Here is a 288358-nt window from a genome sequence, read left to right on the forward strand (position 1 = left end):
AAGTTTTAGCTGCTCTTTTACCACCTCTTGTTTGTACTTTAGATTGCCTTCTATTTTCCCTAGTTTTACTAGACTTGAATTTTCTTTGGCTCCATTCAGTAATTTTTATTGATATATTTGTGATTGCTGTCTACTTCTGACTATTGTCTTTCCTTCCTTTTCCAGAAATTGGCTTTTAAAAAATTGTCCATTTTTACATTAAAAATATTGTGAAACACTTACCATGTAATGAGGTCTTCTGATACCCTGATTTTTATTTATATTAAGTTTATCCTTTTGTATTTTCCCATATTTTCTTATATTTTAGAGTTTTTTTTCCTAAGAAACTTATCAGGCAGATATAGACAATCTGTATAAGCGTATCTAAGTAAATACATACACACATGGCAATGCCTTCTTAGCCAAAAATGTGTGCACATGTAACAGATCTGAGTCTGCACTCTGTCTGCCCTTGATGTAATCAGTTGTGAGCATTCACTTTCCAACCACCACAGGCTTCCAGCCTGGTGATCATTCCAATCCTTCCCACCACACTGAGGTCTGTATATGTGCCACCTATTCTGTACTGAAAAATTATCCTTGGTAATTCAAAAAATTCCTAAAAGTTTTACCACTGTCTTGATGAGACTTCCATGTATACAGGTGTGAAATGCAAGAACCAACATGAACCATCTGCTACTGACTCCCTTTACAAACTCCTTTTGTCACAGGCATCCTTCTAGTGGTAACGGCAGTCAGAAGTATAGCTTAAGTCAGTGTTTAGGAATAACTTGAGGGGGAACAGGGAAGGCTTCCTACCTGGTTTCTGAGCTCTTTCTTAGTTTCTAGGACCATTTGTTGGCCTCAGAATCAACAGGCAACTTTGTAGAATTCCTTTTCTACAGAAATTCAACTTAGCAGATATGTCTTTTCTGTTATTCACCTGGGAAGACTTGTTTTTATTATTTATTCCAAGTCACATTTCATAGAAGATGATGTGCTTCTAAGTTGAGACATACACATGTATGTATGTATCTAAAAATGCAACTGGTTACAGCACCCTGGGTATCTTCACAAACTAATGTATTAGCTTTTGTTGGATGTGAGAAGTGTTGTGCAGCCTCTAACTAGAGACTTGAGACAATTGTTTGGAGGCTAGACAGATGGAGGAAAAAAGTTGGGCTTTAGCAGTGTTCAGGGTCAATATCCTGAGATGCTTAGATTTTATTTCATCTTTCTGCACTATTTTAAGTTTTATTTGTTTATTTGCTTAACCTGTTTAGGTATGGACTGAGTAAATAAAGCAGAGAAATTGGGTTAAGGGTGGAATAGGTTTTGTAGTTGAACCTGAAATTCCTGCAAATTGTTTTTGTAGTCAACTGAACAAATTGCTGACTAATGACAAAAGAGTACTTGTGTATAATGGATGAGTGTATTTGTTCTTTAACAGTCCTTGTATTCCGTATATCAACTGGTTTTTTTTCCCCTGCTACTGACAGTTTTAGGGGAAGGGTGAACAAACTGGTTAAGGGTAATCTGATTTTATGTTTTTTGACATGAAAAGGGGAAAGCTCTCAGAGAGCACACGTGAACCTTGTACAGGATTATTTATAGAAGACTCATCTGTTCCTCAGGGAAACAAAAAAACCTTTTCAACCCTGTCTGAAGTACAGGAATAATCTGCCTGAGGGCAAACTCTGTGTAACAATTCAGGGCTTATCCCTGGACAGGGAGCATTTTAGGTCTTGGCTGAACTCTCTTTGCACTTTGTGTTGTCATTTTTACTTCTGTAAAGCAACTCCCAACTACATCTCTATGTCTGACTTTGATTGGATTTTATGTGGCTTCATGGAGCTATATGTGAAAAGGCTCCCAAACAAGAGATTACATCTGAAATCATCCGGTAGATCAGTCATGGGCTGTTAAGTATGTTGGCAATGCTGTTGCAGAGCACACTGGCAAGCTTAGGAAGATGTTTTCCTATGGCTTAAGAAGGTTATGTCTCAGCTTCCAACTCTGTTCCTCTGCGGCAGTTGCTGTCTACATAGCACAGCTGGTGAGGGCAATGTGGACTTGTGACTTTGTAGCTCTGGTCCAAATGTTTGCATTTTAACAACAGGGAAAGCAGGTGGGTTTGCACTAAAATGCCGAACTGAATGGAGGTATCTGAGAGATAAGCAAGTGACACCTTCTGCTGAGCTGGTGGGTTGAGAGATGAGACAGAAGGAAAAGTGGGTCACCTGCAACAGAGGGGCAGCCGAGGACAGTGTGGGTGGCAACATCCTAAATTGGTATGGATGACCACCAGCACTAGCTGCCTTGACCACAGCATTTTATGATTTCAGATGCCTCTTGTCTGGAAGCTACTGCATTTAAATCTCCAGTCAGAATTGGCAAAACAGAAGATGTTCGTGCCCTTACCTTTTTCAGTGCGAAGTCAGTAGCTGATTTAAGTGAAGTTTTGCATTTGTGTACCTGGGGTTGCAGGTACAAGTTTGTTCCTGACACTTCTACTGCAGAGCTGTGAGACTTCATAGAGGGGCACAAGTGAAAATTTATCATAGAGGTGCAAGGACTTCTGCCACCTCTTCACCCTTTATGTGCCTGCTGTCTGCATACACTCACCCAAGTTGAGCCATGTGCTCACGGTGCGTTGCAGTCTGGTACAACAGCTTCTTCTAGCTCCTCCGAAGTCAAAGGGACTATTAGTCAGTTAGTGTGCATAATTAGTTTTGTCCCCTCATTGCAGCCCCAGGCTGTGACTCTATCTTTCAGATCCCCATCTAGATGTGTTGGGGAGCCTTAGTCTAATGTTAAGAAAGGCCCGCTCCTGTCTCATTAGCACTGGACTTTGCAATGGTGCTCAGATAGTGAAGGGCAGTGAGGCTTGTCTTTACAGGAACATTCACCAAAGCTTATCTGTCATACATGTAACTGACAAAAGGCTTCCAAAAGCAGCTGCAGTGATCACTAATCTGATCTGCTTTTATTACTAAAACAACAGAAGTGAAGTGGCTAAAACACTCTCAGAAGTAGATATGCCTTCACCCAGTCCCAACCCTAGAAGGCAAGATCAGACAACCACTTATCACACAGCAGCCTCACATTTCCTCTGTAACTGCTGCCTAAAACCTCAGAATATAAATCTCCAAGTCCTAGCTTCATCATGTGTTGTGAGATGGTTGTCCCTCACAGGAGTGCATAGAGTATGCTTCTGTTTAAGAACTCAGGAGGACTTATAGTAAGCTCTCAGTATGCATATTTGTAACATTGTTCAGCAGCAACACTACAAAAATAATCTTTGTGCATATTTACTCTATGCCTCTTTCTTTGTAAAGAACACTCTTCAGTCTTGTTCTCCTCTCATGTTTTTGTATCTGTGTGGTTTTCTGGCAGGAGATTGTACTGCTTAGATATGATTAGGAGACTGGAACATCTCTCATAGAGGGAAGGCTGAGAGACCCGGGGCTGTTTGGCTTATCAATGCTTATAAGTACCTAAAAGGTGGGTGTCAAGAGGATGGGGCCAGTCTTTTTCTGCAGTGCCCAGTGACCGGACAAAGGGTAATGAACGCAAGCTGGAACACAGGAAGTTTCACTTGAACATGAGGAAAAACTTCTTTCCTCTGAGGAAGAGGGAGACCTGGCACAGGCTGCCTAGGGAGGTGGTGGAGTCTCCTGCTCTGGAGGCTTTTAAAACCCACTTGGACATGTTCCTGTGTGACCTGATCAAGGAGAACCTGCTTTAGCAGGGAAGTTGGACTAGATGATCTCTGGAGGTCCCTTCCAACCTCTACCGTTCTGTCATTTTGTGCGTGGATTTATATTTGGCTTTCATAATTCCCCTTGTCTTGCTAACTGCAAAATGGCACCCAGAAATCAATCTTATCTAGCAGCAGCAGTGTGAAAATACCATAAAATGTAAACAAGCAAGTAAATGTGTGAACTTCAGAAAGACTGCTATTTGCAGGGTTGTGGGGAGTTAAACAGAACATAAGAAAAGCAGCAAAAATGTTTATTTATTGTTAACACTACAAGTTGTTTACTTTTTTGCCAGGATATTCTGTCTGGGAAAGATTTTCCTAAAACTAACAGTGAAATGCATGAATTGCAACGCTTAGATTTTAGCAGTGACTAAACATTGAATTTAATTTCAGTATTTTTTTTCTTAAATCAGGTTTTGCAAAAGAAATCCAATTGTAACAGGTATGTTAAGTAAGGTGCTGAGCTACATATAGCTTAGCAAGGCTTCTCAGTACTTAGTAAAGATTAAGTACTGCTTTTTGCTGTTAGTGGTAGAGCATAAGTGACCTGCTTATGGATATCTGCATGAGTTTATGGTCTTTCTTATGGCCACGTAAAGCCATCAGTGACTCTACTAAAATATAATGAAAAGGAGAGTGCTTTTAATGTGTTATAGTATCAATGCTTTTAATGTGATATAGTATCGTTGTATGTTGTTTCTGATACTTGGCAGACTATCCTTGGCAAATGCTCCTGTGGTGTCTCAGTCATGCTAATGCATGGATGGATTACTGTGTTAGTATAAACCTAATTTCATTTGCAGTTTCCACTCAGTGAGTGGAAATAGAAATTAAGTGACTGCGGCTCAAGAATTTTCATTCTGCTGCATCTGCAATCAGGATGATTGTTTGTAATGGAGCCATGGAACAGACATCTGGGACGGGGTTATAGTAAATTTCTTCACCAGAATTCAACAGAACCCGTCATCAATGTTTAAAGGTTACAAATACAGAATAACCTATATATAATATTAATGTCTCTGCACCGTTTCTGTGCAAATAGTATTTTAATATCTCAACATGGTGACTTCATGTCATTTCAAATTATCTCTTGTCATAGAAAATTTGTTATTTAGAGGTTTGAGTTAAAAGGAATAAGACAATCAGTAGCAGCAGCAATATAAACTCCCAATCTTATCCCTAATGAATCTATTAAAAAAGTGATGACTTCACTGAGGTTAGAATTGGGGCCTCATGTTGGAATACTTTTGTTTTTTAACAGAGTTGGTCTAGATATTCACCATTAAAAACAGAGAAAGATGTGAAATGGGAAGGTTCACCTCCCCAACTAGACATGTTTCCTTTTTGCCTCCCAAATTTTATTCTAAAATATTAAGGGCCAACAGAAGGGACAAATAAAATCACAAACCAACAATTATTCACTCTAATTCACTTTATTCTCATAAGCTGAATGTTATTATTATAAAATATATTAGAGCGACACTGAACAAATAACAAAATCATGGGGTACTGAACCAGAAGTAGAAACCTATTCTTCCCCAGGTACAGCCACAGTGTTCTGATAAGGCTTTGAAATAGAAATTATTCAGTGAGGTATTAGTGTCATGATATAAAACATAACAAGCTGCTCCTTCTCTTTGCTTAGGTATGTCTGAGTGGAATGAGAGCTCGTTTAACAACTTGTGAAAATATATATATAAAAATATGGACCTGCACAGATGCTTAGAGATGCTGTAACAAGGTAGACCTCAGTGATGATGACATTGCAAAAGCACTTTTGAGTTTGCTATCCCAAAATAGTTAAGTCAAACTGGAAGAAAATGTCTCTGATTTTTGTTTTTAATTGGAACTTGTTTCTGCTTCATAAATTCAACAAGAAGACTTTACTAATATTTTAAAATAATAATACTCAAATAGTACTTAAAATAGACACTCTTTTTTTGTGTGTGTGTATGACTACAGAATACTGCATTTTCCTTGCAGTTAGTATGGTTTTGAAAGAATTTGGCTTCATGTGACCTGTTTGGTAGAAATAACCGTATTTTGACAAGTCAGTGTTTTTTTGTAATTTTCTTGGGGGATGATTATGTTTACTTTCAAAGAAAACTCCTTGAATATCTTAGAGGTTTTTTTCCAGAATTAATAAGACTAGTAATAAACTACATATAATCAGCTCTCTTCTAATAACTTGTTCTTCAGAAATAGTTTTGAATTAATGAGTAACAGCTTATTTATGTACCTTTAGTGTATATATATAGAAAATATATATTTTTACAGAATGCATGTGTGTCATATGTAAAAAAATAAAATTCTCTGTCATCAATTCAAATTCTCTTTCAATTTAAATTCAAATTCTCTTTCATCAATCAGGTGTGTAGTAAGTCTAGAATGACTGAGGTCTTGAAGTTCAATGGTCTTTAGCTTTGTCAATTCATGCTTAGGAACAATTTTGATATCATTATTAAAATTCTTTTTTTTATATCTGTAGCTTAAAGTCCCTATACTTCTGGCTATTTTAATTCCTAAATAGCACATTGTTCAGGTTGCTTGCTCAGAAGACCTATCTCCTTCTCAGTTATTGTTCTTTTGATGAAAGAAAACTGCACTAACCTTGAAAACAGTGTTTCCACCACACAACAAGACCTACTCTACTGAAAACTAGGAATTCTCTGCAAGAAAATGTTGATATTTAATAAGCGCTCCTGCGAATTGGTAGTCTGGTCACACATACTCCAAGTGTATCACAGCAATCAAATTATTTTAGTCTACACTTAGCATATTCACACATGGTATATTCCATGGTAATTATCTTTTTAGTGTACACACAATGATATTACTTGAAGAAATAAACATTGCAGCAATGGCAACTTCTATTTTACAGAGAAGCCACAGGAAGTAATTGTTTGAAGCAGATGTTATTGGTAACCAGGGAAATCCTGTACTTTTCTTGTAGCACTTTACCACCTAAAGAGTGGCTTGGATGACAAACAAATGGATTATTTGTTATTAGTTCATTATTTGAATGATAAACATTCAAATGTATACATTAATTGTTTGGATGATAAACAAATTGGATAAAACAATTGCTTTTGCATGACTGTTCTCTTGTAGCTAGTATGAAGGGATATCTTAACCATTTTATCTACAAAATTTGACAGTCCTTGGGCTGTCTACAGACATGAATTACACAGCAGGGATTAGTCTGATTGACAGCTGATCTGACAGCACACTGTGGCTGGCAGTAATCATCTTGCTCAAAGAATGCCACTTGACTATAACAGATCCACTTACTTCACATTTCCAGTTTTATTAAACAGTGTTAATATTTCTTCTTTAAGACCTACGTAGGAAAAGGGAATACTTCTGTTTATTTACAATGTTGTCCAATTTGTTGTTTTAACACCTGCGAGAGACCCAAGCTATTTCAGCATAAATTTTTTAAGGCATCCTCAACTCAGACATATGCTCCACTACAAAGACTACGTAGTGAGTATTGGCCAACTAGTGGACTTGATTTCTTCATATGTATCTTCTTCCGTACCTTTTACAATCAAGACGTCATGAATAGAATTGTGCAAATAACTGCACCACAAAGCTATGAAGTGTGGCAGATATAATGCAGAAACAGCATAGTCCAGTACTCAGAGGTGTCAACTTACAGATTCTGTCACAGAATCACAGAATCTCAAGGGCTTGAAGGGACCTCGAAAGATCATCTAGTCCAACCCTCCTGCCAGAGCAGGACCACCTAGAGTAGGTCACACAGGAACTCATCCAGATGGGGTTTGAATGTCTCCAGAGAAGGAGTCTCCACAACCCACCTGAGCAGCCTGTTCCAGTGCTCCATCACCCTCACAGTGAAGAAGTTTTTCCTTGTGTTTCTTTGGAACTTCTTATGTTCCAGCTTGTACCCATTGCTCCTTGTCCTATCATTGGACATCACTGAGCACAGCCTGGCTCCATCCTCCTGACACCTACCCATTACATATTTGTTAACATTAATGAGAACACCCCTCAGTCTCCTCCAAGCTGAAGAGCCCCAGCTCCCTCAGCCTTTCATCATAAGGGAGATGCTCCACTCCATCATCTTGGTGGCCCTGTGCTGAACTCTCTCCAGCAGCTCCCTGTTCTTCATGAACTGAGGGGCCCAGAACTGGACACAGTAGTCCAGATGCAGTCTCACAAGGGCAGAGTAGAGGAGGAGGAGAACCTCTCTCAACCTACTGCCCACAGCCCTTCTAATACACCCCAGGATGCCACTGGCCTTCTTGGCCATGAGGACATATTGCTGGCTCATGGTCATCCTGCTTTCCACCAGGACTCCCAGTTCCCTTTCCCCTATACTACTCTCTAAGAGTTCATTCCCCAGCCTGTATTGGTACATGGGGTTATTCTTTCCCAGATGCAAGACTCTACACTGCTCTTGTTGAATTTCATTAGATTTTCCTCCGCCCAGCCCTCCAACCTGTTCTCAGTTCTGTTGCAGACTAATGGTGGGACAAGGGAAAGGTACTCTGATACCTCATTTCTTAGCAGGTATTATGCATCTGACTCGTGTAAATGACTTGGAGATTCTCAAATGAAATTCTACATACTTTAAATGGAAGCTGTTTCAGCAATCCATTTTTATTCTATAAGTACCTAAGATGACACAGTTGTACTTCTGAAAGGTGCAGCTGCTGTTTGCCATCTGAGTGGGATGTAAAATAGAAAATGCAGCACAAGCATTAAACATACTATTAGAATTTTTCAAGAATATTAGTTAGTGCTTTCCTATCTTTCTGGTTGATACTCATACAGACAAAATCCTAAAGAAAGACACAAAACTTTTTTTTCAAACAGTGAAAAATCAGTAAAGAAAATAATGTCCAAATGGAGGGCAGGGGTGAAGAAAATATGTATTGGATTTATGGCTTCCTGCATATCTAAAAAATATATAGAGAACTTTTTATATGTATAAAATAACCCACCAGCTGTATCTGCGGCAGTGCTACAGATACAACTGGCAAGAGCAAAATATGTCCTTTCCATTCCATGTGGTACCTTCTGTTCCACTTGCAGTTACACAGCTTTCTTTCACCTTCTGCTTGCATCCATCTTTTACTGCTCCCACAGAACAAATCCCTTGCGTTTTTCATACTGGCAGCGAGATGTGCTGTCCTTGCAGCAACAGCGCTGTCAAAAACGCAACCAAAATAGTAACTGTACAAAAGATGGCTGCACAAAGCTGTACAATAGCTGTGCAAAGGTGATCTAAAATGTACCTCTTCAGTGGCAGTTGCCCCCTGCAAATGGCAAAATTTTATGAGCAGTTCTACAAGTGTTCACTGTTGAGCTTTCACTTCACTAACACATATCATGAGGAATAAAAAGTTGGCAGGACCATTGGTTTCATTTCATCTAAAAAGTCTGATTTAAAATGCTTTCCTTCAAATAAATGTGTTTCATAAACTTCAGCTGCTTGATTTCTCTTTACATGTTGTCTATGTCAACGGCAAAAACTACATTAAGATTTATAAGGCTGGTGCCGTGCTATATATTGCTCTGTGGCATAGTAGTTGTCAACTCCAAGGTCACAGCTTTATTAAAGATGAAGATTTACAATAACGTTAGCAAGAGCATGAATGCCTTCACATGCACCTTCCTGTAGTTTACTTCCCTGAGGTCAGCTGCACAATTTCTCCCTGTGCTGAAAGCTAATAATCGATAAATACCGCAGTCTCCTGAACAAAGTTCAAATGACCTACTGTGTCCCTTTAGCAATAAATCTTTGCTTTTGTTTAACACCGGCCTATGAAGGACGTAACCCTCTTTACCTGTAGTAATTAATTTAAACTTCACAGCAGCCTTATTTGGTGATTAAAAGCTGCTCTCCTTTTACAGATTGGGAAATTGAGGCATAGGGGCATGCGTTGCTCAAGTCATATGGGAAGACTGAATAGGCCTGGGAGCCCGTCTGCCAGCGTCTCACATGCTGAGGCCGAAGGCCATGCTGCTTCTCTCACAAGGTGGTTGCATAGCATCTGAACTGAGGCTTCTGTCATTCTTCCTTTTAATGTACTGTCATGACATGGATGAGGCACACCTGAAGCAGGCTATACAGTTGTGGTACAGTCACAACTGACACAAAAACACATGTAAGAAGTGTTCTGCAGGCTATTTACCGCTTAAAAGGTAGTCGTGTCTTTTTCTGGCTGTACTCGCACTGTTGAAGAGGTTTCTGCCACCAATTGCTGCTCATTATCTGTTGTGCCTATTCAGATGCACCAGCCTGGCTCCCTACATCATTTCAGGGAAGAAGAGAATCAGTTAATCACTTGAAATAGTAGGTTTTGTTGCCAGCCTATGAACACCTCAGCTAACTCTTAGCAGCCTCCAACAGAACAGTGAGGAGTACAAGTGAGCACTAACCTCCTCAGCTCGCATAGCCACAGTTACAAGAGAACCTCTTACCTCAACACCTCAAATCCCAGGCCTGTCCTGTCCCGGGAGGTCCCTGTCCAGGGAGTTCTCTCTTTTTCACAGAATTTTCTCCCTACCTGAAGCACGGCAGTAAATATCTCAGCCCAGGCAACTTAACTCTTACATTGGGCCCATTGGTTTAGATAGATTTTCCTTCAGTGCTTCAGATCTCCGGCTACCTGGAAGCATTCAAATTTTGCCATCACATGGTATGAAAAGAACCTAATTAGGGCAGTCATTGGCCTTCTTGTGCTGTCTCTGCCTCTACTTAGGAAGATACTAACATTTCTAGCTAACAGCAATTGTAATAGATCCTGCATAAGAAAATAGAGTCAGCATCCTTCACAGACTCACAGAACAGATTGTCCCTCATCCTCACCCAAAGAGAGACCTGAGCTTCAGCTTTGCTTCCACAGGTCCCTCTCCTCCAAACCACAAGCCCCAGATGGTGGGGTGGACATTGCCTCTTGCTGCTGTAAGAAATAAACATTTTTTTTTCTGAGAGACTGAGGTCAGACTCGGCAGCAAGGCATTTTTATTAAGTGTTCTTGTAAGAGCAGGTGTCCTATCTAGTAGGCACATCTGTGTTTGGCTTTTTATTCCTATTCCCATCCACAGGGTCCCTCCCTTGTTTCTCCACTGGTTAGCTACTGCAAGGTGTACATCTTAACCAAGATACCTCAGATTCCTATGAGCTATTTTAATTGAATTTTAATTGCGCATCCTGATCATGGACACAATGATTGATTTCCACTATTATTAATGTCAAGGCCCCCTTTTATCCTGGTCCCTGTAATATCTGCTTTGTGCCACAAAACCAGATATATTTTATGCAAACAACCTATTTCTTACAAAAATAGTTACATCTTTCAGGCATAGCTACAAACACAACTGTATTTCACAGATGCAGCCATATACTAGCAGATAGATCCTGCCCCACAGTTGCATTCTATAGCATATACTGGAAGCTATATCCTGTCCCACAGCTGCATAAACACAGCTTCATCCTACAAACAAAACTATATTTCACATTGCCAATCACTGGCAGATCCAAGAAGCAGCTCTGATGGATGCCTGAAGCCTAAAAATTTTGAAATGCTGGAGGCTGTGGGTACAGGTGAACCACAGGTCTGAGATCTGCCCACCTAGTGATCTTCTCTGAACACCTATGGTACAGACATCTGCAGTCCCAAGGAGAGAGAGAATGACAGAATCATAGAACCATGGGGGTTGGAAGGGATCTCTAGAAATCATCTAGTCCAACACCCTGATAATGCAGGCTCAACTCGATCAGGTCACACAGGAACACATCCAGGTGGGTTCTGAAAACGTCCAGAGAAGACTCCACAACTTTGGGCAGCCTGTGCCAAGGCTCTCTCACCCTTTCTTTGTGTTTAAGTAGAACTTTCCGTGTTCCAGCTTATGTCCGTTACCCCTTGTCATGTCACTGGAGACAACAGAAAATCCTGTCGCCTCATCTTCCCAACAACCACCCTTTAAGTACTTTTAAGTATTAATGAAGTCACCCCTTAGTCTTCTCTTTTCTATGCTAAACAGCCCCTTTTTTCCACAGCCTTTCCTTGAAAATGAGGAAGGAAAATGAAGGACCTATTTCTTCTCAGTCCTCATCCCCATTTTTTATAGAGAATGAGAGAGCAGGCCTAGCCTGAACCTTATCTTTATTACGAACTAACACAATCTCCAACGATTAATACATTCTGGAAAAACATAACCTCTGCAAATCTAGGGCCTGGGCCGAGGGCCGGCTCCAGGGTACCCGGAGGCGAGGGCGACCCTGGCGCCAGCCCTTGTCGGGACCTCTCCGAGGGTCTCTTCCCGGCAGCCGCCTCCGGAACGGAAGGTGCGCGGCGCCGGCGACTCCGGGCGCCAGGAGGGCGGTAGGCGGAGCAGGGGAAGCCTCCCAGTCCAAGCAGGGCAGGGCGGAGCGGCGGCCGGCCCGTCGTGTCATAGCAGCTTCACTGTGGGCCGGGAGGCGATCGCCATGGAAACCCAGGCCCCGGTCCCGCCCCTGTCTCCGTGTCCCCCCCGCCCTGAGAGAGCGGCGGCGAAGCCGGTGTGCGTGCCGCTGGGACCCCGGTCCGAGCTGCGTCTGGAGGTGGCCCCCGTCGCGGTGCGTCCCTCCCCAGGCACCGCCAGGTAGAGCGCGGGGCGGGGGCGGTACACAGGCCGGAGAGGGAGGGGCGGGGCGTGCGGCGCGCAAGCCGGGCCCGCTCCGCTCCCGCACCGCCTGCGCCGCAACCCGGCCTCGCACCTGGTGCCAGGTGCCCACCCGCCATCTTTTCCCGGCCCCTCGGCGCCCTCTGCCCCGCGCCGTGTTCCGCCGCTGCCCGGCGGAGCCCCGCGGGAGCGGTGCTCGGCTCGACTCAGCTCACCAGGGCGGGGCTTGCGTCTCGTCCCCGATCCTCACGGAGAGGCCCTGCCGTGTTGCCATGGCCGAGGGAGCCGCGGCGGCGGCGTGCTTCAGCGAGGAGGATTTTTACTGCCCCGTCTGCCAGGAGGTGTTCAAAACGCCTGTGAGGACTGCGAACTGCCAGCACGTGTGGGTATCCTTCCCTGCCGCCCCCTCCACCGGCCCATATCTCGCGTCTCCGCCACTCTCTGCCTTTACCCCTCAGTCCCCCGCGGCCTGGGGCCCTGGGGCGGGCGGGACCCGCGGGGCTGGCTGCGGCCCGGCGTCCCGGGGGCTGGCCCGGCGCCCAGAGCTGGCCTTAAGCCTCCCGTGAGACATGCCGCCTCAGCCTTCCTTCGCCTCTTTATTTTATAGCCGACCAGAACCGGTCAGTTAAGAGAGGAATCTTCTCTTTTAGCGATCTGCCGGTAGATGGTGGCCAGGTTTTGCTGCCGGTGAAAAGGTCTCCCACATTTAACCTAACTGGCATTCTTAAGTTTATAGTTTACCGTCCTCTCTTTCCAGCTCATCTATTCAGCGTTTTTCAGAGGAACGTTGAATTGCAAAGCACTACTTTGTGGGAAAGCAAAATAGATTGGTGGTTGGTACAGGGGGAAATAAAGTGGGTGAACTGTAAAAGCTGGTGGACCAGGATCTTTGGGAACGCATGCCAAGTGAAGCTTTGCAGTATCTTTGGCTCTGCTTAAGGACAATAAACAGGACGTACTCTGATAAGATTTCCCAACATCACGTGCCAGCTGCATCATTTAATGTCTCATTAATGATCAATCCTGTGTACAGCTTGGGAATACTAGGCAGCAAATAATAAGATCTTTACCTAAAGTGCATTGCCAAGTTCCCCTAATTTCTGTACCCTTCATTGTAAGCCCCATTGCATAATTTTACTTTTATTTATAAAAATATAGAATCAATAGGCTATTATACTAGGTACATATCCTTTTTCCTTTCACTGAAAATCACCCAGCTCTCTTCAAGGGCAAAGTATTTAACTGTCTTCATTTTGCCAACTTGTGTTTGTGATAACTTTTTCATTTAGATTTTGCAGGAAGTGCTTCTTGACAGCTATCAGAGAAAGTGGAACACATTGTCCTCTCTGCCGGGGGAGCGTGACTAAAAAGGAACGAACATATCCCAAAAGGGCTCTAGATGTTGAAAACAGTATGAAGAAAGCTTCTGGGGGATGTAGATGCTGTGAGAAGCAGGTAGAGTAAAACTTTACAAAAAGTTGGATACATTTTTCTTATTTTTGACCAGACACACTTTTAATGCGTATAATTCTTGTCTTAGAGCCTAAAGCAGTTTGATCTTGGTTTTGTATGGTTTATGTATATCTACTAGGTGTGCAGTGCCTGCTAGGTATGCCTAACAGGTGTCAAGTGAAAGAGGATCTCTGTCTAAAAGGACTTAAGTGGAGTGACAGTTTTTGTCCTAAACAATGTGAAAACTAGATATAGCTATAAAATGAAGGTAGAAGTTGCAGATATATGGAAAACATCTGAAACTTTCACTATGAAGACAAAAGTGCTTAAAACTACTGTAAAATTGAATTTTAAAACCGAAGAATACGGGTTGTTTACTCTCAGTGTACATACAATCACATGTAATTTCCTCCTGCCCCATCAGTCTGTTTACATTCCTTTCATTCCTTTTGTAAAGGGGACATTATTTTTAAGAGCATTGGGCGAAATCCTGAACCTCACTGAAATCAAGAGTAAACTGGTACAAAAGGGAGCAGGATTTCTGCCACACGTTTTGTTTACATCGAATTGCATAAAATCCAGGTTGTCTTCATGTTTGTTGCATTTCACTTGGGACTTAGTTCTGCCAATGTGAAGATTAGCACAGTGGAAAGCTGAGCTGCTTGCTTTGTTCCACATGATTCATTAGGATGAAAAGCTAGGAGAAAGAAACAATAGCAAGTTGGTAAACTGAAAGGAGGAACCAAATGGATCCCCAGAAGAGCTTAATGGAATTTAGGCTCTGACATGAGAGAGTGATCTTGTTCAGACTCTTAAGTGTGTGAGCACTTTCTGACAATGCTGTTGGACCTGCAATTCTAATTTAGAACATGCTCAGCACAGCTGTCCTCTGACAAATCTAGAGCAACTCAGCATCTTACCCTGCATGTATGATGGAGAGACTCCATTCACTTTTTTTTTTTCCCTCCCCTCAAAGAGAAGAGTTATATATTCCCAGAACACACCTAATGCAAAAATATTTTGCTCTGCACAAGGTAACAGCAGACCAGAGAAGACTGAAGGAGCAGTGGTGCTTATCCCATCCTCGTGACCCCTCTCTGTCATAGCTCATCAGTTATTGAATCTGGATGTATATAGTTCCTTTGACTTTGTTTCAGTTAAATGGTGTACTCATGTCTTTTACCCCTGAGAGACCTCTCAGATGCCTGGCTGTTGGGAGTTCAGGGAGTGGGAATGTTCTCCAGTCTCACAGAGTGACAATGGCTCTATGGAAAAAGGAATTGAAGGTCTCCTGTCGGGGAAGAAAGTGCTCATGCTGAGAGGAGAGTTCTGGTTTCTGATGCATACAATGTCTATATAATTTCTTCATGTATTACTTTCTGTTCTGGCAGAGTTCTCTCTTCCTTCTGTCCCTAGATTGTTTAGTATAATTTCAACAGCTTGGCATTTCATTTACAGGTTAGATTTTCATGGATGAGACAGCATTATAAAACATGTAAGAAGTATCAGGATGAATATGGTGTTTCTTCTATTATTCCAAACTTACAGATTTCCCAAGATGCGACAGGGAACAGGTAATCAGGGTGCATCTTCTTCTTTCTTCCCCCACCCCAGGAAAGTGTTATGTTTTTCTTTTCCAGGGCATGCCTTCTTTTTGCAGTAATTATTGTCCATGTTTTAGTGCTTCAAAAAATTACAGTTTTTCCAGGTCTTTTTCTTTACTCTTAGCGTACAGATGAAAACGTTACTGGTTGGAATGATTTGGAATGTCTTCTAGGGACTCTTCTAAAAGCTCATAGTACCCGTGGCTTGCTTTCCTTGCCTTGACGGCATTTGAGCAGTTTACTTTGTAACATATTTCATAATATTTAGCCTCAGGGAAGTTCCCTTCTCTTTTTGTTCTCTCTCCCCATTCCTCAGTCTGTTCTAGTGAGTACTCTGTTTCAAAACACTACTGTGCTAGCTTTTGCTTACTGACTGACTTTATTTTGAACTGATCTCTTTTGAAGCGTATAAGGAACTCCAGTATGTTGCACATCATATGACACCATTTGTTTTCAGGCAGTAAAGCTAAGGAACTTTCTTTTTCATACCTTCTCGCTGATGTATTTGTTCTGCTTGGAGATTTTTGCTTATTTTTGGAAGACTTTTTTTTTTTTTTTACATATTAGTTTCCTAGGGCTTTATTATATATAGCCTGTCTTTTATTTACTTTTCTTTGACACCTGTTTTCTATTTTTAGCAGTCTGAACTTCTCTGTGGTTTTCAACCCATCAGTATATTGAAAGCGGAAGTTTAAGCTGTTACAAGAACTAGCTGCAACGATGTTTCACCAAAGTGTCCCAATATTGTTATATCACTATTTATTGACTATGCCACAGTAGAATACCTGTGCTTATAATATTACAGAAGTATAAAAGTATACCATGACCAGATTTGTGACTGTAAATATTCATGCTTTTAAGATCATCAGCATGTCTAAGCAATGTCTTCAGGCTTAGCTAGAGGTGCATATATGGCCAAACTTACCTTCTTCCTGTCTGTTACTCTTACTGTAGAAAATGGCTTTTTTTCTGCTCAGCATAAGAAAATTTATCTTGATGTAGTTGAAAACTGTAAATAATTTGTGTAAACACATAGTGGATAAATATCTATTTACATAGTCATAAATAGAAAAAACATAGTAAGTGCTGCCTATCTTAAGTTCACCTAGTTCGTAACACTCTTTGAGCTACTTGTCTATAATCTCTGTTATCATTCCTGTTGGCTGTTTGTTGCATTATATACCACTTTCCTATAAAGTTGTGTAGCATTCCATTGAGAGTCACCATGGTAATTAAATACAGAGACATATCTTGATCCAAAGGAAAAGATGTTAGAGTTAAAATATGTGCTATTGTATGTTTTGCCCTGAAATTAATGGGACTTCGCCACTCTCCCTGCCATTACTTTTAAACTTAAAAAAACCTTGATAATAGAGTAAAACAATCTTAATTTTTCATTGTATTTTTTCTTGCCTTTAAAGTAACAGGAGTGATGCAATATCTGATAATGGCGAGATGGCTAATAATCAAATACTTCAAGGAGAAACCAGGTAGGCTGCTGATTTTTCTATAGTTATTATTAAAATAGATCCAGTCAGTCATAGTGTAAGCTTCTGCTACCTTTAAAAAAAACTCCACGCAAACACCTACAACAAGTTGTATTAAAAAAATGTTGTAGTTTCTTCTACCTTTGCATCTGTACATTAGAATTTGTTGTTTTCAATACTTTCCTGAAGGATTTACACTAAAAGATGTTACTAGTAAGTAAGAACAGCTTGCAACTGCAATTGGAACAGAAGATTTTGCTGAAGTTCCAGTCTCAAGAACACATTTACGCGTGCAAATAATAAGTGTGGTTTAAAATTTAAATTTGGAGGTAGCCCTGGAACTCCATTAGATATGCTACTATGTCAGTGAGGGGTTTTTTGTTGTTATTGTTGTACTAAAATAAAATAAAATAATGACAAGTTAACAGATAAATTAAACTTTCTATGACACTTCCCATTTAAGATTGTTGTGTTTCTGTTTACAGTGGACACCCAACTTTCAAATGCCCCCTGTGCCAGGAAGCCAACTTTACCAGACAGCGCTTGCTGGATCACTGTAATAATAGACATCTTTATCAGATAGTTCCTGTAGTAAGTAGAGTTGCTTATGTATGCTTTTTTCATTATAATTACGTGAACAATGTTAAATGTAAAGTAGCTACTCTATCTGTGTAAAGATCACAGAGGTCTGAGAAAGACAGTATACTTAATGCAATGCATTTAACTTGTGAAGCGATTTTCATGTGAAAATGTTTTTTGTCCAGCTTCTTCTTGGTTCTAAGGCATTTCTGACTTAGCTATTTAATTTATTTTGATGCAAAACAAACTCAAATTTTGAGCCTGGCACATGCTTTTTTTCATGTAGTAGTAACTGTAAGTATTGTTTCATGTGTAACATGCAGTTACTTGAAAAATAGTCTAAGGTAATGAGACGGACTGAAGGAGGAAACTATATGGTTTTCTATTCTTTCTTGTGTAGAGTTCATTTTTTTTCCTTTTTTTATCATCTCAATTGTATGACGATCCTCTCAAACAATAAGTAGGATGCAGCAATCACCATCTTTTCTAAATTCTAAGCAACAGAAATTGACAAAAAGTGCCAGACAAATGTGATAATCCCCTCCTGCTAAGAGAAACAGTTCAGAAATTTGGCAAATTTAAATTTGCTTTTTGAATGTTAAACAATTGAGAGAAGAACACTTAGAGCTCTGATTTCTTGTGAACACTTCTACTGTGTTTTGGTAGTGGATGAGTAATAGACTAGCTGTTCCTGTAGAACATGTTTTTAATGCGTTCTGTGTTACCAATAACTTTTCTCTTTTTTTTAATTCTCTCTCTTTCCCCTTCCCCTTCAAATTCAGATCTGTCCAATTTGTGTATCTCTTCCTTGGGCAGACACTAACCAGGTTACTAGAAATCTTGTTAGCCATCTAAATCTAAGACATCGGTATGACTACGGAGAATTTGTGGTAAGCTTTTTCTTCTTTGATGTGTAGGGGAATAAATGGTAACTTTTTTCTATAAATAAAAAATGCCAAATAAAAGATTTGTACCAAACTTGTTTGTGCCCTGGACATGCTGTGTTCCTGCTCTGTACAGAACCCAGAATTAGGCCTATCTGTCCTTAAACTGTCCCTTCTCAGGACTCAAATTTCAGTCTGATTAGCTCGTATTGCTGCTAGGGCATCTCTTCCTGTATGTTGCAAGAGAGACTGCAATGTGAAAAAGAGATGTATCATTAAATCAGTGTTTCAGTTGCCTTCTTTTGGGCCCACTCTGAGTAAATGACCTTGGAGTAGATGCAGAACCAGACACAAAAATTTAGTCGGTGGATGGATCATAAGTCAAGTGAACCGGTTGAGTTTTGCACATGGGATCAGAACAGGAGGGTTTGTGTTGTAGTTTGTGCAGAGTTTGCCAGGCTCTGAGGTTCCACACGAAGCTTGAGCTTTGTGTGGAACGAGCACGATGTTTGAGGCGTAGGCAGCCTTGCTGGCTAAAGATGGAAAACGTGATGCATATTGTTCTTTGTCTTGAATAATCTGTGATGAAGGCATGAAGAGCTTAGGAGTTTGATACAGGGGATTGAGCTCTTCATCATGAGTGCATCTTGCACATTTGAGAATGTAAAACTGGTGACTGGAATTCTGATATAGGGAAGCTGCCAGAATTGCACTAAAAAGATGTATTACTCTAGCATATTAATGACTTAGAAGATAGATCTTGAAAACTAACAGGGTAACCCAATTTTTTTGCAATATATTTTTGCTTTTTCATTTTAAGCAGGATATTCTCAACAGTCTATGATTACTCTTGTCTGAAGATCATGTTTTGGTTTTTATTAATGGAGGATGTTACGGCTGGTTGGAAGCTCTGTTGTAAGAATTGTGTGACATGATCAGCTTTCCAAAGCTGGCTATTCTGTAGTATAATTGAGCCAGGGGAAGAAGATGGACCCTCCTGCTTAATGAGCCTTGTCCCACTCATCTGATTCTTCTGTCTTGTCCATCTCTTGGCAGTTGGTTAAATAAAAGATACTGTACAACATAAACAATCTAGTACACATAAAGATGGTGAGTCTTCATCTAGGTGCCTGTTCCAATGTGAAAATGTGGAAAATGAATGATTAAAATAAGGACTATGGTACCTCTTCAGTATTTGTCTATTTTGATGATGTTTTCATTTTGTTTAGAATCTTCAGCTTGATGAAGAAGTCCAATACCAAAATGCAGTTCAAGAATCCTGTCATGTGGACTTTTAAAGTGTAGCCCCCCTGCATCTTACCGATTACCTGAGAGAAAAATTACATTACTTCTGCTGGTGATCTGAAGTATATGTTAATCAAAACGGTATTCAGTAACCACTTTTCAGGTTTAACTTTTTTCCATGCTCATAAGAACTTTTCATAAATGATTTTGCTGAAACTCAAACTTACATCTTTACAGAGACCTGCCTCTGTGGAATTGGGGACCTTTTTGGAACTGTTGCCTTGATTTTTTTTTTTTTTTTTTCCCTAATGTTTACTACTCTGTCAATTACACAATTTCTTTTATTAATGGTAGAAATTTTAATTCACGAAAACCAACTTTGAAAGTGTCTTTGGAAAGACATGCAAAAATGTTCTGTTGCACTGTTGAGTTTCTTGATGTTCAGCTGTCATCTGCTAAGATATCTGAGAATTTTTTTTTTTCTCCTCCTGCCCAAGGACCAAGTTTTATTTGTCAACCACTTAAGAAATAAAAATATCTTGTTTTCTATAGATAAGAATACTGAACAGTTTGGTGGATTTTTTCACCATGGATTGATAAAGAATGATGCCCTTGCCTAGGAATAATTACATCTATTTTTTTCCCTTTTTGCTGTATAACTGAAAAACAACTGCTCACTAAAGTGATGGGTGAGGAGTTTTCCCTGTACTCCCAGCTACTAAGGAAGATGACATACTTTCTGAGCAGTTCAAGATGACATACCTAAGGTATATTTTTTCAGTACATGACTCTGACCAGCTAATTTTTTGTTTTGTTGGAGGTTTTTAAGAACTTCTGATGTTGCATTTGGAGTTCACATTTTGGTCTGTTCTGTCTATTGTGGAAGACTCTGTGACTAGAGAACTAATTGCCTTCAGACCTACCAAGACTCAGAAATGGGCTTGTTTAGTTTGATAAAAGTGTTTAAAAACTTGGACATCTCTTACATTTGAAGGCTTGAAAAAACAGTTGAGAAGAAAAACTTGCTCTAAAATAGTTACCATCTTTTGAGATTTCCTTATACAGAAAGGAATTTCAAGGTAGCCTGATGCTTCTAAGCTTTTAAAGATAAAAACGCATACCGTGGTGATTTTATTAATGCATACATTTCCTAAGGAATTAAATGGTTCTATGTAAATCTAACTTTTTTAGATTCAATAAAATATTTATATGACCCTGGCAATAAATCCCTGCAGCCAATACAGATTCAGAACACCTCGTGGACACTGGAATTAGTTATTACTTGAACATATCTTGAGAATTGCAAGTGAAATTGCATCTGTTTAAAAACTCTGGGAAACATTTTTTTCTATAGCAATAATTAATTGTCACAATGTGTAGTTGCTGAGCATTTTACTCATGTTTCAACATTGAGAGACTTGAATACACATTTTAAAGCCACAAATGTGTATAAATGCAATATAAAAAGTCCCAAAACTTGCAAAAAGTTTGTGCTCTTTATTTGCATGTTAAAAATCTGTATTGGCAGGTGCTGCCTTGCTTAAGATTTTGTACTTTTAATATGAAGAGATTACATCCAATACATTCACTAGGTAAGCGTTTAATGACAATGAAACAATCTATAAATATGCTGCTGCCGATCACAATCTTTCTCACTGAAACTCAGACATGCACAAAAAGCTGTGTATTTGTGGTGGGTGATGCTTGTATTCAAAACATGCAATCTTTACTAGAAGATTGCTGTTTATCAGTGTTTTCATGTTCACGTTGCATTGTGTATGGTTTCAATATGGTATATTATGTTTGAATTGTACCTCCCATCTTTTCTCCTATTAAAGGATTTTATTTTATGTTTGTCTTTTTGTTGCATAATAAAGATGATCAGTCCCCTTGATGCTGCTACTTCCTTTTCAGATGCTTGCTAAACTTAAGTATATGGTCAGTTGTATGCCTTCACACTCTGAATGGTTAGAATGATGTGTATGCTGCTGGAACTGATGAGTTGTGGCTCATGATCCATTCATGAGCTGACAGATTAGTTTATATCCCATCTTAAGATTTTTCCATGAAGTAGAAAAGGTGATAGACTGGCCAAAACTTAATTTGTGCTTCTTTTCTGTCGCCCATGTATGTTGCTGTCCCATATAATGTTAATAGAGAAATAACATCTTAAAAGGAGAGAGAAAGCTGTGTAACGCTCAGGGCCAATAGCAAACCTCGTTATTTAAAGGTAGCTTTATTGAGAAGAGTTATTGGTTTTCTGAGGAAAGAGTTGTCATTAAATGTGGACTGGTTGCAAGATGGACCAGCAAGATGGCATCTAGATGATTTATCCTTCTGTCCTATATTTTTGAGCTTTGGTTATTTCCCGTGCTTTTACCTCCGAAGGATGTACAGAGGATGATACAGTTATGAAATTGACTTGTCGTATCTTGAGTGATAGAAATACAGCAAAATTATGTAGATGTACTTTTTATTAGCCTGTTGTATTTTCCCCTTACAATCTAGTTTTCTGAGCTTTAAATAATCACTATATGTCCTAAATGTGGTTATAAGCCTATTGTTCATTAATTAGAGAGAATGCACTCCATGTGTTTAATTCTTACTGGTTATAATTTAATTCTTGTGTTGGCTATAAGATACATAAGCTCTGTAGGACCCCCTCTTTGTCCTGCTCCAGTCCTATGTCGGCTTCATTCCAAGGGAGAGGAGGACTCTTTCTTTTCATCGGTCTGTCTTTCTATCTTTTGTCTTCTTACTGGTAGTTGGGGCTAGAAGGTTTTCTGAATTTGGACAACATTCCTGGGTCCCTCTTCTAGATGTGGCTTTTGAGGCCGGAGAGATTTGAACATGAGTGTCTGTGAGGACTGTGCTGTGAAGGAGTATGGCTGGTGTATTTTTTATATCCTTTGTTTTATGCTGAAATGGCCACAATTCATGAATCCTCTTTAGAGGTGTGCACTTTGCCACGTGTTGTAAACAGTGTGCCATTTGTGAAATGACTGCAGAACCTGGCAGCCAAGGTTGTTTTGTTGCAGGCAAACAGAACTGCAAGAAAATATGACATAAGCATCTTCAGAAATTTGAGAAACCAGCACTGGAAGGATGCAAACACTGCATAGTCTATTCTCTGTAGAGTGTATATTTAAACATGCCCTAGGTATCAGGTTTGTTTTGTGTCCTGTTGTGGCTATGTTTGAAAACATTTAGGAGACAAAATTCAGGGCCTCTGGTATGAGAAGGCATTTCAATAATGTTAAAATTGCCACTTCCCAGTGAATTACCAGACTTACTAGGGCCATAGTGTGGGCTTTTTTTTTTTCTTTCCCCTCATGAGTAAAGTAGGTCTGTATTGTTCCTTATTCTCAAACTGCAAGTGTGCTTTGGGAAGGACCATTTTTCACCTCTTAAGTTCCCAGCCCTACCCAGCCTTGTTCTGTCTGAGCACTTTTAAGTTTTGGGTTTTTAATTTTTTTTTCTCTTTTCCCCACATACCTATTTTTGTGAACATGATCACGAAAGAGCTAGGAATGTAAACTTTGTTTATTACCCTACCACCCCCAAAGCGGTGAGGAAACTGAAAACAAACCCCCAAAACCAAACCAGAAAAAAATAAAAAGGAAAAAGTTAACACTGCCAAATGCATTTTGTGGAAAGCATCTAATTCCATTTGGAATCTTTGCTTTAAATGCTCTGTATACTTTTCATCCTGACTTGTATCAGAAATTGTGTGACCAGCAAGGTCAAGGAGGTGATTGTCTCCCTGTACTTGGTGCTGGTGAGGCTGCACTTCAAATATTGTGTCCAGTTCTGGGCCTCTCACTACAAGAAAGTCGTTGAGGGGCTGAAGTGTGTCCAGAGACAGACAACAAAGCCGTTGAAGGGTCTGGAGAACAAGCCTGATGAGGAGTGGCTGAGTGAGCTGGAGGTGTTTAGCCTGGAGGAGGCTGAGGGAAAAAAGATCACACTCTACAACTGCCTGAAGGGGAGTTGTAGTGAGCTGGGGGTCAATCTCTTCTCTATAGTAATGAGTGATAGGACACAAAGAAATGGGCTCAAGTTGCAGCAGGGGAGGTTTAAATTAGAGACGAGGGAGATGTTTTTCCCCAAAAGGGTTGTCAGACACTGGAATAGGCTGCCCAGGGACATGGTGGAGTCACCATCCCTAGAGATATTCAGAAGATGTGTAGCTGGGGTGCCAAGGAATATGGTTTAGTTTAGTGATGGGCTTGGCAGTGTGAGGTTAGTGATTGGATTTGATCATCTTAAAGGTCTTTTCCAACCATAATGATTCTGTGATTTAAGTTGCTTAAGCTTGTGAGGACATTTAAGTCACTGGGAAGTAGTCTTAACTTTATTACCTGATATTCTTTTTCTACTCATGTGTTTCTTTGTCTTGTTTTATCTCTATATATATATTTCCCTGAAGCAATTCTCATAAGTTGAGGCCGTCTGTTTCCCCTTTCTGTCTTCTAATCAGCAATTAAATGGCTAAGATTATATTGCTTAGCCACTAAGTACTGTCTCGTATTCTGTATGTTTTGTAAGCTTTTCTGGCTGTGCCCTCCATATCTTGGGACTGATATGGGCCTCAGGGGTAAACAGAGGAACTGAAAAACTTGGCATTGATAATTTCTAGAGTTCTTCTGCCATGTTTACTTCTGTGGATGGAGGAATTTCTGTTTCTCAGTTTGTGTTTGCAGTTTGAAAGAGTTGGAATGTCTTGCCAGCCATATTTTTTTGTTTGTTTTGAATGCTAGAACCATCTACTCTTTTGTTTTCTTTGGGGGAGTGGTTTTGGTTTGTTTTTTTTGGTTGATTGGGGAGACCAGGATGATGTTTAAAATCAAAACCATCTCAAGCAGACCTGCTCTTTAACAGTAATAAGCATTTGTCTTTTAGAAAGCCTTGCATTAGGTTCTGTGTTTTTGCAAGGATGAACAGAAGATGGTGTTTTGGTTTGTTTTTGTTTTTTTCACCAGGTGTGGCAGTAGTGTCACAGAAGGTGTGATTTATGTTCCACCTCAGTTATGAGACTGTTAGGTAGTTTCGTCTATGGATACTACTTCTTTTGTAATTCAGACCACAAGAGGGCACTGAATATTTTTGGTCTATCTCTAAAGCATAGTATTTGAGGATGGTAATTCAGTAAATAGTTGTACTCTGAGACACTTTTAGATAGATTTCTATCCAGATGTTTCATAAAATGTAATAAATCTATGTTTTAGGGGTTAAGGGACTGACTGGAGTAATACAAATCTACAGAAATGATACTTTTAATTTACTTCAAAACCTCGAACTTACAGATTTACTTGTGTGCTTTATCATCTGTGGCAAGTAAGCTGTGTTCCCCCAGGACTTCACTCCGGGAAGAACTGAGGGCTCCCCAGTTCACCAGGGAACGTAAAATGTAACACATTGAAGCAAACTCCGTGTGCCCGCAAGACTTTTCCTTCCTCAAACCCGTTCGTTGGAGGTCGCCTTTAAAAACAGAAGCGTTGTAGTGCATAGAGGTGTCACAGGGGGGCATCTCAGGACTGCTGCATTCTGTGATAGTGAGCGATGGGGTTATTACTGATTTTTTACCTTTTGCTTTCTGAAAGCCCACGCGTGTCAACGACCTCACTAAATCCCATCTGCTGCGGTGATGAGGTCCATCAGGTGCCACGGAGAGATGTGCACCATTAGCCCTTCCTCTTATTTAAGTCTTTTAAGTTGTTCTCTGGCAGCACCCACGAGAGCTTGGGATTGCTGCAGGGTCTCGAATGAAGAGATACATTTTCCCAGCGAAGAGTCTTTCTCCATCATCTGAGTGAGAACTAAACGTCTCTGGAGTGTGCTTCTGTGGTGGCAAGATACTTAGTGGCCAACTGCAGCCACTTCAGTAGCCACATATCAGTCATTGTTTCACACGGTAATCTGATTGATATTTACCATTAAATGTGTTGGTATAAGAACATGTCAGACATGATTCAGATTTCTGTGAAAGAGGGAGAGGTGTAATCCTTTATGATTATTTCATTTATGAAAGATTATTTTCTCACACAAAATATAATGGTTAAAGTGCATGTCTGAAGTGATAGCGGGCAGTAGGGGATGCAGTGTTACACACCCAAGCTTCTGCTGTTTGCTTTTTAACTCTGCTTTTAAATTAATCTGTAGCTAAGCAGTGGGAGGAAACTGCAGGTCTACTTCATTTTCTTGATGAACTCTTAATCAAATCAAACATGTTTGCTCCTCTGCAAGAAGACAGAACATTCAAATTGATATCTGGTCTAATTTTCACTTTTCTACATTATATTCTAAATGATTCCTGGTAGGTTTGTAAATGTTGGAATTTCCTAACTTGAAACACCTAGGTGTTCAACTTGAAACATTTTGGATTTGATTGAAAGTCTTTTATCTTTCAGGTTTATCTGACAGCCCTTATCTTATCTGAGCCCTTTTGCCTCATTGGCTAAAGAGATATATTGCAGTGTTATCTCCATCTCGGAGATTATGTAGAAAAGAAATGAAACTGATTTGTGCAAGATAATCCAGGAAGCTTGAGGCAAGGCAAGGAACAATATGCTGAGAATATTAAACCGTTTGAATATCTTACTGCTCTTTAACGTCTGGTCTGTAAGCGCTGCTAAGGGAGCTACGTAATGCTCTACAAGACAGCACTTCTGAGGATTATTAAATGAATTCATATCACTTGCAGTTGAAATGAGAAACTCATAATCAATCAATTTCCACACAGTTGTCAAAAAAGAACCATGAGTCATGGTTATTTACTGACTGCAACATTATCTAAGCATCTGCACTAAAATACATAAGACCAACAAATCTATCCGAATAGGAAACTACCTGTAAAAAGTGCTAGCAAAGGTCTGTATAGAGTTCTTTTTAATTGTTTTTATGGTTCTCTGTAGTTAGATGATGTTGCATTTCAAATTCTGTTCCTTTGACTTTTAAAAAGAGCATATTGCTCTGCAGCCCCCGCCCCCCCCATCCCCCAGTCTGTTGTCCTCATTATTGTTTCTTCCTGGATTATTATCTACAGACTTATCTTTATGAAGAGGACTAAAGCAGGTGATGTTTCCTATCTGCACTGGACAGTGCCTGATGAGTGTCCCTCCTTCTGCAGCAAGACAGGGCTTAAGCACTGCAGTACTATTCTCAGTGCTGCCATAGTGCTCACCAGCAACTCTGCTGCTGGGCAGACCCAAAGAGATGGTGACTGACCAGGGAAACACCAGGGAGTTGTCTGCTCTGTGGGGCGAAGTAAACTTCGCAAGAGATCCAAGTGGTTGCTGCAGCAAGCTCTGCAATAAGTTCTGACATATCCCCTTTTTGTTACTTCCACAGCAGCATGGGAGTATGTGGATCGGTGGGGAAAAATATGTAATTGACTATCAAAAGCTCAGGTTTTGCAGGTACCTCTTGTAGTTCCTCGGGGCTCATTAGACAGCTTAGCACTCAAAAATTGTGAAACATGTTCAAGGCAAAGAATTGCAAGAAAGGAAAAAAGCAATCAATCAGATGCAGACCTGCTTCTCCTTCTTTGTGCTTAATGTCTGTACTTTCCCTCAAATACAGAGCTTGTAGTCAAGAAACTGATGGACTTTACCTGCAGATCAAAATGGTAATGGAAATAACATCCTTGAATTGCACAGGTCTCTGACTGTGTCAAGGAAGGATGTGTGTTATTTTGACTGTTATATGCCAAGTAATTGTAGAATAAAGACAAGATCCAAGACTGCTGTTCTTTTTGTACGTCTGAAAATGCACACCATCTATTCAAATAAGTTGCACTGTCTTTTATTAATTCATTTAAAGTAATACTCAGTTATTTCTTACTGTGGGCCTCAATCTTAGAAGTATGATATAGCTATAGTGCTTTTCATCTTCAAACAGAAATGCAAGGAGTCATGTAGTAAAACTCTTAAGGAAAATAAGGAGTAGGTATATTGCCTGAACATAGTAAGTCAGTGATAAAGCAGGATGTTTGACATTGTTGAGAGTATGGTCACAAAAGTAGATAAGCTTTGTAGGAAAGCTCTTCTGTGATTAGATGGAAAAAAAAAAAAAAACAACCTTCCTTAAAACTATTTATTACTTTCTCCTCAACATGCCAGCAGTGTGACAAGAAGGCCAATGGCATTCTGGGATGCATCAAGAATTGTGTGGCCAGCAGGTCAAGGGAGCTTCTCCTCCCCCTCTACTCTGCCCTGCTGAGGCCTCATCTGGAGTCCTGTGTTCAGTTCTGGGCTCCCCAGCTCAAGAGGGACAGGGAACTTCTGGAGAGAGTCCAGCTCAGGGCCAGCAAGATGATCAGGGGATTGGAGCATCTTTCTTATGAGGAAAGGCTGTGGGAACTGGGGCTGTTCAGCTTGGAGGAGACTGAGAGGGGATCTTATTAATATTTACAAGTATATAAATAGTGGGTGTCAGGAGGTTGGGGCATCTCTCTTTTCCATTGTATCAAGCAACAGGACAAGGGGTAATGGGATGAAGCTGGAACACAAAAAGTTCCATTTAAGCATAAGAAGAAATTATTTTACTGTGAGAGTGATGGAGCAGTGGCACAGGCTGCCCAGGGAGGTTGTGAAGTCTCCTTCTCTGGAGGTCTTCAAAACTCACTTGGACACGTTCCTGTGTGACCTGATCTAGGCGCACCTGCTTCTGCAGGGGGGGTTAGACTAGATGATCTCTAAAGGTCCCTTCCAACCCCTACACTTTTGTGATTCTATATATTAAAAAAAATTTAGCTACTTCGTGGATGACACTGAAATTTATGCCAAGAACTTTTGCCTTTAAACTCCTGACCTTCTGCTGTTCCTGTATTGTTAACTTTTCTATTGCATTTTGGTTTATGATGCCAGATGACTGGAGGAGATGTCAACACTCTGAATTTAATTAATAATAAGCATTATCAGTTGGAGGAAAAACGTGTATAGGGACTGTTTTTTGCAATGCCAGGTTAGCATTTAACTGTGATGCCTTCTTTGTTTGGTGTCACTGTATGCCAATTCCAACATCTTTTTGTGTGTATTTTCAGTAACTCACTTTTTAGTCTTTCCTGAGAGCAGTGACAGTCATAACACAAAGATTCATCTAATGATTTGGGTTGGTTTTTTGTGACAGGAAGATCATCTTCTTGTCTCCTATTTTGAAGATGTTAGTGTGAGATCTCAGTGCTGGTTGATGCACTGAAGTGGGGATATGGGAACAGAGAGCAGATTGTCGTGGTTATTTGTACCTAAAAGGGATCAAAGAAGTAGAAAACCAGGCTTTTAGGCTTTGCTTCAATACCAAGCAGTAGGAACAAAAAATGTGCTATTTTGAGTTCATCATATTCCACCATCTCAAGAAAATGCTTGTATAGTACTGTAATCAAGGAATAATGAGTGCAGCTATGCTAGTATTTTAGTTTTGATCAGGAGTTTTTTTAACCAAGTATTATCATCATCATTCCTACTTAAACATGCTTTAGTTCACACAGGGGTTTTGGAGTGTCCAAATTGAATTCCTTTGTTTTGAAACGAAACCAGAATATGTCCTCCAGATCCCCACCTAATGCCCTCCAGCTGCCAACACGGGTATCCAGTCCTTGGGATGGAATCAGAGCCAGCCTGAAAGTAAAACCCACTGAGACATGTGCAGCAAAGATGCCAGCTTCTTGGCACCAAGTATTTCAGTGTACGGATATGTTCTGGTTGATTCATAGAATCATAGACTGGTAAGGGTTGGAAGGGACCTTTAGAGATCATCTGGTCCAACCCTCCTGCTAAAGCAGGTTCACCTAGATCAGGTCACACAGGAACGCATCCAGGTGGGTTTTGAAGACCTCCAAGGAAGGAGACTCCACAACCTCCCTGGGCAGCCTGTGCCAGTGCTCCCTCACCTTCACAGTAAAATAATTTCTTCTTATGCTTAAATGGAACTTTTTGTGTTCCAGCTTCATCCCATTACCCCTTGTCCTGTTGCTTGATACAACAGAAAAAAGGGATGTCACAACCTCCTTACATCCATCATTTAGATAGTTGTAAATACTAATGAGATCCTCCTCAATCTCCTCTTCTCTAGACTAAACAGCCCCAGTTCCTGCAGCCTTTCCTCAGAAAGAAGATGCTTCAGACCCCGATTATCTTGGTGGCCCTGCACTGGACTCTCTCCAGAAGTTCCTTGTCCCTCTTGAGCTGAGGAGCCCAGAACTGGACACACAAGACTCCAGATGAAGCACTTGTTGCTGTGGTCAGAGCCAGTCTAACCTGGAGAGCCTCCGACAGGAGGCCTACCATGACGTCGCAGCAGCTGAAGATGGCAGCATGCAGATTTCAAGGACTGTTGAACTCACAGAACAAATTCTGACAAAAGAGTTTTTCAATCTCCCAGACATCACTGATTTGAGAACAATTGACAGCATCATTACTGGTGGGTTGAGGATTACAATACTTACTTTTGTTGAAAAAACTAGCATTATAAGAACAACAATATCCACAACTGCTACTTAATAGATCAGCAATGAAAGAAGCATAGATCTGAGCGGCTAGAAATTGCTCAGGTATCCTTGTTACTTATGATCACCTGTTCTTTCTTATCAGCTCTGATACTTGAAGAAGTATGAGAAACACTATCAATTTTGATAATCATCATTTGAGAGACTGTATTTACAGTACAAAATCTAAATAGCATTTTTAGTTTTTATGATGGTTTGGGAAAGTAAAAATTTAGTCAAATGTGATCATACAATTACCCCAGTGTTTTCAGTTCAAGTGTTAGAAGAGAATGGCCGCTTCAGCTCTCTCTGGCAGGTAGTCAGTACAAGAGATGGCTGAATTTGGAAGAAAAGGAAACTCTGAAGGGTCACGGATGGTCATGATGGTACTGACAGTTAAAAATACATTTGTATGGAATTTTAAAATAATGTAGAAGAATACTATTATTTCAGTTAGTGAAAAATGGAGTGTTTCACACTTATCAACTACAGAAATGGCATTTATAAAAGGAAGATAATGAAATTATGTTGCTGACAGGTTTCTTTTTTAATGTGCACACATTTCTCCTTTTCCATCAAAAAACATGTATTTATTGATATATGAATGGCTTAGGCACCAAGAGCTTTCAGTTGTTGAAAAGGTTTTCGTGCCAGCTGTATTCAATGAATCACGGGATGATTGAGGTGGGAAGGCATATCTGGAGATTGCCTAGTCCAATTGCATTGCTTGCAGCAGCGTCACTTGCAGCAAGTTGCTCAGGGCTGCATCTGGTTGGGTTTTGTCTGCCTCCAAGGATGGAGAATCCACAACTTCTCTTGGCAACATGTTCCATTGTTTTAAGCCCCTTAGAATAATAAATTCTCCCACTTTTCTTACATTTAAATGGAATTTCCTGTATTTCAGTGTGCCTGATTCATCTGTATTTCCATTTTCTTGTGTCCATTTCACCCTGTATCTCAATTTCTTTACAATACTTTTTCTTACAGCAGTGCTTACAAATAGTTACAGCATATGTTAGTTACTGTAATATAGTAATGATGGATTTTGCTTACTGGACAAGATAAAGGTAGGTAAGTTAATCATTGATGAAAGGACAAAGGTTTTGATTTACGATATTTATGGTCTTAAATACCAACTTGATCTGAAATTCTGTCCATGAAACTGCTGGCTGGAGAACAACATGGGCTGGCTTTCTATGCCTGTGTTCATAACTTGTCTTCTTCAGATGGGCTGGAGTCTGGTAAGAAATAAAAAATGCATATTCTTTACATGGTTCAGTAAGCAATGCAGCTTGAGGTTATTTTGAAAGGAAAAGACTTAAGTATGTTGCTTTTGCAAAATAAGAATTTTATTGTCATCTGTGGAGAAGAGAGAAAGATTCCTGTTTCCTTGGGGTCTTATTGCTGTTGTTTTTAATAGGTCTGGTTATACATGACAAGAGCTTATCTGATATTCCCTGTTTAAGCTGTAACACAATATATTTGATATTGAAATTGATGCCTTTTTAGCCACTTGATATGCTTGTAAGTGATTGTTCTCTGTTCCTCAAATCTCGCAGAACTCTATAATGCCAAAAAAGTGACAGCTGAGAGTTTTTATTTCTTGTCTTTTGTAGTGAAAAGTAACATTTTGCTCATCTTGTGATAATTTATTGTAGAGGCCAGGAATTTTGGTGATACACAATATAATTAATTTGAAGAAGAGAAACCGGTAGGTTGTTAAAAGCTCTTTTCAGCTGTTCAGAGCTTCAGGGTAATAGACAGACTAAGGTATTACTTATGTGGAATAATGTAGTCTATTTTACCTTATGCAACTTAATTATCTGATTCTGTGAATTCATCTCCAACAACCCACTGTGGCAGTTGTAGCCTCTTACTCTCCACTAGCACATGCTCATGCATCTCCATAAGTCAGGAACTTAACTTCATGTCCCCAACTTTCTCATAGTCCTTCTGTATCCCCTGCTACCCCAACCCCACACTTCCCTTATATTTTCTCTTCCCATCACAACTACCTGTTTTTCTGTTTCCAACCTTTTGGAAGCTCAAGTCTCAGCCTTGTTTAGATTCCTCTACAGGTAGCATGTAGTAGGGTGATGCAGGCTGCACCTTGTAGATGATAGCATATTGAACTGACTCATAATAATTGGCTCCTGTGTGAGAGAGGGGCTTCTGATCACTAGGGTTAATTATTTAATTTCCATGTGCCTTAGGGCCAGGAAGAGCTTCTGTTTTGTTTCTGGATGCCAGTAGTAAAAGTTACATAGTCTGGAGAAAACACTGATAAATTAGGGTGAGACATGAAAGTGGTTGTCTATACTCCACCTGAAGTCATAGTAAGGCAGGAAAATTTTCATCTGTGATCTATCACATCCTTGAATAGCTGTCCTAGCTGGGTGAGGTGGATCATCTGGAGATTCCAGGGCATCAGAGTGGTGCCATACCTATTTTAGGGACAGATTAATTCTGTATGCAATTGCCCATTTGTTTATCCACTGATTACTGAGTGAATCTAATTACTGGGGTTTTATGTGACTGAGTGACATATTTCTCACCAGTTAAATGTACTCACAAGCCATGGTTTGACCAACCTTTACTATAATTCAGTTCACATAAATCTTGTTCACTAGAGTTTGGGACCAATACAACAAATGTTCAGGACTTTTGTGTGTGTGTAGATTTAAAAGTAACATTGGTTAGACTAAACAGCTAATTTTACCTCTCTGGTACACCACATGTAATATAACCTTCCTCTGTATTTGACTGTGAACTATGGATCTCTTTTTTATCTGCAAAAGCTTTGGAGACTAGAAATGTATCATATAGGTGTCAGTTGTCAGGCTGGTATTGAGATGGAAGCCGCTGCTACTCAAACAAGTAACGCGTGTACACAGAGAAACTCCTTTTGAAACTGAGTATTTTGCTGTTGGGATTCACAGGACTAAAGATCTAGTTTTGTTGAGAAGGAAGTGGAAAGGAGTGATGGAAGGTATTCCTTCAGCATAAAAAGTTAAGCAACAGTTTTCAGACACTGAGGACCAGGCTTGATTTCAGTTGATTGCTGAATTTGGTATTTTTCAGTCATGGACTCACAAGTGCTGCTGGACTTAGCTACATTGATTTCAGTTTATGAGGTTTTGCTGCTGATAGAGGAGCTTTTCCATGAGCTAGCCATTTTTTATCTTTAGCACAGATATGCTTTCTAATTAGTCAATAGGAATATACTGTAGTTTAAAATTATTGAAACAGTATAAGCATTTTTACTCTCTGTTAATGGTTATAAGAGAATTCAACATATACTGGTATGATCCTTCTCCTCCATCAACAATATTTAACAGAAAAAGCAATAATAATTTAATTTTTTAATATTGCATGCTTTACTTGTATTTTTTTTACCATGTCATCTAGAAAACTGTGTGAGGTTTAAAAAGGGAGTTTAAAAGTAAACAAAGTCTTCAAAATATGTGTTACACATTTTGCCCATGTACTTTCAGCTTGTTTTGCAAGCTGTGCTTTCATCCCAACTCTTGAAGACATGGACTAATTACTTTCTTGTGCATATCTAGTGAAAACAAAATTTAATGAGACTGTATGTGCAAAAAAACTGAGTTTTTAAGAGTTGGGTATCTTAAAATCTACACAATTTGGAAACAACCTAAAGTACTGAAACAGGACAGGAAATCATGTCAGGAAACAGGAAGCAAATTCTACTTCATGCTTTTTGTAACTGACACTTCAAGGTCAAGATCCTGCCATTAAACTGGGCAAGGACGTGTGTGTGTGGTGGTTTTCATTAAGAAAATTAAGAAGCAGAAGAAGGAGTTGATTAAAGCCTTTGCCTGCTTATATAAATTTAGATATTAAGCATTTGGTTATACCACCTCACACCAATTAAGCATTTTCTCCCTTAAACCTATAAATTATAGTCTCCACTAGGTTGGGCAAAAAATGGTTTTCCCTTCTTAGTTAATCAGTATAAATGATGAAAATCTGACAAAAACTGTGAACCAACAGTTTGAGTTAATTTTATTTCAGGTGAATTAAAATTATAAATTGAATTTTCAGTATTTACAGTATTTTTTTTCCTGCCAGTTGCTGAAGTTTTCACAATATTTTCAGATTGAAAACTGATCTTTTATTAAAAAGCTAAAATAGAACATTCTGGGAATTTAAAAGCTTTCTTTCTGAATCTTTTCCACAAGAAGATTTTTTTTTCTTTTACATTTTGTTAAAGTTTTTATATGAATGCCTTCAGTTTTATGGTCCTTAGTTATGTTTGCCATCAAAATTGTTTCCATCATTATGTGCTAAAGGCCAGGTCTAGAAGAACACGTGTGTTTGAGTCTCTCTTGAATATTCTGGCTGTACTATTTTCTTATCCATCATAAAGACGATAGAAATTATCACAAGTAATACCCAACTTCATGGATTTGGTTTTTGCTGTTGTTCAACATGCTGATCTTGTTCGTTGCTTCTAATGTAAGTTGCAGGTCCTTATCACACGTGCAAAACTGCATGTATGAAAGGTAACAAATTATTTATACGGAAAAAGGAAAACAGTCAGGAAGGAACTATAATAAAAATCACACCCTGTTTTGCACAATTGCTGTTATAATTTGCTGTATCTGTAGCATATAGTGTCAGAGTTTAGAATTTAAGGATTTTTTTACCTTCAATTTGTGAACTTTTGAAAAGTATGAATACAAGACTTTGATTTTACTTGCTGTGTGAGAAATAGTTGTGTAGCATTATGGCAAGTATGTCCAAGCCAGTTCAAAGTGAAATGTCTAGTCCAATAAATTTAGTCTAGGCGAGACTGCAGGGGGATCTCATTAATATTTACAAATATCTAAATGGTGGATGTCAGGAGGTTGGGATATCCTTTTTTTTTCTGTTGTATCTAGTGACAGAGCAAGGAGTAATGGAAAGAAGCTGAAACACAAAAAAATTCCACTTAAACACAAGGAAAAACTATTTTACTGTGAGGGTGAGTGAGGGGAGCCCTGGCACAGGCTGCCCAGGGACGGTGTGGAGTCTCCTTCTCTGGAGGTCTTCAAAACCTGCCTGGCCACATTCCTATGTGACCTGATCTGGACCTGCTTTGACAGGAGGGTTGGGCTAGATGGTCTGTAAAGGTCCCTTCCAACCCCTACCTTTCTATGTTTCTATGAAAATAATATAGATTCTCTTCTACAGGCATATTATGGCAAAGATAAGTGTGCTATATATATCTCATTATGTTTCTTTATGGTCTGTGGATTTTACGTGTTGCCCAAAGAGTCCTTGAGTTGGAATTGTTGGGGTGAATGCAGTCCAGCTAAGGCATTGAACTGGGATGGAGGGACCTGTACTCTACCTAGTCCTTCAAAGACTTTCTGTGTCATGCTATGCCACTCATTCAGTTCAGCTTTACAATGGAATTTAAGCATAACTTCCATATGTTCTGTGTAGCTCCTGACTAGTGGCAATACTTGATTTCATAGAAATTATAGGGTCTTTTTTTTTAACTTGTGAAGGACCAATCAGCACTGCCTGAGTTATAAGAGAATTATAGTGGCAGAAGTGATACTAGGTGACTGATATGTTGGGGAGCCTGAAGCGGGGAGGACACAAACCTGATGTATAAGCAAATAAACATTTCCAGTCAAATGAGGAGGCAGTGGGCCCGGTCAATCCAATACAAAGACATGCACTCAGTGCTGTTGGTTGAGCTTAAATGGCATCTGTAATACTGTTGAGAGAGTAACGTGAGCTGCATTTTATTATGTGCCTTTCTAATAATATCTTTTTTTCTTCCTCCTTCCCAGCCTGTTCCTGAGACAACTGGTGAGTTCTGTTTAGAGATCTATTTGTATGCATGGGAGGCAATCAACAAAACCAGCTGCTCATAAACATTGCTAGGACAGACGCAGATTTATAATTACTGTTACTGTTATTGCATTAATTTTCACACTTCATAAAGATAACAGCAAGGGCTAATGTCCTACCTCACTTGTCTTTTTATTTTTCAGAAATAGATGTAGATGGAGGAATGGATCAAGACATCTTTGACATCAATGAAGGTTTTTAAAAATTCAGTTTCTCTTTTAATTTTTTGGGGGAATTTTCTTTGTGACAGTCACAGATTAACTGAAAGTTAATCTCCTCTTTAGCTTTAGGATTGGACCTTTTTGAGGGAGACATCAAACTTTATGGGGTGAGTTCAACTATAAAATATAAAACCAGAAATGTGTCACTGACTTATGTAATGTAAAGTATCTCTGGCATGGAAATGATTGATGCATCCTTCTACTAACAATAAATGCTGTTTATGTAACAGTAAACTGAAAATGTTTGGGAATGGATTTCAACAAAATGTCATACATGATGAAGGAGTCAGGTGCATTTGTAGAAACATAATCCAGAATAAGGTCAATTTAGCCATTAGATCAATATTATTAGCTTGTTGTTTATTTTACTGTATTTTTTATATTTGAATTTTTCAGAGATTCAGCAGCACTGATCATTGTATGGACAGGTTTATCTAAAAGATTCTTAATTTATCTATACAATATTTCTTATGAGCCAGTTAAATTTACAGACCAGAACTGCAAAATCTTCATCATGTAAGCAGATTCACTAAAACTAAAAGAAAAAATAGATCCAAAATACCACTTTTTTAAAGCATCTGTCCAGTATCCCTATCTGATCAATGAAATAAGAAAAAGAAAGACACAGTTACATCTCAAAAATACCTAGTAGAAACCCCCAAAGTGTCTTGTACCCCTGAAAATCAATGGTATTTTTACTCTTCCTTTTGGTGAACCGCTTTACCCTGAGCACATCAGTGGAAGCAAGAACAGCACTGGCTAAGGGCACTGGAACAAACCTTTGCATTATGAAAAATCACAAAAGTATTAATCTCTGTACAGTTTTTAGGATTTTAGATCTTAATTCTTCCCACGGGAGCTGAAGCTGTCCTCAACCATGCATCAAAATCTGAGGCAATTTCTATGGAGGAAATGTTGCAGACACTGGTAGAAGGGAGTGAAGGGATTTCAAACTCAAGCCTTAGTCCTCCAACTGATCTTCCAAAGTTCTTGAGCTCTTTGATTTCTTATACGTCTTACATGGACTTGTAGGAGACACGCTTTGCACTAACACTATTGTAGTCCATGATCCTAATTCACTTTTTGCTGAGGACTGCATGCTTATCTTCTTTCTCATATGCAGGAACGAAATTCCATCATTGGTGACGAGTATCGGTGGCCTCATGTTATCCCCTATGTCCTTGATGATAGCCTGGGTACAGTATTTGGCCTTGACAATGTCTGTATGTTCTGTTGATTGAAATAGTAAATATAGGTTAATAAAGATACCGTGGCATCCTTCCCTCCTGTAAGTCTAAAGCAGACCATTTTCCACAGCAGGACTGTTCCTGGTTAGGCACAAGCAGGGCATATCATCTTAGTGCTGACTCCTGTCTCCTTTCTTGGGTGGTTCTTGTCCTGCCATTGCTATGGCCCAGCAGATCAATTTAGTTTAAAAAGCGTATTTCTGAGTTGTGGAACTCTACTAAGCAGAAATTAAAACAGGGCACTGTTTGATGCATAAATACCAGAGAAAAAATACACAGAAACAAAACAAGAGTAAGATACAATGTTACAGCAGCCTCATTTAGTCTTAATCCAGGTAAAAGCCTACTTGTTTTGATCAAAGATTGCTGGAGCAAGACCCACCCTTAGGACTTGCTCCATACAAACCTATTGGCTCAGTATTGACAAGAACACTGTTTGCGTTGCAGAAATGAATGCTAAGGGACTCATCCTCAAGGCATTTGAACGGTATCGACTGAAAACCTGTATCGACTTCAAACCTTGGGAAGGGGAGAAGAACTACATATCTGTGTTCAAAGGAAGTGGGTAAGAGGAGTAATGTAAAATAACTTTCATTTTGTTTGGCTTCAGGCTATTTTCATGGACAGCATTCACTCTAAAACTCACATATCTGATTATAATTTTGTGGGTTTGTTATGTCCACTTTTCCAGTCTTTTCTTTTTAAACTGAAATTTGTAGTAGTTTACAAAACAGGTATTACTTTGGTAGTAATGAACAATTTCTTGCTGATACTTATTTCAAATATGAGGAGGTCAAGTTCTTCAAGAGGTAGTTTTCTAGGCATGGTAAAAGATACCAGAAACAAACCAAATCATTTCTTGAGTGATCTTTATATATAGAGAGTATCACTTTAGTTTTTGGAAAAACAGAAACCCCAGCAGACATATGATAGTTCCAACTGTGGGATAAGAAGTTTGCTTGACTATAACAAATGGAACTGTATTTGAGCACTGTCATGCCAGCATTCAGCTATAACAGTGTTATTTTTAAATGCTGCATAACACTGAGACATTTTACAGAGGTTTCACTTTAATTGGGTCTTTGATGAATAGTTATGCTATTCCACCTTAGATTTTACAAAATAAGACTCCAGTAAAGTAGTCAAAATTGCCCCAGTTGCTTCATTTTCTAAGACAGTCTCTGTCAAAACAGTGCAACAAGAACAAACATATTCTTCACTCTATGTTGAATCATTTCTCTTTTCTAAAAGGAGAGTAGGGAGAGCTTGAATAACATTTTTTTTTTCCCAGAAAATCATTTACTGATAAAAGAATTGCATTCATTTAAAAAATTATGGTTATAAAAATAATTTGCTTTCCCTTTGGCTTGTTCTGAGATATTTGTAGCAGATAATTGTTTCAAAATTTCTTTGGTTTCTGGCTCTTTATATTTTCTGCTTTTCATGCTGTAAGCGTGAAATTGAAACTCAACCCGAAAAGATGTATAATTGAGGACTTGGGGAGCAGTGCCTTTTCCTGTGCTAATGACTCTGGGTTTTTAAGCCAAATGGAAAACTCATGTAGCTAATTTTTTTAGTCCTTTGTCACATGAAGTATGCATTCAGTTTGCTAATAATTGTACTTGAAAAAGAAACATAATATTTAGCCTATGGCAAGTAAGAGGCCTCTGCACAATGTTTCATTTTTATGTCTATTAAAAATAAATGAGTCATGGTGATGAAGACAATAAGTCACTCTATTTGGATAACATATCTTGCTCTCACTGTCTGGTGTGTTACTTGACCTGAAATGTTACTGTGATCTGAACTGACACATCCATAAAACAATTAATGCTCAGCAGCAATTTTTAAAAGTTTGGAGCTAAACAGTACAGTTTCCTGAAAATGGCTGTCTGGTTTTGGTGAGCTAGTTTTGGATTGTAGAAGGAAATTATCAGGTCTAGCCCTGTGTTATCTGCCTTTCATTTCATTCCATTCTTCTCTTCTGATAGAACAAGGTGAAATGTGAGTAAAACTACCTGTTTCCCTTCTGATGTTCCTATTTATTATTGTTTTTTAAACCAGCTAGGGCTCTTCTGACTGCAGACTAAAGAGCAGAGGTTGCAGTGGTTACAGAGGTTACAATGGTTACAGTGCAGTTTCTGGAAACAGTAACCAAACTAATACTTTTAGTGCACCAAGAGAAAGTTGATAAGTCATATTTGCCTTCCCAATATTGGCTTGCATCTATCAAACAGACAGAGGAAGATTGAGGAACTTTGTGTCAGAAGGCTTTGTTGTAGGCCATGAGTTCTTTATCTGGACTATCCTCTTGAATTCAAATGAAGTCAGCCACAAAAGAAGCCAGCTGCCATTTTGTTGTCGACTGCCCTGTGTAAGAATATGTTTGTAGTCTCTGATGCAGACACAGTGTCATCAACCTGTATGCAAAGAGTCCTGTCCCTATCCACATTCTTTGTCTACCACTCACCAGGCCTTGCCTACTGTTTGTATTATGTTAACAGGTATTTATAACACTGAGTAGAGGTATAGGTAAGGTTTTCTAGCACATAGCCTTTTACCTTGCTAGACATCTGTAGCAGAGGTTAGAATGGATCTATTTAAAGACCTTTTCTTGAATCCAGCCCATGTGCTGAGCAAAATACATGAGGAATGGTTGTCAGTTACAGAAATGTAGGAGCATCAGATGTGGCGAGCACCTCCAAAGCTCAGAAAACAGTCTAGGAACTTGCAATAGATGTACCATTTCTCCCTACTCTTCTCATGAAGATCAGGACTCATTCGGCAGCAAAACTAACATGATGTGGTAAAGTCAAACAATTAGCAGACCAGGAAGGATCAACAGCATCTCTAGTATTTCCATGTGGACAACCAGGTTTTCATGGAGTTCTCTTGGGAAGTCACTTCAGCTCTTTACCACTGTGGCACATAGCAAAGAGATCAAGGTAGATCTCTGGCAAATTAACTTTGTGCTGGTAAGTCAAACTGTCTGTGTGCTGGCACTGGTGGTCTGTGATCCTATAGGAAGTTATTTACTAGCAGGACATTAGTGCAAAGACGAGTCTGAAGTAAGTGGCATCATCACTACTCATAACATGTATCTACAGCCCATCTTCCAGAAAGAAGGCTGATGGGATTAGTTAGAGCACCTACTAGCCTCCAACAGAGCAACTGGCAAAGCAGAAAGCATTGAATCAGAGGAGATACAGCACTCACACACTTGGAGAAGCTGAGACTTTCCCCTCATTCTCTCCTTTCCTGAAGATACTGCTAACATGGGATTCTAGGTGCCCATTGCTCTGGAGTGCCCTGTCCCACTTGCCTGGTTTCATTTTCAGTGCTTAACAACACATACTTTGCTTGCTCTGTGGCTATGGAATGATAGTGTTGTAGGCATGTGGCAGTCCAAAGGCAAGGGGAATCTGCATCTTCTGGTGCTCGGATGCTCATTTTTCCAAGTGTATTGGATGTGCCTGTAGCCTGCAGTGCGCACTAGGCTGCAGTTGTGAAGCCAGAGGCAGCTGCTTTGGTATGAGGTGGATCCAGAATTGTGATATACTTCTTAGACTTTCGCACAATGCAAGAAAAAGTTTCATAATCAATATGAGACCTTGTGCAAGGGAAGGCTGTGAAGTTATGGGTGGCACGTGTGCTTTGTCCCTGATCTCATGCTGTGGTTTTAATGAGTAATCAATAACCAAGGCCTGTGCTGCTTTGTGGAAAGAGAAATACTAGGGAATATGTACACAGAATCACACAGAATGGCAGGGGTTGGAAGGGACCTTTAGAGATCTAGTCTAACCCTCCTGCTGAAGCAGGGTCACCTAGATCAGGTCGCACAGGAACGGATCCAGGTGAGTTTTGAAAACCTCCAGAGAAGGAGACTCTACAACCTCCCTGGACAGCCTGTTCCTGCGTTACCTCACTCTTACAGTGAAACAGTTTTTCCTTATGTGTAAATGGAACTTTTCCAGCTTCATCCCATTCCCCCTTGTCCTGTTGCTAGATACAATAGAAAAAAGGGATGCCTCAACCTCCTGACACCCACCATTTATATACTTGTAAATATTAATGAGATTCCCCCTGCAATCTCCTCTTATCCAGACTAAACAGCCCTATGTTGCACTAATATGTTATAGGGTTCAAAAGTACATAGTGTGCTTGTGTTTTTAAATTTCTGGGATGATAGGACTGCAAATCTGGTGGCATATTTTGTGCTCAATTAATTTTATGGCCTTCGTTGGGTAAGTGTTGATTTATTCGTTGCATAAAATAACAGTTTGAATGTAGCTCTGTCTGCTTGCTAGTTTGTGGACATGGGGTGCCATTTTATTGTTTTGTGCAGATAGCTCACTGAATTTTTTTAATCCTTTAATAAAAATTTCCAGCACAGCTATGGTTTTGCTCCTTCATGTGAGCATGTCAGCAGCCAGTGCTGTGGTGCAGCAGCTCACAAGCAGCTACAAAGCAAAGAGCTTATGAAAAGCACTGTCAAATCCAGCAACCTTTCAGAAGGTAAACACAGCTGCACAAGGAAGGTACCTTACCTGACAGACACAGCCCCTCACAAAGCAAACAGCCAAAACAATAAAGAGAGAAGCAGTTGCAATGGCAGAGGCGAGAACGTGCATGAATCTGGTTCCCCTTGTGACAGGGACAGGCTCAAAGTGCACTCGCAGTCACATACCATCATTCAGCTACAAAAAATGTTAATTTGCAGTAACTTAATTGCTCTAAACCACGTGTCTGCAGTCTTTGATATTTACCAGAGTACCAATGAAATCCTTATCAGTTTTCTCTGTCACATATAGGTCGAAGTTTTTCTGATAAAGAAAACCCATTAGAAACAGTAGAGCTAGGGCAAAGGAACTGCTTGTTCATAGAAACAGAGCTCATTGTGAGAAGAAAGGATCCAGTAAGGAATGGATCAATGAAAAAGTGCTCTCTGCAGCAAAATGTAGCTTCAGTGCTCAAGTTAAAAAATATACCTCTTGAGCACACTGATTCCAGAGTTCATGTGGCATGGGGATGGTGTGTATCTCACAGTGCCCTCTCATTTTATTTCAATGCTAGTTGCTGGTCATCAGTTGGAAACCGTCAAATGGGATTGCAGCAGCTCTCCATCGGAGCCAACTGTGACAGGATCGGGACAATCCAGCACGAGTTCCTGCATGCCCTGGGGTTCTGGCATGAGCAGTCACGGTCTGACAGGGATGACTACGTGTCCATCATCTGGGACAGGATTCAGGCTGGTTGGTCACTCCCCTGCTTTTCCTTTCAAGCTTTGGTGTTAGGGGGGTTAGCTGTGGAACGTCCCTTCCTGACATCTTTTGAGTATTCTCTAACTTGGACTTATTCAAAGACAGTATATCAATAAATTCAATATCCAGGCAACAACTATTTGGGACATAAAGCTTTGTTGGTTGTTCTTGTGGTTATTCCTTGTGCTAAAGCAGTTCCCATCACTAGTTTCTAACTTGAGATCTGAGTCTTGTTATGCTACATGTACAGCAGAGCAGCAGAGAGAATAATTGATTTAAATGAATACTCTAAAAACTTTAACTCTGGGAGCTTGTAACAAAGGAAAAGTAATTGGAAAAAAAAATCCCACCCTGAAAAACCCTGAGCTTCAAAAGCCAGTAGAAAATCTCCAGTGAAAACACTAGTTGTCCTGTTTCTCCTTGGACACTGTACCTGCCACAGTCAGCAGAGCTGAGACAGCAGAGAGTGCAGAGAGGGTGTGCAGGCAGGAAAGACCCCTTCTAGGGTCTGCATCATACTGTGGCTGCTTTAGTGAGGCAGCTTCTGAATGTAAGTGCTGGTGTGTTTGGCACAAGCCTGAACACTGGCATAGGGTTCCTCAGGACTGCTCGATCTCTGGCTCTGCAGCTTGCTGTTGTCCTCTGTGACTTTCAAGCAGTTAAAAAACAAAGTTATAGACACAGACTCGATGCTTTCCTAACTCAGCTACATGTAGAAGACAGGAAAACCAGATAATGATTAAATCTAATGCATTCTTATTTAGACGTAATCAATATCCAGGTGCATATACGCGAGTATGTATTACAGAAAATGACTTAGACTCTGTCATTCAGTGTTCATTATATTTTGCTGACTCCTTAATGACAAGTTGCCCTATTGTTAGCCATATCATTCTATGATTCTATGATCTGAAACTGCTGCAGCTTTTTTACACTGACTAGAATATAGTTACTATATTTTGACTAATTAAAAACCAATTAAAATTTTACCTTTCTTTGGGTAGTTAGTAATAGTTTTTGCTTGAACTCCAGAAAATATCCATAAATTCTAGAAGCTAATCTGATGACAAGTCTAATGTTTATTGCAAGCTCAAATGACCAGAAACATCAGAGAATACAGATTATAAAAAGAGAGGCATTACTGTTGCAAATTACATTAATCCCAGTATTGAAACAGTATCTCTACTTCTGGGTTTCACAAGCCCACCAAAGTTTATAGGTAGTTTCACAGGGAAAAAAGATTTTTGATAGCAAAAAGCTTTCCTTCATCCAACAGAAGTCATCCTGTTATGTTTCAGTGGCTGAAAGAAGAAAGTAAATGACTCTAGAGTAGAAATAACAGTTTTACAGAGTACGTACAAGTAAACAACTAGAAAAAAATACTTGGGAATCTGAAGGGCTCTCTGTCACTTTAAGTCTTTAAATCAAAAGTTAGTCCTCTTAGTCAACTATCTTTCATTTTATTTTTCCCATTTAGGTAGAGAGCATAATTTTGAAAAGTATGATGATAAAACATCGGACTCCTTGAATGTTCCCTATGACTATACTTCTGTGTTGCACTATAGCCAAACTGCATTCAGGAACGGAACTGAACCCACCATCGTCACTAAGATACCAGACTTCATGGATGTTATAGGGCAGCGAATGGATTTCAGTGATTATGATCTGCAGAAACTGAACCGTCTCTACAACTGCTGTAAGTTTCTGTGTTTAAGTTTTTTGCTTCTGGCATTTGAAAGAAATGAGGGATGATAGAGACACGCTGGACTCATCCACGCGCAAGTGAGAGAGATGCTAACATATTGGGAGAAGTGAATTGTGTTAAACCACCAGAAATAATTGTACAGCTAGAAATAACATAGCCTTCCTACAGTAACGCTGCTGCTTAGCAGAGTTTTCTGTGCAATTTTATCTGACCTTTAGTTAAAAACCAGCTTTACTCGTCAGCTGATTTTTGTTCATCCCTTGGGCAGCTGTGAGCTTCTGCACAAAGCTTTTTGCTTTCACCCCACCCCACATTATTCCACAGCTGTTGCTCAGACACTGTACAGAAATGAGTATCTTTACTGTGGCTATCGTACCTGCCATGCTCTTGTGCAATCTGTCACAATAGTGTGTGTGTAAATAGGGTACAGATACTCTTAGGCAGAAAATGTGAGCTTTTTGACTTTTTTTTTTTTTAACTTCAGACTCAGTCTCTTTCAAAAGTGATCAGAAGAGTTACTTTCCTCACCTGGGATTTATTTTAGAAAGTTGAATTGAAAGTAAGAGGCAGAGAAATATAAGTAATTCTATTACAAAACTGGAATATAAGTCTGTAATTGAGACATTCACAGGTCTTAGCCTTTGCCTACCCAGCTGCTAGACTGATCCTTTCAGGTCGGGGGAACACTGAGAACACCAAGCATGGTTTGGATGGGAGATATCCTCTCAGAGGAATCCAAAGGTTACTTTGGTTGCTGAAGAGGATTTCAGTTTCAGATGGTTTTCCGTTCAATGCCTGCATGGTTAAGAAATTGCATTAACAATTAAGCTTGCTTCTTAAACTGAAAAAATCTAACCCACAGCATAAGAAATCCTGAGTGACACTTTAGTGCTGTCCTGATCTCTTCTTCAGGTCTGTCTTTCAGGCCATACGGTAACAGTAGATTTCCGTCTGCTTCCTCCTTCTAGCGTGCGGCCTAACAGAATGCACCATGAGGTTTCCCTCAGCCACCGGAAGTGGGGATACAGCACTCAACCCCTATGTACTTTCTTCCAAGTCCAGACTTTTACTGCATACCAAGAAAGTATGTGGCTTTTGGTGCAGATAGAGTTCAAAACTTGCCTCAAGCAGTGCCTCCTTTCATTAATCTAAGAAATACATCATAAACTGTTTTGTCCTGCTGCTATTTTTTCTTCTTGTCATTCGGGTCACCACTCCATGCCAGCCAGCACTTCCTAATTAAAGTAGTTAGGTTATTTCTTTCCTGTTTGGGCAAACTGATTTAATATTTTATTTTGTATTTTGATTTCATAAGATCATAGAACCTTAGAATGGTAGCAGGGTTGGAAAGGACCTCTAGAGACCATGTAGTCGAACCTCTCTGCTAATGCAGGTCCACTCAGATCAGGTCACACAGGAACGTGTCCAGGTGGGTTTGGGAAAACTCCAGAGAAGGAGACTCCACACCATCCCTGGGTAGCCTGAGCCAGGGCTCCCTCACACACAGAGGAAAGAAGTTTTTCATTATGTTTAAGTGGAACTTTTTTGTGTCCATTACCCCTTCTCCTGTCACAGGAGACTACAGAAAAAAGTGTTGTCCCATCCTCTTGACATACAGCCTTTAGGTATTTGTAAGTGTTGGTGAAATTCCCCTTCAGTCCTCTCTTTTCTAGGCTGAACAGCCCTAGGTCCTGCAGCCTTTCCTCATAAGAAAGATATTCAAAAGACATTATTTCAGATTTCTTTCTTTGAGAAAGTTTTCAAAGAGTTCTTTCATCTAACAGTCCCTCATTTTTTCTTACCTTCTTGCTGACACCCTAGATGTTTGGGTTTTTTTCTTTTTCCAGCAGTCCATATAACATTTGCTGTGAAAATCTTGTTTTTCAGAACATCATACTAAAGCTGTATCTTAAAAGGTATCAGTCACACAGTGGTTCTGATAGAGTTGCAACCTCTAGAGGGTTGTTAGCTTTCTATAAGGACACTAAAAATATCTCAAAAGTAAAAGTGATTTGGCAGCAGTTCATACTCATGTGCTTCTCTGAGCTACAGCTAAGTGAAGCATTTGGTGAGGCATTGAGGTTGATTTTTGTGGTACTCAAAGTCCCTTTTGTGGTCCAATGAAACCTTTAAACTTACCACAATATTTTATACATAGTTTTGGATGACATTTTGTTAACTTAGATGTTTTTAAAACATGGCCAGCGTTAGACAGAGCTCAGAGATGGTACAATAAGAAACAAAACTAAGAACAGCGATAAACCTGGACCGCATCTTTCCTCACCCATACAGTGATTACTTTAGACAGAGGAAGCATTTAATACAGTATTTTCCCTTTCCTATTCAGCTGCATGGTCTTCCTTCACTCGATTTTTCACTCATTATATGCAAGACACCTTAAAAAATTGTGTAAGATGAGATATCCACTGGTCCCAAATGTATCTTTGTCAAATGTTTGTTTCCATTCAGCACTTTGAAAATCAAGATTTGCTTATTGCAGCAAACTTGTGCTCTACTATATTTCAAAATAAGCACTCCAGCTGGTACTTAGTGAACTTTTATCAAAATCCAGGGCCATATGTGGGCTGGCCCAAAGAAAGCAGATAAATGAATGGGAAGTCTTCGGATTTTTTGACTGTTTGAAGGTTGGTGGGTTGGGGCTGGTGTTAGTGTTTCTTTTGTAAATAAAAGATGTGGTACAATAATTAGCTGAGACACTCTTGCTAAGTGCCTAAGTGGACCTGGCAACTTATTAATGTCAGTGCTTATCACCAAATGCTTTGAGTTCCTGAACATGATACCTGTGAATGTTTATAGTATTTGAAGTCACTGATTATTTAGCATTTGCATTTAGTCTTTTCTGCTCTTGGCTTTGGACTTCAGAACTAAAATGTATGTTGTTTAATGGAGGTTCACTACTTTTTTTTTTTTTAAATATTCTAGCTTCCTCCCTAAGTTTCATGGACACCTGCAGTTTTGAACTTGAGAATATATGTGGCATGATTCAAAGTTCAGATGATAACAGTGATTGGCAGCGCTTGTCTAAGGTTCCTGCTGGGCCAAACACTGATCACACTGTTATGGGAGAATGTGAAGGTATGTGAAAATACTCTTCTTATCTCCCTGGGAGATATGTTTCTCACACGCAGAGGCATGTGAATTGTCTTCGGTCTTGGCCTTGCACTCTGTTTATTTGATGGCAAATTGCTGTTTATTTTTTAACTAAGCAACATAAATCTACATGCTTAGGGACATCACATGATACATTTGATTTCCTGATTATTTGAGAAGATTGAATGTCCTATCTCTTTTGATCTTTTGATCTCATCTTGACATGAGAACTAGATAAAATATTCTAACCTGTGGTACAGGCATGCCAGGAAGACTGCTGCTTTTATGAATAACTGCTCATTAAGTCTTTGGAAAGAACTGGGATTTAGAAATTATGTGTGTCATCAGGGCTCAGGTGAGCAATTAATTGAGAATATAGCCAGTTGTTTCTGAACTTGTCAGGGAAAACTTAATGAGTTCAGAAGCTTAAACCAGTCCTTTAAAAACAGTCACCTGTGAGATACTGGCACTACATAAAGAGTAAAAGCCTATGCTTTTGAGGACAAAATGCTAGAGACAGGCAAATGAGGAAAAAGGTTGCAAGGAGAACAGTTCTGACTCTGGAGAATGTGAACAAGTAACAGTCCTCACTCTGAGGATTTACATGGGATCTACCTTGCCCTGACTGACCACATCTTGTAGCAGTATTACACTACAGTGTAAAGAATTCTAGCATGCCAGGAGAGTTTTGTTTTCTCTCTCCTTTACCATCCATTTCTCATTGACTTTTGACAGATTCTGGCTACTTCATGCATTTCAACACCAGTGCTGGAGAAGAGGGAAACACAGCTGTCCTGGAGAGCCGAATTCTGTACCCCAAAAGAGGCTTTCAGTGCTTACAATTCTATTTCTATAACAGTGGACATGAAAGCGACCGGCTGTATGTCTGGGTCAGGGAATATACTTCAGACCAACCAAATGGTACTTTGAGACTCATTGAAGAGATAAAAGGTATGGAATAAACTGCATTTTGGTTTAATCTATACTCAATATCCTTTTCAAAGTACTGGGGGAAAATATTGTAGCAAAATGGCTCATCTCCTAGTGTTATTGCATGGCTCCTTCTCTAACTATGTAATTGATTCTCTGCTGTTGAAATTAGACTTGATGGATCCTCTGGATTCTCAGTCAGCCATTTTCCTATAATACAATCAGTTACCACAGATTACAAACTCTTGCACTTTCAAGATAGTTTTCTCACCAAAATAGATACAATTCTATGAGCAGTCGTTTTAACTGTTCTAGAATTGCTGGTATCAATAGCAACAGATGAAGTTGGTCATTAGAGTAAATTACAATGGGTAAGAAAGTAATAATACAAAAATTGAAAGTGTAAGTGCCCTGGAATCCTAACATCCTGGCTTAAAAAAAGATAAATAAATTTTAACTTACTTTTTAAACAAGTTTTGAAACGAATGGACTGAAATATATCGGCAACGGATCATGATGTGAGTTATAGTTTGAAGAAAATTAAGCTGGGGTTTTAGGAGCCTATGGCCTACAGGATGAGCAGTGGAGGTTGGTTAATGGACGAGAGCTGTTTAAGCTAAAGTCACCTTCTGATTAAATTACTTTCTCAAATATTGAACTATTTCTTGATCTACAACTAGTTCAATCTTCTGGTTACATAAGGATCTGAGCAAGTTCTTTTACTAAACAGGTATCAGATCCATTCTTCTGCCTCTTTTTGTCCCTTTAGTCTCAGCTGCTCTTTTTCTTTTTTTTCCACTTTTTTCTTCACCTTGATGCTTTCATCACTGCTTTGTACCATTAGGAATCCTGAATATAACTGCCAGGGCTGCTGAGGCAGATGTAGATTACAGATCAATTTGGGCTCTTCAGAGTCTTTTGAACCCTACTTTGAAAACAACTTCTCCCCACTTCAGCCTTCTTCACAAATACTCTTTCATTGTATATTAGGTTCCATTTCCCATTCCTGCTTTCTCAAGCTCCTTTTAAGTGTCTGATTTCATATGTGTGTCCAAATGGGATTGCCCATTTCTGGTAAAACTTTCAGGAATGGTTTAGGATCCTTAGTTCCCCCAAGCTGTTTCACTTCTCTTGCCCTCATCAATGCAGTCAACAAACTGGAAGAAACAGTGGTGCTACAGTACTTTCCAGCCAAGTTCTGACATCCTAGCTGTGCTGCTCAGAGGTTTGCACTGAATGACCATGCTTGAGAGGCTGAGGGACAAGCCCTGAACCCTTTCCGCTGGTCTGTGGCTGTCTTCAGCTGGGAGCAGGGGAGGCTGCAGGGTAGGACATTTTACAGCACAGTAGCTGATCTGCTCATTGAACATGAGCCAGAAATCCCAGTCTTGCTTAGAATCTGTGCAGCTGAAAAAAACTTTAGTGTATGCAGAAGGCAATTTAATGGAAAACAGTGGCATGTTTTTGTTCTTGTTTTTATGTTTATTTTTTTTCCCTCCTGATTACAATGGTAACAAAAAATGGTGAGAAGACTCGTGTCTGAGATCCATTGTGCTGTGTTTAGAATTGTTAGGAAAGTGAAGCATGAATTCTGTACCTGGGACTGGCACTGTTTATTCCATAAATGCAACTGAAAGTCTGGTCTTTTGTGCAGGTGAACATAAACAGACAACAAAAGAAAATGTTTTGCTGCACATGCTATTAACTAAGGATGTCTTACCTTCACCTGCCTTACAAAGTCCCCAGGCAGAAGTGTTTCTTTGAATATGCTGCTCTTGGAGTTCAGTGGAATTTGCTGGTGTGGGCACTATTAGATGCAGCACTAGACTCACCATGAAGTCTTATCGCATGAAGTAGATTTTGCAAATGACTGGCTTTAACTTGAACTTAGTACCATTAATAATTTGGCAGGTGAATAGTGCTTCTGCTTAGGCAAACCTCTGACAAACTATTTAAATACACAAAAACAACTGAATGAACCAAGCTTGTGGTTCTAGGCTCCCAGAATAATCTGTAGCTTTTTTTGTTGTTCTTGAGACATGTTATTCAGTTATGTGAATATGTCTTGTTCTGATTTTTTTTTTCTTTTTAATAATACAGGTGACAGCCATCTTTGTGCATTTAATTATCACAACATTTGGACTAATTTAATGCAATGGTTTTTTTAAACTATAAAAGAAAGAAGCAGTCTTAAAAACTATTAACTCTGTTTTCACTCAAACTGAAGAGCTGTTATGCTCATTAAATATGTTGAAAAATTAATTTGAGAAACTATGATTTTGCAATGAAAAAGTGACATCTGTAGGATAAGTATTCTATCGTGTCAGTGTCAGTGCAGTTGAGACATTCTTATGCAGTGTTGGTATAGGGTCTCTAGATCTGTGCAGTGTTTGACTGTGCTGTTTACTCAGAAATCCCTACCTTTGTTTTTCAGGTTCACCTGAAAGTTACTGGCAGCTCCATCATGTTTCTTTGGGTGTCACAAGTAAATTCCGGGTTGTATTTCAAGGCGTGAGAGGAAGTGGCTTATCAAACGGAGGCCTCTCTATTGATGACATCAACTTGTCAGAAACTCAGTGTCCTCACCACGTCTGGCATATCAGAAATTTCACACATCTCCTCAACACAAGTCCAGCAGGGACAGAAGGACAAATATATAGCCCACCTTTTTACTCTAGCACAGGATATGCTTTCCAGGTCAGCTTGTATGTAAATGGTACCGCTGATAACCCATTCAATTTAGCGATGTACTTATACTTGATTTCTGGAGCAAATGATGATCAGTTGCAATGGCCCTGTGCATGGCAACAAGGTACCATGATTCTGCTTGACCAGCATCCTGATATTCGTCAACGAATGTCAAATCAAAGAAGTGTAACAACAGACCCTCTGGAATTATCAGGTTAGTTGAAATCGGACATTGCTATCTGGTATGTTTAAAATACAGCCAAAAGATAAGGAGTCAGATTTTATAATTGTATAAATCAGTGCAAATTTGTTAGCTTCTGGAATGTCTCATTTGTTTGCAGCAACAATATAAGTGATCCACAGACAATAGCAAATTGAACACACAAGTAGATTAAGCTGAGACCCTGGATTTCAAAGTTGATTTTCATAAGGAACAGGTGGACAATCCACTCCTAAAATTTATTAATTGTGTTCTGTGAAGGTGCATTTATACTTGCTTTAATGAGAATGGAAGTTTTCCAGAAGGCTCTTGGAAAGCAAAACACTGAATTAACAATGCACACAGTTCATACCAGATAAAAATGCATCTATTAAGCCAATCTCCACCCTCCCTGTAAAAGGTACAGTGGTGTCAGCACAAATCTCCATATGGACAAAGTACTGATTCATATTGCACAGTCTGGAGTCATTCAAGGTATGAGAAGATAAGGAGCAATTGTCCTTGGAATAGCTTGGGAAGGAGGCAGCTGAGGTAAAGATGCAATTCTCAGAAAATGTAGGAAAGTCTACAAAGAGAGATATTAAAGAAAACACACATATTTGTCATTGGATAAAGGTTGGTTTTAAGCCAAAATTACTTCCTGCATTGATATAAGAGGTTTACCAAAAGAAACCACCTCCTGCACTGAATTAGTTTCCTGAGCTTTCAGATAGTAACATCAGTAAAGGAAGTAAAGCAGGCAGAAAAAACCCGTGCATTTTTCTATGATAGTCTCTATGTGAAACCAAAGCTAAATGTCCTCCCTGTAAATGAAAGATGCACCACACCAGGTCCTCCAGAGGTGGTTGACATTTTTCCTGTGCTGTCTGCTCTGTTTTGGTTTATGAGAGAGGCTTCAGTACTACTTTCCAGCAGAGATTCTCTGAGAAAGAAGAGGCCTTATTAAGAATGAAGTCAGTCCCACCCTCAAGTTCAGTGACTTTTTTTTTTTTCCAGGTTCTTCATCAAATTATTTCTGGGATAGACCAGACAAAGTGGGATCCATGGCATCTTTTCCCAATGGAACTACATTCATGAGAGGTCCAGGAAGTGGAACGAGTGCATTTTTAACTCATCAGAGACTTAGAAGCCGCAACTTTATTAAAGAAGACAGTGTCTATATTCTTTTAACAATGGAAGGTAGGCAAACAGCTATTCTTTACAATACAGTAAAATGTCAGTGTCACATACTTACTGAGTCACTAGTATACTAGTAAGCATAAATACCCATTATGTACTTTGCATGTGAAATGTATCGAAAGTTGAATTATACATTTGAATAAATTTGTGGATAGGTATAATTCCTTTATCTCATGTGAAGATGTATAAAATTATGCTAATGCTGTGCAAATGATTTTGAATAGAGTATTTAGAATAGAACTATCTGTTTCTGAAAAAAAATCTAGAGGACATTTCCAAAATAAATCGTACTTCTGAAAGGTAAAAAAGACTGTTTATCTATTATACTTGTGAACAGATTCTTTATTTTTACTATTAGAACTTAAAGGAAAAATAATGTGACATAAAGACATTATTTTGGGGTTTTTTATCATACAGATATATCACATCTACTAAATACTCAGCCAAGTGTTTCACCCACCACTGTGAGTACACCCAGTACTGCCACCACCACCACCACCACCACCACCACCACCACCACCACCACCACCACCACCACCACCACCACCACCACCACCACCACAACAGCCTCTGTCACCCTGACTGAAAAGCCTGAGGGTCCTGAACTCTGCCTAAACAACCCTTGTGAAAATGATGGTGTCTGTGTTATTGTTGATGCAGCATCAGTGTGCAGGTAACTGTCTTTTTTCACTCTCAAATGAAGCTTTAGGATGAGTAATGGAAGTTTCTAGTACACTAAATCTTTGTTTCTAATGAAAGGAAGGGCAGATTGCTGGCTCATGTTTAGTTTATTATCATCTACAATGTGCCTTCGTGGCCAAGAAGGCCAATGGCATCCTGGGATGCATCAAGAAGAGTGTGGCCAGCAGGTCAAGGGAGGTTCTTCTCCCCCTCTACTCTGCCCTGGTGAGGCCTCATCTGGAGTCCTGTGTCCAGTTCTGGGCTCCTCAGCTCATGAGGGACAGGGAAGTGCTGGAGAGAGTCCAGCTCAGGGCCACCAAGATGATCAGGAGATTGGAACATCTTTCATACAAGGAAAGGCTGCTGGAACTGGGGCTATTTGGTCTAGAAAAGAGGAGACTAAGGGGAGATCTTATTAATATTTACAAATATTGAGATAGTGGGTGTCAGGAGGTTGGGGCATCCCTTTTTTCTATAGTATCTAGCAACAGGACAAAGGGTAATGAGATGAAGCTGGAACACAAAAAGTTCCACTTAAATATAAGAATAAACTATTTCACTGTTCAGGTGAGGGAGCAGTGGCACAGGCTGCCCAGAGGGGTTGTGGAGTCTCCTTCCTTGGAGGTCTTCAAGACCCGCCTGGACATGTTCCTATGCTACCTGATCTAGGTGAACCTGCTTCTGCAGGGGGGTTGGACTAGATGATCTCTAAAGGTCCCTTCCAATCGCTACCATTCTATGATTCTATGAAATATTTCCAACTGCTACAGTGAGATTAAATTTATGACCAGTTTGGGCATAAATTTGACCATATTGAAACACACTGCTTGACTTCTCTGTAAGTTATATTTAGAATGTGTTTATCATTTTCAGTAATGTATTAGTCCAATGTTATGAAATTTAGATCATAGAATCATTATGTTTGGAAAAGACTTTTAAGATCATCAAGTTGAGCCACTAACCTCACATTGCCAAGGCCATCACTAAACCATGTCCCTCAGCACCTCATCTATGTGTCTTTTAAATATCTCCAGAGACGGTGACTCGACAGTAGCCCATTCCAATGCTTAATAACCCTCTCAGTGAAAAAGTTCTTCCTAATGTCCAATCTAAACCTTCCCTGGTGCAACTTGAGCCTATTTCCTCTTTCTTTATTCATTACTGGAAAGATGAAACTAACTCCCACCTCACTACGACTCCCTTTCAAGTAGTTGTAGAGAGCGATTATGTCTCTCTAAGACATACCTACAACAGAATTTAGAAGAGTTAAGTATAAATGCTGCTGAAACAAAAGGGGATTTCTATCAGTAGAAAATATGTGTAATGCTTCTCAGGCAAGAAACACCACAGAAAGTATTTTAGAATTTGGTCTGGAAATATCATATAGTGCAAATTATGACCACGAATTACCCGAGTGTAGTTGCTCACCTTTGAAACCAGCAATGAAGGCTGAAGACTAAAAAGATTGTTTGCCCTGCAAGAAAATTAATATTCACCTTTATTTAACTGTCTGTGGATACATTTCTGTAAGCCACCCAGTTGATTAGCATTGTTCCAGGTCTCAAACAATCTCTAAGGCTGAAGATAGTAACCTCACGTGATGCTGTGCCAGCGCAAGTAGACTGGGGGAGGGCTGTGGGGCAGACATTTAAAGGCCAAGAGCAACAAGATTCGGGATGACTCATGAAGTGCTACATCTTCCCATTTAGAAACCTTTTAAAAACCAATTCTTGTGCAACACATTAGAAGCAGGTCATAAATATGAGTAAATATCAAGAAGCTGTTCCAAGAAGACAGAAAAAAAATTATGCTGAATTTTAGGCCTGATTTTGAAATCATTGAAAGAAAACATTTGTTTCCCGACATCTCTGGACTATTTGAAGCTCTAGTGCTGATGTGACCTTCTTTCCACCCTAAAGAAGTATGTGACCAGTCCAGTCAGTTTCTGCTCCAATTTTCGATTGGGAAATGAGGAGGGATGTGATACAGAATTCTCTTTAAGCTGGATCACATGAAGTCCCCCAACAGTCAGTTGCAGCACCCTGCAAATGGACTAATTTTCAAGGTTGAATGTAAAGTTCAGTTTAAATGGTTTAGACAGGAAGGAGGAAAACAATAACATTAGGAAGAACCAGCGTTAGAAAGGTAGGGGCAGGTGTGCACCCAACAGTACTGTATCTGTATTTTTTTTTTTCAGTTAGATCATTGGGATCTTCACATGCTCACTATAAAATGTTTCAGAGCCAACAGTGATGCTGGATAAGGTGAAGAAAACAAAGCTCAGAGGTTACTTTTTGTCCTAAAATACAACATGACTGCTAGGACATCAATTTGTTTTCTTACCTTCTGGGGGTGGGGGCTGCTTATACAAGTTCTTTATATTTGAAAATAAGCCCCTCCTGGCAATGAGAAGGTCTGATCAGAACATACCACATGTACTGGTAGAGAAGATCTAAGCTGGGAAAGGAGAATGGGGTGGGAACATCCTTACCTGGATCAGTCTTGGAAATGGGGAATTCCTGCATCTAAGTTTTGGTTCAGCTGCTATCTGTTCAGCAATGGCTTGAGAGTCCATCCCGTGACCTCTGCCCTCTTTATCTCATGGGTTCACATTGCTGCATAAGGTGAGTTGAAAATTTAAAAAGCAACAAACACGTGAGGAAACAGGTGGATGAAGATTTACAGAGAATAGGAAATGTGGCTTGATTGGATAATAATAGCTGTGTAAAGCTTCTGAACTACTTGCCCTAGGAGCTCATTCAGCTCCTTCATATAAAGGCTTTTCTACACTGTGTGAGAGAAGGAAATAGTAGGGACTCGTGTAAAAGCTGAGCATGACAAAAGGCAGAACTGCATCAGAATATGAGGCTAAAGTAAATGTTATATGACATGGGTCCAGATATCAGTTTCATGGAGCAGAAAGTGAGGTTTCCGTCAACAGAAATTCTATAAACTTCACCGAAAAAAAAGCAGAAAAGCAAACTGAGTTATCCAGAGGGCCTCTCTAGTGGTAGCAAAAGATTCTGTAGCCAAGTCTTTAGACATTCAAAAGGTTCAGGATGGTGCTTGGGTTTTCTGGCAAAGGCTCCCTCTGAAGACATGACCTGTAAAAGAGCAGGAGATAGAGAACTTGTCCATCAGAGATGCTGTTTCTCTTAAGCAGACCTTTTTATGCCTTTAATCTTTAGGTGATACCACATGTTTGTTCTTTTACTTTCTAGATGTCCAGCAAGTGACAACTGGTGGTACATGGGAGAAAGGTGTGAAAGGAAAGGCTCAACTCAAGAAAATACTGTAATAGCTGTTGCTTCATCCATAACTATATTTGTTGTAATGCTTATCATCACTATCACAACTGCAGTGTGCCTTAAAAAGAAATATAGATAAGGGAAGAAAAATGGAGTGAGTCTGATTCTAGAAGAGGTAAGTATTTTGCCTCTTTCAAGAAATACACACAGACTTATATCTCTATTTACTAAAAAGTAAACAATAACATTCAATAAGAAGTAAAATAGAAGATGTCATATTTTTTAATTCTGAAGGCTCCAGCTTAGGAATTGAAGAGCTCCGTTAAGTGCTACCAATTTATCAAACACCAAAAAACCTCGTGGTTCAAAACCTGTTCTCCTCCACCCCCAACACTCTTGCTGCAGCCTACGTGGAGTGTGAGAGTATGAACAAAAGGGTTGATTTTCAGATTGTAACTGAACTGCCTTTTCTGCTTGGTGGACTTGTATTTCTTCTCTTACTGCGTCTTCTACTAAAGATCTCCCCTTAAAACACCTTGATGTGGTAGGAGAGGTAAAAGAAGAAAGCATGCTAACAGTATCTGAATGATTGGATCAGAAAGGTCAGGTAGCCAATAACAGCAGCATTTGGGCAGGCTGTGACAGGAAATTTCATAAAGTCGAAGGCACGTGGACTCTTAATTTAAACAGAAGCTTAGATTTGGAAATAGTAAGAGTGACATAGCGTAGAGGGAATCACAAATCACAGGAGAAATTTTGTAAGTTGAAGACAAATGGCCTTCCACTCAGCAGAGTTCTGGTTTTAATTTTGTACTAATGTTCTTTGTGTGATATCCTGTGGAGGTGCAGTACCTCAGTGCAATATCAGACACTTGATGCTGTTAATTTATGACTTTCCAATAAATAATTTTGGTTTCTTTGTTAGTAATGCTCTTACATTATACATATATTTCCCTTCCCAACATGCTTTTAAGATGTGGGTGTGGTTGTCTTTTTATTTCCCATTTAGAATAAAATATCCTCCTGAAGATAATGCAAAGAAGCATTAAAGACACAAGATGTGCATCACCAGAAAACCACAACTACGTCATCATTCTTTCTATTACTTCTATCTCGACCATCATGATAAATGTTTGTAAAGTCTGGAAAATAATTAATCATCAGATAAAATACTGTCCTAGTCTGTGAAGTGTCTTACAGCGTTGTATATGGACAAAACGGACAAAAATGGAAATATATTGTGTGACATGCCTGCCCTGTCCTTTAAGTCTACCTGAACAGGAGGAAAGCACAAAACTGCATCCTTACTTTCAAACAGCACAGTGAAGTCTAGGTTTGCTATCTTATCATGATACAGATGTCTCTAGTAAAAGGGAGCTGGGCCCTGTAATCATGGAGTAGCCAGTGGTTCTGAGTCCTGCAACAGCTGCTGGTCAGTTGCATGAGGATACTTGGAAGGTGGGAGTGTCTGGTTCATTAAGTTTTTTGGTTGCGATCTACTTATTATAAAAGAAATAACAAGTAATGAGGAAAGGGGTAAATTAACCACACAGGCACACAAACATTAATGAGGAAGTCACAACAGAGACAGTAATGAGGAACCAGAACACTTCAGCTACTGATTGATGCTTCATTAAAAGAACTACTCAGGCAGAGCCTTCAAGAATGTCAACCTGAACTATAATTTTTAACTGGTAAGAAGAAGTGGGAAACATGATTAAACACGAGTGTTGTGTAAAACTTGAGGCTGCTTGGAATATGGGCTATCAGAAGAGGCTTGGGGACTTCAGTAAAAATGGCTATGGGGTGTTTAGGGGAAGGGCCAAAGAATACAAAGAAAAGGGGAAAGATCATTGTGTATCAGAGAGGAACTCATGTGGGAAAATGGTGCCAGCAACTGGAGCAACCAGCCTGCAAAAAATTATCTATATGGCAATGACCAGAGACCGCAGATCTTGGGGCTGTGGGTCTAGGTACTAGCACATGGAGAGACTGGCATGCAAGAGTCAGTGTGCCAGTAATTGGAGGGACTGTGTGCCATAGAGCTTGTAAGTCTAAACACCAGTGATGGAAGAGACTGGTGTGGGTGCTTTGAATGCTCCGAGTGTCAGCAACGGAAGAGGCTGGGGGCACCAGGTCTGGGTGGCAGCAACTGCAGGAATGGGGTTGTACATGGGAGTGTGGAGGTCTAAAAGCTGACAACTGGAGAGAGCTGGACACATTTACGTGGATTTAGTCCTCTGCGTGTGTATGCATAACTCACTGTCAAACTTGAAGCTGAACTAATGGGTAAATGGAGGAAACCTTTTCACATTTGGAAGGCTCAATTTGAGCCAGTGGTGAGGTAAGGAAGGCCAGGGTGCAGACATGGATATTAAGCAAAATGGAAGCCTGTGCCAATATTCAAGGGCTCTGTGCTTGTGGGTGTGCTTCTGCGATGAGTGTGTGAGTGTACGCATCTGTTTTGCTAGCAAGCATCACACTGCTTTTTCTGGCAAGTAGGATGTGACCTGCATACCAGCTAAGGGGCCCCAGATCCTGGCATGGACATCAAACATGTTTAGAGGCCGTGCTAACATTTGAGGGGTCTGTGAATGTGGGTGTGCTTATGGATGTAGAGAATGAAGGTGCACATGTTTTCACCATCAGAATCTCCATTCTGATCATCTGTAGGAGAGGAAGAAGATGAGGCTGTCTGCACTCATGTGAGAGTGGGTGTGGGGGTGTGTGTGTGTGTGTGTGCGTGCGCGGCAGTCTGAGTGTGCAGCTGCATGAGGGAGCTCTGTGTGTACACACTCAGTCTTGCTACAAGTCAGACCTGCAAGCAGAAACAGCAGCCCTGCTATCCCTCAGACCAGGGTGGAAAGATCACCTGGGAACATTCCTGGCTGGGCACATCAGTTGGGGTGGAGGGATACTAGGTCTGCTGGATTTGGCATCTCTCTTAATACCTTTGACAAGGAGGGCTACAGTTCAGTAGGATTTGGAAAATCTGACTAGCCAAGGAAATAGGGCCAGAGTGTACTTCCCTGAGGATGCTCTGCAGAGGAAAGAGAGGCAGTAAGAGTCAGGAGTGCCAGTAAGAGAAACATCAGGTCACACTAGATGGGTGGTAGACTGGTATGTGAATATGTTCACATTTAAAGGTCAATAGTTACTCTGATTCCCTGGAATGGATATTGATGATCATAACATTTGTCATGCAATTTACCTAACTCTGGGCAAGAGCAGTTCAGATATATGGAAATTTAATGAGGGAACTTGCCTTCCTCTGAATGCTGCTGCTCGGTATAAAGCAACAAATGTGTATGGCTCTATACTGACATTACATATGTAGTCCTCCTCTGATTAATATTCTCTGAAATATAGTTATATTTAAAGTATTCATAGCTGGTTTTGTTAGCTTTTGTTGAAACCCACAGATTCTTGAAAACAGTCAGACAAAATTAACAAAGATTTGTCAGAGCTAACAAAAATCCTGGATAGGAAGATACCCTACTATAGCTATCTTAAAATTACTTTCCTATTTTGACATGTCTTCATCAGCAGTTTTCATGCAAATAATCCTCCAAATGTGCCTTCAATTAAGATATGCACATAGATTTACATGGAGTTAAGAAGACACAAATGAGACTGTTCATAAATTCAGCCCTTGCTAAAATACTTCACACTATAAACAGTGAGCATTTCATATTTTCAAATGTGAACTACCGGATTTGTGATTGCAGAGATCATTTATATTTTTCAAAATCCAGATTACACAAAATGGCATAAATGCTCACCTGTGCTTTCATCAGAAGGGACCATAATACACAGAGCAATGCATTACAACACATTGTACATGATACGAATTCCATGGGGTATTTCCTGAAATGGTGAACTTCCAGGGAAAAAAAAAAAACAACAAAACTTTAAGCTTCTGCTTATTCTTTTCAAACAGGAATCAGTGAAGAACATAACTTACCGTGAATCTCCCAGTCAGTGAGTATGAACAAGTCACTGTTCAGTCGTGTGCAGATTCCATAGAGCCGAAAGAGACTGAAGATTTATTGATGTCATTAACTCACCTAAAAATACTCAAGAAGAAAATAGATTTTTTTCAACTTAAAATGCAGAAAACTACTCAGGAAGTCCAGCATCAGATTCAATATTGCACTTGATGGCCTATCACAAAAGTTATACTATTAGCTCAAGTTCCTGAACAAATACATTTCTCTCGAAAAGCTGTAGCACAACTGATTTGCACTGATGGTATTTTTCTGTGAAGAAAGGAGGTGAGAAACTAAAAGCACATATATACTTTAGGAAATGAAGCACTTTGACTGGAGTTTTCTTCTTTATGAGCAGATGCCTTACTTGGATTTCTAATTTAACTAGTTAAAGTTGCAAAAGCTCAGTAACGCTCACGTCTTGTAAAAACAGCAATGAAGATTCATGAGCCCAGGACTAACAGCTCTCCTCTGGAGCTGAATTCCCTGCTTAACAAAACCTTTTTCTACATGATTACTAGGACTGCAATGATTATTTTTAATGAAACAGTGTAGTTTTGGAGATGTGCATTTGGCACATAGATAATACAGGTATTAATCATACCAGATGCTGTGTTGGTCAACCAGAGAGCCATACATGGGGGTGCAACCTGGGTGTTTACCTTCCTAAAGCATATCTGTTCACAGAAAGTTTTACTAAAAATCTTTAATGTAAACTCCTCTGTGTGGAATCACTGAGATACTAATAGGATAACAAAACCTACCAGTGTTAAATCTGCATCAAGTTGCACAACCCTTTCCCATCCTTCTCACACTGTCGTAATTTAGGTTAAAATTCACAATAAGGATTTGCTCTGCCTGCATCCCTGGACAGGCACATTCCACTCTCTACAGATCTGAACAGGTGTAAAAAACTCTATTATTTGTTTCCCATAATGTGCAGAATATGGGCTTGAGCTGTGGGCATTGTCTTCTCAAATCGATTGCCCTGCTCCTGTTCCTCATCCAAGTACAGATCTTTGCCAGTACCTAGTGGCTGACTCACTACCAAAGACCCAGGCTGAAGTGAGTGTTGTCTTCTCTGCTTCTCCGTTTCTGGGCTCCAGACTAGCTGTAAAGCTAGACCCAGCAGAGTCTACGTACATTGTCTTTAGAGCTGTGTCTTTAGATATGACATTCCCTGCTGCTGAGTCTATCAGCAGTTACAGCATGGGCCTAAATATAAATTAAAACAACCCCAATATTCAAGTGAGTGGCTCAGGTTTGGAGCTGAGGAATAATAATAATAAAAAAAGGGTAAGCAGGCTGTCGTTCTAGCCACTTAATGATATTTCTTCAAGAATCTCAGCAATGCAGAAAATCTTTTAGACATGCCACCTATCTACGATGAACAGTACCCACAGCCTCACACTACTGAGACAGGCAAACTAGACCAATTTCATTGCCATTTGCATTGCATGGATCAGCTCGCTCAGTCTAGATTTTGCACAAGTAGCAAATAACTGAATCTTAATGTCTAATAGTCTGGCTGGCACTGCATTGTCTAAATGCAAAAAAGGGACTGATCCTAGACTAGCTCTCTCATTTAGTCTCAGCATGTTAGGTGCTTTTTAACACCCACACCAGGAAGACACAGTTCCCGGCTGCAAGGCGAGAGTCATGAGTTGTCATTTTTTATAGGTGCAGATCAGAAAAGGAAAGTGGTAACTCTCCATGTTATTTTCACAGCTCTCCTTTACTGCTCTTATTAGAGCTCAGGGGTTTTTGCTAAGACACAGATGCCACGTGACAGTTAAAGTACCTGTGATTCTCATAAATAGGATCTTGATTCTCTTGTCTACTTGGACTGCACTTCCGAGCGATCTTCACTGCAACTAGTACAGATAGTCATGTCGCAAAAGGAGAAGACAACTTCCAAATAAACCACCTTTATAAGCAGTCACTTTCTGAGAGACTTTTGTAGTACTTGATACAGTAATGACAAAATATCTGTATTTTGCTCAGTATTACCAAATGATGAAGTTAAACATATGGTGATCTCATTTCCCCACTTCATTCAACCACATATAGGCTAGTTTATTACAAAAGACAGCTCTGCAGTCTAGCTTTAATAATTTGTTTTGTGCAAAAAGATTATGATTTTTTTTTTTTGCAGCAGCAGCAGATAGACTCCATGTGGCTGCTCTCCTTGTCCTATTCCCTTTCTGAGCACCAATGCAACGAACCAGGAAAAACATCATCAACCAGAGCAATTCAGACTGATCATCCCTCCTACTGCCACATTAATAATTTTCTGGAGTGTACATGGATCAGTCTCCTTTGTATTAAACTTCTTCAAAACCATCACCAGTGATACCTTTTCCTATTCTTTCATGAAGTGATTTTTTTCTCTCTTTCCCACCCCCCGCCAAGGTTTATTACTCACAACATGCACACCATAACAGGTATCATAAACTTGTTGCTGACAGGTTTCCATTCCAGTTCTCATTTTCATTTGCTCATGAATTCCCAAACTCCTTCCACTTGACATCAAATAGTGCATGCTTGATCTCTGCATTTGACTTTACCTACGGTGAAAACAAAATCACATCAAAGAAACTTAACTTGAATGTCTGGAACTTAAAAGCCCAAATCAAACCTCATTGTTTCCCGAGGCTGCAATACTTAATCCTACAATACATAAACATGGTTGCTCTTCTGATGCCATCCTCGTGGGAAAAAAAGATTATGTGCTCTTTATCAGATTTGAATTTTATCTCTAAGCAATTTGATGGAACATTTTGATTAACTTCTAAATTATAGCAGTTCTCCTTAGCAGTTACAAATACATAACTAGAAACAGATATCTTGTTCTGCTTCAGGTCTGTGTACGTCCATTTGCCCTAGATTTTGGGGTTTTTTAAGCACCATCTGGATCCATGCAGGCTATGCTACAAAAAGACAGATCAAATCTTGTCTTCAGCATGTTCCTTTATCTGTGATTGGGGTCTTTTTCTTGTACTTATGTTGTGAACACTGGGGTTTGGAAGCAGCTTTCACTCATGTAAATGATGCTTGCTTGTTCAGAACAGAGCATGATAAATGACATAAAATAACATTGCAACTTCAGTTTAGTTAGGTAAGCTATTAGTTTATGAAGTTTGATATTTATTAAGTTGTTTAATAAGCTTTGCTTATTAACTGTAGTAGGAGTCTCTACTGCTTCTTAGAAGAGTCAAGTTTCATTCTGGCTGCTACTGCCATGCCTTTGGCACCAGATAGGATTTGTCAGGGTAACAGGAAGGTAAGGAGAAAAACAGAAAAATGAAAGTATCTGTCATCTCAGCTGGTTAAGGAATAACCTCTGCAGGCACTCAAGACAACTGCAGGTTTGCCTCGGCCAAAAGAATAATGACTGTGCTTGAGTCTTAGTGTGATTGGGAGGAATGGAAAAAGAAAAGCCACTGGGATGAGAAAGTATTAATTTCCTTTCCTTATTTCTCTCCCCTGGCTACACCCCTGTCCACAAAAGACCTGCAGAGCACTACCTGGCAGCCACTTTACCCCTAAGAATTGAGCTCTTGAGCAAATTTGAATTTCTGAGAAATACAAATAGCCACAGATGCATCCATTTTGAATGCAGTCCCAGGCACCTCAAAGGTGTTTCTGAAATTAAATGTGAAGAAAGGAGAAAAAGAGGTTTGTTGACGCTTTTTTTCCGCCAGGGTTCAAATGAGCAAGAGGCTCTGTCCTTTGTGCTGGCAAAGTCAGAAATGCTTTCATTTATGCCATAATCATGCATGAGTAGATTAGGTGGTGCCACTTGTTTTCCTAGGACCAAGTGCCTGTGTTGTGCAAATCACTTTGCAGGCACTGTCAGGTGGGCTATGGTCAGGCTTACTTGCTATCTTCTTTCTCACTTGTTTTGCACAGCATCTCAGTGATGTGGTGGACTAGGACTGGGTAGGCTAAAAAACCTTTCCCCCCCCCACATTCCACAAACATTCCTCAGCTATAGAACACTTTCCCATTTCTTATTAGGTGGCATCAAGACCACTTCAAGGCTTTGTCACCAAAACTCCCCACAGACCGGGGTGCAGGAGCTTTGGCATGTGGCTGCTTGCTGATGGGCACGCAGCATGAAGCTGGGCATGCGGGGCCCCTTGCACGACAGGAGGGTTTTAGAGCTCAAAAGATGGAAAGTTTGATATCTTTGGAAATGCAAGGCTGAGCATCAGTTTCTTAATCAGCAGTTACAGCTGCCATTAACTGCTTTCCTGGTACCCCCTGCTGATGGTGGAAGTGGTTCAGGGAATAGTCTGCAATACAAAGATCATCTCTTGAAGGGGAAAACAGGGCACTCTGCCATCTTTCATCTGTATGGCCAAAGCCTTTTGCACCCTAGTTTAGGAGCATTGGAAAAAATTAATAGCCTAATTAGCAGCAGAGAAATCTTGACCTTTCTTTGCTACTATTTTATTCCACATAAATGGAAATGACTGATTTGTGCGGTATAACCTATACAGTACCTGTGAATGGATCACTTCACTTATTAAACAGGAATACAGTAAAAGTCCTCTTTTTCCCCATCAGTTTTGTTTTTTGTCACAAAGGGTGCTGAAAGTATTTGAAATTTAAGTAGCTACTGGTGAAGTCAGACTAGTTTTTGCACATCCCCAGAGTTTTTGTGTAAACCAAGAATGTAGCCCTGCAGTCTTAAGGGTCTGGATCATCTCAGATGGAGCCACACATCAGCAGGACTACCCAAAGACCTTTTCCCAGCTGCAGCAGAGCTTATTTGTCATTAAACCTCAAACTTCAATTATATTTAACAATGTTGCAACCCAATGCAAATACACAGGGGTGCAGTATGAAACTTTTATGGAGGAGGAAATGTTGTGGGTCTCAGCAGCCAGAGCCCTGACTCCTCTCCATGAACATACAAAAGAAAATGAGGGCAGGAGGAGCATCTTAGTCGCCCCTTACTGATCCAGGCACTACAGGATGCAAGCCCAAGACCTCTGTCCTGGGTGTTAGGGATAGTCATTAAACATTTGGTGATGATACCAGGGGCTAAGTACTCCAATAAACTGGAACCTTAGTACTTTCAAGCTCGGGCAGGAATAAACCTGAATAAATGTTCTTGCCCCTATAAAATATTTTTACAATTCATTGCCCAAGTACTCCTGGGAAATCAGAAATCAGTTTCCTCAATTTCTTGGAAAGACAGGTAAATAAGAACTATTTAGGAGGCTTAAGAACATAGAGGAACTCACTGTCAAATCAGATTGAGAAAAGGCAACCCACCTGTTGTTTGGTCTGATGTTTTGCTGCCCTGAAGATGTTCAGTCAGTCACAGGCAAGGACATAGCACCCAGTGGGAGTAAGCCCAGAACTCGTGGCAGCGCTGCTCTACCGTGGCTACAACTTCTTGCCCCTTGGCTCTCAAAACCTGACAGCTGTTGGCTTCATCACTGTTGGCAGACAGACCTCAATAGCTGGATGGAGGCAGTGGAAACAGGAGACACAAGTCCTTGCTGATGGCTCAGGGGTTGTTAACCCTGATGTTGCTAATTTCAGGAGAGCCTGGGATTGTGGTCGTAAAACAACCATTTGCCAGGCAGCTGAAGGACAGCTACAGGTAGCTCTTACAAGCTACTGATTGATCTTTGTATTATTTTTTACTCAGTTTCCTAACCTCCTTCCTTGTAAAACAAGGAAGATGCTTCTGACAGTGTTTTATGTTCTGTGTTGAGAAGAGTACTGAGAAATGTTTTTCCTCTTTTCAAGTAACAAAGATCAAAATGCCTGAAGTATAAGTTTCACAAACCTTTTTAGTACCTTGAAACATGATTAATACTTCTTTTTCTAAGCTTGCAACATCCTATTTCACATGTTTTTCATATATTTTCAGATGTTCGTATGTTTTCTTCACAAACATAGAATCATAGAATGGTAGAGGTTGGACAGGAACTTTAGAGATCATCTAGTCCAACCTTCCTGCAGAAGCAGAACCACCTAGATCAGGTCACATAGGAACATGTCCAGGTGGGTCTTGAAGACCTCCAAGGAAGGAGACTCCACAACCCCTCTGGGAAGCCTGTGCCAGGGCTCCCTCACCCTCACAGTGAAATAGTTTTTTCTTATATTTAAACGGAACTTTTTGTGTTCCAGCTTCATCCCATTACCCCTTGTCCCGTTGCTAGCTACTATAGAAAAGAGGGATGCCCCAGCCTCCTGACACCCACAATTTAGATATTTGTAAATATTAATAGGATCCCCCCTCAGTTTTCTCTTTTCTAGACTAAACAGTCCCAGTTCCCACAGCCGTTCATATAAATGTCATGAGGTGTAATGTTCAACTTCAGTTTAACAGGAAAAACTTGTAAGGAAGTCAAATCAATACCTTTCATTATTCAAGGTACAGGAGCCTGCCATGACTCAACCGGCATCTCCAAAAAGACAGGTTCAGGCAATCAAAAGAAGACACAGCATTAGAGAGATGTGTTTGAACCTTAAACTTCCCTAAGGTGAAGTGCTCTGGTAAGAAATCCTTCTCATTGGAGAATTTTTTTTAGTTTTTTTTCCCCAGCATTCTCCCTACAGAATGCTCAGAAATCTTACTAAACCTGGAAATCTTGCACCACAGATTAGTTTGTAAGTTGCCTTGGCTAGTTGTGAGGTTATATATACAATACTGGTGTATAAGGAGGATTGCAATTGTTCATTTCAGTCTCAAACTGGAAAGAAAAGAAACAGAACTTGTATTCCTAAAGTCAGGAGTGTTAAATATATACAAATATATAAAATATATATAAAGCAACAGCTGTTTTCTTAAGAAAAGTTTGTATTACTACACTATAATTAGACATCTAACATCCCTCCAGACTACTGCAACATAGGTAGGTACTAAAGACATCTCAGAAACCCTACTGTTACAATAAATCAGAGAAAAATGCTCAAACTATGCTTATTAGAGTTCTTGCTTCAGACTACTCCTAGATAAAATCTTATTTTTTTCTTTTTTCTTTTTTTTTAAAAGATAAGACCTCATTCCAGATTTCAAAGGAGTATGTCTGTGTCCAACTTAGCTTTGCATTTTATTAAGGGACCAACCTTTGGCTTTATTAAAGCTTTACTAGGTAGTCCTTCGGATTACAAAGTGCAGCAGATCCATCCGAATGTCATTGAGTGCCATTATGCAACTGCTTTGAATTTTCATGGTTCCACGTGTGCTATATTTGGATACACAGCAAAGTAATTCATGTGCTGGGCAAATGGTTTTGAAGAAGGGCTGCTGGACACGGATCCCATCTATTCTGACGTGGTTAAAATACCATAGCAGTGTGGTGTGGATGCAGTGTTGTTTCAGTGCTGCCAACAAGTAAGCTCACAAGTTGTCCTCTTTGGGAGGGAGAGACAGAAAGATTTGAAAACAATTACTGTTTTGAGTTAGTCTATTTTTCAAGCTAGATATCAAATATTTGCTTGAAGTTCTGCAAAGAAATAAAGAGCGTGATTGATGTAAGGAAGCTGATACCTCTGGCAGGAGCTGCTATATAGTGGGTTAGCATTGTCAGGCTAATGTAACTTAATTATGGGTACTGAAAACACAGCATTCAGAAATGAAGTCACAATTGAACAACCACCGTGCCTACGAGTGACAGAAGTAGAATAGTTCCATCAAGTTGAGCGATAAACTGAAGCCCATTCATGAAATCAGTGGGTGTCTCGCCCGAATGAGCAGTGCAGGATTAGACTTGATTGCACATCATGCCAGCACTAGTTAGGAACATAGAACAGATGTCAAGTAAATAGGGAAGTGTGGGGCAAAACAGAAATAATTGTAAAAATGTGCCCAAGGATAAAATAAATTGATCCTAAGACACTAACAAACATTCTTGTATAAGACGGAATGAGTCTTTGTACTGGGTTGGCTTTTATTTTCTTGCTAATATTGCATAACAGAACTACACTGGCGTGATGAGGAGGGGGGATAATAAAATAACTTATCAATGCACTATTAACTCTACATGCTCTTACCTAATAATAAGATATTGATGTCTCCTTTAATGCCTGTCCTATTGTTGAGAACTTTCTCATTACCCTGCAGTAGCATACACAAAATGGCTTTTTTAATATACTCACGGCCATGAACGTTTGCTGCTAAAGACTTGTTTAAATGGTCAAAGATATCCTATTTAAGAAACAGCAAACACTTACATTGCACATTACCAACATTAGAATGGAATCTCATTATCCATTAGCCAGTATTAGTGCAATTTATAACTTACTTTAGTTTGCGCTTTGCAGAATTTCTTGATCTTTGCCACATCATCAGCTGGGAATGTGGGTGCTATTTCTTTGCTCATCAGTTTGATATTATCAGCCAGCATTATTGTTCCAGGTATTTCCCCCCAGATGCAGAGAAATGTAATGAGATTAACTATTAAATAGATGAACTATTAAATATATAGTGGACCATTGTTTTCACAACACAGGAAGAATAGAATTCAAACAAATAATTAGATCTATCCATTTTACTATGACTTGATGAGTGAAATCCGCACTAAAAGAGGATTCAAGGAGGTTCCAACAACAGAATTAAAAAGAACTAGGACTATGTCATATAGCTTTGTAGCAACGGGGATTTCGTTTCTTCCTTACCCTGCAATACGAAGGGGTGGGATGTCTGTATGGTGCAGAGCAGTATAGTGTGACATCCTATCAAAAAACAGGCTCTGGTGTTAGGGCTATACACCTCTGAAGGAAAAAGAGAAGACAACTCATTTTTTGCTTTGTTTCAAAAGGTCTGTCAGACACTTGGGCTTCTAAACAATGATCGGCCAAGACCTGTGAACCCCAGAGGGCGAGAAAATGCGATAATCTCAGAAACCTAAATTTTAAAGATGAAAGTAGGGAAGCAACACCTTAACTTCTAGTTTACAAATCTGTCAATCTTTTGCAAGTTTACATGCTTTGTAGGGAAGCCCTGACAAAAGCTGACTCCTTAGAACGACCATGAGAAAATGGTTTTGGGAAGAGTGCAACTGATGTAAGCCATTTAGAAAAAGAACTGAATGTAGCCCACGTGTAGCATGCGAGCAACACAAGCTGCCCAGGGACCACTCATCTCCTAGGTTTGAGGACCTGAACAAAACCTACATCAAAAACAAATCCAAGTCCAGCTCAGACTGCCTCTCAAGGCCCCTAACAAGCCTCTGTGTTTTGCTGAGCCTGTCTCAGCCATCCTGGTCAGACAGAGCTCTCCTGGCTGCCCATTTGGCCTTATCCAGGTGAGTGCTGAGGTCTGGGTCCACCACAGCTGCCCACAAAGAAGGCTCAATGAGGAGCAGGGAGACAGCACAGGGAGCATTCGGCTGTCACTGGAGAGGCCTTGAGGCCCAGTTACATGAGGAAATTCGGCAAAGAGGAGATGGAGATAGGTGGAAATAGTTGTTCTCAGCTCCATGAGTGGCATGACAGACATCCCCACCAAGCATGAGGAGCTGCAAGCAGTAACAGCCACAGGACAGCTCTATTTCTGGCTCTGAAAAAATGGGACCTTTCTGAGATGATCCTCAGAGAAAAGCTACGGAGGGTTTTTATTTTGTAATCAGTACAGAAGAAAATTACAATAGAATTCACTACATTTGAAGCCATTTTGACATTGAATTTTGTAACTGTTCAGTAAACATCAATCCCTCCTGTTTGATACGAAGTTCATCTCAAGACGATCCCGACAAGCAGTCTCCTTTGCTGACATGCCCAACTGCAAGGCCAGCTGGCAGTGACTCAGGGAGGGGGTCTCAGCCAAAGGTATCCTTTGATAGAGCTTTTTATGACTGCTTATTCCTGCTGTGCACTTTCCAAAGAAACATTTTTAAAAATTCTGTAAATATTTTCCATGTTCAATTTGTAATACTGCAAGCAGAACCCTTTCCTCTCAGGCTATGTGATATCTGCATATTTGCCCAAGAAGGAGGAGGATGCATGGCAACTCCAGCAGCTACAGTCACACAGGATATGGCAAGGAAGGGAGGACATTGTGGCTTAAGTCATAGAATCATAGAATGGTAGGGGTTGGAAGTGACCTCTAAAGATCATGTAGTCCTGTCTCCCTGCTAAAGCAGGTTCACACAGGAACATAGAATCATAGAATGGTAGGGGTAGGAAAGGACCTTTAAAGGTCACCTAGTCCAACCCCCCTGCAGAAGCAGGTTCACCTAGATCAGGTCACATAGGAACATGTCCAGGCAGGTCTTGAAGACCTCCAAGGAAGGAGACTCCATACCCTCCCTGGGCAGCCTGTGCCATGGCTTTCTCACTCACAGAGGAAAATAGCTTTTCCGATGTTTAAGTGGAATTTTTTGTGCTCCAGTTTATGTCTACTACAGTTAGTCCTGTTGCTGGAGACAACAGAAAAAAGTGTTGCCCCATCCTCCTGACATCCACTCTTTAGGTAAGTGTTAAGGAGATCCCCCCTCAGTCTTCTCCAGGCAGAACAGCCCCAGTTTCCACAGTCTCTCCTCATAAGAAAGATGTTCCAGTCCCCTGATCATCTTGGTGGCCCTGCGCTGGACTCTCTCCAGCAGTTCCCTGTCCCTCTTGAGCTGAGGAGCCCAGAACTGGACACAGTACTCCAGATGAGGCCTCACCAGGGCAGAGTAGAGGAGGAGCAGAACCTCCCTTGACCTGCTGGCCACACTCTTCTTGAAGCATCTCAGAATGCCTTTGGCCTTCCTGGCCATGTGGACACACTGTCCTCACACACAGGCCTAAGTTGCCTGCATTACTGTTTCAGTGCCATGAGCGTTACTCTGAGCTACAGCAAAGGCCTTGCAGTAAATAAGGACACTGGGATCTGAAGAGATGCCCGCTATGCTCCGAGGCAGGCCTGGTCCCACCACGGTCACCTGCCTGGGAGCAGACACCCCACAAGGCCAGTGCCACCAGCAGAGCCGGGAGAAAATGCTGTACTAATACTTGCCATTAATACTTACCAGTTAAGGAAACCCAACAACCAATGCATATTGCCTTTTACACAGCTGAGAGACAAAACACAGACCAAGTTACAACAAAGCTTAAATCCAAAATAATTGCATTTTGTCACAATTCCTTCCACACAGCCCAAGCTACCATGGAAGCAAGCCGCCAGCACCCGGGGAGAGACAAGATTTGCTCCACAGCTCCCTTCAATCCCAGCACGAAAATTTCCAAGTGTTTGAAACAGGGAGCAACTAAATCTTTTAATGCTTTCTGAAAAGCAATCAGCTCACCAAATGCATCATTCAGCAGCCTCCAATATAAAATAATTAAACCGTGAAAAGCTGCTGCAGTAATCTGACTTTTAAATCCTAAATTCCTTTACATTTTGAGGATCTGATGGTGCTGACTCCAGTCAGACACACACAGGCAGGGCAGAGACCGCAGGAGCTTCTCACAGCTCAGCTGAACACACCTCTTCCACTCCTTGAGCAGAGGCGGCTTAACTTTATGAAGATTTGTTGTTGCAGCAAAACTATCCATGAGATACAGCTAAATCCGAATTCATTTCATTTCCAGCTAAATTATATCTTGATGCAGGTCACTAGAAACTAATCTTTCATCTCTGTTTTTCATACATGGAAACGAAAATAAAGAACTTCAGATTAAGCAGCGTTTCTCAGACCAAATAAAATTAAATCAAACAGAAAATTGCATAAAGAAACTTGGTTAAAACAATCAAATTAAAAAGCCCTTTACCTGTGTGAATGTAGTCTTTGATTTTCTCAGAAGAGAAGAAAACCTTATTATTAAGTAAACTTAAAAGGGAGCCCAGATTACCCTTTTCCTGTTTCCCTGCACTTGAACTGTCAGTCTGTCTTCGCAAACAGATTTTGCTTCCTGTCTGTCAGGCAAGTTCACTTGCTTGTTCTCACATGCTAGAAAAACCCGTGTTTTCTGTCTTGCAGAAGCACTTCAGCTGCACAGTAAGTGGCAGACAAGTAGCAGATGATTTTCTATTCATATACTTTTTTGTTAGTTACATGCAGATACATACAGATACACAGGTGCACACGCACACCTGCATGTGGTAATATAAGACAGCTTCAGCAAAAAAACAAGCTAACCAGAGGCTAGCCTGCTTTTAACAGCCTCTTATTGATGCTCTGACTTTTAAAGAGCTCCCATCTGAAATAGCTTATGGTACGTAGTAAAAATGAAGACAGAGCAAAGCCTTCTGGAAGATACCTATTTAAAATTATCTTACAAATATTTCAACTTCATTGAAAGAATTATAATCCCCTTTCCCTCCAAAATTCCAAGTCTTCCATTATGTCAATTAAAAATGCATTTATAAGCTTGGCTTACAGTAAAATCGAGAGCAATAAGCTTTGGCTGTTCTGGAGAATAGCTCTCCGGGAAGAATTTTTCTGATCTATAACACAGACCTAAGGGGCTCAGTAATGCCCTGGGTCAAATTTTGCCAATGAACACTATCTTAGTTTCCTGGCTGGAAGCCTCTCTGGCTTCTAAGAATCCTATTTCATTTCAGAGTGAATTTTGTCTGAGAAATAAATGCAGAAATCCATGCAGTAAGGTTGGTTTCATACAGAACTTCACAAATGCTGAAGTTTGGGGTCCAAGACGACATTTACATTGTTCCTGGGTATTTGGGCACTTTTCCTTTAGAGCTCCGTGAGTGAGTGCGTGCAAACTGCATCCCTTGAGAACTGGAGAAGGGGATTATTTACTTCTATTTTTTTTATGCAGTCAGAAACAAGCATCCCCTAATTCAAGGTGCTCACAGGTTATTGCATGAATCTCAAGCTCTGAGAGTATCATCAGAAAGTTTTAACATCTCGAAAAACCACGCAAGAACAAAACCACCAGAAGCAGAGTCACATATAGTTCACAAAAACGACACGCTGATACCATTTTAGTGGTGGCACTGGAGATTTAAATGCATCTGCTCCTAAAATCTCAATTTTTGGTTAGCACTTCTGAGTAAGATACAATATAAGTTGAAGGTAAAAACGTGCATTTTATCATGAAAGTTTGAAACTCATTAGTTTCAAAGGCAGTGACTTTTAAATACAAAATAACTCTTCTATCTCTGAAAGGCCCTGAGATACAAATCATTGGAGACAGGAAAAGCAGTCCCAAGAAATATCCCTGTTCTCATTCCCTTGTCATAATCTTAACTAGAGGCTGATGTGAGGGAGGTGAAACTGGGCTGCAACCTTGGGCTGAGTCAGTGCAGCTCAGTTTATGCAGGACCTTTTTCTGCATTTTGGTCCTTTGTGTTTGGAGATGAAAGGCACAGTGTGACAGAGAAGCCTCTCCTCTCTCCTTTAGAAACTGCCTTCTCATCTCTGCTTTTCCACAGTTCAAACGTAAGACTTTGAAAAAGATTTCAAAGCTGCATCTTGTATATGGAAATTCATGGCTGCAGGCAGGTTCATGATCAGCCCTGAGATTTCAAATTCAAGAACCTGCAGCCTAAATATAACTCCTTTTACTCATGCTTTCCTGTCTTCTGTTTTTTTTTTCCAGTTTAAAGCCATCAATATGAATGACATCAGTTTTCATGGATCATCTATATAGGTTTACTTTAGTTAGATAATTCAATTTTCTGGGTTAAGGAAACACAAACACAAGCCATTTGGATAAGCTACAAAGACCAAATTCCGGCTGCTAGTTACCAAATGTAAGTGACATTACGCATGCTCAGGAAACTGAACTCCATACAACTAGACAGTTGCTGAAGGTGCTTCACAGTAATCCACTGAGTGGGAAAATAACCAGACCACTTTCAGGGTGGTAGGAGCAGAAACACCATACCATACCTCCCTCATGATGAGCTCATTTCACACCTGAAGGAGGAGGGAAGAAGAATTAAATAAATTCCATCAGCTGAAAGCTTTGTGGTCCTTAGAACAGTTCTCACTGCTCAACAACAGTAGGGTATTTTATAAACATTAGTTAAGTGCTTTCATGTGTAGATACCACCTTACCTGATTCTTTCAAGGTCTGCAGGCATGGCAGAAGCCAAGCCCAAATTCATCTGCAACAGAAGCTCAGAGGTTAAAGCTCTAGGAGCAAGAAGGGTGCAGACATCAGGAGCAGAGCAGAAGGATGGGCCGTTTTGCCTGGACATACCAGCAGGGCTCTGTGTGGGATCAGAGGCAGCCACCCACACCCTGCAATCACTCCATCACTCCACGGCGGAAGGCACTCAGTCTCTAGAGGCCAAAACACAGCAGAGGAAGGTGACAAAATGAAAGGATATGCAGGGTTGGGTTTGTAGGTTAAGCTGGGAAACTTGTACAGTTTGTTGCTCGTTTAATTAGCAGGCTTTTTGTCCTTGGCCTGCTGCACTGCTGCTGGAGGCTCAGTTTCCAAGTCCTAGTTCTTAGCATTACACAAGAAACTCAGGTTAAATTCTGTAAGGCAAAAAAAGGACATTGGGCATCCTGTAAAATGACACTTTTTTTTTTTCAGTAAACCAGGTGTAGCAGAGAAAAACCAAACGAAAACACAGTACATGCTGTTACGTTTTTCTTTTAAAGTCAGGCAGGAAGAGTTACATTGGAAAGGTTACTAGATGGGCAAGAGAAAAACTGTTTAATTATCCTTGCCTTTCATTATGGGAATCAGAAGACAAAAACATTTGAGAAATCAATAGTATGGAAAATGTAACGACAGACATACGTGGGACAGATGTAGACAGAGGGTTGTGCCCATCCCTATTGCAGTTTCACTGATTTGTTAATGGAGGGAGAAATTTCAAGGCCGTGAAAACGGCCAGAGGACTGAAACACATATCCTGTGAAGACAGAGTGTGAGAGTTGAGGTTGTTCAGGAGTTGGATTGTTCATCCTGGAGAAGACTCGGGGAGGCCTTATTGCATCCTTCCAATATGTAGAAGGGGATTATATGAAAGACAGAGGCTTCTTACCAAGGCCTGTAGTGACAGGACAAGGGGTAATTGCTTTAAAATGAAAGACGGTAGATTTAGATTAGATGTGGAGATGACTTCTTTTTACAGTGAAATGATAAGATACTGCAATAGATTGCTTAGAGAAGCTGGAGGTGCTCCATCATTGGAAGTGTTCGAGGTCAGGTTGGATGGGGCATTGAGCAACTTGATCTAGGGGGTGATCAGGGGGTCGCACTAGATGACCTTTAAAGGTCCCTTCCAACCCAAATCATTCTATGGTTCTATGAAATACTAACCTGGTGTGATTTTCCAGTCTTTCTGAGGAATAAAAACATCCACTGTTTTCAGGAGGAAACTGGAGGGTTGGTTACCAGGATGGCCCGTGCTTTCTTCATCAGGAGCAGAGGCTAACTAGGACTAGTGTTCATACGTTTCTTACACTTGCAGAGCAGCTAAATAAATAACATTACCTTCTGCCAGGTCTTGCAGTCTTGACCCATCATTACAGTTCCCCTCCTGCTTTCTGTTTGCACTAATCCACTGGGAGCTCAGCCCTGCAGATCTGCCTCACTGACCCCCATATTCATTAAAAGTAGCTGTTGATACTGTATAATGGCATGGCAAAAGCACAATTACAACAGCCCCTTCCTGTGGCAGAGCCTTTATGAGATTGGCAGGGAGTCCAAAGGAGATTCCTGAGCCAATCTATCACCCTCTGCAAGCCCTGCAGCCGGTTTCATCTATTGCGTCTGTGTGCCGGTCTGACACTGTGTGGCACACACAAGTACTACACCAGCCACCGCCACACAAAGCAAGGGGACACATCCCTCTACTTTGTTGATGTCTCCTTAGACTTGGCACTTTAAATATGTTGTCTCCTTCCTCCCTATTTTCCTTCTTTTAATTCTTCTTCCTGCCCCAGACTCTGTGTGATGAATGGTTTTCATTTAATCCAAGTGTGTTTGGCACCAGTTTCCTTTTGTCCTGCCCAGGAGTCAAGGGCATTTAGAAGTCTCATTGAGCAATAAATAAAGACTTGGGTCATATTTCTATGCTCACATTGTGGCAGCCTGGGTTACCCATCTTAAGCTTTCCACCTCTGGAATTTGACAGCAAAAATAGGGAGAAGTCACCCCCTTCTCAAAGCCACTCTTCACATCAGCTCTTCATTGTGAGGAGCAAAAATGAATAGTAAGTAATGCTTTAACCTGGGACTCTAGGCAACTGAATAAAAATACAAATGCTGAAAGCTTTCAGCAAAAATTGATCTTCACTGAGTACAACAACCATGGGTAAGAGAAGAAAAAAAAAAATCTATACACAGAACACAATTAATCTTGAGTTCCTGTGCAGTCACCAGAGCTGCCATTCCAAGAGCTGCCCAAAGCGGCAGAGGCAGTGCTTAGCAAGGAGTGCCAAGGAAACCCCTAAAAATCATGGTGCTGTGGGAGCAAGGCTGCTAGAGAGACAGTCCAGCAGCACCGAGGGCCAGGGCAAAATCACCCAAGGCAAATGCCCGAGCAGTCCAGATTTTCTGTTCATTGAAGGGAGCACAGGAGAGCTTTGCCCAGCTTTTGGTCACCCTGTGCACACGAGAAAGGGGTTGTGCATGATGTATCATGTGTATCTGGTGACATAAAGCATGTTTTCCCCTGGGCAACAGAGCGTGGTGGAGAGTGCCCCAGGCCAGTGACGGCCCATGCTAGCACAGTCTGCTGCAACTTCAGTGATTAGTCACCAGCATGATGAGACAGGATGTCAGGCACTTTCGAAGTCCCAAAGCAACTAAAAGACAAAAGCCCCAGTGAGAAGAAGAACAGGGCACACAGACACCTAACAGATCCTGAGGAGGTCTAATCAGCAAAAGTATCACACCAAGCACATCCACGACCATTAAGCTTGCACTTCCTGGAGAGAGCCCTCCCCTACCTATATTCCTGATTCATATTTATAGGTAGCTGTGGTGACTAGAGTCAGAGAGCAGATTTAAGTCAGGCGCAATGACTACTATAATGCACGTAAACAGAAAACGTGTGCCTGAGAATAGCACTTTCACAACAGGCAGATGGGCACGTTTTCACCTGGCCTTCCCCTTCCCACACTGCATGCTTTCCTGCAGACCCTTTCGCCCAGCCTGGGGACAAACAACTGTGGCATTCAAAAAATCAGATATTTTCCTTTTTTCCTCCTTGAAGAGCAGAACAAAGATTTGCCCTACATGGCATTGCTCATGGCCAATGAGATTTTTCTTATCTTGTGAAAGCAATTCTGCTTCTCTGTTTCTCCTTCCCTTCCTGTCGAAAAATCTGCCTCCAAACATGCTTCTCCTCGCTCCCAGATGCAAGAGTTGGAGCCAAGTTAACCTCCTCTGCCTTAAACCCGATGGCAGCCATTTATTTCTCATAAACAATATGTATTTAGTCCCTCTACAAAACCCTGCACAACTAGGATGGTTGTGGAGCTGACATTTCCCCGTTTCCAATATTGGTGGAAACACGAACAGGCAACCTAGAGCACAACATCGTTTTGTCTCTAATTTTCGCCCCACCCAATAAATGCTTCAGTACCATTTCACAAAGCAGAAACACTTGTGTACGGCCTTGTGCTTAAAAGCATATCCAAATCATAATTAAATACATGTCTTTAAAACAAAGATAATAGGCTGAGGGCTCAGGAAAAGAACGTTTTAGGTGAATGTCTGCCGGAGACAGGAAAGCTGTCTGGCAAAAAATTCTTTGGGGAACACACAGCTCTATACTCTTGCTGAAGGGAATCAAGCAAAATTACAAGACAGGAAAAAGTAATGTGTCTGGAGAGGTTAAATGCAAAAGCCTGATTGTTCCTCTCAATTATTCCCATCTTACCTCATGAATTCACTATTTGAGAAGTGCTTATTTCTGAATTATGCTGAGATGAGCAAGTGAAATTACTAAATGAAACCCAACCGTTTTACATAATATGTGCAGCCCAATCCTATGTAGTACAACAAACTCTGTACACGTTAGATATATCATGAAAATAGTGTCTTTAATATACAGTTTATATACTTACAATACGCAGTTTAAATTTGTTCATATACATTACAGGGATATTTATTTGCACCTGGTTTAAATAATAATCTGCCTTCAGCCTTTTACACAAAAGCCCAAAACAGCACAGAATTCCACAAAAACCATGCTTCGTTTTATAACGGAAATGTACTAAGCCAAAGTTCTGGGGCTTTCTCTTCTCCCCGTCCCCCAAAGTGTTGCTTTTTTTTGACCAAAGTGAATCTAAACAGCTAAGAACTAACAGATATTTTGAATACAATTCAGAAGATTGTCCAAGTCAAGAGAATCACTCTGCAGATTTTCACGCTGGAAATTTGGTTATTATGCACAGAAACGGTAAAGTCTGAACAACTCCTGGGCTGTTGGGAATTTAAGACATAAGAAATGAAGAGTCATTTATTGCTAAGTCTCAACAAAGGGCCTGCATTTCCCTACAGCCCTGCTGCCCCCAGTGCCACCAATAAAAAGGACAATCTCTTGCTTTGATTAAGATCTCATTCGTACCTTCTAGCTTGCACACAAGAATGCTGCAAATTCAGAGCATCGAAAGGAGGAGCCTGGAGAGCTGAGCTAAGCTCTGGTCCTTTCCCATCTGGCTTTACAGTAAGGTGGTGTACCCCTTGCCTGGCCCGCAGGCAGGATGTGGCTGATCTGCGTTCCAGGCAGGCAACTAGCTGGTGCCAATGCACTTTATTCTGTGGGGAGACAATCGAGGAGTTGATTCAAGAAGAAAACGTACAAGAAAACACTTCAAGTACTTGCAGACAGATTGGAAACATGGTGAGTTTTGAGACAGCCTCGCTATTTATGCTGCTTCTCTTGAAGCTGTTGTTGTGGAATAAAGTCCATTAAAGTGGCAAGTAAAACTGTTGTAATGGAAAAAAGCCTGTGTAATACACAGTTACTTCAAACCCTTGTTTCCAGCTGCAAAGAACACTTCAAAATACATTTTTCTTCTAATTTTGGATGGACCAAATGTTTTCTGTCTCCAAGTTTCTAGCCGTAGGCAATTTTTACAATTCGGCAAAAATAAGAATGCAAATATGCACTTTGAGTTGATTTCAATACAGCTTTGGTTAGCCAGACAGGCAGCAATACAAAGAATCTTAATTCTAGGCACAATGAACGTTTAAAGGAAATCAGTATTTCCCCTCAAGTTTCCTCCCCATGCCAATCCCATGTCCACCTTCAGAAGAGCCCCCATGCCAGAATCTAGCTTTCACTGCTGAAGGCAGCATCAGTCCTTGAGCTGCCACACACTATTGCATAGAAAGGATGTGTTTCCTGGTGCAGGACAACAAGACAGCTTCATACAGAATAGCACACCAGAGTTTTGGTCACCAAAACCCCCTGACAAACAAAAACCTCACGGATAACACACAATTTTAGACGCCGATAAGTAAATAAGCACCAGAGGCCTTACATTTTTTTTCATCTGAAGAAAGAAATGCAGACTCGGGACAGTCCTATTTTAGCAGAGTGCTCCCCAAAATTAAGAGATTCTAGGCCCACTCTGGCACAATGTGTGCTGTCTGAACTCAAGGGCTACATCTATCTCAGACAAAGTGGGCGGGAGACTGGTCTCAGGCCCGAAGGACAACCAATACAGCTCAAATCAACACAGCTGAACTCTATTATCCTCCAAAACCAGGCAAGTTTCCCCCATTGCTAACCTCCAAGCTGTGCTTAGGAGCTGTCTGGGATTACCCACTGCACAGGCTGTTTGGGTTGCACCAAATCAGTCAAGAGTCAACGTTAACAGTTCAGCAGCAAGGGACTCCCCTGAGAAAGTGCCTGTGTGCCGGCACTGCCTGGGTTGCAAGTATGAATCAAATGCTGAGTAGGAACTCACATCAGCTGGTAAAAAGTTTCTATCTCAGGGATATTGCCCAGAGCTTTCAGACACTTCCTAATAACAGTGGGAACATTAAGCTAACCCTCAATCTCAAATGCTGTGCAGCATTTGGTAACCTTTTAAGGTCTCCATCCCATCCATCTTAACAAGACTCTGTGGTTCTCTGCTAAGGCCTGAATCTCTTCTCTGCTACTGCCTCATTTCAAAGGTATCATCATTCTTACATTACTGGGGACTTCCTGTGAGACTGATGTGCTCACATCGCTCTGCCCTGTTCAGACTGCCTTCTCCAGCACCAAGGATGGCCTTCACCCCTTAACACCATGACAGCAAACCTCAAGAGGAAAGCAAATAAATTACATCAGTGCTGCCACAGCCTGACAACCTACGCAGTGGTAGAGAGGCCAAGCCATCACACTCCAGCCGCCCACCTTGTTCATCACACTCCTGATTTCACCAGAGCAGATGCTTCAGCCAAGCTCAGGCACCACAGCAAATAGCTCAATGCTGCAGACATATAATGCACACAACACAAAGGTTAGGAACACCTAAATTGCTAAAAAAGGGCTTGGAAGATTAAGGTGATGAGCACCTAAGGGCAAACGAGAAGGCCAAATGCTAACAAATGCATAAAAGTAAGTAAGCAGTCTACTCAAGAGAAGAGGAGACTGCGAGGGGATCTCATTAATATCTACAAATATCTAAATGGTGGATGTCAGGAGGTTGGGGCATCACTTCTTTCTATAGTAGCTAATGACAGGACAAGGGGTAATGGAAATAAGCTGGAACACAAAAAGTTCCATTTAAACATAAGAAGAAACTATTTCTCTGTGAGGGTGAGGGAGCCCTGGCACAGGCTGCCCAGGGAGGGTGTGGAGTCTCCTTCTCTGAAGGTCTTCAAAACCCATCTGGACACGTTCCTTTGTGACCTGATCTAGGTGAACCTGCTTCTGCAAGGGGGTTGGACTAGATGATCTCTAAAGGTCCTTTCCAATTCCTACCATTCTATGATTCTAAGCACTGCCAAACCAGAACAAGACAACTGGGAGGACATCAATAGCAAGTTCATAGAGTCAGAGGTTTTAACTGCACTTTTGCCCACTGGTTCTGCTGCTGAAATCATTGCACATTTCTGGACCTTTCAACAGGCCAGTTGTATTTTGGTCTAGGCATATGTGAAGTTAATACAGCACAGTTGTGAATGCAAATTCCACAAGGCTGCTTGCAAGAAAAACTACTCCAAGCAGGTAAGTAGAGATAACAGAACAGGTGGCCATCCATAGTGAAAGAACACTATTTTCTCAGGGATGTTAATATCCTGGAGGCATTAGAAATACTTAATGTTAATATTGAGACTGCAAGAACAAGACTACAGTCTTTTTTTATTTTTCCCAGAGATGTTTTACTTTTTTTTTACCTGGAAATTAATAAACCAAATAAAAGAAAATAAAAGAAAATAAAAACCAAATAAAGCAAATAAAAGAAAAATACCAGAGGATTAAAATTTGGCCTTTTCAAACTTTAAAGCTCAACTGACATAACGATGGTTAAAATGCAATTGACTTCCAACCTGCACATCTCTAACAGCAAGCATGCAACATCAAAACAGTACTGGAATTTGATTTAGTCTTACTTGCAGTGAAAATATTTTAGGATGCTAACTAAAAAGCATCTGGAAAAAGCTATTGATCTGTTGCTGAAGACAATACATTAAGAAAAAGAGTAGGATTATGAACTCTTGGGGTTTTTCTATCGGGATATTTTTTGGCTTGCTGCTTCCTAGTACCCACATCAATTGGGCTTTGCTCTCTGTTTGGGAACTTGTGATTTGCATTATTGCAAGACAAATGATGCATCTTGGCTTTGGCACAGAGACATGACAAGAAATTGGCCCAGGCAAGAGAAAACTCCATTTGCAAATAATTATTTTTTTAAAAAGAGTCAAGACGGTTGATAAAACGACAAAATCAGCCTCCCATTCTTGTCCCTGCTCTGTATTTTTCCTTTGATGGTCCCACTACATGGTCTATAATGGAGAAAGGGATTTTTTAGAACTTCAAAAAGGTAAGAAAGCAAGATGATGGAGTCACCCCGGCCAGAGTTCTGCTTAGTAGCAGATGAAGGTAAAGATGCTCCAGCCTCCTTAGCTCTGACCACCTGAGGATCACACACTTGCCAAGGACAGACAGGGCAGACCATGTCCTGAGGATCCTCCACAAACCCTTGCATTCAGTACTACAAAGGCAAGGGCTCCTGAGATCACTTAGACACACTTCAGAGAGCTCTGCAACTATAAGAAATTAGTAATGTACTGTCAAAAGTTAATCCTATTTTTAGACTTCTGAGCAGTTAAGTTTGAAAGGTCTCCAGGGGCAGACTAACACCCCTCTTTCCCACCTCTGTGTTCCCTTTTGTCTGTACTTCATGAGGCATCTCTTGGAGTTTTTGCAGCTGGGCAACTGAATTAGCACATCTTACAACACTACAGCCTCTCTCACTTTGACACCAACATCCTCCTAGCCCACTGCAAACAAGACAGGTGAACAAACATTGCAAGCCTTTCCTGTGGCGTGGCCCAAAATCTCACTTGGCCTCTTCTTACCCGTGTGCTGTTTCTGTTCTCTCCCACCCTGCTAATGCTGTCTTTCAAAGGCATCCGACAGGAGTACTGTCACCTTCCCACACAGATCCGACCACAGGAACAGGACAGTACATCCAGCCCATCTTCATGTGATGGTAACAGCACCAGAGGAAACATAAAGGGTTGCTTTTCGCCAGAGCAAGGCTATTGCAAGGGTTGTGCTAGCAGGCTCCTGCAGCAAGCAGGATCTGCTGAGAGAAGAGTCTGTGCACTGAACTGCCTTTCCCATGAGAAAGCAGCACGGCCAGAAGCCACGCTTCTTGCTCCAGCCAGCCAGCTACAAAAGCGACTTTTGAAATCTACAGGTCATAAACTTTTAATTGGCCAGGGCAGAGTGGCTCAGTAGGAAAATCCCCCTTCTCCCTCCCCCCTGGGCAATGAGCTAAGCAAGACTCTTGTTTTCAAAACACTTAACTCTTTTTGCTTCAAGTAACATGGAAAATGTCTCCACATTACAGGTAGGCAGGAAGATACTGTTAACAAAAATATGCTGCAAGAATAGCGTATTAGTGGCACTTCACAGCAGTTCTCCATATTATCAGATGTAGTGTCAAAACAATGTTTCGGTAGCTCTGAACACGCCTTTTGTTAACAGAAACAGAAGAAAGTCACAGCATGTTGCCAAATGTTACGTGAACAGAAACAATCCCGTAAGAAATACTTTTTTTTTTTTTGCAGTTAACACAAAACTGTAAACTGGATCCGTGTGTGTCTTTCAGCATCAAATTGTTCAGTAATAAATACGACTAAGTCTTAACAGACTACGGAGGAAAAGTTCCCTTAGTGTCCAGTTTTTAGCAGCTGTTGAATGTTCAGGGATGCACAAGGCACACCTCTGCAGATTCTCTACCTTTAGTATTGACATAGAGGAAAAAAAAGATCCGTTCACCACTCAAAAATGTTTATCTGCATAGTAAGAATTTTTCTACTACTATTTACAGGAAGGACTTTTAGTGCAAAAAACAGGAAGTGATGTATCAGCTGAAGTGCATCGAGCACATTTTGTACAGTATCAGTAATAACTAGTTGGCATCACATCTTGGGCCGCCAGCCGTTAATGAACTGTAGTATTTTCTTAACCTGCAATTTGCTGAGTTTAAAGTCTTCTGACAGGATTTCTTCTGTAAGCTGAACCAGTAAATTGCCATCAATCTTCTCTGTAACAAAAAACGATATGACATCTTCCGACAGGCCAATAAACCTCAGCGATTTAGACACTTCCTCTATCGAGAGTCCAGAAAGGTCCGTGGGTGGCTGCCAGGGAGAACCATCCCCGCAAGATCTTGGTGCCAACTGGAGATGGAGGGGAGATGAGAACGGATAAGACACAGAGAACGTGTCCTGCATGCCCTTTTTAACGAGATACTGATCTTCCGAGAGGTCTGGAGAACCTGTTTTCAACTCCTCCTCAGCACCATCTATTTTCAGTGGCAGGGGACATGTGTCTGTAACTGTTTTCTCTTCACTCGGCTTCGGTGCCCGAGGAGGTAAGGCAGGACACGAAAGGCTCTGCTTTGAGTCACCGACTCCTAGAGTTTTCTCATCAGTGCAGTCTAGAGAGTAACTTGCTGACTTTGGACAGCTGGAAATAGTGTTTGTGAACTCTGCTGGGGTCAGTGGAGAGTACCCTGCTGGGAGCTCACCCCCATCAAAGTCAAAAGTCAAAGGTGCTGGACAGTTTCTCTTTGGCGTACCTGGAGTCTTCTGTCTGGGGTAACTGTAGCTTCTGCTTGGATCGAGCAGGAAATCGCTCCTATTCATACCTTCAGCAGTTCCTGAAAAATGGTTTGGCCAAGATAACCTCGAAGGCGGAGCTTCACTTGAGGGGCTTCCCAAAGGCATGGTGCTCTCAGGCTCTTTGGATTCGACTTTCATCATGTTGCAAGGGTAGCAGGAGACAGGTGTGCTCTCAGTTGGGTTGGTGGTGTCACTCTCTGTGACATTGCTTAAGGAACAAAGCAGAAAGGATGTCATTAGTACAAAAAGATGTGGCATCTGCATTAATTTATAAATCATCCGATAGAGTCAGAGGGTGGCTGTCACAAGGAAACAATCTTTTTTTTCCTCCAGCAGAACTTTTCAGATTTGAATTTATAACACATTTGAATAATGCACTGACAGTTCTTTTACTCCTTCAACAAGCTTGACAAGATGCTGATACACCCAGAAGCCTCACATCTTGCTTTTTCAGGCTCGTAAAAAAGTAGATGTCTCAATTCAGTTCTCTCATCTCCTGAATACTCAGTTTTTCCACTGCTGAATTCCTGGGGGACACTACCATGGACAAGGAACAGCCTCACATATACTAGAAGATGTTTTAATCTTGTATTTTACACATACATACCACAGATGTGTTATGGCATGTGAAAGCTCATAACAGGGGTGGGACACCATTGCATGAGATCCAAGCTTGATTGACATTGTGGGATGACCAAAATCCCTTTTGGAGCCAACATTTTCATTTATTACTGCACTTTCATGTGCACAGGATCCTTCCCCACTGGTCACCAGTGCAAGAGCTGCAGCACTGCATAGCACAGTAACAGAGAATAAGCTAATGTCTACTGCCAAAAGAAGAGTTTTATCTGGAAGGGTAAGCAGATCTAGCTGTATGTGCTGAAGTATCAGGCCTCAGCCTACCCCACAGTAACTTGTTTGTGTGTCCATATCCTTAACGAACCATGACAAGAAATACTTGCTTTTCGAAGGCACCTGGAGAATAGTTACCCTGACCTTCTTTCATGTGGTAAACTAAGCTTAGCTGGCTCAAGACAACTGATGGTTTATACTCAGGTGCTCCTGAGAGACATAGATACCAACAAAAGTGTGTCATCTGCTATCAAAAGCAAATGTTTTTCTGCTTTTATGCCACTTTCTAAAAGAAAATCTGAAGGGTTGGACTGTTTTGTAGAATTCTGGCCTATTAAGCCAGAGCACTGGAAAAATAATTAGCAGATTTATAGAATCCTTATGGATTTATAGAATCTGTTGGAAAAGACCTTTAATCTAATCAAATCTAATCACTAACCTAACACTGTCACGTCCACCACTAAGCCATGTCCCTCAGCACCTCATCTACATGTCTCTTAAATACCTCCAGGGATGGTGCCTCTACCACTTCCCCGGGCAGCACATTCCAGTGCTTGACAACCCTTGCAGTGAAGAATTTTTTCCTAATATCCAACCTAAATCTCCCCTGGTGCAACGTGAGGTCATTTCTTCTTGTCCTATCACTTGTTACTCGGGAGAAGAGATGAACACCCAACCTCTCTAGATCTTCATTACACGTAGTTGTAGGGATTGCTCATGTCTCCCCTCAGCCTCCTCTTCTCCAGGTTAAACATCGCCAGCTCCCTTGGCTGCTCCTCATCAGACTTGGTTTCCAGACCCTTCATCAGCTTTGTTGCCTGTCTCTGGACATGCTCCAGCACCTCAATGTCCTTCTTGTAGTGAGAGGCCCAGAACTGGACACAGTATTCGAGGTGCAGTCTCACCAGCGCCGAATACAGGGGGACAATCAACCTCCTTGGCCCTGCTGGTCACGCTATTTCTGATACAAGTCACGATGCCATTGGCCTTTTTGGCCACCTGGGCACACTGCTGGCTCATGTTCAGCTGCCTTTCGATCAACACTCCCAGGTCCTTTTCCTCTGGCAGGAGAAAACTTAAAACAGACAGAAATCCACAATTGAAGAAATTGTTTTAATTACACACACCTCTCTCCTGGAAACTAACTACTCAGGAAAACTTGTTAGTCATTTTGTGACAGCTCAGTGAAAACTGCTTGAGGGCAGTAGCTTTCAAAAAACTAGGCATTGACACAAAATTAGCTCCCCGTGTGCTTATGGTGAGTCAGAGAGGAAGCCAACCTGGACTTGTCCAGCTCAAACAAAGCACAGATCCGCTAGGGCAGCTCTAATCTGTATCACTGGAAAATTTGTTATAAAACTAGCCCCAATAGATGCAGTTTCTCCCTATCTAATCATCCCTTGGTCTCCACTCAGTGCCTTCTAAATGTAACTTTTTTTCCTATTTCTCTCACTAATACAAGTCTGTCAGTTGAAGCAGTTGGATGTCCCCAGTTCCCCCTCTCGGCAAACACACACTGTCATCTGGTCATTTCTTGGCTGCGTTAGAGGCCAACTGGTCTAATGTACACAGAGCAAAGCATTCTGCACAAACCAAGCCATCAGGCTGCTCAATTCAAAGACGACAGTGAGGTGTTGTAAACCTGAGGAATTAAATTCATTGATCCTGTTTCTGTGCTCTAATTCAATATTAGAAATGGAAACATTTAATGATTTAAAAGATTAATGGAACTACCGAAAACTGATAAAGTAACATTTTCAAAGTGCTTACTTATTCATCCTCCAGGAAAATGAACTCTCTGGGACTCAATGCCAAAGGATTCAAGAAAAATCTCAAATACAGCTGAAGTCAGTCATTTTTATAGGCAGATAAGAACATATCATATTGGTTTTGTTTGAGATCATTGATAAAAATATCAAGACTTGAAAAGCAACTTCACCAGCAATTTGGTTACTCCACACATCAACAATTCTAGCAGCTTTCGCCTCATCTGGAGTACTGTGTCCAGTTCTGGGCTCCCCAGCTCAACAGGGCCAGAGAACTTCTGGAGAGTCCAGTGCAGGGCCACCAAGATGATCAGGGGACTGGAGCATCTTCCTTATGAGGAAAGGCTGCAGGAACTGGGGCTGTTTAGTCTGGAGAAGAGGAGACTGAGTGGGGATCTCAATATTTACAGCTATCTAAATGGTGGATGTCAGGAGGTTGGGGCATCCCTTTTTTCTATTGTATCTAGTGACAGGACAAGGGGTGATGGGATGAAGCTGGAACACAAAAAGTTCCATTTAAGCATAAGAAGAAACTATTTTACTGTGAGGGTGAGTGAGCGGAACCCCTGCACAGGCTGCCCAGGGAGGGTGTGGAGTCTCCTTCTCTGGAGGACTTCCAAACCCACCTGGATATGTTCCTGTGTGACCTGATTTAGGTGGACCTGCTTCTGCAGGAGGTTGGACCAGATGATCTCTAAAGGTCCCTTCCAACCCTATCATTCTGTGATTCTGTGAATTTCACACAAATATTGTGAAGTTCAAGGAAACAATACCACCTGCATTCCTCAGAAACTTCACTTCTCTTGCTTTTCCTGGTTTCTTGGTAGGCAGATGTATTCCTAGCTACAAAGAGAGAAAGCAGCATTTGGTGGGCCACAAATGCTGCGAGGTCTTGTGCCCAGCCCCCCGTGGAGGAGACCTTGACAGAACTACCCAACAAGCTTTCACAAAAACAACTGAGCAGCCTTGATCTAGAGTGATCATTGCCAGATACACAACATTAAGCTGCAAATGTACAGTATGGCTAAGAGAGGCAATCCCAGCATAAGTCCGTTATACCAATTGCATCTAGGCTGAAATGGTTTCAGTGGCATTTCAGATCAATTTGTAATATCTAGACAGGTAGCATCTTGTCATTGAAGAGATACCAAAAATAATGGCAACACAACATTTGGGGCAAAAAGGAGGTGAGACTGTGAAAGGTGTATACACTTGCAAAAGAACACTGCATTCCTAGGAAAGGGTATGCAGCTACATGATTCAAAATTTACTGTCAACTTTCAACTATCCTGAATGGATTTTCCAGTTCGTGTGTTAGATTTGTGTTGAAATGGGTTTGATCTGGAAGCTGTCTGGCTCCCTTCTGCTACATCTCGCTTTGCACTCAGTAGTGGCTGCTGGCTTCTCTGTTCTCCATCACACCCACCCTGTAGGTTCCCATGTAGTTGGCACAACATATTTCTGGATTACTATGTCCCTTTTATGCCCCTACTTATCAGAGTTGGCTGCACCGCATGCATGTAGCACAGAAATCTCACCCAGAAACCAGCTTTGAAATGTTCTGGTTTGAAGATTCAAGCTTTTCAAGAAATACAGACCTGGACAGGATTTTTCCGTTTAGACAGCCAGTGCCATCTTACAGTGAGACTAACTATAGCAACATGTGCAGGTTTTTAATATAAAATTGCTGTGCCCTATCTAGTAAAACATAGTTTCTGCTGGAGCTTTGTTTCCTCTCGAATCTTTAAAAGTAACTTGACAGATTAGCCTATGTCAGCAACTCTGACACCATACCCATGCTGTTCATAAAGAAATTCCTGCAAGAAGAACACTGCTAAATTTAACTTCCTCTAAACGTGCTAGCACGGGGCTCTCATGGCTCAAACACATACATGTTGTGCAGTCCTGAAGAGTAGTAGGACAGGGTAGGGCTAGGAGAGCGGGTCTGCTGTCGTGCAGGTTTGACAGTACGAGGAGGGATGGAAGGACTGGTGGAGGACGGCTTTGAACTCCGTGGTGGTACAGGGGGAGCATTCAGGAGCCTGCATTCCTCTTTTACCTGCACAAAAGAAGAACATGTACGTTAAGCAGCAAGAAAATACGGCCAACAGCGCTCTCAACCAGATGAAACACATCTGGTTCTGCCTTATTCTCTGAAGGGAAATAATTAAAATGGGAGGAGAAGAGAAAAAATGATGCTGAGTACATACATTTGCTGCAGTATGTGCCTGTCAAAGAAGTCCAAAAGAACACCAGTAGGACTACTAGCAATCTTTTTTAGGGTGTTTTTCAGTAGTTTTCAGTCATTTAAAAAGCAGCAGCAATGAAACGATGTAAAATAACCTTCTGGTAACATAATCTGATAGACTGTTCCAGATATTGTACATTTTGTAAAGAGCAATTCATTAGGCTTAAACTTCATTAGCGTTGTTTATTTAGATGTAATAAACCAAGCTCACGTCATGAAAAGATCTCAATAGATTTTGATGATTTTTGACTTTCTTCACAGGTGATACTCAGCCATCCAGCTCTGGGATAATTCCTGGCCTTCCTCCTCCATGAATAGTACATGCATCTTGTATTTACCAGATGCTGGGATTCAAACCTGGAGCTTCAGTCTTTCCATAGCTGCCAAAGCAGAGCAGCATAAGGTTAACTACAAAACATACAAGTTCAAAAGTATGGGCAGAAGAGCCTGTTTAAACAACATATCCAGCCAATAAGGTCTGTCTTCTCACAGCCACACAACTTTGCAGCTTAAAACATATGACTGCTTACCTGAAATTTAATTTGGTCTGCCCAGGTAAGAGTAAAATATCAGGATCCATCCCACAGAAGAATCTCATCAGTATATATTTGAGAGAGCAGCTTTACTTAATACATTGAGTAGAAGTGAGCAAGGCTACTGAGAATCAGTCTGCCAGGCAGGATTTTTAAGGACTCACCACCTCCCCCTGGGCAGGAGGAGACCTCCATGCTGTTCTTGTCTGAAACACACAGACGCATCACAAAAGGGAAATTCTTTTTGTGTTTGAAAGTTATAGTTTATTTTTAAATTCTCCATCACTGCAGAACTAAAAGTTATCTTCGCAGTTCTGCAACCCATAAATAGCAACTGAAGTGATTTAATTTATTTAAAAACAAAATAAATGTGGAACCTTTTGCAATCCACTTCAGTGCTTTCAAAACACAACCACTCATTTAGTGGTTTTTTTTATGAAATGGAAAATTGGGGGCTAGGACATTGTAGTACATTTTCCCCCCTAATTCAAAACAAGTCAAAATTACAGGAAATGCCTGACAGCATAAAACACTGAAGTAAATCTTGCTCTAAGGGTTCATATTTGCTCTTTCAAGAACGAAAGAAAAAAAGAATCAATTTGATTCATGTTTGTTATTGAATTCAGGCATAAAACTCTTCAACCATTTTAGTGCTGTGCCCTAAGGATGCCTAAGGACTTATTTTTTTTTTCCCCTCAAGTCAGACTAGGCAAAGTTAATACTGCATGCTATTGAATATATACCCATGGGGTCAGAAAGACCATTCAGAGGAGCTCTTGGAGCACAGCAGATGGTCGAGGGGTTAAAGGGATTCTTTCTTGGGAAGACTGCTGGCATTCAAAGGTGCTGGCATAACAAACTATGCCAAGCTCCCTTGTTGACCTAGATTGCAGATCAGAACGAGACCACAAATAATACTGGTTTGCAGTCCCAGTTGGTCCCTGTCACAAGACTGCGATTACAGCTGCCAGACATAGCCCTTGGGAAACCCAACAGAGGAATAAAAAGGAGAGATTTTGCAGATTAATCTGACAAGAGCAAAGGGAAACTTCAGAGGAGAGCTATCCTCACTAGGTCCAAGCAAATGGCAATGAAATAAATGCAGCAGAGGAGGGGAACAGCTAGTGCCACACAATGACTCCTTGATGGCTGCTGCTGTTAGTAGGAAATACTCTCACTCAGAAGCACTAGATTCCATGTGGCTGCCAAATAAAGATAAAGTGCATTTACACTACACGTCCTGGGACTTCTACTCATCACCTTCTGAGCCCTCCCATGCTCCAACTCTCCTTCCCATGACCCAGCAAGGATCGTGACCACTTTCTGATGGCTTAAAGTTGATTTTAAGACCTCTGCTCCTTTTCCTTGGTGCTAGCCCAAGCCCCATCAGCACCTTCCTGGGCCCTGGGATGTCAGTCCTTGAACATGGGCACTGTGGGTGTCTGCTGCAGTGACCAGTCCTGAAGCTGCCTGGAAAAAGCCCGTCGCATTGCCAGCGTGAGTGCGAGCATATCACAGAGAAGTTCAAGGCTCCTTGCCAATGGCAAGCTGAACTTCAGCATACTCCATTAGGGATGTGCTTTAAATCAATCAGGAAAACAGTCTCTGATTTAATGCAAATTAGTGTTTTGAGGCTGAAGCAATTTCTTATTTATAGGCCTTAATTCAGAGGCCTTTCACCCTCCTCCCCCCCTGCCTTCTGCTTTCATGCTGCCTTGATTTTCTGAAAGGTATTTAGAAAGCACACATAATCTATCAGAACCCTTCCTCCTGATGGAGAGAAGAAAACCTGAACAGCTTCTGAAATACCCAAAAGTTCTCTTCTTTCCCGCAAATGGCTCCTGTATACACATTCTAAACTTAGTGCATGCAAAAATACAATTGCTTGCCAACCTTTATACAGAAACGCTATAGAATATCATTCTAGAGGGAGTGATGACTAAACCACATGTTCATCAGCAGCTCCTGAGATCTACTTATTCTATAAATACTCTACATGGAAACCAGGCAAACACTGCCTCAGCTCACTGATGAATTCAGTAGGCTACTGATGATACTCATTCCAAAGCTGTTCCAGGGAGCCACAGAACTGAGTCTAAGTTATGATTATCAATGGAGATGTAGGCTTTTTATTTTTTTTATGGGCTTACACCTCCTCATCACCTCTAAATGCAAGCTGATATCTTTAGCAGAAATTATTTCTCCTACATGGCTACAAAGAACACTGAAATTGCTGACAGCACTCACACATTACCTCAGTAATGTAAAGCACACATGACAAAAATCACATGCTTTTCAAAATGACCTAAAAAGGCAACACAGGCATCTACCCCAAATACCACCCTGCTGTCTGAAGAAAGGAGTCACTATGTCGTAAGGTTACCCCAAGTGTGAGGGTCCACATAGATGTTGTGCAGGTGCTCCACAGCTCTCCCAGCATCCCATCACCATGCCTCAGGTATGGCCTGGGGGTCTGGCACACCTCTGCCAGGAGGGCTGTCCTCGCCCCACTGCAGGGAAAGCCTTCCTCCGCTGCTGCCCCCCTCACCCTCCCGCCTGCTCCCCGGCAGTGGCTCCTTTGACCCCAGTGCAGAAGCAGTTCAACTCACAGAAACCAGCAGGAAACTTAATCATTTTCCAGATCCAGACCTGGCTGCCTGCCCAGGCACAGAGGTGCCAGAGCCAGCACAAAAGAGAAGCCAGGACCATGTGGCTGGGAAAGGAGGAGGAGGAGGAGGGTAGGATCAACTCCACACCGGCTTGCATCAGTATATGCTGCCAGGGAACCTCATTCTGATATGGTGCTGCTGGGCACTTGTCCAAGAGTCTGGACAAAGTGCCGGTGCATACCTGACCTCGAAGGTAAGGAAGTGCTCTTTGGTTCCAGCACTTAGACATTACACATAAACACTCTATGCTAAGAAGATGTAATGTCTTGACTTCCCTGTCTTTGCCGAAGCTGCTGCAGCTGCTTTTTGGGGGAGCTTTGGCAGTGTGGTCAAAGGGCTGTAGTTGTGCATTTCATGCCTGCACTGGCGTTCTCCCCGCTCCTTGCTTCACCTCCCCAGCAGCTGCACAGCCTGACCAGCGGTATACCACCACAGCAGTCCACTGCAGGCTAATCCTGCACAAATAAATACAACTTAGCTTTCAACTAGATTCTGACCTGGCTCATAATAGAAAGGCTATGTCAAACTGCTGGACTGCTAGATGGCAATGGGAAAGGGATGGATCACCATGGCCTTAGATTAGTCTCAGCTTACTGTGCAGCCATGCTCTTGAAAATATCACTGGACTTGCAAATGGAGCAATATTTTATTTAAATTCCAGAAAAAAAAAGCCCTGCAAAATTAGTTTGATCAATTATAATATCTGTCAAGATTTGTGTGACATAAGCATGTATCATTTAAATTTTGCTGAAGACTCCTAGACACTCTTTCTTGGCAGGAGTTTCCTTTCTTAAAAAAATGTTGTTTAGGGCTATGTCAAGAGACCATGTAATGGTCGCATTTTCCACCAAGTCTACATACATGTCTGTTGATAAAACACATTTGTATTTTTCCCCTCAAGTCCCCATGACATTTCAGGTTTGGAGAAGTGATTTCTCCCATGAGTTTTCATTAGAAACCCTAGGACAGGAAACATGCTTTGTAAAACTGAGTCCTCTAAGAAGGCTCTGCAGAGTTCCTATTTAAACACATTTTCTTTCAATAAATTAGTTCAGGTCTAGCTTGATAAAGCTTCCTGGTGAGGTCAATGACACTTAACGTTCTTCAAAATCTGCCAGACTCATAACCGAAAAGATGATCTCTCATTAACAAACACTTCAAATCCTTAAAAATTCTAGTTGTCCTCATTATCGGAGCCTCTTAATTGAAGATGCACACCCTAAGGTGATCTGAGGCAGTTCCAATTGAGATCATGCCCCACACTCCTTAGCCACAGAAAATGTGAGAAAACACAGAGGCTATGTTGAGAGGTGGTAGGGAAAGCCAGGGAAGGAAGTCACCTAGCAACTCTTAGGTCTTACTTGTGGGAGCAAAAAGACTCCAATAAATATCACCGGAAAGTATCAAGATTAAGCTACTAGATCAGTTAAAAAACACAAGAATATACTTAATATAAGACATGACTTACACCAGAGCATATTTAGTATATCTTAATCACCAGAGTATACTTAATATAAGACATGACTTACACTTGGTAGGAAACTACTTGACGCTGCACATCTCCAAGTCTCACCGTTTCCTTACCCTCCATATATCCTCCCCACCAAGTCTTCCTCAAAAAAATCCACAAGCAAACTCTTCATCAGCTACAAGAAACAAATCAAGATAAACAACCCTGACTTACTGCTTCTGATTTGGGAGGCACTGGAGGTGGAGGTAGGGAAACATCTGAAGACTTTGTGGTTGCTCCGACAGTGGCAGGCACAGGAAGAGACGCAGTCCCACACTTTGATCGGAAAGACCCTCTGTAGTTGTCACATTTGTTCTTCTCACTTAGTGAACGAGAGAGGGGCTGTTCACCAGCCTTTCCAGACCCTTGGTCCAGCCATAGCTCTTCGTAAGGAAGTTCTGGTTTTGTAGGCAGAAACATCGATTCTTCGCTAACTTCAGGAAAGAGGTAATCGCTGCTACTGTCACCAGACTCCTGGTACTGAAGGGCTTCGTGAGAGAACAGGGCCCACTCATTACACAAGTCCCTGCAGCCATGGAGGTTTACCTCGCTATTCCCATGCAAGTTGTTTCCATAGACGCAGACGGAGAGCCGGTGGAAGGACTGCGTAAGCTCATCTCGCGCATAGCTGAGGGAGTTGGGCACGTGGCTATGCCCTGTGCAGCGGCTCTTCTTCGGGCTCTTGCAGTCTTCGTTCCAGTCAGTTTTCACATCTCGCACAGCACGGGAATACTCATCTATGTCGAACTGCTCCTGGCATATATTAAACCAGTGCTGGATGAGGGATTCGTGCCACAGCTCCCCCTTCACCAAACTGTCAGGTAGAGTAAACTTGGGAAGCGTCAAGTGCAATGGAAAATGCATGGGAATAATTTTGTTGCCACGAAGCACGCAACAAACCACCACAGTCTTGGTCTGAATGTTGACAAATTTGTACCTATGCCCTTCGCGGATAAAATGCAGATCGTAAGGGTTCCTTGGTGTAGGACTCGGCACAGTCACATTAACAGGCAGCCTGGTTTTTTCTACGATATTGCGAATCGTGTGCTCACCTTCTTGCATCTGCACCTCCAGAGGGCTGCGGGTGCTAAACTTGCCTTTACACTGGAAAGGGAGACTGATGCTTTCATTGGTCCTGTGGTTCATGCAGATGAGGCAAGGCATTTTGCCTCTGCCTAGCTTACTAATTGAATTAAGTTTCCCAATTTTTTTGAAGATGGTGTTGAGTCGTGACTTCTCCTTCGAAGATTTTGCATAAAGGATTTCTGCTTGCCCCATTAAAGTGAGCTCATCCCCAGTACTAAGGGTAATGTTGTAAACTTCAGTGTCTTCATTGCATTCACCTGAAGCCACCTGCAAAATAATAATAAAGAAAAATGGATTTCCCTCCCTGAAGATAATCATATCAATATCATATCAAAAGTATTCAGACTAGACTTTCAAGACTATATATCACAAGAAACTAAGTCCATTTGAACAGCGGAGTAAGCAAATGAAAGATATTTAACCTGAAGCTCAGCCAAGCAACTTTTTACTGTTATGCACAATCCTTCATCTTACTTGAGGGGAAACAACCACCTGGAACTGCCAAAGAAGGCATGAGAACAAACAAACAATTTTTAAAGAAAGGAAAAATCCACATATCCCAGCACCTCAAACAGATACTTGTAAACACATGACAGGGCATGTCTGGATTCCCTTGGGTATCTTTTTCCTGTCTCCTTATTTTTGCTGTTTTCTAGTACTTATTTGCCAGGCTCTGGAAAGAAGCAAACCGTCTTCTTCCACCATCTTAGGCTCCCTGAGGAGCAGAAAAGGTGATCTCATCATTATGGATGAAGTACATCCCTTTGATATAATCTCTTCCAGGCTAGGGGGAACAACAGATGACATCTATTCCCTGAAGGAGACGTCAAGAATATCATTCTATTCCATATGCCTAACTTCCCCTCCGCCTTGCTCTCCAAGTCATAGACTTCCTTCCTCATTTTTGATCATAATTGCAATTTAAGAGATTAAACAACATATGCACAGCCATGTGTGTGCCTTTCTAGTATGGAAATTGTACTGGAAAGAAAAAAAAAAAGCAAGCAACACAGATGTCCAAGGCTCATTTGTTCCTGAAGTTATTTCCTTAAGACTGGAATAACCCTTTATAGACAAAATTGCTCTGCTTCATATTTGAGCGGTTTAATGTGTAAAAGCCCTTTTCAAGGACCTAATAGAACCCACCAAGCTCTCCCTCAGCAGCAGCAAATACCTACTCATAAAGGAAGGTGCATCAAACTGGCCTGTTACAGACCACTTTATTCGGAAATAAGGAACATATTGAAAAAACTGCAAATGAAAACATACTAGAACAGTATACCCCTTCCTCACTCTCACAGCTGCTAAAGTGTGAAGTTCAAATTTGGGTATCATCACAGAATAATGAACGTATGAAATCAAGGCTATGAGTCCAATCACCAGTTAATAACCGAGAAGCCCTGAGAATAACACTTCCAGTTGAAAATTGTGATCTGCAGTTCACCTGTGCTTGTGAAGCTGTGACTGTCTTCCACAAACCCTTCAGAACAAATGCAGAGGCAGTCCAGCTGAGGTGTGCCGCCTTAGCACTTCAGTCTTGGGGTTTCCGGTGAGGAAGTCGTTCAAAGCCCTGAATTATCTAAGCACGCGCTAATTGATCTAACCCAGGAAGCTACTAGATTTTATGGCACCTAACTTTCATTCACAGTTCACACGCTGGCCAGACAACATTTTGAAACACTGTGCCATGAAAGGAAAGCACTCTTTCTTTTTTTTTCCCCCTTTCTGATAACAGCAGGGTGTTGCTGGTTTCTCCTCAAAACCACCACAGAGTGTTGCTTTCAAGCTGTGGCCGGACTTGTATCTCTGCCTTTGGAGCTGATAAGGGCTGAGGACACATAGGGCTCTGTGCAAGCCCTGGGTCTTGCACAGAGGGCTCTGTCAATCCCTCCCTTCTCTTTTGGAATGGGCACGTCCTGTCAAGAAAATCAGTTTCTAGAACCCACAAGTCCCCAGAAATGGTTTCTTTGGACAACACAAGCTATGCTGTCAGCAATTTAAACTTGAGACTCGCCTCCTGTGGGACACTGCCCAGAGTGAGAGAGGTGTCACAACCTACAGCTGTGGGAGCCGCTGCTTGGCCAACTTGCAGTTCCCTGGTGATTCACAAACAAACAAGCCACTGTAGAAGGAAATGGTGGGTCAGATGTGAAACCACAGAGGTAACGAGCTGGCCAGGCTTCACAATGAAGGGCTCATGAAACAGCTGCTTATTAATGGCATCCACTTCAACCAGCCAAATAGCAAATGGATTTTTAGATTTGACAGGCATGTTTAAAGACCAATTATTCACAATTAAAACATCTGGAAAACATTCTTTATTATTTTTTTTTAAAAAGCCACAGTTATGGGATATTAACAGGTGAAAAAAGGCTGAATTTCACTGTGCTGGAACAAAAGAAAGATCATGCCACGGTTCTAGTTGAGCACTCTGAGAAAAATACTGTTGTTCCGCACTCTTCCTCCTGAAAAAGGTGCAAGGCATCAGCTGCTGTCCACAATTGTAATAAAAAACTGAGAGAGTGAAATGAAAAGTCCAAGGCTGCACAACTTCATCACTATCTACTAAACCCTACAATAGTGATGTTAAAGCTGCTGGTATACCTCAGCAGGCTATTTTAAAAATTAAGTCCTGAAAGTCAACGTCACGGTTTGACATGACAGCCTTTTCTGGTAAGGGGGAAGGGACTGTAAAGATGGCTCCTGTAAGCAGTTGCTCACAACTCTCCCCAGCTCTGAGCCAGACCCACTTCTGGGGCTGAGCCAATTAGACGCCTCCACGATCACTTTTTAAGAAGAAGCCGGAAGAGGAGGTTTCTTCCTCCATCTTCTTCTTCTGCCCCTTCTTTTCCTTCTGGCTGGTGGTGGTGCAAGGAGTAGGAACGGTGAGAGAAACAACCATGCGAACTCCAAGGTCAGTGATGAAAGAGAGGAGGAGGTGTGCTGTAGCAGAGACTCCCCTGCATTCTATGGAGAGAACTGGTGAAGCTGAGATTTATTTTCATTTCTTTAAAGACCCCGCATCAGCGGTAGAGACTCATTTTGCTAAAGCTGGCCCCAGACCAGGGGCACAGTGATTGACTTCATTAAAGGCCCCGAGCCAGGGACAGTGATTATGGCCAGAGGAGGCCGTGACCTGTGGGGGGGACCCAATCACTTCACTGAAGACCCCGACCCAGAGGTAGTGATTTCCTTCTTTAAAACTATGGCCAGAAGAGGCCGTGTCCCAAAGGAGGGACCCTTTATCACTATGGCCAGAGCAGCCGTGTCCTGAGGAAGGGACCCAATATCCACAGCTGTAACTGTGGGGAGGAACCCACGACAAAGCAGATCATTAAACTTATGCCCAGAAAAGGCCTTGTCCCAAGAGAGGGACTCTGTAACTGCAGAAACTGCAACCGTGGTGAAGAATCCACGCCAGAGATATTCACCAAGGACTGTGTCCCGTGTGAGGGAACCTGTATCGGCAGAAGCCGCAGCTGCTGGGAACAACCCACACCAGAGAAGTTTGTTAAGGACTGTGTCCCGGGGAGGAACCCCGTGTTGGAGCAGGGGAAGAATGCCAGGAGTCGTCCTCATCTGAGAAGACAGAAGCGGCAGAGCCCATCTGTGACAGACTGACCACATCCCCCATTCCCTGCCCCCCTGAGCCGTTGAGAGGGGAGGAGGTAGAGATATCAGGAGCAGTGAGCTGGGCCCGGGAAGAAAGGAGGGATGGGGGAGGGAGATCTTAAAGTGCTGGTTGTCATTTTCTCATCATCCTACTCCCTTTTCTTTCTGCTTTTATTCTGTTCTGTTTCTTGTAGAATAAACTTTCCTACTTTCCTCTCTAAGTCGAGTACCGGAGTCTGTTTTGCCCAGAATCATAATTGGCAGCGAGCCCTCCCTGCCCTTGTCTCAATCCACAACAATCTTGCTTATCTTTTTACTCCCATTTCGCTGGGGCCTCCGCCATCCTAACGAGAGTGGGGGTGAATGGGGGCACCGAGCAGGAGACTGTCGTGGTGCTGCCGTGCTAGCTGGGCAAAACCACGACAGTCAAGCAAGCTAACTCGTCTCCTCCTGGGTTAGGTAAATTTATTAATTCCCACAGGCTAAATAACATTATAAAGTAGCTAAATAACATTATAAATAACATTACATGGTAGCTAAATATGTGTTCCAGGACATTAGCAACAAATATATATACCATATATATCCTCTCTCTCTCTTTCTCTCACATATATCAATGTACATGATATTATACATAACAATGCACAGATATTTCTTAAGTTTTTGCTTCTCAGATTACATAGCTAAATGATCTCTATTTTATCCTTGTAGCAATGACCTCTGAAAATCAAACTTGCTCTGATTTGTTCACTGAAACATTTCACCTCCCTGACAGCACAAAACTTAGAATAACATCAACAATAGCCCATGGACTTTAGCACAGGACATCAGGTGAGACTTGTAGAGTCCTTCAGGTTGGGCAGGACCTAAAGTCCAACCTGCTCTCAAAGCAAATGTAAGTTATGTCAGGCTACTCCAGGCCTTGTCCAGTTAAATTTTTTAGTTTCTGCAAAGATGGAGAAACCATATTTTCTCTGGAAAACTGTTCTTACATTGGAGAAGAACTCTCATGTTCCAACTTGTGCCTGTTGTCTCTTGTTCTCCCACCGGGCACCTCAGATAAATCGGTTTCGCTTCTTTATACCCTCCCCGTAGGTATGCACAGAAGAGAGATCTCCCCTTAGCCCTCTTAAAGCTGAACAAACCCAAATGTCCCTGTCTCTCCCAATACATAATTTGCTCCAGCCCCACAACCATCTTGGCATACTGAACTCGTACCCGCCTGTCAATGTCTTCCTTGTATTAGTGTGTCATTGGAAAAAACTGTTTCCAAAACTGGAAGCAATACTTCAGCTGTAGCATCACATGCTGAACAACAGGGAATAATTACCATTCTCGACTTGCTGGCTACACTCTTGCTTATACAGCCCGATATGCTGTTGGCTACCTTTGTTGTACTACTACTGTTGTCTAGAAGGTACATCTCAGACTTTTTCCACAGAGCTACCTCCTAGCCTGTCAGTCTGTTGCAGGGCTTATGGCATCTCAGGTGCTGGGCTTTGCATCTGCCTTTAGTGAACTTCACAGAGCCCCCATCAGCCCAGGAATCAATCAAGCACAGCAGCTCCTCAGAACAGATTTGATTCATTCCAAATAGGACACTTAAAGACAACATGATCTGTGAGAAAGTGCACGTCAGAAATTATTCCTAAAAAGCAGAATGGGTAACACCACACCAGGCTTGGCTCTCTCTACCCTCTAAGCTTCCACCAGTGACCCAGCAGGATTTGCACCCTGAAGCCCTGCCCTGCTCCCTCAGACCTGCACTGAGCGCATGCCCCATGTGCCCGCTGCTCCCTGCTGTGCAGTCACTGGTGGGGTGTAGCAGAGCCCTACACTATTTCGGACGCCCAAACCTGCTAATGGCACGTCCCAGCCCACGCACTGGATACAGCAAACCATACATAGTACAGGAGAGAGGGCAGCAGTGCATCAGCTCAGAGCAGCAGACTTAAGGTAGCCCAGAACACAGACTGATGCAGAAATAGCCATATTATTTTTGAGGCAAACTGTTAGAAACTCCCTCGTAATTCTGGAAACAGGTAACATCGCAGAAGACAGAAATCACATGAGAAGCCTTCATTCAGATGCATGACATACTCAGGAGGGTTGACTCTGGCCCCATTGTAGCTCCACTCTGCCCCAGACTTTCATCTCCCTTCTCCCCTCCTACTTTGCCCACACTTGAGCAATGCACTTGACTCCTTTGGGACCTGGGCCAGGTTTGTTTTTCAACCTTCAGTTGTGAAGACCTTGCAACTGGTAGGAAGCTGAGACCAGATGAAGGAATAGGGGGGAAGGAAGGCAAAACTCTACATTTTCCTCAAACGTCTCCATAGTGGGACTGTGTCCTCACGTTTTATTCTTTTCTATGTGCCTCCTCCTCACATCTTCTATTTAAAATAGGAATTCTTCACCAGATAATTCCAGTGCAACAACTTGCAGCAGTAACTATTGTACCTTCAGCTGCTGTCAGTAATGATAAACACAAAGTCTCCTCCAGTTATTAAACTACTTGTCTTGGAAGAATCCTGAATTAACTCCTTCCCCAAACACATTCATCTTCATGGTTGCTCTCTGTTTTACACATAATAACAACACTTTAGGTGTTATAACAATAACATCTTATATATGATAACAACGACTCCTGCAGTTTTACTTCCCCCTTTCCCTTCTTTTGTCTTTCCCAGACAGTTTTCACTTTCTGGTAATAGGTAAGAGGCAATGCCTGTCACACTATAGTCTAAAGCCATCTAGAAATCACTAGTAGATGTTCAAATTGAGCAACTCCTAACACAGAAGACCTACAGAACCTACTCCATGCTGTACTTGTCCCCCACTTTGTACTGACCGATGTTGATCCATACTAAACATTCACTATTGATACCAGGATGCTGATCAGAAAGGTTACTGGCTTACAGACATCTTACCAGACATCCTGCAAAACAGCAGTGGGTTAAGTCACTATAATGTTTTAAATTGTAAAACTCCTGCAATTCACTAACAACTCAGAAGCCAATTACACCTACTGTAGAAGACAGGCATCAGGGAAGTGATGAAGGATTATTTAGGAAGTGAGTTCTTTTGGGAAAGCTCAAGTATATTGTTTCTTTTGCTTAAGCAAAGGTTAACTCAGAAAAACAGATTTTGATCACACCCGAGTCAATATCCTGCCTTGGACTCCTACGGTTATAATCTGTTGTAGTTTGAAGAAGTAGTCTTTAATCATTTGGACACATATGAACTCCTTATAAAAATGATTTGTGGCTTCATATCGCTTGTTATATCTGCTAGATCTCATTAGAGTAATGCAAGCATTCTACTCACAGTAAAAACTCAGTTTGGTTTCTTTCTTTTAGTAGAGCTCTTTGTTAGGTCTCTAATTCATAGTTACTATATGTAGGGTTTACTATTAAAGCCAAGGAACCAATTAGAGCACTTAAAAAAAACCCCATTTTTACAGCTTACCAAAAATGAATAAAGACTATTTTAATATAAAGCAAAGTCATCAGAAGAGCTATAAGCAGAAAAAACAAAAAACCTTTTCAAAGAAGTTGACTAAATTCTGTGAGACAGCATCCCATTTTTATTTTATAAATGTCTCCCAAGACAGAGAATCAGCAAGTACAATTCTTCATCTCAGTATACATGTTTCCCTCTTAGCTAAGAAGGACTTTGCCCTGATTACTATATTAAAAAGCTGGCTTTGGTGTTATTAAAAAGATGTCTCAAATAAATCAAAGTGTTGAAAAAAATGACTGTAAATGTGTCAGGTAACAACGCAGAGCTTTAACATGAAGCATCTCTTCAAGATGGGATGTCAGGAAGACCATCATACAAAGCCACTGTGAGGCAATGAAGTTCACTCATAAGGCTGGCGTCAAGCCACAAGGTAATGAGAGAATAGAAGCACTAATTCTCAAGGTGAAGTACTAGGAATTGCCTTAAAGTTTGGAGCTAAAAATCTGCATGGAGACTGATTTCAAGACAGGTACTGGCACAGGTTTTGGTTTTAAGTGTTAATCCAAATAGCTTTCTGAGTATTTGTGCAGACTGCCACCTGTATGGGACCAGAGCAGAAACCTAATTCTGTTGGTTCAGTAAAAGCTAAGGTCCTGGGATAGCTGAGCTTTCCTAGCATTCTTCTTTTTAGCATAGAGAATCAACCTCCCCTCCAATCTTCATAGTGTAATGCTGATACCTAAACAAAATTCTCTGCAATTATGCATGGAATATTAATACAAGAAAGGTTATCACCCGTCTGGTCCCTGAAGAAAAGATAGAATGTCTCTAATTTTCAATTAGGAACAGATTAAATACCTAGTGATTGAGTGAAATTAGCTGATCCCCAGAATACTCTGAATTGCTATGCCTTTAGATGCTGCTGGCCACCAGGTACCTGAGGCAATTGACTTGGGTATCCAAGCCCAGTACTGATGTGTCCATCTGTCTAAAGGAACCAGAAGCAGATTTAGCCACTGCAAAACTTTAGTTTAATCTAAATTTTTTGTTTCTTGTTGTCTTGAGTTTGTGTGGAGCTTTTTTTGCTTGGTGACAGGGGAAGGGAGCTGCAGTGCTGGTCTCAGTAAGCAGTTCTCAAAACATCCCCCAGCTCTGAGGTGGATCCACCTCCAGTCTGCCCGGGCCACTGTGGTACCTCTGCCATCACTATTCAAGAAGGGAAATCTGCAGAGGAAGAGGAAGTGGAGGACTGGTACAAGACGGAGGCGACCATGTGGACCTCACAGCCAGAGAAAGAAGGAAGAAGGAGGAGCGGTGGACTGGAGACTCCCCTGCGATCCATGTAAAGAATATAGGCTGTCACCCTGCATGGAGCCCACCTGCCCTGAGGTGAGACAATGGGCAGGAACCATCGTAAAAAGAGTGCCTGAAACCCCCATTCTCTACCTCCTGAGCTGTTTAGGTGGAAGGGATATAAATACACCAGAATCAGGGCTGTGGGCTTTGGAAGAGGGGAGGAACCGGGGCTGTGGGCTTTGGAAGAGGGGAGGAACCGGGGGAGGGGAAGGTGGTCTTAAAGGGCTGGCTGTGTCATGGTCCCACTCTGTGTTGTTTTCTGTTTGTTACGTTCTTGATTGGTGGTGGATTAAATTAATTTCTGTTTTCTTCTCCAAGTTGAGTAGTCTTCTCTGTTTTTCCCAGGACCTTAAGTGGCAATTGAGCCCTCCCTGTCCTTAGAGGGTTCCAAAGGCCCTTGGTACTTATGGCTGATTGTGGTCCTTTGTTCCTAGATGGCCCTAAACCACGACACCTGTTGTGTGAAAACAGACTCCACTTTCCACTCCCAGGTCTGCCTGACAGCACATATTACAGCCCTCCTTCCAATACCCTGCAGGTCTCAAACCCCCTGCCTCAGCATGCTGCCCAGGAAGCCTGCCTAGTTCAAAACAGTGGGGAATGAAGGGAGGCTCACTCCCCTTACCTCTCCCAAGGATAAGGTGGCTTATTTTTCCCTTTAACAACTAATGCACAAGGTAAAAACAAAATAACACCCATGGAGAAGACCCTTGAAGCCTGTCAAAGCAAGAAAGCAGTCTGCTCAACAATAGAGCTAGCTCTAAAAGCCTGCTGGAGCAGCAAAAGATTTACATGGAAAGCAAGGTTCACACCAAGCCAAACCATAACCATGTCATATTGTCACACACAGGCAGATCTCACTGAGCACAGAAAAAAACCCGTCCTGACTATCTAGTGGCACTCTGTAACGCTACTGGCTCCTTCTTCAAAAATTATCCATGAAAGCCATGATTGTCTGGAACAAGAAAAAATTCCCAGATTTCAGAGTTCTTCTTCATTTTAAATGCTCCATCAGATATTTTAGGGTTTTTTCTTTTTTTTCTATCAGATTTGCCACTTTCTGATACTCGCTTCTGAATTTAAATAGGCACACTACATTAGACATAAATCAACTGTACTTAATATTCCTCCCTTTGCTCTAATCAGTTTGACAGGATCTCCCTTAAATTAAAATTCTAGTGTATATAATTCTCTTGCATCTAAAGGCTTATTAAACACTTTAATAAATCCTGTTAAGTTCATTTATTTTTTGGAAGATGATAATCTTGGAATAGACTTCTATGAAACTGGAAAAACTGCCAAGGGAAATATAGCCAAGATAACTGTGTAACTGGGTTAAACCTGGATTATTATTACTGTTATTTACATTAAGGAGTATCACTGTAATACCTTTTAAAAATGGATCTGATGTGTAACAGTAAGCTATGCTTTATTTCTCTGTTTGCTAAACATGACAGAGTTTTAAGAATACTCACGTTCAACTCAAGGTACAATATCTTACATTAAAACAGGCCTGTAGATAAATAGTTTTTTCCCTATAAAATCAGATCTGCAGATTTTATTGTACAAATCTTTTGATTCAGACATTGATCAACTGAGAAATAATGGCACAGCATTGGGTAAGGCTAGCAGTCCCAAGGTAAGACTGATCTTCCTGGGTAGAAATGGAATTTTCTTCTTGCCTTAATTCACCCAACTACATCCTAAACATATAAAAGTGTTACAGCTTTCTCGTGTAGCCTTCTCGTGAAAGGCTCTGTTTTATGGTTTCAGGTTAATGGAGAGCAAAAATGAAAACAACCTACTGTCTTTAAAGGCAGGAGCCTGTGTTACTAAATGAATTAACTGATGAGCTCTCACGCTTACAGCAGTCTTCAGCTATCTAGTTTCACAGCTATAAAAATTTCAGACTAGCTGGTATCCCCCAAATCCAGCAGAACAAGAAAGAGGAAAAGCCATTAAAAGGTTGTTATGCAAACGCCACCTTGCTACATACAGGACCAGGAAACTTTATATTGCTTTTGCACCAGCAGTATCAACCAGTTTCTCCTGCAGGGTACATGATGTGGATCTGCGCCACAGCATCCCAGCTCCAGAATGCTCTTCCAGTCTAAGGCAGCATATTAAACGGAGCAAACCAGACCAGCCTGAAGACCACTCTGCTCTACCTTGTGTGGTGTCACATATATGTGTAGGACAAAGAAGAGCAACTTCTGTCATTGTTTCAGGCCACCGCACTTATGGGATCACTGACCCTTTGATGAGGCCAAGAGGCAAGCACATGCAAACACACATACATGCACAAAGAGAACAAGTGTTCTTTTAGAGGTTTTTTTTTTGTTGTTGTTTTATCCACAATGCTATTTAGCTATGGTCATTTTGAGACAAGCAATCCCATCATTTCACCCTGCATGCTCTCTGAGAATAAGGCTTTCTGGACAAGGATCTGAGCAGCTGCTGCTTAGCAGAGAATAAAATTCAGACTGCTGGAGGGGAGGAGAAGAGGGGCCACAAACAACATTTGTTTCAAATCTGGCAGGGGTATCCTAATTAGATGAATTATTGGATGGATCATCAGGACTGCTCCCCAAAGTGCCATAGGACAGGAGAGCCCTTAGAGGACATGTTGATTTAAGACTGCAAAAATGGACTCTGAAGAGCACCATTGCTGAATGTAGAACACTAGAGGCTTGTTTGTCTCAAAAATCACACTTCCCACACAGTGCCGCTGCTCACTTGCCATGTATATAAAGGTTGTAACAGTTAATCATTTAGACAGGGATAAATATTTATTCAGGGACTACCTTAACGTTGAATGTTATTTCCTCCATGACGTAAACTCGTTCAGGAAATGCTTTAGCCACCTCCTCCACACTGTTAAAATACTGCACTGGCTCCTTAATATCTCGGTCTTGTTCCAGCAGCTTAAACTGCCCTGAAAACAGATGATAAACAGAAGAGTTGTAAGATATTTATATTGGAAAACTGTCACTGTGGCAACTGCTGGCTCAACTTCTTCACCATTTTGCTCTGTCATTTTTTCCAGTTATTAGCAGCCAAACAAAAAGACGAAAGATTGCAGAGGGTCTCCTGAACCTACCATGAAACCCAGTTTTACCAGATTGGAACAAAAAGAATGTGTGGGAGCTGAAGTTAAATTTTAAAAAGATCCTTTAATTACATGCTCTCTAGAAACAGTAAATAACTATGGAGGCATTTGTGTTTGTGTACTTATTTTGGTGTAATAGTATCTGTACAGATTTTTTTGGTCCTTAATATTAAAAGCTTTTACAGAAAGAAAACACGCCCATTACTATAAAACCCCAAAACAATAAACATAGGGCTTTTGTTTTTAGCATCATCAAACAGCTATTAAAGAATGCTAAGCTAAAACTCTTTTTTTCCCCTAGGCTTCCCTACAGGTGGAATAGCACCTAACTTTCCTTAATCATAAACTAAGCCCTTGAGAACTTTAACTAACATAAGAAATTAAACCATACATATTTAAAACCACTTTGAAGGTGATCACCTTCAGAATAGCATCAGAAAGAAGTGTTTCTTGCTGACTTCACCTCTAAGTCTTGTAAAAGGCAAGAACTAATGCAGAGACAGCTGCCTTGGGCAGACTTGCCAGGGACAGCCAGGCACATCAATCACCTCCATGCACTACAAATACAATGCTTAAAAGCTTTCTTTTATAAATACAGTGATAATTAAAGCTTAGATGGATGTATTTGCTGCTTGTATGACTTAAAATCAGTGGAGCAATCTTCCCAAATTTAGAAACTACTACTACTATTTTCAGTGAGAGAATAGCACAGTAGGGTGCGATGTATGAAACTACTCCAGAAAATAAGAAAAAGGCTAAGCATAATCAATGGGTAGTGTCTGTCCTATAAATCATATTTTGAAATCAGCAATGCACACAGCCACTGGATTATTGTTCTCAAACAACACTCAACTTCACTAAAATACATCCAACATATCAGGATGTCAGCTATCTACAGAAACATCTTCTCTCCTTTAGCATTTTTGTGCATGACTCCCTGCTGCCCCTGAACATCTGATCAGACCTGAGACTTTTGTGACATGTTCAGAGAATTCACCAATACTAAACTATTTCAGGCCACCTAGCACCAGAGGAGTAAATGAAGGCAAGCTCAGCAAGTCCTGGCACCCCACAGGAAAGACCAGTCCCGTCACCCTGCCAAGTGTGTGCACACATGCATACGTGTACCCGCCCCAAGAGACTTGCGAGCCTGTGAGGCCTAGTTCCTTCAACCAACCCCAGCACATCGCTGACAGAGGTGCCTTCTTTTAATCGGTACACTTGAGTATTGTGGTTGTAAGCCTAAATATCAACTTATTAGGCAGAAAACTTTCTTTTTTTTCTCTTCCATATGTTTTGCCTTTGTAAAACGACCTAACTCTGAAGTATTAGCAGCAGGGTAACTAAAGATTGTGTTACTCCCCACTGGAAGACTGTATTTTGCAAATGTTTAATCATCTTCATCAGACTTCAAAAATCAGTTGCCTTGGGAGTTTTCCTAACTTCAAATAATAAAGTGTCCTGGAGCAGATGTGAAGTTCAGCCAACACAATTAGTATAATTTGAAGACCAACACAGGGTAGAAGCAGTAGGACCTTTGCTGTGACCTGCTGAAGCCATTCTGTAGTATATTACTGCAATGTAGTTGACTACAGGAATGGCTTCTCCAGGTCAGACCAAATGTCCGCCTCATCTAACATTCTGCCTTAGACAGGAGTAAACAAGAGCCATGTAAAGAAGCCCTTAAGCACAATTAGCAATACCATCCAGAGTCTCCTCCACACCTCTAGGAGGAACTCACGGCTCAAGTATGCCCAGAGCAGAGAAGAGGTATCTTTGGGCTTACTAGCTCCAGAGGTTTCCTTTCTTGTAACTTTGTTTAATTGCTTGCTGAAAGTGTTTAAAACTGTAATTGTAGACATACTCTCTATCTTGAAAAATTCTAGCAACCTCTTCTTCCACAGACTTTATGGCATCTCCAGGATCAACAGAAGAAATTTTAGGAGCAACAAAGCTACATCCAGCAGATATCACAGGTAGCAACAGGAAACCTGATGAAAAAACGCTTCAGGTACTCAATAGAGAAATGTCAGTGTTCTAAAGCTGAATTCCTCAGCTTGTCCACTCTGAGACCCTTTCAGTGCAAAGTAACAGAAGGGGTAGGCAATCAGCACCTCTGGCCTCATTCAATCTGGACAGTTAGTAGAGAGGTGCTCAGGTAACTGGTGCTGGAAAGTTGTGCTGTAGCCGACACTCTGAGGCACAGACAGGGAGAGATAAGAGAGGAGAACTGTGCTTTTTAATGCCCAGACTGCCACACAGATCACGTAAATCCTGGTTTCAGGATTCCTCCATATGCCACAGCCTAACCAAGCTGAAGATGTATTCCCCAGCTCTGCAGGTCCTTCCTCCTGCACAGGCACCCTGCTTTGCTGCAAAGGAAATTCAGGAGTCGGGGAAAGTTGAGTAAAGTCAGACCTCCTCCTGCATAGGGTCAGAACATGCCAGGACATCATGCAGCCACAGGAACTGTGAGTTGCACCAGGGATCACCTGACAGCACAGAAAACCTACAGAGCCAATGACTGTATTTCACAAATAGTCACTAAGGGCAATATGTTCTTAAACTTAACAGAAGTTGTCTCACAGCATTTATTCATCATGGGCTGACCTGAGGTTGTTGCTCTCTCCTGCTGACTTCTCAACTGCTGTCCTCTGACTACCAACACAGCCACTCAGATGTAACTCTAATTGACTGCCCAACTTGGAATCCAGAGGTCTGATTTACAGGACTCCCAGCTGTGGTTACTATTAAAGGCAAGCTGTAACAATAATTAATTATGGAATTTCATACTTTAAGTTCCCTAAAGAAAAACAAAACAAAACAAAACCATAGAGAGTCACCTCAGACAGACAGAAATCCAGAGGGGTTACTTCTGATTTAACACTCCTCCCTTGCATACAGAAAGGAGTTTAATGTGATACTGCAAAGAAGCTGTATAGTTTTTGGAAACTCTGAGATATTGCAGTGATAAAATTTTGCTAGTTCATAAAGAAACTGAGATGGAGAGGGAAATGAATCGGGCACAGTAACAAAGCATGAATTCACAACAACGAGGAAGGAGAACAACATACTGAATAATAATACATTATATGAACAATAATCATCCAGCACTTTGAATGAGACAGTGGTCTTTAATTTTAGGTTCTCTAATTACCCTGTTTGAAAGTACAATAACACTATTTTACTATGACTGTTATGTATTTAACAATCGATAGTCTAGCAGCAAGAAAAGGCCAGTTACCCATCGCAATCCAAACTTCTACAAAAAAAGCCCCCAATTCCTCAGCACAGAACAAATACTTCAGGCCATGCGCAACTGGGAGCAGGGTCTGCCATCTATTGTAGAATCACACATGTTCATGTAATTAAAAAAAAAAAAATTAAAAAAATCAGCTGGAGCTTTACTTCGGTACAAAGAGATGCTCAGAACCGTCTATGCTGTTATCTGTGCCATCCTCCCCTTCCTTCAGCCGAGCCATGCAAACACAAAGCCGTCTGTGCCTTCACTGCTAATAAGCAGCAGTTCATGAGGAGGTTGACTACAGAGGAGTACACACAAATCCCAAAGCACATAATAGAAGGGCAGCATTAATCTCCTCTTGTTATGAAACCAAGAAGTATGCTGTGCATGGAAGCTGTCAGGGCTAGATGTTAAAATGCCCCTACTTTGTAAAAGATGGTTTATAACTTGAGGTTTTCTATAGGCAGTTTTAAAAAATGTATTTGTTCATTGAAAAAGGCAGACTTTTTTATTGGAAGGAGAGTAAGTAAGGCTGAAGAGGGGCCTGCAATACTTGACATCTGGCTTAAATGTGTAAATAACTAAAGGGGATGAAGGAGACAATTTCTTACTGTTTCTCCTTGGTCTCTATTCAAGCTGCCATAAAAAAGACAGCACGCTTTTGGCTGAAATACACTTTAAATGGATGTAAGTCTGGCTTGACTGCAAGATTAAGCTGAATTTTATTACACTTTTACAAAACTGACAGCAAGCTTAAACAAATCACAAGGCAATTTAACTGTGTGTTAATTAGGAATTTAACAAAAAATTAAAGAAAATCTAAAGCTAAAACTATACTTTTATAGAATCCATCCCTCTCTTTCACTAGTACAAAAAGAATAATGAAATGTTTCTCTAATAAATCAGTTCAGGTTCACAAAGATCAAAGATTTGTAATACCTACATGGTCCACTGAGCGGGTGAGGTTACTCCTTTGCAGCTAAATGCAAGGGAGTAATGAACAACCACAGCAAGCTTTATATCTCTTTATCTTTCAGTATGGCCTCTGGCAAGCAGAGTATTGGAACTGTTTCATTCTACTATATATTATCTCTGCAGATGATGAATTCTTATTTCCCTGTGAAGGTACCTACAGCAAAGATAGTAAATCCACTACTGCTGGAAATGAGTCCAGAAAGATAAAAGGGCAGGGAAAGACCTAAACCAGGCCTTATCCTCCAGTTTATAGAGGCATTTATTTAAAACCCAGTAGGAGCACACAGATGAGTCTTCCTTCTAGCCAGAAGCTGGCCCTGTAACATCTGTGAGCAGGGATATTAACCAGATTTTTCTGTCCCAGCCTTCAGGTCACTTCTGTTGCTTCCACTGCTTAGGTTCTTTCAGGCTTACACATGTTCATAATTCTGACCCATCTCATACAGGTGTTTTCTGTAAGATCTCCTGATTTTCACAGCAACTTAACCCTCACTGTCAAATAGTCCAACCAATTCCAGTAGCCCAAAATGTTCCCAAGAGAAAAGCATTCATTTTGTACCATGCCTAGATCAAGGGAGTCCTTACCTATAGCAAGGGTTTGTTTTGAAAAAATAAATTCAGTGAAGGGGAAAAAGAAAAAATAGCTGCATGTCATCATAGGAAACATGGAAACATCTGCTCCATTGCATTAGCTGTTAGACTTTTCTCCAAGGAGGCAGGAGCTGCATTGTCTTTCAGCAGCTTTGATTATTTACTAAGTCTCACATCTCTCTATGTGAGACTGTATGCAAAGCCCGGCACTTCTCAACAATGCGAAGGCAGCACAGCAGGGGAGCAAAAGTACTGCAGAGCTTTATGTTTCACATTATTTGTTGATTGCTGACTGCATTTCAGTATTTCAAAGAACAGCAAAGCTGACTCAAAAAGAAAAGGCTCTCTACCTGTCAGAATAACATCACTTTGGAAAAAGACAATTTTTTGTCTACATTTTTCAGCATTCCTGTGCATCAAGCTTACAGGAAACAACTCTCTTTTCCTTCCTAAAAGATAATCGATATAACAAGGCAGAGTTGAAGAGCACACGCCTAAAGCATAATAACAATGAAGGGCGCAGAGAGGTGGCTTGTTAGATACTGGAGAGAGTGCTGCTGTATGAATTGGAATTCATACACTTCAGCACACCCTTTTCTTATGTGTACCCATACAGTCTTCAGCTGACAGTGTACACAACTGCCCTCAATGCTTGATGCAAAACTAAAATTTGGTCTCTGTGGGGGACAATGGAAGGAAATCTCAGTTTATGGTCTCACGTGTCATCCCATCAACTAGATCACATGGTAGAGTTACTTCATCCCTATCTAATCCTTAGACAAGGCCGCCAGTCAAGAGCAAGCATGGCCAACTACAGATTCTAAAATAATAGAGATTAAGACATAATCCTAACACTGTAATTTATTGAAATCGACATTTTCCAACATGTCTTTGCATAGAACCTACATGTGACATTTTGCTTTTGCAAGAAGTGTTGTTATGGCAGTGGCTGTAGCTGTCTAGACCTGAAAAAAAATACGAACAAAAAAGAATCCATCACATCTTTGATACAACTGTTGCATGACTAACTGGAGCCAAGGTGTAAAATTCATATTGCATCTCTTTTGGCAATCCATCACTAAGTGAATGTGAAAAGGTTTGGCAGACATGCAGAAGTAGTAACAAATAAGAAATAAATGCCTTGCTTCTCATTTACCATCTTCCAGCTGGTTGAAACCCAGCATTTGTTCACAGCTCTCCAGAGATGAGCAGAGTTCCTGTGTGCTGAGGTCTTCTGGAGCAGCTAAACTGCTGGTATCCCACTACAGACAGGGCAGTGCAGGGGTGAAAGACTCATCACAGAGAGCAACTGCAAGTATCAATGGAATTACAGAACACTGTTCTCAACAGTGGGAGCAGACAGTAGTGTGCAAATGAACTAGTGCTGACAGGCTCACAGTCCTACTGCCCATGGAGAGGGCAGGAAGCAAATCACCCGCTCTGTCAGGTTTCCTATTGAAGGAGCTACTGATTTCACCCCAAGTTAGTATCTGAAAGCAGTTACATGGATTCAATGCTATGTTAAGTTCATCCTCTCAGTCAAACAGAGAGCAAGACAACCCACTGGTACAAGTTCATCCTTATCTGCCAGACTGATAGCTTCTGAGAGCTGTGCAAAAAAACACAGTTGGGGAGCGGAGAGAGAAGCTTTTTCTGAGTTATTACTAAGAATTTCTTTGTTTATTTTCATATTGAGGAGTTCTGAAAGCATACAGGAAACTATAAAAGGGTGAAGAATAGAGCAGGAAAATACGCAAGCATCTTAGGTACACATCTTCGATAGGATTATGACACAGGAAAATGACTGGGGCACAAGCTAGAAAAGCTATCATTGATTCTTATATCATAATTGCCGTGAAATAGTTATGAAACAGACTTTGAAATACTGTTTTTGTTTTTTAAAAGCTGCCTGGCAGTACTTTTTCTTTAGGGAAGGAAGACTGGTGGAGAAGATCTCCTGTGTCCCCATCTGTAATCTTCTGGAAATTTTGGGAATATATTAAAAAATCTGATGAAATATGAATTGGAGACATATCTAAGTAAACATAATACAAGTAGAATTCATCAAGTGTACTGGAGCTAAACTTATGGCACCGCAAAGCAGAAGGCAAGACACAAAGACATATTCAGTCAGCAGAGATTGCGCAACATTTCATATGGAAGAAGCCCTTCAGAATGAATAGTTTTACTTCTCAGAAGTATTACAAAGATTTTGAGGCCTTAAACGTTTTTTATTCCTCTCTGTGTTATGTCTTCGGTACAAATACCCATTCAACAAAGAGAGAATGAGTCAGACATCACAACCTGGTGAGACATGTTGAAGCAGAGCATCAGCACGCTGACACATCACCTGTGCATATGCATAGACAACCTTTTGAGAGATCAAGGAAGGGAATAGAATCAAGTCTCCCACACAGCAACGCAATGCTTGCTAATCAAAACTTCTAATCCTGTGCTGGCAAAGCAAAGGGGATGGCACAGCTTAGCATTCTCTTTTCTCTTATCTTACTTTCATGACTTTTAAATAACACAATAAAAAAAAATGTGATACTGTTGGCAGCATAACAAAGAAAAATCAGTTCAAATGGTGACTGATGATAGCTTAAAGCAAATTTAACTCACAGATATTGCATGAGAGGGAATTTTAGGTTACAGGTGATGTAAAAAGACAGACGGGGAAAACAAGCCTAACCTCTAACCTTCGTTTCATAAGTTATTATCGTCACAAACACAATATTACCACAGTGAAATGTTCCATTTTACAGGGTCACATGTTTGAGTGTCTGGACTGTAAGTTAACTAGATTTAACTTAGTCACTGGGTTATCATTGATCTAACTTGTAATTAACATAATTCTCTTCCTTTCCAATGTGCTGCCAACAGACACTGAAAATATTCCACAAGCAGCATGTTAGTTCACATGCTCAAGTGACCATGCAGAGGACTTTGATAACTACTGCACTGTCTGACTTTCCTAATTAATTGCTATTAAAAAAAGCTGTTGTGAATATTAGAGCTTATCCAGATTGTAGTACAAAAAGACATCAAAAGAAAGAGAGAAAAGTTACAGAAAGTCCTACTAAATTAACCTAGAGCTTGTATGAAACAGTGTTGAAGTGACTACATCTAACAGCAGCTGCTTTTCTTATGGCACTGTTCCCTTGGTACTGGAGTGGATATCCACTTAGACCTTAGTTATGAAAATAGTAAGTGTCACTAAAAGATTATGGTTCCAGGATCCTTATGAGAACATCTGTTGGAACTGCCTGCCACCAGAGAGGAAGATTTGATGAGAACGTAAAGCCAACTTATCACTCATTTAACAGAAGTCTCTAAGGAAAATTGCTGTCCTCTATATGAACAGTTGGTTCCAGTTTTTACTGTACTTTGAACCACTTGTATTAACTAAGAAAATACATAGCTTTCATGTATACATTAACACTGATGCAGGCCTAAAAATCTATCCTACAGAGAGGAGACCCAGCTTAGATATATCAGTGCAAAGTAAATGTCAAACCTTGTAATGGATCACAGCCAAGCTCCTTAACAGCATCTTACCTTGTTCTATCCAAGTACATTTTCCTATTTGAGTAAAGCCCATACATTTAAAATTAAGAAGCAGTACAGACTTAGTCTGCCTTTGGATCTATTCTTAAACAGTTATTCTCTTCCCACCTCACCAATACACACTCAAGACATACATACATGAAAAGAACAGAATTGTCTATAACAGATTAACACTTAATTAAAGCACAGAAGAAAGTTGAGAGTAACAGAATAAACTCCTGGTTAACATTTGAATTTAACATTACTAATTTCAAGCAGGCTCAAACAGACCCTATTAGAATACCTGTTAAATATTAGTGAAGTGTGCCAGGATTTTTTATTACAACTGCATCAAAAAATTTTGCCTTTACACCACTGATTCCCTCACCTCAGTACCACCTATTTCAGTAGAAATATGGATGTGTAAGATTTCCTCTTTAATGGAGAAAGAGTAAAATCCCACATTTTACCGAAACAAAATCTGTGATCATTAGCTTGAAGAAAACACAGTAAACACAAAGTTTGTTCTATTTGGGCTGATGTCCCCACCAGAGTACAAATGAGTACAGAAACCCATCTCCATCATTTCCCTGCTTCAGCAGATGCCTCCTCACGGGAAATACAGACTGGAAGAAACCTTTCTTACCTTTCACTGTCCCCATTTTGGCTGCAAAACAGTAAACTTAGGATTGTCGTGCAACTGAAGTGTCAATGAAAGACACTATTTTATGAGCAGCAATGTTTCAGAACCTGAGCTGAGTGTAGCTTTAGTTGAATAGTTTCTTCTAATTCCAGTGTCTAAATTTGTTCAAAAAAGGGAAGAAAATTTTTGCACTGATAAAAAGTATTTTAAACATAGACTGTACTTACACAGAGCAGCTCAATCTATCTCCTCATTACCTGTGGACGCAAGTAAATGATTATATTTATTTGAGGTTAACATAAAAACCAGACAACATTAAAAAAAGAAATCTTGTCCACCAGTGGCAACAAAGAAATCTTACACTGATAGATGAAAGAAGCTTCATTCTTAGAGGAACTCCCTGTTTGAAACAGGGCTTAGCATTTTAGGGAATCATTTTAGGGACTGTACTGAAGAAAGCAAACTTTTGCAATTTAGATACTACCAGGTTCTTATCTGTGTCAGGCCTGTTCTGAATCATATTACTTCCCTTTGTGGATTAAAAAACTGGAGAGAGTAAAAATTATAGTGAGGAATTGAAAATGTGTAGAAGTCTATTTTTGTCCTAACACAGATTACAGAGATTTTAACCACAAGTGATTCATAGATTTACACCAGATACACCTTTTTGCATTTAGTAGTGATCTCTTAAAAAGTTAAATTTTACAGAATGCAAGTGGCAAACAACTTCACACACATTCTTGTATTTCCTGGCAAGCTGAAGCTTTTGCTAAAAGTGCTGAGCTTAATGGTTAACTTCACCTTTACCAAGTAACAGCTTTTATTCATTTATTTTGCAAAAGCCTCAAAGTCCACACTCACCAAAACTCAAGCTCCTGGCGTTTCTGCAACAGTGCAAAGGCATTTTCTTCATCATAAACCCACCACCCTTTATGCTTTCTGCTCTTTTGCTGACAGATCTTTTTCCTCCTGCTACTCCCACGTGAGTATCCCGATTTCTATGGCCTGACTTTAGTGCCATTCATTGCTTGCTTGCTTGCTGAGCAGCCTTTTGTGTCTTTCAGGTTCTGACCCCATCCCATGCTCAACAGGCCCCAGCACGAGTGTAGGACGGTGTGTAGTGAAATATTCCGCCCAAGAAGGACAGTCATGTTGACAGTACTGCCTCTGGCAGGCACTTATGCTGCAATAAACAAAGCTGAAGAAAAAGTGCATTCACAGAGCAGAAATCTTGAAAATGTACATAGATCAGTTCTGTACAAAAAGTGCTTTTGTTTCCTGTTCAGGAACAGGTTTTTTAATTAACTGAATGGGAGGAGTTGTAAAAAAACCAGGAACAATGACTGAGTCAGCAGCTCAGTCAGTTCTCAGTAGCTTACAGGGCTTTACATGAGACAGAACAAACGTATTTCATTCAGAGTTAGACATTTTTATCAATATGTAGAGAGACTCCAGAGCTTGGGCTTGGTATCCTGAAAGACTGTCTGTGCATTATAGAGCAGCTTATTGTTTCAAAGCTTGTATCTCATTTGGTTGCTGAATATACATGTCGTTTACAATCTCCAGCAGACTCGGTATTTTTCCCTCTTTCTCTCATCCTCAATTTAAATCTGCTTAAGTATTGCATTCAAATTACTGGAGAACCTGTCGCTTAAATAGTTCTCAACATTTCTGTGTCAGGAATCTGTATATGATCAACAAGACAATTTTCTTGGGATATGTGGTATAACTTTGTATTGTCGATGTCCTGTGCAGATGAAATTAAATTCATGGCAGCAATCATGACCAAGTTCTGAAAAACAAGTTAACTTCTGGAAGAAATTAAGACTCAGTTTTCTTGAACACATTCTGTCACACATACTTTGTTACTTCACCTTAAATAAGGTGAGTGTTACTTCACCTCTCTTCAGCAGTTCAAATTATTGTAGCTGAATGCAAAAGGTATAAAGAAACAGAATGTCTAGTCAACTTTTCCCTCTTAAAAGATGTCTGCCAGCTTGCTGAGAGCCAAATAAAACCAGTTAGCAGAGGCAATCTAGCCTAAAACATCTCAACAGGAAATAAATGCTATAGACTACACATGGGATGGTTTCATTTCAAAAGTGTTTTTAGAAGACCACTTAGGGGATTTCGTTTTCTCCATGTACATGTTAAAGAGTTGTACTATGCCTTGCTAATGCTTTCTGAAGTGCTATTGAATATTTTATCCTATATGTGTTTCCAGTGAAACCTTCCCACTAATACTAGTTTGGGGCATCGCTGGTTGAAAGCCATCTTTGCACCAATTCCATTTTGTAGCCTTTCACAGAAAGGGCTGTGAAGTGGTAATTATCAGAATGGCTGGCCAGCTATTTGTCTTTGAATGCACATAGACTTCCCCAGCTGCTAGATTATCATGAGATATGTTATTACATACTGATTTCTTAGTACAAGCTAACATTAGCAGCTGCAAATGCTTCAGAGAAATTATGTGCTTTAAATTTCTGCAAAAGAACATTATTTTTAAAATAAGGTGATCATAAGTCTACATCTGGATTCAGAGACTAATTACCAATATTTTTGGTAACAAAAAACCCCCTTATTTCTTGAATAATGAATCCAAATCAATACTGGGCAGTTTGTATTAGTGCACAGAAATAAGGTTGTGAAGATGCCACAGATGGAAAAAAGAAGGATATTAGGGTTTCAGACAGTTAGAATTGGTTACTGTAGATATTCAGAAAAACAGATGATGCTTAAGAGACCAGAAAAAAATGGAACATAAAAAGTTAAAAGCAACTCAAACCTAAAAACTGTCAAAAGATCAACCTTTGCTAGAGTTATCACAAAATACTGATTTTTCCCAAAAACTTAGTGTTCCTTTATAAAAAATAACTATTTCAGTTGAGATTTCTGAACACAGGGAGCAGAAAGCTAGAGATACGGTTTAGAAATGCCACCATTGAAATGAATGGTGGTCCCTGAAATGCTAATTTCCTAAAAAAGGTCTTTACTTCCTTTTACAACTGCACTACTACATACCCAGCAAGAGCAGAATCCAACAACACACACAGCTTCCCACACAGTGAGGCATGCAGTGGCAAAGTCATTATCAAGCTGTAGAAAGGTGACCTGCCCCAAGGAAGAATTCAGTCTGTCACCTCCTTCTACTGGGGTCAGGTTGCCTTGAGTATACTGAGTGTATGTCCCACCAAAACCTTGCTGTTGATAGTAACAGCCTTTATCACCAGTAAACCTGGACAACAGTATATGATGGGTTCACAGAATGTAGCCAGTGGCATGGCTTATCCTTATTGAACATACAGCACCACAGCTAACAGGCTCATCTACACTTGGTTTCAATACCTGCTTTAACTACAGTTGTACAAAACATGTTTAGCTAAGTCACTGGAAAACTGTGACCAGCTAAGCCAAACCAGATACAATCTGGTTTACAATGTGACATTTTATCTGCTGGAGGCTCTCTGACTGAAGGATGACAAAGCAGGCAATTCCAAGATCCTCATCATTCTTCCTTGCAATCACTCTACTTGCTTTCAGCACAACACATGCAGGTCTCTCCATGCACTCCTCAGTCTGAACTTCCCAAGTGGCTGGGACTTTAAATACATGTAACAGTGACTTAACATCTGACATTCAGTTTACCCTCCACTATACCCTAGTGTTGCACCCTTGACTGCTACAAGCTCCTCATGGCTGATCAGGAAGCTTATTTGCAAGCTCCGGGAAGACTCGGCTGAGCCAAACCTCAGAAAGCTGCATGCCAGCTGACCCAAGAATTTTCTTGGACAGGAGTCAGAAAACCACTCTGCACCCTTTCCATCTGATTCACATTAAACAAGCCTTACAATAACCAAACACCAAGAAGCGACAAACATCTGCAAATGGGGTGAAAAGGCAGCTATCCTTCATTTTCCACAGTAGAGAAGATGAGCGGTACATCCAAACAGAAGGAAGGCATACAAGTGTCACGTATGCTATGACATACATCTGCTTCCTTGAAGCAGCATGCCTGGCAGCAGTAAGGCAGATACGGCAGCACTGGGTTTCATCCTTAGCAGCACAGGACATCCTTCCAGGGACTCCTGGCACACAGATCTGGGTTGCTATCACATGCTAACTGCTGCTCTTTCCTCGTTATTGTTAAACGGGCAAGGCAGTACATGCTGTGATCTTATGTGTCCATGCTGCAGTGTGGGCAGACGATATGTGCCTCACTTCCAGGGTTTCTAGGGAAAGTCTAAGGCCATGGCAGGCAGCTGATTTGTGAAGCCTGCACATATCTTAGTGCAGAGCTGAAGACTTAGTGTGTCCCTTTGTGTTTCACTCAGCTGCTTCTCCCCTGACAAATATCATTCTTCTCTGCCTCCCTTCTCCCTTGCTTAGAACTCTTTCCCTCTGAAGAAAATGAAAAGCACGCAAACAAATATGTTAAAAATATCTTCCTTGAATCTCCTCTAGGAAGTAGTACAGCCAGGGACCAGTACGATCTAATTTTCATAGTAAACGTATGAAATGTACAGTAAAGAAATCTATGCTGCTCAAAATTATTTTTTCTTCTGTCATTAGAAGAAAAAAAGCCAAGTTAAAAAAGCATTCTTTCCAAACTAATAACAAAGGATGACTTTATCTACCACCACATAGCACACCACTGCAATGATCAGAAAAAAACCAGGAAGGTTAATTAGCAAATTAATCGAGCAAACAAATCCTTCACAACAAAAAAAGCTGCACTATTAGCAGCTTACATATAGCAAAAATATCACAATCACACACTTAAGATCTTTTTGCAAGATTATAGCTATGGGCTAATCCAAGAGTTCCAGATAATTTAATTACATTTTCTACTGAAAAAATTGAACCCTACATACAGCTCATCAGAACAAGTTTTCTAATGTTTCTGACTTTGATATCCAACATCTGTCTGAAAATGAGACTTTTCATTTCTCTTGTGAAATCCGATTCTACCTCTGTGGCCAAACTGAAGCAGCATTGATGGAAAGAAAAGAGGAGGAATAAGAGCAAGTGTTGGGTGATCTAACTTGGCCTTATAGAAGAGTTCAATCTCTAAATAGTAAAAATGTTAGAATATGAGAATTCTTCCTTTACAGGTGAAGACCATAGAGCAACACAAGAATATTCACATTTCTTTGTCCAAAACCAAAATATCTTAAGTTTTCTTCATGTTCTTCCTGCAAGTCTATAATCAGTTAGGATCTCAACCCTCATTAAGTAATTCCTCCAACACTATAGTACTATCTCATTAGTTTCATCTGTCTCCCCAAGAAAACCATCTAGAAGGACTGCACGTATGTAAAGACAAAGAAGTAACACGATGCTTCTGCTGAATCAGCTCATCTGCCATCTGCTGTCACTGATCAACGTGAAGCATGGTGAGCTTTAGAAAGCAGCCCATCATGAGGACCTGGGCAATGCACAGTGCTCTGGCTCCTATCAGCTGAAAACCAGCTATATTAAGGAGAACCACATGAGTGGGTATTTAACCCCCAAAATTGTTGCTTTGTTACTTTACAAAGTTGTTACATCAATAAAAAGCGTTTTTCTGAAGGAAGAAGGCAAGCCTGCATATTCCGTTTGTATTCTACTTTATTCTAGCAATTTGCTTGTCCTTTTTCAGCAGCGTCTTTCCAAAGGATCTTCAACTTTCTATAAAAACTTTGTTTCACTGAGTGTACAGAATAGTTCTGTATTCAGAAACTTGGTTAAACTTTTCTGCCCCTCACACAGATCAGAAGTTTTACAGTTATTTATTTTTTGCAGCAGAAGTTTTCTGAGATACCTTCCCAGTGCTTTCATGCCCATGGAAGGGATGTCTGCATGCATGCTCACTCAGTGCCACCAACTAGAGTTGGACAACCTTATATCTTGGTGAGCAACTGGAATTCATACAAACCCTCTTCTGTTTCATTTGAGCTAGCAATTTGAATCCAGTCTCTCACATCCCTGCTACAGAAATCAATCTTTCTGCTGCAGTCAGAACTGTATATACATTAAAAAAAAAATGAACTGCTTCAGATATAATCCTTGGGGCACAGCAGCTGATTACAGACCCTTATGGTCAGAGAATCATGAACACGGCAAGCACATTTCAAGCCACTGTTTCAAATCCGGCAGGGCAGAAAATCCATAAGCATATGTATCTCATATGTTATATGCTGTTATTTTAAATCACTAGTTACTATATAGTACAATTTTCATTTCTGTTTCCATTGTGGATCTGAGAAGCTTTTCAATGAAAAAAAACCCAAACAACAACCCAAAACCAGCTCAACCTTCAGACTGAACTCAATATGGTCCTGCAACAGTTTCAACAGGTCAGCACTCCCAAGCAAAAATGCTATTGCTGAAAATTAATTCTGCCAACTCTAATTTCAAACCAGTATGAAGAGATTATTATGAGTGTTCACTTGCAACACTCACCCACACTTATACTAATAGCCTGTACTTGACTACAGATTTCCTGGTGACGGAAACACCATACAAAGCAACAGCAAAATGTCCTGCCCACGCTGCTGTCAATTTAGTAGAAAAAAAAAAAAATTAACCTGCATCCCTCTGATTCAAAGAACGTTTCATCAACATACATCAGACACCAGGATCTCGATCTGTCTATATGTTCTTTTAATGATTTCCAAGTACTGTTTGCTCATTACATTAATTAAAATAATAACTCAATCCTTTCACGGTCAACAGTTTTTTAAAAATTGAACTGCTTTTATTTCAGCTCCATCCATCACCAAGAGTAGGAAATCATTCTTACACCAGAAGGGGTTTCCTTCTCACCAGGCAATGGGCAGGATAACCCTAGATGCAGTAGTGTTCAGAGAAATCAGTCAGCACAAAGGGGACATTGTTAGAAGCCCCCTGCCTTGCAGGGGCACTCTGGCTTCCCCTAGGGCAAGGGTTCAAAGGCTTTATACAAAGCACTGGAAGGGGCAAGTTGCAATTCATCCTCTGCCCTACTTTTTCTCCTTGCCCAGAGTGCCAGTGGTGATGCCTTGGAGACAACTTTCAAGGATCAGGTTCCACTTTGACTTTCTGCACTCTTCTGTCTTGACAACAAACTCTCCTGAAGACTGGTAGAGAGAGAGTTGAGGCTACATTTGCTTCCCTGTCAGGGGTAGTCTTGCAGGAGCAGAATGCTCTGCAGTTAAGATATTACACAGAAGGGAGTTTTGTTTTCATTTGGCATCAGAACTGATAAGAGAGAATCAAAGGGAATATCAGCACTGAGAATTCATTTGTGTATCAAGGGGAAATCCAGAAGCCATTGAAATTGTTTACAGCAGGTTGAAAGAATAATACAAAGCACAAACATTCCACTGACAGATATCCAGATAGTATTTGTAGGCAAACCTCAACACCTTTATCCCACCAAAGTTTCATTAACATTTACATATAACTGCAAGGTTTTTATAATATTTTAAAAGCAGCAAATTATGAAGGTTTCTGAGAAATTGGAGTTGTCATGCTTCCCTGCCCCCTTCCCCCAACTTTGCTTTGTGACTGAATTGAATTTATTGGCAGAGCAAAATGTTTCAAGCAACTGGTGCAGATGACACAGAGGGGAAGAGAAGACAAGGTGTAATGTATTGGGGAACTAAAGGATCCTGCTTCTGCATCCACAGGGCTTTTCTGTGACAGAGTTTCACAGAGTCCCTGAAAAGTTTCTTACTGCCATAAAAGGCTACCCAGAGGCTTCAAAAAGGCAGAACACATACACAGTAGGAGAACACAGATCCATCAGCTTGTATCCAAACAACTCTTCCTACACAGACTCAGCCTAGCAACCTCTCCTGTCATTTGACATTGAAGTGTCTAGAAGGATGATGGCAAACCACAGCATGGGATGTTTTCCTAACAGATGCAAAATCAAGACTGATGTGTGAAGGCCTTGCAATATACTGTGGATGTCAGTCTCTCCTCACTGGGAACTGGGGTATTCAGACTTGCCTTAAGAGCCATGAAAGTTGAAAATACCCATCCACAGTCTGTATGAATTAAAAGTAGTCCCATTTTGTGATGTCTTATGTACCAATGCATTACTTGCCACATCACTGACAGCTTTTTCATGCACTGGCTATGGACAAAGTAAAAACACTTAATATTTTTCAGTCTATCCAATTAAATCATTCCAGATTGCTGTTGTAGGTAAGGAAGGTTGAAAAAGTAACACTGAATCCTTCAGTTTTGTGTAACACTACTGAAGTTAAAAACAGATTTATAAAATATTCGTAATCCTTAATCTCCCTTCAAATCAAAGTGATGGCTAGACTCACTAGTGATTAGTTTCTAAGTGATTAGTTTCTCTTTTCACTCACTAAGTGATTAGTTTCTCTTTTCTCAAGAGATTTATTTGTAAATAGCTGGCTCAGGCTCTGCAAAATCCTCCTCCTTTTTATTTAGTTAGTTTGCTGACTTGGCAACTATTAAAAACATAAAGTTTAATGAGAAAAATATCCAGCCATCTCTAGCACTTGAAACCACTGTAACAGACATTATAAAGGAAAATAAATAAATAAATAAGGTGTTTGAACAACACTGGGGGAAGGGAGAGCTTTTCAGCAGTTGAGGAATTCAATATTGAGAAGAGGCCTAAATCGTTCATATAGGCAATGTGTTTTGTGGTTCCCTGCACAACTAATCTGTTGTTACTTATTCTTTTTTCTTTAGTATAGATGGACCCTGTGTGGCAAGGAACAGGGGTTTGGAGAACAGCCCTCATTTTGTTCAGTACAATACAGCCTTCTGAACTCTTAACGCTGCCACTTGAACCCTCAAATTGTACATAGGCAAGAGAAGGAGAATTTTGAAATGAATTAAGCAAATAACTGATTTTAGTCTCTTTTGGGTGTTACACCACACCCCAACTTAACGGCTAGTAAAAACTTCTATGTAATATTCCCCATTCCCATCTGGGAGTTTATACAAACGCCTGCTATGCGGATTTCTTGCATTCCAGGTTGAGAGGCAGTCATTAACGTACGGAACAGATTTCCAATCAGATGTTCAGTAAAGGTCAGAGATGAAGGCATTACACGTCAGCTTGCACATGCCTGTTATCTGCTGCAGACTACTGGACAGTTGCATTTGTCCAAGGAAAACGTTCTAGGCTTTATCAGCGACATTGTAGATCATAGTCAAGGAAGATTTGTTGATCTACCATCACTCACCTGGATTAATATTCCCATGACAAATTTAGTAGTATAAAAGTGCACAAAAGAACCCAGAAAAAAAATTCCCACCAAAAAGTTCTTTTGGTGCATGTTGATATTTTTATTCTGCAACACCCATGAATACAATTCACATACTAAATGCATTCTGCTGAAAGTTTAAACAGACTTTTATCTATCAAGGCTTAGAGAAATGCAAGTGCAGTTCCCAAAAGACGAAGGAATTCCCATTCTTATAGTTAGAAGTGAAAGGAGTGGGCTGGAGACGGAAGTGACTGTTGTTAAAACTATCAAGGAGTCTCAAGGAATGAATAGGCACTGTCTGACCTGAATCTATTCCAGTTTCACATAGTATGAGAACAGAACATTTGTTTCCAGATGAACAAAAAAAAAAATGCGTTTCCATGGCTTTCCTGGGTAAAGCTATACTTGAGGGTTTTTTGAGATAACACTTTTCATGAAATGGTTTGGTTAATATTAAATACTTCAGAGCACTTCAGATTGGTAAAGGATAAAGCAGTTAGATTGCTGGCTTAATAAAATAATACTGCTTTCAAGAATTGTACAATGAACAAACACACAAAACACCTTTTAATGTCAAGCAAAGAAAAACATGATCAGCAGGAGATCTGTTTGTACTTCATAAAACAGGATGGAATTTATTGCTCCATAAGGAAGTTCAGGATGTCAGCTTTTTGACATTTGCTGCAAAACTGGACACCGTTGTGAGAAGCAGGTGTGATGAAACAAAGAGTTGTCAAGCTCACTAAAGCAAATATGTCCTGTGAACATCTCATCTCCATAGCATTAATATTTCATTTCAGTTTGCAATCTTAAACTGGTACTTGTCAGCTTTAGGTTTCTGAACAAAAATGTGTCTAAGCACAGTACTGTCACTTGACATACTCACTTCAGAGGAGAATGGACCTTTTAAGAATGCCTATGCTGAGCTCTAAGACAAGTTTCAGGGCTTCAGGACTCACTCTTGTAGGAAATCCTGCACTGAGAGGAATTTTGTTCTATCTTTTATAAGAAATTTTTTAGCAAGTGTCATTACCAGTACAACTATAAAGAAATTGTGAAAGATGGGAAAAGGGGATAAAAGAAAAAAGGAGGAAAAAAAGAGAAAGAATGGCAATTTAATGGTTATATCTAGCCAGGAAATAAATTCACCTCTCTTTCCCACGTTCCTTGGGGTACAATAGATATACCGCTACTATGTTAGCTAGGGTAGAGTTTCCTTTTTCTAAGCTTCATAATTTTATAATTTCATCTACTTCACCTCAAGGAATGTGAGGAAAAGAGAGGTGAGGATTCAGAGGAAGCTTTTTGACATCTACCCCAGAGAGTCACTATGTCCTCTCCTTCCAGCACTGCCTGAAGCCCCTGTCCACTACATTGCAAAGAAGAGCTTCCAAGGAATTAAATTATGCCCCGGTTTAAGGGAAGTCTGGAACTGCATACATGAAAAAGGAAACAGTGGAGCTCAAGCTCAGGGTCATTACATCTGACAACAAGAAAGTATGAATTCACAGATAATTTTGAGAAGATAACAAAGAAAAGTAGGCAAAAGGCTGTTGGTTCTTAAAAAAAAAAAGGCACCTAAAATGCAGAGCTTAATTTCTAGTCCTACCTAGTCATGTCTTGAAAAACTGTGTGGATGTTTGACTAGCCTAATAGGGAACCTCGTGGAATGGTGAAAATCTTCTGGAAGAAAACAAGGAGGTTGAAGAACGCAGAACACTTTGTGCAGCAGGATAACTGCTCAGATGAGCCTGATTATTCCCAACTTGGATGCACAAGGGGTTTAACCAGTAGGATCCAGATTTCACAAGTTAACAGCCATGAGCACTGAGACCTTCTCTGTCAAGAATAGGGAAAAGAGGGGGAGGAGAAGCAGCAAGTTAGCCAAGGAAGGCCATCTGTTAAGTGAACATCAGCTATGAACTCAAGACCTGCCCTTACTAGGCTCAAACATATTAATAGTCTAGAAAACACCAACAGCTAAGCAGAAAAATTCCCTTAAATCAACAAAAATAAGAAAAAAAGGAGGCATCTTATTTCAAAATACTGTTACCATATGGTATAGCTAATTAGGCACAAATTAGATACAAAATAAACCTTACAACAAACTGCAAATGAGAGTATTTTTAGTATTTTTAAGGCATATTCTCATCAGTTAAGAATAAGTGAACAGTTAAATTATATGCCTGTGCCAAATTTTCTCCTGGCAGTATTTGTAAAGTTTAGAAAGTACTATTTTGGATGGATACAAGGAAGAAAAGGGAGGGGGAGAAAAAACCTCCCACACACATATTCCCAGCTTCTAGCAGAAAGGGAGAAAAAAAGTGAATCAGAACATCAGTTCCAAATTTCACACTATAATTCAGAAGGTAGAGCACCAGAGATTCATTTAAAAATAAGTTTTCAGTACTACAGATTCAGCTGTTAGTACTAAGCAGGAAATAAAGGTAAAGGATTTCTGTTCTTACAGGGCAAATCTGTAACGTCCTTCATGAATTATACAATGTAGTTTCGAGGGATCTCTGGAGGTCTTGTAGTCTAATTTTGACTCAAAGCTAGACTAATCTGAAAGCTGGATCCCAGCACCTCATTCCACCACAGTTTGAACGTGTCTAAGGATGAAGACTCCAGGGCACCTCTAGGTGATCCCTTCCTGGCTTTAACCACAACTGTGGTGACGAAGCGTTTCCTCACACCCAAGGGGAAATTTCCCTGTCAGATGTTGTGTACATTGCCCTTTCATCATTAACCTCTGAGAAGACTGTCACTTACCTTCTCTACTAAGCCCCTGTGGCTGGTGGAAGACTACCATAACCATGTTTTTCTTCTCCAAGCTGAACAAATCTAACTTTCCCCAGCTTTCCTCATACATCATTTGCTACAGTGCCCAACTATCTCAGTGACTTTTTTGTTGTTGATTACTAATTGTGGGTACATTAAAATTTGCAGACAGCTCTTCATAGCCAAATAAGCTTGCTGGGAAGATCATTTTGAAGTCAGCAATCTTCCTTCTTTGACATCACCTACTTCCCTTTATACAGTAAAAGTTGTTGCCATTTCCCTCAACATCTATGAAAGGTTAACAAATGCTGGAAATGTAAGCCAAAATAAATTCATTATATATTTAATATGAAAAATATCCACAGCACTGACTGCTTAGTTCTACTTTTTCCTCACATTTTGCAGCTTTCAGGATACACTTGTATAGTAGTTTCTAGCTTTTTGCAAGAACGAAAGAAACTTGCATCAGTAATTATGAGACTCCAGAACCTGCAGCGTTAGACAAAATAACAAATGAAACAATTCCTGAAGTGAAAAAAACCAATAAAGAGTTGAGCAGAATTTCCTTGATGGTATCTGAACAGTTCCCACCTTGCTATGAGAGGAGAAAAAACGCTAAAATATGCTCCTCTGACATCAAAATTCATAGAAATATTAACAACCTAGAAAGAATAGGCACAAAGACTGAAAAGGACATTTTCAGAGAGAGATTAGGAAATGCCATTCATGGGAAAACCCTCCTTTCACTCCCCTGAGAGCTGATAATCTCTCATTTAACCCTCCACCATTTTGCAAAATAAATTATGAAGCCAGAAGGAGCCAATGTAATCATCTAAGTCGTATCTCTCTTGCAGCCAGACCAGAAGATTGCAATGAATTATTTCCTTTGGGTTAGGGCTTATGGGCTTTTGCTTTCTCCAAAGGGAAGAAAAAAAGTTCTCCATCAATCTTGACTGAAACACTTTGGGAGAAGAAAATTCTACCCTCAGATTTGCATTTTTTTGTAATGCTCATTGCTACCAATTTGTTTACTTCCAGTTCTGCTCTGACTTGTCCTGGAAGGCTCTTTCAGTTTTAACATTACATAGCTTAACTTCACCACTTTTCATAAGGAAAAGCTCTTGGAGACTATGGTTCAATAAAACCAACTTTGCTACCAAACATCCAGAGTTTGCAAGCAATATTATTTTCCAGCCTATCATGTTTATGCCTATCCCAGTAACCCTGCTTTTCCCCAGTATCTCTTCCTCTGTGAAAACTAGCCATAAATTGTACTCTGGTTGCAGCCACATTAGTCCCAAGGAAAGGAGATTTATATATGCCTGTTTTATATATCCATTGATCACGGTAATCAGACAAAAATAAAATCCCAGAGTGAATAACCAAATCCTTTTTGAGAAATGCTGCTTCTTAAAATAGTGTTCTACTGTGCTGTAAATGTAACTTGTATTCCTTTGCTCCTATATATATAACGTTCATATCCGTCTGTACTGAAATAAATAGTTTTAACAAATATCAATATGTAACCTGGTTTCCTTTACTACTTATGTCTGACCTGCTTCCCAGACATGTAATTCATTAATAAATATACTAAAAAATACACAGATGAGAGAGGATAAATTTGGACACTGTTTAATACAATCTCAGTTCTTAATTCACAGATGATAAAAGCAGATGCCCAAAGGTTCCCCCTTTTCTCACTTCCAGTGTAGAATTTACTGTCTCTAAGCCAATTCTTGCAAACTTCCAACACGTTTCTCAAATTGTCTAGGCAATTCCTGCCAATATATAGCAACTTCATTCTGAAAGATTTTTTGGGTTATTTAGAATAAATATTTTATATCTCCCTTACTAGAACTGTTTCCTTCAGAGGCTGTGTTTTCTAGATCCTGATTGTTCTTGCTCCATTTCTCTTGAAGTTCAGTGTTGAATGTGAACATCCTGCTCAGCTGACACTTTATCAACAGCCAAGAGAGCAGAATCATGTCACCCTACAAATGAAGTTTCATCGCTGACACTACACCCCTCCCCTTTCCTTGAGGCAAAATCATGACTCTGTTGACTCATGGTCAGATTTATAAACAGAAGCAAACTATTACCAAATTTGTTCTCCACATCTAAATATCCAGCTGAAAATAAGGTCTTTGATGTCTGTTGCCAGCAATGTGCTCGACGACTGTCTTTTAACCTTTTTTTATGCTCTCATTCTAAAGTGGATTCCCTTTCAGCTGTCAACAACTTTCAAACTGTGACCATCAGTAGCTCAGATGGTTGATTTCCAGGCATACCAGAAGGACACTTTCTTAATAAATAAAAACATAGGGAATGCTTTCCTCTTCGTTATTCCCAACCACCCTCCAACATACCAACTCAGCATGAAGAATTTCTTTGCCTATTCTTCAGGAAAATGAAAATCTATTTTAACACACAAACACCTCCCTCTGTCCCATCAATGAACAGAGAAAAATAGCTACTGATGGGAAATAAAGCATTTTTAAAAAACACACTCATGTGTAACATAGAACAGGAAAAGAAACATTTGCCCTACACTTCAAAGTTTCAGTGAGGTAGAACATCTTAGAGAATTGAACCACAAATAGGAAAAAGAAGCACCTGCAATTGTCACTAAGAGAAACAAGTAAAATATTCAGTTCCACACAGATCCTTCTGTCTTTGTACCATTACAGAAATAGAATATAGACATTCAGCAGGGGAGCACTCGGGCTGCAACATTCCTGAGTTTAGACAGCTTCTGTTCTTTATATGTAAAACCAGCTATCTTCATCACACATATACTCCCCATGTTTTAGAAATGTTTGTAAATAATACACACTCCAAAACTGTACACAGCATAGATGTTTGTATTGAATATAGCTACAATAGTTTTCCAAATGCAATGTTGATGTGCAAGAGCAGAGAGGGCAGTGTAAGATGGGCAGTGAGTTGAGGAAGAATCAAAAGAAGGGTTTTAAATATGTGAACTAATAGGCAAGTGTGACATAACAAGTGCGTGTGTCTTACATTCCAATAGTTCCTAATGGAGACAAACAAACACTATGAAACAACTGTAGAAGTCTAAATTTTAATACAATTATTATTTTACTTTTTTTTTTAACCTACTACCGGACACAGACTGCTAGTGAACAAAACAATCTGTTGCTTAAAGCAATTAAATATATGTCTTTACTGGTAACTTCCTAAGATATGCTTAAAAATTCTGACATAGGCTTTGACTTCCTCAAAGTAAATTATTCCAAGAAATCAAGAAAACAAAGAAGTTTCTGTTGCATAGGTGTCAGGCATTTTTTTTTCTCCCATCCTAAGAAGCAGCATGAAGAATAGGTAAGAGTTTATATAAACAAACAGTGAAATAATACCATAAAAAGCAGAAATGAGTAATAAAATTAAGAACTACAAAATATGACATCTCAATGACGTTTCCCAAGCAATGATTAATATTTTGCTTGCCTCATATATCTGTACAAGTTCTGGAAGCTGATGTGTGCTAGGCTAGAGCCTCCTTTCTGGAAAGAAAGAAAAATCTCCAAATTTCTCTTTTAAAAGCTGTAAGCCAGAGTAATATGAAGGAATTTTAGGTGAGTCAACTCCTGTACTTTGTACACTGAGTGCAGAGGACATCCTTGAACCAACTGAATCTCAAAAGCTGCTTTCAGGTATTAGCAGCTATGTCGTGCCAGTCTTCTGGATTCTAGAAAGGGAAATAATTTAATCAGTTCTACCTGGATGATTTCTGCATCATTAATGAAGGTAGATTTTATTGAATATCTTCAAATACAGCATTTTATAATGACATTTAAATCTGACAGGGGAGAGAAGAACTTTTAAACTGTAGTAAATACCATTAAAACTATCATTCATAATGAAAGATGCTACAGTCTTACCTGAGACCAACAGACATGAATTGTATTTTTTCTGTGATTAAACGTAGTTTATCTTTTCTTTCAAGTATATTTTTCCACATTTTACTAAACAGTGGTTTCTACTACAAACATAATTTTTCCAGTTTGCCTGATGTGCTTTCATTCTCAGCTGTAGGATCGAAGTGGCCTAACTTTAGCCAAGATCTTAAAGTCGTTTATGGAAGCAATGTTATTTTACTAAGTACACAAAGACAAACACTGTATACATTTCAACAAGTCTTGTCTGGTAACAGCATATGAAAGTGTTCCAACTTCTAGAAATACTTTTAGATGATTTAAAAGAATATTGTCTAGTCAAGTTATTAGCTCCCTCTGGCCCCTAACCTTCATCGACGAGTATCTTTAAGATGGCTCATTTGATTTTTCAGGAGGCTGTATCAGCTTAAATACTACTAAATCTACTACTGCTAATAAAGACTAACGAATGAAGTCTAGAAAGGAAAATCACTTGCCTTCTTACATGGATACATTGTTGTACTTTTCACTATATAGACATGTTAAACTACTCTGCATGTGTATAAGGCATCTTTGCATAGTGATCTTATACTACATGCCTAGTATATCATTTACCTTTATTGCCACCCACTCATGCTTGTAGTGACTATAATGTCATAGAGTCATAGGGGTAGGGGTTGGAAGGGACCTTTAGAGATCATCTAGTCCAATTACATCAAAAGTAAAACAGTGCTAAGATGTTATTTAGAGAATAAAAAAAAATTCTTCTAATAGCTTTGAGGCTGGTTCTACTAGAAGACATCAACAAGGTCTTTCACATGGTTAAAATGCCTAAATTAAATTCTTGCTTGTGTGGTCTCTTTAATCCAGATTAATCACAGATGGTGAATGCATGCAGTATAAGATCATGTGCCCAGCTCAGTCTCTGAGCCTTTCTTCTATTGGTAGCTAGTAAATGACTACTTTTAAGAAAGATTTGCAGAACAAAAGCCCCTTTTAACCCATTCCCAATCAGGTAAGTATAAAAATCACATAGTAAACAATCAATCTTCAATTTTCTAAAGGAGAACTGGTAGTGTTAGAAGTTAGCTGATCCTAGTCTGGCAGGGGTGTCGGATCTTTTGAAGTCCTTTCCAACCCCTAAGATTCTGTGATGGCATAAACTGTTAGACAGTGATCTGTTTCAGTACAGAGAGACATCAGTGGTTTTATGTGTTGTTTTTAAAAAGTACTATTGGAATACATAAAAAAAAAAAAATCTCTATTTTAACCATATAAACAAACAAAATGGTTACTTCTAAGAAATCTTCACTGGATTTTTCCACTACAACCACTAGATTTCAGATCCTACAACATCCTTCCTCATAGTTCACTTATTAGGCTTGGGACCACAGGTACTATTCCGTGCCTCAAAAACAAGGCAGTCAGTAGGTTCACCTGCAACATGAGAAGTCCAGCTTTCTAGTCTGCTGGACCAGAGACTGAAACCAGGTGAGCACTGCTGGCTGCTCAGTAAGAAGGCCTCTAACATGGCTTTTTCTCCTCCCTATTCAACAAGAAAGTCAATTGTCAAAAGTGTTGGAACACCACGAATCGTTAGTCTTTGCTGAATGCACCACTCTAAAAACAATGTGGTGTCCACCGAGAACTAAACTGTGTTTTTTCTGCACTACTGTCCATTGGGTAAAAACATGCTCAGTCACGCAGCAAAGGGTGTAGTCTTACCCTGTAAGGCTGAGATAATTTTCTACGGTACATAAAACTGTGCTTTGCCCTCCCACTTCAATACTCATGTCCTCCATTTTTTTTCTTCCCAACAAGGACTCCGTGTGTCTCGTCCCTCCCATGCAAGGCAAAAATAGCTGTTCCTCCCTAAGGACCATGTGCCTAAAAGTCTGCCTGCCTTCTCCAACTCTATCTTGTGAAATTCCAGCTAGTCTAACAAAAATATTATGTCTCCCTATATAACTTGCAGTCACAGAGAAACAACATGTCTACAAACACTACAGCTACCGTTCCTCTGTCTGCATTCTGCCTTCTTCCTCAGTGTTTCCACAGAGAAAGAAGAAATAAGGCATTCCAGGGTATCCATGTTTTAAATCCTTATCTAAGAATTAAAGTCAAGGCTCTAACTGCTACTCAAAAAGCAGTAATTTATTTGATTTACAGAGAAAGGATCAGAACTGCTCAGAATGCTAGCCAAAGGCCTTCTGCTCTCTGATACCTCAAATGTACACTGGCATTTTGGCACCAGCTAGATGTATCACCCACAGAAACATGGGACTGGAAAAGAGTCACATGGGCCATTAAATTTGGGTTTTGATCTATCAGACCATCACAGTAACAACTCTGTAGTCTACTAAAATCTCAAGGATAACCACCTCCCACTAATTGTCTCATTTTGGACAGATAAGCCCATGAGATTTTGCACAGGCCTCTGTGACCAGCAAAGGAGGACTACCCTAAAGTTTAGAGAAAGATCAAAGAGATTCTTCTATAAAAGGATTCCTTTATTTATAAAGTATTACCAGCCTCTGTTTTCCACACACACAACAGGATGATGTAGCTCTCCAATGGTCTCAGCAGGAAAGTGGCTCAGGTTTATGCACATCGATTTTAAAAGCATAGCCCCTCCCACCTTCTCCCATGCAATCCTTACACTTCCCAGAGAGGAAAGTACTCTCCTTGCAGAGTTGGCTTGGCTTCCCCTCCCCAGTCCCAGCCTTTGGAAAAGGCAATCGGGAGCTGTAGCTCTGGGTAAGGTCTCTAGCATTGCTACTAGGCAAGACGCGGCAAGATTTTCATCCTGATCTCCCTCTCAGTTTTTGATTACACCAAATTCTAGTCATCATCTGGAAGTCTCAGCCCTGTGCCTAGGGCTGGTGATGTTGCTGTGATCACAGAAAGTCAATAAGGCCTCACGTCTTCAAAAGAGGTATTGGTGACCCATCAAAAGCTGCTTTTCCTTTTTATACACAGTATGGGGCATATTCGTCAGTATGGTTCATCTGTGCAGGATGCACGTGAGCTGATGCATCACATATAAGCCATGAACTTCTCATTTAAATTCAGAGAGAGGGCAAGCACTGAGCTTAAGCTTCTCTTGAATGCTTTAACGATTCTACTTACATTTATCCACCTGTGCAAAATTGTCAGGCATTATTCTCATTCACTGGAGGACAATTGTTGTTATCTATAAACCTTAGGTCCTTCTACAGATTTTAATTAAGTCTCTGGCAAAGCCCTTAGGTAGCATTTAGTAAAGTAAAAGAATTCATAAACTAAAACATACCTGGTAAAACTTAGACAACTGGATACTTTGGCAGGCTTCTAACAATTCCTTTTACTGGTAGCAATCAACATCCACCACAGACTCTGATTTGTCAGCTCCTAATTTTTAAAATCCTCAGGCCAATCCATTAGCCTCAAATACCACATTAAGCAAAAACTCCATTCACATCAAGTTTCCAGAATAATTGAGCTAGGATGTATCCTTCTCCACTCTGGTTAAGTAAAAGATAAGATACACACAGAGTACAGAAAGTTTATGCTTCAGAGAAATGGTATTACAAAGCCAAGTACTTGGGAGTTATAGCTATTCTTGATTAGTCTAGAAATAATATGCAAATTCTTGTACTTTAATTTGGTACAGTGTCATCTCAATCAGCTAGGCATAACTGAGTCACTATGCAATCAAGAATCCCCTTAAAGTGAATTTTCATCATGCAAGTTAGACCAGCACAGTCCTTTGCTTGATGTAGGCATACTTTGGCCTGCACAGCAGCTACAGTTTTTATACACAAAATAACCTAAACAAGAACAAACTCTGTACTTGTAGACAATTGATAGCAATCATTTGGTAAGTGAAACCTGGTTCGGTTCTCCTACTCTGCCATGCTTCCTATTCTCACTATCACATGAAAGATGTCAACATTCAGTATTGCCAGTTTTCCTCCACCTCCATCACTACTACTTCAGTTCTATCTTCATTTAAGTACTTACTTTGATACAGCACCTAAGTTAAAATGTACCCTTTAGGGAAGATTTTCCGGACCATCTAGCACCAAGTAGCTTATACCTACAACAGAAAAACATGGTGAGAAGCACCACATCTATGTCTTTTAAATGGCTTGAAGATGGGTTGATTATCATCATATCACTTAAAGAGAAAGTACTTGTTTCAAGTCTATTTAATGAGTGAGGTGTGACTCTTAATTTTTGCTTTCCATATCATTTTTTCACCAATTGCCTTATAAGTTTCTGCAGGGTCTTAGGAACATATGTTAAGAATATATATACTTCAGCACACAAGAGGGAATACTTCAAGCACACTTGAGGGAAGAGGAAGATTCCCAAGTTTGTTTCCTCTGCAGTAACGGCAATTAGCGATCAACTGACTACAGGTAATACAACTACAAAAAGTAAGCTTTTTTTTCCCTGTTATTGGGCTTACACTAGCCATAGAAATATCAGGATCTCCACTGAAAAAAATATTCAGAGGGGTTAAAGACATAACATTACAAGGAGAATCCCATACAACTGCAACAGCAGGTTAAGTGGCCCAACCACTCCAGTGAAGTTATAATGACAGTCTCCAACTCCACAGGTCTGCCACCAACATGATGAGTTTGCAGTACTGAGCCAGTCTCCTGGGTAGTCCTGATTTTTAACTTTAGCTATTAGGTAAAAGCAGGAAACAAGGAGCAGCACACTGTCACCACACTACTCGTTTTCCAAAGACCAACTAGTACATGGTTCCACAGGCCATAACCTACACGCCTTCTGCTTTGGAACCAATCACCTCTGAGAACTAGTTAACTCAGTAAGATTTGTGAAGAGTAGCAATGAAAGAATGAAGCCTGAGACGTTCACTTCCACATAAGCATAATTAATGTATCCAACTATCAAGCATGGGACTGACATTATCTTGGAAAAACTCCAAAGGTCACAGGCATGCTAGAGGAAAGGAAGCTACAGAAGGAGCTTAATAAATCTACTGCACAGACTGCTGTCAGTGGATTTTGTTCCAAGAAACTATACAAACAAAACAGTCTTCACAGACAGAAGACAGGGAATGGGGTGAGAGAGAGGGAAGAAGGAATTGATCTTGTGATCTCTAACAAAGTTGAACAGCTGAAATGTTCACAGATTATGTCTGTGGAACTCATGAACTTTCTGAATTACTGTGACAAATTTAAATTTCACAACTTGAAGGAGATGAAGACCATTTCTTTAAGAAATCAAGATTAAGTGCCACAGCTTGTCATTTACACATGCTGCTGTAATTAAACAGATTACTTGTTTTTTGTCATTTGCATTTTTGGTAATTTTTCCATCTTTTTCTCAAGATGAGAGTATTCACACATTGTCTGTAACAGCTTTTCTAGTAGACTAAATGGAATTTTATACCATCACCTTTTGTATAAGATCAATGGAGAATCCTAAATATACGCTAAAGTTTGATTTTTCACATTATCTTCTCAAATCACTGTAGTTTCACTAGCAGGCTTAAACTGTGCTCTCTCTGCATGGAAACAGAAATGTTAAGCATAAAAAAAAAAGATGTCTTTATTCTATTCCAAATTCTAAATTTAAGACGATACACACTGCAAATGTAAGGATGCCTTCAGAATACACAAAAATAATTATTCTTTATTCAAGTTTAGGAACAGAACAAAATGCTGAACGGTAACCTGTTCTTATATCTTTTAAGTTAAATTTAATCAATATACCTGAAAGGTGTTACTTTCATATCAGACTGCTCTGCAGAAATACTTTTTTTCCTTTTCTTGTTACTGTTAAGGAAGCTTACTATCACTGCCCTGTTATTTTTTGGTTCTCTCTAACAAGAGATTGGCCTTCAGGAGCAGCATCATACAACTCTGAATTGCTAACAGTCTCTAAAGGAGGTGTCAGAAACTGATAATCACAGTTGCATATATATTTTATATATGCATATACACACATATATAACTACATATATACATATCAGTTTTAAAAACATGGACCTTTCAATTCCAGTAAAGAAACAAATGAAACTAAAAAAATCCCACTTCGTGAAGTTAAAAACCTTTCCCCTTCCAATTTTCCCCTCTCTACACTGACCACAAAACACTTAAAAGCATCTGGAGGTGTCAGAATAGCATATCCCTCCTTCCTTCACCACATAGCCCTGACCCACTTCACTGCAGAAAGCTAGTGAAACAAGCTTTAAATATTTCATTCTGCAGCTGGTCTTTAAGGCCTAATAACCAAGGGAGGTTGAAGTCACTCTCTAATCTTCTAATGTGTAAGAATCAACAGAGCTCCCCTTTGAGCAGCCAGCCTACGCCAGAGCACAGAATAGATTGTGTCAAGTGACAGCTGCTTTCTGGCAGAACACACAGGCTCCCTACCAAGAAAGGGAGGCAGGAAGCATCACTCAGTTGCAGAAGAGGTTGCCAGCTTAAAATAAAATAAATAATCATACAGCCATTTGAGTAAGATCCATATAGCTCTAAAAAGGTGACTGGATATACCCTAAATGTATATACTCTGTTGCCACCTGTTCTCTCCTCTGTTGCTTGACTTTAGTAGACCTTACCACAAGGACTATTGCTCTGTGTATCTGAGTGGTGCTTAAGATACTATGCTGCTCCACAAATACAAATAAAAAAGGACTGTCAAACTAACTATTTAAACCAAGTGAGAAATCAAACATGTCACACAGATACTCACATTCTTTAGAAAGAGTTAGATGTAAGAAAGTGAGCTGTAGTCTGCTGACTGATCACAAATAACACTGTGTGTAAACATACAGAGAAACATGTGGAAGAACATTTCTTGCAATCATGTCATCCGTGCATAAACTGGGCATGTAACAAAAAATGGCTTCATAGCTCCATGTTCTGCCCAGTTTATGCAAGCATTACTTTAATTTGGAAGTACTTACTAAATGGCTTAATAATAGTCACAGTTCAGTTCAAATAAGAGATTTTTGAAGTTACACATGCATTTTTCTGGATGTCTATAATGTTCTGCAGTACAAGTTTAGAATTTGTTTTAATGTTACATTTTTGCAACAAGTTGTTGGAATTAAACTTTTTTAATTCTGGATGTATTAGATTCTAAGATGAGAGAAAAAAATCCAGTCCAAGCACCTCTCCTACTTCTGTTAAAGAAACAGAGAAAACTCCACAAGAAAATCTTGGCAACAAATCAACAACTGATTTTTTTTAAGTGATTATTCAGATACTATAGCTGCAACACTAGAAAAATTTGCATCCATATCTTTTAGCTGCATTATTTAAGCCCTTGTTAGCTGTATTTCAATATATATGTTAGATAGAAAGCTGGCTGCAACTGATTGATTTGTCAAAGCCATATTTCTGTGCAAGCAATCAACATACAGACCAAATTAAAGGATTTTTTAAAATCAGCTTCAGCAGGATGAAGAAATGGTTGAAAAAGGGTATGGAATTAAGCATTTTTAGAGGAAAAGGACCAATGGAGGTTGGTTATTCTTTTTAAAGAAGGTCATATAAATCAGACTCAAATCAGTTCCAATACTATGTGGTCAGTGGAGAATGTTAAACTGCAGACTGGAATCTTTTAAGAACCCTAAGATGGCAAAATGGGTGTAACGTAAATACACCAGACATGAAGAGTTCAATATGTGGATGAAAGAAAAGTCCCAGCCCCTAAGAATAAACACACCTACAAACAGATCCGGTAATAGGAAGAGTTTTGCAATACAAGATAATACTACTAAAACAGGAAGGACTGTTACAAAATCCCCTCTTGTAAGCATCCCAATTACATCACGAATTTAAGATAATAAATTATTATCTTTACTACTTCCTCTAGTGCTTTACATTCTGTTTACCAAACAGAAATAGCAAGCACGGAGTCTGTAGCAGGTGTCCCACTTTGTCCTGAGGCAGCAGTGGCCCACCTGGCCATGGTCGGCCACGTGCCAGCAGTAGGGCACTTCTGTGAAACTGATGCTTGAGCTCACAGGACAAGGATGGAGCTGAGGCACAGCTGAGGTACAGAAATGGAACTCAGATTCAGACTCTGGCACTATGTCATCAAAAGTTGCTACTGCTGCTACTTTTGAGATGTTCATGACTGGACAGATATTTTCCATTGCAACTACATGATACCCTTCTAGTTTTGCATCTGTGTCCACAAACACACTGTGAGAAGAGTTGTAACTTAGTACTGAGTTGTAAACAACGCCCCTCTAGCCAGACACCAAGTACTTTTTCTGTTCAGGATCAGGCTAGTTTAGTTACTATCCTTAATTCAGAGTCTCTCTAGCACAAGTCTATATGACTACTACACACCAGAGTCATGTATTCTTCCTCATCTTCTATCATCTTAGCCTATATCATCAGATACACAAAGACTTGCTCATCTTAGAGGAGCAGCTTATTTAGACACAGGTTATGACTCTCTCTTGCTACAGATGCAGCCTGGAGAACTTCAATCTCATTCACCTTTCCACTTCATTCGGGAAGTTCTCCTTTCTCTCCTGGCTAGGCTTAATTCTTGAGATGCATCTAGAGCAAGATCTTCAACAGCATGTTCATAGTCAGGTAAGCAATTTGTCTTACAAAGAACAACCAGGCCCCCAACAGTATTGTCCTTGCAGGACTACAACAATAAGTAATCTCTTACTGGAAAGCTTTACAGTAGATAACCTACTGCCAACATTTTGGACCCAAGCAAGGTTTATTCTAACAGAAAGTAGTCTTTAAAACCATATATCAGTAGCTTTTTAGAAAAGTTCTTATTCTTTTTCTTAAATAATACGTAGGTCTTGCTAATTGCATACTGAAAGAAGGAAGCACTTAATTTTTTAATATGGTCTAAAATCTACTCTCAAAAGTTAACAGGTATTCAAAAGGACAATCGAAACTTTCTGCTAGTCAGATACAACACTCAATATCTTTACAATGTAAAGATACATTTTAGACTACTGCTTGACACAGTTCTCAAGATCAGAAAGCTTTTACTCAAAACATAAACACTAAGGTATTGAACTTGCAGGATAGTGGTGCTTAATAGCTCACAGAAGAATATGCACCTCTGAAAGACTGCAAAGCAAGGGAGAGAACAGTCTAAAAGTGACTTTGCTATATTTAGGAATAGTACAATCAATACAATACAGACATCAGCTCCACAAATATAACTCGGGTCAGTCGCCAATGCCTGAAGCCAATACATCTGCAGGGTAAAACAAAGTAAGTAAATAAATAAACAGATAAATCAGTCTGATAGCGTAAGGGGAAAAAATTCCAATAAAAGTTTTGCCAAGCACAGAAGAAATGCATTCATTCTTTCTTTTGGGAGAATTTACCAAATCTCTATACAAGTTCAGTAATCCCTTAGCTGTTCTTCATATGTTTACTTTAATTTTGTGTTAGTTAATATGGAGGCATTGAGCAGAGAAAAAAATGAAGATGATAACCATACACAGGCTAAAAATGAGAGCTGAAAAAATAGTGGCAATCAAGCAACTTCTACTGACAAAAATAATCCTAACTTTGCAGCTCGGAGGGAAATGTTGCACTATAATCTGTATGCAATCAAATCTCTGGTGGGTTTGTAAATCATTGCTAAGAGCAATCTGTCTGGTTGTTTACACTATTTAAAAGAATAGTGGTGTCAACATCCCAAGTTTAATTTCCATGTTGGTCTGAACTCTTGAATCTGTAACTGTTTGAAGACAAAATTTTGTCATCTCTATTAGTCAGATATTCTGGAATTAGTCAAGCATTGTAGTTATTAGGTCTCCACAAATCGTAAGTGATAACTCCCGTGTAGAAAAGTTTGCAAAAGGAATTGAAAGGATAAAACCAAAAGTCACCAGAACATCTACTGCCAGACTGAAAGACATCCATGGAAACAGTATCAGGAGATTTTACATTTATTGTGTTGACTTCAAATAAAAGTTTTGCCAAGCACAGAAGTTGTATTGTATAATGTTTCATTTATAATGAAAAATCTTATAACTTTACATGGCTGCAAAACCAAGTAGATTTGGCTACTTACAGAAAGCCACAGTTTGGGTGTGGTTTCTTTTGGTTTGTTTGGGTTTTTTTTTAAATTAAAAAGTTATTACACAGAATTAAGCTTTATCAACTAATACGTGCAATTGTATCCACTGGAAGGAAAGAGAGGAGAAACAACAGTTGAGTGCATCTGTTTCCAAATACTTGATTGGATATGGTTCAAACAGTCTGCAGTCCAACTCTTACAAGAAGAGGTGCTCTTATTAAATAATACAAGTCCATTGTATATCATCTTGCACATGCATTTTTCAGTAGTAGAAATGACATTTATACTGTTCTTCTGAGCCACAGCAGCTAAGCATAAGGAATCTTGATTTGGTGCTCCAAAACACGACACCCATAAATCCATTGCTGAGGGTGTCAGGGAGTGACTAATTCAGAACACTAATAATTGTACTATATGCTCCGAGTTTGTAAGTACACATTTTTGTACTTACTGCTATTATAACCAAACTGCATTTAATACAGAACACATTTTTGTTGTTGCTGCTGCTGCTACATCTGAACTACATTTAATATATCATCTAAACAAATACAAGTATCCTCATATCTGCATTAGCTTCACACATCCTTAGGCATTAAATGGATTTTTCTATAACTTATTCCTATATAGATGTAGATGGACATTCTTTCATAGTCGGTAGATTAAGCTTCAAAGTTTAAGGCGATATGCTTTTGAACCTGAGTTGTTTCTGAATACGACTTGAAAACCTTGCCATCTCAGGCCTCTATCTCCTCTCTTGGAAGTGATCCTCTAGATACAGGGCATTATGCTCAAGTAACTAAAAGTCATCCAAATTGCCTTCTTATTTTTGTAACTATTTGAACCACATCAGCAGAATAACAGAGAATACAAATATTTTCAAATACTCAGAAAGTAGGATCTTATCAAGAGTACTTATCATTGATCTGTCTCTGCTCTGCACTGATTTCAGTGGGACTTTCATTAGTTAAAAAAAAAAAAAAAATCTAATAAATCCATGGCTCAACTCAGGAAATGTTCTGTACTTCTGCAAAGTTGCTTAGAACAGCCAGTATAGAGTCTTCCTCTGACCTGAGAGGCCAGTTAAGCAGAGCTTCATTTGATCCCTCCCTCATGTTAGGTTTTGGATTTTTCCCCCCTCCCCACTTACTCAAAACAACACAAAACTTATAACATCACCTAACATCACCTACACAACATAGCCACTCTTCTCCTGTGTCAGAGAAAGAGTAATTTTTCCCTCCAGTGAGGAATTACCAAGATGAACAACTCATGAGCTTTTCAAGTGAAGACAATACTTGGTGAAAAATTATCTGATGAGGGTTACTAAGCCCTGGAACTACAAAACTGATCATTCAAGACAAATTTCTGAGTTATACCACTTGTTAATTTTAAGCATAATTGACTTGTGAAGTTCATCTGGCCTAAGGAGGCATGATAGGACACGCTTGAGTATTCAACAGCATGGAGTTGTGGACACATACCTAAACCAGATCTCAAATGTAAGTAAACAACACACAAGCTCATTTTAAAATTCATTTTGGATAAATTGTTTGAGTACATAAGTAAGGGGTGTTTGTATTTGTTTTAATAGTTCCTCACATAAAAGGACAGTTTTTAAAAACAATTCTGTTTCTTTACTTAGTACAGAGAATTCCTGGAGGGGAGACTAACATTTACAGAAATGCTAGTCAAAGTATTCTGTCTCCATTCCCAAGATCATCCATCCAATTAAATAAAGCAAGAAACAAAAAGCCCCATCAGTCAAAAACAGCCTAAGTGATTTCTTTTGAAGACAATGATACTGATGCCTACGGCAAATGCTAACCAATGAGGTCCTGCATTCTAATTTTCCAAATTGCTATCCACACAAGGTTTTGAGCTTTACAAACAACTAAGTCTTTTTTTAAAAAGAGTTTGTTTTAAACTGATCCACTAAACTATGAACACGACCAAGTATTACTCAAGTGCCACCTTTCAAAAAGCATCAGTTTAAGGTTTCAATCCAGATTTGGAAAAGCAAGACTTACCATTGCTCAAGCTGAGGCCCCAGGCAGTAATACTTATTTTCTTCTCCACTTTATTTTACAAATGCATCCAAAGATCACTGGGACTGGGCCAGTAACTATGGACAAAAATCAATACCTATCATCACAACATCCAGCAGAAAACATTAGAAATAGGCACATAAAGCACACATACGGTTCCTATGATATGGACCCTTCAAAGAGAGGCTCTCTATACACAGTACAGCTCCTATTCCATCACAGCAGCTTATGAGCATAACAGGCATTTAAAGCTGAAAACCTTATCCCAAAAAAGTAGCCTTATATTAAGCAAGGCATCAGACACTTCATATTATTGATTTGGGCAGGGCAATCCTCTCAGAAGCATTCATTTTGTGATTTTGTTTTCAAAACTTAAGCAAGAGAATTTGATTTAACCAATTACTAGGTTTCAAATTCTAGGACTCAGTCCCCTTCCCCACATCCTTCAGATCTTTTCAAAATGCAAAGGGCTGGCTGCAACCTTCGATTACAGAAGCTTTTAATGAAAACAAAAGCTTCTTTGCACACCCACCCAGATGTATACGAGTTGTGGCAATTTGTCATATGGGATTTTCACAGCATCCCAGACTTCTTTCCCTATCTCCCTCAAGAACACTTGTTACCTTTTTCATATGTTCTTGACACTTGTGACATTAATGTATTTCAGTATTTCATTAAGCTCCAAGTGTCTAAAGCACCACAGTTTTGTGGAAAAGTGCATAAGAAAGAATTATTTCAGCTGTTTATTGAGCAATCAGAGAAATGGAAAATTCAAAAGCCTGCTTTTGGGTTGCATTAAATTAGTGTGGAAAAGGGTAGGGTAAATTTAAGACAAGAGAAATAAACTAAATACCTTACCACTTGCAGTTAGCAGGAGCTACCAATTTCTGATCTATCCTGTTTAATTCACTGTGCTATAAAAGGGTATACTCCCTTCATGCTTTACAATGGAAAAACTTTAGTAAGTACTAAAAAAAAAAAACTCCTACATGCATCCCAACTGCAAGGGACACAGCTCAGTCACATTGGTAAAGTTAGGTACACTACTTTGCTGCATTACCTTTTTAGTTACCTGCCCATCAGAGCAGGTAACATATTTACATTTTTTCCCCAGAAAAGTTCAACCCACTTACACAGAAGGGTTTTTACTGCTTGCACACAGAGAAAAAGTATCTGGAAGAAGTCTGCTATCTGACATACAGCTACCTAGGAAATCAAACTGAAGTGAGATCTGGCATTTGTGTACATATATATATATATATATATAAAATAAAAATAAATACGAGTGGCTATTACTTACACCTTGCTCTGATAATATGACTTGGTAAACACAGAGTTAAACTCCTTTGCCCTCTTCCCTTCCATATTGTACTGCTATAACTGGTCACCAGAAGTTTGACATAGAAAAGGTTTGTAGACATGCACTCATCTGGCATGTGTCCATACAATGTCTAGGGAAGGAGACCTTTGCAAGAGCCACTGCTAGATGCACACAGTTGGAAGAAAGCTTGTGAGCCTGCAGATTAACAGTCTACAAAAACCCACTCAGAAATTTCAGACTGTGTTGGCCAGCTGAAAAGCTCATCCCCAGATTTTGAATCGGTCTGTCAGATGCTAGACTTATTAGTGTCTGAGGCTAGTGGCACAATAATGTTTGCAGGATGCTTAGATAACAACTGCGTGGCTAACACGACGGACTTGGAGAAGTTATTTTAAGTTGCAATTACTAGTTCATATCTTATCAAAAGAGCTGAATGTGTACAGTCGTTGCTGCTAATAGCTTCCTTTCCTCTTCTGGAAGAGCAACAAGAATTTTGTTCGCGGCAACTGAAGATGAGTAAATAGTACTAGGTGAAGGGTTAGGTGCACTTTACTGATGCAACCACTCCAGTGAACTGCAGTACTTTCCACTTCTTGCAGGCAGTCTCTGAGGTCTGAATCTCACCTCTTGTAAAAATACTTAACCAGTCTCTCTTACAGTGACAAAGGATCCAACTAAACCCACCATGTGGCGGCAGCGCTCAATATCTGCACAAACAGGCCTCTCTCTTCAGCCACACAGTGGCTGCCGAATACTTAGCAGTACTGAACAGTACTCACTCTCACTGAGCAGTCTGGGAGAAGCCTTTGAAATCACAGCGGGGAGGAAAAGTGGCACTACTGCACATCAGATGAGGCAGAGCTTCAGAGAGGATCAGTAACAGGATGACAGAGAGCCGAGTATTCTCCATTTGCTATCCACAAATTAACTCCAAAATGAGAGCAAACGTCAAAGACGGATCCAATATTAAGAGTCAGTGCCATAGCACAGAATATTCTTCAGCAGTCAAGGTTAACTGTTGACGGACAGTCTGACCTTGCTACAAGTTAATCTGAAGTCATAAGGTTGAATGAGTAAGTTGGGCATAAATAAAGATGTTTTCTCTTGCACAACTCCCGACACAGTCACAAACCTCGGCAATGGACTTCTTTTAGATCAGTCACAAACCTGTTACTAACAGAGAGATTGGTCATCATAAATTTTATGCTCCCATACTGGTAGCAACTGCAGTTCAGGAACAACAGTTCCATCAGTCCTCCAGACTTCCACCACTACTGACTACAGATTTTCCATCAAGTATTTTATGAAATTAATTTCAACAGAATTAGACAGATCAGCTGCAATCACTTCCTACAGACTTACACACTGCTGTGGCTTTCAGAAATCAGGCATTCTGTTACTAATTTTATTTATCATTAGAAAACCCCACATGCTGTGAAAAAAGTACATCCGGTATGCAGCCACCATTGAGAGGTAAAGAACTGGATATTTTCCAGCTTTCCAAACTAGGTTCTGAACATTTTCTCACAGTTTTGTTAACAAATTGTTGAAGAAGCTAACGTGAGACTGTGAATCTCTAATACTTACACATTATGATCAGTTCCCTCTCTCCCTGAAAGAAAGTCCACCAAAAGGCTGCAGAATATTTTTTTTTCTTTTTACTGCCAATAAGTTGCTGCTCTAAGGCCGTGCCACACACAAACTCGATGAGCAGCCAACTGCCGAGTGGGAGGCTCATTAAAAAGGGCCATTTGCTTGCCATATGTCTCTCTCTTCTAGACAGACTAACTCTAGCCATTGGAGTTTTAACCAGAAATGCAGACCAGCAAAGCAAATTACTGTTAAAATGGTACCAGAATTTTTCCTAAGCATCAGGGTACGGATAATCACTTGGTGCTCAGGGCAGGTTATCAGTTGGAAATGAGAGTCTTGATGCCAAGGTGGGACAGGCAGAGTACCTCACCCTCACAAGGCTGGCACTTTCCAGTCTCCCAGAGGAGAGCCTCACTCCCACTACCTCTTCATGATCCTGTCTTCCACTGCACTGCCACCCAGGCTGCTGCTTTTGTCTCCTCTTCCCTCTCCAACACTGACAGGCCCCTAATTCCTCCCCTTCCTTACCACTGCCACAACATTGCCCTTGCTCATTTCCACACCCAGCAAAAAGACTAGAGGAGTATAAGCTGACAAGATCGGCTAACCTTGTCTGCCATTGAGAAGTCTGTGCACTGTGCCCCTAGCTTGAGAAAGCAGCACAAGCACATCCGCTCACCATCACCTATCTAGAAGAGCTCTTGCAGATTTTGAAACCATGCTGTGTGTCTGTAGCAGTGCTGGTACTACCACAGCCCTAGACAAACACTAGTAGTCAACAGGCATACATAGGCTTCCTGCAATGCGGTAGTGATCAGCCACCAGGAATCAAACTGACAAAAAGGAAAACCAACCAAGCAAAAAACCCCAAACCCTTAGGATTTCAAGTACAACTCAAGCCTCTTTTTAAAAAATCAGATAAAGTAGTTTTTCAGATAGGAACATACACATACTAGATCTTATTTTAACTGTCAGTCTCCTATTTACACGGTGCTTTTACGTACATGTTTTAAGACATTATCAGTCTGAAGTCAAACTCATTTTCTCCATTAATTTTAGTTAGAAAGCTCACCTAAATTCAGGTTATGTATCTAAAGCAAGTGCCCTCCTGGAGGATACAAAAGCAATTCACAGGATAGAACTATTACCATAAACAGTTTCAAATAATGAACATTACCCCCATCCAACATCCCAACAGTGTCTAGAGAAGGCTAAAGCTGATTTACTGTCACACTGCAACTCTCATTCCCACTCTGAGTAGTTCTCATCCTGCACCCCAGGATGATGTAGCCCTTCCTCTCTACCAACTGTGAAGAACATATCCTTTGCAGAAGCTGGTTTTGGGTTTCCAAGTCACACTCATAAGAAGGTCTCAACTTAGACCCATGAATCTTAAACACAGTATTACTTTGGTTTTCTTTTTTTTTTTCAATGTCATTTGTGTGGCAATTCTCTTAAATGCTCACACACACTTTGAACCCTAGTAATTCAATTAGCAGGGACACAGTAGCTAAAGAACTAAATGCAACCCAGTTTGCTCATGTACCTAACCAAGATCTCATTTTTCCCATCAAGCTTCACAGTAGTCCCACTTGGCGTACAGGGCCTTTGTTTTTTGAGTTTGGAAATGCAGAGGCTCATGAGGCATTTTATCACAGGGCCTTCCCTGATTAGTACTTTCTGCTGAAAAGTCCTTTGCCTCTATGGATACACATCTCACGCTCTCCTATGTTCAAAAGGTTATAAATGGTAAAAGAAATTTTTAAAGGTAAAATAAACCCCCAAACTAACAAAACATAAAAAAACCCCAAACCTATTCTTCTTGCAGAAGACAACAAGAGAACTTCCTATCATTTTTTTATGAAGACCACCAGAAATCTTCAGATGTGATCACGCATCCTAATCACATGTCACTCTTCCTTTTTTGTGCATGCATGCACCCTGACAAAAGCAGGACTTTTCACATGATGAACTCACACAGAATGAAAGAGGCATCAGGTGAGCACCATGAAACAAGGCAACAAGGAACAGACACAGCCAGTAAAAAGCATACTTCAGCCATCCAAATGCTGCCAGCCAACCAGCCTTGGCTGGCTACTCCCAGTCTACTGCAATACAGAATTCATGTGAGATGAACCAGAAAAGGTTGAACCAGTGACAAATACTTAAAGAGCATGCTGTGAAGGTGACTTCCTGGAAAAATGTAGCCTTCTTAGCATTTAGATTTAAAAGGTCTTTCTTACTCTACATAGTCTATCAACGATGCAAGATGACAGTGGCATCTATCAGTGTTGTAGACTTTGTGACAGGTGGCTCACCAGCCAGGCATTCCTAGTTTGAAGACACTTATTAAAGCCCCCACACAGTATACACTTGTACGCTGTATTTCCTTCTTTGCCCCTGCTCTGCCCACCTTTGAGATCAAACCATGCACTCTGCTTCAGAAGAAGAGTTGAGTGTCACCTTCAGTAAAGGGAATGAGTTGAAGAAACAGAGCTTCATGTCTGTACATAAAGGTGTGATGGAAATAAGCACAGGTTTCAGTTTTCCTCTAATGCTCAGGGTCAGAAAGAGATTTTAAATACCCACGTTTCTCCTATCCAGTTAATAATGGTCACCTTTGCTATTAGCGTTAATAGCTCCTCTCCGCTTCCCTGCCCCCCTCCAAACATGTTAATCTCTGCTAGCTGAGAACATAGAATCTCTACACAACGGCTCACAACAGAGAAAAGCAGCTCATATTCCCACTCCTTGAAGTTTCAAAACTCACAGAAGTGCCTTTCTCTGACATAAAAGAATTACTGTCCTGGATCACAGCCTAAATTAAACACACAAATTACATACTCCATATAAACAGAGTTATACATGGCTTAAATAGCATGGGTTTATTTTCCTATTGGCACCAATTGGTACAGTAGTTCAGTCAAAGCTTAAGACATCCATGATGTCAGTTGCTTTAATAGGCAGCACTGACATGACCGGCTCTCGTTCCCAGACATGAAGTGTGCTTGTTTCCAAGGGGAGGATGCTGATCAAAGAATTCCTACTGCACTTCCTATCAGTTGTTTTGAGCAGTGAACACTAGCTCCAGAGGAGAAAAAAAAAAAAAAAGCCTGTTTGGGCACTCAAAAATTCACAAGATGACATCATTCTGTGTGACAGATTTCTCTGCAGTTCCCTTTCCAAACACACATGACCTATCAAAAATCCTGCTCTACATTCCTACCAGCAGGGTTCTGTATTTACAGAAGAGAAAGATATTAATAATTTTTGCCTTGCCTGCTTGCCATGTTAGATCAGTTGTAACAGTTCCCTCTCCAGCCCCAAGAAGCAAAAAAGGTAGTCAGTCTAAAAGAGACATCGTAGACTGGCTCGTGGCAATTTCTTCCCTCCAAAATTGCTATGTAGATTTAGACCACATAACAAGGCAGAATATCAGTGAAGAAAAAAGAGGGGACAAACTTGGGACAAAGTGAAACCAAAGGCAGAACAGACAGTCAAATGAAGTTTAAAAAAAAGTATGCAGTAAACCATATCCAAATCCCCTAAGCATTAAAGAATGTACTCTGCAAAAGTCTTTATCTGCTATTAGCATTCACTAAAAATACAGGTAAGAGTCATGGGATAGTTGCGTTGGTGACTACAACTTTCTCTGTAAAGAAGTCATAGCAGTGACACATGCTTGTTTTCTTCTGCACCTGCTATGCTATTCATATGAATACACAAACTCCAACGTCACACCAGAGTAAAATAGGACATTAAAAAAAGGTATCATTATCTGTTATGAACTATAAACTCAAAACACATCACTTTTCAGCTCAGCCATAGTTTATAAAAATTCTTCCTCAAGGTTTGCACAGAAGGGAAAGCATTTACTCTTCTACTGTTTAAACAGTGACCATAGCTTTTACAATTGCTTTCCCTTTATTCTCTTTTCCCATCAAGGGTCAACTTTCAGGCCAGAGTGGCATTAAATCTGTAAAATTTCTACTTTAGGAAAACAGAATACAGGCTAACACACCCTCTTTGAGCTTCTAACTCCCCTTAAGTTTTTTTAACTATATGCTTTTCTACGTGCCTGAACATCTACTTCAAGGTAGGAAAGGGTGAAGCAGCTTCATCCCTTTTCAGTGCCTACAGACAGCTCATCCTTACTCCAACCTCTCTGGCAGAAGCTTTCCAACTGGGCAGGCTGTAGTGTTCATGAAGCTCCTCTCTTTTAAACTCTTCAGTTATACCTCAAGAAAAAGTACAGCTTCCTCTTGGGAACTCAGGAGCCACATTCCCAGTTTCCTTCTAGCTAGTCCTTTAGGGCAGCCCCAAGCAGTCAAACATGGGATCACACCGGAACCTCAAGTGCAGCCCTAAACACACCTCAGATTCCCAGTGCGGATCAGCCTCTTCCTCTCAGCTTCCTGGTGGTTAAGTTAGGCAGCTTTTAAGACCCTTCTCCCAAGCACTTAAGTCTTTATAGCATCATGCAAATGAGCCCAGCACTCCACTGTACCAGCCAAGAGCTACTGCAAAGTAATTCAAGCAATGCCAAGCAAATCCTGTGTGATTTTAGCCCTTCTCTGAGTCTTCTGGGAATTAGTTTCCTGGCTGCTTTCTGCCCTCCCTCAACTGCAATCTTTCAAAAAGTCATCCTCCCCAGTTAATTTCTTCCGTACAAGTCTCTAGAGTTTTTTCCTAGTTGATGCAACTCAAATCAGCTTCTTTGCTGTTCATAGAGATCTGAAATAAAACAAAAAAACCCCCACCTTATAGTGAATGCTCATAAGGTCATAGTTGATTTTCAGCAAGCTGCAAGTCTGCAGACTGAGAGTAACAGGCTAAAAACTGTGGAAGTTTAAAAGGAATACGTGATACTCCAAATCATCAGTTGTAAAAGCTGCAAGTTTTTCCTCTCACCTCCTACTCTCTTTCCCTTCTCACAAATAAACACAGAAAGTTCAATACTGAGGCAAACCTTAGAGCTGGTTTTGTTTTGTTTTTTTAAAAACAAGTGTAAGATGTGCACAGATCTATGGGGCCAGACGGGGTATATCCAAGAATGCTGTGGGAACTGGCAGAGGTGCTCACCAAGCCACTGTCAATCATTTATCAGCAGTCCTGGCTGACTGGGGAGGTCCCATCTGATTGGAAGTCAGCCAATATAACACCTATATATAAGAAGGGCCAGAAGGACGATCTGGGAAATTACAGGCCTGTCAGTCCGACTTCAGTGCTTGGGAAGCTGATGGAGCAGATCATCCTATTATGCAGCACATGCAGGACAACTAGGTGATCAGGCCCAGTCAGCATGGCTTTATGAAGGCCATATCCTGTTTAACAAACCTGATCTCTTTCTATGACAGGGTGACTCACTTGCTGGACAAAGGAAAGGCTGTGGATGTTGCCTACCTTGGCTTTAGTAAGGCATTTGACACTTTCCCACAGCATTCTCTCAGGGAAATTGTCTGTTCTTGGCTTGGATGGGCATACACTTTCCTGGGTTAAAAGCTGGTTACACGTTTGGCTCCAGCAAGTTGTGGTCAATGGAGTTAAATCCAGTTGGCAGCTGGTCACAAGTGGTGTCCCTCAGGGCTCAGTGCTGAAGCCACTCCTGTTTAACATCTTTATTAATGATCTAGATGAGGGGATAGAGTACACCCTTAGTAAGTTTGCAGATGATACCAAGCTGGGTGGAAGTGTCCCTCTGAAGGTAGGGAAGCTCTACAGAGAGATCTAGACAGGCTGAATGGCTAGGCCAATGCCAATGCCATGAGTTTCAATAAGGCCAAGTGTCGGGTCCTGCACTTGGGCCACAACAACCCCCAGCAGTGCTACAGGCTTGGAGAGGAGCGGCTGGAAAGTTTCCAGGCAGAGAGGGACCTGGGAGTGTTGGTTGACAGCAGCTGAAGATGAGCCAGCAGTGTGCCCAGGTGACCAAGAAGGCCAATGGCATCCTGGCCTGTATCAGGAACAGTGTTGTCTCAAGTTGCACCAGGGAAGGTTCAGGCTGGATATTAGGAGGAATTTCCTTACTGAAAGGGTTGTCATGAATTTCCTTATTGGAAGGATTCTCAGGCATTGGAACAGGCTGCCCAGGGAGGTGGTGGAGTCACTGTCCCTGGAGGTGTTTAAGAGACAGATGGATGTTGCACTTAGGGAAATGGTCCAGTGGTTGATAGGTCTGGGACAAAGGCTGGACTCGATCTCAAAGGTCTCTTCCGGCTGAAACCATTCTATGATTCTAAGATTATACTTGTGCTAAAGTCAAAGTCAAGGAGAGTAAGACAGCTGTATCTAAAAGCATATTTCCATTTCCACTAGTACCGCACTGAGATAGTACTGAAAAAACATTACTGCCTTCATAAGCTTTTGTTTCTTTTAAGGCACCAAGCAAATTCCATGAAACCAAACACATTTTTTAGTATAAACTGATGTCAAGAAACCACAAACTCTTATTCCAGGTTGAACAGCAAGAGAGAAAATGCAGGTATTTTCTTGCTATGAACTTCTGGGACATAATCTGACTCTTATTCCATTACTTGGAATAACACTATCCTGCGAATTAAACCTATTGTTCTCATCACCTCAGAGAGCCACAGTCTTTGAGAGCTACAGATTCTACAGGAGTTTCAACATTTCAGATAGATCAGGCGGCAAAACTGGAACGTGGATGGAAACTAAAGGAGTTAAATGAGGTTTCACTAGAGGGCTGAATACAAACTTTCATGTATCCATCCACCAAAGAGAATTTGTAGAATTTACTTGAGATTCTGTTGTAAATGACAGAAATCTCTTGTAAACATAAGGTTGTATCTGTACAGAGAAAGAAGCAGTCTCCTAGTCCACTGATTTATGAGGATGACAACTTTAAGGAAACCAGACATCGCAAAAAAGTCTGTCTGACTCTGAAGAGATGAAGCTGAGAGTGCAAGACTCTCAGCAGTACAACCTGATGAAGAATTGCACGCTGCCATTTCACTAGAAGCTAAATTTGAACCACCACTCCATGCTGAAAAGGTATTTCTGATCCATAGCTTGCATTCTGGGAAGTTGTTGGTACATGACAGTAGAAAGCAAGTGCTGTGTACACTCAGAATAGACTCCTTCGGCTCAGGAAAAACTGCTCCATCAAAAAAATCAAGTAAGCAAGCAAGCAAACCAAATTTTGAAGACATAAGTGTAAGTTCCTTAATTTTTATTTAAAAATAAGTAGAAGAGATTCTCCAATACAGGTGATCAGAGATAAGAATAATACATCATTAAACTTCTGTAAAAACCTGCTACTTCACCAAACTGGCTAATGGGGAAAGATGATGGACAGGAAGAACATGCGTACCCACAGGTGCAAAAGAAATAAGCAATTTTTGTCAGCAACTTCAGTGCCTGTATTCTGATCCTGTGATTTGATATTGCACTGTAGATCAACAGAGAGACATTTGCCAAAATTTAAATAGGCACAGAAAAGTCAAGCAACAGACAGAACCACAGAGAAGTCTAACAGCAACTAAACTTATTGAAGGTAACTGTCTAGAGAAAAAAAATAGCTAAAAATATAGATATTTGCTCACATATGGAAGAATAGTTCATCTCTTATTTCAAGGCGCCAGGTTTGAAAAATTCAGAGTATAAAGACACACTCCAGACTACAAAGCTGTGACAGCCCAGAAAAGAAAAAACTCAGTTTTGGTGAGGAAAAAGGAGGTAGCAATTAAACTGAAAACAAGCAGACAAATATATTTTAAGGCATAATAATTTCCCTGACAGAAAAGCATGTAATGATGTTATATGGGCAATTACAACTATTTAAGACATTACTGATCTCAGGCTTAGAGTTGAAGAGGTACACATTGCTCACAATAATGAGTGCCCTCTCTGCAATACCCAGGTACTGCTCTATAATCAGACTTTCAAATGAATAGTGAATAAAGTTTCTTCTATTTGTCTGTGGGCAGAAAAGGGTTGCAAGTCTCAGGAAAATTCACATGGTCAAGTATTCAGAGCTAGAGAAGTTGTATTTGTCTTTTAAAAGCATGAAGCCTATATGCTAGTTGTAATGATTTTATTAGAAGTACCTGTGAAACCTTCAACTGCTTTTCAGATCATACAATCATTTTCAAGAAAAAAACCAAAATAAACCCAAAACTTGGCTACTGGATGGTTAAACATGTGGGCTGTTTCTTTTTTTTCTTGATTTTCTTCTGATGACATACATTCATTAATTGTTTACCAGTGCATGGACACATGGCAGCCTGCCTCTCTCAGAAGCTCTGCATTTGGGCCCTGTTCTCTAGAAGTTATATTCAGCTGAACAGCACAAAAGCCCAGAAGAACTACATGGTAGTTGGGTGCCAGGTTAAGTTCAAAGCAGAATATAAATGAAAGTGCAAATCATATTTTGTCTCAGGGAGTGGTGTACCTGTTGGTTGCAAAGGGCTCAGCTAAGTAAGTTCCCTGCTCCAGAGCAATGCTCTTCCCCATCTTAGATCTCATTCACCTCTTTGAACTTAAAAATTACCCCATCAGAACTGAACTGCTGCACTTACATAGAAGAACAAGTGTAGCTCTCTCTTGACACTGCCTGCTTTTCCCAGACAGGCAAAACCCTGGACAAAGGGCTCTTTGTCCAACATCACCTTCCTTCACCAGTAGCAGACAAGGAAGAACCCACGCTGTCCCCAAAGTAACACGAAATGGTGGCAGATATGATAAAGCTGTCAATTAAAGGACATGCTCTACTGTTTGCTCTTCATTCCAGGGCCACAAAGAGAGCTGTACAGAACATTTACAGAAGAGCAAATACATCATAAACATCCGAATACTCAGTATCACCAAAGTAAAAATCCAATCTCTTCAACATACTGGATGTATCAGGCTGAGGGCTGGTACTGAGCAACAGCAGCTGCTGTCATCATCTCAAGACAACTAGGAGATACCTAACTGACACCATACTTCAGGCGCCTTCCTCCCTCAATGACCAAGGTCTGAGTATCTCAGAGCAGCCAGCAGCAGGCCTGCTGGGACCACAAAATTTTGTCTTACAGACAGGCCTGCTTTAGGGCACAAGAGAGAAACTTCTGCATCTGCATGTTGCAAAATCTCAGGGACCTCTCCAGCTCCTCCAATGCAAAGGCAAGTTCATTCTTGAGGAGAACTGCAGAGAGCGTCTTCCTCCTTGTTAGCAGGACGCAGTGAAAAACAGGCCCATCAGGCACTGCTCCATGATTAACAAATCAAACCAGTAAGAACAGGTTTCAGTAGGACATTCATTGTACATCAGTTCTAACACGAAAGAAGGGACTACTGAGTCATTATCACCTGGGGAAGCTGCACATGACAAGATTTTTTATTTCCTCATTTAAAAGACATTAAGACAGCCATCAGCACACTTAGGTAAGCAACCGAGCGATTACTCTGTATTAGCAGCTGCACACCTTCACTACATGGTGAGAAGGTGTGAGTTCACAGGAAGAATATTTCCAACACCCCAGATGTGTTACAGTGTGGCACACCCTGGAATAGGGTGTTACTTACTAACATTTCTGTTTTCTTTATTAGTTGCCTCCTATGAGCACACATATGGGTGCAGTGACAGGAGACTACGCCCTCCAAACCCTGGGCAAAGCTGAGTAAAGCTTAAAGAAAAGGTAAGGGGTAGGAGTTCATTTTTTTTTTTTTTTTTTTTTTTTTTTTTTTTTTTTTTTTACACATCATCTGAAAGGAACAGCTTTTCTATCAGAATGGAAAAAACTTCAAACAGAAGAGTAAATGAACCATCAGTTGCAACAGCAGAGATAAGGTTGTAAAAAACAACATTAAAATTCCTGTCATGATTTGATTAAATGTGGGAGTGACTATTTGGGGCAAAATAACCTAGATGTTGCCAACCCACCCCAAAGTACTCCTTTTATTGCACACACTCACCAATACCAGCAACATCTTTGAAAGAACAGATTATGTTGTGTAGGTGGAGATACACACACACATACACACACCTGGGTCACTCCATAGCCCTCTGGGCTGCTTTTCCTGTGCAGCAAGTTTTAAACAACCACATCAACTTTGAAATCAGTAAGTCCCACACATAAGGAACTGAGGTCACATGGCACAGGCATTTTCAACAGACTGAGCCTGAGACTTGAGAGCAAAAAGTCTCTGTGGCTTGAGTTGATGAACTCTCAAAAATGCTTTTGATAGTCTTGAGCTGTATATCCCTGGAAAATAACACAAGAAGAGTCAGACAACATCCATGGGCCAGTGTTCAAAGTCCCAGACAGCATCTTCAATGCCTTTTAATTATCACAGAATACAACCGAGACACAGTTACCAGCATCACTTGGTTATATCCTCTGAATGGGTACCTCTGCAGAGGAATGCAAGGCATTTCACTGGACAGATAACAGCACAGTGAAGTCTAAGTCTGTAAGACACTAACAAGCTCTGTATCTTCCAAATCCAGATGATAAACCACTAATTTTTCCAGAAGCTAAGGGAGGCATCTATCCAAGTAAAGATTACAGTGCTGCCTAAGCTAAAACTAGCAGCAACCTTTGACATCAGCTTGAGAGTATGAATGATATACACTTGTGTTCATAGTGGAAATTATCAAGGATAACATAGTATAAGGAACACTATAAAGCTAGTTCAGACAGAAAGCTAGTAGAACCTTCCTACAACTACTGAATAAGAATATTATACCTGAGGAAAGCAATGGACACCAAAGCAATGTCTATCTGTTGTGATGGTTTACCTTGGACTTTTGTGAAATCCACTTTCTCATCCCAAGACAGTGCTCTATCAGGACAGTAATTTTGTTCTGCTCTCCATTCTATTCATGAAGACCTCTTTTGTTTTAGAAGCCAGAAACACATTAGCTGTTTGGTTTTAATTACCTGAAAACTGAACTCAGTGACACATTAACTTTAAAGGGAAGACACTGGAAAGACTATTCAAGAAGAAATGGTTAGACTCACAGCTGTCATATATGACTGATCTTAGCAACACCAAAAATTAATCATGTCAAACATCCCCAACAGAAACAACCAGGGTAGTGGTTTCCCAGTAGGGAAAGGACCATGAGCAGAACAGCAGAACTTGGGTTCTGTTAACAAGATTTCACTTAAATGTGACATATAGCATTTTCCCCCTTTAATAAGGCTTTATTGTATCTAGGTTTAATAACTGTATCAAAATCTGATTTACTAAGTAGCAAAATAAGATTTACTTTATACTGGTATATAAAAATGTGAGTGATGACTTTGTGGTACTTCAGACTTGCAATCTCAGGAGAATAATATGAGCCTCAACTTCCTTTCCTGCTCAACTGTTGCAACCAGAATCATGTTGCAATTTGCTCCGCTAAGATTCTGCTAGGGTTAAAAGAAAGATAAGTTATCCCATTAAAGCCAAAAGAAACCTAGACAGTAATTTTAATGAACTTTTATGTTCTACCTCTAAGGGTCATTCTGGTAGGCAGTACATCTTACTTGACACAAGCTTAAAGTTAAAGCATGCAAAAAAAGTCAGTCAAATACTTATACAGCAATACAGTTTATAAAATAAATGTTTGTAAAGGACATAAAATCCCTCCCCTAAAACCAAAACCTAATGGCTCAGCCCGATATAAACATTCTGCCAACAGTTCTAGTTGTGTTTTCCGCAAAGTTGGAAAGCACTCACATGCAAGTGGAGGGCTACGTCAGATAGTTCACACAGCAATCACCACCTCACAGCACAACGTTTCACAGCTGCAGGTCCTGCTCAGAAAGGCAATGATTCTGAAGGGTCTCTCACCTCTCAGCTTTCCCAGAGCTCACTGCAGAGCAGATGCTCCAGCTAACTCCAGAGCTTGCAGAATAACTGTTTCCCATCAGTACACAGGCCAGCAATTCTTCTTAGGCAGCTAGATTAAACTTTGCCTCTTTAGTGTGGGGTTCTGGATCCCCCCACCAGCATTAAAGGCAAGGCATTGCACAATGCAGCACTGGAAGCACACTCAGTATTAGCTTATATATCTCCATATTATACTCCATAGCTGCTTAAGTTAATCTTTAGGATATGGAAGATGTCTCTAAAGGCATAAGAGTCTATGACAGAGGATTTTCTGAAGACTGTTTGACATCAAAACATATTCTGCCAGTTAATGTACACTCTTTTTCTGCATTAATACAGGCCAAGAAGAAAAGCACATTGATACTTTTGCTGATTCTCAGGTATTTCCTGGTATCTATGTAAATTTAAGCTAAGAATGAATGGAAGTATGGAAAGTCAATGAACTCTGCTTCAAAGATCTTTAAAAATTTTCTTTAAAAATAAAGAACCAAGCTGTAGTAAACTCCTTAAGATCCAGTCTCCTTTCATGCCAAAACCCATTTTATTTTCTGTTCTCATTCTTCCAGGAATCACAGTGAGGATTTTAAAGTGCAGCATTCAGTTTGAAGGAAGTGAAGTGTGTTTAATCTGGCCATTGCACTGAGGCTTGTGCAACCAGGAGGAAGGAAGAAAGAAAAAAAAAGATGTTACTAAGAACACTAGAACCTGTTTATACTAAGAACGTTAAAATCAAGACTTAAAGTATATTATGACAGTATATGCCATCAGACCAAAGCTTTTAAACACATCTTAGGAAAAAAAAAATCCTAACCTTCCAGAAGTGAGCTCCAAGGAGAAACACTAGTTGCCTTCTTACCTACTGTGTTTCATCATGGAAACAAGCCACATCACTGCAGTGGCAGCACTGGCATGATTGAAACAAAACTTTTCAGTCAGCTCGTCCAACTCAGCACACTCTCATTGCACCAACATTTTAAATGAGACCGTAAAAGAGTCAAGTAGTTTACTGAGTTCACAACTGGCTATACAGAAGACCAAGTAAAACACCAAGCCCAAGTCTTTGCTTTGTAGCTGTGGCTCTTTCAGTTCACACTTTCCAGCTTTTAAAATCTACTGCAGCAAGATAAGCATTTCCCACTCATACGGTACTTGCTCTATCCGTCTTGTGAATAAGCACATTAGGCACTAGGAAACAGTGCTAAAAATAATTTCCTAGGGAAGTAAAAATAATTTCAGATCTTAAAATAAATATGGATTTTGCATCATATCTGCCACAGTTTTGCTTCACCATCCAAAAAGGCAGACAGTGACAGGGAACTACTCAAGATCATTAATGTAAAACTGCAGTATTATTACAAAGGGTCCTTGGCTTTTAACATGGAAATACTCCAGCTCAAGCATGCAATGAGGTATAAAACCCATTCCACCTTTGACTGAATATTTCAAAGCATCACACTTTTGTCACCACATTCAGAGATGACAAGGACTGGCAATTCATTAAACTCAAACTGAAACCAATTATTCTGCATCGTATGTTCTGTCAATGTGCTGCCCAGTGAAAAACATCTACTTAGTAGCTCTGAGAGTAAGACAGCATCTCTTGCGCTCTGTAACATGATTAAAAAGTTAAGTTAAAGACAGTTAGCATCAGAGGCTTAGCTTCACTCTGTCAAACAAAGTGATTGGTCTAAGTGGTAGGCAATTCATTCTCTTTGAATCTGTATTTTGGGTCAACAGTAGCTTTACCTGCATAATGTACAGGGATTTCTATCTTTGGCCCTATGACGTAGTGACCCTCCTCCAGACTGTGAGCTGTAATTGTTGTCCACTGTCGACATGAATGAATCAGAAGATAATCGCTCTCTCGAAGGCCTTCGACAGTTTCGCCTGCAAAACAGACACAGGGTGTTTTTTTTTAAACCAAATCACACTTATTGCATGAATAATTAGGAAAGCTTCACAATAAACATTTTATTCTCATTGCTGTTTATTTTTAGACATTTTGATATTCAGAAATCCAATTAAGTAAATTTCAATTCTACACAGTATTCATTTTTGCAATGTAAGCACTTCATCTTACAGAAAACAAATCTACAGCCAAACAACTCAATGCATGAATAAAATACCACAGAGGTGTAATCCAGACTACTCAGTAGTGACTTTGGGGCTCCTTTTTTAGCTTTCTGCATAAACAGAATTTTCTTACCTCTATGCCTGATTATCTCAATTAATACAAATACTTAAAAGCTCTTAATTTTAAATGAAAAAGTACATTTTCATATGTTTAAAGATCAGCATCACACTACCCTACAGGCATCTGAAGTCAAATTGTGTCCATCACTATAAATTAACTGGGTATCACACTTGCAGATACAGAGGTTTCAGCCTTTGTCCTTTTGCAAATCACTGCTTAATTAGCCATTCCAATGTTTGTAAACTTAATCTTGACAGTTAAAGAGGAGGAAAAAAAAAAAAAGTTTAACACACTAAAGTCCTCTCTCAGACATAAAATCAATTGGAAACAACCTCCCCACCCCCCCAGCTTATCTTTGTAATGCCCTCTCTTGTACTTTTGTGTTCTGGTGCCTGTCAAGCCGTTTCAAAGATGGACAGAGATCAAGCTTTCTTTTCTTCCCATGTTCCTACTGAACCCTCCAGTAGTCTCCCCATCTCCACCATTTGCACTACCTGATCAGGACCAGGACTGTTTTGCTTGGCTTTCCAGCAATTTCAAGAGCCACATTAGATGGATTACTCAAGATGCCAGCTACACATCTCAAGTATGATATATAAACAAAATTTCATGGATCAGGGTGTATAATTGCAGAACGCTCTTACATGCCAGTGGTCCTGCTCTGTACACTTCTCCATTAAACACACAGAAAACAGCCTCTCTCAAGGTGCATTTAAAGTAGCCATATGAACTTTCAGGAATACTTAGTAGACACTAAACACAGACCAAGAATAATGGAGCTTTAAATTTTCGTTTTCCTTGTCTCACATCACCCCTCTGCAGTTACAGCCAAAAATAAAGCAAGTAGTTCAGCCCTGGAATCAAGTTTGGACAAAACCCATCCCTGTCAGCTACTACAATAAGCCGCACTTTCTCCTCACTATCCTCTGATATTCTTAAAAGTCAGCGGAAAAATAAGACTTTCCTCAGCCCGAGGCAGTAGATATTTGCCCTGTTTAGCCTCTGTAGAGGAGAGATACTTCCCATAAAGCATTTTTCACTCACCCCCCCACCAGGCAATCTTTTCCACCACTGGCAACAGCTACTACACACCCCATTCCTGCCTGATTTCATGCTCCCATTCTATCAGAAAGTGCCCTCCTACACAATTCAAAATGCAGCAACTGGTGTGCATGAGAATTGTTAGATTTTAAGTCAGAAGAGACCATTACAACCATCTGCTCTGACAGTCTCTGGCCACAAGATTCTGCTTGTTTCCTCCAGAAACTTGGATTTGGTAAACAAGGGAGAGACTTGCCTCAATCTGGAGTTCAAGAGATAAGTCTTCCTTGGGTCTGCTGTCCCACAGGCTGTTAAACCTTAAAAAGGGTTCCCATTTTGCACATTTGGGGCTTTAACTTACAATTGTAGCTCAACTGCTGTATAAGAGTATAGAGACGGAACAAAAAAAAAAAAGTATACATAGCTCCTTAGTACCAGTTATTTTTGCTCCTAAGAAGGTACCATTTCCAGGTTTCCTTCTTTTTCACAGCACAGAATGTAGCTTTCAGGTAAGCAGGACATTTCAAGAACTGGTTTCCAAGTAGTTCTTGGACCACACTCTTTGGTAGCCCAGACAGGCTGCTTAACATCAGTTCCTGCTCCCTGGGAGGCACCACTCCTCCACCCATATGTGCTGGGAGAAGAGACCTCAGAAAGCTAGAGAACGAGGGGCAAAATTGCCATGCAGAACCAAAGAACTCTCTGGTCTCACCTGTAACTTGGGAGGAAATTCAGATGTATTTGCTAGAGAAGTCATGTACCTGCTAAATTTTATCAAGTCATCTGATCTTGAGGATCTCTTGTTCATTGCTCACTCCTAATACACATTAAAATTTTCTTCATCTTGCTGTAACAGAGGCTTACAATTTGGGGGGAAAACACAACAACAACAAAGTAACACATGGCGTTACTTTAAACTCAATTTTCAGTTCAGAGTGTTACACTTATGCTTTCTACAATCCATGGCAACAATTAATTATTCCATCCCAGAACAAAATAAAACCAATGACAAGTAGGAGACGAACTAGTATTTTACTAGTTTCACTGACAGTGGTTAACAAATTTTGAAGAAAATACAAAGCATATCAGGTATACTTGTTCTCTGCTCTACAATTCTAAGTACAATTTCAGAACATTACCTAAAGGAAGGCTGGATTCTACATCCAGAATTGCAGGGAAACAGTTACATTATAGGTCTGTATATACAGTATAATATAGTTATCCTTGAAGGTTTGAGAAAGATATTCTCAGGAAAATAAAGACACCTATCATGAAAGATGCTTCCAGTCACAGTTCACGACCCACAATCCTTTTTCATGGTTACTCCACTAAAACTGGGTGGGCCAGGTAAAAAGAGATTACTAAATCTCTTTTTAAAGAGATTACTGTAAAAAGAGATTACTAAAGGCCCAAAAGTGACTACATAATTAAATATGCAACTGGAAGTAGCTGTATTTTTTTAATAGAACCTTGGAAGCCACAATTATTGTTACACCAGTTATTTGCTCTAAATGGTTACAGTGGAAACAAATTTTGTGCTTTGCCACAAGAGACTGAACCAAGAAAAGAAGGTGGAGCGGATGCAATGGGGAGTTCACAGTCCCTCCAGCTCCCTCACAACAGGAAAGTCTGTCCTTATCAAGACTGCTTTATAGGAAGAGGCTCCTTGTCACCTAAGAGATTAGTCAGGTGTTTTTGTGAGTTTATTGATGATGGCCTCCATGCTATGGAAGGAAATAAAGGAACAGTCAAACCTGACTGAGGACAACAGCACATGGCAATACACACTCTCTTCCTTTTTCTTCTAGTCTGCCTCTCCACATAAGACTTGCTTACTGCCTTTAAAGAGTTTTCCTCCTGAAGAGTATTTTCAGGCAGGAGACACCTCTGACCCTACTGACACAACTCAGCTCCCAGCCCAAACACAGCCCAGACATAGCCCTTTACACTTTTCTCAGTCAAATGTACCTTGCAATATGGCCACACACATCCAATTTGATTTTTTTTCCCCCTGCCTCAGTAACACAACTTATGCAAGCCTTTCATTAACAGCATTTTAACTATGTGGGAGAGAACAGTCCTCACACATCTACCAACTATGCAACTTGGTTCTCACCTATTCAACATACTCCCACACTGCTGCTTACACAGAAATCAGACGCCATGAGAAAACAGAGAACACAGGCCACTCATCTTTAGTAACAGTTTTGTCTCTTATGATCAAATATGGATTAGCTCTATCTTCTCACCCTCTCCTCCCCACCCAGTATGCCTGCAATATAATTAAACCACTACAAAGAACCTACAGGTAAATACTTGTGCTGTTTTTTTTCTCCTAAATAAAAGTCAGAGAAGCAATGAACTATCACATGCAATTCCCCACCCTTCCCCAAGCTGCTTACCTCTTTCCAAAATATGAGTCAAGTTTATTCATAATAATGCCTGAGACTAAGAAATCCATGATTCTGTAACGGCTCCTAATCCCTAAATAAAGCATCAACACCCATCCTTGCCTGACAACAAATGCCTCATACCTTTGAGCTGAAAAGTTAGCCAGTATGTTCCTAAACAAGTTGTCCTACTATAAGCACTCTGACCCTGACCAGTATTTGGGCTACTTGATCATGCATCACCAAAGCAGCACTGCAACAGCTATCAGTGTAAATAAGATATATTACCATTTTTTAAATTACATGATCCATTTCCATACTGTTCCTAAAAAGTACAAATATTGCAAAGCTGATCCTTGTCGAAGTGCAATTGCAAAAGAAACATTGATCACAAAAGCATAGTTGTTTGCATGTTGATACAGTGAAAAAGGTGTAATTGTTTAATCAAGAGCCTTACGCTTATTAAATACCACCTACATTAAATGCAAATACTTCTTTAATAGTTCTTTCCAGTGCCAAAACTGGACCATCCATATTTGGCTAATCTCGGTTCTGTCATTGTAAAGACTCCGATCTCAAGTTAACAGTTAACAGTTGTTGACTGGGAGCAGGATACCTGGATATACAAGTTTGGAGGTTAATTTCTGATTTCACTTGCAGTTTTTAAGAATCAGATGAGAAAACAGGGGTTGGAAGGGACTGATTTCATATATGGCAATGCTGCAGCATAGAGGAAGATAATTTCTTTTGAAGCAAGCACTGACTTCCCTGCACGTTGTTGCCACCACTTACTTTCTCTGAAAATGCACACTTTTAGTTAGTTTAGCATTTCACAATTTCCAAATGTCTAGGTTTACCCTAGACACTCTGCCTCAGGAGCAAAACTGAAGACCACTCCAGCTTTGAAGGATCTGAGCACTCCCACTTCCTCTTTGTTTCCTTCTAGATTAACAATTAAAGCTTGGTATATTACAGCCCATAAAAGAAAATTCCCACAGGTTCCACATGCTCTGATTTGCCAAAGACAGCAATGACTTTTCAACACCAACCACTAAAGAAAACTCATGAAACAAATGGGAAAAAAAAGCCAACCAACTTTCAGAGTATTGAGAAACTAACATTCAAGTCCCTGCAAAATGTGCAGACCAACATGACTCACTCATTCACAGAAACTACACTGCTAAAAATAAGCAGTGATCTACAGGAATATAAACGCTTCATAATGTCACACACTTTGTCATCTTGGCTAGAAGTTTGTATCCCTGTCTTAAAGCATAAGCTTTACGTCTAGAGATATTACAATAGTAGGTAACAAGTAATTCAGAGAAAGAGAAGTCATCCCATGCAAGGTTCCAGTAACGCAACAAACACCATTTACACACACCAGATGAACTAGATACCATCTCCTCCTGCCAGGAAGATAGTTATGGAGACATTCCTCTCATCTCATTCATCACAGAAGACTGTAAAGTGAGCTTAATGCTGTCCCTTGCACATCAGTTCAAGCATGTAGAATTTGCTCTTCCTGGAATAAAACAGGCTTACAGAGAAGAGTTAGGAGCCCACAAGAAACTTAAGATGGCTTTGTGAAATAGCTGGTGAAAAAAGTGCCAATGAAACCCCAGGGAAAATTCTTCAAGACCTTGGGCCATGTGTTTTCATTAAGCCTGAAAATCATCTGCATGCAAGGTAACAGATGCTGTATAATTAAGTGCATCACCCAGCCTGCCTTGGTCAGTTAAGTAGGTGGTGAGTTTAATTATTCTATCTAATGTTTCACAATCACAAAACATATCATTACCCAGAAAAATCTCAGCAACATTAAAAATCTTTTCAGTGGGTGCTCAGCCAAGTTCCTACAAAACCACACAAATGAATACCTTCAACTTTATCTCCACTTGAGCTTGCACTAACATTTGCTAGGAATGAAGGAATAATTTGTGGAATTGCAAAAAGAAGTGGCTATTTGGTCAGGTGAGCTCATCTGCTATGAAATAACTACAAAGAACTGGCAGCATGTGGCTAGTGTTACTAGCATCCAAGGCTTATTTTGCAGCAACTGGAAGCTAAGAGATAGAAGAATCATTAGAAGATGGAAAAAAGAAATTAGTGAGGTTCTTAGTCATCATACTAGCACTGAACCGAGAAGCCTTGCTTAACACAGTATCTGCTTCACTGGATTTTCCATCTTGGGCCAAACAAGCCATTGATTAAGATACATCTTAACATTGTTGTACTGTATCATGAAAAACAAAGCACAGTCTCAGCCAGAATGAAATGGAGTTATAATCATAGAATGGTAGGAGTTGGAAGGGGTCCCGTGAGATCATCCAGTCCAATTCCCCTGCAGAAGCAGGTTCACCTAGACCAAGTTGCATAAGAACATGTCCAGGTGTGTCTTGAAAACTTCCAAGGAAGGAGACTCCATAATCCCTCTGGGCAGCCTGTGCTAGGGCTCTGTCTCCCTCACAGGGATGTCCCAACCTCCTGACACCCACCATTTAGATATTTGTAAATGTTAATAAGATCTCCCCTCAATCTCCTCTTCTCCAGACTAAACAGCCCCAGTTCCCACAGCCTTTCCTCATATGAAAGATGTTCCAGTCCCCTGATCATATTGGTGGCCCTGATCTGGACTCTCTCCACAAGTTCTCTGACCCTCTTGAGCTGGGGAGCCCAGAACAGGACACAGGACTCCAGATGAGGCCTCACCAGGGCAGAGTAGAGGGAGAGAAGAACCTCCCTCGACCTGCTGGCCACACTCTTCTTGATGCATCCCAGGATGCCATTGTCCTTCCTGGCCACGAGGGCACACTGCTGGTTCATATTTAGTTTATTATCAATCAGGACTCCCAGGTCTCTCTCTGCAGAGCTGCTCTTCAGCAGTTCGACCCCCAGCCTGTACTGGTGCAGGGGGTTGTTCCTTCCCAGATGCAGGACTCTGCACTTGTCCTTGTTGAACCTCATGAGGTCACTCTCTGCCCAATTCTCAAGCTGGTCAAAATCCTGCTGAATGGCAGCACAGCCTTCTGGGGAATCAGCCAGTCCTCCCAGTTTGGTGTCATCAGCAAACTTGCTGAGGGTACACTCTGTCCCTTCATCCAGGTCATTAATGATGATGTTGAACAAGACTGGCCCCAGAACCAATCCCTGTGGAACTCCACTGGCCACAGGCCTCCAACTCAATTCTGTGCCATTGATCACCATCCTCTGGGCTCTGTCATTCAGCCAGCTCTCGATCCAGCTCACTGTCCACTCATCCAAGCCACACTGCCTGAACTTTCTGATGAGGATGTTATGGGAGACAGTGTCTACCTTTTAAAAAAACAAAAATGAAAACCCACCCCAAAACCACACCAAGCTAAAAAAAAAAAAAAAAAACCAAAAAAAAAGCAAAGCACTATGGACTTCATGGCTTCGTGCAAAGAGATGTTTCAGGTTAGAGGAAGGTCACAATGCTAGCATAAACATAAATACCAGTGCTGCTTTTTATCTCCAAAATAAGGAATCCACAACATGGTTCAAAAACTGTCTTATTTCCAGAAAGGCAAACTTGCATTTCTGTAAACATTTAGTAGTCACAAAGCTCCTACACAGCTAACACTTTAAGATGAATTTCATTTTTTTTTCATCTTACTTGAAGATTCACAGAAAGTAAAAGCTGAAGCCAAGGCCTCCTCTCAGCACAAAACATCAGGTGTCCCCCATCTAGAAGTGAGAAGTGCAGGCCCTAGCACTGAAGAGACCATGCACAGATCAGAAACACTCAGCTGTGCATAGTCAGCACCTACTAACTTGTGGGCAATGGGCATGCTAACTTCAGCCTCTGCAGCAAAGAGGGTCTGTGAGTATCACAGGTATCTGCAGCCTTTCCAACATAGGCTTTGAGCTACCAGCAGCTGTTAAAACCGAGCTGGATACAACCGCATCCTTTTGCCTTAAAATCAAAAAAAACCACCCCAGTCATAATTCAAAGCTATTCTCATCTGCAAATCTGTGTTTCCTTTCACCGGTGGCATCATCCTTCACACAATCTTCCAACACTTTGAACCGATGTTAAGACCAACTCCTTGGTTCTTGTTCAGCCAGCTGGTTGGTTGAGCTTCTGATCTCTTGAAATACAGGGCAACTGTAGTGGGCTTGTGTGGCCAGGTTTTGGTAGTGGGGGAGGCTACAGGGGTGGCTTTTTTAAACAAAGAGCTACCAGTATCTTCCCCTGAAGCTGACAGGGTTAGTGCTAGTTAGCTCTAAGATGGACCTACCACTGACAAAGGTCAAGCCAATTAGTGACTTGAGATAATGCCTCTGTGATTAACATATCAGAGAAGAGGAAGAAGTTGTTGTGTAGAGGCGAAACCACAGTAGCAGAAGGGAGAATGTGAAAACAACATCTCCACAGACACCCAGGTCAGTGGAGAAGGAGGGGCACTGGAAGAGAGATTCCCCTGTGACCTGTGGTGAAGACCATGGTGACACTCTGCTCCTGCAGACCATGGAAGCCACAGGCGAGCAGAGATCCACTTGCAGCCCGGGGAGGACTCCACACTGGAGCAGGTGGATGCCTGAAGTAGGCTGTGACTCCATGGGAAGCCCATGCTGGAACAAGTTCCTGGCAGAATTTGGGAACCCATGGAAAGAGAAGCCTATGCTGGATCAGATTTGCTGTCAGGACCTGTGACCTCATGGGGGACCCACTCAGGATCCGTCCATTCCTGAAGGACTGCACCCCTCAATGAGACCCACGATGGGGTAGTTCATGAAGAACTGTAGCTGATGGGAAGGACTCACGTTGGAGAAGTTCCTGAGGGACTGTCTCCCGTGGGAGGGACCCCACAGTGTAGCAGTGTGAAGTGTGAGAAGGCCTCCCCCTAAGAAGCAGTAAAGTCCATCTGTAATGAACTGACTGTAACCCCCACTCCACTGTGCTGCTGGTGGGGGAGGACAGAGAGTCCCAGGAAGAAGGAAGAGGTGGGGAGGTGTTTCAAAAATCAATTATTATTTTTCATTTCCCTATTCTGTTTTAATTATTTGTTTCTAAATCAAACCGTTTCTCTCCAAGCTGAGTCTGTTTTGCCCATTACGCTCCCTGTCTCTACCTTGACTCACAAACCTTCTGTTACATTTCTCTCTCTCCTGTCCAGTTTAGGACTGGGAGTGATAGAAAAACTTGGTGGGCACCTGGTACCCAGACAGGGTTAAACCACCAAAGCAACAAAATCCAAGGTGTAATCATCCACAAAAAAACCCATCAGATTGCAACTCCTTGTTCCACACAAGACAAGTAAGCCAAAAAAGATGGTGTATGTCAGGATGCATCACAAAGACTTTTCACTATTAAATTTATTTTGGTCTCATTTGATGCAAGGACCACAGAAGCACCACTCACATTCAAGAAGCACTGCACTGAGTACATTTAGTTTCATATTAATACATACACAAGTTCTTTGAAGAACATCCACAAATAAACCCCGAACTGTTAGCATGGGCAACAGGCAACTCGAAAAGAACTCCAAGTAGTCAATTTTCCAATATCTTTGAGGCTTAGCATCTCTTTTTATTGAAGTCTGAAATCAAAGAGCAGTATGAGTTTTTTCAGTTAGGGGAAAAAAACTGCATTGCTAAATAATCCTCTCTGGTTTTAATACATGGAATGAAGGAGAAATAATAGATATACATATGTGACAACACAGTAGAAGATGAGCCTACTATATTCCATTTGTTAATCAGTGCTGTCCCACATGACCATCTGACAGCAGTTGTCATCAAGGAGAGGAAAGAAGCAAGTGAGCAAAAGCCCTTTTTCCTTTAGAAGCACAGACTTCATCTAAAGGCGAGAGGGTTTACTGTCTCAGGCAGACTGAAATTGCAATAGTGCACATGACAGCTTCCATCCAACATCCCACCTACCACGATGTTGTCATCACATGATCCTTCACCTCCAGCAACTCAGTCGTATTACCACAGTAGCATCTCAAGGGCCAAACATGTCCCTCTTCTCCTACAGATCATTTCACTAACACTTAAAGCGTTCTACTTTTATAACACTGAGTTTGGAATTTAAATTTTAGGAGAAGAAACACAAAGTTCTAGTTAAATCTGAATAATCAAATTAGGAAAATACTTTTATCTCATTATTATTTAGCCAGTCATGCAAGCTTTCACCATGACAACTTTTATCTCAACTCTGAGGGAGAGTGGGGGAAGGCAGTTAAACCTTCTGTTTTCTACACGTTGCACCATACTCCAGAGTATCTGTTGGGTACTTATCTATGGAGACATACCTCAATGAATGTCAAAGACTAATAAATATTAGAGTAGTTTGCTTGCTTAAGCTTTGTCACTGCACTTGGTTACTAAGTCAAATCTCAATGAGCTATTCAGTCTTTCAGTGCTCTTTCTTCCGCAAAAATAAAACTTGCACTGGTCTATGATGCAAATCAGAGGAAAAAGTTCATTAGGAGAAGAACATTGTCTGAATCTCCTTATTTGAAGCTGTGGAAGGAATCTGTAACCAAAAAAAAAAAAAAAAAAAAAAAAGTTACATCCTTGTAATATTCCTTAACAAAGGAAGGAAAAAAATCCCAGAAATGTTTTATTACATGAAGAACATCACTTGGAGTAACATCAATGAACATTGGATCTACAGGGATTGCAAACTTCACGGGTTTTTTTTGTCACTATGACTGAGCAGATGCTTGGAAGAGTTACTATTATAGCATGCCTAATAGGAGAGAAGTAAAAAGAGCATGTAATTGGAGAGAACTCTACTACCACCAAATTAAGAACTACTTTGAAAGCTTCTCCATGTTCTCAGTCTCACTTTGTCATTCCATACAGAAACAAAAAAAAGGTCAATTAAAAACAAACAAACAAAAAGTATCTAGCTGATCACATTTCCTTATTTAAAGAAAAGCAAAACAACTTACATGGGGCTGTATCATGCAAAGTCTAAATATAGACTGCCAGTGAGATAAAAGGGTAAATATTGTAATTTCTAGGAGCAAATATTGTAGCTTCTAGGAGCAATATGGAAAAAAAATCCAAACAATCCAACCAAAACAAACCCAATCCACGTTAAAATTTAAACATCTTGGAGCTATAAAATGTAGTGTACTAAATTTTTAAAGTGGTCTGATTCATTAGGAAAGGCTGACAGTGGTCTCATTGGACTGTCTGTGTCTGAACATAATGGAAAAGATGGAAGCAGAGGACTCTTAGCTTGCAACACAAAGATCTGAAATAAGAATTTCAGTTATATCTAGGACTGTTGATAATCAACCTAATTTTTCATTTTCCCTTCTTCCCTCTCAAACGACTTCTGAGTTTTTAAGTATGTGCTTCTGTTTTAAATTGTTCCATTCCTGCAGCACATTCATTTGTGCTGGTTTCTATTACCTATATCAGCCAGTATTTCCATCATGATTAAAACTGTAATCAAACACCTCCCTCTACAAAGAAATCCAAAATAATATTGACTTGACCTTCCAACAACTGCATAGACTCCACATCTTTCATTGGATGAAAGGCTTCCCTGACAGCATAAGGATTCATAGTAATTCTAATTTAAAGATTATTCATGTTCTTCCTTCCTTCATGAAAAGCAAGAAAAGGGAAAAAAGTCAAAATTAAAGCAGGAAAGATGAAGAAAAATTAGTTGAAAATCTTGAGCTGAAAATATCAAATTACAATTCAACCAATTTGTCTTCAAAGTTGCATTTTACATTACAAAAATGTTCCAAGTTCTTAGTTTAGGGTTTCTTTACAAAAATATTTTTATTCAAGCCACAAGAGAGCCCTGGCTTCAGAGCCAGCTCAGGTGGTGCCTCAAATTCACCACGGGTTTTGGACTGCCTCTTTGGTACTTTGCTTCAGAGACCACACAGAAAATGCCCAGGAAAATCATTCAAACCCATCCAGCCCAGACTGAGACACTCAGCTACCCAAAAACTACTTGTCTGCAGCAATGCCCATTACCAGCAATTACATCTGTTTCAGCCCTGGATGGCAGAGGGAGAGACAGAAGATCTTCTCCAAGCTTCAAGAAGAGTTTGGCAAGATGTGTTTACCCAAGAAATAGTTTGTCCAAGATTAAGCCTCTCCCCACTGTACATCTTCTTGCTTGGATGAAACATAACCATTGTTGAAAATTGCAACAATTTTCAGTCAGCTCTGAACAAGAGGGCATCCAGTTTGCTTCACTGACCCTACCTGCTTAGCAAGGAAGGGGCAAGGACAGCATCACTGTCAGACTGCCTAACATCACTACTCGTGGTACTTTATGCATTGATGTAATCCTTCAGCTTCACAGTATTGTGATCAAACTTTGGTCTGGGTGACCATGAAATATTTCACAACCAAGAGAAAGGAGATAAGGCTTTATTTCTGCCATTTCCAATCCCTCTGTAAAAGCCAGATACAATCAAATTGCTTCAATCCAACTGAAGCTGAACTCAGGCTATCACTCACTAATACCCAAAAAGAGAGCAGACTCCCATCCCCCTTTTCTTCTTATGCCTGCCAGCAAGAAGAGAGATTTATTTCTTTAGGATTAGCATTTTGCTATTGGAATGACTGGATATACCAGTACTGTTGCAACAAATCAGCATAAACCATAATCTTGTTACAAGGCTATGGGGCAGATTAATCCACTGAAAAATCCAGTTTGTTCCAAGACAAGCCTTTCTCTAGCTGCAAATGCATAGAGACAGCATCTCAGAGAGTCTTCAAAAAAAACCTGTTTGACCTACTGCAGGGAAAAGGAGCACAAATATTTTAAATAAACACTAAAAGGAACCCTGATGCCTCTGCCACTGATGGTAAATGCTCTGCTGACTTAGCAATCTCAGTTTGAAACTTGGCATGTTGCTTTCTCTGTATTCATAAGAAAACTAGTGTGTGTGTGGGGGGAGACTAACAACACAGATTTCCTTGAGCTTTGTTTGTGTTTGTTTCAAGCCTTCAGAACAAACATATCAGAATGAGAAACCTTACTTTTTGTGAACTCAAGTCAAACAAGCCAAAACACATCTTTCAACACAAACTGCTCTCCACCCCCACACTGGGGAAAAAAACCAACTCAGTACGACAACATCTTTAACATTCGCATTCCAAAATACAGTACTTTCTGCTGCTATCATAATTACTCTTCTCATTAATGCTGAGCATCATCAGATGTAATGTGTAGATTTGCCATATCCTCACAACAGATTTGGTTGTAACATTGACCCAATAGTTGATCACCATGGTTACTTACAAAACACCCTAGGAAGTCTCAACAATTCTTTAATCTACTCCAGCACCCTGCAACAAGGTGAATAGTGCCAACTACTTACCATGATATCTTATATTTGCAGAGAAATAATAATTAAAAAAAAATCTCAGAATCACTCAATGAATTGAAAAATGAGATTCTTATGGAAGAAAGCTTTCTGGTTTTGAAGGGACCCAAGATCACAAATCTGAAGCATTAAGAATGCAAGTTTAATTATGCTTAAAATGATCAGAGGTTCGAGATACTGAGAAGGAGAAAGCTAAAAAAACTTTTTATTGCATGCAAGAAAGGTTCCGTTCTAGTTTAGTGTTACCATAGAGAGGGAGAGAAAGGAATTTTTATATGTCTGTCTCATGTTTAGTTTACTTCTCATTTTGAATTCTTATTGACAAAGTCAGGGGAAAGAAAAGGGAAAAAAAAAAAGCTTTAAAATATCTATTTGCCCTTTGCAATCAAGGCACCAGGTTTAGAAATGAGGAATCCAAAGAGTAGCTTTCCTTATCCTTACCTATGAGACTGCTTAAGAGAATGATACTGCTACCCGATCGAAAGAAAAACACGGCAGATCTGAGCAGCAAGGTGTCATCCAAATAGCTTCCTTTAAATACTCTGAGGAAGCTAGGGTGTTCTTTCACTACAGGTAAGTATTCCTCATGTTAGCTCCTGCTCAGAGGCATCTATAAATACTGTAAAGTGTAATGAAAGATACCCTTTCAAGTGTCTGTTTAACATCAGGTGCCTAGTTGCAGAAGTTTAATACTTAATTGTGGGAGGTCACTGTTTAGCCAGCTTTTACTGGCTTTGTATTTGTCTCCAAAAACAGGCACAGAAAGGTTGCTTTAGCTGATGAAACTGAAGGTAGCTGGACACCTTAGGTGCTGCAAAAGTCATCTCTCCCCACATGCAAGGGTTGCGAGTCTGGTCAGAGAAGTCTGGCTAAAGCTCTCCAGATTCAAGATGCCAATGAAGGAAATTTTAACCCTATCACCCTCACGGATTTAAGAACTAGAATTTTATTCTAGATTGCTCTGGCAGACAGAAAAGCAGTCTATTCATTCAGATTTTTCCTGGGCACAGCATGAGAGTTGGGAGCTCTCATTGACAGTTATTTATAATTAGATGATATTTTAAAATAGTATCCGAGTAAACACGCTCAGTTCTCTCATTATATATCCCAAGTCCTAAAGAGACACTATGCTGCTTTGTGTTGCACAGTAGTAATCCCCGTTTGAACTTGGGGGATCTTGGACAAGCTCCCAATTAAAAATAAAGTAGCCAAAATGCAGGAGCTGCTCAAGCAGAGTTTTCTTTGGCTTTGAAAGAACTCATCATTACACTTTAATTTGTCTCTGATTTTTTTTGCAGGCTGGGTTAAGGATGGAATAAAAACAGCTGGAAGTGAGCAAAAGTTCAGCTCTTCTCTGAAGTCAGGTTGCCACCTGGCTGCTTGCCCAGTGGCCTGGCCCATCTCCTCGTGCCCTTGGAGACGTGCAGGCACTAATTAATTGTGCACACACAGCACCCGCTTGTTGGGGCCGCCATTGCTTTTGCTTTTTAGCTACGTTCAGCCTAACCCGCCTGCTCCACTTTGAAAAATCCAAATATCACTGCTGATAACACACATGCACAGAAATTTGGGTTGTTCAACTGTAATTAGGCACTTGTTCAGTTTGGTTACATCCTGATACAGTAAGAGTAATACAGAAACTGAATCAAATCTGCACTTAATTCTTTTCTGATCAACAACACTCCTAATCTTGAATGCAGTCTATTTCCATTGTTTTAGAGAAATCTATTATTAAACTGTAAGTTACAAAAACAAACCCATTCTTTTCGTACAATGTAAGGGACAGTGAATAGCCTCCCTTTGATAATATTTGTATCATCTCAATAAGGCAGAAAAACACAACAAATCCTCTCCTGAGAAGAGGACGGATTCTACTTTTGGTGAGCAGCATGCAGAACAGAGTAAAGAAAAGCCCATCATGCCTCACTTTCTCCTTGAGGGCATATTCATCTTTGCCCACAGGCCATTTAGTCTTAAGATATTTTGTTATATATTGACAGTAATCCAAATGATATTTGACAATGCAACTCATAAAACATGCAACAGAAATTATCTTTTCTTCCAGCCTGCCCTACATTCAGCTGTGGCAGTGGTGCAGCTTTGCTGTTCGTTGACAGCCACATCCTGGGTTCAGTGACTGCAGTAACACACACGTAGCCAGCTACATTTGGTATTCTCACATGGAACCCTATCATCTCTCTGAGTTGCAGTCACACCAATGCTTTCTGTATTTTCCTTGCTATGAGTATAATGTAGCTTCACATTTGGAAACTAGGACAGATAGAAACCCCTGACCATAACAAAATCACGTAAATGCAACTCAGACAGATAAGATCTTAGATATTGCTCTGTGTGTGTGGTGGTTACTGTCTCCTTGAAAGAGGAAAAGAGGCATTTTGACCTTTTAATAACTAAAAGCCTGAACAAAATTGTTACGAAAGAAGCAGGAATAATTTAATGTTTTGGAAACCAATCTTCCAGCAAGGATATACAAATAAGATTCTCTTTCCAGTTAGTCACATCATACAGCAAATGGATAAGGATAACTATTATTCTTACAAATACACAGCATCTCTACTCACTTGCTGTAAGTCAAGCAAGTAGTCAGTGCTGGCTGACAAAAGGAAGCATTGCATGCAAAGCCTACCAATGCATGTTTGAGTCCTGCCAGCAAAACTCCCTTTACTGAAGTTAAACCAAACAGTACGTCAGCAGAAAAGTTTAAGACTCCACAGAGCGGAGATGCCACGTTACCTGCACAGATATAAACCATCTCTTTGCAGTAAAGCCCAGAATACTTATTTTCTTCCAACAGCAATGAGCGCAATCCCAATTTCTGGTGTCAATGTTAAGAAACTAGAAGTGTCTGAAATAACTCTCCCTACTTGCTCTCTCAACTCTGGTAGCACATACACAGCTACCCCTCATGCCTGGTACATGCACAGTCAAACCATGCTGAAGTCTGTTCCAAGAAACACCTCGATTCACTTCAAGCTGAGAGAAAAGAAGAGGGTATGGAAGGAAAATACGGAGAGATGGAGAAGTAAGAGTTTACGCAGGAGCTGTAAGAAGCTGGAGGACAGGATAAGAAAATAACAGCAACATGTCAGTAATGCTGGAAGAGGTGAAAGGAAGGACTGTCTTATCTGAGGGCAAGAAAGGATAACAGAAAAACACGAGCTCCTTGCACTGCTTCATTCTACTACTCCTAGACAGTAGTACTGAGTGTTTTACCTTACAGTAACTTTGGAAGAAACTGTGGATAACTTGCAACACCTCCTGGAAGCCCAGAAGTGCAGGACACTAGCCTGAGGGATGGACTGAATGATGCAGACTGGAGACAAGGCCTACTTGAATCCAACTGTGACCCAAAGGGATGCACTGAAAGATACAACAGGAACGCTGAACAAGAAGAAAGGATCTGTGCATGTGTGCCTTTCCCCCCACTCTTTTAAATAAAACTTTTCTTCATCTTCCTGCCCTAATCTTCCTTCTAACATCTCCAAAGTGACAAGGAGCCAGAAAGTAAGCCAGAAAGTAACAAGAAGAGTCAGTACTTGCTTTTAGTGGGGCATGTGGATAAAATTTACAGCTGGAACAATAACACACACAAAAACCACTGCAAACAGGAAGATGAACACATGGGATGGGGTACCCAAGCATTTATGGACTGCTTTGAAATAGTTCCTGGGAGTAATTTAGTAATTGAGTACTGAGACTGTACAACTTTCACAAACTCAGGTGCAAGTGTCCTGTGTTTGAGTCCAGCAGCCCAGTCTGCTTCTGTGCACAGCACGATGAGGGGGGACATTCGGATAAGACTGGGGGCACAGTTTTGAAAAGACTGATTAGGGCACACATAGGGACCCTCCTCCACTCACACTCTCAGTTCAGTCTTGGGCACACAGTCTCTTCCTCTGGTCAGAGTGAATAAGCAGTTTAGGGTGGTTAATCTGTCAACTCTCCCCAACTAGCCCATACAGTCCTTGCAGAGGGGAACCATGTTCCCACGTCGAATCACATCCAACACCTTACCTTCGAAGGACATCTGCACTGCACCCTGGCCAGCGGTCAGTGCTTCCCCAGACAGTGGTCACAGTCCCCAAGCCTTTCCTGGAACCTGTCACTCACCAAGCTACATCCTCACCCATGCAGGAACACATTTCAAACATACAGATGTAGAGAGAGCAAGCAGAGCAGCGTGTGGCACGCACTGGCCTGTCAAAGGGGCTTTTAGTCCCTTACTCAGCTTTTCTTTCCACTCCTCCAGCTCTGACTGCTTGGAAAACCTCCTCAACTTCCTTACCACCTCCACTTTGCCACAAAGGTTTGCCCTGCTCATTTCACAAATATGATTGCAGCACGTTATGTTTTACATAACGCTTACATTTGAGTCACTGAGGTTCAGCCCTAGCATGAGGCAATTCCAGCAACAACTTCATCAGGTTGAACTCTCAGGCATCTTTCAGCCTCCAAGACCACATTTAAAACTTTATGCTTAGTTTACTTTAGGAGCCCAGAGGCATCCTCACAGACTAAGGAAACCTGAAAGAGTTTGAGTTCTCTGTGATTACAATTTGCACCAGTTGTAAAACAGGAAAGTAAAAGTCAACAAACATAAAGCCACTTTTCAAATAATTTTGCATTTCCTGAAGGTTTGCACCTGCAAGAAGCTTCAAGTGACCTTCCCCATTACTACAAGATTCATGATTCTTACTGGTAAAATCAGCACCCACTGAGACCACATCAGTTCTTGCCTAGGCACGCATATCCTAAGGCCCTCGGGCACAGGGCTCCCCAATCTGCCCCGAATCCATAGCCCCAGCAACTCCCACTGGTCAATTTGAGCCTGTATGATGGCTTGATTCGGACTCTCAGTGTGCATTTTGCAGGCTCAGGAGCATCTCCCTCCATACGACAGATCTGTAGGATCTGGCAACTCTTGCTCCCCATCTGCAACCTGTATAACACCTCTGTGCTTGTTTCTCCCATGTACAGTAAGTCACTGCAGTAGCTGTTGGTGTTAACATCTAGTATGAGCTAAACATAGTTACCTCCTACCCCCAACAGATACTCCACCAACCTCTTTCTGAAGGGTACGTTTCTTGTCACTCCTTCACACATACTGAAAGCCAAGGCATCTCTGCATCCCTCAGGAAAATATTTTTACCCCCCAAGCACACAGCAACAAGTCTGACAGAGTGATACACCATGCAAACAGCAGCACAAGAGGTATTGAGACAGAGCAGCAACTATTCTTGCTGATGCAATGCTTCAGTCAAGCGTGCAGGTGCCCTGGCAAAGCTGTGATATTAGCAGTTTTATGCTGACACGCACACCGCCACAGAGACTGCAAAGCAGCCGTGGCCCTGATCCTCAGCAACAACACACTTCTCGGCCTGCTTACACACCTCAATTTTACACTTCTGTGCTAGGTCTTCCATTTAGCAGATTTGGCTCACAGGTGGAGGTGCAGTGACGTTAGCTCCACAAGCTTTTCATATTGCAAATGATACGAAAATCACAAACCACAAATGCTATGTAAAACTCGTTCCAAAGGGAAACACCACTAAAAGCAAAAAATTTCAGACTTGAAATATTGCCTCACTGGGTTTTACGAAGGTTGGTTTTGACTCACATGCAATCCACATTAAGATGATGAATATTTTCCTATAGGGGAGAGACTTAAGCTTCCCTAATCCAACCAACTTGTTATTCCTAATGCCAAAAGGAAATACAGCAACACCCATGCCCTTCACTGCTGACAAACCACCAGTGGAATGACTGGAACACGCTGTAGCTCTTCCCACAACTTCCATCGAATCCTGGAACACCAGACCATGATCTCCAACATCCTTCAGCACTTTGTCTTGGCATACTCCCTGGAGTTGCCTTTGCTGGGCTGTTACAAGGAGTGCCAATTCACGTAATCATGTAGCCAGGAACACCTAGTTCCAGAACAGCACTTACAGACAAAGCATAAAACAACAAAACCCTTCTTTCCTATGCTAGACATGTACCATTCCTTACTACCATATCTTGCAACAGTGGTGTATGATTCATCACATCACATTTGTTTTAAGATTAATGGCTTTACTAACTGTTCAAGACACCTTAATTCCTTTGATTTTATGTGTATCATGTGCCTTATCTGAAAAGTACACGTAATTTAAATGGAGGGGGAAAAAATGAAAGAAAAAAAAAATGCAAAGGCACTAAGCTTCTTCTAGGACCTGAAGTTAAGAGGAAATTAATGGTATTTCACCTTCTAATACCTGAGCTACAGAATAATCCAGCAAGAGTTTGTCCAGGTAAATACATAGGGGCTTCGACTAACACAGTCAAAAGTTTAGAAATTGAAACAATGAGTTGTAAGTTTTGTACCTTGTATGGCAGAAAGGAACATGAAGGAGAGAATATTTAAGTATGTAAGAAATAAGACCGAGGCAATTATTTTTCATCTTAGCAGCCCTACCACACTTCCAAGGATCCTGTGTAGTGCGAATGGCACATTGATTAAAGAACATGCAGTACATGCTACTGTGCATTAAATCATTGTCTAACATGAAAACAGCTCAAAGAAATAATGGATTTTCAGGTGCAAAATGGATATGCTGATGAACTCTTTATCTGCCTCATTGGAAGTCTGTTGGCACACCTGGGAATAGGTGTTGCTGAATTACTGCCCTCCATCTCTAGGAGGGCACTATAATCTTCAGAGGCACCATTTGGTAGCTGCAGATTTTAAATGAATTAAAAGCTTTTTCACAAAAATGTTTCTGGAACTCATCTCTGCCAGAAGAGGAAAAGAAAAACAAAACCAAAGCCCAGGAGCAGCGGTTAGTGGCAACCTGTCAACATTTTCTTTTTCATTCAGTTGTCTCAATGGAAACAGCAGACCGCAAGGTAAAAGAGGAAAGAAGAGGAAGCAAGGATAAGACGCTTCTGAGATCATACTGTAATGGCAGAATACACTGTATAAACAGTTGGGAGTTTCAAAGCTGCTCAACACGTGAGGAAGAAATCAAGTCACGTGGATACAGCGTATCTTGAGGATTTTTGCCTTTCGAATCAGATACATTCTTCTGTCTGCCCAATATATGACAACTGTCACCTACCGCACAGTATACAATGGACCACCACATCTAGAGTGGGAAATCAGATAACAGCCATTGCCCAGTGTCTGTGTGCATCTGAAACCGCTTTCTCAGACCACTCAAAGGCTTTGCCCTACCCCCACATGAATCCTTTTAAAGATTTATTCAATAGCAGACTACTGAGACACCCTGCACTAGCTTCTCAAAAGAAGGAGGTCATTCAAGACAATTAAAGCACAGATAGTAGCATTCAGACCTTAAAATAATAAGTCTCTTTGTAGTTTCAAAGTATTGTTCAGCTGCACAGATAACTCGCATTTGTAAAGTGACGCAGTCTGAAGTTTTCATTATGTACAGGGCCATGCTGCTCTGTTGAGTTCCACGATCTTTGATAAGCTGAGAGGGTGCTCAGTTTCCAGATATTTGGATCCCAAATAAGCGCTACAGTAAAGTGCTGCAGGGAACAATAGTCCCCTGAACATGACTGGGATAGATTGAAGTCACCATGAAAAGTTTTGAAAAGGGAGAGAAAAAGAGAAACGAAATAAAATAAATAAAATCTCTTCGTTCCCAGGAGCAATGGCTTCATGAACTCACTGTTCACTCACTGCTGATATTGACAAAAGCTCACTTACCAGTAAGAAAGAAGAAATTACCCTTTAAATTGGTTACCTGTTTTATAGATTTTTTTACCTTATAGCCACTCACTCTGTTCATTTTGCAACCACCACACATTTACAATGCAGAGAATTACCACCTTTGGAGTTTCAGTGCCTCATTGCAATTCATCATTTCCCTTCCAGAAAAGTCCAGTGTGGTTCCCTCATCACACATATCACTTCTCTGTGAGTTGAAGACAAATGCCACCATGTTTGAGTCCAAGAGCACCAATTTCCTTTTCTTTTTGAATGTGTACAAATATGTTTATCCCTTGTGAAAAAAAGGACCACATGCCCTCTTAATCCCAGAAACTTTAAGCTTTGTACACAAGCTGTGATTTTCTGTGAGCTCTTCCAGTTCATATCCAATGTGCAGGTGATAACTACCTATTAGCAAACACTGCTCTTGTGGAAATACAGCAACAGTGGAACTCCCTTTCCTCTAGCTGCTAAGAAAAAAGAACGACAGATCCTTAGAGTCTGAAAAGAGCAGTGAAAAAAAAAAAAAAGCTTGGCCTAAAGCTCAGCTCTATGTAAAATGGTATTTTCCAGATCTTATCCTTGATAGCATTCCCCTTTTGCCCTCCAAAATGATCCTTGGAAAAATAATGTTCAAACACTTAAAGCCCTGACATAAAAGGCACAGCACTGTATGAGCATCAGCAACACGACAGAGTCACGGTGTGGTTGTCAGCCTTTCCTGACGCCAAGTTGGAGGCAGCCAAGCTGAGTCCCGTGCACACCTCTGTGGCCCAGAGACCAGCGATGCTCACCTCCTGCCCCTTCGCAATGGCCACGTGCCCACACACCCTCTCTGATGCAGGTTCCCACGTGAAATCTTTTCCCCAGTGCACCCACTCACATGCTACTCAGTGTCACTGGGGTGGGATTCAGCTGTGACAGGGCAGATCAGGATGACGGGGGGCGGGGGACAGGACACAGGACAGGGAAAAAAAACAAAACACAGGACAAAGCTCGCTCCTCTCTTGCTCTTTGAGTCTTGCCTGTTTTCTCTGAAACAGTCCACTCAAGTGAATTCCACTGCATGAGATAAAGTCCATTCATTTTCTTTGGTACGGTGTTTTGCACTCTTTTAGCAGTTCTGTATGTGAGTTATCCTCCAGAAATACATAAGATGTTATATATGTTGTGGAAAAAAAAAAATCTATTTGCCTTCTCTCAAGGGTGACACTTTTTTTTTGGAGTCTGTCACTTCAATTAATGTAACAACAGTCGCCATCAAAGCATTAAACCATATGAATAGATTACAACAAACAAAACTTGGCTTATGACCTAACAGCATAGAAAAGCAAAACCTGGAACACAACTAAACAGTCTTAAGATTTCATCTGAAGAAACAGAAGTTGAAACATTTATCGCTTCTAGATGGATAAGGTAGGCCCTGATGCCTGACTACTTCCAACTATGTCTTGATGCAAGGACAGATGACTTCCTCCCATTCCTTCTTCACCCCATAACATGAAGCAAAACCCTCCCTTCTTAGCAGAGGGAACAAATTTAATGTGCATAAATATTTCATAACTTCATCCTGTCAAGAAATCAAACTGAACTACTTAAGGGCATTTTCTTGGGAGCTGTACATCCAAACTCAAAGAATAAAATTGCATTCATTATACCCATTCTCCTCCTTCAAGAGGAAAGGCCTGAAGGTGAAGCAACTGTGAAAAACTGGAGATATTGAGGGTAACATCCAAGAATATTACCCACCAAGTGCTGAACTCCATTACAAAATAGCATAATAAGAAACATGGTAACGTTGGCATCTTCTGAAGAAAAGACATCTCCAGCTTTTCAATCCTCTCTACATCCAGATCCTCCAGAAGAAATGAATTCTAGCTTTCATAAAACCTCATGATGACTTAAACAACCAGCCAAGAAATAATTTGCTGCCACAGACAGAAGGCAACCAAAAAGTCAAAAGGTGACTGAAGGCAGACATCTACAGGTGGTTGGATTTCTGACAGCACAAAGCATGTGCAGCTTCCACTGACCTGGGGAGGAATTTGGCACCTAAGAAAGAGACAAGGCTACTTCTGTGCAACTGATTCCTTGATGAGTATCTGCAGACTGTACCTGCAGTGGTGCGGAGGAGACAAGAGCTGCATCCTGATAAAACTGACACAAGACGCTACTTGGTTAACAGAGGTAGGCTTCAACTTCTTGTGCACACACACTCAGATTGGACTCTGTATTTGTTTTATTCAGTGTTGCACCAAGAAATTCTCTCACAAAGCTCCACTTGTTAGCTTTGCAAGACAAGGAGAGGGACGCAGACCAACCATCCTGGGACAGCAGGTGCCCTAGTCACTTCCACAAACGTTGCACATTCCCAACTTTTCTCCCTTGGAAGGTTATGCACTGATTCATGGTTGCTTTCTCTTATTGTAAGACAGCCTCCCTTGAAAATAGGAAAAGTGCTTTCTTCATGGTGTCTGTGTTCCTTATAAAACATGGATTCGTCTGCCATCTGTAGTCCCTAAAGTTAAAAGGTACATCGGTACCAGGAGGTAAAAGCAGACCTGAGCGCCTCTGTCTGCATGCTGAACAAGATAGACCTCAACCAGCTCCAACTCAAAGCCCTTAGCACAGGGTGATACCACAGCCTGGCTTCTAGCAGGGCTTAGCATGGGGTTAATCCACTACTCACAGGGCACCTACACCAACAGCTGCCTCCTGTCTGGCCATCTCGGGCCATGGGCAAAATTGCTCAGGTCTGTTTACATCCATTTGCCTCTGCATCTGCTTTAAGTGAGGCACATGGGACAGAAAAGCCTTTGCCCAAAATTTATATATTCTTTATCTCCCGGACAATTACGGGATATTCCCATCACCAGGTCCCACATAAGACCGAAAAAAAAAAAACCCCCAAAAAAAGAAGAAAGAAATCCCTTGCTTCAACACTCATAAGCTTTCTCTACCCACAAAGCTCATTCAGGTCCCTTCCATTGAAGCAAGAGCGGGAAACTTGGGAAGTATAACACACAGAGATGGAAATTAGTAAATCATCAATACACACATCCTGTTAAAGCCTGAGTGACTGCCTGGAATCTCAAGTAAATTGACAGCCTTAAGTGCAGTGACTGGAGGCCATCTTAGCTGTTTCTAGTGACAGAAGGTATTACCACAAGGAACTCCTTAACATACTAGCTTCGCCGTTCTCACAGGACAATACACATTTAGCAGTATGAAAAACAGACAGCCTGCTTTAAAAAGGCAAAAAGCTTTTCTTTCACCTGCTCCTGAGTGGCAGCTCTGAGGAAACACTACAAGGGATAGTGAAAGTACTGCATAATCAAGGGACAAAGTCAAAAAGAGCCTTGGCTTGAATCACTGGATTATGGGAACTGTTGTTAAGTAATAAACCAATCCCAGTCCTGACCTGCATACTGAGAAAGATGCCTGTGCTCATTTTTAACTCTCCAAGCCAATACAAAACTTTAAAGAGACCATATAAGTACATATATATGCCATATAAGTACAAAGTGACTTCACAACCCAGCAAATTAAAGAGCCTGGAATTTTTTCCCGATTTGTGAGTTATCATCTGCATTCCCTTAAGAGATAAGAGAGTTGGACAGTTGTCACAGAGCTACCACACAATGCACATACACACTATTACAAAGTAGCCGCATGAGTCTTTATACAGCATTCTCCATATTTCCCCAGTTCTCAGAGCTGACATTACTTTCTAAGACATGTATTTCCGAAAGGGAAGATGCTGCTGTCAGAGCTATTCTGTCAGACTCCTTTTGTATTCCTGAAGTAAACAAAAAGCTTCAGACTTGGAAACTGCAGGTGTGCACCCAAGCGAACAGTCGCAAAAAGTTATCTGGAGACTGTTAAAGGCTTCTGATGTTACTCCTCTTTTTACAGGTCTGTAGCTTTTTCAGTGAAGTGTAACATTTGGGATTTAGCCCAGTTAGCTGTCTAATACTCCTCCTCATCTGCCCTCGGTGTAGCATCACTTCATCACAACACTAGGTCTCTAGTACCGAGACTGCCCTTCCACGTCCCGATTTGAGACTGCGAGGACGCGTCTCAGAGACAGGCTGCTGACAGCAAACGGGCTTCACCAAGCTCCCCCGGACACAGCCGGTAAAGGGTCCGCGGCGGGGGCACTACTCTGACATTTTGATGCAAGGCAACGCACGGACTCCGACGCGAGTGGAAGGCTTGCACCTACACCCGGTAGCGGCAGATGTCTGCGTAAAGATCACACGACAAGCACTCCGGGGAGCCGCGGGGCTCTCCGGCTCCTTCCGGCCGCGGAGGAGCGGGGGTGGCCGGGGGGTCGATCTGCCCACCCGCCCCGCCGCTCGCCCCGCACCCGCCCGGCCCCGCCAGCCGCCGGGCCGGGCAAAGCCGAGCCTAGCCGCCCGCCCGCCACCCCACGCACCGCTCTCCAGCCGGGCGATCTGCGGGAGCCGATAGGTGCTGACGAGCAGGTCCAGCGGGACGGCCACCGCGCTCCACTTCACGTCCTTCAGGCTGCAGCCCAGTGGCGGGCCGGGGTCCATCTTCCCGGCCCGGGGAGAGGAGGGGAGGGCGGGGAGCCAGACAGACAGCGCTGGCGGGGTGCTCCCACCCGGCAGGGCTGCAGCCAGCGGGGAGGAGGACGGAGGGAGGGAGGGCGGGAAGGACGGGGAGAGCCCGCCTCGTTCAGCGCCGGTCGCCCCGGGACATGCCGGGCTAAGCAAAGGGGAAGGCCAACCGGGCGGCTGCTTCTGCTGCGGCGGCTGCCGTCGCTGCTGCTCCCGCCGCCGCCCCCCGGGACCGGCTAGGGCCGCCCGCCGCCGCGCCTGGCCCAGGAAGCGCCATCCCAGCACTGACTAATCAACAGGGTGCGAGCAACGCCTGCGCAGCTGCCGCTCCTCCCCGCGCAGAAAAGGAAAGTGCCGGGCCGCCCGCCCGGCCGGGAGCCCGCGCCAAGCCTGTGCCTCTCACTCCACCCTCCGACCGCTCGCCCGCCGCGCAGCTCGCCCGCTCCCGCCGCGCAGGGCCCCGCCGGGCGGCCCCGCCGCTGCTCGCTCCGCTCCCGCGGGGGTCGGCGGCTGCGGTGGCCCTTCGAGCCCGCGCGCTGCTGCGCTGCGATGGGCGACGGAGATCTTTTTGCAGTTCGTACAGGAAACGTCTCACTTTGATTTATCAGAGCAATTTCGAGCAAGCAGGTAGCATCCCCTCTTCTCACTACTTAGACCCACAGAATGGTCTGAGTGTGAGAGGACCTTAAAGATTGTCTAGTCCCAGTCCCCCTTGCATATTCAAGGGTCTTCAAGCCACAGGAAAATCCTAAATCAACTTCTAGTTCTCCTTTCAAAGTGATTTATGTGATGACATCTTCGATGATCTTTTAAAGTATTTTATTTAGTGTTATCATTTTTTAAATGCATTTTTATCTCGAGACTCATAAGACTGCAGAGACTCTTTGGAAATTAAACCAGAAAAACTTAGCACCTGGATGTTTGCATTGCACTGTGCTTAGCTGTAATGTTCCCCTCCAGGCTCCACCTCCTGCGCTGTCCTTGAGACTGCTGCGGATGGCTGAGACTGCTCTGGGCAGAGCTGCTGTAGGCAGAGCTCTCTGCGCTCACCCTTCCCCAGGCACCCAGTACCAGGCCAGCCGCTGGTGCGTGCCTCTGCAACTGCTGGTGCCAGCAGCACTGCCAGCACGAGGAGGCCCAAGACAGATACACTCTTGTTCTGCCCTGCTGCAGAGACCGGGACTTTATCCATGCTCTCAAAGATGAAACAATGACCGTGGCTGCCAGTCAGCACAGAAGGATTACAGTAAAACTCAAGTTTTCCTGCTTTAAATGGATCTGCGTTTGCCGGAGCCCCATCCTGACGTGGGTCAGTGCTTTAGTTACACAGCTTGGCACTGGGATGTCCCAGCACTATGGAAAACTTTTCTTCTCTCAGAATAGTTAGCTTTAAAAATGAGACACTGGATTTTTTTTTTTTTTTTTAAAGTAGCTTCCTTTTTGCAAAGTTTGCCAAATGCTTTGAACAACTTAGGTAAATTAAGCCCTTGATGTGTAAAGTAATAGAATGGCTGAGAGCATTACTGTCAAATAGGAAAAGCACGGTTTAACTCATTCAGGTTTGACAAGGGTATTTGGTGCAGTGTGTAAGGCAAAGCCAATCAGATCAGACTGGGATTCACCAGGACTTGACTCTCTAGTCTGTCAAGAATTAGTTTTTAACCACTATCCTGGGTACCTTTAATTCCAGGATAGAGACTGTCTCCCAGTGTACGCTTCTCTTGGACATCACACGCTTGTGCTGTCTGGGAAGAACAGTATCTTTGACACCGGAATATTTATTGTTGATTTTTCTTTAGAGATCTTCTCATTCTTCAGATAGTTTTAGATGTCTATGGACTTTAAGTCTGTCTTCATACAACCGTGTTTGTGTTCTCTCCAACCAGTGGAAACCCATCCCACTCTTACGGGTCCTACTGGAACAAGATGCATTCTTAAAAAAATGAATAAATTTATTTCAGTTCTTTCAAGGCAAAGAGACATCATAAAGCTTACTAGTATTTAAATGTCTAACTGGAGCTCTTAGAGTGACTTTGTTGTGTGTCCCAACTGCAATATAACACATTCTAATACCTTCTAATATTGCATACATGGTATCCAAATCACCAGCATGTATGAATCTCAGATGATTTAACTGCACCATATATGTAATTAACACTTGAGGGATGATAATTTCTCTGATGCCTAGCAATGCCATAGTCCCTTAGTGCAATCTCTTAACTAGAATCTCTTCCTGCTGCAAAAAGCTAACAAAGCCACCAGACCTTGAGAGAAAGCTCTGTGCGCAGATCCACCTTAGGACCAAGGCCTCAGTTTCACAACACTGTAGTTTTTTGTGTATTTGATGTTCAGAGACAATCTTTATGATAATTATCAGCAAATTGTCACCATAAACTCATAAGCAGTGGCAGGGAGCCTCAGAATAACTCCTGAAACTATTCTTAAATGTATTTTGAATTGGCTTTCATGATCATTTCACAACACATTTATGAAGCAGGCTGTAAAATCTCTAGTATATATTTATTTCATTGCCAATACAATTATTTTTAAAGCATTCTGGATCATCATCAGTTTGTATCTACACTAACAGTTGAAATGGAGCTGTTCACAACAAACTGATTTTAGTATGAATCTGGTAACATGCTTTGCACTGTAGTTTGCCTACACCAAATAGAACTCTGAGCCTTACAGAGTAAGCTTCGTGTGAAGCCATCACAGGCAGTATTTTTTAAAAAAACTCCACAAACTTGTATTCCTTCTTCCTACGTGTCATTTGTCTTTTTATCAAAGGCTTGTTTTTTGTAATAAATATTTATAAGTCCACTGGGAAACAACAGGGGATGCAGTGCTCATTTCGCAATCAGACTCCAAATACCTACTTGTCTCTGAGGCGAAGGGGGAAAAGGTTTGAAAGGGAATAATGTGTTTGATATAGTTGATGTCTCTGCATCTCATGTTTTGAAAGAGAATGCTATTCCTGTCTTACTAGCAAAATCCAAGCAATCTCTCATCATGCCATGTATTCTAAAGAGATCCAAGGGTCCGGTGTGAACATTCACCTTTTATCTTCTGTTTCACTGTTATGAGGTGTCCAGTTTGCTGGATTTTTTTGGTCCTTTCTGGTAAGAGTAGGGCTTTTTCCCTAGTGGCATTCTCCAGTGCACAGTCCACAATGTATATGCTTAGAAAAAGGCAGCCATTTTGCTCTAGGAGAGCAAAAGATGCAAAGAGGAACTACCTGGAGCGTTAGGTGAAGCGTTCTACGTCAGCTAGCAAGGGTGAGGCATCCTGCAAATACTACACAGGAACCTAAATATTTGCATCTCCCTAAGGTGAGCCAGTGACTGGATCATACCTAAGCCACAAGTAGTAAAAACAATGTGAGAAGGAAAAATGTGTAGGAGAAATTCCTGCATTAGAAAGTCTGATTAGCTATACAGAGAACAGATGAAAACTACCATCAAACTGATCCTCTTTTACCTGTTTTCATTGTTAGGATGAGGAGGGGGAACTAAATAGAGACTCAGAGAACTAGTAGCTAAACCTCTGCGAGTTCAGGGCAGCTTAAAGCTCATCAGAGATCGGCAAAACTGCAGAATCCGATCTATAAAGAAGTGAGATAAAGGCTCATCTGGCTGATTCATAAGACCTTTACTGACATGAAATAAAGTAGAAATTAGGTCAGATTACAAAGCTATGAATAAACATATAGACTATGTATGGACAAATCCAGAAAGGTAAGGTCCCAAAATGTTAGAAAATAGTATTTGAAAGACAGCAGAATGTTGGAAAGATGCATAGTGAGAAAAGCAACGAAAAAAACGGTCTGTTATTCCATAGAGGAGGAAATCTATTTACATGTCACATAGTAAGATGCTGAGATGCCAGTATCTTTAATGCCTTTTTTTTAACCCCAGCCTTAAATGTAAGAAGGCAGATGGGATTTCACTACTAGCACCACTGACAAGTCTAAAAGCTTAGGCTGGAAAAATGAAGAAATAGACTGGAAAACACTTAGCTGCCTAAGTTAAAGCTTTTTTTGATAAACTGGACCTGATGAAACTCGCTTAGGGTTCAAGCAGTGTTAGAGCTGATATTGATTATCTCCAAGAATCATTAGAGAATGATTCTAAGATCCAGATTTTGCTCTGAACACTAGTTTAAGTGAGTGGCTGTGATGAGTAGCCAGGAGTGGCTGAAAATATGTAGCCCTGCCCATCCCTTTGCACCCCTGCTGCAAACATGCTCAATGGCCTAGTGGCACCGTGGCCTAGAAGCATGCTGAGGCACATTAGGTTCTGTGTGCTCCAGAAAGCATTTTCCAGTTGAGCTCACTGTCTCAATAATGAATGTTAATAACAACGTGGTATTGTGACAATCTGCAAACAGCCCTCGAAAAAAGCAGCAGGTGTATTTCAGGAGAGTACTGACATTCCAGAACAATAAGCTAGTGGAGTTGGTTATTCTGGATGTGCTGGGATAGTTCACAACACGATTCTGCACCGTAGGATTATTCATTCACAAATGGTGATAATTAATAATCAGAAAGAACCACGTCTCCCAGGCAAAAAAACCCACCCCAATATAATCACCACAACTCTTCAGATTTCCCAACCTGTACTTGCTTTGGATGTGTCCTTCAGGTTTCATTTGTGTCATTTTTGCTTCTGATAAAATACAAAGAAACTGGCATCCTGATTCTGCCCTCACCTAAATTTAAAAATCTGGTGTCCTCCACTGAAATGAAAGGTATTACGTACCACTATAAAACATATGTAAATGAGTGGAATCAGATACTTTAAGAATATAACAGAAGTATTTCATAATATCAAACAAGTACTGCATACCCTTTCAATATTGTGATCGTTTAAAGGAAGATTTGAAAATGCAGGTATGCTGCTAACACTTGCTTGAGTTCTTTTCTGGAACAATAAAAGTTTTATTAGCAAGATAATTATTTCTGGATGCATTCTGCTGTTCCATGTTTTCTGTCTTCTAAGAAAAGTTCAGCAACATACTGATATCGTACATGGCTTACCCCTTTCTCTCAGCCCTCACCTTTCCAGCCTCCCTGTTCAAGGGTGTTCAAGTATCAAATACATGTTTCTGAGATGGATATAAAAGAAACAGTCACAAGTTGCCAGAAAATTATCTTAGGGGACTACAGTAAATATCAGCTACTTAAAGAAATGTTACCTGGGGGATAGCATAAGTGATTTCATATATCAGAGGTTGACTGTGTGACGATGTCCATGGTCATTAAGTTACAAATCTGGTGTAAGTAACACAGAAAAAGTCAAGGGAAATTTTTTTAATAAGAGAAAATTAGTACACTTACATTTCACTTCCGCAAAACATTTGTATGCAAATGCAGTCACCCTGTGATGCATCTAATAATTCCAAAGTCAGATAATTGTTTTAACTTCCATTAAACATATGAAAATATAATAGAAACATATAAAAACATTTGGCAACAAAGTTGTGTAATACAAAGGATGCCTAAATACTGTCTTTTTGGGATTACAGGCTCACTTTGAAAATGTGATGTGTTCCTTTGCAATAGTTCACATTTTCTGAAAAGAAAACGGAATAAGAAACAATATTTCAGAATGCACAGCAGGCTCTCTTCTTACTTTCATTTACAGCCACAACATCTAAGTCATATAATACACAGGATTTCTGTAAAATAAACAGAAGAAAATACTTAATTAAGATTACTAGAATACAACAGTTGAAAAGCTTGAATTTTCACATATTTTAATATGTAGAAGATTTTGGTGGGGTCACTAGATGTATTTTTCCTTTGGGTATTTAATTAAAAGACTGCATTTTTCTAATAAACTAGACAGAGACTAGCCCGTGCAAGTCCCAGCTTGCTATATTTACATTCTTTAGCTTCCTCAAACATCTCTCCTAATTCTGAAGGTGACGGATGATGGAAAGTGTCTTTTTAAGAGACACTGCAAACCATAATAAATTCTGTAACACTTTCCTCATACAAATTGTTCTAGATGTACAGGTTCTTCCGTAGACCACGCCAATTTTCACTAATTTGCAGTTAAGTACACTCATCTTTGAAGTATTGAGCACGGAGTGCAAAAATCCAGATGAAAGGAATAGGGAAATATAGAACATCAGTACCCATTAAAAAAAGGCACAGGCTATTAATTGCTATAAAGGATGTTAATTGCTATAAAGGACTTGTTTTGTGAAATTCACTAAAATAATCTCTTTTCTTGCCTCTATTTAATAACTGGGAATACCCCCAAATGAAAGCAAGTCAGTCTTTATCAAGATAAACTACCAGAATAGCACTCCACCCTTGTAAAAAATGTATGTGCTGATTGCAAAAGCAGATTTAAAAGAAAATAAAACCCAGCAAAACCAGGACTCTTCCTTTCAGAAATAAACTCAACTAGATAATTAGGTCTGACCGGAGAAACGATCAAACCCAGTTGTGCAATAGAGAAGGAGTACATGTTGCAATCTTGTACTCTAAAACTATGAATACTGAACCCTGAACTCAGGCACAAAAACACAGAGAATACTGTCACATGCCTAGGAAAAAAAGAAGTCCTAACTTCTCTACTTGCCATTCTCCTGCCTGCTTCTTGGCAGGCTTACCAACTCTGTAATGATATAGAGAGAAGTCAGTGCAACCACTGGATTCACCACATTTCTCTCTCAACCCATGAACAATCAATTTCTGACAGTAAAGAGGAGCTTCCAGAGCGGACAGCTATCTAAGCTGGAATTCATGAAATTCAAAGCACAGGGAAAAAAAGAAAAAGGAAGATGGGAAAAAAAGGCATCACACTTTTGTGTTATCATGATTCAGAAATGAGAACTTAACACATACAATGTCACAGCATAGTTGAACATTGACTACATCCCAAATGCTTCAGCTAAAATTACTCAGCTGAGTCAAAGCAAGGGGAAAATAAAAGGTTCCCCCATGTTACACTAAGCCTTATGCCTCTTTGTCTGAGAATATTTACCACCTATAATTCTGGAGAAGATACATTAAATTTGTTTCCTTTTTCCTTCTGTAGACAGTTTTAGCTCTTCCATTGTGCTGGCTGCCCTGTGCCAGGGCCATCCCCACAGAGAAAGTGGCTGAGCCCATTCCTCCCTGGGGCTGCAGGGACCCTGGGAGGCTTCCGCAGTGCACGCTGCTGAGGGAGAAAATGAAATGCCTGGGAAGGGATCAGAATTGGTGGAGGGCAAGAAAGATGTTGTAGTATCAAAACTTCAGAACAGATGCTGAAACTGTCATCAATAAAATTAACAACACTTACTATTGTGACTCCGAGGTACTGGAAGATTGTTATTTACTGATTTTAGGAATTAGATGTCATTAGTCACATGCAAATCACATATGAAGAAATACAGCATGTGCACCTTTTACTTGTTTTTCTGTGACAAGTACCAACAGACATAACAATTCTATCACCCTTGAGAGTTCACACAAATTGCCACATGCAGCTTTGTAACTTCCGATTTAAGTTTTTACACTGTTGTGTAAGGTACTTGAGTACAGGTGTTTGAGCCATTGTGCTAGGTGGAGTCAGGATTTCATAGCCTTCATGCGTAGACAGTAAACATAAACTGCAGAGACCTTTTTAGAAGTAGGAGCAAGGCAAAATCAAAAGCACACAACCATAACCGTGTCATTTCAAGAAATAAGACACCATTCTGGTTTAGAGGTTAAGATTCTGGGGCCGGCTGGGGAAGCTTTGCAAGATAATGGTACAAAGTTCACTCTGTTGAGACCAAGAAATAACACTGAACATTGACTATTCCGGATATTCACTCACTTAACTTTAAAGTAGTTAATTTGAAAGTGTTACAGGCTGTACCTAACGTCATGCTTTCAGTTAAAGGGCAGAAACTTGCATGTTCCTTAAACACTGAAGATGCTTTTTTGCAAGTATTTTACAATTTAATAGTACTTTTGGGTGGCAAGTAAGCTGCCTATTTATCCTTAAGCAAGGATCCTCAAGTACTGTAAGTTATTAACGATGAGGAAACCTATTTGACAATGAAATGGTTCATATAATCTGTAAAATCATTATCTAATTGTAGTTCATCAACAAATTATCCAGGACAGAAAAACAAGAACCACCTCTCCACAAATAAAGAAGTAATTGTTTTAAAAGCCATTTAAAAGTTGAGGACTTTTAAGAATCACTTCAGTTTGATAAGACTATTGTGTACAGGATCTTCAGGCAAATAAGGGCCTAGGATTCATTTAAGAAATACACGTGTTTAAAAAGTGCACATTCATTACCTAAAGAGGTGCTGCATGAAGCACTGAAGGAACGATCAAGCAATCCCAAGTAGTACTCAACTTCAGTCAAGCCTTGGAAGAGGTGTGGCACCCTCCCCTGAAATTACAGCAGGGAGGTATGCAAATCTCTCCCACCTTCGAGAACAAGGCAGGCAGCATTCCTTCTTCAGGGTTCCCTGAACCCTAACACTTCCAGATTACATTTCATCTCAGCCCTTTGGAACTCTCTCCTCAACATGCCAGCAAAGAAACAGGAGAAAACTGCAGAGAGATGAGAAGAACCAAAATGGTGCTACAAAGCTCAAATTTCCATGTCAGCGTCTTGGGCAAAGTGGGGTTTTGAAATTACCCCCACAGACACAGATACCACTCCATCATGCAGTGATTTTAGTAAGATGTGAACTTCCTGCTACCAAATACTCGTTTTTCTTGTTAAATAGCACAGCAGATGTGTCTCACCTAACAGGCAAGCATCTGTTTATGCTGCTTTTAAGCTTCTTGCAGAATCAGTGGAGAAAATCAGACACGATGAACAAACAAGTATCCACAGCCAGCTCTCTCCTCCCCAGCTCTAAACTGAGTTTGTGTTACTGCCATGCAATGGATACCTAACTTGTAGACACAGGAATTGCAATGAGATGGCTGAGATCCCAAATGGCTTTTGCCCTGTGTGGGGGTGGGTTTTTTTTCTTTCTTTTTTCCCCCTGATCAGGGTAAGAAAGCTAAGCTGATATACAAGGGGAAATATAATTAAAAAATAAGGGAAGTTCTTTGAATGGCTTCTAATGGAGTGAATTTATAAATCTCAGTCAAGATCCTTTTCTTGCGGGAAAACTGCTCATATTAGCAGTGTCATACCAAGTTGGGTTCACCTATTCCTGCACCAGTTCTTGGTATTTTGATACTATTTTAGTTATTTTGGAGGTGGGGTTCATTATGGGTTTTGAAGAATTTTACTCTATGTATTTCAATGTCCCAATCAAAGGCAGATCTGAAGTGCCTGTAGGAAAACTATGGGCTTTAGAGAAACAAGCTGAAGGGACTGTAAATTAAATTCTTATTACTTATAACTTGAATTTCCATGGATTTTTATTCTAATGACTATAGTTAGTGACTGTAATAACTTTGTTCGTATTTAACAGTGCTAGTTGACAAAGACTGGCAAAGCAAGGCAGAATCTTCTACAACCGAGTTCATGTGACTTCCACATCTGAACTACCAGTAGAGAAAGCTCAGCTATTAAGATCATACCTGCCAATTTCTTGACTTGTATTTTCCTTGTATTCTGTAATTCCAGGGTTGAAATTACTTGTTCAAAAGACAGTCTTCTCGCAACAGGAATGGGCAGGACAGGGCACAAGCAGTATCAAGCAAGAGATAGGGATGTATTAGCAGGAAAAGCAGTCCTTGGGGGGACAGGGAGAGGAGTGGGATCTAACTGCTGCACACCACCTTCCTCAAGAAATGAAGATGAAGTCCTTGGTCCCAAATCCTGCTATTCCACAATGTCTAAAACACATCTAACCCCCTGGCAAAGTGTAGGTCTCTATCTCCCTCTTCTGTTAATACCACAGAGATTCTAACAATGTTGTACTTCAACTAGTTACTTCACAAACCTGAGAAGACAGCTGTGTTGTTACTCTAGGGTTCCTTGTGCCCACAGATTGTCTATGTAAGGATTAATAGAGTTCCACCTCAAAAACCCTACAGAGCAATCAGGCTTCAAAGTCCAGATTTTGCAGAAGCAGCAAATGCCAGAAGCAAGTCACCTGTGTAATGTTCCTTTGGTCTCCTGGAGTTTAATTTATTCAATTTCAATCCTATGAAACCATATAGGCTGAGATACGGAGTTCTCTATAATTATTGAAGAGAGAAAGGCACCTCCAGAACACAATTTTATCCTAAAAAGATGCATCTCTTTCCATTCAGTAGACATGACACAGACAACCACACCAGACCAGTCATGGAAATTTTAGCTGGTTAAGGTTGCGTGCTAAGATGAATCTCATCCCCTATACTCAAACTTTGATTTACATAACCTAATTATATGCTACTCTTTCCAGACGAATATCTGGTTCATTCATTGCCCAGAACAGCCTTTTTTTTTTTTTTTAAATTAAAGAAGATAGTGTAGTAAAATTATGCCTTACACTGCACCAGCACTGAGTTGGTACCATTTATCCTCTCTGCTTTAATCTCTGTATCTTGGTTCCCATGTGTGCAATGCTGACTAGACTACCTAATGTTACGAAGAAGGTTATGAAGATAAAAATCTAAAATAGATCTAAAATACAGCATTATAAGCATTATGAAAAACCTCATGAAGAAATTAATATTCTGTGGTCAGTACAAGATAAATAAAGGGCAAATAAAGCCTGGGGCTCCATGCATGACTGAGAATTATAAAGAAACATGGAATGTGCACTGCTGGAGACACAGGGATCTTTTGGACAAACTAACAATTCCATGAGCCTTGGCAATAATGAAATCTGATTTCCTATGGATATGGGTCTTGCAGTGAATTAAATTTGATTTCCACGTTGCAAGCTCCAGCTGAAAGTGGTTGGTTGAAGCATTTTTCAGTCTCTCTGTAGGCATCTCCGTCTAATACTGTGTGAATGATGCTGGAGACTTTTCTTTCGACAGAATACTCTGCCTCTCCTCCACCCAGCACCTTATTTCAAGGAACTCCTTGGGAGCTTAACTATCTTTTCGTTTGACCAGTCAAACTAGTTTCAAATCAGCTAGCAAGTTCCAAAGGTACTTTAGGAGAAAAGGAATGGGACACACAATGTAATCTCAAAATCTTGTTGCCATAGGAGAGGAAGGTAAAGAGATCAAGGAAGGACAGAATTGAGGCCTGCTACTTCTGAAAGTTCATCTCAAATGACATCCAGATGTTAAACATTAAATGTTAAAATTAAATTCTCAACAACACAAGGAAGGCTCTTAGATGGATTTTGATTGTTCTCTGCTCAGCAGATATAAGTTTATTTAATATTATATTAAAATAAACTTAATAGTCAATTGTACTTGGGAGGTAGACAGAACCTAAGATTTGGTTAGTTTTATTGCAGTTTCCAGAAAAGGTCAAAATATTATTTTTCTTTTTGTTGGATGCAGTTTCTCTCCTTCTGTTTCTTTTTAGAAAAATAAAAATATTTAGAAAAATAGAATACTGCTTGTCATCCTTGAAACCAAACACCACCAGAGTGCAAATACTAACTGCATTCTGGGTGATACTTTTTGGTTTTAATTGCTTTTTGAAGACTGAGTCACAATTACAAATAGGACACTGGTGACCAGAAGCGTTGTTAGGAACACCTGTCATCTGTTAATGAACAGGTCTAGGCATATCTGAGACTCAGAAGAATTGTGAATAAATAAAATACTGTTGTTGTTTTTCAGCATGTCTGAGCAAACTTCTGGAATAAGCTGTATCATTAACATTAATTTCCCCTGTAGCCTTTTGAATACAATCAATTCAGTTACTATTAAATGATCGGTTTTAAAATACTGAGTTCTCAAAACCATGTCCTGATTCTTTAGCTGTTACCAGTGTAAGCTGTCAACTAACACTCAACTGTTTTAATGAGACTACCCATGTAAATTAGATCTGTACGACTGACATCCAGCATGGAATGGCTTTAGTTATCTGGATCGCTAGGATACAGATTCTCTCCCTTAAATTCAGTCCAAGTAAAGCCAAAAGAGAAGAGATAGGAAAATGTAGCCCAAAATAATGCCTATACAAACTTGCTCTTTTGTTTCTTTTGTCTGACACATTTTAATGTGTTTTTTCCCAATCCTCCATTGAACCATAACTTGTTCCAAATTTCAAGAAGCTCATATGAACTCCGTAACTCCAGACACAGATCTTCCCTGTCTCCAGGAGTGATTTCTGTACATTTAGTTAATAAAGACATGTCCGTAGTAGATGGAGAAGTGTTGTCATGGTTTGACATGACAGCCAGAGGAAGGGGCTGTAAAGATGGCTCCTGTAAGAAGTTGCTCTCCCCAGCTCTGAGCCAGACCCACTTCTGGGGCTGAGCCAATTAGACACCTCCACGATCACTTTTTAAGAAGAAGCTGGAAGAGGAGGCTTCTTCCTCCATCTTCGTCCTGTTTCTTCCTTCTTTTGTCCCTTCTTCTTCTTCTGGCTGGTGGTGGTGCAAGGAGTAGGAACACTGAGAGAAACAACCATGTGGACTCCATGGTCAGTGATGAAAGAGAGGAGGAGGTGTGCTGGAGCAGAGACTCTCCTGCATTCTATGGAGAGAACTGGTGAAGCTGAGATTTATTTTCATTTCTTTAAAGACCCCGCATCAGTGGTAGAGACTCATTTTGATAATGACCCCGTATCGGGGGCAGAGACTCATTTTGCTACAGCTGGCCCCAGAACTGTAATTGGCAGCAAGCCCTCCCTGCCTTTGTCTTAATCCACAATAACCTTGCTTATCTTTTTACTCTCATTTCGCTGGGGCCTCCGCCATCCTAATGAGGGTGGGGGTGAATGGGGGCACTGAGCGAGAGACTGTCGTGGTGCTGCTGTGCTAGCTGGGCCAAACCACGAAAAGTGTATATAAAAAATCCTAGATTTCCTCAGATTAATACGGCCTGCTGCAACACATCTGAAAATGGCCTACTGCCTGCCAGCCTGCTCCGACTATCTATCTTATTTCTGAATGAACTCCACACACTTTCTAAAAGCATAGCCCTAATAGGCTCTTCTAGGGAGGTCCTTAAAACAAGTTTCAACCCCCTGTGGGACTGGGAAAGCAATGACATGCTTCCACTGAAGCACCTCATCAATCTGGTGGTCCTATTGCAGAAGAGAGGCTAGATATCCTGCTACCTCAGACATGGGTGTCTTGGGCCAAAAGACTGTGCAAAGCCACATCACCTTTTTAAAATCAGCAAGTACATCTTTTACCACTACAGAATTGATGTAGGGCTGAAGGGATCTCAGACTGGCATCTATCATATCATTTTTTCACAGCTGCTAGTCACACTTGGTACTGCGTTTTCCCTTCTCCAGAATTTAATCGCTTAGAGGAAGTTAAAATTCAAGTACTACATTCAGATTTCACAGTTTTGTGAACAAGCAAATTATTTTGTCGAACCTGAAAACCATGATGAAACCGTATGGTAGATTTAATTTTTTTATAGTGAACTCTTTCTTATCAGGCCAGTGGCAAAACCAATTGGGCTAAAGGAGCCCTTGTTTAAATCAACAAACGCATTGTAGTAAAAATGGCAAATTATGCACTCAAGTAATAGTATGTAATGCCCCATCAGGGACAGCAAACATTCCTAGATAAGGTGAAATGTTACTACACACAAACTCGACAAAGTCTCACGGACATGTTTTCTGAACACACACACGTGCACATGAAGCGTACAACTGTATTCTCAAGCAGTTCTAATTAAAGCCATGCAGCGATAGAATATTTTCAGCATAGTCTGATTTTGTTTGCATGTCCACGCTACAAAAGTCATAAATTTTCATGATAAGTAGGAATACTAAAGTTCCACTTAAAAGTAAAATAAGCACAGGCAATCTTAACGTGAGACATTCCCAAACATCATTTCTGCACACTGCAGAGAACTCCCAGATCTTACTCAAACTCATTGTGCAGAAATGCTCACTCCACAAATATTTGTCTTTGCAGCAGTTATGATCATAGCTATTGTGTTGTACTTTTCATGCTTCATACTAACATAGTCCCTATTTACAGCAGACGTCTTTTTCAGTAACAAGAAAATCAGAGTTATCTTATTTGAGACTTTTTGCCAAGTATTCAAAGACCTGCCATTTTCCTCCTGTTCTAAATTATATTTGACTGTTGAGTTGTTGAGTTTCATTTTTACGCTGAAGGAATCAAAGCTTTTTTGGCCTTCTTTTCCTCTCCCAAAATAGCCAACTACAGTTTGTGTTACTGTATAATATGACAGCACCTTGATTTAGAAGCAGCCCAGCCCTGAGCTATTATTCTGACCATCCCCTATGGCTACTTAATCAAAACACTGCAACTTGTGACTTTGTCAGTAATTTTGCTCATTTATCTTTATTACGATTTCAAGAGTATTCGGAATGGAAGGTTAGTTTTGTATAACTAATATTGATGATGAATGGCAATGATAATGCATTGCATGAAGAACATCCATTAATGTCTAAAATAATATTCTACTGTCTAAAAATAAATTGTGATGCAAAACATTTTCAGAGCTAGTTAACAATAATTCAGTCCTACAGAAGTATTGCAGCCCTGAGGTGTAAGGACCTTTAAGCCATCACACTCAAGGTAGTTACGAGATGCCGACTCTGACAACTACAATATTGATTCTGGCACTAATTAACTCAAATCTTTAGGTGCTAATAACTTCACAAGCAGTAGTGTAAATCATCCAAAAAACCAGCTATGAACTTTGGATAAAACATTTGATTCATGATCATAAAGGTTAAACCATTCCATCTGCATGCAGCAACGTCACAGAGTGCACGTTCTGCAGAAACCTACAGGAAAATGGAGCCTTCCTTCCATAGCAGTGGAGCTACCCTACAGCTGTTAACCTCTCCCTTGGAGAAATGCGTGGGAAAGAAAATGCAGTTTTCCTGAATTTTCACCTTCTTTCTGACCTGTATTTTACCTGCTCCCCTCTTCTGTTGTTCTTTTCTCCCACAGTTTTTCTCCCCTACTTTCCTTCTCAAGATGTCTACATCTACAGCTACAGGATCCCTCCCAAATACTAACTCTATAATGCAAAAAACTCCATTGGCTGTGCTTTGTTAATCCTTTTCTGTATTTACCACCTTGTTTACCCTAACTATCTGTAAAGAAAAATCTCCCACTTTCTTTCTGCTCACTCAGAAAAGAGGCCTACCTTTTCCAGTATGTCCTCAGTCAAGACTGAGAATGCATCCTCAATGTTCACATTATCTTTAGCGCTCGTTTCAAAAAAGGGTATTCCATGTTCCCAAGCAAGCTGAAAAAGAAATGTAGGCAATGTGATGAACAGTCCTTAGGAAGAAAAAAAACACTTCCTAATACTAAGAGATAAGGAGATGTTCTGACAGCTTTAACACGCTATATAAATGCTGATTATGTAAATGTCAGCTCAGTAAAGCACTCTATACTCACCCTCAGTTTATAAATTTGGGGTAACTGTTAAAACATTCTTACTTTTGCAGTTTCAGAATGGTTTTTTTAAACTAACTTCACTTGTAAGAAAGAAGAATGAACTCTTGTCTGTCTGTCCTCAGTGTTCTGATTTATTTGGAAAATGAACCGTCTCTTAGGCAATTATTTAGAGGAAACCATGGAGCACGTGTAGAAGAGCACAGCTAAACATGTGGCAAAAAACTACAAAAACAGGCATAAGGAAAGATAAAAAAGAGATGCTCCTTTTTACCAGAGACAGAAGCACAGAGATAACAGGAAAGCAAAGAAGAGATATATATGTGGAAAATATATTATGGCAATAGGAGAAGAGAGAAAATACTTAGAAGAGCAGCATAGAATTTACATTAGTTTATTTTATTTAACTTACTCGTGTTCTCTCATTTGCAGTGTACTTCCCTTACAGATAGAGATTTGTTAGCACGAGGAACAAAATTCACAATAAAATTCATGGCTTTTTATGGCCCTAAACATCTTCTAATTTATAAGCACATGAAGAAAAACAGTTGCATTACTGTCTCCCAAAGGAGGGGGCCAAGATGGGAATAACATCTGCCAGAAAAACATAGTGGGAGAGTCTATTCCTTTTGCAATGGATCCCTTCTTGGAACATATCTGGAGAAGACAATCCCAGGCAAAGAAAATGACCTACTGCTTATAATGTACAGAACATCCTATAGTTACTGATCACTTTATGAGTTATTTGAAAGGCTCTCTGTTAGGATAAAAAGTCTAATGCTGGCAGTTACTTTTGCTTTCAATGAGCTCTGGAAGTAACAAATCAATGTTTTACAAAAATTCTGAAATCAGGCACGATGTACTCAGGGTTTTAGTAAAAATATAATAAAGATTATATTTAAGGTAGCAAAAAGTAAGCCAAATGATTTCTTTTTCAAATAATTTTGCAAGTGAAGATGAGACTTAGACTGTTTCTTGGACAGACTGCTTCATAAAGGATTTTGGAACTCCATTTGACTGCTGTGAACTGGTTTTGGTATGGCAGCAACTTGTTATGGAAAGTTAAGATCATTTGACCATTGGCAAGTGTCAATTCAAAACAATGACACACAGGGGTTCATAAAGAAAAATGCAGGCAATAACAAATACTGGGCTAATGAAGTAGGCTACCTATGTGAAAACTCTGATAAAACCATGTTAATCATGGAACCTCAGAAACCATTTGGAAAGATAACTCTACTTGAAAGGGGACTACAGGATACTGCTGTACCATATGATATGGGATCGGCCATGGCTTTGCCTACCTGAGTCTTGAAATCTACCAGTGACGGAGATTCTATAGCCTTTATAGGACCCCCTTCCGTAGCTACACTATCCTTTTAGTGCAACTGCTTCTCCTTATCTCCAACCTGAACCTCTCAAGCAATGATCTGACTTGTGTCTGTTGCCCCTTCCTGTACTTTAATGTCCATCTCTACTGAGAACTCTAATTCTGTCATTCCTCTAACTACACTTCAGTTGCTGTAGACCAATAACTGCTCCTTAGCCTCATCTTTACGCCGCTCCCTCAGTTCTCCTCATGGATTACTGGTACTAGGCTCCAGTCATCTTTGTAGCTGTCTGCTACACCGTCAGCAGTTTCTCAACACACTTCTTGAGATGGGAAAGCCAAAGCTGCACACAGTATTCCACATGGCCTTGCCAGCACTAAGGTGGGGGTAATGATCTCCCTAGATCTACCATTCGTTATCCTTCTAACATAGCCCGGCATGCTTTTAAGCAATGAGAGAACACTGCTCAGGCTGACATTCACTGTAACTTGATGGTGCTTTGCAGATAGGCATTGACTCATGCCTGGGATTATTGCATCCCAGGTGTAAATCTTTGCACTTAGTGAATTTCACGATGTTTCTGTTAGCCCAGTTCTCAAGTTTATCAACATCCCACAGAACTGGTGTTTTTCAGGGTTGACTTACAGTGTCCCAGATCACATTGATTAGTTCTTTCAGCACAACTGGATGAACTTCATCGTGTCTATGGATGCATCCAAATTTCCCTAAGCGGTTTCTAATCCACTGCTTTCTCACTGCTCCTTCCCAAACCACGACAGTACATGCAGAGGTCTGGGAGCAAGCTCCATCTGTGAAGACCAATGCAAAATAAAAAAATAAAATAAAATTAAATTAAAAATATCCTTGGGTACTTCAGCCTTCTCTGTATAATGTTACTACATTACCTACTACACCTATCAATGCACCTCCATTTTCTCAGTACATGCACAATATTGGTCAAATAAGATTAATGTATGTATTATTCTAATTCACCTTGCATACTGGTAAGTATTGTGGAAAGCAAGTCCTCTAAAAATAAAGTTAGACAGAACAAACCCCAGTAGTCCAGTATTAAAGCAGTTGCAAGCATGAATACAGCTTTGGCTACTCCCTCTCATAAAGCAGCTGGAAAGGCACATTCAAAGAACTACTTTTTTAGCTTTTGGGAGCATCTTGAATAGATCTATAAATAGAATGCCTAAATACATTTACAAACCTATAGGAATTATGCTGCTGGGAAGTGTTATATTATCCACAAGAACAGTTCGGAGATCTTGAGTGAAATAAGCTCATCTCCTACTTGCAATAACAAAATAATTAATGGCAACATCTCCTCCAAGGTGAAATTTAATTCCAACTGTTCACTTCTTTTAACTGAAAAATACTACTTCCTAGCAAAGTGCTGCTGTGACTTCTTTATGTTGAATCAGAGAGATGTGTCTGACACACTCCTAGAACTGTGTAGAATCGTTTTTTTCATTGGTCTTATACCTGTAAAACCAGGTTTGAAGTAAGGCACATGAAGATAGAGAAAACAAAAAAAGGAAGAACATTTTACTTGTCTCCGTTCAAAGAATTTGACAGGAGAAAAATGGCCACATTCTACCAATTCATATAATCATATTTTTATTTATTTTTCAGAGAAAAATACAATGTTGCTCGGGGGATGGGAGGGATGGAAGAGCCCAAGAAGACTGAGTTCAAACTTTGAGAAAAGTGAATAAAAAGCTATTAATACAATACTTCATAGTGTTAAAATTAAACATATGTTTTAGAGTGATGGAAATTATATAATTACTGAATAATTTATAGAATTACAAAAGAAAACTAGTAATGTCTCAGGAATTTATAAAGTGGCCACTCAGTTACGATGGATTGTTACAGAAATGCCAACATAGATGATAAGACTATCTAGCAGTTTTCTCTGAACAGAACAATACTTACAGCTGATACTCACAGGATAATATGAAATATGTGAGTGTGAATTATTATGTGGCAGAGTTAGTATCAAGGTATTTTCCCTTTTTAATAAGGATATTTTCTTCTTTGGAGTGAGAGGACAATGATTACTTCTCTTTCTGCAAAGAGGATCTTTCTCCAGATGGTTTAGTCAGATTCTTTAGTGTTTGTAAATCATGTTAAAAGAAGATATAGTATAACTGAAGAGTTGCCTTGCCTCAAAACACAGCAGAAATCTAGAAAGCAGAATCATTGGTGAGAAGGTAATAACTTGTTTCTGAAAAAAATACTACAGTAAAAGAAATTCTGATTGCATGGTTAAGTACACACACAGAAGAAGGAAAATGTCATGGTTAATGCAAAACCTTACTACTGCCCTCTTGTGCACATCCATCCAGCGACTCTTCAGATTCCTAGCAGTGCATTCTCTGAGTGAGAGCATGCAGTACAGAAGCATAGTACATTAACATTGGAAGTGTTTTGCATACAAACAATGAACCTTCAAGTGTTTCTACTGTAACACTGTTGAAAAGGTGATGCTATATAATTGGCAAGAAATTACCAGTGTCCTTTTCTTTCAACCCTGACTCACTGTGACTAAAAGCGTAACAGAAGGGCTCATTCCAAGTTCCAGACAACAGATACATACAGTTTGCAGTAGCAAAATTTACTACTATACAGGACACGAGCTCTGGTGACATTTACTCACTGTCAAAATTCCTTCTGCCATATACAGCTCCGTGATTTTGGTTTTCAGTGTAATTTGCCATCGTCTTTAAAGCAGTACTCCCCACTTAACACCAGTTCTTCCCCTACACATAGTCAGCAGGTATAAACTGTACTGTAGTATCAGCTGCATGACACATGTACATATCCAGGGGAGATGGATGTTCCCTAAATGTATCTCTCCAGTACTATTTTAGGGCTATTCACAGGCAATGCAGATCACACTGCAGAGGCCATCAGAATAGTTCTTTATAGTCAGGTTGAGAAAATTTTTGATGGGTGGTATCAGAAAAATTACGCAGAGTGTATAATTGCATTATATTTTAGTATTCCACATTAAACTAGTACTCTGAAGATGCAGATTCTAAAACATTTTTAGTTTAAAATCAAAATACCGTATTTCTATTGTAATACCTAAATGTCTTAAAGTACATTTTAACCTTTAAAATAAAAAATAGTATTCTGAAGAGATCAGCTAGGAGCTGCTTAATGTATTTCTGCTCATATTAAAAAAAATAAAACTCCAACACTCCAGACCTCTGCAACTGTTCTTCTGGGGTAATTCCTAATAGAATTTTTGAAATTCAAGAGCTTTTTACCATTTTCAGTGTAACAGCTCTCAGTGACATAATAAGATACTCAGGAGAACCCAAAGAAACTACCAGTGATACCTTTTCTCCTTTTTGTTTTGGAACTACACGTTCTGATTCCTTATCACACTTGTTGCCCAACAGTATTACGTCCACTTCATCACCTGCTTTCTAAAAGAAAACCAGCATTAATACGTGTCAAGTAAGGAAAAAAAGCAGCAACAAAAGTCCTTCACCTTCAGCTCACGCTAACCTTCAACATTGCCTCCTTGAAAGTAAAGACTAGATTCTGTCTTGACCTTTTCATCTGTGGAAACATTTACCATCAGTTACTGGGATTTGGAAGAAAACAGCAAGACTGCAAAGAGCAGAAAAAACCCACTTAAAAGTGCAGGGCACAATTTGCAACCCCTTTCATAAGATATAAAGTATATGGTGCATAGGCACCATCTTCTGATGAATGATCCATCCTGAGGCTTTAAAGTGACTGGAAATGCCCCAAATTCACAGAACACTGCCCTCCCTAAAATAATTGGTTCATGGACTAGCATATTAGGCTGGTCTACCTCCAGCACTCATAAGTTAAAAAGAAGGAATTTGCTGCACCTGAAAGAGCACCTCTCTGTGCTTCACTTTTGCACAGACAGTAAAATTGCATTCAAAGAGTTCAAACTCAACATAAAAGTTTGATTATTTCAAGACACTTGGAAGAAGGCAATAGATTTTTAATGAAGTAAAATTTTAAAACCTCATTGATTTCAAAAGGAAGAAAAATCTAGCTTTTTGACCTTGACTCCATCCTTTGTTCCACTAATCCAGTTACATACATGACGACTGTGAAATGCAGTGGGTGCTTTACACAAGGTTTTGCTTTACACAAAGATAAGCTATTGTAACTATACATGACTGGAATAACGACAAGGAAAAAGAACAGTTCTGCAATAGCATATGAATTTGAAAACTGACGTTTGTTGTGAAAACCACAATATTTAAAACCACTTTGATGCTTAAATGGAAGAACCTGAGGGTCTCAGTCTAGAGACAATTTAAAGCTAAAATGGTCTGATCCCACTGTGAAAGCACACACTCACGCAGCCTCTCCAGTGACTCAAAAACCCTGGTCTTAGGCTGCAGATCTCTCTACAAAGACATTGATGAAACCTCTGATCTCTGTCAAAGTCTAAATTTTTACAACTTTGCCATAAGACAAAATCAGATACAGACAAACTTCTTTCCCAGGGATCGTGCACATGGACACATGTATCCCCCTTCAGGAAAATGCAAAGAGAAACCTCTATTCATTAAAGGCTGAGAGAAACATTATTTTTTGTCTCTTTGCACTTTTTTAACTAAGTTGCTTCATTTGAAGAGTACAGCAGTAGGCATGATTATTATTAGGAACACTGTTTCTTTTTTTTAATCCACTCTCATTTTAGAGTCACCTAATCTCCTTTCATACCCACAGCTGATTATCAAGATAATGTAGTATTAAAATGAAGTAAGGTCATCATAAGAGTACAAAGTACAGACCTAAAATAATACATGTCTTACCTGGATTAATAGACAAAAATGTTGGCCATTTCAGAAGCTTTATTCATTAAAGTCAATGGTTCTCCTACATAAATTTGCATACATCAGTCCCCAAAATAGGGTAAATAGACAATTTAACCTCATCACATAACCAACTTTTTAGGATTGTATGTAGCTGAAGGTTTCACAAGTGACATTTGACTTCAATCTGAAGTAAAAGGTGAAAGTGAAACATTAGCACACATCCTGTACAAAACCATGAAATCCATTCTGTAAAGGTACTTCTGTATAAACAGCACAAATTTTTGCAGTACAAGAGTTCTTTCTAAACACCTTCAAATGCTAACAAAATTTAAAGGGCATTAGAGATACAAGGTCAGAAAGTATTTATTTCAGCAAATAACATTACTTCTACATTAATATGATGTAATAATGTGTCTTCACTTTGACTGGATCCTCTGCCAAAGCACTGCAAGTACTCCTTTTTTGAAACACGGTATCTTGCAGTTCCTTGCTTTTAGAAAATTAAAGAATATACACCAATTGATGTGCATTTTAAATTTTGAATCTTGATTATATAGATCAAGTCTTAAAAAAGAAAAAAGACAATATGACCAGGCAGAAGTTTGACCATGTGCTCAGCTGGTATATTAACTGCAGAGGTGCACTGATTTCAGTTGGCCAAAAATATGGCTTTTCAGTGCTTCCAAAAAGCTCACTGTGTATTTTCATCCCCTTTTATTTATAGCTCAGGAATAAGCTTTCCAAATGCAAAATCTATAGCTAACAGAGCATAATTATTTCACAGTTGTTAAGATGCTATTATGCAAGTCAGCACTGACTAAGCTAACAGAGTCAGGAAACATTTTTTTTCCCATGTCATAGAAAAGTACTATTAAAAATTACATCCATTTCATCAAGGCAAAAAGAAAGATTTATTTTGAGAAGTAAAAAAAAAAAGTGTTTTGCTGTGTTATCTCTACAACTCATCCAGATTTTTCATTCACTCTCTTCTTACTGAAAGAAATAAAAATAATCTGAACTTGGAGATTTTTTGGTAATTTAGCCTATTTTTATTAAACATCCAAACACGAAATATCAGCATTATATTTCTGTCAAAAAACTGGAGTCAAGACTACCCAAGTCTACTTGAAGAGTGTGAAGCTGTCAGGTTTCAGAAAAATGTCTTTTTCCCCCGTGGGATTCCCTGGCAGCTGGAGCCCGGCTGCTGTGAGTGGTGGCACCGGAGGGCACAGCGTCAGAGCCCCAGAGCCAGAGGTGGACACGACTGGGCACATCTGACTCGCTAACCCGAACACAGTGATGCGCTGGGGCAACCTGCTGTGATAGGAGCCATCTATCCACACCTGAACTCATTACAGTACTGCTCAACTTCCATCCAACCTGTGCACCCAACCAGGTAAATACCCTACTCGTTGACTATGTGGCTATTGGAAGACATCAAGAATGCAAAAGGGAAAATATTTTGCTCACACCTTTTGCAGGTAATTCTCTTTCTTTTGCCCCTATGTTAGGTCTTTTTTCTGCACTCATTCTCATTTTGCAAGGAACTCTATTTCACAGAAGTGCTGTGAACTGATGTGTCAAAAGTAGCACGGATGCTTTTACTGAAAGAGAATTATGTCATATTTGTACTTACAGATTATTGCGAGAAACAATCCCCTCAGTTTTTACATGACGAGCACAGATTCTACCGTGAATGGCTGGCCTCATCCTCCCCTGCAACAAACTGAGTATGATAACCCAAAGCCCACTCAGGCTCCCTGTTGTATAAAGCTAGCTATCCAGAATCACCGCCTTGTCTCTCCATCACATTTCCAAAGTGTAGCTGTGTAAGGCTGCATGACTTCGATACTCATTGATTACAGCTTGAAAAGGGAACAGAAGTTTGTTTGCAGGTTGAAACAGTGAAATCAAGAACCTAAATCTGACAAATACACTATGGTACTGCTTAATTATCTTGTATCTGATGAAGAAATGTAGCACTAATATAATTTTTCAGACTTGAAGTCAGAAATATGTATGGTCACACAGCAAGATGAAGGCAGAACTAGGGAAGGCCATAAGTCTGGGAAGTTTCTTCCTCTACTCACCAGACAATGACACTAGAAACTGATCCTTTGTATTAATGAAGAATACTTTGTCCCTACAGTCTCTTTGACAGCATCACACAGGAAGTGTTCCCATTACGATTCCTATACGTATGTCTCTTTCCATGTACTTTTTTAAGTGCCGCATGACTACTTCAGTTACAAACACCAAGTCTCCAGGACTTCAGTGGAATTGTACAAATGACAGATTGTCTATTAGAAAACTTAGAATTGATTAGATATAAACCAGCTGACCCTCAAACTAGTCTAGTATTGGACATAAACAAATTTATCAGAGCAACAAGAATTTTCAGTTCTAATCAGTTGTGACAACAAACCCATCTATCAACTGCAACAATTTGACCCTTTTGGAACCAAGCTCACCCACCTGAAGAAGAAAAACTCAGAAGGGCTTGAATTCAAGCTAATTTACATTTGTAAAGCATTCTGCTGTGGTGCTTTTATTTAAGTATGACACAGAAACCCTGACCAAGAGTTTGGGTTTTTAACTATCAGATGCATCTAATATACAGAAGCAGAAGAGGTCACTATGGAAAAATGGCAATAAGCCATTATAGCCATACATTTCAAATCCTGGGTGAGGTGTCACTTTTTTCAGACAGCACAAACAGGAAGCTAACAGAACACTAAATTATGTCTCTAAGACTTGCTACTGCATGAGAAAATGAATCTGTCTTCTTCATGAAAAGCAAAATTTTTTAACTAGGAGAGAATTTCTAGCAGATGATTAGGAACTGGTAATGCCATCTTTATGCCACATGAGGAGACTAGCACAATGAAAACCAGTCCAATGTAGTTAAAAGAAAATCTAGGACCTACCATCTATGTCAAAAGTTTCTGGAGACCCAGATGCCACGTGTGAATCATGGAGTGACTTAGGTTGGCAAAGACTTCTGGAAGTCATTTTGTCTAAACACTTGTTCAAAGAAGGGCCAACTTCAAAATCAGGTCACGTTGCTGAATTGATTTTTAAGTATCTCCCTCCAGATCCCATCTGGGCACCTGTTTGAGCACTTGACCTATTTTGAGGAACTTTTGCCCATATGTTAGTCGCAATCTTCTTCAAAGCATCCTCAGAAGAACTGTTTTCTGTAAATGGATTTGATACATAGTTACTTGTACTTAATTTTTAAAGGCTAAAGAGAATCAGTCTTTCAGAACAGCTGCACACAATAGCTACAAAGTCATGTCAGCAGATAAGAGGAACACCTTAGCGAATTGGACATTCCCCATAATCCTATGAATAAAGAATGCTTTCAGGTTCCCAAGTAATTTTCCTGCAATTATCATGCTCTCAATGAGTGTATTATAAATCCAATATACTTGTATTGGATTTGTTAATAATGTCCTAAGATATTAATCTGTGAGTTGCTTTTCTAGTAAGCTTTTTTAAGCACAGTCATGTCACTTAGTTTCCTCTACTTCTAAATACAAATATTACAATACAGATACGGCAGCATATGTATGTTTTGAACTCCCTTGAACAATAATTCATGTTTAATAGGAAAGTTGCTGCATTCCACATTTAAAATAATTGAAATACAATGGGAACATTACTGGTAATCTGACTGTAATAGCATTGACTGGCTAGTTTTTATTAAATCAATGGATTTTTTATGAATGCTAAATTGCCTAATTGTTATTTTCAACCGTTGTAAAAATAGTTTAGTACACTGAAGAGATTTTTAAAAAACTTGCTGTATAAAATCTCTATGTACATAGAATTAAAAAATGAGAGCCTAAGGTAGTAAACTGAATTGTCTCCAAAACATCCTGTTTGATTTATTCAGGTGCAAGCTTTATGTTACCTATTAGTCTGGTGTTTCATGAAACCTCTACCTCTTTATCATTTCATTTATTTTTTTTTTTCAGTGTCTGCCCTTGTGCATTTTAAAAGGATGCTGTACCACAAGCCATTCTGATACCGGGCATTTGTGGTGAATTAAATACTGGTTTGCACTCACAGACCAAAGCAAATGCAGGGAATGTCACCGACTTCCAGCGAGCAATTAATTTTCATGAAATGCCCCGTGTTTTAACAGTTATTGCTTAAAAACACTTCTTTTGCAATGAATGGCCCCATACATTTTCACCAAGACACTTCAGAAATTGATACCCCACTAGGACTGAATTAAATTTTTTATTATTATCTAGCTAGATTAGAACATTCGCTAATTGGTAGTTCTGAGATTGGTACAATCAATCATGCAATTTACATTCCCAGAAATTGTTTTAAATTGAGGGGGGGTTCCATTTTTAAATTTTAAGCTAACAAAATACCTTCAGAGGTTAAGATTAAACAGTCTAAATATTAATAGCTTTGGTAGGTTTACACAAAAGCTTTTAAGTGTCACAAACAGAAAGCAGACTCATGCAGGTGTGATTTCTTTATTGACTTAAGCAGCTCTAAGCCTGCTTGGTGGCAGCAAGAGCTTGTCCCATCCTTCCCTCCACTCCAGCCACATGGTCCTGACACGTTTTTTGTATTTGTGGTTGCCATTGTAGCCCAATGAATCAACCATCCTGTTGACCTAATTAATGGTAACAGCTATTTGAAGGCAGTATGAAGGTAGGACAGTATTTTATACTTTAAACTCATAAGTCAATGGGTCCTGATGGGATGCATCCAAGAGTGCTGAGGGAACTGGCTGATGTGATTGCTAAGCCTCTCTCCATCATTTTGGAACAATCATGGAGGACAGGTGAGGTGCCTGAGGACTGGAGAAAGGCCAATGTCACATCAGTCTTCAAAAAAGGCATGAAGGATGACCCGGGAAACTACAGTCTGGTCAGCCTCACCTCCATCCCTGGAAAGGTGATGGAACAACTCATCCTCAGTGTTGTCACTAGACATAAGAAGGAAAAGATGGTTATCAGGGGGAGTCAACATGGATTCACCGAGGGGAAATTCTGTTTGACCAACCTGATATCCTTCTATGAGTGCATAACTGGCTGACTAGATGAGGGGAGAGCAGTGGATGTCATCTACCTTGACTTCAGCACAGCTTTTGACACTGTCTCCCATCACATCCTCATCAGAAAGCTCAGGCAATGTGGCTTGGACGAGTGGACAGTGAGGTGGATCGAGAGCTGACTGAATGACAGAGCCCAGAGGGTGGTCATCAATGGCACAGAATCGAGTTGGAGGCCTGTGGCCAGTGGAGTTCCACAGGGATTGGTTCTGGGGCCAGTCTTGTTCAACATCATCATCAATGACGTGGATGAGGGGACAGAGTGTACCCTCAGCAAGTTGGCTGATGACACCAAACTGGGAGGACTGGCTGGTTCCCCAGAAGGCTGTGCTGCCATTCAGTGGGATCTCGACCGGCTTGAGAGTTGGGCAGAGAGGAACCTCATGAGGTTCAACAAGGACAAGTGCAGAGTCCTGCATCTGGGAAGGAACAACCCCCTGCACCAGTACAGGCTGGGGGTCAAACTGCTGAAGAGCAGCTCCGCAGAGAGAGACCTGGGAGTCCTGATTGATAATAAACTAAATATGAGCCAGCAATGTGCCCTCGTGGCCAGGAAGGCCAATGGCATCCTGGGATGCATCAAGAAGAGTGTGACCAGCAGGTCAAAGGAGGTCTTCTCCTCCTCTACTCTGCCCTGGTGAGGCCTCATCTGGAGTCCTGTGTCCAGTTCTGGGCTCCTGAGCTCAAGAGGGACAGGGAAGTGCTGGAGAGAGTCCAGCGCAGGGCCACCAAGATGATCAGGGGACTGGAACATCCTTCATATGAGGAAAGGCTGTGGGAACTGGGGCTGTTTAGTCTGGAGAAGAGGAGACTGATAAGAGATCTTATTAACATTTATAAATATCTAAACAGTGGGTGTCAGGAGGTTGGGACATCCCTTTTTTCTTTTGAAGCTAGCAATAGGAAGAGGGGTAATTGGGTGATGCTGGAACACAAAAAGTTCCATTTAAACATAAGAAAAAACTATTTAACTGTGAGGGTGAGGGAGCCCTGGCACAGGCTGCCCAGGGAGGGTGTGGAGTTTCCTTCCTTGGAGATCTTCAAGACCCACCTGGACATGTTCCTATGTGACCTGGTCTAGGTGGACCTGTTTCTGCAGGGGGGTTGGACTAGATGCTCTCTAAAGGTCCCTTCCAACCCCTACCATTCTATGATTCTATGAAATCTATATATATACATGCACACGCACACACATACACAGAGTGATTGCAGAGTGATTGCTTGAAAGATGCAGATGTGTATATACACGTGTTTATATATTTAAAGGTGATATGGATGGATAAGCTACATTTTGAGCTTCAGATAACGGTAAACCTACTAGCAACCTGTTCACAAGTTTAATCTTAGCTCATCATCAAACTGTACCACCAGCGACATATCTAGCCTTTGTTTCTTTGTCTATTAGGACAACACAGTTTTCTTAACAAAGCAGTCAAACAAGTGTATTAGTTTGAAGCTCTGCAGACAAGCCAGTAACAATATTGTATCATGAAATCTCCTCTGCAACTCAGGTTAGGCTCTGCTGCCACAAAGACTTTGAAGATGGCACTAAGGAGAAGGATAATGACATGCTAGGCCATCACAGTAATGCTCTACCAACAGTTTAAGATAGCTTGTGTATATGTTATTGGATATATGACCATTAGATCATGAATTCATCTGTATTCTGAAGCTGTGAAGGGAGAAAAGGACATGTTTAATGGTTTTATTTTGAGCCCACTTTCCCAAGTCAAACTCCCCCGTCCATCATTACATGTTCCTACCAATTCAGAGAGTATTACAAAAACTGCCCGAATGATGACTTCATTTTGATCAATGAGGAGCACAATCTTGCTTGGGTTCTTACATAGGCATACTAACTTACACAAGCATGCTGACTGCAAACCTTCATGTTACTGCGGAGGAAAACCTCATTGCTCTCTACAGCTTCCTAAGGAGGGGAAGTGGAGGGAGGTACTGATCTCCTCTCCCTGCTAGTCAGTGACAGGATATACGGGAATGGTTCAAAGCTGCATGAGGTAAGATTCAGACTGGACATCAGGAAGCATTTCTTTACTGATAGGTCTGTCAAACACTGGAACAGGCTTCCCAGAGAGATCAATGCCCCAAGCCTGTCAGCATTTTAAGAGGCATTTGGACAATGCCCTTAATAACATCCTTCAACTTTTGGTCAACTCTGAATGGGTCAGGCAGCTGGAGTAGACAATTGTTGTAGCTTCCAGCTGAACTATTCAATTCCAAATCTGACCTGTCTCTACCTAACAGAGAACACATCAAGACAGACTTAGCGAGAAATACTCAGGGTACTGGGTTACATGCAGCTGACTGATCTGATGTCTAATGGCTTGCCCATTCCTCTCTTCCTGGATCCTCCCTCACATTGTTCTCATACATTCTTCTCCTCACTTTTCTACTCCAACTTGTTTATCTTGTGCCAATTCCAGTAACTGTCAGACCTTTCTATGAACCTCTGAAGACTCACTGATGCAGCAGAAAACCATACAACTGGCTTTGCTGTATTTGTTTTCTACCACATTAGAAAGTCGGAGTAAACTTCAAAGGGCTCCGACAAGTTCCAAAAGAAGCACAATGCGAGCCAATGTTGAGAAGAGGGAAGGGAGGTAAGATCATGCTTCCTGTCTGGCAGACATACGCTGCTGAAATCACCTCCTACGTCACATGAAAGCATGCGCTGCAGTATCACGAGCACTTGAACTGACTGACAGCTCCCTGCTATTGCAAAAATGGATTCTCCTGTTCCTTCCCCAGTTCCTCCCACAGCATTCTTCTGGAGAAAGTGGCTGTTGGATAGATGTACTCTGAGATGGGTGGAAAACTGTCTGGATGGCTGAGAGTGGTGGTGAATGGAGTAAAGTCCAGTTGGGGGCCGGTCACCAGTGGTCTTCTCCAGGGCTCAGTGCTGGGATTTGTTCTGTTTAACATCTTTATCAATGACCTGGATGAGGGATCAAGCACACCCTCAGTAACTTTGCAGATGACAGCAAGCTGGATGGCAGTGTAGACCTGCTTGAGGGCAGGAAGGCGCTTCAGAGGGATCTGGACAGGCTGGAGCAATGGGCTGAGGCCAACTGTGTGAGGTTTCACAAGGCCAAGTGCTGGGTCCTGCACTTGGGCCACAACAACCAATGCTACAGGCTTGGAGCAGAGTGTCTGGAAAGCTATCCCACAGAAAAGGACCTGGGAGTGTTAACTGACAGAGGCTGAACATGAACCAGCAGTGTGCCAATGTGCCCAAGGCCAATGCCAACCTGGCCTGTATCAGAAATAGTGTGGCCGGGAGAACCAGGAAAGTGATTGGCTCCCTGTACTTGGCACTGGTGAGGCTGCACCTTGAATACCGTGTTCAGTTTTGGGCTACTCACTACAAGAGAGACACAGGTTCTGGAGACAGGCAATAATGCTGGTAAAGGGTCCAGAGTACAAATCTTACGAGGAGAGGATAAGGGAGATAGGGTTGCTTAATGTGGAGAAGAGGAGGTTGAGGGAGACCTTATCACTTCACCCAGCTACCTGGAAAGTAGGTTGTAGGAAGCTAGGGGTCAGTCTCTTTGCCCAAGTTACAAGAGATAGGATAAAAGGGAATGGGCTCAAGTTGTGCTGGAGGAGGCTTAAGTTAGGTAACAGGAAAAATCTCTTCACTGGTAGGGTTCACTGGAACAGGCTGCCCAGGGAGGTGGTAGAGTCACCATCCCTGGAGATATTTAAAAGACACGTAGATGAGGTGCTTAATGACAGAGTTTAGTGGTGGATATGGCAGTGTTAGGTCTACAACTAGACTCAATGACCTTATGGGTCTTTTCCGATGTAAATAACTATATGATTCTTGAAACCATACTCTTGAAGAGAACATTTGGCAAGGATGAAGATGATGTTTCATTTGTTTCTTTAGATTCTCGGGATGAGGTAACTACACTAAAGTAATGAAACAAGTAAAGGGAAATCACTGGTGCTAATATGGAATTTTGACATGGAAGCCAATTAAAATCCTGGGATGAATTCAGGGAGACTGGTTTGTAAGTAGCTACACCATTGACAAAAGCATCATAACTCAGCCTGTGCAAAACCTACATTGTATCTACATTGTATTCCTGAATCAGATAACAACAGTCTTACTGTCATACTGTGTGCTGAGTTAAATGTAGGAAATTCTGTTTATAAACATATAGCTCAAGGAACAAGAATAAATCTCATGGAATCATTTAAAATATTAACTGCAGTAACTTGTTAACTACCTTCATTAGGAGATAAACCACTGTTAGACATGTTTACCTCATGTATGTCTTTCATCCAGCTTGTTATATTTTGAAAACTGTCCAGATTTGTTATGTCATATACAAGAACAAAGCCCTGTGCGCCACGAAAGTAGCTAGTACTGAGTGTATGGAATCGTTCCTGGCCAGCAGTATCCCTGAAAAAAAATGTAAGAAATCATACACACACACACAAACAAACAATAACAACAAAAAAAAAGATGATCAAACTGCAGAACCCCCCCAAAAAATCACTTAAATTTTAAGGTGTACCCTAACATGAAAGGAACAACAAAAGGTAAGAACAAAAGAAAAATCTGTGCATCAGACTTAGCAGTGAAAAAAATACACTGGAAACATACTCTTGTATAATACAGATCTACTAGGGAAGCTAAACCAGTGAGTGCTTGCTGTCTGACTATACCTTCAATGTCACCATTGCTTCTTTACATACAATTAATTGCTAAGATTAGTATAACTCAAGTGATAAAAAAAATCTGGAGTGCAAGTACTGCAGGAGGCAGATCACATCCCATATTCTGACAAGTCCTTCATAAAATTGTGACACAGACGGTAAGCTGGTTTAGATCAATGGTAAGTTTTGGAAAAAAAGCCATAAAATACAGGGATGCAGAGATTCTTAGATGTAATTATGCCTTAAGAAAGCTGTAAACAAGCCTTCAAGACTTTTGTATTAAAACCTTAGAGAATCATAGAATCGTTGCAGCTGGAAGAGACCTTTGAGGTCATCGAATTCAACCTTTGTCCCAGATCTATCAACAACTAGACCACTTCCCTAAGTGCAACATCCACCTGTCTCCTAAACATCTCCAGGGATGGTGATTCTACCACCTCCCTGAGCAGGCCATTCCAATGCCTGACGATCTTTTCAGTAAAACCATGAGACGGAGTAACTCCAGATCTAATACTGGTCTAATGTTGCATAAATTATATACAGACTTACTTCTCGAGAAGTTAAATACTGGTAAATACAGGTAAGCTTCAGTATTGGATGCCTGGTGAGATGGCTGTCAGCAGCCCTACATAGCCTTAAAAAACCTTCAGAAAACAAAAAAATAAGAGTGCAGGTTCCCCAAGGTTCATCTTACTAGCTCTCTCGGTGATCCTTTTGAACATGCATTTGAGGAGTAATGAAATGTAACATTTTCTTCCTTTGTCACTTCCCTCAATGTTCCTCTACAATTAAATATACTTAAAATGGATTGTAGATCTGCATCATTTGTATGCTGCAACAGCAAAGTTTTCTTGTTAAAGCAAACTAGCAACAGCCCTCTTTTTAGCTTACATTAGATGCTGCAAAAAATGTACTCCCCTAGGCCAAAGTCAAATTTTAAAATGATCTAGAAGAAATGATTGCACTTTAGGAAGACATGAAATTAAAAGCAGATGAGATTTTTCATGCTGTAATGTAATTTAGTTGGCTCTCATTTGTGATATACATTAAAACTTACCATATTTGAAGTTTCACTCTTGTACCATGTCCTGGTTTAGCCAGGAGCAGCTTTTGGCTTGGTAACAGGGGGAGCGGGTTGCAGTGAAGACCCTCCCCCGGCTCCTAGGTTCAGACCCACCTCCGGCCCGGCTGGGCCAATCTGGCGCCTCTGGGATCACTATTTAGGGGACGGGAATTTGAAATGCGAGTCGGGAGGTGGAGAGTGATACAAGATGGAGGCCACCACGCGGACCCTTCAGCCAGAGAAGGAGGAAGGAACGAGAAGCAGTAGACCGGAGTCCCTTCTGCAAGCCGTGGCGAGAATACAAGCTGTGCCCCTGAAACCTATGGAGATTCGTGGCAAGACTGAGAGCCACCAACAGCTCCGTGTGGGTGAGCCCGGACGGGCGGGGGACTGTGTGGGGAGTTGGCCATGGCCCAGGCCGTGTTGGAGAGCCTGCACGTCGCAGAGCAGCCCCACACGAGAGGGAGAGAGGAGCTGCAGCCTTTGGAATAAGTGGGCATCGGAGCAGCCCGTGCAAGTCTGCCATGCTTGTGAGTTACCCCACGGACTTGCAGGGAGGACTGGTGTGGAGTTCACCCGTCCTGAGGAGGGACAAACGGCAGAAGCTCTCGGAAACCGACTGACTGAACCCCCCACTGCCTGCCCCCCCGAACCGTTCGGGGGGGGCAAGGTAAAAACACCGGGATCAGGGCTCTGAACCCGGGAAGAGCGGAGGGGTGGCAAGAAGGTGTTCTTAAAAAGGCTGGTTGGACTCTCCATTGATGTATTACTCTGGGTTGTTTCATTTTGGTTATGTTTTGGTTGATTTTGCATTAAATTATTTTCTGTTTTCTTCCCCAAAACCGAGTGGCCTGGTCTGTTTTGTCCTGAACCTTAAGCGGCAATTAAGCCCTCCCTGCCCTCGAGCAATCCTCAGCCTCTTCGGTACTCGAGGCTAATCGTGGCCTTTGTTCCCTGATGGGCTTAAAAGCAGATGAGATTTTTAGTTGGCTCTCATTTGTGATATACATTAGAACTTACCATATTTGAAGTTTCACTCTTGTACCATTACATATTACTGGCTTTACTTTAAAATCAATGCCTAGAAGAAAGAAGAAAGTCTGTAACATTTCTCATAATAACATGGATTTCTTTAAAGACTGTTTCTTACCTCCAGTTATTATGCAATTTTGAATACAAAGTGAAAAGGAACTCTTATCAAACAAAGAATAACTAGCCAACCATACAGATTCAAAATGGAAGCTGTAAAAGGGAATTATGCAATGGTGAACACAACTTTATGCCAACATATTACACAAATGCAATACAAAGCAATGGAGGGGCAGGTCAAAGCAAAGGTGGAGATACCCTGAAACTGCATGTAGATATTTCCACGAACAGGCAAGCAATGTGACAGCAGTTTCATGGCCTATGCACAGTATTACGTGGCAAATATATTGGTGATTACAGTTGTTTCCAGCTTCATCACAACAGCGTGGTGAATGGGGAGGGAGAAATGCTTACAAAGCTGTTACATACACAACACCACTTTTGTCTCTACAGTCTTTATCACTGTGTATCCCAGATCCTGAGTGCTCATGTTAAAATCAAGCACTAGCACTTGTATCAGCGCAGAATGTTGTCTCTCAATATGCTATAGATCTTTCCTCAAATATATTTACCTTGCAATTTACAGTGTTTTCCTTTATTATATTGACAAATTAGTAGTCCAAATGTGGTACATGATAACTGGATTTATGGGTTCTTCAAGTTCCAATCTTAAGAATCTGTCAGGTTATCAGCTTCTATCTTAGGGTGATGCATTTCCTCACAGTTAACCATTCTTTTCCAATTACTTTATTGATGAAATCTGAAATATTGCTTGGTAATTTCCCCCCCTTTTTTTTTACTGTAAGACAATAAGGCTATTTATGTCAATTATACTAGGCAAAGTTAAGGTAACATTGTGATATGGCCATACTGCATAGTCAAAATTCCATCCAGCCAAAATATGGCTACTTAATGTGACTTCAGAGTGACTTTTCACTAGTAGTAACGTTATTTCAAAGAACTAAACAGACTGAAAAAGCACAAAAATATTGTTAGTATCATTGCAGTGATTTCTGTAAGAATCTGTCTGACAAATTATTTTACCAAAGGAAAGCATGGCAGTAAACCAAAAATGCAGTAGACAAAATGCTCCTTTCCTTTTTACTGATGGATGTATTGCGTGCAGAACTTTGACAAGTACACTCTCACATGCATGATTCCAATGCTATTAACACTTTTGTGTATATGTGGTAAAAGAGTTTAGGTGGATTTTAAATATTATTATGATAATCATGTCCTTCACTTGATGAATTTTTATTGAAGCTCCAATGGAAAGGAAAGAAGAAATAATATAATTGGTATCTGTAATTAATATTACACAAAGCTTCCTTGATGGAATTAATAATGTCAGATGGAAACGTAATTTAAGTCAAACTTGCTCATGTAAGATGAAATTCCAATGTGATGGAAAACACTTGCTCCTGAAATTCACATAGTTTTGTTTAATTATCTGTATCACTTTCCACAATTGATGTTAGAGAGGTTGAAAGGGACAGAGTACGCATTGGGAGGCAGAAATGTCACTTTCAAATGGTGCATTGGGAACACAGCAAAAAAATCATAATTTAGGCAGGAGCTCCCAGATCTACAGGAAACAGCTCTTAGTTGACATACATTTTAATAACAAATTGGTATAAGCTTTAAAAAATAAATAAATAAAAAGGGAAGCAGAGTGCTGATTCAGACTAAAACTTAATCTAAATTAAAATAAGCCTTATTGACTTCTTAAGTCAACTTCAAAATTTATTGACCTAAAAGGTCAATGAATGTTAGTGAAAAACAGAAGTCAATATGTTCTGCATGCATGAATTGTTCATGTCTTAATATGAAATTTCCAGCAAACTTAGCAAATTAGAAAGACAGGAAAGAAAAATGAGAAATACAATGCCAAAGACAGCTCTCAGATTTCAGATGCTTTTAGGCCCATGTATTACACAACATGATCAACATTACAAAGCAAGCATTGATTACCACTCTTGAGATAAATTTTATTTGAATGCAACAGCTTGTGCTTGCTTCTTTTAAGCTGTCTAATGAAACAGAAGGGGTATGCTAGGTACAAGTTCAAATTCTAGTTGTTATTTCCAAGTTTTATAGCCATGAGATTAATTTCACTTTCTTTATAATCCAAGTAGTAAATAATGCTCATATTAGGACTGAGACACCTTAAAGATAATTGGATCTAAAAAGCATTAAAATAGTCAGCCACATGGGAATTTAGCTGTGAACTTCCTCTCTCTTCCCTCAACATCTGTAACAGTCTTTGGCCATTTGCAGAAGTCCTCTTCAAAGAGGACTTCACACTGACCTAGAAAACTACAATGCCCCAGCCCAATACCACTGGCAAGTTCCTGATATAAAAGGCTCAAAAAAGATGTCTATCCACAGCAAATGCAAGTTTGAGCAGCTTAGCAGAATGCAACAGTGGTAGCACAGAGGATGGTGCATGCCCAGGTGTAGTTCTACCTAGCCCACTTAGTGCCTCACACCATCTTCAACTCTGCAGACAGGGAAACCATTGGTATCAAATCCCATGCGCAAGCTGGGCAAGCAAGTTCCCAGTGTGAGGCTGTGGTTTCAATTTCCATTACTCTAACCTATAACTTAAACCCTTACCAACTGTTGCTGCATGCTTGAATCAGACTCTTTTCCTGTACATGTCAAGGAGTATCTGAAGTGGAATGGTATCGGAGAGGAGAGGAGAGGAGAGGAGAGGAGAGGAGAGGAATTAAGATGGAGATTACTACTAGCGTTGTTAATGCAGGACATGTTTACCTTCAATATAATTCATTTTTGTTTATTTACTTTATCTTCTTCTAAAGTGAGTATCAGGGAATCTACAGAGTCAGTTCTTTTTCATTGCACATCAGAAACAAATGTGTAAATCGCTTGAACTTGTAACTTCATAAATCCTTTTGGGTTTAAGTATAGACATTATAAAGCAAAATTTTCCTTTTGAGGAAGAAGTCAAAATAAAGTTATTTTATTATAAAATAAATTTTTCAACTACAACAGATCTGAGAGGTCTCACCTCTACAGAAATGTTCCTCATAGAAAACACAGGACCACAGCCACCATAATACAGCAAAATAACAGCCTCCCAGCCTGTGAGATCACAGTCCTGTTCACTTGTATACAAGGGCTTTTTTTTTTTGTTCATCAACTTTCTCCATGGCTTTATATGCAATGCCATTGTTTAAACAAAAACATTTATTTTTTATAGTCTATTCATAATACAATGCATCTGCCTTATGATGCGTGTAAGTTTAATTAGAAAACTATAACTGCTTATAATTTACCCTAACGGTGTAATTGAAGAGGAGGAAGGGCATCCAGCCTTGAGTTTTTAAGTGCTGCATAAAAATCTTTCAACGAAAATTTACTGTGGGTGCTTTTTCTTTTTTTCCATAAAATACATAATTTTAGAAAAGTTCACCACTACTGGAGCCTACTGCAAAACATTCAGTTTCTTTTTCTTTCCCCTTGCAATAACACTGGGATTTTTCCTAGTAACATGAACCTGTGATTCATGCTGACACAGAAATGAGGCTTCCAGTAACCTTTTAACTGGAGTGCTTACGACCCTTTGCCACTAAGGAAGCTGATGGCACATGATTTTGTCAGGGAACTCGGATGGCTGAGAGACTTCACAGCCTCGATAATCTTCCCTCTACTCCAGTCACTGTTCCAGCTGCACAGGTAGAGTGGAAAATCGATTAATATCAAAAGAGCACTCAACAGGCTGCATGACAGATAGGGAACATCTGACTGAGCTTGTGTACGAAACAGGCATCTGGATGAAAATACTTATTTTTTCTGATGGTGACAACAAAGAGGGAGAAGACATCATGAACAGAAAACACTGTATTTTTAATTCACACCATTATGGAGCACAAACTGTAAGCCATGCTCTCAGTTCTAGCTGACTTCATGAAAAAGAAAGTTCCACTCCCATATTACTCTTTCAGAAGCAGTCATCCACAATCCTATTTGTTTGAAAAGTCTAAAGCTCTAATACATTTCCTAGGATGGAATTAAATTGAATATAAAGTTTCAGAAAGAACTTTTAAATCCCACTCGGGTTACAAAATAATTTGCATTTCAGATAAAAGTTTGTTTAACAAGTTTTTATATCTCTCAAGAATAGGTTTCGGGAAGAGTAATAAAGTTAATAAGATTCATCTCAGTCCATAACCATCACAAACCTCTTAATTATTCATTAAGCTATTTTAACCCACAACCTGGAAAACATAACATTATCACCATACGAGATTTTTTCGACTCTGCAGTGTACTAAATTAAAAGAATTTGTGTCCCCAAGTAACCACCTCACAGCCAAGAATCTATGTTCCAATATAAAACGTTGATATTTTCATGACCATTCTTTGGGACCACTTGCTAAGCCTGGCAACAAGTTACCTGTTCAAAGGATCAATGTCATGATGTTACTGCTAGGGACATTCTTCCTTTTTTGTTCAAACTAGTTTCAGAAGCTGGTTTGCAAGAACGGGCCAGAAAATAGAAAGTGGTTTAAGTTCAGCCATTCTCATGTGGGCAGGTAAAGTCATCTCATGTATACTGACTATTCCCTGAACCAACTGTTGCTGCAGCTACTACCTGTCATTTATTCAGTTAAGCCAACTCCTCTGCACTTTTTGAAAAATGTATAAAACACAAATGCAGGAACACACAATTCCTTGTGCATACTTTTAACTTTCTCCTTAACAGCATAGAAAACAAAAAAAAATTCTTACACACACAAACTTTTAAAAACTAAAATGTCCTTATCAGAAATTGGGAAAATCTCTGCAGCAAATCAAACCAGTCAACTTGTCATCCTGCATGGTAGTACCATGTAGGTGGTGTGGGGTTGCCCATTCACTCCCCATCTGCAGAGGCGCCAGGGAAGGCAGCAACGGTGCCACAGCACAAAACTGCCTTGGTCTGTCAGCTACCTACAGTAGAAGATATCTTGACTTTTTATCATTAAAATTCTTGGCACAAAGTCAAATCCCCTTCCAGCATTAAAGATGGAGGAACTGGGCATTCTACTGATGTCTGACAATCCTTTTGAGTGTTTGCTCTGCACCCACACCTGTGTACAGCAACAAGGCTTTCGTCTGTACTCCTGGGCAATAAGAAACAAGTTGCTTTCTGAAGTTCTAGAAAAAGAGTAGTTTCAAGATGCCCCAGAGTATCAGCAAGGACTGTGTAACAGCGGGCACAAAGGTTCTGGAGCCAAGGTGACATCTTTCCTGACACCCTGACACAACCTCTACAAAGGTTTACGTTGCTTGACATAGTTGGGACACTCGCAACAGTTTAAGAGCAAGACCTGACGTCTCCAGGACAGGGAGTGCCGAGCTGCCAGTGACGGGGAGATCGTGCTTGAAGCTGGGCATCCTCTGCCTGTGGGTGTGATGGGCAGCCGGGACGGGACGCACGAGGCGCGGGAGCGCACGCCTTCGGGGGCTGCGGCGGGCGCGGCCGTGGCCACCAGCCCGCCGCGCCGCGTGGTCCTCGCAGCCCGCCGCGCAGCAGGGCCCCGCCGGCGGGCGGCAGCGTGGGCACCGCCGGCGGCGGCGCCTCGGGGACACGGCCAGGGCAGGTGCCAGCCCCGAGGGCCTGGCTCCTGGCCCGCGGTCACTCACCGATCGTGGCCAAGTAGGAGGAAGTGGTAGCCCCGGCGGGTGGCGAGCCGGGCTCCGTGTACCTTCGCACGATAGAGGTCTTCCCCACGCAGGCCTCCCCAGCCATCACGATTTTCACCAGCAGCGGCGGCGTCCCCGCACCCTGCTGCCCCAGCCCCGCCATGGCGGGCGCCGAGTGCCGGCCGGGCCGGGCCGGGTGGCGTGGGGCGGGGCGGCGGCCGCAGCGCCGCGGGCCTCCCCGCTGCAAGGGAGCGGGCACCGCCCCCGCCGGGGGTGTGTGTCGGGCGGAGGGGCCGGCGACTGAGCCGCGGCCCGGCGCCATCGCACGCCGGCATCGCACGCCGCCCCCGCCCGCCGCCCCGCGCAGGTGGGACGGGCCGCAGGGGGCCCGGATGCCGCGCTGTGGTGCGGGGCGCGGGGGTGTGAGGAGCTGCGCGACACCTGAGTTGGCGTATTACATCCGTGTCAACGAATAAAGCAGCTGACTGCCTTTTTAAATTTTTTTTAACAGTCTGGCTGAACGTTGCTGTCGTGCCACCAGGCGAAAGTGGGCACACGTGCTACAGAAAACACAAAGCCCGCAAATCTCTAACTACTTAGTTCCTGTGATTGCTGAAAAGATAAAAGCCGAGCCCGGAATGGTTGCCGTGAGGTGCTGTAAGCCGGTGCTGTGGCCTGCAGCAGTCACAGAGCTGTCACTGCGGCTGGTACGATCCGCTGCACAGGGCGTGTGCTCGTACACCCATTCCCCAGTGCTCACACACCCTCTGTAGGCTTCACCTTTGCCCTACCGTAGCGGCTACCGACTGTATTCAGGTGACAGCCGCTGGTGTGCAGCATCAGTGGCCATGCAGAACTGTGCAGCAGGGCCACGTTGGCCCTCTTACAGATCCTGGCCAGGCTGCCACTCACTGCGCTTTGGCCACTGAATCAGCATTATGAAATCATGCAAAGATGCGCTTTTTTTTTTTTTTTTGTAATGAAGTTTCATAACTGATGAGGAAGGAGGGAACTTTCACAACCCCTGTAACATTTCCCCTGTGAAGTACAGAAATAAATGGTCTGGTTTCATGTATATTTTGTAGCATAAAGACAGACACAGAGGAAAAAGCTTCTATATATTTCCTCTTTTTCACTTTTGATTTGTTCTCATCTGACAAAGTGTCCTATACTAAAAATGTGTACATACACGTGCTGCATGTATATCTGGATATTTTTATCAGAATCCCACATTGTCCAAATTATATAAGGCCCTTGGCCATTTGCTGATGGGTACACCAAACTCCTCCAGTGTCACAAATTTAGGAATGGAACATGTTTGAATTAAAAGCACCGATAGACCTTTACAAGTATTTGTGCCTATCTAGGCCTATAATGAGTCCTCACAGGTTTTGACATTTTTGTCTTCAACCCTTCAAGCAACTCCTTGATCAATTCACATATTGCAGAGAAGTAGACATAACGCACTTGCTTTTTGCGAAGGACAGAAAGCATTTATGACTTGCATAATTTGGGACATCCTCTTACACAAGGCCAAGTATTATTTTAGGCTCAGTTCCTCCTAATCCAACTCTGAACTACACACAAATCTGCACTTCAACTTGCCAGTATCAGACTGGTTAGCCACAAACATTTAAGACTTCGTGGTAGAACTTCAAAGAGTCTTGTTTCTTGATCAGTGCTGTTTCCTTTGTTACTGGAGGAGTGAGAATTTGTGCTACAAACTGGGAAATGACCAGTGGAAAATGACTGATAAAATCAGCTACAGGGTTAGCCAGTCTTTTCAGGAATAACATCTCAGATGTGACTGTAAAAACTACAATAATACCAAAGAAGGCATTAGTCAAAGTGTTTCCATTAGGGCCAGAGGAAGGCTGTGGGTTGATGAGATTGAATACATTCTTGAATGACTACTGGTGGAAGAAGCTGACCCTACACTCTGCGCTTGTGAGACCACATCTGAAATATTGTGTCCAGTTCTGGGCCCCTCAAGAAGGACAGGGATCTGCTGGAGAGAGTTCAGCAGAGGGCCACCAAGATGATGGAGTGGAGCACCTCCTTTATGAAAGGCTGAGGGAGCTGGGGCTCTTTAGCTGGGAAAAGAGGAGACTGAGGGATAATCTCGTTAATGTTTACAAATACATAAAGGGTGAGTGTCAGGAGGATGCAGCCAGGCTCTTCTCAATGATGGCCAATGACTGGACAAAAGGCAATGCATATAAGCTGGAACATAAGAGATTCCAAAGAAACACAAGGAAGAGTTTCTTCCCTGTGAGGGTGACAGAGCACTGGAACAGGCTGCCCAGATGCATCGTTGAGTCTCCTTCTCTGGGGACATTCAAACCCCACCCAGACAAGTTCCTTGTGCGACCTACTCTAGATGGTTCTGATCTGGCGGGGGGGTGGTGGACTAAATGATCTTTCAAGGTCCCTTCCAACCCTTGAGATTCTGTGATTCTGGGATACAGGATACTTTCAGCTGACATGTCACATTTATGAAAGTGTTTGGGGAGCCTGTCCTGTACAATAAAGCTGCAGGCATGTGTTTAACAAAACAAAGGCTGGGAGGGAATATGATTACTCTCTGTCCATTATTAAATGATACAAAGTTAAAAAAAGCTGCTTAAACAGAAGAATAATAGGTGAATGGGTTTACACTAACTATGAATATGACCGCACTAAAAAATGTGAAATTTCTAATGGTGCTTCAGAAAATTCTTGCAATTGAGGTAATCAGGAGAAAAAATCTTGATAAAGGCAGAACAATATGAATTTGTTAGTGAGACTTTAACTGTCTGTAATAGGGAAGAACTGGACTTCATAAATTTCCTGTGAGAAACATCCCCTGCTATCTCAGCAGCCCCTTGAAGTTCTGCTTCCCTGTGCAAAAACCTGAACTATTGTTGATTATTCCAGATCTGAGCGGTGGTGGAATGCTAGCTTCTTCTGCCAGTTCTCATGAATCAGAGGTGACAATGTGTGTAGGGAACCTGTAAGTCTTACAGATAATCTAGTATCTGCAGCAGCAGCTGGGTATTTCCAGCCAGCTGTGCATCACTCCTGTTTTACTTTCCTCCATCAGTGAAGCTACAGGAGTGAGGACAAAGCACTAACCTTGTCCTGTAGACTGATGCCACAGTGCAGGTTTGGCAGACACACATGGGTTTATAGATATACCATAAGACTTTGCTTTATTGTGGAGCCTTCTCCATTCTCTACTCTGAATCTCTTCTTCATAAAATAGCATTCTTCAAATGATGGACACACTGTGGTTAGATTTAGGTGGTAGGCTGGGCTGATGGTGTTAGCACTGATGCCACTTTAGCTCAGTCTTCACCCTCTGTTGTCTGTCTGGCCAATTGATTTAAATTAAAAAGCTCTCTGTACTATTTGGTACATTCAGTGTGCAAGGCAGAATTCTAGCTGATTTCTTAACAAAGCTCCAAATGCCCAGGGTTGCCATGCTGCTGCTATTGGTGAGTTTCAGTAGCATTTTCCTCACATTCCTATCCACAAGAGGACAGTCTTTCCATCTCTTACCACCGATGAGAACCATTGAAAAGTTAGCACTTTAGAAAGCTGCCATTCAATGAATGACATTTTTTTTTCTATGAAGTACATGTTTCATGCTTTATAAAGAGGCTCCAGATCTTTGTAAACTGTACAGTGTGACTGTATTTATAGAGCTAATCATAAGTAAAGTTAGTTTAATGAAATTAATGACTTGACAATAATGACTGTGCAGTTACAAGACAATTAGTACAAAGCACAAAATAAAGTTCCTGTGAGGTTCATTGAGATATCCTTGGGAAAGGATGCCTTTGCCTCTCATTCATCTTTTTTTTTGTTTGCTTACTTCCATTTCTTTGACTCTGTCTTTCCAATAACACGAAAGTAGTAATTGCAATAATGACATTATTTTTAAAAGCATTTTAGTGGGAAACCTTCTCATTTTCACACAAAAAAATTACCAGAATAATTAGAATTGTATAATTACAATAATTAGAATTGAATATTTACATCACACTTATTTTTGTTGAATACTTGTAAATGATTAGTGTTACTTTTGTAGATACCCTTTCAACCCTTTCAAAAGTTGAACTCTTCACTGCAGCTACATAAACTAAATTACTCTGAATGTAGAAGGGACCTGAACGGTTCTTCAGCAGCATATTTCATGCAAAACTTCCAGCATAATCTTGTCACTAAGCCTGCTTCAGACATTCTTGTAAGCAACCAGCATTAAAAAACTCCAAACAGGTAAGGAGATGCACATAACTACAAAACGGGTGAAGAAACAGCAGTGTTCAAGTATAGCCCTGTTTCTGAAACATAGTGGTACCGTTACAGATGCCACAGGCTCCTTAATGAAATAAAGCTTACAAAATATTTCAAACAAGTTCAGTGTATTTCAATCTGAAATTATTTTGATGAAATATTAGAATACTAATACAACGACAACCATTAGCATCATTTTCATGAAAGTGTTCCTGAATTGAAAGTATAAGCTAAAAATGGTAATAAGGAAGAGCAATGTTTAATTTGGATTTAAGATCCTCAGTACTAAGTCATTGCTCGTGTCAAGATTACTCGCTGAGTAGATTCTGTTAAGTGACTGAAGTGAAACGCTTTACTTTCATTAGTGTTAAGGTAAAACCACTTCTGAGTGGACAAAAGTGAGACAAATTACTCATGATAGGCAAAACAGGGTTCACTAATCCTTAAATGAAAATTTTGGGCCAACTGTAAAGTATTTTAGTTATTTCAGAGACAGGATTCACTGTTAAGCTGGAATATAATTTTTAATATTTCATCAGAGAACAGGGCACCTTCCCAGTCAGAATAACTCAAGTATGGGGTTACTGATGAAAACTGTTCGAAAGTGATTGTGATGAGGTACCCATTGTTTATAGCTGCTCGGGAACTGGTTCCAATTGGTAGGGGCTTTTAGTTTTATTTTCCTTAGCAATAGAAGCCATTAATTACTGAGTTAGCATATTATCTGCAGTTAGAGTACCCCTTGATATCTCTGAATCCAAAGTCACATTTCTGATCTACTGATACGGAAGGCAAGAATTAGCAGAACAAACTGAAGTAATACAAGCCTTGCTTCAGGGGTCCTGACCCGTTCAAAAACTTAGAATTGAGACCAGTGGTGAGACCAAGCAAGTGTTGCTCTCAGCCTTGTCTCAACATCATTGCTCTTGGACCCACAGAAGTTATTAGGTGTGAATATTTACACTTTTTAAAAACCCAAGACATTAAAAACCCATTTCAGTGAAGGCAACTTTTCTTCTGCAGTTCCTTTGGCAAAGTATGATTGATTTTTCCTGAATCTGGAGCAGCAGAAGGAATAGCTGTTTTAAGAGACCATACTGACAGTCATCCATATAGTTAATAAAATCCTGGTTATACCTGAAGTTCTCTCAGAACATTTATGGTGGGGTCACAAATGTTATTTTTTCCCTAAGCTTGAGCGTGCCTCATCTCTGTTACTGAAATACCAGTACACTGTGTATGAAAACAGAAATTTCTAGAAAACCACACTTTTGACCAGTGCTAGTACCTGAGTGATTTACTGCTGTCAGTCTCTCACTGTCATACTTGCTCACCAAACAGGCTTAAATTAAGAGCTTGAAAAACATACATTCCTCCCAGAGTTGCTTCGACTTCCCCATGACTCAAAACTGCTTTCCTTGCATCACTGCTTAGCTACTTGGTCAAGATTTTCAAAATTGTTATTCAGTGTTTCATTGCTAAATTAATATACAGAAACTTAAAAAGTGATCTAGCTGCACAAATGCTAAATGGAAACTGCTGGACCCTCAGAAATTTAGTAATTAATTTTGTTGCCTACATCCAGCTTTGGAAAACAAGATATTAGAAGCTAATTCTTTAAAAGATGCATTTACCCTCCAGGTATTTAATGGAGATTGCAGAATAAAGATTACTCTAATGTGTTTTTATCAGCTAGAAATATTTGAAATATTCTATGTGCTGTGTTGCCAATAGATACCTCCACAGAGGATGTCTTTGGGCAGACGCTTACTGGCCATGAGGAGAGAACTCCTGCAGAAGACGCAACACATCTGAACACCTCCAGATGCATGCTCGGGAATTTCCACACCACTCAGAAGTGTTTTGCGTCTCTCAAGCACTACACGTACCTCTCATTTATATTATATTTGCTTTTTTTGCTATTCAAAAGCCACTAGAATACATATAACACACACACACACAAAAGAGGTGCTTTCTGTCTTATCAGACAGTTACTCTGAGAGAAAAGGAAATTAAGTCTGATATTACTCACCAAGATTAGTTTTTCACTCCTGTGTGTGTACTAAAAAAGTATTTATCCCAGATTCTTTGGACATTGGCATCAGTCCTCTTGTCTGTAATTTCGCAATTTCACCCCTAGCCTTTTTTTTTAGCTCAATGTTTTGCCCACCTGCAGGATGTGAGTCGGTGGCTTCTGGGTTTTTTCTAGATTTTCACAAAGTTTGTCAGTTTGTGCCTCTTATGGCCTACAGTCTCTTCCCTAAATTTAATGAAAAGTAAGCATTTTGTTGGGAATTACCGAATAAGTGTTTTGTGACTCTGCAACAAAACCTGAAACTTTTAAAATAAGAATAGACTTGTCTTGGAACAATCTGACCTTCAAAATCACATTTGCATTAGTTTTGTGGGGGAAAACATCTTTTTCAGAGGAAAAGGCTAACATTTTTTTTCACACAGGGGTTTTTTTTTGTGTATTTCCAGGATTATATGCATCTTGAAAATTATTATTGAAACAAGGAAACTACTGTAAGAGAAAACTTAAAGACATTTACTTAGCTAATATTGATAAAACTGTGTTGCCATGATAAACTGATAAGAAAGAGATCAAGGTTTTAACAGAACATGTATGGGATAATTGTAGTCCTGATTCTTCATTATAATGATTTCATTAAATGATTAAATAAATTCTATTGTCTCAAAACTAGGAAAAGGTCAGAAACTGTATTCCTAGCAAAAGCCCTACTGCAAAATTTTACAAAATAGAAAGTATTTCAAAGGCAAATGAATATGTGTAGATAGAACAGTTCAGTTCAGGGAACTCATACTGGCTCTGCAAAAGGCACACAGTGCATGCTCATGGTATTTCCTTTGTAGCAAGAATATGTTCAACTCAACAAGAAAAAAATGTATAAATGCCTCTCAGCACTTCGAAGGCCGAGGGGCTGAGAGCCAGACACACGTGGCCATGGTATATAGGAGACACAACCCCAGTATGTGCATGTGCACTGTGGGCGCGGAAGAGTGGCGCAGGTCAAGAACCAAGCAAAGCTCAAGGGCCACATCGACACGCACCACAGTGGGAGGGATGCTGGGGAGAGGAGGCTCAGCAGAGCAGTAAGGGCTGTTTGCCTGCAGTTACTTCAGAAGGACCAGCGAGTGGATTAAAAAATCTTCAGGTTGCTCTAATTAGGCTTCATGGACATTTCAAAATGCAGAGTTAGCTTAAGCTATAGTATAAGGTATTTGTAGCTGCAGAGCTATGTCAGAATTCATTTTTTTTCTTAGTAGCATTTATGCTGATGTGTGTGTATTAGAAAAGATAATATAGGGCTGAAGTTATGCTTTATTTTGGTTCACATGTTAGTAGTTATTTCACATGTTTACCTCCCATATGTCCTGAAGTGAAGGTGTGTTGGTTTGTCTCTGGCTGGATGCTAAGTGCCCACCACAGCTGCTCTATCACTCCCCTTCTAAGATGGATAGAGGGAGAGAAAATATAGTGAAAAGCTCCTGGGTCAAGATCACAGAGAGATCGTTCAGTGATTACTGTAATGAGTAAAACAAACTCAGTTTGGGAAAATTAAATTCATTTACTACAAATCAAAACAGAGCAAGGTAACGAGAATTAGCCCCAAATCTTAAAACACCTTTCCCCCACCCCTCCCTTCTTCCCAGGCCCAACGTTACTCCTATAAGTTCAAAATGGAGTATGTGGCTTAGAGAGGCCACATGCCAAAGTCCAAGTGGCCATGACAGAGAACTCTGATGGGAAGCTTTTACATACTCTGCAAACTCCTTTTTTAACAATAATGGAAACAAAGAGGAAACCATGCAAACAGTCTACTTATAGATGAGCCTGAGAAGACACAGGCTACATCTGTATCACCTTTAGTAGAAATACCCGTATTTCAGTTTTAGTTAACCAAACAAAGCTGCTGGAGGAATAAACCAGTGAACATGCATCATCTACCTGTAGGTGTTAGCTGACCTCCCTTAGCTGTCTGTCATTGGCTTGCTCCAGTGTCCATGTATTCTGCCATGGTCATTCCCACTAGCTTCCATGCTGGGTGCTCCTCTTCCACATCTGGACTTGCCACCCCAGTGGCTGTCACTGTCACAGGCAGAGTGGAAGCCACAGTGTTGCCACCTGTGGTGGAGTGTCATTTTTGGAGGAGAGGCCCTGGTATCCGCTGGATGCAGAATTTAATCCTCTGAGTTTTGATTAGCAATTGGCAGCTTCCCAGAAAAGTCAACTTTCCACAGCAGGGCTCTTCTTCCACACCCAAGAGCATCCCAAATTCCACTCAAAGTGCAACGTGGGCACACATCGTCTCATTTTTCATCAGGAACAAGCAATGCTAGCAGGGAGCTCCTGGTGAGGAGCTCTCACATTTGGACTGTGCCACTGCTGTGAAATCACTCAGCTCCTCTGATTTTCAGTTCTGCTGGACCCATCTCCATTCCCCACTGGTCACGGGGCACAAAACTGGCACTGAGCTAGGTGCATTCAGAGCTGGGCATTTGGGGGGTCCCTTTTTTAAAGACTTAAAAATCTTAAAAGTCACCTTCTCAAATTGCCCTCATGGCCTTGGTTAGTGCAGGTTATCTGAATGACTGTCCAGAACAGGGAATAGCTTTATTTTTCTATGACTGTTTTCTGATTTAATGGCGGTCGTTGGTTTTATACTTGTTTTCACTGGTATGTCTATATTTTCCTGTATGTCAAAAACATGCAGAGTTCCAGATAGGCTTTTTTAAAATATCATATAAGGCTATTTAAGTGAATAAATAAATAAACACTACCACAATGGAGTAAGAGTGAAAGATTTCACTGATGCTATTAGGAGTAGAAATATATTTTAAGCACCACTATCAAAACATCTGTGAAAACGCTGTATAGGCACATGCACACACATAACCCACAGATAGTATGTTTTTCTTCAGATGAATGTTAAAAATGCAGGTCTATGTTTTCATTTAAGTACCTGACATATTCTTCAACTCCACATTGTACTTGGCAGATGCCAGAGCATTTTCCATTAAAATCCTTAAAATATTTCAATAGCATTTTATTTATATTTACCATTTTGAAAGCACAAAAGAGATGCCTAGGTCTTATAGGCTTCTTCCTGGAAAAGACTGCTACAAGAATAAGGCTAAACCAGTTGTAGATAATACAGTTAATCTGTTGTAAGTAATATAATTTATGTTGCTATGTATCATGTTAATGATTCTAAACCAATGTGCCCATTATATTTTTTTTCATTTACAATTTGGGATTCTGAGAATAAGAGATGCGGAGACAAGGATAACCCATGTTTTCCATGAGAGATTCATGGAAACTGAAAAATAAGGTCTTTTAATAGTTCACAATAACTGTTTTTCTTGGCTTAAGTGTAAGTTTTAAAAAATGGTGCTCATTGTTTTGCTTGTAGTTCTTTCATGCATGGACAATCATGCTGATGATGCATTTACTTCAAGAGAATTTTCCAATTGAAAAAAGTGCTCTTGAGTAGTTTAAGTACTATGAATCACCAAAACCTCATTCAAGTCCCATAAAAGCACTGGCTGCAGAAAGCAGCCCTGGAAAGAAGACTTATTGCGATTGTACTGCATGATTCAGCTGAACAGAAATATATTTTCTCAACACAGAAGTTGAAGAACCTGACAGTTCTGTAAAAATGAAGTTATAATCTGCTAGAAAGCCAGAAATTAACTCTGCTGCAGCCCCACCGTTACATCTCTCAGTTGTCCCTCACTGCCCTGAAGCAGAGATTGAAGAACTTCAGCCCTTGAAACATAGGACCTTTGTGGCATATAGTTCATTCATCATCTCTCTCTCTCTACTTTTTATTTCACTATTGTCTCCCTTCCTTCCTAATTTCCCTTGGCTTAGTCTGACTGTTGGAAGTTCTCTTTTTCTTGTTACCACTGCCTGCACCATTTGGACAGCTAGTGTTTTCTGAGTCAGTGTCTTGTGAGTATCAAAAAATGCAATCTGATTATTTCCTTTGTAATCATAATTCCACTGAAAAAACTTTGAGTCCTAAGTATTTGTCAGGGAGACATTGATGATTTTTAAGTTGTTATTCAGTTCTTACGTAGTTTTAGTTTAAGACTCTCTTTGAAAACAGGTAAAATTATTTACTCATAGTGTTCAAGCTTTCAAAACTGTAAAATGTTTAATAATTTTGAAAAGTTAAGCTATTACCTTTGACTTTTAAAAAACCAGTTATGATATAAATTAAGGTTACAAGTTTTAAAAGTAATGTAAATACGGTGACAGTTTAAAAAACTTTGATGTAGCTTTCTGTATGTTGGATAGGGAGATGTTGCCTCAAGTGAGCAAAGCAAGTATAGGGAGTTTCCTTGTGTCTGGAATTTCTGCCAGGATCAAAGGCCTTGGGCCCAGATCTGGTCACAGGCTGCTGAGCCCATATGGTGCTCCTGTAAGGGCTGAGAGGGCCACTGTGGTGACAGCCTCTTTTCTGCTTGCTGGCAGTTATGCAGCTGTAGGTTAGTTAGTGCTGGAGCCTGGGGTGGTGGGTGGCTTCCATCTTGCCCCGGTGAAAGAAAATATTTTTGCCCACTGACATCCACATAAAACATTTTCACTTTGATTGTTTTTCTAAGATACTTTGGATACAGGTTTATATGTTTAACATGAGGTAGGGGAGCTTGGTTGGAGAAGGGTAGCACAGCCGAGCCCTGTGCTTGCACACTGCCTATGGATGTGGAATATCCCATAGCTTACATCAGTTTGGTTACCACACCTTGGGAATCTGGAGCAAGAGTGCCTGAAATGTCCTGTAGCATGGAAGATACCTGGTAAAATGTGATAGTTTATCCCATAGTTTATTTTTTGATGACATCATTGATTCACAAGTGGGTTAGACTTACTGTGAGGATTAGCATTCTCGTGCTGTTCTTTGAAGTAAAACACTTTGTGAAGGTGAGGTGTAATCAAGTAGTTCACATCCTGTGATGAGCTATTAGAACAGCAACCGTAGAACTCACAGGAATAAATAAATTGTCTTTTGGCCTCTATAACTTCCTAAGCAACATGGATGACATCTTCCACATTGCCTCTAAAAAAAGAGCAAAAGTCTTGGGGGAGGTGTGGAAGGGAGGGAAGCTATATGAACCTGAATGTTTAGTACCCTCTGAAGAGAGACATAACAGAGGACAGAGTTATACCACAAAGGTATGAAATGATAAATGCTCAGTTCTAACTCAGCCTATTCCTCTTAAAGACATGCTTCCCTTAAGTAAAAGCTCTGTTCTAAATCAAGAACATTTTCTTTGATTTACAGTTAAAGCAAATCAAACTGCTATCCAGGTCCGCGCACATACAAAGGTCAAAGAGTGATTGGGTGCATCATTTGAAATATTGATCGAGCAATTGAATGTCCTTTGGAGAGACTATAAAAAAATGTTGAGAAAGGCCCCTATGCCTTGTTTAGCAAAATAGACTCCTGCAGTGGGACACACGGGTTGTAGAGCTGTGTGACAAACTTGCTTCCCCTTCCAACAGAAAGCAGATAATTAATTTTGTATTTCTGAAATGTGTCTGTTCATAGTTTGCCTGGAAACTTTAATATTGCTACAGAACAATCCAACAGCATGAAATTGGCACTTTCTCAAGGAACACCATTCTGTGCAAAATTATTTTTGTTAACCTTCTCTGGTTATTTATACACCAGAAATTTTGAAGTCACTGCTAGGACTTTTTAAAGGAGTATGGCTGAGGGAGCTGATGGCGTGCTGCCATCACACGCATAGCTCCAATTTTCTCCATATGCTACTCTGTACAACTCTGCACAACTCTGCTTACTCCTTTTTCATGACTGTCTCATCCATCATCTCCCACACTCTTCCTAGAGTTTCCACCTTGCTTGTCTCTCCAGCACTGTGCTTCACGAGGCATAGAAAGGACCTGGTGTCATTGGAGGACCAAAGAGGTGAGAGAAGACAGGATGATGAGCTGTTAGACAGAAAATTGAAGCAGATTCTGAAACTTGACTCTTCTCTCCTTTAGAGACTACCAAAGTTTGTACTGTACTGGGGACATGATCTTTCATAAATTAAATCAAAATCCAAGAAGTGATCTGCCTCAAAATTGACTTTGTTGAAATTTGAAATTTGTGGTTGTTTAGACTGAGGAGCAAACTTACTTCAGACTGCTGCAGACTGTGGCTAACCAAAGCAGAGCTGACAAGTCAATGGCAGCACTGTGGTTGTGGAGAACAAAGCAACTGTGACTGTAGTTTATCTGCAAGTGTAACCACTGATACTGTTTCTGAAATAAGGACAGTTAACACCAAGGGAGTGCTCCAAAGCTCTTCTGGAGCCATTAATCACTCACATTACAAAGCACATAGGAGTGTGTCAGTTTAAAATAATGCTGCCCAATGACTGGGAAGTTGACCAAATCTCACTTTCAGAAGAAGCTAGAGATGAAAACAAGTAATGAAATGTCTGGCAGATAAGTTACACAGGTTAAGTCTGGAAAATGATAAACCTAATGCTTATCTTTAGAAAGCAGGGACAGAAAGAGGCAGAGACTCATGGAACAAATAATTAAACTAGCTGCAAGGACAAATTGGATTTGTCAAGTACAAATTGTATTAAACCAGCCTAATTTCCTTCTATGACAGGGAAACAGGACTTGTGGATTAGGGGAGAAGGAATGAGAGTCTGTAAATCATAACTTCAGAGAGACTTTTGTCACAGTTACATGTGGAATCCCCATGAGCAAGTAAAGGAAATATAGTCTGGATATATCAGTCTAAAACTACTTCAAAAACTAAAGGGAATAATTAGCATCTCGCTGTCACGCTGGAGCGTGTTTCAAGGGAGAATGTCCCAGAGGTCTGTCACGGACTTGGTAATACTGAGTGTTGAATATTCATTAACAGTAAATTTCAGTAAAGACATTGTTGACAAAATAAAGAGCTTATTTGTTAAATTTACAGAAGACACCAAGCTCAGAGAGCTGTAAACACTTTGAAAGGCAGAATTAGGATCCAGATTATACCTGGTATTTTGGAGAAGACAATGAGATCAAAATAATGTGCAAATTCATAAGGAAAAAACATACACTTGGCAAGGAGAATCTGCAGTCTGAAATCCACAAAACTAGGAATAGCAAAACCAGCATAAAAGTCACGGAGAAGATCTGGAAGTTATACCAAATGTGAGTTTTCTTTCTCTGTTCAGTGCAGGTGTGGTATTCAGCTGGAGAATTGTGTCCAGTGTTGAACACTTTGAGCCCTTAAAGAAAGCTGCAAATAAAGATGGATCTGGCCTTTTTTTTTTTTTTTTTTGATTCTTTTCTAAAATCTTTGGCAAGATTAAAGGAACTGGGCTGAGAAATTAAAGCAGATTATCCATCTTCAAAAACATAAATGGTGGAGGGCAGGAAGAACCTCATAGATGACAACAACCTGTAAAGTTGTTGCTGCAAGGAGTCTATGTTGCATCAGGAGAGATTTGGTTTAAATATTAAGAAATGTCTAAGAGCCTCTAAGAGAGGCACTATTAAAGGTTATCTAGTCAGATGCTGGCATCTTCATTGTTAGGGTTATGATCTGGTTAGTAAATGTTGCTCAGGAAAGATCAAGTGTAGCTGAGTGGATAGATGGTCCAAGTCCCTTCCTGTTTATGATGGCTATGTATGTGATGGATTAAATATCAGCATAATAAAAGAAACTCAGAACAGTCTTCAGCCACTGTGTGCAATGATACAATTTCAGTATCAGAACATTAATGTTCTAATTTTCTCTCCTCAGCAAAGTAGAGCAGGAACTGCCACTTCGCAAAGACAATGTAGGCATCTGGCTAAGCTATTGGACCACAGAGCCCAGCAAAACAGCAGTCTTGCTCTCTATGCTGCTTACTCTGGAGCTCATGCTGGGGTGAAGAACCCTTCCCAGGAGCATCATCTCTATCCTCTGGAAGAAGAGGACGTATCAACAGCTTGGCTTCAGTCCAGCATTGTTCTGTTCTTTGCTTTTCCTGAGGCAGGAATAGAAATGTGCTTGTATGTTGCTCACCCTGTCGTGAAGGCTGTGCCAGCTTTGCAGAAGAGTGAGATACCATTCCCAATAAACTTATACTCTGTGACTTTCTCAATAACCAAAATTTTAGCAATTTTTTCTCTAAAGTCACCCTTTTTATGGGGAACATAGACATCTCCAGAGAGAATCTGAGGATGTATGAAGTCTTTCCCTGTGATTGTGGGTTATAAGCCAACTGGATTGTGAATTGAAGATAATTGGATGCACTGATATAATGAGCTAAAGATCCATGTGACAATTAATAATTCTATCTAAATAAAGTTATAATTCAATGTTTTTAGTAATGTAACACTAACTGTAACAGAAGAGAAGGATGTCTTCTCTCTCAGCTTTTCACAGGTGAGTTAAGACTAACCCTGCACATTCCTTACTGCACGCTTAGCCTCACTTTAGCAGGGCTGTTGGCAAGTACATGAATATATGCAGATGGACAGGCATGGATTTAAAAGAGGCAGTAACTGGTGTCAGTAAGGTAGAACCAACACATTGTCCTGTCATGTGACGTGGCAACAATCGCATAATGGTACGACCTTTTTGCATTTCTCTGTTTTCATTGCAGTGACAGATATGTGGACGTGCAAGTCTTCTTAAGTACAGTCAACTTCTTTCTTGAAGTCTAGGATCAATGAGCATTGAGCCCCTCTTGTCATTAAAATTGGAGGCTTTTTGACAGAGTTCCCTGCTGTCTTCTTGAGCCAGAAACATGGCAAATGTACTACACTAATAGGGATTCCTTAGGACAGAAATATCACAGCAAGAGATAAAAAAGCAGCTGAACCTTTATGGTGCCCCTGGTAGAATCATGCGACAAAAAGTTCAAAGCCTGAATTGAATTCAGGTTTTTGAAGGACCTATTTGATGACTAAAGATTTCAAGTCTTCATTAAAGCTTTCAGTAATATTCTTAACATCAAAACTCTATCAGAAAGATGAATGTATGATGGATCAATAAAAGGAATGATTTTTGCATTGCCAACTTGTTCTTTGCAGTCACACTTTAAAGATGGCGATATTTTCTGTAAATCCATGGCTTTTGAGAAATTACTTGGCCTCCACTGAGTCACTTATCTTTGCTGCTATCCTATCATTAATAATTATATATAAATAGTACAGATGCTTCTCACACAAAAGGAACCCCAATAGCATGTTAAGTCTCTCCAGGCTTTAGTTCCAATTTTCTGTCTCTTTCTGTGCTGTGTAAATAAATTTTGCTCCCTGTAAAGGCAAGGTTTAACATATAAAGGCCACAATTAAAAATGATCTGAGGTGTACACATCTGGCACTTGGACAGCATTTCAGCAAGCACAGATCTGCAGCCCACGCTGAATGGCATGTGCTAAACTCTTAATTCTGTTGTAGCTGTGATGATCTACACATAGAACAGACACAGAGTGCAGGAAGAAATCACAGAATATAGAATGCTAAGGGTTGGAAGGGACTAGAATGGTAGGGGTTGGAAGGGACCTCTAGAGATCATCTAGTCCAAGTTGCCTTCTAAGGCAGGTTCACCTTGATCAAGTCACACAGAAACACATCCAGGTGGGTCTAGAAAACCTACAGAGGAGGAGACTCCACACCCTCCCTGGGCAGCCTGTGCCAGGGCTCCCTCACTCTCACAGCAAAGAAGTTTTTCCTTATGTTTAAGTGGAACTTTTTGTGTTCCAGCTTGTGTCCATTACCCCTTGTCCTATCTCTGGAGATAACAGAAAAAAGTATCATCCCATCCTCTTGACATCTGCCTTTAATGTACTCATAAGTGTTGATGAGGGCCCTCCTTAATCTTCTCGAGGCTGAACAGCCTCAGTTCCCTCAGCCTTTCCTCATAAGGAAGATGCTCCAGTCTCCTGGTCATCCTGGTAGTCCTGTGCTGGACTCTCCCCAGAAGTTCTCTGTCCCTCTTGAACTTGGGAGCCCAGAACAGGTCACGATATAGATTGATACTTTTGTCTTTCTTGAAGCACTTGATATAGCTGGAAAACCAGCCAAGTTTTCAGGCATAAACGTCTCTGCAGATAGGAAAAGCTAGATAGCTTGTCTGTGCTTTTGGGTTTTTTTTTTTTCAGCCAAATCAGCAGGTCTAACCAGAGATATGACTTCTCCTGACAGATTTGCTCCAGTGCAGCCTGGATGGCAGGACTTGTCAGTGCTCGCTGGTGGTGTGTGCCAGGGCTGTGCTGGTTCTGCTGCAGGAGCTTCCATGGGGACCGTGGTTCCCTCATACATGGCACAAGCAGGACAAGGTATTGATGTGGCAGCAGGAGGTGAGTGGGGTGAGGAAGGGAAAAACCTCACCATTTGTCTCCACAAAGCCCACCTCTACCCTGCGACTCCCATCAGGCTTTCATTTCCCGTCAGGCACTCCACACTTCATTGCTAGTTCAGACCACATCCCTGCCATGTCTCTCCAACCTATCTTCAGCCCTATCGCTCCTCCATCTTTCCGGAAGGCTGCTCAGCACCTCAGCAGCAGTGACCATTCAGCAGCCGCCCACCCCATGTACACCTGTTAGCAGCCAGTGCTCACCACAGGTGCCAGAGATGGAAAGTGAGAAATGCCACAGCTCTTCACTGAGCACAAGTTCAAAACTCTTCTTTCAAGAGAAACAATTAATGAACCAAAGTCTCAGGCGGGAGAGAGAAATTACAGCAGAATAAATCGTAGCACTGCAAGATTGGGTCAAAAGTGCTAAGAGAGTCAACACAAAATATGAACATCCCTTAATGTTAAAAGAAAGGAATTAATATTATAAAAGGAGCCTAAGGAACTATTTTTAAAAATGGGCAAGGAATTAAGCTACCAGCTGCTTTCACAGGCTTGGTGACTTCACCTTCTGAATGGTTTGCTGAAGCTCAGAAGTACTTCAGATCATGCATTAACTAGACTGTATTTCCACAAAATGTGGCCTAAGTACCCCTTTTTTACCTCTTTAACATATATTCTCAGACTTGAACTTGTGCTAGATGTGTAACTGGGAAATTTTAAACATTAAGTCAAGCTCATAATGATGAAAATAACTAAAGTCACAAGTGAACTGGTATGTACAGAGAATCTATTGCACCTTGCAGCTACTTGCACCTGTCTTTCCATGTGCACTGGTCTGGGATCACGGTGCCTGTACAAAAGCGTGGATTTCTACAGCAAGCTGGTGTTCAGGGAGTGAGGCATTTCACAAGGTGGTGCTGGTGCTCCAGCAACCGTTTTCCCTGCGGACTGGTTTTTGTGGAGCAAAAAGTCATTCTGTGCCCAGAGAAAGAGCTTTGCCTTGCATAACCACCTCAGTGCTCTAGCTGGTGCCTAGGTCTCTTTAGTCCAAGAAGCCAAAACAATATTGCCCTCCGCTGGTCCTGAAACTAGTTTAGCTGCTAATGTGAGTTGGACAAAATCATTATCAGTACCATCAGGGGCACTTTGAAATCAAGACCCGGATTCCTGAGACGTGTTGGTGTTGCTCCATCTGTGCTAGGAGCTCTCTCTTTTCAACCTCAGCTGCAGCAGGGACAGTCATTAAGGGTAACAGCATGAGGGGGTGGTATAAGCAGTGTCACCTCCTGCAGGGACCAGTGTTCCATGAGGAATTTTTTGTTGGAGGCTCTGTTGCTCTGCACTATTCAAAGCAGATAGAAGCCACTTAGTGTGAGCTGTGGCGTTGTCCAACACAAGCCACCCTGGAGAATGGATTTGCTGTCATCGATGACATTCCCGTCAGGTAAAATCTCCAGGCCCACTAAACATTTCAGGTTTCTAAGGCTTATGATATTATGTTGAAAATCCATGTTTTCAACTACTATGTCTGCCAATTCTCACTGCTGGCTGAGGAGGTCACAAGTCCTTCTTACAAAAACGCCAGGCACAACCTGCAAGTGCCGGCGCTGGCTCCCAGGCATCCAAAGAAGCCAGCATTGCTTGAATAACCCAGCCAAACACCAGCCTCCGACAGCTCCACACTAACAGCAAGGGAGTGAACTGTTTCCCATCTCACTTTGAGGACTGTCTGAGGGCCTCGGAGGCAGCGCTGGCCTCTATAGGCCACAGATTTATTCCTTGAGAGTGTGGTGGAAAGGTGCCTGCCACTATCGGGTCTCACCTGCATGCTGGTGACAGGGAGGAAGCCTGTTAGGTGGTAGGTATTTCTGGTACAGTGAGCAGCAGTGAAATGATTAACTGCCCTGGCATTTAAGTGACCATAATTAGGCTTCCCATGAACAGCCCTTTGAGCTAAATAATAGAAATTCACACCTATCTGGGTCCTACAGCTTTTCAGCCTATTTGGGGCAGACTGAAATTAGGTGTGTAAATCTCCATGAGCACCTCCATGAGCACCTCGGGCATTCTGCAGTTGTCTTAAGGAGGTCTGGTAGTCACTGACTTGGCTTCCCTGGTTCAGTCTTTTAACCTGCTGTTCCCAGTGTCACCCCTATGAATAAAAATGTTCCTGGTTTACAAAGCATGCTTCCCGGAAAATTACTCTTCTAAGGACCCACATATCTTACTTCTGTCTGAGCCTGGCTTGATACATCTAGAATAGCTGTGGGAAATAAATCCAAGACTGCTGGGGCTCGTTGAAGTACAAAAGATTTCAATATCTATACACTTATTGTGACTTATCATACATAAGAAAAGCTTCTTTAGTTTCCATCATCAGTTTCTCTCGATGAAGTTGGAAGAGGTGCAGGGGAGCGGCTCGAGTGCCACAGGGGTTTCCTTCAGAGTTAAGGATGTAATTTTAGAACAATTTCTAATATGTCACCAGGAAAGCTTATTGGCAGAGGACTTTTTGCAGGATATTAAGAATTATGTCACCCCTTCCAGAGCTAACTGGAATCTCATGCTGGTGTGATAAATAACCCCACGGTTACCAAAAGATGGAGAGCAACCAATGTCCTTGCAAACTAGAAGAGGTCTGTTTTCCAGATGGGGAGGTAGTGAGAGCTACAGTTGTTGTTCTAATGCTGTTAATGGGTGATAGTATGCTAATTAGTCAGATTAACTAAGCGGGTGAGTCATGCACTAACCCTTCTTGAAAGAAAGTGCCCATTTTGAGATGCTAAATGAGAACATAAATGCAATCAGGCATAGAATTCGTGAAAGATAAGAAGAGAGCAGACCTGCTTGTTAATGGAGCCAGTGAAATTAATTCTGCTTTGAAAAGGGGTGCAGTTTTTCATATTCAGGGTTTGTTTTAATGGGGAAGGGTTCAAAACCTTCAGATCTATACAATGCATTTCACTCAGGTCTAAGTAGCTTTAATGACCTAACGTAACAGAGATAGTTCTGATATTCTCTGTGATGTTTTCACCTTCGGAAAGACTTTTTTTTTTTTTTAATTAGAGGCATTCAGATGTTTCAAATGAAGACAAAACTATAATATTCTGAAAAAACACAGAGCCCTCTCATCTATAATTGATGGAAAATATTAAAAATGTTTATTGTGAATGCTCAGGCTCATACACTGAAAAACTACAGCCTCCTCAAGTTTGAGAAGTCGGCATCAATGCTTACAGGGACTATAGACGTGGTCCTGCTGTCATGCTGGGAGTCCCCACTGAGGATGAGGAAAGGAGGGCTGAGTGCCCTTCTGTGGAGGAGATCTGTGCTGTTTTTTGATGTGTGTGATCCCTTCCTTTCTCAGTGGCCACGTTAAACCTATTTGACCCTTCTTCTCTTTGCCACTCATCACGGTGTAGGCATCAAGGAAAGGCAGCAGTGGTGCTAGCAGCCACTACACACTGTTTGTGATATTCTGGGTCCTGAGCTAAACACAGGTGCGGTGTGAAAGCCTGTTCTGAAGTCCCTAACATCTTTCCAAGTGCCTGACATGTCAAGAGGAGGGAGAACTGGGCCTGGCTCTGTGTAGCTGTTCAATGATCGTGCCTGTATGTGGTTTTTGCTCCTACCAGCACCTGTAGTAGCCCTTTGGGTATTGAGGGGCTCGCAGATGCACGCTGCTGGCAATGGAAGATGCAGCCATCATTTGCCAGAATGAGTCTTTTTTTCTTAAAGATTTCTGACCCAGTCTGATTTCAAGGCAGCTGCTTGGTGGTAGGACTGCTAGAAGTCCTGGCTTCACAAGTCTACCTTCCTTTCATAGAATCATAGAATCATTTTGATTGGAAACAGCCTTTAAGATGAAGTCCAATCACTAACTTCACACTGCCAAGGCCATCACTAAACCATGTCCCTCAGCACCTCATCTACGTGTCTTTTAAGTATTTCCAGGGATGGTGACTCCACCATCTCCCTTGGGCAGCCCGTTCGAGTGTTTAACAACCCTCTCAGTGAAAAAGTTCTTCCCAATGTCCAATCTCAACCTCCCCTGGCACAACTTGAGTTCATTTCCTCATGTCCTGTCACTCCTTACTGGAGAGAAAAGACCGACCCCCACCTCCACCTACAATCTCCTTTCAGGTAGTTGTAGAGACTTATCTCACTTTTCTAACCCAAAGTCTTTCCAGTGGCACTGCAACGGCCGCTGGTCTGCACCCCAAAGGTGGCTGCACTTAGATGATTGGTGAAGTGATCCCTATACATATTTGCAATCCTCTGAAGTGCCTTGAGGCTTGTGAAAGGCACTATATAAATCAATTAATAACAATATCAGAGGTCAGTCAGCCAATAAGAATACAATTTAGTTTAATGAGAGATAAATAAGACAGACAGAGAGAGAGGGGAAGGGAGCTATGAGGCTCCCTACTTGGTGCCAGGCTCTAAATATGCCAGCTCCTCGCTTTATCGCAGTGATCATCAGAAACACAGGAGATAATTGTGTCATTGCCATTTCTTAGTCCAGTGTAATATCTATTACTGGTTTTGATGTCTTACTCAGCTCTGTACCAGTACGATTTTAGGAAGAGTCTACATTATTTTCATGAAAACAAATATGAGCATGAGGAAGCATTTTTCCCTTGCGTGCAATTCCTACTAAAGAATTTACATTCTTCTAATTTACTGGTTTACTGCACCACTTAGTGCACTCCTGAGATGTGCAGAATGTCCTCGCAGTTAAGAATGTGCAGATGAAATTTACCCTTTTTGCACTGAATCACTCACTCTCCCCTTGGAAGTCACCATGCTCTTTCCTCCCTCTAAATCTCCTTTAACCACTCTAATAAATGATTATTCTGCATAGTTACAAAATGGATCCAAAATGGATGGTTGGCAGTTTATGTGGATTTTAGGATTGTTATACATTTTTGTGACCACTCTGGTGCTAAACAGGCGAATGGAAAGACATTGTTTTACATTTGAGTCTTTCTATTATGTGGGACTGTGGATGCAGGAATTAAAATTCTCTGTTGTAGCTCCAGACAAAGAAGCTGGGCTACGTCACCCTCATCAAAGCAGTCTTTGCTGAGTGGTCAGAAGACACAGGGCACATGGGGAGATAACCCCTAGCAGGGTAGGACAGGGGATGGGGGAGGCCTGCATCGCAAAACGAGGAGGTGCTTCATGTTTGTGCCACATGGGTACACAAACTGCACAGCTTGTCACAGTGTCTGTGTCCAATACAAACCTGTTGGGATGTGCTGAATGATGCCTTGGGCTGTGCAGCTTGAAGAGCTGTTTCAGAAGGTGGTAGCTCCTGCACATGTCCTTCCTGGGGGTCCAGAGGGAGCTTGTGCATCAGTGTGGGTGCTGAGAAATGTTCCAAGGCTCGGTATTACAGAAACAGCCATTAGCAGCAGAGCATGAAACATGTATCTAAAACAGAATTAAAGTAGCATGAAGTGCTCTCCGTGAGTGAGTCCATAGCTGTAGGGCAAGGCTGACTTGGGCTAAAATTTGACACAATGTGGTATTGTTCTGTGCAGAATCCGCTCACCTGGTTATTCCTAGAAACTTCTTTGTTTTTTTCAGCTGTGTCTGCATGTCTCTTCATCTGGCAGTTGCCTACATTGTGCTCTATCTGGGTACTTGTTTAGACCTCATGCCTTGTGGCTGTGGCAAAAGGAGGCAAAGGAGGAAGGGCAGACTTTCCTAAAGCCCTGTGACAGAATCCAAAGCCAAATGTAGCTGACTTCCCACATGTCAGCACTTCTGAGGTTACATCCCCCCAAAAGTTCCACTGACATTTTTGGATCCTTTCATGTGCCTCAGAACAGCAGCCTGTTCAAATCTGGAGCTGTCTGCTTCACACTTAGGTAATCCACTTGCACTTCCACTCAGATCTGGACATGAAAACATCACATCTGAAAGGGGAGCTGCTCTTTGTTCTTTCTCCTCCCTGACAAAAAAAAGGCCATCATGACAAAAGATTAGCTCAAGCTGAGGCTGGGCTGCAATGTAAATAGTCAGACAGAGAACAGAATGGCTTCTTTTATCAAACCTAACATCCCAAAGCTCTACTGATTTCATTGTCATTATGTTGGTGATTAATTTGACCCGGAGTACTGCCACCCACTGTTAAAGCCTTCGCTGCATCCCTGTTGATAGCTCTCATGACAGAGATTACGATCTGCCACTGCGTTGTCCATAATTAGTACTTGTCAAAATGGGATTTGCCTATGGTAGGCCACCATCCATGAGAAACCCATTCAAAATTAAACATGCTTTGGAAAATAGAGGAGAGTTCATCCTCTAATTGGAACCAATGAGTACGAAATGAAGAGTTTTTCTCATCTATTACGCCTTGTTCCAGGTCTAAAAAATGATTTTGTGACTCCTCTCCATACCTATTAATATGTGTCGTCTGGTGAAGTACAAGGATGCTGATTCTACTCTGCAGATGGATTCTAAAATGTTTGCATGGTGAAGTCCCTAAAACAGCATTGTTGGGTCACTGTGTCTGAAACAGGGCCAGGTCAGGGCACAGGGGTGGTATAGAAATGTTGTATAGTGACACAGGGTGTAGTGTAGTCTGAGACTTCACTTACCGACATTTTGGGCTGGATAGGACATGAATTCTAATAAACCATTCACTTTGCAGGCCAAGGCTACAACCTTATATTTCCCCTCCCTGAACTGTAAGAGGAATGGCCAGTGTTATTGCAACCCTGAATGCTAAGACTCGGTTAACCACATCCAGTATCGCTATGGTTTGCAACAAGCTTTTCTGATTCAACTCTGAACTAACAGGTCCATAGATGGACACACAGAATGTAAATGTGCTCAGGGTAAGTAACTGCACTAGAACCAACTGGAACTGATGGCCAGCGGCATTTCTCACTGGGCACACAGGAGAGCTGGTGTTTTTGTGATTGAAAGCAGGAATACCTATAGCTACAGAAATTTATCTCACTTGAGCCACTCTCTAGAAACAAGAGGAAGGAATCCAGAGCATGATCCCGTTGTGCTAGTCAAGATAGGCCACTGTTGGAGAAATGTTGTATTATTTAATTTCAGGTACTGGCAGTGCTCAGTAGTTCTCGAAACCAGCAGGGAATATGTCATGGCAAAAGTGAACGCTTGGAGAATAATTCACAAGAGGTGGTGGTGTGCCAGACATCATTATTCACAAATGCCTTCCATTTCATGCCATTAAAGGAAGCAAAAGAGCTTAAAAGACAACAGTATTTTTTCCTGAGTGCCCAGCCACTGATAAAAGTGCCACACTTTCCTACAGCAGGTTAATTAATCTTTATGCAGTCCTGCATGTAAATGTCATTCATTAAAGCTTATTGGATTGGACTCTGTACCTGAATCCCACACAGCCAGATTATGGCTATCTTCCTCATCTTCGGTGGAAGTGCGGTTAAGAAGAGGATGTTTTGTCTTGAATAGTGCCAAAGTATCGGTCTGATCAGCTCTGACCTGGGCAAGTTACACGGCGGCTTACTAAGGATGGGAAGATGTCATTGCAAAGCTTCAGTCCATTGCAGCCTTGGACTGCACTACTGCAAGTTAGAAATCTTCTGTTCTTCTCTGTACTGGTCAATGTGCAGCTGAAGATGTAAGCCAGCTGGAGGTTAGCTAAAAAGAGGAACATCAAGATTGCTGGTAGGTGTAAAATGCATAGTCAGGAAGGAGAGACTGAGTTGTGGGCTTAGAGAAAAGTGAAGGCTGATGGTGTTTGGGTTCGTAAAGAAAAGCTGCTGGAAAAAGAGTGGGAGTAAACAGTTCTCATCTGCTGAGAGCAGAAGGAAAAGCAGCTGTGAAGGTGCTGTCATTTGTAAAAGACCTAAGATTATTTAATGGTGGACTGAAATTTTTGGAAAATATTCATTTTCTCTTTTAGATTCTTCTTAGAATAATTAGTGTAAAGTAAAGAGACGTTTAAGCTAGACATTAGGAAGTCTTTTCTAATGCTGATGATGACTATATCCGATGACATATGGGTAGGCAGGTTAAGGTGAGGCAGCAAACCCTTGCTGAGAGTGCGATGGGCAGGCCCCCTGATGTGACACAGTGGTGGGGAGACAGGGAGGCAGGGCGTGGGATGACCTCAGCCAGCCCCACACACTCCTGTTACCAACCACTCCGGCAAGTCTGAAGATTGACTTTCGCCCTGAAGGTAGTCCATCAGTCATGATTTTGACCTACAGTTTAATGTGCTCTCTTCCCATAATTAGAGACATTCTCCTTCTGGTTACGCTCCCTGTTGTGACTAATGGCATCTTTGCAGTTAAAGCAGTGGTTTTTAAAAGAAAATGTCCAAGTTTCAGTGCTGTTACTGAGTTTACTGCCTTTTAGTAAAAACAATGGCAGAGGACTCAGAATAAGGTATAATAAACAAAAGCTCGAACACAAAAAGTTCCACTTAGACTCAAGGAAAAAGTACTTTATAGGTGAGGGAGCCCTGGCACAGGCTGCCCAAGGAGAGTGTGAAGTCTCCTCTGGAGGTTTCCAAACCCACCTGGACGTGTTCCTGTACAACCTGATCTAGGTGAACCTGCTTCTGCAGGGGAGTTGGACTAGATGATCTCCAGAGGCCCCTTCCAACCCCTACCATTCTGTGATTCTGTGAATCTTTGGTATGGCCTACAAACTTGGCATTTTTCAGGTGCCAAGCTGTAGCACATATATTTACACACCTTTCTCAAAACCTCTAAATACACCAGAAGTGACAATTTTTTTGCTGTTTACATAATGGATCATCAGTCTCAGTATTTCCTACTCACAGTGAAGTATGCTTAAAGTTCACTCACTCTATTCGTACAAAATATTCTTGGTCAGCCAGAGATTTTTGAGGACGGAATTGTTTTGTACAAACGCAAACGTCATTTGCAAAGAATCAGGAACTGAAGACTGCACAAGGTACTGAGATAGTAAGCAAGCTTTCCAGTGTAGCTTTCTGGAAGATGTTTAAGGGTGATATGAGAAACCATATTTTAAAGATAAAACCATTAAGGAGGTTGAAGGTATTTTGTAAAATACCTTAACCAGTAACAAACATGCCTTTTGAACACTGCAATGATTGAAGCTAGTTCTCCGAACTGAAGAGTAGGTTTTTAGTTTAAGTGATGAAACCACTATAAGGAAATTAAATTGATTTGTGTGTGTGTGTGTGTGTGTATGCTGAAGAAAAACATGGTAAAAATGCTACATTTAAATCTTCTCTTGTTTTTGCTTTCTAAATATGTTCCTTGTATTTGTTCTCCTCTAAGCTCAATTAAATTCAAGGGCAGTAGATCACAAAAGCCAATGCAACTTGACCAAAATTTCTACTCTGTGTGACAAAAAAATCAGCAGAAACAGTTCAAGTTTTGCTTTTCTTTGCCAGATAAGACTGCAGATGTCACCTGGATGCTAATTGGAGTCACTGTACAATTGTGTTAGGTGTCCTGTCCTCATTCAATATTGTGGCAGGTAACATGGTACCTGTGTTCTTCAAGAAAGGATCAATGACACAGAGGCAGTTTGCTGCTGCAGGGAGAAAACAATTAGAAAATCGCTATTTGTATTCAATCTCTGTTTACACTGGTTGACCACGTCTCCTGCGTGCACACATTTCTCTCTAGCTTCAGGAATACACAAATGTATCAGCACCAGAAGTCTCCTCTCGTTTTACTTTGCAATTCAGGATTGCTTTATTAATCAACACAAGATGCATTCATTGAACTGGATTAATACTGCATAAGTAATTTTGAAATTTCCTGCTGAAGTTATTTTTCATTTCTGGGAACAAATCATTTATTTGGATTTTCATATATCAGGATCACAGAGATTTGCCACAGTCAGATTTTAATTTTAGTTACATCTGAGCTGGCTTATATATTAGGGCACATAGTTTTGCATGAGAGCATCTTCTAAAATCTGTAATTGGTGTGGAACACTGACATGCACAGAATACATCTGACAAGGTCCAGAGAGTCGGGTTCAGTTTCGCTGATCGACATCTATGCTGCAGATTAACTGAATCTTTCATGGCATTACAAGCCCTCCAGAATTCATTAGCGTACTTTCCTTCCCCAGTAACCAACCACTCTGACCTCCAGTGCTGCCCATTGCTCCTTCCTTGGGCTGGACCTGAGAGATGAGACACTGTCTCCTTCCCGCTGCCTCACTGATGACAGCAAAAGGAACGTATATCTTAAGCTGCTCAGGAGGGAACGTGCTGGCAATTACTGTCTTGGCCTCTTCAGCACTGTTTGGGATTTCTGTCTCCTTTTCTGTATACAGAAAGCTCCATTTAAATTGCAACATAGTCTGCCCCTTAAAAGCAAGAGGAGTACTATACTGGCATGTGACTATAATAGAATACAAACTGATACATCTAATGAGGTTTGGCATGGATTTTTCTCAGAAATTTGCTCACAGATGCAGCTAGCAGGGTATATCATTGTATTAGAAGTGGGAAGGGGGACAGACATGTTTGAGAGGTGGGTGCACAGTTCTCTTGAAGACAGTGCTATAATCAATGAAAAGCCTGTTTCTGAAATGCCATCTTTGCCCTCCTTAAGGTCACACGTATGGATTGCAAGTCAGCAGCAATTCAGCCTTCTTGTACTTCCTGGGCAGTGGAAGGGATCACAGCTCAGGGCCAGGGAAATGGCTCCATTCATCCATCTGTTGTTTTCCAGGCCTGGCTTTGCAGAAGTATCGAGGCAAGTCTGCCATGCTGAGGACAAAGAGGAGATGTCTGGTATGAGAGGAACAGTCCAGGTGTCCAGCTCCCAAAGATGACTCTCTTCTGCGAATCAGAGATGGAAAAGACGCTTCTCTCCATGCCAGCAGGGACTAGGATTTGTGACACATCTCTCTTCTTCCACCCTCCCTCACCACCACCGTCAGCTCTCTTCCCTCACCGCTGGTGCTGGCTGCAGTTGGGAGCTTGCTGCAGCTTGGGCACCTCAGAGAGGTGCTGCTGAGCATCTCTCTCGTGATTTCTATTGTGTTGAAGCCCATGCATTGAAAGCTTGAACATCGCAACACCCAAGTACTCTGCTGACTTGATCCTTCTGCTTGACAGCTACGCCACTGTAAATGATTAGACGAAGAAAATAGGAGTGGTGCCATCACCAAGTGCATATTTAGTTTCACATTTGTTTCATGTCCTCTTTTATTGCATTTTCCCATGCTTCTCTTCTGCTTTGTCTATCACCTCTCCTGTCATTTCTTTCCAGGCTTGCTCTGATGTGGGCTTCTCCAAAACCATCTTTGCCTTTCTCATTACTCCAGCCCTTGTTTTCTCTGTGCCTTTAATCCACAAGAACTTCCCACTTTCTCCTCTCACAGGCTCTCTCATTTTCTGTTTTTCCTTTCATTCCTGCCTCTTCTTTCTCACTTCATTCCTTTCTTTTCTAAATCATATCTCTGCCCACTGTTTTCGGCTTCTCCTTTTCGCCCACATTACTTTAAAAAAAATACACATAAATCCCTCTTCCTGCCTTTCTCTTCTGAAATAAACTCATTAATGAAGCAGTCCTATTCACTGTGCTGTCTTAACCGTAGTTGCTGCTGGCTCACCTTTCACTTCCTCATAAAATGTCTGAACAGAACGGAGCCTCTCTTGTTAGACCAGACTCTTGCATTGCACTCAGCTACCCCCCAGCAGAGCTCTTGCTTGCTATAAGCATGGGAGGAGTCAGGGATTGCCTTTTTGTTTGCTCAGTACATCTATCTGCCTTGCATTGGAAAGTTTTGGTCCATGACAAAGATTGGAGGCATGAATAAATAATACATGTAAGTATAGCAACTGCTGCTGGTAATGTTTCTGCCTCCTGGTAAACCCCCTGCATTGTCTTCTCAGTCTGGCAATGCCTCTTGTCCCATCTCCTCTCCTGCTAACCTCTGTCAGCACTTCCCCAAGGACAGAAATACCCACTGTCAGAAGGGTCAGCCACCAGCGGAGGGACATTTTGAAGAGGGAAGGAATTGCCACAACCAGCACTGAATTCCCCAAAGCGAGACTGCATTTGACAGAGCGGCATCCCCTCACTCCCCTCAGCACACCGTGAGCTGGAGGCCCGGACAGAGGCCTTTCCCGGTCGGCGAGTGGCGGCCGAAGGTTGGGCCGAAGCCTTTCCCAGGTGGCAAGTGGTGACTGAGGGCCAGGCTGAGGCCTTTCCCCGGTGGTGGGTGGCAGCTGAGAGTCAGGCTGAGGCCTTCCTTTCCCATGCAGAGAGTGGCAGCCAAGGGCTGGGCTGCGGCCTTTCCCGGGTGTGTGAGTGGTGGGTGTCAGCCGTGGGCTCCATCCACGGTCAGGCCGCGGCAGCCTGGCACAGGCAGAGGGGAAAGTGCCCAGTCACTGCACCGCTGGCTGCAGTCGTACTGCGCTGCTGTACTCACAAGCGCTGTGTGATGACACCTGGAGAGCAACGAGGCTGTTCTGTACGGCCAGAAAACAAAAGGAGCGCACACATCTATATGATAAAAAAAGTTCCAAAGAATTTAATGTAGATATTATTTATACATACACTTTATAAGTAGGAATATGGCAGACAGTTGAATTAGTACATAAAGTTTTATTTAAAGTTTCCCCCCTACAAGCAAGCTTCATTTACACAGTCTAGTACTGTACAAAATTTACATTCTTTGTGACTTATTCACTTAGCGCTTCCCTCGGTCATGCCTTCCCGAAAGATAGAAAGATTTACATACAGTCCTCATAAATCTTTAAATTATCTTGGTTAAAAAAAAAGAAAAAAAAAGAACCACTTAAACGGACAACAAATGTCCTTTAAAAGTGGTCCCTCTTAGTAGAGACAGGTGACAGTCGGTGTTGGATGGCAGACCTTATCCTCATTTTAAGTGTCATTCGTGGTTTCCTCATTTAGTACCTTAACAGTTTCTTTTATATATATATTTATATTTATATACTTTCAACAGGAAAGGGGAAAAAAAAAAGTCATGATTGCACCAAATATATTTTACAAGGGATCCCTTGGATCTGAACAATATAAATAAATACAAAACCAACTAAGATTGCACTATATAGTAGAAATGGACTGAGATTTCAGGATATATGCTCCACCTTTATGAGCTCCTTAGTGATGCTCACTGGAAAACTCCCCAAAGCACATTCAAATATTAGCATCTTCAAACAATTATTTTGTTTAAACAAGTTGTGTTTTTTTTTTTTTCCATGCGTGCAGCTACCTTATCAATTGGGTTATTGCATTTGTATGGTTTCAGTCTTTACTGCATTACTCCAATTTTACAACTGTGTAATTCTGCTGCGAGCAAGGGAGTTGCACTGCAATAAAACTGGACTGATGCCAGAGAGAAACAGTCCCGTGGTATTTGCTCTCCATTATTTATATTGCTCTCAAGCATCAATATATAGTGTAATTTCTGTGTACATTCGCCCTCTTCCTATTTTGCAAAGCAAATAATGAATTCTTTTCCACATCTATTGCCTCTGCAGCAGAAACCAGCCTCCAGTAGTTGCCTGCTCCTTGCTTAATGCACTAAGTCCTATTGTGAAAGGTATGTGTGGGCTTGAAAATGAAGGACCAGAGTCTCCTTTGCCTTTTACCTGGTGCAGCCAGTTAGAATCAGGTAAAGTAAAGGCCAGATCCTTAGCTGACATAAACCAAAGTACATCCATGGGCTTAGAATCATAGAATCATTTTGGTTGGAAAAGACCTTTAAGGTCATCAAGTCCAACAGCTTCAATGGAGTTAATGACAGTTTATATCAGTGAAGAGGTCGGTTCTGAGGATAATGGATGCAGCACCAGCAAACCACAATGGACGAATTTGAGTGTACTTTACTGAGGTGCAGGTGACTGCAAGGTGGTTAACTGCAAGGTGCTGAAGATTCAGGCTCAGATTTCATCACTCCTTTTGCAAAGCCAGGACAGAAAGATATAAGCTTAAAAGAGCCAGCCTGATTTCTGCAAGCAACTAAGAGTTCATGAAGCGAGTCCTAAATGCTACTGGTCCCATGGGGTAGCATTCTGAACTCGCTCTGCAATGTGTAAATAATTACATAGGCTATAAGGCAATGGAAAGCCTGGCCTCATATTACTTTGGATCAATAGTAAAAATTTTTCAGAGTACACTTTAAGATCAACCACACAGGAATATTTTAACTGCTTACTGGTGTCTCTCCAAAATTATGTGTAATCATTTAAAAGTCCAAAGTGATTCATTTACAGTTAAGTGCAGTCTCCTTGTCTTTGGAAGCAACTAGCATGGATATGCCTATCTAACAGGTGAGTAAAAAGCAAATAAAGGGTTCTGGTGCTTTGTTAAGTGGTCATAGAAGGAACTTCTTTTATGAATCTGGAATTTAAGGTGTAGGACCAAATTTCTGTTCTACTCATGTACAAATAGTCATTCCATGTGATTGCAGTGAAATGACTCTGATTTTACACAAGCATGATTAGAAGAATTTGATCCTAATCCCTAAGCTGTTATTTCACGAAGTGCTCTGTAAAGCATGGCTTTCATTGTAGTCTGCTTTCCGCTGCACTTACACGTGGGGACTTTGAAGGCAGAGTGTATTAGTTGCCAAGCTGTGCAAAAACTGAACGATACTTCTTTACCTTTTATAATCTTCTGATGCTGTGCTGCTTGCAGAGCATGTGAAGTAGCTGCAGGTTAGGATTACAGAGGAGGAGACAATTTCTGCAATGCAGTGGGAGCTTTTCACTATCTGAATTCTGAAGCATTCATGAAAACAACATCCTCATGACTTCAACACAGATCACATGCAGGCAGGTACAATGCACAATACTGATCTTGTCTCTTCAGGCTGTATTTGAACAGTTAGCCTTCATTTTTTTTTTTCAAGGTTAAATCTGACGTGAGGAATATCTCTGCAGCAGGAAAAAGTTAAAATCAGTCTGAAATGACAGTCTGTCAGCATGTAATGTTCAGTGTGGTTTAGCTACTTGCTTCATAAAGACACCGGCATCTATTTGAGATGGAACAACATTTGGGTTTTGGTTTTTTTTTTAGTTTGCTTCTAAAGCAGAAATATGGAATAAGGGGTCAATTATGGTAGCTCTGTTTTAACAGGAGTCCTGTCCTCATAAAATATTTACGTCACCTGTCCTTATTTTCCCCAATGCAATCAGTGTTCCTTTCAGCGCTCTGGGACTCTCATTTGTTGTATGGTACGCACGCTGGCAATATGACAGTGGAACAAGCAGGTCCTGCAAGTGGCTCAGCAACATCTCCTTCCAGTTCTGTCCAGGTCCCTTTCTCAGGGCTATAGCAAATAGTAGAAGATTTGTAGGCTCCCTGTGGTAGAACAGAAAGTCATATTAAATATGGCTTTGGTAAGATCCAAGACACACATTGGCTTTAAAGGTGTTTGAAAGTGATCTGCAAGAGGTTTGGCTTTACAGGGGCCTCACAAGCAGAGATATAAGCATTTAGTCCTACCGACCTCTTTTGCCAAATTTAATTTGATTATTGTATTACTCTGTGGCAGTGAACGCAATCTAACAACAACTCACCCACACAGAAAAGCACAAAGGTGAAAAAACACTCTATACTCTCCACAAGTTGGAAACAAAACCAAACCAAACCAAACCCTGCCCCTGCAGCTACTTCATCCCTCGTCTCCTCCAGGTCACATCTGAGTGGCCACAAGAACTCAGAAGGAACAGAAAGGCCATTGCAGAAAGCAGGTACGCACCATACTCCAACTGTAGCCTCCGACAAGGTAAATGCTGTCATCAAGGACTGCGCAGCCAGGGCCGCTGCGACCCTCCAGAATAGGAGTCTGGAGGATGTTCCACTGGTCGCCTTTTGGGTCATAGCATTCCACAAGCATTACGTCCAGATGGGAGAAACCTGGAGGAAGGCATTGAGAGAAGAGACCGTGCGTTACTACATACTGTTTTATTATTTGTCGTACTGCTAAATTTATGAAATTACATTTACAGTTACATCATTACCATTATAACATCACTGTTAAACTTCCTCCTAGAAAATACTGCCACGTACATTTAATTCATCTTCTGTAATGCTAATGCCTCATGATTTTAGCTCAAAGAAACCCATTGGCAGCTTTTACCATTGGTTCTACTGTCTTCTACAAATCGTAAGTACATATAGAACCTGAACAGATCAGAAAGTAACACTCAGTAAGAATCGACCAAAGATGCAGGCAGGTTTAAGCAATATCCCTCCTCATCTACCAGTACTAATGCGAGTTTGAACATGCAGGAGAAGACTGCCCTGGCAGCCTTGCTCAAAGGTCAGCAGCCCTCATCTGTTCAAAAGTCAGCAAATTAAATCTCGCTCAGAAATCAATGTCTAACAAGGGAAGGTAGAGCTTAGACAATTTATGCCACTTGGTTCCAGAGGGACTGGGTGCTTTGCATGATGGTTGTGATGTTCAGGACCAGTTTCAGTTTTCAAGCCAATTTAAGGTGTGCCCTGAGCACACAGCTTTGATGTGACAAAGTCTATAGGGTGACAAAAAATGTAATCCAAAAGCCTGGGGTTCCCATCCTTCCCCGACAGATTAAAAAACTCCGTGCTCCGGGCTCCGTGCTAGCGCTGCTTTGTAATCACCAAAGGACAGAGGGGTTTCAGCTCAAGACTCTTGAGCTCTATCAAGCAGTATCAGTTAAGTGAGCTGAACCAGACATAGAACCCAGGAGTCTTGGTTCCTGCTCCAATATTTAGGCACTCCCCTATCTCAAACTATCTTCTTTACCAGAACACTGGAGCAAAATTACGGCTTTCTTAATATGCTGGGATGCTTTATTTGACACCACCACCTTCTCCATCAAAGTATGACAGAAAAGAGAAGTTAGATTTTCTGGAAAAAGGCATTTGGTGACACTGGTACTTCACAACGATGCTGCTCATAAGAGGAGAAACAACTTTTCCACAAAGCCCTTCTACCAGACAGACACAGCTTTCCAGAAGCCTGGATGTTAAATAACTCTCACAACAGTGAGCAGTTCATATGTAACAAGGTTATATAGGGCAATAGCTATAGAGGCAAAAATGCAATGTTTGTTAGAAGCTCCTTCTTACCCAGAGGATGGTAGGTGAAACTGGGAGGAAAAAAAACAAACAAAAACAAAACCAGGAGAAGGCAGGATGGAAACAATTTAAACCTATGCACCTGGCTGCAGGAGTTTATACACCTGTACTATTTACCAGGTAAAATCTGCATCTGAGACCTTGTCCCCTACATGCTGCACAGGCACTTATATATTCAAAAGCAGCATTTGGCTTCAGAGTCTCACAGGGATTCAGGTGCCAGAGCCATCCAGGCACATGGCCTGGTGTTCCCAGCAGTTAGCATCATTTCTCCTTCTGCATTACAGAGGGCAAAGGAGCAGGAGCTGTGCTCTTTGTGTAAGTGGCCAGAGTAAGCAGAATCTCTTTAGCAGAAACAGTGACAGCATGTAGGTATTAAGACAAAAATACCAGATGCCTAAGCAGTAGTTATTTTAATATGAAACCTTTCCAAAAGATGAAAACAAAAGACTTCTAAAGAGAATTATAATTAACAAGCTACATTTAATACTAAAAAAGGATCTAAGGAGCCTAAGTCCTCATATTTAATGGCTGGGTTGTTGGGATTTTTTTTTTCTCTTTCTCTTCATGAAATCAGAGGCTTCTTTTGTGTGTTGCTCTGAACAAAGCTCTCTCTAACTGCACATTTTGGAAAATGATTTACAGAGGAAAATATTGCTGGTACTTTCGGGTCAAAGAATAATCTGTTTGTTTCATTGAATTCTTGGTAATGACAAATTGTCCATGCCTTTGAGTAATGGAAGCTCCCATTTTTATTATCTAAAGCATTCATTACTCATATATTTAATGTACTGTTATAATTTTAAAATAATTTGCATAAAATGTTTTTAAAATTGCTGGCTCAAGTGTCCTGTTAAATTGTGTTGCCTGGTTTTTAATGTATTTAATGACGGCTGTCTAACAAAAATATTCTTTATCAGGAGATGGGGGACATAGAAATGCTTTTTTGCTATTAACAACGTGACCTTTCAAATGGTTCCCTCCAATCGCATACAGCCGATCATTCATTACAGCCAAAGTGTGGATGGCTCGCTTTGTGTTCATGTCCTGCTTTCGGGCCCAGACGTCCATCACAGGGTCGTAGCAGTACAGCCAAGGGACGTATTCTCCATTGTGAACACCTCCTGCAAAGTAAATAGACTCCTGTTAGCTACTGTAAATAAACACGTTGCTGCGCAGCAGGAGTTTAAGCTCTGTGGTTCTGGGTTCTGTTCCGGTTTTGTTGGTGGTGGGGGGATTGTTATATAGCAGGAATTTTATAAAAGACACTGGCCTGAAATATATATCTTGCCATTGTGAACGGCTCCGGCATGGGCTGCCAAAGGTTGCGGTAACGAGGACACATAACGCCATTCATTTGTCTCCAGGTTATAGCACTCCACACTGGACAAGTAGCCTGTTTCGTTCCGTCCCCCGATGACATACAAGTTCTTGTCAAGGCGACAGGCATAGAAACTGGCTCTCCTGAAGAACAGAGCAGAAGAAAACAAAACAAGGAGATAACAAGCCAATTAGCCATGCCAACCGTTTTGGATTTTTTCCTCTCTAGTTGACTCCCTGAACTAAGATAGCTGCTCCTTCAAATGTTGCTTCGGAGAGAAGTGTCCAGGAGTTTCACATACTTAACAGCTATCCTAGTGATTGGCCACTTTGCTAATCAAATACATGCTTCGCATCAAAGAAGTACTTCATTTTTGGTGTCAAAACAATTAAGTACACATAAAGCTAGCAGAAAATACTCCTTTTCAAAGCTGTTTGTTGCTTTTTCACATCTGTGAAAGATAAAAAGGTGCTCATTAATGTTTGGGACATTACCTTGTGAGGGACAGAACAACTCAGTAAGACAAAAGTGAAAAATGAGGTAGATAATGTAACAATAATAAATTATCTTGACATTCACTTTCTTTATGGTCCTTCAAGGGTCATTGTTCCCAATTTACTAAGAGAACCAGATCATCAAAATTTTTCTTCAATTATAATTTTTTTCTTCTTTCTGCAGTACTGCAAATAGAACAACTTTCCTTATGCTAGGCACAATATTACATTTCCTTCCTTTAACTTGAAAAGGGATCTGTCTCCATCAACTAACTGAAGAAAAGTTGTAGCCACCTGTTTGTTTTCACAAGCAACTCAGGTATGCAGGGAAAGAATGAATTTTTCTAGCCAGGACTGCTAGGCATATATTAGTCACCTTCCCCGTGCCTCCAAAATTAATGGTGTCTGTTGCTGAAGTGAAAATAGAGCAGTAGATGATTTTGAGAGACTCTGTTTAGTGTGATCCACTTTCAGGGAAAGCTCCATGGATTACTCAGCAGAAGGAAGGTTTTCCAGGTTTGAGGCTTTCACTTTTAAGCTGTGATGATATGAGAAAGAATACTACAAAAGCGCACAGCTAGTCTAGGACAAAGACATGTACAAAATACTGAATGACAAGAATTATCAGTCCCAAACCTAAAATTGTCTCCTGGGGGAAACCAGCGTGGCATAGGAGTCCAGAGACAAGCAGGCAGGTCAGGCACAGCAAGGTCTAGCTAGCTCTGACAGCTCCTGCAAAGCAGGCACACTGGAGTGTGGCTGCAGCTTTCCAAACACTGCTTCATGGCTGAAAACAACACACTTGGGTTCCCAATCAGGCACTCGAGTTTGAGTCTGGGAGTGGCTCCATACCGCGCTCCTGGACCACAGAGTAAATCCTGAAGGCTTGATGGTCCCCTGCACCATCAAGGACTCGACCCTGCAGATGGCTGCAAAGCATTTGGGATGAGTGGTGGTCCTCATACAGACCCTGCAAGGAACAGCTCTGATATGTCCCAACGCCTCCCCAGGCTTCCCTATAGGCACCCCATGACCAGGTGAGCTAGTAAAGCCTGGTGTGCCCTGTCTGTAACCTGCTCTCTGGACCGGCAGTCTTTCAGGAGCACCTTGTTCAGTGAAGGCAGCAATAAGATCTCTGTCCTTTATCCAGCTGCTCATTTTCACAAAGTGTGCTTAAACATTTTGGAGAAATCTCCCTCTTTGCTAAATGTGGCTGAGACTAGCTGGTGGTTTATAAGGTAGAGAAGAGGTTGGGCAGATGTGAAGATACAGCCATGGAAACAGCAGGGCTGGGTGGGCATTCAGGGACCAGAACCGCCTGTTTCTGGCTTTACTTTTTTGATTCGGTGAACACCTGACAGGGGTCCTCATTAGCCAGGGTCACTGAGCACCTCCTCTCAACCTCTTTCCTTTCACCTTGCCTGTACACAGCCAAGCTGGTTGGTGAGGGACAGCACTCTGTTGTGTGGTACTAGGAAACCACCATAGGGATGAGGCTACTGAAAAAAACAGATGCAAACAGGAGGACGGGAATACTGCTAAGTGCCTCCAGCTCAACTGAGGAATTAAATAAGACCATTTAATTTATCTGTCAATGGGCAGATAGAAGTTGATGGCATATATTGCTCTGCATGGTCGGGCAGCAAATTGTGCATCTATGTTTTTAGCCTGATTTTCTATGGAAACAAAGCTTATTTGATTACACTGTACGTGCACCCATGTCTGCCTGAGTGTTGTCTCCTCAACAAAAACCTGCTGGCTGATTTCACTCTGATTTGACAGAGGGTATAGGTATTACAGGCAATCAGGTGCTTATATACTTCCTGAGAGTATGTGACAGGCCAGAGGCAAGCCCGCCTGTAGTGGTCCCAGAAGCAGGAAAAGCTCCAAAGGTCACATCCTATTAGACATCAGAGAGCCTGTACAGGTAGGCACATGCTTTCTGCCCCTCCTCTGTCTGGTAGTCACAAGGCATAAGCCCACAGGGTGCCTGTCAGTGATGCTTGGGGTGCCTAGCACCCTGTCTGTCTGTCCTTGTGCCCCTCCTCTGACAAGCCCATCACGCAACTGTTCTCATCATGGGTTTTGCTAACTCAGGTTTAATAAATAGAGCTTCCTCTCTGCTGCAACTGGCAAGCATTATTCTCTTAACTAGGATTTCACTGACATTATTCTGCACATGTACTCCTGGTTTCATCCACACAGTGTCACTGTAAGGAGCAAAAATGAAAGCTTCAGCATGCTTCACTCTTCTGCTTGCATGTGAATATTCCCTCCATAGCTCCTGTCACAAATATTTTAAGCTTTCTGGCTTTTTTACTTTTCAGTGATACACTGTGTAAAGGGCATACTTTTCAGTGATGACTTTTTAAACCGCTGTAACATATGATTTAGATGAGAATACAAGACAGCAATCTTTGCACAACAACTTTCCCCACAAAACTGGGAAGGCACTATTCAATCTAATCAGATAACTGGATTAGTCAGGATCTGAATATGGACAATAAAACAATTATTTTGTGGTTTTTTTCAGGACTTGCAAGTACTTGATGTTTACTGGTCCCCAAAATGCTTTTCCTTCACACCCCTTTACTCAGCAATCCAACTAACTTCTCATCAGTACATACACATAAAAGGGAAGAATTGCTTTCTGATTTCCACAGATGAGGAATTTATGCCCTGAAACAAGAAATACAACAAGAATACCAGTCTGATGTTTAAAACTGCCAATGACATTACTGATCACTGCAATATCTGGACCTGATTTCAGAGTCACTTTTAGAGTGCATCTCATCTCAATAAGGGCTAACACTGCTACTATTGAAGTCAAAGCTAAAATGAAACGTGAAATTTTTTTTCTCTCTTTTTCTGTGGCTTCTTTTCTCAGTTCACTTGGCCTCAGTCAGGACACTGACCTGCTCACTTCCACTTGTGCTTTTTCAGGCCCTGGCACAATGCTGTGCTTGTTGTTGGGTCTTTGAACAAAAACCCTTCTACTCAGAATGTAACAAAAAAGAACAGGTTTTAAGTGTTACTATATTCCACACACCTTGACAAGGCCTGGGCTGAGCTGGCAAGATTCAACAGAACTAACTGAGGCTTCCAGCTGAAGCTCATGCCAGAAGTTCAGATATGTCTGCTACAATGATTACTCTAGTCTAACTGAACTGCTCTCCAGAAAGCACCCAGTTGTTATTGTCAGGCAGATGTGTATTTCAGGAGCTTATCAGTCATTTGTTGTACTTCTAAATAAAGCATGCCTGAAAATAGTACATACTTTTCAAAAGCATGTATTTTTGAGAAGTTCTTCAAACGAAAAGAAACCAATCTTGGCTTTAAAGAAAATACACTGACGGGTCTGAATCCATAATGGGATTAGATTTTTCTTTATAGCTCATACAGTGAGATCAATCAGATATGGATTTTAGCATATGAGATAAAAGCTTACTCATCAAATATTTCATACATATTTTCAACTTGAGAATATACTGCCTATGATCCACATTTACCTGGCAGTCATTTCAAAGCAGCTATTATGGTCTCTCTAGCCAATTATTTTCAGACTAAAATTCCTAAGTAGGTTTTGACTTGATGGACCATAATGACTCAGAAAAATCCATTAGACAGTCTGTCTTGTCAATGCATTATTCCAGCAGAGACTGGGAGTGACCCTGTAGTCCTAGGAGGGGCAAAAGAATCTGTTGGCTTTAATGGGAACTTTATCTGACTAAAGCAGGTGGGAAACTGCCTAAAAGCTCCCTCTTGTTTGTATGATCTTCTAAAAATTGGGCCAGACCCTACCTCTAAAGGCTGCAACAACTCTGAGGAAGTCATTAGAGATGAGCAAATAAGCCATTAAAAACATTTTAGAAAGTGATTTGAAAATCCCTGCTTCCCAATGCTTAGAAGCCTTTAAAGAAAAATAACAGGCAAGCCTATGCATTCAGTATACTGAACAAAAGAGGTGACAATTAACACCACTTGCAAAACGAACTATCTGTGAGTGAACTGTTACATTTAAATAGCAGCAAAAGGAGCTGAGATGTTGATGCATCACAGGCTAACATGTGGCAGCTGCTAAGCAATCACTAAGTGCAGGAGAGTTTCTGACTCATGGCTGAAGGTGGTAGCTTCCACCGCACAGGCAAGTCATATTTCACACCTGCAATCATAAACTGATCTTCCAGTGAAACACAACTGGGCCCTGTGGAGGTGGAAAAGCTCCTGCTGCCTACCTCCTCCAACCCTCAACTACTTACTTCTGCTTTCTGAGCTTTGCCAGCCAAATAAACCCAACCATTCAGCCAGCCGCACGTGCCTCTCAGGAGTTTTGCTTGCAGATACCCAGAGGGACTAATTAGGACATAGATGAGGTTCCAGAGAAGAGCTTCATTCTCTTTACAAACCCTAGGCAGCCTGCTGGCATGCTGAGGATGACTGACCTGCGCATTGCAACATGCAGCCTCACACACACCTCTGGCCTCCCCTGTGCCTGTGCCTCAGCTGGCCGCCACCCAGGCTTCAAGAGCTGAGCCACAGGGAAAGGCAGCCCTCTCTTTCGAGGTAAATAATGCAGTTGTGGGGTTATCTCACAGCGCTGGCAGGAGTGAGGGAGAAGGCTGAAGGCTGCCAAAACAAGGCCACCTCTTTAGCTAAAGCCTGCTGTTACATTGGCTCTATTAAGAGTTAAAAAAGGAATTTTAGTACAGGATGTTTCAAGTAAAGGATGATGTTATTAAGAAAGCCAGAGACTACAGTGAACTGTGATGCTCTTTTTAATCTCTATTTATATTGCTAATTTTAGTGGTTAACTCAGTTCCAACAGGGAACCTACTCAGAGCTGCTCCACTTGTGCTTTTTCACCCACTGCTACAATGAAGTACTTTTTGTTGACAGGCATCACACATGGGTCTGTATATGGGCTTAGGTCAATCAAACTGAATCCTGAACAAAGGCCCTTCAAAAACTCTACAGAATGACATTCAACCTCTGGAATATGAAAAGACAGCCATATTTCCATGCATCTCATAATAAGACAACTTGAATTGTAAGGTTGCACTGAGTTCAATATATTTATGTCTGCCAGACGCCTGAACACTGTGGACAGACAACCTAAAAAGCCGTAACACTGACAGCACATAGAACACGGAAAATGTCTTAGCAAGACTGTGACATCTCTTGCACACTGGATCTGTGCTCAGGGCTAGGTTTGATGTGGGTTTGAGTAACCTGCTCTAGTGGAAGATGCCCCTGCCTATGGCAGGGAGGTTGGAACTTTAAGGTCACTTCCAACCCAAACTATCCTATGATTCTACAGACATTGAATGTTTTTTCTTAAAACATTGCAACTTTGTATCTTCTGCCTCTTATGAAATATGCATCATTCCATTCAGATTTGGGGGACTTTTTTACTTCTAGGGTAGGATTTGGGATCCAGAGTTACAGTTACACCATCTTTATGGGTCGTTGCTTGAGTCCACATACACATCTGTTCTTTGGTACACAGTAAGATTAAAGTGTATGCTACCCTAATATGCATTAGCTGACAGCAATTTCACTCAAACCTAGCACTAAGAGTCCTCTGACAAGGGTAGACACATTCAGGAGAGCTTTTCATGGCTGGCATGGTGAAACAGGCTATAGTCAACAAGTGAAGATTTCAGTTGCCTGTAAGATAGCTGACTATAATTACTGCTTGTTTACTGCAAACTCATCATGACACTTCAGTCAGGGAATGTGACAGGACACTACAGAGACTTCAGAAAATCCTTCAGACCGTACTCAGGCAACCAGTAATTGCACAAAGTCCATGGTTATTTTGCATGAGTTAGCACTGCAGGATTTGGCATTTGGAGTTTTGAATTTGGAAACTTAAAAAAAATTATAAATTACTAGGACACAACTGCACGCTGCAGTATTTTCAATGCTTCCATAGGCCTCCTTACTCCCAGAACTAAGCTAAACTTCATCTGCTCCTAGGATGATAAAACATATATTAACAAACACATAGCAGGTTTTTACCTCTCTTGCATGGGTGGAAGTTGTATCCAGCTGTTAAACCTGGGATCGTATCGGCTAACAAAGTTTGTACTGTGCTTCCCTGTAAAGACAGATTATTTTGACACTCAGCTGTTTGTTTCAAGTATTTAACATCATGATTGTAATATATATTACATATATTTCACAAGTTGACAGCTTTTATGAAGGGTTCCCCCTTTTACAACAATGTATGTGTACAGTAATAATTCAACAAATGGGGCACTGCAAGGTTTGAATTAACAATTGCTAGCAGTAAAAGCAGATAGAGATTATTCTTTCTCTCTGTAATAAGATCTTGAAAATGTGTATTTAAATTTACTTATAGATGCTGTGGTATTTTCACATCCACAATAAATCATGGAACTAAACAAAACCACTGCCCAAAAGAGGGCATCCCCACAGTATTTTTATGGCTAGAGTATTTTGTGTCAGGTAAAAAAATCAAAGGGAGAACACATGCTTTTCTTTCTCCTCACATCATCTCTCTGTGAAACACGGTAAAAAAGCCTTGTGCAAATAACCAGGAGCTGCATAAGCCATCAGCATGGGCTATGCAGTGTTTGCACTAGATGCTTTATTCTACTATGTACCTTCAGTGTAAATCAGAAGGAATTACAGATGTGCATCGAAGAGGGAATACGCTCTTAGAGTTTTATTCCAAGTGTGTTAGCTAAAATATGAAATACGGGCAACATACATCAGCTAACTAGCTTATCCTTGCTGTCAAGCCCAAGAACTGCATTCATGTCTTCACGATATTAAGAGTTCACCTTATTTTACATGCAGATTGACATCAAAGCAAGAAAACTGAAGCAAGAGAGTGTATGGCAATTTCCTTTAACACCTGAGACTTCAACAGATGAGGATCTCAGAAACAGAAATCTTTGTTTAGGTATGTGTGACTAAAAAATTGAATTAGAGGCTTCACAGGCCAGAACAATAACCCAACTGCATGTCACAGTTCTGTAGATGGTCACTGGGTATTCTACAAGCTGAATATTTTTGCATCGGACAAGCCTTTGTAGGATTGGCTCGCTTTGCTTGTTTCATTCCACACTTCCTTCAGCACGTGAAAACAGACCATCAAGATTGCAGAGAAGAATAACAATACAGCTAGAACTTATATTTGTAATAATTTAGGATCGTGTTCTACAAGAAAACAGAGAAAGAAACCATGTTGACCACTCTGTCTGGAAGCAAACTGATTCCCTCGCTGTGTTATAAGCGTGGTCTATATGAGGAGGGTAAAGCAGAAGACTGATGAATAATGCAGCACTTCCCTACAAATCCAGGGTGGTGCCTAGTAAGGACCAAAGCCCTTTATGCTGAGCACTGCTCCAACACATCTCAAGAATACAGGGTGAGATCCCAGTACACTAAGGGCAAGAGGTCATTTTGCCACAGGGCTTGGTGAAGCAAGGCCTTCCTCTTGGTCCCTATCTGAATTCCTTCAGTCTATAGAGTCAATTTAGAAAAATAGGCATTGAAAGCTCTTGATTCAATACACAGTGAATGAGTAACAGCAGACAGCTAACTGGCTCTAGGTCTCACTATTTAGCACACTTCTTAATCTATTTCCATTTCAAAAAGCAGGATTTCATAACAATAAATACTGATTGCAAGTTTGGACTTCTAGTAGGAGGTTTTAATGCTGCCATATTATCTTTCAGCGTTACTGGAGACTTCATTGGTCACTGGTTATATAGCAGGTTTTTAATTTTCATCATACAAACCTTTGATTTGGGGATCTTGGCCTCTTACCATAACATATGTCATACACACGGATACTAGAAATACTACATATTTAGAAGGTTGTTTACTGCAAAGTAGAAAGAAAAGGTTTTAGTGAGGCAAGAGTGGGAATACAAGATATGAATCTGGTCACTTCACAGGAAGTGAGTTGAAATCAAATAGAATAGGCACAAAGAAGACCTACTATGGTGACAGGAGGAACAGAAAGTTTGCCTTATGGCAGGAGACAAAAATCTTGGCTTGTTGCACCTAGGAAAACAAAAGCTGAAAAAGGATAGGAGCACTGTCTGTTATACATCAGAACAAATTTCCAGGAGGGGAAAAACTACTAAGCTAAAGGCCAACTTTGGCATAAGACTAGGTAATTTAGATAGTCAAAGAACACATTTTACTGGAAATTAGAATAAGGCTCCTAGTCATTTAGGGCACTGGGGTTCTGTAACAGCTTTCCAACAAGTGTAGTGGTGGCTAAAAATCCCACTGCTTTTCAAATTTAGCTTAGGACATTTCCAAAATAAGGCTATTTGATGCCTGTGATGGCAGTAAAAGGACTTGATGACCTACTTAAGCTGTCTGGTGTAACTGGTTTTACTCCAGTTTTACTTTGGACTTCAGTTTGAAAGAGAACTGTATCTACTACTTTGTCTTGCTCATCAGTCAAGAGGTTACTCATGTTAGAAAGCACCTGTCAGAACATGGCAACTATGACAAGTGATCAGAAATCAGGATTAGCAAATCAGGATGATGGGTCTAAAGGAGACAGATGCTGCTCCCTGCTCTCTATAGGAAGGTCTTTGCACTCCTATCAAAAGGTGAAGGGCTCTAAAGGTTATGAAGATTGGTCTTAAATCTATGTCCATGCTCTGTAACCTGTTTTCATCAGCATTTAACTTATGCAGGGATCTCTTGTGACTGGAAAGGCATTCCCACAGGACAATGTAAAAAAGTGAGAAAAAATGCCACCTGTCTAGGCTGTCAAGAAGTCACAAGAACAGCACAGAGGAGACATGGATACTCCTTGGGATCCACTCAGCTTCTCAAGAATCTGCTGGTTTGATGGCTAAAGAAATGTATGGTGCTCCTTCCACTGCCTCCACCTCAAGGATAATTCTTTCCACTGGAAAAACAGTTGTCACATTCTCATTCAAAGCGAAAGCCTTGTAAAGCTCTGACAAGACAGCTGCAGCTAGGTCCATCTGAAGCTCCTTCTGTGCTATGAGGGTAGCAGGCAAGGGCCTTTACATAAAATTGAAGCCAAGTGTGTTAGCAGTTCGCACGTAGCTGCACATTTACAGAAAATCAGTTCCAAGAAGGAACTGTCCCAGCAATTGCACAGGATGGAGGTCATGATTTCAAGTCTGCTGTTGGTGACAAGTGAGATCCATTTCTCTCGGGGTAAATTCACTGTGACATCAGTATCAGCAATGCTCCTACCTCTTTTATTCTCATCTTCTCTACAGAAAAATCCCAACACTTGTGTTCACAGAACAAGGAAGCTGTAAGATGTCTTCAGCAACACCTTTAGCTCAGGAGTTGATCTATGCAACCTTAGGCCTAAGGTACTATCCATCTCACAAACAGTTGTGCTCGACTGCTACCTCAGATGCAGGATATGTACCCCTTCTAACACCTCTCCCTCACCTTGCATCTCAGTTTCCACATCTTTAAATCATGGATAACTATACTTCTTTTCGTTTTTATATGACACAGCCATTTAATCATGAACTGTCTGGAATAAGGCTTGTCTCTTATTATCCATGTATCCATATCCTACCACCAAGCACAAGAGGAAGACTCGGCTGTTGAATGTTGCTGGTGGTCCTAATAATAATCCATTAGTGATACCCGCTACCTCCTGTTTAATATAAGGGAGATTTAACAATAGAACTAAAGGATTCTTCTCCTAAGACATATAGTGATATTTTTAACCACACAGGAAATATGCTTATAAGGTGGACTGGATTGTTTGTCTTGGGTTTTAGGAAGTGAACAGATGTAACAATTTTCTATAATTTGGTTTAGTGCAGATGCCGAAATGGGGCATTCACAATAAAATATATGCAGTATATGTAATTTCAGCTGGATCCTCTGGTGTTTTAAAGTAAAAATGTGTACCTGCAAGCTGTTTTATGGTTTCTCAGTCATAATTATCTCTGTTACACAGACTGCTACAACTACAACTCTTTCTTCGTGTGCAAGCTTTTTAACAATGTCTTGACAATTTTGTGAATTTTGCAAGGCATGGTATTCTCCTTTTGCTTTGCTCAGAAGCCTGTTAAATTGTTTAATTTCTCTTTGCAGTAAATTTATGAAGTAATCAAATCAAAGAAGGTAGCAGCAGATAATCTATATGAGAAGCTCTTGTACAAGTCTAAAAAAGGACCAGTTTAAGAACCTCAGAGCCTAGATAATTAACACATTAACAACTTTAGCTGCAAGTATCTTGTTTGACAATAGAAAAGAAGCATTCATCTACTGCGATTGTATTATTATATTATGACTGGAAGGAGACTGGAAATGAAGGTTAAAATTCTTAACAGCTGCTGCCTGGTGCATGCACTTGAGTCTGTTCTGCTGCCTGTGGCATTTCTCAAGGGATGTGGGAGCTGATGAATGACAGAGACTCTAATGTAAAAGTACTAGATATTTATTGCATCAATACCTAAAAGTAGCCTTTACTAGGTTCAACAACTAGGCTCGAGGTCCTCAAAATCCCTTGCTAATGGCTACATTGGCTGACCTAACAGACAGACAGACAAAGGAAGGCAGAGGCTGCCTGTGCTTTTTGTATACATACCATTAGGGTTCCATTGGTCTTCTCCGCCCAGTACGAACAAGAAGTTTTCCACTTCCACGACACAGTGATGGGCACTGTTATATGGCATAACTGCAAATAAAGCAGGAATTATTTGTCAGCTCAGGGCACCGATTCTATCAAGTATTTCCAAAGGTACAAAATACAACACTGAGATTACATCTGCATGAAACAATAAGAGAATGCATCACCTCAAGCATATATGTCCACTGACTTAGCAGCAGACAAAGTCACTTATTAGTAATCTTACACTACTCAATCTTGCAAATAATCACAGAAAAAAACAGGTGGAATTCCAGCCCCTTAGCACCCTGCCACTTGCCCTAGTGCAGTATATGCTGCTCTAAAAAACACCTGAAAAAAGGGGTGAAGTTTCCTGGTATTTCCCTGAAAAATAAGCAAATGCTAGGAATCCTAGTATGCTAGGAAACATTAAAAATACCTCAGCCCAGCTTTGTTCTGCTGATAATGTTTCCACAAGAAGAGTCAGTATGTTCAGTAGCTTTCTATTACACAGCAATGAACATGCTGCATTTCCATACAGTTTTAAGTTTTTAAATTAAGGTCCTGCTGATTTAATGCCTTTTCCAAATGTATACGCTTAATTTCCTGTACAATGTCATTAGCAGCACAATCACACATTTTCTATTCATCTAATCAGGAAGCCCTTTGTTAACAAAGATCAAAACTGTGGCATTAGGTTTGCAACATCCCTTTTTTTTCTGGAGGTGTTGCGATTACTGTGGACCAACTACAGTTGTAATAATCTATTTTTTTAATTAGCATTTTCCACTGCAAATATTAGGACACGAAAATAAGGATTTACATATACATAATATGCACATATTATTGTGGTGTTCCATAGAGCAGTATTGTGGTACTATACGATAAACGTAAACTTACATTAGTTACCATACCACATAGAGTAGTTTTGGCCCAGTGACACCCGTAGGAAAAATGATGTCCTTGTTCAGCTCATCATATGGGCACCTTAAATCTAGGTGAGGACAAATGGGGAGGTGATGTGCATGTACAGGCAGGGAACTTATTGCTTGACACGGATCAACAGAGCACTTAGGAAACCAGTGCAGTGGGAAATCAATATGACTCAGGGCCAGCTCTTACTTTGTGCTCTTTTGCCAATGCCAAAAAAAAAAAAGAGAAAGAGGCAGCCTATCTCACACTTGGATTATTTTGGGTGATATATCTCTCATTTCATTTGTTTTATTATCTTTTATTTTTCTCAGAATGCAGTTGTGCAGTATAGCATATGCAAATAATAATAAGAAGAAATACGCACAGCTTTGTTATTTAGGACACATTTTCTTGAAGATCAAGTGGGCTCATTTAAGCTTCTCACTGAAGTTTTTGCCAAGGCAATGATGAATAAGTAAGGTATGTTTTTAGTTTCTAGAAAAGGTCAAACATCATTTTCATAGTCCGTGCTCTTACGAGTCATGTGAGTGAAGCAGTTCTTTAATTGGGCATCCAAGTACAGTGAAAGTTCATTAATTAAGGTTATTTGCTACTAGTACACTGTATATAACTGGGAAGTGATCCTATACTAAGCACTGTATAAGATTTTGTACTACCTAGAGATTCTTAAAGTGGTGTGAAAGAAAAAAAAGATTTTTATCCTCTCAGTCCCCCTATATATTTAGCTCATGTTTTAATCTCAGACATTTTCCTATTTAAAAATCTTCTTTCTCAACTCGCCAGAACTTTCATTGATTTTGTGTGTCTCCCACGGGAAATTTGCCATCTTCCTTAGATGCTTTTTGGGACCTCTTTTCTCAAGAAGAGAGTCCCAAGGATCAGTCTGCAGGGACTTCAGTTCTTACCTAGACCAATACTTTCTTACAGTTTCCAATTAGGTCCAAGCCACTGGTTGTATCCTCAACGAGGCTCTTCTGTTGGTCAATCTGGACAGATCTAGCATTTATCAAAACAACTGTCTGCAGGCAGCACACATGCATATTTTTCACATGTTGTGTTTTCATTTTTGCAATCACTTTTGTTTATTTATCCTCCATATTGACACAAACAGGGCCAGTAGAGGAAGAAATTATATTTTAAGCTTTTCTGCTGTTCCCATGCATATAAACTACGCAATAAGACTCCCACACTTATGATGATAATTAAACCTTGAAAACTAAGGGCTTAATCCTGGCTCCTACTTAACTTCATGGCAACATTCCCACTGATATGGGACTGGGCCCACATGACCCAAACTGGCATCCATAACTCATGGGAAAGCTAAAAGGAAGTTTGCCTTAGAAACGAGGGTAGTATTTGTGCTTCAGAAGGAAAGGTGACTGCAATAAAACACTGCAGACCTTTACCATGACCTTTGTTTATCATAGAGCTTTGGGGAAAACTGTTCTTGGTATCATGAATCTGCCCACAGGACTGGACAAAACAAGGAGGATGGAGCAAGACTGTGGACACCTAAGAGAAACATGGCCAATGTTGCAGTCTTTCTCCCTGACCACATTCAGGCTCCCTCAGAATCATGAGTTATACTCAGAAATCAAAACTATGGGAATGAGTAACTTTATTTTACTGTTATAACATGTCCCTTGAAAGCGTCAGAAAACTTGTGCTTAATCCCTTACACATGCCCACACACGACATAACTTTCATAGACACAGTCAAAATTAGATGGCAATGAGCATGGTAAATTCAGCCTCTCACAGGAACAATCTTCTCAAACTCACTGGGTTTGCCAGGGTGTAAGAGTAAGAATTTGGCCCATCCCACAGTCTGGCCAGGCTGCTGCTTTTATTAATTTTATGTAAGCCTTTGTCTGCTGTTTTGCTTTAATAACGTGAAAATCTCATCTTCTCATTTTTCGATTTCAGCCCAGCAGAACACCTGCCTGCCCCGCAAAAAGGGTATTTGAAGAGAAGTTTGTACGCCACGCTCAAACACAGCCTGGTGTGAGTTTTTAGCGTGTCAGTCAGTGAGTTAGAGGGAAAGGGTAAGGAGAAGCTAATCAGGATGAAATGAGATTAAAGGCTGTCTAATTTTACAGCAACTGTGATCCATCAGCCACTGTGAAAGTGACAGTGGAAATGAATGATGGAGACAGACAGGTGGGGCTGTACATTTCACTGATTTATCCTCAAATGCACTGGGCCTTATTTTATTGAGTGAACATGACCGCATTTATCATGACTGTCATCTAAACCCACTTCCCTCCATTTAAAAAGGTCACTTTACTAGGAGGGAGTAGGGATAGAGGCACTTTCAAAACAGATTTAAAATTTAATAACACATATTTATAAAGCCTTGTGCAAGAATTCTCAACTTTATTAAAGACCAGTTTAAAAGGAAAGAGAAAAGACTATTAAACAGAGGATAAGATGAAAAAAAGCCATGGTCATCTGAGAAACATGCTTAGCTACCAAGGTGATAGATGCCAGAGAACTGTGAGAGACAGACGGATGTAAACAGACTAGTTGAAGCGGGCAGAAGCCACCTCTTCCATCTGCCCCTCACACATGCCTCCCAAAGCTCGAGTGGCTCATAGTTAACAAACTCGTGCTTTCCTGGACCAAGAGCATAAACAAGTCCAAGCAGCCCCGTGGAATATACAACATTCACACCAGACCCCTTTCCATGCCATTTACATTTGATTGGTAGCAGACTGCCAGTATGGTGGGAGGCAATTTGTCAGATACAGATACGTAACATGCAGAGCTTTCTAGCTCAAAATCCCAAATGGGTGATTTATATTTGAGAATGATGTGAAAAGCAGTGGAGTCCAAGACTGCAGCGGTGCTTCCTAAAGAATACTTAAGAAACAGGAATGACATTGTGCAGGAGGTGACAGTCACGGATGTTCTTCAGACACAGACGCAGGTGGAAGACACAGCAGTACTCTGAACATCAGGACAGCTGTCCCAGGCAAAAATTCCTCACATATGTCAAACCTTAGTTAACAAAAGGCACCAGGTCATGTTCCAGGATTGACTTTCCAAAAGAATCTACATCTTATAGCTAAATGCTCATGAAATCAAACACTTCCAGTCATAATGCCTGAGGTCAGCCAGATGCAATGACACTCCAAAGGCACCTCCAACTGTGTATGGGGTTGACAGTGACACAATCACCTAACAAATAAAATGTGTGCTGTTTGTCTTGCCCAGTTTTGCTTAGCTTCTGCCAACAATTGCACATGTGGGAAATAGCATCTGGTTGTTCTCCACATATTAATCAATGTCAACAGTTCCTCTTCCTCTTAGACCTTCCCCTGTCTATTGTCACTTTAATGCTAACTAACAGGGAAGAAGAGGCAACAGGAATGGCATCTCTGAAGACAGGAGGAGAAATAAGCTCTGATCCCAGGAGATCTGAAAGCTGTGATGTAGCACATGGCTATTCCCCTACTTTGCTAAAACCTCCTTTCAGAAGCTGCACTTGATTCTTCTGCTTAAGGTTTAAAAAAAAAAAAAAATCCATTGACTTCTCACTGCCCTGAACTGTTCAGTTGCCTGGGATACAGGAGGTACCATGAGGAGAGCCAAGAAATCTCTTCCTCAGCTACTTCACAGCTTGAGCACAGCCTCTTCAAGACCCAGTATGCACCAAGAAGTCATCTCTAATAACCTGTGCAGATAATGCAAGAGAAGAATGAGTTTCCAGAACCAGGATTTCATTACCAAAAGACATATGTAGTCAATAATGACCTTCCACAATATTAATAGCCTAACTTGTTGGCTACGTTAATGTTCAACTACTGCTACTTGAAAACTGGTTATTTCCACAGCTCTCCAGAGGTCAAAGTAATGTGAGAAGGTGTCTCTTTCCTCTACAAGAAGGCACCAACATTATGAGACACTGTGATTTTCTCATGGCAGAGACATAATATTAATTTCATTTACAATTCTCTTCCCAAAACGCTGGCCAGACCACAGCTGGTCCAATTATTTCCTGAGAACAAAGTATCAGATACTGTTCACCTTTCTTTGGTTCATACATCATTTGCAGGAAGACTATGCATTTATTACTGAATGTTACCTGTTATTTCTCACCAAGGAGGTTGTATAAACAAACACCAGGATTCCTCTGTGAATTATTCACTCCAATTGTTTATTATTTAATAACTGTGGGGAAGGACCAACCACAAGAAGTATGAAATTCTAGCCATGGTGAAAATGGTGGGAATTTTGCCATTGACTTTAAAGGCATTGAGTTTTCACCCACTGCTATTTTCTGTTGAAAAGATAATGAAACAAAGTTAACAGAGGAGAATAATCAATAGTAGGTGGCAAATACCTCTGTTAACATTCCTGTGGCCAAATTGCTCCCTGTCACCTTAAATTCAAGCAAACACATGTGCAGGTTTTTTTCCTAGTAACACACCAATGCCAGTCTTGGAAGCACAATTCAGTTGGGGAAGCCTGGAACAATCTGACAGCACTCACCATAAGCAGAAAGTCCTAAGATGAAGCATTGTGCTTCAAAGTTGCTCGTGTAACTCACAGAGAACTCCACCAGCTCAGCTAGAATCATATAATCATAGAACGGTAGGGGTTGCTAACTTCACAACCTCTTCATCCCTGTGCCAGTTTCGTGGCAACTCCATTCAAGCCGTCACCGGTAGAACGGGCGTTGGGTAGTTGAGTAAATCTAGGACACTGTCCCTACTTCAACTAAGGCTGCAGGTAAGCAAAAGCAAAATGGCCCCCTAAGCCTACTCTCAATACAAGATAGCACAGACACTAAGAAAAGAGTCACCTGTGCAGATAAAAAATATTTGGAATAATTCACAACATATTGAATGGCATTTAATACAATTAAGATATGTCACATTAATTAAGACATTCCACATTATGAAAATATTTCTTATTAATGGATTTTTTTTCATTCAAATGTCAGGGGTTTTTCTTTTGATACATCTATTCTCTGGAATAGCAGTACCCAGGATTTTTTAGTAGGGTTCTCAGTTTAATTGTTTTAATGGACTAAATTCTTCATAGGTGAGCATGTAAAATAAAGACACTTAAATTCATGCTGAGGCACCTGATCAGGCAAACATAACATTAGGAATGGGTGGCATGCTCATCTTCCTCCTGAAATAAATTGTTTTTAAGTTACCTGGATGCAAGCTCTGAGTACTGACCTGCCTGCTTCCATAGGTGAAATTCACCTTAGGGCAGAATCTTCTATTGGGTTTTCAACAACACATAAATTTGGCTGTTTGCAAGAATGAATTTTACCCATACATTTTCAAAGCTGCAAGCATCCCTTTGGATTTCATTTGAATAATAAAATCGAGCTGCCTCCTTAGATCAACAGTGTCTGAACAAAGTAGGAAAACACTGCATTCCTACCTTAACAGCTATTTCTTAAGCATCATTTCTTAAAAGATGTTTCTGTACCAACATCCTGACACGATCTTCCCTGTGCAGTGCATAGCAAACCTATGCACCTCCCAGTTGCCTTCCTCCATGCAGCTCAACTGCATATACAGCACCTGAGAAGCAGGTGTAAGTGAATACACCAAGCGTCTTGGCATGACGCGGAGTAGGGCGGGGGGTGTGTAATGCACAGTCCTGTTGGAAGGTTCAGAATGACAATTCCTCTTGTTTTGTTATCCTCTACTTACCTTCCAACCTGCTGAAGGCTGCCCCTGGCCACTCAGATGCTCCACCGATTCGCAAGGACTCTTTATCAGGAGACACTCATTCACCACTGTGTGTTATGCAATGTTACCTCAGTGATGGTTGCTCCCCAGTAGAATACACTGTGTACCTACTCAGGTCTGGATTTATGGTCTCAAAAGTAGAGCCCAACATGTATTACTGGGGAATGACATCTTGACACATCATAACTGTCTCATAATGAAACATTTATGTGTGACATTTCACACAACAGAATCTCCTCCTCATGGAGGAAATGGTGAATAGTCCCCATTGGGAGAAAACCATGGCAATATTGCCAGAAAGCTCCAGAAAGGAATACTGATTTGTCCCATAGGAGGCTTTCAGATCCTCCAAGACATCAGCTCAAGGATGTGTGTTCTCTTTTCTATCAGTGCCAGGTGACAGAAGACTCCGATCAGGAGTGGTCCATTCATGCCCAACTGCTTGTGACCAGCTGCATCTATTTGAGGCTCATTTTCTATCTGATCTTGAGATGCATGTATTTTTCTGGTTTCCTCTGAAGGAAACCTTCCAAGTTCGGGACAAGCATAACCACTCCTTGTGTTTTCCTGACTGGATTCCGTTAGTGCTTCTCAGGGACACATGTCTTTAAAAGAATTCATCACACGCAGCACAATCTTACTTGGCCCCACTGCCCCAAAAGTCAAATCTTTCACTATTTTCTCTCTTGGTCTCAGTACTTCCTATCCTGCTTTCCATTCTTGACTAAGATATTATTTCAGAACAATCAAAAGATGTTTTCTTCCTTCTAAGTCTTGAAGTCATTCCAGGAGCAGAATGAAAATGTGATTTTCCATTTGGAAAATTCTACATGGAGGAGGGACACACTCATATTTAACCATGTTAAAACAGCAGTTTCGATACACTTGAGTTCACTCATAAGAGAGAAACTGAAGCCTTCACTGCTACAGATTTTTTAATATTTCCTTTTAAACACTTCAGTATTTGCAAACAAAAGGTTTTGTTTGCATGAGAGTCCAGCATATACATAAAGCACTAGACATAAGCCAGAAGAGGATGGAAAGATCTGTCCAATGCTTATCACTAGGAAAAAAAAAAAGATTTAAAAATGCTTTCTTTCCTAGAAGATCCTGTATGAAGGATCTGAAGAAAAGCCTGAAACTCCAACATGCCTAACTTCCAGCTTGCCCAAGCACAGCATTCAGAAACACAAATGTCTATGTAGTATTATGTTACCGTACCTAGGTTGCCTAAAGAAAGCTCAGGAGTCTCTTCCAGGAACTACAAAAAGGCTCAGCATTAATCTTTAACGGACAGGCAACTCAGACCACTGTTAGTGTGCTGAGGGCATCAACAGGACCCAATGACCCTGGCCAGTCTGGGGTCTCCTTCAGCATCTCTTGCCCATGATCACAGAAGCCCCACTTCAGCTCAGGCCTAGGCACCCAGACCTGGCCTGGATGGGTCCCATGTAGGTCTGCTGTAGTTCATCTCCAATCCTGGTTTTGGCCTTTTCTCCTGGATGGACTTTGGACTCATGTCTAGACACATTCTCATGGAGTCACCAGCACCCCCATGACCTGACACATTCCCATAGGCAGGAAAGTTGCCATCTGAGCTAGGACTGCAACCCAGACTTTACCTCAATCCAGCATGTACCTACCAGCACTGTAAGAATAAAAGGCACTTGGAGATGTCCTGACAGAGCTTAACGTTCTCATCAACATCAGAATGGTTGTTCCAAGTACCAGGAAAGAGTGTCTTAATTGTTGACTCTTTTTCCATGAGGGACAGAATTAAAGATAATTTATAATATTATTTTCCTTAGGGTAGACAATAAGAGCGCTCTCTAAACCATTAGGAAAACAGAGGGAAACATGAGGACCAATTTACATAAATTAGGCAACCACAGACTGATTTCTGCAAACCAGTCAGAAATGTTGCTCTCTGAGGTCTTTCCCCACAGATGGACTCAAAAGGAAAGGAAATGTCAGATCCAGAGATAATTTTCAAATTCACAGAAGGAAATTTGATCTGGGCAGCAAATCCACGTACTTCTGCAACATTGGCACAGATTGCTTACTTTATAAATCTATACACAGAAGATGAAATGAGAATGTCTATCTGAAAAAAAAAATATAAAATTCACTAATAGATTTGGACTAAATGTATGTTAATTTTCTTCTGCTTTCTATAGTAACAGTACTGTTTAACATTTTCAGAAAATATGATATGAAAAGTGTGTTGTGATGCCTAATCATAATGATCAGAAAAATTCACTCCATGTGAACACTCACACCAGAAATTATGTTCTGTCTCCTCAAAAACTTTTTGTGGATTTTGAAAGCATCCAGTCAGGAAACAGAAGCAAATCCAAGTTTCTCAAAACCTAAGCTGAATAATCACACCAAGCTGAGTATCATAACACAAACGGTTGCTATTTAAAACAAGAGGTGTCAAAATTCATGGGCGGAACCATGTTAGCACAGAATCACAAATAATTACCAAATAACATGCTAGTGCATGGCCATGGGCTGCTGACAAACAGGAGGAAAGGTCAGGTTAATGTAAATCACTGGCCATGCCAGGACTGCAGAGTTCAACATGTACAGTAGAGTAAATGAAAGTTGCTGTCATCAGTCGCAAATACTTAAAATACACACAACTAAGCATCCTCAAATGGCTTGCATTTTTTGCTGAAGTTAACTTTGCAAACAGTATTGTTCATGGATGTATTGTTAGTTGAAGGGAAGCAAGGACCGAGACACAGTCTGCATGAACAAAACTAGGACTTGCTGTGCTAGTAACCATGGCTTGCGCCAGGTTATGGTGAAGACTGAATTCAAGAAGGGAATCACAGAATCTCAGAGTCACAGAATGGGAATGAAATTGAAATGGACAGAGATGGGTCAGGTTAGGTCAGAGGGGACATGGCTGAAAGGACCAGGACTGGAGGAAGAGATGGCAAAATCTGTGAACGCAGCAGCACATACTGATCCAGAGCCCCAAGTCCTGCGCTCTTCACACTCCTCTGCTGTCAGCACATCTGAGTGGAAACCTGTGCTGTTTACGCTCCCTGGCTCTCAGGGAGCATACCCTCCGCTGTTACCTCCATGAATCCAAATGGCAGAGATGTGTACAGCTGATCTACAAAGCCAGCCTACATGACGTGCTGTTTCTACCTTGAAAATGTAGTCTCATTTCCAATTTTATGAAAATGGCAGAGATGTAGGACATTCAGAAAGTATGGACTGCCATTATGACTGCCATCTACTCTGGCCCGTCTCTATTTATGCTGGTATGGTCCTTAAACAGCTGACTGTGATAGTTCCCAACTGCCTGTCTTGCTGAAGATTCAGTCTCATGAATGTCACAGACCTGCAGAGGCTGCCATTGGAAGAAACATTTCTGCTCTCAGGTCCCATCACTCCTTGTGATGGTTGATGCATGCATGCATCCAAGCAATAAACAAGCAAGAAACCACACTACTTTTTTAAGGTGCATCAAATTGAGCTGAGATCTGTTTTGCACTAAGCTTGCCTACCTGACCTCATAAGCTGGAGTGAGCAGGAGAGCGAGGTCAGAAGAAGAAGGGAGGGACTGATGTATCAGCAGCAGCACCATCTTGCATCAGTTTATCCCGGCTGTCAAACTACAACCTCAGCACATGATACGAAACCATTTAAATGGGGCTAACCTAGCATTGCTGTGGCCCTATCCTTCTCACAGCCCAGGCAATCCAAGCCTCTCTTCATGCCACCAGTTTCTCCTCAGCATCTCTCAGTGAGCCCTTTCAAAGCCATTAACTGGTGGAAAAATAACCCAGGAAACAAAAGAGTGTATTTTCATTTTGTTTTTTTGCCTTCAGCCAGCTCACACAGGGGTCAACTGAGTTCCACTGCTGACACGAAGGATGAGACAAGACCACGCAATGGAGTTTGTGTGGAAAAGAACTTGAAGCAACAACAGCCCCTGTGGGGAGGGATGAAAGCACCCTATGAATGAAGCAGGTAACAGTGAATAAGACCTCTGACAGCAAGAGGTTGCTTCACTTCTGGAAGGTGTGTAGGGAGAGGCTGGGGGCCACAGGAGCAGATGGGGTTTCTCACAGTTAAGGCAGTTGTGCCCTGAGCTGGAGGACAGGATCCTGTCTCTGCCTTTGCAACATGATTTTACTGTGTGCTAGGCGAGTAGACCTTAAGCTAATCTGATCCCCCATCTGATATGAAGGAGAGCTCTATGCTCACTGCTGTAAATAAAGTAGGTGGGAGAGGCAGCTTAGAAAGCATGGTCTGAATGGACACCCCCCCAAAAAAGGACACCTTTGACTTTAACCTCATTGCACCTCTGTTCCTCATCTGCAAAATTGGAATTATAACAGACTGTACTCTTCACAAAGAGGATGATGCAAAAATATCACTAGGAATGCCAAAGAAGCAGTTGGTTCCTGTTGTTGTAATGTGTGTGGAAGAAACCTTGTGAAAAAAATCCACCTTCAGATGAAGATTTCAGTAGCCTGTGAGAGGCAGGATCTACTTGTTGAACAACACAGAAGAAATACTGTGAGCAGAAATTCAACAGGGTCCCTTCTACACACTGACATGTGACAAAGAAGAGTGTGTGATATTGAGATTGTATCTTAATGTCTATGCAAACAAAGACTGAATGAAAGTTGCAGAAGCAGCTCACTTCTCATGTTTCCTAAATCTGGAGGCCTTTGCACTGCCGTCTGTCTAAACACTCTTGTCAAGCGTGGTGCAAGTCCCTTGTGTGCAATCCACCCTAAAGTCTCATGGGCAGCTCACACCTTCCTCACCCCCGCAGCTCCTTCAGCAGCTTCGAATCGTCATGTAGATGCTGTCGGGCCAGAAGCCTACCTAGCCCACAGCTAGAGTTGCAGGAGCCTTGCTCCACCTCCTCTTCCTCCTGCTGCTGCATTTGCTGCTTGCCGTCAGTTTGAGGCTAAGCCACTAGATGGGGTGTGGTGTGCTTGGCTGCCCCCTCCCCCAGGAGAGGCATTTCAATCATTTTTTGGCTTCAGGTATTGCAGCCAACCAAAAAAACAAAGAGGTGAAACGCAGCACAAAAAAAAAAAAAAAAAAAAAAAAAAAAAAGACCTAGCCAGCTTCTTCCCAAGCAGTTAACTTCTGCTTGTTCCTCGTGCTCGGCGTGAAAGGGAAGAAATCAAATGGAGTACACGAACCCCAGCGAACACTCGGCGTGTCGATCCTGGCGGGTGCTGAGCTCCCCCTCGGCTTCCGCTGGCTGCAATAGGCACAGCGGGTGCTCAGGCTTTGGCACGGTTATCAGTCATACCTGCTTTGCCTCGTCTTGTCTCAGCTCCCCGAATCCAGACTGCATGAGGATCAGTCAGCGATTTTTCTGGCAGTCCACACACATCTGCTTTTCTACTCCACGCGCCAGTCCCGGTGAAATATAGCAGGCACCGTTCCCTTCCCCACGAAAACGCCGCCAAATCTCTCTCTCTTAATAATGATCTGGAAGCTGGGTAAAACAACATGCTTGCTTTTGACAGAGAGCGTGCTTCCTCATTACAGGGGTAAGGAAGGAGAAAGAGGATGGGAGGAAACAGTGATGCAAAAAAAGAACCTACAGAATTAAAGGAAAAACAAAAGAATCCTTCCCCAGATAGTCACACTTTTTCAATGCAAACGCCACACTTCACTCAAGGTTAATCCCAAACTGAACTGCATAAAGGCGGCCAGGTTACAGCTCTCTTCTCGTTTCCCTAAGGAATGATTTTTTGGGAAGGCACACAGGAACTGAAGCACTTCTATTCCATCAGGAATGCGGGAAGGAACTGATATTTACCAGCATGCACTCCACTGCTGAATCACACCTTCTCTCACTCTTTCTCAACTGCTTACAAGAACTGTCCCTCTCAAGGCATCATCCATCTCATTTACACTACTTACCATTAAACCTGTATGTCAAATACAGTCAAGCACTCCTTCACCACATCCAGCTGCTTCTAGACTCTGACAAAACCACAGATATCCTAGATTCCCTACACAGCATCTTCTCATGACCCAGTCTAGCCTTGCAAGCTCCTCCAGGCTCCTCTTCTTCACGGTCAGAAGGAGAGCAAAAAGCCAGGATGATTTTTAAGTCACTCTTTTATTTTTCCTTCTTGGTATAGGTAGAGAAAGTCCTTCTCCCACTCAGCAGAGGAAGACTACTGTGGGCAGTTGCTGGGGATGCCCCTAACATGGGGCAGCATTACTGACAGGCATAAGTACACCCTCAGTTTTCCTCTCTTTACCCCAGCAACATGATAACTTGTATTCTGCAGCCTGTCACAGCTGGCACTGCACTGACTCAGGTCATCACTAGTGTCTCAGAAGCTATCCTGAAAGAGCCACAGAGAGGAGTACATTCAAATGGCTGTGTAGAGCTTCATCAGGCAGGATTACATTTCAGTTGTGAACTGGGAGACAAGAATGGGCAGACAGATTTGTGCTGCCCAACAGCATGTCCTGTCACAGATCCTGCAGGTGAAAACTCAACTCACACTTTCATTCCCGATGAATTTGGATCTTGACAAAGAGAAACAGATGAAAAAACATATGGCAGAAAGACAAATAAAGTAAAAAAATACATTTGAGTTCTTTTTTTAAAAATCATTGCAAAAACTCTGACAGTGCTTTGTTACCAGACATTAATATAGACTCATTCTTTCTGAGCAGTTTGCAGTCTTCCTATAAATTAATAATGATAGACTATAATCCCAAATGCAGTGCATCTGATCATATATATTAACATGGACACTACTGATCCACATCTGACTGAAATAATTTTTTTTTACAGAGATTACATTGCCACCGATATGAACAGTTTTGATTCATGCATGAATAGATGAATAGATGATCAACGCAGTTGCCTTGGTTTAGCACTGTGCTTGTATGAAAGTCACCACTTACATCTGGACTGCAATAATTGCTTCTAGACTCTTACAACTAAAAAAAAGCCAGCAGCTTAAACTACCTTAAAGCATCGATTACATTGTTTTAAAAAGCACATTTTACCTTATAGTTGTAACCACCTAGAAAGATGAGCACTAGCAGGCACCTAGTTGTGGCTTAAGTAGTGGGTGCTACCTTGGAGAAAAGTAGAGAAGCTATATCTCTTGCAATCCTTTGATCATAACAAAATTACAGAAGATTTAGACTAAAAAATTTTCCACTGACAACAAACAAACAATAATAGCAACTACCTGCAAAATGAGCTGGTGAAATCATCCTACTCCTTACACGAGACTTATTTATACAGTACAAAACCACTAAACTTTTGCACTGACCATACCTATCTCAAGAAGCAATGTGGTGTTTTTATTAGAGAAATACCTTTGTTAAAATTACATAGAATCCTTGAAGACAAACTTCAGACACTGAGTCTGCAAAGACAGCTCCTTATGATCAGCTATATGTAGGCTTTCAAATGATAATTTCTCTAATTTATTTTGCTTGGTGTCTGCAATACATGGAACCTCTGAGTGACACCAAAAACCTGTTTGGGACACTTGCTGAGATCCATGTCACTGGAGGTTCACAAATACATTCACTCCTATTGCAGTACCAGGATGCATAAACAGTTTTGATAAACAAGAATATTAACCATTTTTGCAAAAATATCATCTTCAAATCACGTTACAAATCTTGTGGGCATAGTTATTTGGTCCCTGCTCTACAGTACAAGTGTTCACAGCCCCGAACGTTTCCAAAAATTAGAATCCAGCCCACTAAATCCAAGACACTACATATGTCTGATGCCCCTTCAATTTACTTTCTTCAATTTACTTTCAATTTACTTTTAATTTTCAACCATAAGATCAAAACCTCCCATTTAAGAAATAATCAGCTAAATCACAAAGCTTTGTCTTAATATACTAAATGTGCAAGATCAGAGATAAAATTGTTGGCAGCACTGCTAATGTAACTCTGCAGAAACTTCCCTGAAATAATCAGGATTAAGTACTCAGGCTTTATCTAGACACCTAACAAAGGGCAGTATTATTGTTGTGCTCTAGAGGGGACAGTCCCATGGTGGAACTGTGAGTACTAAAATTGTTATGGTATGGTATAGTCATATCTGAACTAACTTCATGCTACTGACTTTGCCCCAACTGGTGTATGCTCAGATTCTCTTTTGTTTTAGAGGTCCCAGTTGGTCCAGGGCCCAAGTTCGGCAAGTGTTGTATCCACTGGTAGCAGAGAACAACACATTAAAAAGGCATATAGAAACAATCAACCAATGAGTAATTAAAATACTTCTTTCCAGATTTTTAGTATCTGCCTGTGGGTTGCTCTAATGGACAACCACAGATCATTTTCAAGCAGAATGGAAATCAAATTCATGATAGATCTCATCCATAGATTTCATGGAGTGGTATGAATCTGGCCCACACAGTTCACTTTTCTTACCTCTAGTAGCCTAGACTCACCTTGTTGCAGATACACAATTATTTTAGTTAACAACTTATCATCACAATAAGTAGTCAAGCACTTCTTAAGTACTGGTTAATCACCTAGTAATAGTTCAATCAATTAGCTAAGCACTTGCAAATAACTCAAACACCTATTGATTAAGTAAGTATTCATTTGAATCACATAAGGATCAAACTGCAAGAGTTACATACCACACCTGATAGGGACCTGTTACCTTAGACCCTGGTAAATGTATTTGTTAGGTTACCTTGGCTGTTACCTCAGTTGTTACTAAAACAAAGGGACTGATATATTTTTTTGATCAATCACTGTGAGTTTGGAAATTTTGTGTTTGTTGGGAACCAATCAAGGTGAAGGGCTAAACTGATAGAGGGACAATTTATGCATGCTTTTGTTGGCAAATGTGATTCTTTTGTTTGAAGTGTATAAAAAGCCTGAAAATGGTAACTAACAACGAAGCACATATGGAGAAGCTGTTTTCCCAGTGCTGCATAATAAAGAAGTGTGGATCCCTCAACGACCTTTGCTTGTGGTTTGTTCGGGGTTTTTTTTTCCTGTGAGGATTGCACGACATTTTTGCACAGGCCTTTGGAGCCCACCCAGGATGAATTCCAGCTGTGAACCCAGTAGGCAACTCTGGTGTCTGCCATCCTTGTTCAACGACACAATCACTAACGAATCCAACCAATCAAAAACAGCCACTGCTTCACCCTGCCTACAGCCTCCATGGGCTTCCTTACACCCAGAATTGCTGTACAATTGTTAGCCTTCCACTCCATTGGTGCCACATCTACAGCCTTGCTTCTATCAAGAGGCTCATGGTTCCCAACTGTGCACCTGCAGGCAGCTCCAGCACACTGCTGTCACATTAGCCCAGCAGCACCCTGCAAAGCCTCTGTCAAGGGAAACACAGAGAACTTTAGTGCATCACAGAATCTTTGGGGTTGGAAGGGACCACAAAAGATCATCTAGTCCAACCTCCCTGCCAGAGCAGGACCACCTAGAGTAGGTCACACAGGAACCCATCCAGGTGGGTTTTGAATGTCTCCAGAGAAGGAGACTCCACAACTCACATGGAAAGCCTGTGCCAGTGCTCTGTCACCCTCACAGTGAAGAAGTTTTTCCTTATGTTTCTTTGGAACCTCTTATGTTCCAGTTTATACCCATTGCCCCTTGTCCTATCATTGGACATCATTGAGAAGAGCCTGGCTCCATCCTCCTGACACTCATTCTCCACATATTTGTAAACATTAATGAAGTCACCCCTCAGTCTCCTCCAAGCTAAAGAGCCCCAGCTCCCTCAGCCTTTCTGCAAAAAGGTAATTAGTGACTTCAGAAGCAGGTGCAAATAACTGTGGTATTGTACGGTTAAATGGCTAGCCCTGGAATAATTTTTTTGGTGAAAATCAATAGCAGGTTTCTGTATAAAAACAAGTTATCCTGAAACAGTGAGTTTAGCATTATTCAAACAAATTCTTCTGTTATTTAAAGATGCATCTTCCATCCTGTTGAACACTGATGTTTTGTGCCGTGTAAAGCCAGAAGGCTTTTCTCTAAGGCATTAGTTCTTTTCTCTGAGGACAATGAATTGATTTCCAATATTGAAAGTTCCATATGAAAGCCCTGAAGTGACTGCAACTGCTTAGGGAGGGGACCAACACTGTCTTACCTGGAGGGAAAGGTCTTTCCATGACAGCCCTGCACCTCTGCAGTGATGCCAAATCATGGCTTCAGGAAAAGTGACACTATGTCAGAGCTTTATTGCTCTTTTAAATCTTTACAGTTAAGAAAAATCAAACTTCTGAGTGCTGAAGTGATCATTTCTTGGAGCTGCACTGGAGACAGACCAAGAGTTGACAAGAGGATGGTGGCTTTACTGTCTTGCTGAAGGTGCAGAAAGTCCCTGAAACACCCTGCATGTTAACAAGACTTCAGGTGAAGGAATGAGCACTGTAAGACACTGTGGGACACCTCTGCCCTGGACATATCTTTCTTTTCTGGAGCTGAAGTTAATAGGAGACAGTAAATGCCCAGATGATTCCAGTAGTTGTGATTCTGCTGAATAAAATGAAGTTTAAATGATCTAGTGCAGACATCAGTGGTAATGCAACTGGGAGACAAGGACTGCAAGGGGACTA

General features: G+C 40.9%; 5 protein-coding genes across 12 annotated transcripts in view; 2 read left to right on the forward strand and 3 right to left on the reverse strand.

Annotated features, from left to right (window-relative positions):
- The first annotated feature begins 12133 nt into the window (after window positions 1-12133).
- Window positions 12134-21517, forward strand: RNF138 (ring finger protein 138). 4 transcript variants are annotated; one of them, XR_009818660.1, is made up of 8 exons: window positions 12134-12764; window positions 13672-13837; window positions 15293-15408; window positions 16860-16928; window positions 17411-17516; window positions 18287-18394; window positions 19209-19498; window positions 19618-21517. XR_009818660.1 is itself a non-coding variant. In XM_061995555.1 (7 exons), exons 1-7 carry the CDS (start codon window positions 12655-12657, stop codon window positions 19230-19232), a joined length of 699 nt encoding a protein of 232 aa, XP_061851539.1. In that variant the 5' UTR covers window positions 12134-12654; the 3' UTR covers window positions 19233-21517. The 4 variants fall into 4 exon arrangements, 3 of the variants coding, with proteins under 3 accessions (XP_061851539.1, XP_061851540.1, XP_061851538.1); XM_061995555.1 differs by having other exon boundaries at window positions 19209-21517; XM_061995556.1 differs by having other exon boundaries at window positions 19212-21517.
- A 5593-nt stretch (window positions 21518-27110) lies between these two features.
- On the forward strand, window positions 27111-57640 carry MEP1B (meprin A subunit beta). The gene is made up of 16 exons (XM_061995281.1): window positions 27111-27260; window positions 35924-35942; window positions 36128-36178; window positions 36269-36316; window positions 36489-36490; window positions 37329-37401; window positions 37900-38017; window positions 42526-42704; window positions 44191-44409; window positions 47362-47514; window positions 48265-48480; window positions 50894-51361; window positions 52364-52546; window positions 52964-53219; window positions 56449-56650; window positions 57485-57640. The coding sequence occupies exons 1-15, from the start codon at window positions 27111-27113 to the stop codon at window positions 56612-56614; spliced, it is 2301 nt and encodes a 766-aa protein (XP_061851265.1). The 3' UTR covers window positions 56615-56650; window positions 57485-57640.
- A 20737-nt stretch (window positions 57641-78377) lies between these two features.
- GAREM1 (GRB2 associated regulator of MAPK1 subtype 1) lies at window positions 78378-186140 on the reverse strand. 2 transcript variants are annotated; one of them, XM_061995271.1, is made up of 6 exons: window positions 185712-186140; window positions 160322-160462; window positions 106551-106681; window positions 94405-95583; window positions 89163-89329; window positions 78378-84860 (listed from the first exon to the last, which is right to left on the reverse strand). In XM_061995271.1, exons 1-6 carry the CDS (start codon window positions 185830-185832, stop codon window positions 83948-83950), a joined length of 2652 nt encoding a protein of 883 aa, XP_061851255.1. In that variant the 5' UTR covers window positions 185833-186140; the 3' UTR covers window positions 78378-83947. The 2 variants fall into 2 exon arrangements, with proteins under 2 accessions (XP_061851255.1, XP_061851256.1); XM_061995272.1 differs by lacking the exons at window positions 106551-106681; window positions 185712-186140 and having other exon boundaries at window positions 160322-160376.
- Window positions 186141-189886: 3746 nt separating this feature from the next.
- LOC133625306 (ras-related protein Rab-10-like) lies at window positions 189887-225211 on the reverse strand. Of its 4 annotated transcripts, none has more exons than XM_061995111.1 (6): window positions 225015-225211; window positions 219295-219355; window positions 216816-216954; window positions 205973-206062; window positions 201032-201133; window positions 189887-191429 (listed from the first exon to the last, which is right to left on the reverse strand). In XM_061995111.1, exons 1-6 carry the CDS (start codon window positions 225175-225177, stop codon window positions 191421-191423), a joined length of 564 nt encoding a protein of 187 aa, XP_061851095.1. In that variant the 5' UTR covers window positions 225178-225211; the 3' UTR covers window positions 189887-191420. The 4 variants fall into 4 exon arrangements, 3 of the variants coding, with proteins under 3 accessions (XP_061851095.1, XP_061851096.1, XP_061851094.1); XM_061995110.1 differs by having other exon boundaries at window positions 189913-191535; XR_009818616.1 differs by lacking the exon at window positions 189887-191429 and adding an exon at window positions 203262-203425 and having other exon boundaries at window positions 201056-201133.
- Window positions 225212-256304: 31093 nt separating this feature from the next.
- KLHL14 (kelch like family member 14) overlaps window positions 256305-288358 on the reverse strand; it is a 66157-nt gene continuing 34103 nt past the window's right edge. The window contains exons 3-8 of the mRNA XM_061995644.1: window positions 271106-271195; window positions 266539-266617; window positions 259976-260166; window positions 259668-259826; window positions 257339-257496; window positions 256305-256938 (exon numbers count right to left, since the gene is read on the reverse strand). Of these exons, the coding sequence (XP_061851628.1) occupies window positions 256798-256938; window positions 257339-257496; window positions 259668-259826; window positions 259976-260166; window positions 266539-266617; window positions 271106-271195 (818 nt within the window). The 3' untranslated portion in view covers window positions 256305-256797. The remainder of the gene's footprint in view (window positions 256939-257338; window positions 257497-259667; window positions 259827-259975; window positions 260167-266538; window positions 266618-271105; window positions 271196-288358) is intronic.

Source organism: Colius striatus, chromosome 4, assembly GCF_028858725.1.
Source record: "Colius striatus isolate bColStr4 chromosome 4, bColStr4.1.hap1, whole genome shotgun sequence".
Lineage (NCBI taxonomy): Eukaryota > Metazoa > Chordata > Aves > Coliiformes > Coliidae > Colius > Colius striatus.

Coding starts and splice junctions, on each gene's coding strand:
- RNF138 (XM_061995554.1), top strand. CDS start 12,655: ATGGCCGAGGGAGCCGCGGCGGCGGCGTGCTTCAGCGAGGAGGATTTT. Junction 13,838..15,292: donor GTAGATGCTGTGAGAAGCAG/GTAGAGTAAAAC, acceptor TTTCATTTACAG/GTTAGATTTTCATGGATGAG. Junction 15,409..16,859: donor CAAGATGCGACAGGGAACAG/GTAATCAGGGTG, acceptor TTGCCTTTAAAG/TAACAGGAGTGATGCAATAT.
- MEP1B (XM_061995281.1), top strand. CDS start 27,111: ATGTTCAAGGCAAAGAATTGCAAGAAAGGAAAAAAGCAATCAATCAGA. Junction 42,705..44,190: donor CTGGGACAGGATTCAGGCTG/GTTGGTCACTCC, acceptor TTTCCCATTTAG/GTAGAGAGCATAATTTTGAA. Junction 51,362..52,363: donor AGACCCTCTGGAATTATCAG/GTTAGTTGAAAT, acceptor TTTTTTTTCCAG/GTTCTTCATCAAATTATTTC.
- GAREM1 (XM_061995271.1), bottom strand. CDS start 185,832: ATGGACCCCGGCCCGCCACTGGGCTGCAGCCTGAAGGACGTGAAGTGG. Junction 160,463..185,711: donor GATCGCCCGGCTGGAGAGCG/GTGCGTGGGGTG, acceptor TCTGTTTTGCAG/GCGAAACTGTCGAAGGCCTT. Junction 95,584..106,550: donor AAATAACATTCAACGTTAAG/GTAGTCCCTGAA, acceptor ATTATTTTGCAG/GTGGCTTCAGGTGAATGCAA.
- LOC133625306 (XM_061995110.1), bottom strand. CDS start 225,177: ATGGCGGGGCTGGGGCAGCAGGGTGCGGGGACGCCGCCGCTGCTGGTG. Junction 201,134..205,972: donor CAAAACAAAAAGGAGAAAAG/GTATCACTGGTA, acceptor TTTCTTTTTCAG/CTTGCTTGGGAACATGGAAT. Junction 191,536..201,031: donor CTGAGGACATACTGGAAAAG/GTAGGCCTCTTT, acceptor TTTATTTTACAG/AAATCCTGTGTATTATATGA.